At 46.7% G+C, this 288,358-nt stretch overlaps 4 protein-coding genes and 2 pseudogenes across 7 annotated transcripts; all 6 read right to left on the bottom strand.

Moving 5' to 3' along the window:
• Positions 1–15,375: 15,375 nt before the first annotated feature.
• LOC142814629 (uncharacterized) lies at positions 15,376–18,931 on the bottom strand. The gene is made up of 2 exons (XM_075893686.1): positions 18,694–18,931; positions 15,376–18,131 (listed from the first exon to the last, which is right to left on the bottom strand). Exons 1-2 carry the CDS (start codon positions 18,844–18,846, stop codon positions 17,403–17,405), a joined length of 882 nt encoding a protein of 293 aa, XP_075749801.1. The 5' UTR covers positions 18,847–18,931; the 3' UTR covers positions 15,376–17,402.
• Positions 18,932–29,148: 10,217 nt separating this feature from the next.
• Positions 29,149–197,399, bottom strand: LOC119171474 (uncharacterized). Of its 3 annotated transcripts, XM_075893689.1 has the most exons (16): positions 197,178–197,399; positions 196,477–196,580; positions 192,501–192,682; positions 170,759–170,911; positions 69,424–69,681; positions 65,454–65,642; positions 62,775–62,963; positions 61,851–62,029; positions 60,817–60,864; positions 53,149–53,494; positions 42,806–43,249; positions 41,161–41,340; positions 38,149–38,592; positions 36,171–36,688; positions 32,132–32,393; positions 29,149–29,704 (listed from the first exon to the last, which is right to left on the bottom strand). In XM_075893689.1, exons 5-16 carry the CDS (start codon positions 69,656–69,658, stop codon positions 29,553–29,555), a joined length of 3,186 nt encoding a protein of 1,061 aa, XP_075749804.1. In that variant the 5' UTR covers positions 69,659–69,681; positions 170,759–170,911; positions 192,501–192,682; positions 196,477–196,580; positions 197,178–197,399; the 3' UTR covers positions 29,149–29,552. The 3 variants fall into 3 exon arrangements, with proteins under 3 accessions (XP_075749804.1, XP_075749803.1, XP_075749805.1); XM_075893688.1 differs by lacking the exon at positions 170,759–170,911; XM_075893690.1 differs by lacking the exons at positions 170,759–170,911; positions 192,501–192,682; positions 196,477–196,580; positions 197,178–197,399 and adding an exon at positions 93,419–93,565.
• LOC142814630 (uncharacterized) lies at positions 138,020–142,197 on the bottom strand. The gene is made up of 2 exons (XM_075893687.1): positions 142,020–142,197; positions 138,020–138,588 (listed from the first exon to the last, which is right to left on the bottom strand). Exons 1-2 carry the CDS (start codon positions 142,056–142,058, stop codon positions 138,226–138,228), a joined length of 402 nt encoding a protein of 133 aa, XP_075749802.1. The 5' UTR covers positions 142,059–142,197; the 3' UTR covers positions 138,020–138,225.
• Positions 197,400–198,544: 1,145 nt separating the features above from the next.
• On the bottom strand, positions 198,545–215,811 carry LOC142814632 (uncharacterized). Of its 2 annotated transcripts, none has more exons than XM_075893692.1 (4): positions 212,947–215,811; positions 211,181–211,393; positions 199,448–199,734; positions 198,545–198,666 (listed from the first exon to the last, which is right to left on the bottom strand). In XM_075893692.1, exons 1-3 carry the CDS (start codon positions 212,989–212,991, stop codon positions 199,480–199,482), a joined length of 513 nt encoding a protein of 170 aa, XP_075749807.1. In that variant the 5' UTR covers positions 212,992–215,811; the 3' UTR covers positions 198,545–198,666; positions 199,448–199,479. The 2 variants fall into 2 exon arrangements, with proteins under 2 accessions (XP_075749807.1, XP_075749806.1); XM_075893691.1 differs by having other exon boundaries at positions 211,181–211,431.
• On the bottom strand, positions 203,299–211,166 carry LOC142814631 (uncharacterized; annotated as a pseudogene).
• Positions 213,370–222,733, bottom strand: LOC142814419 (uncharacterized; annotated as a pseudogene).
• Between the last annotated feature and the right edge of the window lie 65,625 nt (positions 222,734–288,358).

The raw sequence follows: 288,358 nt of genomic DNA on the forward strand, positions 1-288,358 counted from the left end.
AAATATGCCTACACGTGTTGTAGATCATTCTTCCCATTCCCTCCTTGACCATATTTTTTCTAATCATGATTCCCCAATAGAAGCTGGCACTATCGACTGCGATATTACCGATCACTTCCCCGTGTTTTCATACTTGCACAAGCAGGAAAAAAACAAAACTGAAACCTTCAAGCATTCCATATTTGATCGTGAAAAATTTTTAAACCTTGTATCAAAAATAGACTGGTCCAGCATATTCAATGTCTCGAATCCTGATATCGCTATACAGCAATTTTCTGATGCGATGATCAATGCTGTCGGTGACTGTACAACAATAATAACTTCCAATAGGCGTTACACTGCCCCTCGGTGCCCTTGGCTTTCAAATTCCCTTCTTCTTGCCTTGCGTAAAAAAGATAATCTATACAAAAAGATGAAGCGCAAACCTTTAAATTCTAATCTCCGAGCACGTTATAAACGCTACTCTCAAGTTCTGTGCTCGCTCCTTAAAGCCGCCAAGCGCCACTACTACGACAATGAATTCAATAGGTGCGGTAACAACATAAAGAAAAAATGGAAGTTAGTTAAGGAATTCCTGAATAACGCTACTCAGCACAAGGCCATCAAATCTATTGTTCAGGGCGACTCATCATTTACTGAACCTGCAGATATTGCTAATGCATTTAGCAATCATTTTTCGTGTGTATGCTCACAACTTCCCTCGTGCCCTTATTCTTCTGACCTTTTGCGTTGCCCCCAATCGTTTTTTCTATTTCCTACTTGTTCCGACGAAATCGAAGCTACCATTGCAGGATTAAAGACTACCGGGCCTGGCTTAGATGGTATCCATGGGTTCCATTTGAAACTTGTACGTCGACTTGTTGCGCCACTACTTTACTATATATTCAACTTAATTTTTAAAACCGGATTATTTACACATTCCTTGAAAACAGCAAAAATTGTTCCTGTACTCAAAAAAGGTGACGCACGCTTTATGGATAATTATCGACCCATTTCTATTCTTTCCTTCTTAGATAAGGTCCTAGAAAAACTTATTGAGACCCGTCTTTCCCGCTACCTTAAAAAATTCAACTTACTCACCCCCTCTCAGTTTGGTTTTCGTGCTGCCCTATCAACTAATAATGCGACTGCATGTCTAACAGATAAAATTAAGTCTTACATTGATCACGGCGACGTTGCTGCTGCTGTTTTCATAGATTTTTCAAAAGCATTTGCCACCATTGACCATGACATTCTTTTCACTAAACTGGAGCGTTATGGCATTACGGGTCCTGCTCTAACTTTGTTACGCAGCTTTCTTTTAAACAGGCAACAAATAGTTTCTGTTTCCACAGCAACATCACCCCCGGTCACAGTTAACAGAGGCGTTCCACAAGGCTCAATCTTGGGCCCACTTCTTTTTTTAAGTTACATCAATGACCTTCCTCGCTGTTTATATGCAGGCTGCTTGAAAGAAAGCGTGCCTGTGCTGGTCACTGCTGGATGTGTACCCCGTCTCCTCGCCCACGCACGCTTCTTCAAAGAGTTTTCTATACAGACGCACTTCAGCGCCGCGTGCTTCCGCGAGCCTGGGCAGGCCGAATCACCCACAACACCCTTCTCGCTCCTCGGGTTCTACAACCAGGACCTCTCATGGCCGATCCAGTGGGGGCCTCTGCCCGTCACCCATATTACGGATATCACTGATCTTAACCACCCTGGTTCTTGGACCCCTTTTGTTTTTAATTTTTATCAATGATTTTGTGAATGAAGTTCCTGTAAAAATCAAGTTGTATGCAGATGACTGTGTCATATATTCTGAAATATCCAATGTAACCGATCAAATCATTCTGAATAGTGCCTTTTATAACATTGTGAAGTGGTGTGATTTATGGCAGATGTCAATTAACTTCGATAAAACCGTATTTATGCGAATAACTCACAAGAAAAAACCCTTACTATTTAATTATTCCACCGCAAGTTTCACCCTTTCTGAGGTAACTAACATTAAGTATCTTGGAATTTGAATTACCAATGACCTTAGCTGGACTAAACATATTGACTCCGTAATTACAAACGCTAACCGAAAACTATTCTTCCTTCGAAGAGCTCTAAAACATTCTAATTCCACGGTGCCTACTCTAGCGTACAGGACTATCATTCGCCCAGTGTTAGAATATGGAGTGATTGTTTGGGACCCCTTCACTAAAGCTAACATAACTAAATTGAAAAACGTGCAGAAGAAGGCAGTCCGCTTTATCTTTAATAGCTTTGGACGCACCTCTATAACTGAACTCCTACATCGTGCCAATGAGCCTTCAGTTACCGAAAGAAATCGTTTAATACGACTACAATTTCTTTACCAAATAATTAAAGGGCATCATAAGCTTGATGTTTCCAATATCATTTCCTTTTTTTCTGGGTACGCCACCCGCCAAAGGCATCAACTTACAATAACCCCTTTCCGGTCCCGAAATAACTGCTTCAAATATTCCTTTTTTCCTCGTACAGTAACTCAGTGGAATGGATTAACTAATAACCAAGTGATGGAGCCGTCCTTAAAGTTGTTTGCAGCAAATTTGACCTGATTGTTCACATCATGCTGTTCTATTTTTTTTTTGTTTGTTTGGTTTATGCAATCTTGAGTGCCAACATTGTGAAAATTATATCTGTAACCACCCTGCTAAAATCTCTGTAATAGGGATTGCAGTATGAATAAATAAATAAATAAATAAAATAAATAAATGCTAATAAAAGCCTCCTGTCCACACGCCAGGTGTGGGGGGGGGGATGCACCAGCCACGTGAAAGCATGGCATCTCAAACAACCCTCTGTGGAAGAGGGGGAGAACGCGGTCTTGCACCTGTCCCGCTCCTCCATCCGGACCTGTATACAAGTAACATGTGGAGGCATGTACAGTGAAGAGCTGCGCAGTGCTTATGGTTCCTACGATGGAGCTATAGGGGTAGTGGGTAGGCATTTTTACGAGTCACTCCATTCAAACGGCAGTAGTCCACGTAAAGGCAATGACTAGCATCTTTCTTAGGAACTATTGGAGTCGCCCAGACACTTTAGACGAACGGCGAAAAATGCCAGCTGAATGCAGCTCGTCCAGTAAGCCGTCAACAACCTGCCTTTTGGCTAGGCTGACGGACCTGGGGTTACACTTCAAAGGAAGCGCGTCGCCAGTTTCGATCGGATGGCTAACCAAATCGGTACAGCCCATTTGATCGGTGAATAGCTAATCGTATTGGCGTAATAGTGCCGATAGACGAGTCTTCCTGTGTATCATCCAATTGAGCCGCACAGTCTATCCGAGGATGCGGAGCGTCAACACGTCGTTACACTCGATCACGATGGGGATATTGAAGTGTGGCAGCTTGGGCTAGTTGGTTAGGTTAGGTTAGATTAGGTTAGGTTAGCTGACGAGCGTACAGCGCAGGGGCATGCTCCCGAAATTTGCACGCGACACGGTTTACGACGCCTCTACTGCACAGACAACAGAATACCCCGGTGGGTTGATGAACGGCTTTAGCAGGAAAAAAAGGTCCATCGCGGTAGCCTCTATTCGCAATGTCCACTACGATAGCGGTTTTTAGGAGAAAGTCCCGACAGAGGTTCACAGGAACACTGCGCCCATCATCATCTGACACACAACCTCGCGGCGCCAGCCGACTGGGCAACGCAGTTCCCAAAAGCGAATGTCGTCCGGCTGTCCCGCAAGTGATTCTGCAAGTTGGACAACACCTGTTTGCCAAACAACGAAGTGCTTGCTCCCGTGCCCAGCAACGCCGAGAATTCGCGGCCGGCAATGGTGAGCGAAACAAACGGCGCGGGCGCACCAGCAAGGCTGACTGTTCGCTGGTTTCCGTGCCGACCGGTTGTGCCCCCGCGATCACCGACGGCAGCGCAGCTCTGGCAACATCTGGTCGACCGGCTCACCCTCCGCCATCTCCTGACGCCGTGATTTCTCCTTACTTCTGTATGTGGGTCTCTCTGTCCCTGCCCCTATCTCCATCCATTTGAATCCCTCCTTACCCCCATCCCTCGTGAGCCACTATTGAGGTGTCGCACAATGGTGCAGACAGTTACAGGGTTCTTATCTTCTTTTCTCTCTTTTTAAGATTCACTTATGTATGTCCGGTACGCAGAGGGAAGAGGCAAGGTTTCGGCTACTCGTGCCTTCACGAACGACCTACGCTCCCGTTACCCTGCCTCAAAGGAGGCCTAAACGCTGCGCACTCCCTCTCTATGTGCCTTCATTCACGGCAGCGGAAGCAGCGCACTTCATCGCGGTCCCTTTCCCGAGAAAGAGCAGCCCCGAGCTGTACGTGTCGGTTCACCGCGTTACCAGAGGACCGCTCTGACGAACATCACCATCAGTGTTGAGTGCATCAGTGCATGGATCGGCGGATTTCCTTCCTGCCCGCGCGTTTCGAGTTACGATGCAGCCGCAAAGGGAACTACGGCGGCTTGTTGCAGTTGGGGATGGGTCATGGCTCCGCCCAACGAGCAGTGCGCTTGAAGGGCCTGGTTGGCAGGCGATAGGCGTGCGCGAAGAGATTGCCGCCTTTAATGCGCTTTGCCTCGGCGATCAACTACTTCAGATCAGGCAAGCGACCGCCACGCAGATGCGCCGAAAACGTCGGATGTGCCTGACCTGACCACCCATTCGACGCGCTCCTCGTTCGAGGCTCTGCGCACAGCGATAGAGAAAAAGTCTTCCATGGCGTGTACGTACTCCTGAAGCAAGTCGTCAGGAGCTTGTGTGCGGAGCTCGAGCCGCATCCTGCTCTCGTAGTCAGCGGGTAAGACAAGAAGGCCGCGAGGAACTCGTCGAAAGTCGCTGCTCGGTGGCCTGAAAGACAATACCATCTATAGCCACAGTCTCAGCCGGGAAGACGCGTTCGAGCACTTCCTGATCGCCGAGAACCATGGCTCTCTGGTAACGTGCGAGGGCGTCCAGGCAATTTTTTGCTCTGTGCAGATCATCATACCCGCTGTAGATCGGAACGGCCAACATGACAGCGGGACGAGCGCATTACGGAACGGCCGAAAGCATTTCGACTGTTCTCGTCAGTGCCTAAAATAATTTGGGCGGCATTTTGCAGCAGCGTCTGTGCGCCCGTCTCAAGGGAAGCTGTCGGCGCATTAGCGGCACGGGCGAGCGATGGGGAACGGTATCGGAGCTCGATAAGCGGCGCGGTGTCAAAAAGGATACCGAAGGTCGCACTCGGGAAGCACCTGTTGCTCACAGCTGGCGATTGGGCAGCTTCACTTGAATTTGCTTGGAGCCCCCCTCCCCCCCCCCCCCCAAAAAAAAACAAGTAGCTCCAACCGGGCCCTTTCATCTAATAAGTTGATCCAACCTCTAGTGGAAGCAGCCAGGAAAAGTTCCATATGTATCCACCAACGAGACTAAAAATGCCATACGAGATATGGCACGTGGAAAAGCAGCCGGCGATGACGTAACAAGAGTCGATCTATTTAAGGACGGAGTAGAACTTTCTTGGAAGAAAACAGCTACCCTTTATATTAAGTGCCTCAAGCAAGCAACAGTTCCAGCGAGCTGGACAAATACCATCGTTAAACTGTTAGTATATAAGAAATGAAACATCAAAGATTTAAACAACAATAAGCTTATCAGCTTACTTTCGGTTAAATACAAATTATTTACGGAAGTAATCACAAACAGGATAAGTGAAACACTCGATTTCAATCTCCCCAAAAAACAAGCTAGGTTCGTGAAAGGCTCTACGATGATTCCATTCGTGAGATAAATCAGGTTATTGAAAAAGCTACTGAATACAACTAGCCCGTTACCTAGCTTTCATACAAACTACGAAAATACATTCGACTCAGTAGTTATATTTGCAGTTTTAGACGCTTAGACGCATAAAATCATCATCACCCTGACTACGCCCACTGCAGGGCAAGGGCCTCTTCCATGCTCCGCCAACTTACCCGATCCTCTCACATGGAATTGACAAGGAGTATACTAAATCCTACGTCAGTACATTAGCCGATGAAGTATTAAAATAAATATGAAGAAAACAAAAATGGTGCGGAAGGGCTTGGAGAAACAAAGAACTTGAGATATAAAACCATAACTTGGAGTGTATATGTCACGGACGGCTATTTTCGGCGACACCGCGTCACGGCAATTAACGGGCGCCGTACTCCCCGACTGACCGTGAGAAACGGCGGCACATGAAAGGGAACCGATAAGTGCAAAATGGTGTGCTCTCCTTAGAACGTCGCCGCCGACAGTTAATCCTTTTGTAACTGCGGCGACGTCTGCAAGGTCGTAGAAGGCCGCGGTAGACCCCGAACAAGGATTAGACTACAAGACGCCCGGCTGAGAGCTAAGTGGTTGACTGTTCCCACGGGAAAAAGCGTGGGAAACGCTCTGGTGGCCAAGCCGTACGACAACAACCCGACAGGTTATCACTCTCGCTAGTTGCGGGCCCTCTCCCAATTAAAAAGGGGTGGGGTCAAAATATTTTTTGGGGCGGAGTTTCCATCAATTAAACGCGCATGATTGGACCCATGTAGAGGTCTCTTGTCCCCAAGAAAGAGAGCGAGGAGACGCGAGGGGGATTTAAGCGCAGGTATTTGCCCTGCTAGGCAGACTAGTCGCTGACCAAGATGGTGTAGAAACAGATCAACAAGCATCTCTTCTAGAAGTTTTTAGTGTGGCTCTGTATCGGCTGGCCACCTAAACTTAGCCGTTCGTCTAGCTGTGACGCGATATTAACGTCTGCAACGTAGACATCGGGACTTCGCTTCGAGTTTGCTCAACCTGCTCGAAGTCACCTGCAAGCACTAGCCTCCCGGAGCCACCAGCGTTGCAACACCGCCGACATCGCAGTCGTGCCAGAACTCTCTTCGACTTCTCGCATCCGATCGTCGGGGACACAACGCTGCCGGTCATCACACGTATGCCTTCACCTGTTTATATCTTCGAACTTTCTACTCCGTAGTTCTATTGTTGTTAGTTTGTGATAGTTCTCTCGCGTAAGCTGATTTATTGTTTCTGTTATATATTTCTTTAGTTGTATCAAGTGCCGATGTATTTTGTTAGTTGTATTGAAGTGTTGTATTAGATCTCGTGTGCTGCAATATCACTAGATTAAAGTTGTTTTGTTTTCTCACGTCTCTGATCTCTTCACTGTCTCTGCTTGCGTACGGAACGAACCAACCTGCTGTCATTCCCGTCGCCGACTTCGCGCTGGCGACGCTAGAGTGGCAGCTTGTAACAGTATACAATTATATGTATACTTAGGATAAATACTCTTGAGAGCACGTAATTATAAAGAAAAGAAATTCACGAAAGAATACCAACGAGCTGGAGCGCACTCGGCAAGCGCTTCCAAATACTGTGAAGAAATCTACCACTGTCATTAAAACGAAAAGTATACAGTTGAACTCTTCTATAAGAAGAATGCCGGGGCAACAATTCTTGTCTTTTATATGAGACGTCTCTTATAAACGTAGTACCATGTATGTATTTTCCTATCGAGCCGTATTCTACTTTAGGCACACTGGAGTCTCTTATACCCATTTGCCTCGTATATCAGTGTCCCTTATGAAAGGGTTCAACTGTGCAACCATTTCATACCACCAGTACTGATGTATGGGGGCTGAAACATGGAGTATAATAAAACCAGAGCAAAAGCTGAGGACCCTGCAGCGTGCAATGGAACGCAAAATGATAAAAATAACACTAAGGTATTGGAGGACGGCAGCACGGGTAACAGATCGGACAGAGAGCACTTTTTTTTTCTGGGCTAGGTGGAGCATCATAATGAGGGGAAAATTCTAGACGCCTTTAAACACCACAGGAACAGCAAAGAAGCCCGGAGAAAAAGCGTCATTGACGCTCTTTCAATCTGCTTCTTCGTTTTTGCTGTGGTTTTATAGGCGTCTAGAATTTTTCGGTTATTAGAACAGAGAGCATGCGTAGACGTTCTAGCTGACATCAAGCGGGAAAGAAAAATGGGCCTGGGCTGGTCCCGAAAAGCGTGGAACAATCAAGCGGACAACGCTAAGAGCGACAGAACAGAGAGGAGGTGTAGACATGCTATCTGACAGCATGGGTAGCTGCACTAGTTATTGCTAGTGCAGCTGCCACTCTTCTCTTACGTTAAAGGACGGTGGCGAACCATTCAACAGTCCCCGAAGTGCCGTATCATCGGTCTGGCCGCGCGGTGCTTAAGATAGCCCGAAGACGCAGTTAGGCCTAAGCAGCCAAGACCCACGACGACCGCGTTACAAGCAATGGAGGCAAGCGAAACATCAGAACGATGCTGACAGACAGCGACCTTATGACCGCTTTCAAAACGTCAGCGACGAAAACGGCGGGAAGGCGAGGCTACATCCCTACAAAACCAACGCCACGACCAGCAAGATGCTCGACTAGGGCGTGACCGCAAGAGAATATACACAGATGGAACATCTTCACTAGAGTATGATGTACTGGAATGGGGCAGTGTGCCGTCATCACGGCAAACCAATGTGAGAGCGGTGGTCGCTTTTGCGAAGACGCCACGAGTAGGGCGCCACAGTCGAATGGCGTGCCCGGAGCACGTAATTTAAATTTGCGTTGCGAACATTTCTGCAATGTTCGAGTAAAACAGTCACATCACACGATTGAAATTAAAAGTGTCTGCGAGATTGAAACACATCCAACGCATATGGATGCATTGACGATATAAGTAATGCTGCTTCTGCGTAGTCTGAGCTCGCACCATTCCAATCGCAGAACAGAGACCCAAATCGTATGCTTCCTTACTCCGTTGATTTCAAAACGCATAAAAAAACGCATAGCTATTCACTTTAACCATATGTACCCCTGCTTAGCTATCACACTAACAAACGAGGAGGTCCTATTGTAATCGTCGGGTGCGTTCCACGACCACCATTCCCCTGCGTGAGCCAGGAGAGTAACAAGTAGCAATGGTAAAAAAAAATCACTATATGACAAATACGCACGCTACTTTGTACATTTTAACTATCAAAGGCACACCAAAGTCTAGGAACGTAACTATGAATTCTCCGCAATGTACTCAGGGTGATGAATATAGTTTATAAACACTGAATAAACCGCTGTATTTATGTTAGACTGCAGAAACACCTATCCATAAGGTTTTCGCAAATACCGAGTCTTCCAAGCACACTATACATTTTACTGATGCGTTACGAGAAACGGACGACAGCAATCGATGAGTTTGCTCCGCACTTTCACAAGGTTCCACAGAAACGTTAATAGGGACTTTTAGCTTGTACTTGTACTTTTTTAACGTCACTGTGCTTCCGAAACACATAATTCAGAAAGTCTTTAGTTCCCCATTCGTAAACGTTTACGTACATAGGTGAACATAATATCTGGCCTTTTACGTGCCAAAAACTACGATATGAACATGAAAGGCGCCGTAGTGGAGGACTTCGCAAATTCTAACAATGTAGTGTTCTTTAACGCGCATCGGCATCGCAAATTACACGGGCGCCTACCACTTCGCCTCCACCGAAAGGCGGCCGCCACGGCCGGCATCGAACCCGCAACCTTCTTATCAGCAGCCGAGAACTGGCACTGTTTCACCGAGACCACTGGATATTTATTAAAGCTGCATTTTACGTTCCACAAAGGTCCACGCATGCCCACAATCCTTGCGGTATGACCTAACACGGCGATGTAAAAAAAAAAAAGTATACGTTGTTGAGAAACGGCGGACCGATCCCGCCGAAGCCACCACTGTTGCGAAAGACGGCGACGCCGACGCGGTCCCGGAGGCGCCACTGCTTTCGACCCCGCCGGGAAGGTCACCAGCCGTTTGGTAGCGTATGTTTCTCAGCTCGCGACTGCTTCTGCGCAGAGCTGAGGAGACGAGCGGACGAGACGACGGTGAGTTAAACAAGGTTTATGTACAGCATATATACAGAGGCGTTACAATTTCGGCACTGGGGCCGGCAGAGACTCGAAGAGCCGAGCTCCTCTCTGTAATACATAGGTCAGCCTTTCGCCTAAAACCGCTGATCGCGACACGCCGCAGGGCTTCTTTTATTTCCACCGGGCCCAACTAAAATGTCCAATCAGAAGCGCCGCTGGTCTTCCGAGCAGGCTCCTCCAATGGGGTTCGCCGCGCGATGCGTCAGGCCACCAGACATGAGGACGCCGGCTCGCTGTCACGTGCGACGCTGACTCAATGCACGTGGGCCACAGATGCGCCGCGCGTGTTCACGCCGTGGAGTTGTTCGCGCCCGGCGGGCTGCGGGCTGGCCTTGACCCAGATTGCCTGTTTCAGAGGCACGGACGTTTGACGAGGACTCGCTGGCATAACAGCACCCCCGCCGCCAGACAATGCACCGGAAAGACGAGCTGCTTCCACGGGGCTCGGATGTCAGGTGCGCTCGTTCGCCAGGTCCCTCCAGGTTCGCCTCCAGGGCCATGGGGAGAATACAGCTCCAGACTGTTCCGGGAACACATCCCATCATTGACGACGGATCCCCGCTCCACTGGCTTGTCGCCACAACTTGCTGGCCAACTTCGCTCGTCTCTTCTGACCATTTTCGGTTTCAGCACTTGTCGATGGTTCTGCAACTTGCTAAGAACGGTTCGACAACAGACAACACACGACACAAGCAAGTGCCCTCGGTCACCCGACAGAACACCAGACAAAGTATAGTACAACATATACCTATCTACGTGTTTATCGGAATTTTGTTCCCTCTACATCAAGAGGCACATGTGGGACAAAAGACCCCTAAAATGACAACTCAATTTTTTTTTCCACGTACAACAACGTAACGGATTAGAATACCACATAAAGTTGGCCCCTTGAGATCACTCTGAACGAGAGCGCTCAGCCCAGGTCGTGATGAGGTCAAAATTTTGCCCCGAATCGCCAGCCAGAAACCGAAAGGTTGAGAAGTTACTAGCTGGAACGCACTGCTCAATGCACCTGCATTAGCGTTTACCTTTTTTTTTTCTTTAGCGAACGTCAAAGTTGCGCTGTGAAGCAACATGCTCCACTTCAGTAACCGGCCACTTTTAGGCGACGATACCTATGCGGCACCAAGAGCGGCTCACACTTTCGACGTTGCACAGGGGAACAACGATACGGCTTGCTACGGATTGACTCCTCACCGCTTAGCTCGATATCGTGTTCGATCACCCTCATGTTTCCGGGGCAGTCCGAAAACACGTCTTCAAACTCGGAACCAATCTTTCTCAGGTCCTCTTTCTCAGGTCCTCCTTCACTTAAGCTAGGCTCTAGGTTTATCTGCTCCCGGATTACTTTCGATCCCCCTTCGATTACTTCACTAGAACTCAAATTTTCTGCTTCCTCTTCCTCCGAAGCCTTCAACAGCTGATTTACGACCGCTTGATGTTGAACATTGGGTTTCATCAAGTTGTAAATTTTGTTCTGCCGCCCTCCTACTTGCACCTCATAATTTGTATCGCAAGGCTTCGATAATACTTTGGCGGGCCCTTCCCAATCAACCTCAAGCTTGTTCCTTTTGGGTGGCTGCAGCCGCATTACCTGATTATCAACTTCAAAAGCGCGCTTCTTCCCCGATTTCTCGTAGTGCTCCTTCGACAGCACTTTTGCCGCGTTTTTCTGGCTTTCCACTCGCGCTTCAATTTGGCTTTCCACTAGCGCTTCAATCGAGAGATCCTCACGCTGCCCTCGAATGAGCGTCTCTCGATCAACTCTCGGCAGCTCGCTCCCACTTTCCGCTACAGGCGAGAGCGTTGCAACCCTCTCGCTCTGACTCAATGGCGCCACGTCGTCTCCCCCAGCGCATACCGCGCCGGCCGCTCCCGCGACGGGCCGCTCGCGTGACTGCTCACATGACTCATGCGGAAAATTTCCTTTCTGGGGTTCCGTCGACCCGCCGACAAGGTCACTTGAGAGTTCACCGCATGGAACCAAGTCAAGCTTCCGCGAAAGCTTTCGCGCTTGCGATCGCGTGGGAGCCATGCACGCTAAGTTGGGGAAGAACGATTTGCCCTGCTCTTTGAGAAGCTGCTCCGAGTTGTTGGAGAAAAGATAAGAAAAACGACCATTCAGCGCGGCAGACACAGCCGCTTCGGTGCAAAGCTTACCGAACGGGCCTTCAATGACAACGGTGGCGATTGGTAAGCGAACACTCTGCTCCTCGGCGACTTGCCTGATCCACGCGCATTCTCCTGTGAAGTCATCCGGAGACACCAATGAAGGATGGACAACGTCCATGGTTGCCGCTGAGTCTCTAAGTGCTCGGCACGTTTTCTCATTGACCCTAATTTCTTGGAGATACGGCTCCAGCAACCGCATGTTTTTTTCTGATTCTCGGATCGTTGCGAAGGCAAACTTTTCCTGACAGTTTCTCGCGATGTGCCCTTCCTTTTTACAGTTGTAGCAGATTAGCGGCTTCCGTTTGTTTTCCGGTTCTAATGCCTGTGTGGTAGAAACCTCACTCGATTTCTCCGCTTCTGTTTGCCCTTCCCCTACACTGTCCTTCGTAAGAGACGGGTCCTTCTTGAAATTACGGTGCGGAGCGGGTTTCCGTTGATCAGGTTTCTTTGAAAAGCCCTCTTTTCTTTCATCCTTTTCAACGCGCACTGCCCTGCTATGCAACTTTCGGCGAGTATAATACTCCTCAGCTAACTCTGCTGCCTTGTTTAGCTGTACTTCACCAAGTTTGTCCTGCAGCCAAAGTTTGACATCCTCCTCGATGCAGCGGTAGAATTGCTCCAATGCAACGCATTCCACCACTTTATCGCGGTCGTCATAAACACCTTCGCCCTTGAGCCATTCGATCAAATCGGCTTTAAGACGAAACGCGAAGTCAACGTGTGACTCATTCCCCTTTTTAGCATACCGGAACCTTTGCCTGAAAGCCTCGGGTGACAACTTATAACGTCTCAAGAGCACTTCCTTAACCTCGTCATAGCTCTCAAACGCTTCCCTAGACAAGCAAGTTAATGCGTCGGACACTTCGCCGGGAAGAAGAGCTAACAGGTTCTGCGCCCAAAGAGACCGCTCCAAAGCGTTTCGCTCACAGACGTGTTCAAACTTGACGAGATACTTCGCCATGTCCTCGCCTACTACGAACGGTGGCAGTTGGTCCCGAATTCTAAAACCGCTGACCTGAATCGTCGGAGAAGCTACGCTAGGCGCCTGCGAACACTGTAGGATTGCCAATTCTAGTCGTTTCAACTCGAGACGCTCCTGTCTCTCGGCCTCCTCGCGTCGTTCGCGCCTTTCAGCTTCTTCACGTTCGCGAGCTTCGCGCCTTTCAGCTTCTTCGCGAGCTTCGCGCCTTTCAGCCTCCTCACGTTCGCGAGCTTCTACTTCTCGCCTTTCAGCCTCCTCACGGCGTGCTTTAATATCCACCCAGGCCTCATCGACTTCCTCAGCCGACACTCCCTCATCCTTCATGATATCAAGGATCGCTTGCTTTCGTTTCGCACGGCCCAAAGTAATGCCGAGTTCCTCACAAATTTCGATGAGTTCCTTCACTTTAAGGTTCTCCATCGTTCACACTAGCCTCTTGCTGTTTGCCCCTGTTAAGAATCTACTTGCCGTACCCACTATAAGCCTACTAGCAAGACGCGCAAGCAATTTTTCACCCTCCCGTGTTTACCACCTCCGCATTAACTTTGGTTTCAAAGCACTTCAACTTGGCTTGAAACGATCAAAGCTCCCTTCAATGCTTCACACAGCCCTTTCTCTAAACTACTACAACCTGAGCTAGAGTAGTCTGGTGAACTGAGGGGAAAACATCAGGCACTCACCGCATCGATGTCGCTGACGCCGGCCGATCCCGCAGCTGCCAACCACTGTTGAGAAACGGCGGACCGATCCCGCCGAAGCCACCACTGTTGCGAAAGACGGCGACGCCGACGCGGTCCCGGAGGCGCCACTGCTTTCGACCCCGCCGGGAAGGTCACCAGCCGTTTGATAGCGTATGTTTCTCAGCTCGCGACTGCTTCTGCGCAGAGCTGAGGAGACGAGCGGACGAGACGACGGTGAGTTAAACAAGGTTTATGTACAGCATATATACAGAGGCGTTACAATTTCGGCACTGGGGCCGGCAGAGACTCGAAGAGCCGAGCTCCTCTCTCTAATACATAGGTCAGCCTTTCGCCTAAAACCGCTGATCGCGACACGCCGCAGGGCTTCTTTTATTTCCACCGGGCCCAACTAAAATGTCCAATCAGAAGCGCCGCTGGTCTTCCGAGCAGGCTCCTCCAATGGGGTTCGCCGCGCGATGCGTCAGGCCACCAGACATGAGGACGCCGGCTCGCTGTCACGTGCGACGCTGACTCAATGCACGTGGGCCACAGATGCGCCGCGCGTGTTCACGCCGTGGAGTTGTTCGCGCCCGGCGGGCTGCGGGCTGGCCTTGACCCAGATTGCCTGTTTCAGAGGCACGGACGTTTGACGAGGACTCGCTGGCATAACAACGTACAAGCTAAAATAACTCTTGGAAAAACAGCGACGTTTTACGCAATTCGCTGCGTCATGTCCACGGCGGGCATCTAAATGCGCGAACCGACTTGCAAACTTACCAAGCAAGGTCGATTCGAAAATGACGTCGTGATGTCCACTTCCGAAGTCAAAAGACCTAGTTGCAACAACAATGTGCGACACAGGTTGGACAGTCGATAAACCACTGGACGAGGATGGTAACTAAAAGTTAAAGCAAAAAAAGAAACCATGTGGTCCCACGTGACGAGCATGGAGCCAATAGCGACTGCGTCGCGCGACATTTCCCTCACCACTATTCTGGTCGTGGGAGAGAGACTATAGGTGAGAGGCACATCCTAACACTAACACCGAAAGTTGGGCGAGTTGGTGATTGTTCATGATTACAAATAAGCAGCGCACGACGTTTTACACAAAGAGAGACGATAGGGACACCGCTGCTCCCAGCGGTGTCCCTATCGTCTCTCTTTGTGTAAAACGTCGTGCGCTGCTTATTTGTAATCATGAACATCCTAACAAAGGAAGAAGCAGGACAGTGGTCGCGCGACGTTTTCCTCGCCACTATTCTGGTCGTGGGAGAGAGACTGTAGTTGAGAGGCACAGCCTAACAAAGGAAGAAGCAGGACAGTGGCAACACCACCTAGAACTAGAGAAGGCCTGTGCAGGGCTGCGTGACGTCACCGCAGTGAGATCGGCCTAAAGGTCGGCTTCACCCAATGCTACGCTTTTTCTTTCCGAAATGGCATTTTCCCTACATTATTATTATTATTTTCGCGGTTTTGGAGTGCACAGAATATTTGCATTAAGGAATATTTTCAGTATGTTTTAGCTAAACGCTGGCTTGAAATAATTCATCAGGCACTCGTGAAATTTTTAACAGCATGCACAGCCATTTCGTGCAGTTTAAAAGAGGCTTAAATTTTCGTTGTGAGACATATTTATTCGTGATACATCATAATCCAAACAGGCAGAACAATTCATAAGAAAGAAGATTATGCTTGAAGAGTACTGAGCTTCCGCTTCGCAGCCTTGCTTTCAGTTCCTTTATTTTCAACTTTGTTCCGCTTTGCAGCCTTGCTTTCATTCAGCTTGTTATTTTGAACTTTGCACAAATTATTCAGCAGCGTATTGGCAGCAGCACTGAGAACATAGTTTAAGACAAGTTCAGGTGAGTGGCCACCATCGCAGAAATCCAGGTCTTCATTGCACTCAACAAGGGAAGTCGCGCGGCTTACAAGAACTTCTTTTTGTTTTGCGCAAGCAAAAAATTGTGATGCGTACTTCGGACTTCTCAGCTTGTCAAGCACAATTTCCATTGTGAGCACGGCATTCACAACTACCGCTTGTGGAAATTTCAGTCCACCACGCGTTGCATTAGCTATCAGCACATCATCATCCAGTTCAATGGTCCGATTCTCAACAGTCAAGTTTTCCTGGCAGGAAGAGCAGGCAAGTTTCCCAACTGCAGCATATGCACAATATCCTGCTACATATGTAATAGCTGGTAGCATTTTCTCCTTCTCCTTCACATCATCGTCCATCACTGCAACATCAAACTGCTTAACAAGGAATTTCAAATCAGTGGTAGGAATGCAAGGTGCAATGGTATCCAAGTTGGGAAGATCAAGTAGCTTCTGAAGTCTCAGCTTCTGCTCGGATTCATAAATCTGACGTATCGAAACGTGGTATTGGGCACCAGACAGCTGCCTGTGCCTGCCAAACCTGTCTTCCAAACTGTCGGTTTGAAATTTCCCTAGCAAAACGTATTTGAACCGAAGTTCTTCAATGCAATACGTTGACACCTCAACAAGGGCATGTGAGGTATGTCGCAGTGCCATGTGCGTTTCGCGAGTTAGCTGGCCAGCATCATGCTTCAAGCTCTGCCAGTAGTCCAACCAATCCACAATCTTGTTTATAAACTCAATTTGGTGGCATTGCAGTGCACTTATCGGTTCTTGAAATGGGTCTCGGAGACGCTGACCTTTGAATGGGGTCTTGACATTCACCACATTCCACCATATCAAAACAATGTTAATAAGTTCCAATGTACCAGCTTTATGCTCAAGTGCGACTTTGGTGCTTCTTAGTGCTGCAGCAGTTGAACTGTTGAAGATCCTCAGTGCGAGCTTTACATTTTGTCGCTTTAGATTGGATGGATTCAGCGACTTGAAGGACAAAGTTAAAGCTAGTCGCAAAAGCTCATTTTTTTCTCCTTCACGCAACTTGCATAGTGTGTTAAACAAGGCTGTCAGGACAGATGGGTTTTCCGAGAGGGCACTGAAATTGGGAAAGAAGATGCACCTTCCACAATTACGCTGATTCAGCCAGTTATTTCGGATACACTTTAATATATGCACTGCATCCAGAATAAAAAACAAGGGTCTTGATGAGTCTGACGGGTGCCTGTATACAATGCTCACTTTGGGAGGATCAGCAAAAAATGACATAGCCTTTCGGTTGATCGAGTTGTTGTCAGACACCACTGCAACTACTCGTATTCCAATGTCTTCTAGGTGCCTGATCAGCAGATCAAGAAATTCATGTAGCTGTTTCGCTTCTATTTGTGCTACTGGAAGTATATGCACAACATCCTTGTTTGATGATAACAAGCTTTGTATCATAAAGACGTATGCTGTCTTTGCCGCATTTTCATTGTTTGTCGCTGCACCAGTGACATAACCACCCTTGTACTGAAAGGATGCCTGCAGGTGGATCTCGTCCATCATAAGCGTCACAAAGCGCTCATGGTCTTTTAGTGTTGATGCCAGTCTCCTTGCATAAGAAAGGAATGAATCCTCTTGTTGCTCTCTGGATGGGCTAGCACGGTAAGAGGCACAAATGCGTCTTATTGTCTGTGGATGTGGGAGCTTTAACTTTGCTGTACTCCTGATGAATCTGTATGCGTGCGGCGATATTGTGTACACAAGGCTGCAGAACACCAGAAAGTCAGCTGGGGTAAGTCGACGCCTTAGTGAGGAGAACTTGAAGCTGCTGTGTCACAAATTTGACGACTTGCACTTGCCACTCATGCGGGAGAGCTGAAGATGACAGTTGCTCCAGGAGTGCCACGACACGCTTCAGCAGAATCTCTAGTTGGAGTTCATTATTCGTGAAATCCTTCGTGACGTCTTCCACATCGCACAGAACTTTGTGAAGCACACTCAAGTCAAAAATTGTCATAGGAAGCACAGAGGAACCTAGGTTTTGTAACCTCATTTCACCAACATACACTGCCAAAGAAAGGTCGGATGCCACTGTCACTGCACGATGCACAACTGGGGCACCTTGGTCGCTGAAGTTGAGGAAAAGTACTTGTTTCTGGGTGACCACCTTGGTCCAGAAGTCAGTAAGAGAGAGGTCACCTACTGCTGTCAATAGGTCTTCGAAAGTGGCGACGACATTCTTCTTTTCTTCCGCTTCGTGAGACTGCTCTGATAACCGTATTGCTTCCTGCAACGCTTCTGCGTCCACACGAGCGCGCTTTTCTTCTGGGCTCTCGCGTGCAGAAGTTTCTTGGCGGGACAAGTAAGCAGGGCAATTAGGGAAAACGCTTGGGATTGCAGAAGGCTTCAAGCGCCGCAGCTTGAGGGGTACTTCAATTACTTTCCCAGTCATGCTGTCAGTGTAGCTGGTGGAGTCTACGAAGTCACTTTCAAGAAAGTGGTGCTCACAGACCTGGAACATAAGCACAAACAACGAAGTATAAGATGAAAGCGACAGAATTATACATAACAGTTTTACAGAATTATATGATCCCAGTGCGCCGTTTGTAAAGATTAAGACAAATACTTTCGCTTTATTTATCTGCATCTGTACGGCAACCACGACCACGCAGTCAACAAGAATGACGTCTCACTTAGCGAACCTTGCTTTGAGACGGTAAACCACGAGCCATCGTTTGTTTGGCGCTCAAGTAGTGGCGGACGCCCCACATGTAAAGTAACTACGCCGTCTACATCGTATGTTCGACGCAGGCAGTTTTACTCGCGAATACATTGCGCTAAATCAATTTCTGATTAGGCAGAACCGCACATGAGCAACCTGAGGCGTAAACATGGCACTATACACTTTACGGCACGAACATGGAACAATATTACACTGAAACACACCATTTGCTCAGTTGTCAATCCTTAAGGTGCATAGCGCGTCGTAACGGTTGCATGCGTCACGCAATTAACTAGACTCTGTTCCCACGAGAAGCACGACTGCCGGAAAACAAACGGGAACATGTGTTTACCACAGTGTACTTTGTAGGTGTGAAGTTTTCCCGCCGCACAGCCTTCGTCCACGCTGCATTTTGGGCGGGGTCCAACGGAAACCTGTACACGCGTGCTCGCGGTCCATTAGCGTAGTTCGATCGACAGTTCGGTACACAACAGCACCCAGGCATTTTCGCCAGCACACCAGCAAAAGTTCATGCAACACGCCTGAGCAACTGAGTACCAAGAAAATGCACGCCAACAAGCTGCAGTATGGTGGCTAGAATTGGGAGGTGACGCCAGCGCCCGCATATTCGCCGAGCGCGCGCGATCCTCGTTTTCAAGCGCCGCCGCGACGGCCACCACGGCGCTCCTGTCGGCATAGTGATGCGGGCGAAGCGCGTGCTCGCTCCGCGCTCTCTCGTCGACTCGCCGCTGGGTTCGCTGGTTCGCCTCTGGAAGCGTGTCTGGGTGTGTGCAGTTTTCCGCGTTGATGTCTCGCTTATGGCAAAATGTATTTAGTTGCTGACATGACAGTGTGAGTGCCGACCTTAGGATGAACTCCAGCACTACGAAAGCGAGGCAACGCCACTGCTTTGCTCCTGGCTGCACGAGCGGCTATGTGTCATCGAGGGAGCAAGGTCAGCGTGCTTCTCTTTTCTCTGTTCCCAAAGACCCTGCCCTCTTCGAAGCCTGGCAACGAGCCGTACCCCGTGCCGACAAGTCGTTGGACGTGAAGTCGGCGCTATGTGAGCTTCATTTCGACGAGCAGTTTATTGAGCGTTTTTACACGCATGTGATAAACGGCGAAACTGTTCAGATTCCCCGAGGGAAACCGGTGCTGAAATCTGACGCGGTGCCAACCATATTCCCAAATGTTCCTGCGTATCTTTCAAAGAAAGTGCCGAAGAAAAGGACGTCAAGAACATCCACTTGCGGCCTACCATCGAAAATTCGGCGTCAGGAACCAAGCACGTCTGCTTGCGAGGAGACAGCTGGCTCGTACAGCACAGAAAGCGACAGTAACCAAATACCTGTTCCGAATGTGCCCGCAATTCCCGACGTCCGCAAGTGTGGTCTTCCCCGCGCTTACTGGGCTCGACATCTAATTGCTGGAGCCGACAACGCCACGGTGTTTACAGTTTGCGCACTAGATGGTGACAAGTTGACTATTGACAAGTATGTGCTAATGACATCAGATGAAAACAAACTTCAAGCGACAGCTTTTGTGCAAGCCACAAAAATAAAGACCCTTGACATTACCGACATCGAAATGGCAGAAGAGTTGCTTCGCGACGTCGACTCCATGATACCATGCAGAGGGTTTGGTAAAACTGGTGAATTTGGAGTGAATTTAAAGTACAAGGAGAAGACTTTTGATGGCAGAACCTTCAGCCCATCTTGCCGTGGGGTTGCTCCAACGCCAGAAAAAGCCTGCCCACAATGCAAGCACCTCAGAAGACTACTCCTGAATCGTGAGTCCTACAGGCGAAGAAAAGGCAAAAATGTGGCCCAGTCCCAAAAGCTTTCATACAGGCTTAAGCTGCGAACAGCGCAAGCGAAAAGGAGTCGCCTGAGTGTCCTGCAGGCTAAATCACTCATCAAACAAATGAAAGAAAAGAATGCACGGAATGATTCTACAGCATTTGAAGAAGCGGTGAAGGCCCTACCCATTAAGCAGCAGCAACAAGTCAAGGCGTGCTTTGCTGCGGCTAAAAGAAAATCCACGAAAGGGATGAAGTATGAAAGTGAATGGGCTCTAGAGTGCCTTATTATGTCCATGAAAAGCCCACGCCTCTATGAGCATATACGCAAAAACAACATCATGGCGTTGCCTTCTCGAACATCACTACGTCGATATCTCAAGCGTTACAGGAGTGGATTCGGCCTGAGCGAAAAAGTGTTTGCTGCTGTGGCGGAAAAAACAAAATCTATGGACTTGTTCCAGCGCCATGGTGGGCTGTTAATTGATGAGATTAAGCTATCTGAACACTTGAGCTTGGGAACCGATGGCACCATCGAAGGTTTTGTGGACCTTGGGAAGTTCACACCAGAGAGTGAGCGCTCCGTAGCATGTGACCATGGCCTTGTAGTATTGTTCGTGCCTTTTACAGGCACGTGGCACCAGATTATTGGTGTGTTCGCATCACGCAGTAATGTGAAGTCCGAGACGTTAGGCAAAATAATCCTCGAAGCAGTAGTCATGAGCGAAAACGCCGGTCTGCACGTAGACTTTATCACCACTGATGGAGCTGCGTGGAACAGAAGCATGTGGCACTCATTCGGCATACACGGCAGGAAAGAAAACACAGTATGTAGAAGGCAGCACCCTACAGACCCAGAACGTTTTCTGCACTTCATCTCGGACTTCCCACACCTTCTTAAATGTGTGAGGAACACCTTTGTTCGAACGGGCGTGAAACTGCCAGAAGGCCATGCCAGTGTTGACCCTATTGACTGTGCCCGGAAGCTTGATGAACAGCATGACACGACTCTCAAAGCCATGCCTCATATTAGCAAATCGGTTGTGCATCCCAATGGCTTTGAGAAAATGAGGGTAAATTATGCAGTGCGGCTTTACAGTGATGAAGTCCTCAGAGGCCTTTTCTTGTACAATGCAACCATCGAAGAAAAGCATGGGAGCACAGCGGCGACAGTCAGCTTTGTGGAAAGAATGAGAAGGCTCATTGAGGCCATGACTTCAAGGTGCAGTTCGGGTGCACTTAAGCCTGGAGGGATGCACGAGAAGTGCATTCAAAACTTCTTGACTTACCTGGACGATTGGGAAACAGCTGCTGGCTCCGGAGGTTTCCTAAGCCGCAGTACAGCCGAGGGGCTTCGTGTTACCTTATCAAGCACGCTACACCTTCTCCGCTACCTGACGATGAAGTTGAACTTCAGCTATATGATGACATGCCGCTTGAGTCAGGACCCCCTGGAGAGGCTGTTTGGAATCGTCCGACAAATGTCTGGATGCAATGATCATCCGACTGCCTCCCAGTTCCTAATCTCGGTCAACACTTTGAGCTTCCAGAATTTGGCAAAACCACCGAAAGGAAGCAATGTGTCCTCAGGACTGCTGAGAAGTCTGCTGGGAGCTGACAACGGAAAGGACCTCACTCCCCGGAGGAAATTAGACGAGCTTCTTGACGTAGGAAACCTTGCCGAAGCACATGAAGTGCTCAATGAATACGGCCACGGCACCGAGCATGCAGACATGGTCGTGCAAAGCAGCGATGCCAGACTCATATTCTACATGGCTGGATATGTGGCAAGAAAAAGCGTTGCAAGCACCAAATGTGCAGAGTGCAGCCAGCAGCTCCTACAAGGCGAGAACGATCCATCTCCAGCTGCAGCATCCCTCACGGCTGCTGTTGACCGAGGAGGCCTGCTGTACCCATCAGTCAAGCTCAATGAACTCGTGACCACTCTCGAGAACACTTTTACCCACTGCTTCAGTGTTACAGAAGTCAAACCTGACAGCATCATGGACTTGGTTTCCTTCTTGCAGTTAAGAAAGCTTACACTTGTTGGCTGCCCTGACCACAGTATGTCCCTCACAAACAAAATTATCAAGTTTTATGTTCTTACTAGGCTCCACTTTCATGTGAAAGCCCAGAACAGCAAACGAAACGCTAAGCAGGAAAGAATGAAATTGCTGAAGCTTAGACGCGTGCTCTGAGTTTGATATTGTAACTTTAAGCTCTATTGATTTTTTTTTTTGCCGAGTGGAAAGTGATTGTATGCCTCTTATTACTTAGTGCCAAGCGATGCGCTGTCTGTGTGCAATGTTTCGATGTTTTTAACTACTCCCGAGCGTATGTAAATGTGCGTATTTTTTCATTTTATTTTATTTTACCCTGTATTCCATGATGTGCAATAGATCTTCCTAATAATATGATGTGCAATAAATATTTGTTTTATTTTCCTCGCCCAGAACTTTGGTAATATTTTTTTTTAAAAAAACGCCGTCGCCTTGCACTCCAAAACACTGCAGGGATATGCGAACGAAAGCTTTAATTTGCGCAGATTCAACGTCACAGAAGTCTTGCAGCGGCAGCCAATTTCTTTTAATGCTTGAAATGGCGTTCTATCAGCCATCGTCACAGTGAGTTATCTGAATCGCCAATTTATCTGAATCATGCTTCAGCAACAGCATCTTTGAAAGGTCCGCGCGCTCAAGGCGCGCGCGCGTAACTAGCATCACCATTCCGCCGACAGCGCCACCGCCGCGCTGCTCGAAACGAAGGAGCGGCTCCGAGCTCCCGTTGGCGTCACCTCCCAATTCTAGCCACCATAGCTGCAGCACTGGAAATAGTGTCAGCGTTGCCAGATGCTTAGGCTGATACCGCTAGCATTGGTGCTCTTATGTATTCAATCCTGCAGTATATCGCAATTTTTATAGCCAGTACTGCGCCGCATAAATAGACCATAATGTAAATAAAAACACATATAAATTTTCCTTATTTTCTGCATCAAAAAAACACCTTGCGGCTGCCACATTCAATAAACAGTTTTCTACCCACAACGCGCATGCTTGCAGATGGATTCCGTGCTAGCCACAGCCGAAAGCCAAGCCGAGCCGCGCCAGTTCTCGTGCGCGTCGTGCGCTCTCTCTGCTCGCGTCGTCGGGCTTGCAGATCTCACTGTGGTGACGTAGTTGGTGTGGAGAGGGGACATGCGCGGGCCTTCTCCTAGTTCTAGGTGGTGTTGACAGTGGTCGCGCGACGTTTCCCTCGCCGCTATTCTGGTCGTGGGAGAGAGAAACGAGGTAGACGCGTTCCTACGCAGGTCGCTATTCTACGCAGTTCCACGAATTCGCAAAAATAAAAAAAAATACTAACATTATTTTCAACAGGATGTCGTTTGTGAAGAGCTGCAGTACACACGAAGGTGATATTTATATTGGTTTTATTTTATGGAGTGTCATTCCACGTTTTTGCGAGTGTGGAAACGTCGGACGCTTCACGTACAACCCACAACGAAAATGGCGTCTTCGTCCTCGATTGAGTGCGCGTCGCCCGCCAGCTATTTCGACGACTAGCCGATGAAGCTCGAGACGAATTTCACGCAAACGATTGGAAACGATGCGAGTAGCACGGAACCTCATCATTCGAACGCGGCTGTCATTCGGAACGTGAGCAGGGCTGGACTATATACTTCGCGGAGTACATTCGCAGTCGCTCCGCCCCCGTAGCTTTTCATTCATTCCCGAGAAATGTTGCGCGTAACTACGAACTCATCTCGCCGTCTCCCCATCTTTCGTGACCACCTTTTTCTGTCGAGCCTGTGCGATCAAGTGCTCCCCTCGTTATTCTCTCTACTCTTCTTTCTCTCCTCCTGTGTAATCAAGCAGCTAAGCCTTGCCAACACATTAGATAGACAGAAACTAGATCATTTCTTTCCTTTCCTTCAAGAACCACTCATATATACATATATTGCACGAACCTCCCATCAGGAAAAAAAGGGACCGAAAGGCGCACCATGTTTAACATCTGGAATCGCAGTCGAAACCTCTGCAGCGGCGAGATGTGTTTTTAGATGCACCAACGGCTTGGCGTTTACTATGCGCGCTATTTTCACAAGCAGAACGAGAAGTGGAAACATTGCTTTGAAAGCCAAGGCAAGGCCCCGCGTCAAAATGTTTAGCTTGCCTTCAACTGTATTCAATTAGGGCATGCGAACAGTGATGTCCGAAAAGCGCCATAGCTCTTGACTGCAAGCATCAATAAAACATATACCTGTCTGCTGTCTTCACTATTCATCACATAAGTATGCGCATAAGGGACGGGGGCCTCCCTTCTGCCTCCTCAATCACCGAACAAGGGGGCGCAAAGTCACCCCGCACACTGACACACTAAGGAGAAGGCCGCTACCACAAACCTCTGCCCCCTTCCCATCTCCCTAAATGCGAACCCTGCGCACGTCCATGATCGTATGTTAAATGTATCTTCAAGATATATCGAGGTTTAGCGCGATTAATGACTGGCGAGATTGCGTCGCTTCTCCCCACTGATGTGGCAGCGACGTACAGACGAGATTTCCCCTCGAATAAGCGCGTCTAGAGTTGCCAAGTTTGACCCAACAGCGCAACATACGTGGCGGCGTTCTCTTTTTATGGAAAACTTGTTAATTTATAGCACGACGCCAACCCACACGGGGCATCGAGCCTACTGCTGGGCCACGACCATCATGACCGAACTACTGCCGCAGCATCTGCGCATTTTCACCGCTGTAAATAACAACGAAAGAGAACAATGGATGCCGTTGCAGAAGGTGCGCCGTCCACAGGGCCAGAAGAGGGTGCAAAAGGCGCATATTTGCGCCCACATAAAACTAACGCCCCACCGCGATGCAACATGGGTTTGCACTTTTCAAGACAAAATCCTGTCGACGTCCAAGCTTTAATTCGACAATGCTCATCTTGGGCGACAAAACAAAGCAAGCTTCGACTGTAAAATACGAAACAGCGTCACTAACTTCAAATGATAAAGATACAAGACAGACACACGACGAAGGAAGGAAGTGACGCACACTCAACTTGTTGCAACTGGTTTATTTAAAAACAACATGTACCTTTCTTGAAGGCCAGCGCAAATGCTCATTGTCAAAGATCATTAACTCGTTAAACCATTAGGCTCAACGTCGTGTGAACTTCCTAGTCCGCCCAGTTTAACAAGCCAATTTCTTTTTATGATAATGCCAAAGGAAGGATGTCTCATGCAAACACTCGCTTTTCAAATTGTGTGGAATATCCTCAGCCACTTCTTTGGCGTAGGTGTTCCCACCGACTCGCCCAGTCTGCCTGTCTTCTTCGCTAACTACGGTTATAACGACAACACGCTGCTGATATAGTGGTGGCCGTACAGTGACCCTCATGTGTTGCAGCCTGACGTGATTTGGTCACGTCACGCTGACGTCGTGACTCGCAATTTCGCCGCGTGTCACGACAGAAAGCAGACCGACACTCGTTGCAGCGTAGTACAAGCCGATGCGCAGATCGTAAGGGCCGATTCCAGCAACGTACGATCTGCCTCACAAGCTCCGCGTTTTAGATGCAGGTGAAAACGCTTGAGCTTAGATTTAGCTGCACGTAAACAACCTCAGCTGTTCGACATTTCCAGAGCCATCCACTCATAATCATATTCATCATCATATGGTGGTTCTAGAACGTTAAACATAAACAATTATTATTGAGTTATTACTTCATTTCTAGGTGCCATTTTCCTAGAGCTCACGACGACGAATAATTTTGTCGCATCATCGGACTGCTGTCTGCTTGCCAGTCGTGGACAAAGCAAATCCGTGCCGAACGAATCTCTTTTGTTCGTGGAAGTCGCGGGTAGGAATCGCGCGCCCACTCCATGTGGTGAGGGTCGGTCCATCGCCATCCAAAGCTTTGAGAAAGTCTTGGAACCGACCATGGAAAAAAAAATGCCCGGACATGCTTTCGTGAAAGGGCTTTGTAGGTGGTGAATTTCTGGCGCGTTTCCCGGGTTCACTCCGAAACACGTGCCGAGTGTGACGCTTTGTTCGTAGACACGACGTCCGCTAGTTCCAGTCGAAAAGGTGCGCACTCACCGAGCAAAGCGTGGCGAGGGACCACCGCATCCGATTTCATTAGACACGCGTCGTTGAGTAAAAGCCGTTTCACACGACATAAAAAGTAGCGATTTTCAGTCCGCGAATTCGATCGCAGCGAAAAAAAAAAAAGGCCATTTCGCTCACGCCGCAGCAATCCAGGGCGAGCTTCCAACATGTTGGCAATTTTCGCTCTGGTCGCAACGGCGATTTTTGGTCGGGAGCCATCGAATTAGGGCCGGGCCGGCCAAGCGGTTTAATTAGCGTCGACGTGTTTGTTTTAGTGATGACCGATGCTGTGTATTTTAAATATAATTTAGATTGGAAAGTGTTCGTAAATGACGAAACACAAGTACTTTTCGTTACCGTTCAGGGAAACATAATAACGCACAGATTGTTACATCATATTTAAAAAATTGGCCCCATATCTGCATGTAATCTGTGAATGTGGTCGAAAGACGATAGTCTTGCGTGTGGATAGTCCTGCACCCATATGTGTGCGATCACACTGAAAGCTGCGTATTCGAAGAAAAAATGAGAAAGAGCAAGAAATTGGCCCCGTATCTGCATGTCTCACTGCAAATGTCGAAAGACGATAGTCTTCCAGCTGGAGAGAGTGAATAGAACATTTATTTGATGTTCTGCATGAGAAAGCGGGTGAATGGAATTCTGGAGGCACTGTGTGAGACATGAGTGCCATCTGGCAGTAATCTTCAAAAACAAAAGGATGGCCTCCGATATAGCAAGTGTGCACAGTCTCGGAGGCCACACTTTGTAGAAAGCAACATCACGGGTAGACAACAGTCCCGCATCGTCTTAGCAAGGCGTAGAAAACGCCCGCCTCTTTGTGCATAGCGTCGTATTGTCAGCGCCGTGTAATAAATGCTACGGTTCTTCGAATCATGCATGCCTCTACTAGTATAAGGAAACTGAATTGATATTGCACCTCTGATACGTTCAATATTTATTTTTTAGTCTGCAGTGCACGCAAGTCTGAGCGCAGGAACCAGATCAATAATTGTGGATGTTGAGGAAGTGGAACTTAAGCAATTTTGGTTGACAGACAGACAAGTCGACAGACAGTACGACAGCAGGGTCAAAATTCTTGCGTTGAGGTATGCAGAGAAAGACTATCATTTTTAACCCTTTACTGCCAGATGTCACGAATTTGCGACATATCGAAAAAATTTGAGCGAATAGGTCGCGAAATCTGTCCCACTTTTAATGCCGGCTGTAAAATACTTGCGAAGCATGTAGCTTTCAGCATGAAAAATTTAGTGCAGTCTCATTTAAGGTATTTTAAGCCAGAACCAATTCTTTCGAAGCTGATAGCAAGCGCTAAGTGCGTGCATGAGCTCTCACTTCGTTTTTTCTTAGCTAGGTGACCTGAGTTCTATATTCAATAATTTTGTTTATTTGCTGTGTATGCACTCGAGAGGTAGCACACAACATCTCACATAGTTCTGAAGTGCGTTTTTTGTTGCAAGCTAGTCGCTACTGTGGCATCTGAAGAATTGGTGACCTACACAAAAGTATCCATCAAAGTTGCATTTTAGATAATTTAACTGCGACATCATATAAAGGTTGCTACCTAAAGTCGAAAAATTAAAACAATTTTTATTTCGCTGGGCAGTTTCATATTTCAGACATCAAAGAGTTGAGTGATCAAGGTCACAAGGCGTGCGTGATGTATTTTTTCCCCATGCTAGCCCTCCCCAATTAGCTTCCAGTGCCTTCGTCGGGACGAGATGAGAGAATGCAAATGCAACATGTGGAAAATCTTTGCAACTCCGCTCATACTGGAAGGATTTTAAATATTTTTGCGGCGGTAGTGAACTTGTGAGGAATAAGCTTTTTTAGTGAATCGATTTTATGGCTACTTGAAAAAGTGTTGCAGGGCCCCTTGTGGGAATTGAGGCTAGCCCGCTGCCTTTGCGCGGGCTTTGCCGCCTTTTCTGCCGTTCTCATGTCCCGACATGTCTGCCCTCCTTTGCTGTCTGCCACGCTGGGAGAGCGGAGTGACATTTAACTACCTCACCCAATAGCGGATGTTGACTGTGGACCCGAGCGCGAAGTCTCCCGAGAGTTTGTCGCGCGCTGTGTCGAGAGCAGGCAGACAGATTCTCTCCGGAACTGCAAACGGTGAGCCACGCAATCTTTTCCGTCTGTCGTCTCCCGTCGCTCGGGGCTCGTCGAAATTTGCTGATGGCACCTCGCGCCCGAGGCGAACACTCACCTTTTGTTGCCCCACTGCGTACGCACGGCCGAAGGTCGGTACGGTGTCCTAGTGCGTGGCCTAGCTACGCCGACCCGTCTCTCTCCGAAGCCAGTGCGAGCGCCTTTGCCCTCGCTCGACCGGGCCTTGGTCCCGGTGTCTCCGTGGATCACCTTTACCGAGGAGACGTGCTCGTGGCACCCTGTGTAGTACTTTTATGCCCGTGACGTGGATAAGCCTATTTGCTTTCCCGCCGCGCTTTTGCAACGGGCTGTACTGCGTTTGGTGTTGCCACAATAAAGTGTTGCGACTTTAAGCAGTATCGTGTTCTAGCCACGGCGACGGTAAACGCGTGCCCTGCGGCTCGATAAGACCAGACCCACGCTGGTGGCCGTACTCCTTCGGGATACGTGTGCACCACACCCTTTAAATAAACATATTACCCTCAAATCAATTTTAAAGTTAAAAAGGTTGCTATGTTCACTTATATGCTCCAAGTGTAATAAATTTTAAAATGTTGTGTATTTTAAAAGTTATCACCTGTATTCTACAGAAAGCCGAATCCTGCTATTAAGTCATTTTGTCTTTCTTTATATGAAAAAAAAAATGCATTTGCATAGACGCCTTATATAAAAAAAATATTGTGCAGGTTAGTTAGTTCATGATTTTTCTTCAGATGTCATATATACAATTCCAATTCGCTTGAACATAAAATTTATTATTCTAAAAGTCTAAAAGAAACGTCTATTCAACTTGTTCGCTAGGCTGCCTACAGAGGCAGCTCAAACGTACTGAAGAGTGCTTTCCTGCCAGAACAGCCTGTCCACTATTGTCTTGCGAGACGCGTTCCATTCCAGGTGATGGCTTGCCAATAACAGGATGCCCTTCGTCAGTCCAAGGGCTTGGAGACTCTGAAGGTGCGTCTTGGAAACTCCCGATAGCAGGACCAGTTCCTCTTCCATCATTGTTCACTTGTGTCAGTACTGAAGCAGAATGCTTAGGCCAACTGATCATGCTGGGCAGTGTCCAAGGTAAAGCTCTACAGGTCATGACTGAGGGTCTGGCCGGTGGCTGCAAGCTGTCTCTCTATTGAGACATGGGTCAGCGTGATGGATCCAGGCTTCTGATTCTGTAGGTGGTAGCCTTTGGAGGTGGTCCGAATTCTGAGATGAGCCTCATTATAGGATGAGTCCCATCTCCCCTACACTGAAGGTAAGGGTGGCCTGGCCGATGCTGGTGGACTCGATCTCCACCTAAGACACAGGGACAGACAATCAAAATTACCAACATGCTGTGCTTTACACCTCCAGTGCTTACTGTTTAAAAAGATTAAGGAACGAGAATTCGTCAGCTAAAGGTAAGCAGACCTTAATTTCAATCAACCATGCCATGAACAATAATATACAAAACGAATTACAGCAGACCCCAACTGATGCATTTTTGGAAAAACTGTAAGAATTAAACGTACGAGCCGGGAAACGCAATAACTGAGAAAGAGGAAAAACAAAAGAAATTTACTTGTAAAAAATTTGCTTGAGAGCTTACGCTAGAAAAAACCGTGCGACGTTGCCTGGTGTGTTTGCTCATACTCCTGGAGAACAAAAAGCTTTTTCGGGCAACTGCAGTGTTGTGTCTTTTTAATAAACCTATTGCCAGGACGGTTTCTGTCAAGCGATCACTTTTGGTGATGTCTTTGCGATACTGTAATGGGATGCATCGGTGTCTCCGAAAGATAACGTAGCACTATCGGCAGTGTTGGACAGCCATGACTCGGAGTAGATAGTCCAACACCTTGCGCAAGTGAGAGTACTCCTGATACAGATCATCGAAGAAAGTAACTTCTGCATCACAAACTTCTAACTTCATCCATGGTGCAAGCATTGGCACACTTAGCACCGATCTAGCCTAAGGATAGAACTGTAGAGCTAAGAACGGTGCAATTAAAGTACATGCAACCACCGTACACAATTTTGCTAACACCAACAGTGGTAGGCATGAAAAAACTGAGCGCAACACAGTCAGCGCGAAGGGTCCGACTTTGAACTATGCGTACTACTCCGATGAATAATGATGACGAGTTCACGCCAATGCGACGGTAAAAACAAATGCCAATCTCAAAGCCACAGCTTTTGCAAGCACTGAAAACAACTCAGTTGAATCACACACGTCATATTTGAAATAAGATTCTCGAAAGTTTTGCTTCTGTTCGTGGCAACTGAAAGTTATGTGGGTCACTTCCACCAGTCATGCGGCTAATATTATGGTGAAGCCAGGCGAAGAAGAGTGAAAACTCAACATGGCCACTGTCTTCCCTCGTCGCTCAGCTGGCTCACAGCGCACTTCACGACTTATCTTACGATACGTCGTGACCCTGCAGTTGTGAAAAAACTGTGGTGCTGCCAGTACATTAAATCCAAAGCTGTCTAGTGGTTTGCTGAAATCAGATGCGTTAGCTGAAATTTTTTCGAAAAAAAAGTGGGGAGGGTAACTGCATAAAATAGTTATTTTGCACTCTCTATGCCATGGCGAAAAAGTATTTGGAAAGGGGGAGCAGGGGCCCGGGGTGCTACCCCCTAAATACGCCATCAAGTGAAATGTATGGGTGCCTACGGAAAAGAAGACGTGCTTCACTGCAGCATGATTATGGTTATGATTCACCCATTCTTTCACGAAAAAATAAATAAATAAGAAAAGATGGTCTGACAGAATTCACCATGTATGAAAGCTCTGATTGGTGGTATCATGGTTTTCAGCTAAAATGCATTGCGAGTTTCATCACAGCGGCTTCTTTCCGGAAAATAATTTCTTTATCCTACTAAAAAAAAAGGCAGATGACTGCATCACGACATGCTGACGCTGCGATAAGCAAATTACGTGCTCCCAGCATGTCATTACTATATTGCTATGAAGCACACCTTTCTTTCCAAAGGCGTGCATTTCAGCTGACAGCAGCGAGACCTGCCGTTTTCTCGGCTTTGCAGCGAAACCGGGACTAGGTATTGGTGGATAATATAAGCTTTTGTGTTACAATTTAGCCAGCACACCAAACGACCACCTCCGATTACTTTCAGTAATTCGAAGCTCCTTACATCCTGCTTTATGTATGGTTTCTCAATTTAAAAAATGGCTCAATTTGAACGTTTTTCTTGGTCTCAGTAACTATGAATTATTGAGGTTTTACTGTACCTCATTAACTTGAAAGTGAAAAAACCAGGAAAAATAGAAAACTGAAAAGCAAACATATTATTGCAATCATTCCACAGCGTACCCAATATCTCTTGTGTCCCACCACACTGGTGCTCCAACTGCAAGTACGCCCCCAACTTGGGATTTCAAATTGAAATGACGCTTCAAAATAGGATGAATGGTCAATATTGGCAACTCACCAGCTTTATGCTGTCGAGGAACCAACAACAAAATATCCATTAACTTGATGCACTATACTGCCTACACAAATTTGTTGCAGAATTTCTTCTGAGTCATCTTCACGAGCAATGCATCCAACATTCAATATAAAATTCGAATGTACTAATGCACTGCTCTTGACTGCTTACACACTTCAGTTATTCGATGAAAATATGGGCCACATTTCTACTTGACATACTTTTCCATACAATGCGGCAGAGGAAAAAAATATGCTTCTGAAATGCGTGGCGGGCAATTGGTGGCCCATCACTTACCATGTCCGAGATGATCTGGTAACCTGCGGAGAGGAGCGTGCCCCATCACGCGCATGGCACCCTGCTTGGTGCGCACCAGGTGCATGGTACTACCCGGAGACACCATGGGCTCTTCTGACCTCGTGGGCAGCTGGCTCGTCAGCTGTAGTTTGCCCGCCTGAGCCGGACCTGCCACCGTGGCGCTGGTGGAACATGCTTCTGGACCACACTTCATTGGGTGGTGACCCTGGCCAGGATTGCCCACAAGCTGGCCTGGGTTTACCTGCAACGTGCACTTTGCAGTTAGCTCTATTCAGCTTGTTGTGTGGTATTAGCATCTTCCTATAAGGCTCCCAACACAAAATTATCAAAAGGGAATTAGGGGATTGTAACTGACAAATAACCTGCCATGGGAATTATGGTTATGACTTAAGTGGCCCATCTTTGCGCTTGCTTAGAATGTTCTTGCACTTACATTAATCTCACTACCGTATTTCTGCCTTGATTGGCCCATTTAAAGACCCCAGCAATAAATACTTGTACAATGCCATAAAAACATAAACCTAAAAGACAGAAAGCTATACACAGATGCATGATCCCTGCAAATAATTGCACTTGTTAAGCAATGCAGTAAAGGCTATTAATTTGACCCCTAATATTTTGAAAAATTGCATAATTCAGGCTGATTCCCTGCCTCAATTCAGCATGTGTGTTATTTAATTACATCAAAATCTCATTTATTCACCCATATTTGAATGTGCAGAATACAGCTGACTCCTACACATAGCTTTTATAGGTTCGTGAAGGCATTTCACTCAGTCGAGACATCAGCAGTCATGCAGGCAATACCGAATCAGGGCATTGACGAACGCGACATAAACCTACTGGAAGGAATCTACAGTAGATTCAGAGCCACCATAGTTCTCCATAAAGAAAGCGACAGAATCCTAATAATGAAGGGTTTAAGGCGGGGAGACATGCTCTCTCCAAATCTATTCACTGCGTGGTTACCGGGGGTTTGCAGGGCCCTACATTGGGAAGAGTTGACGATAAGAGTTAATGGAGAGTATCTTAGTAACCTGTGATTTGCTGATGACATTGCCTTGATGAGTAACTCGAGGAACGAATTATAGCGCATGATTACTGAACTGGACCTGGAAAGCAACAGAGTAGGTCTGAAAATCATTACGCACAAAACTAAAGTAATGTGAAACAGTCAGGACAGAAAACAGCACTTTGAAATTGGTGGAGAGACACTGGAAGTTGTAAAGGAATATATCTACTTAGGACAAGTAGTAACCGCAGAGCCGAACTATACGAGTTAAATAACTAGAAGAATAAGGATGGGACGGACCACATTCTGCAAGCATTCTCAAATCATCAATGATAATCTGCCACTAACCCTCAAGAGGAAGGTGTATAACAGCTGCATCTTGCCAGTACTTACCCATGGAGCGGAAACTTGGAGGCTTAAGAATAGGGTTCAGCTTAAATTGAGGATGATGCAGCACCCGATAGAAAGAAAAATGATAGGTGTAACCTTACGAGACAAGAAGAGAGCCCAGTGGGTCAGGAAACAAACCGGAGTTATGGATATCATAGTTGAAATCAAGAAGAATTGGACATGGGCCGGGCATGTAGCACGTAGACAGAATAATTGCTGATCATTAAGGGTAGCTGAGTGGATTCAGAGAAGAAGGCAAATGCACGAAAAGGAGACAGAAGTTAGGTGGGCCGATGAGATTAAAAAGTTCGCAAGTATAACGTGGCAACTGACAGCACAAAACCGAATTGATTGGTGGGTCAAAGGAGAGGCGTTCGCCCTGCAGTGGGCATTGTCAGGCTGATGATGATTTGAATTCGACCCAGTTATTTTTTTCTATCCTTGGAGTGCATCAGACGCGAACTGCCGCAGATGTACAGCACAAAGAAGCGAGAACAGTCTTCGCGAACAACCAAAATGACCGTGGGTCTTCAGGCATGTTTCCCAATCACAATCCTGCCACAATCTCCTAGAGAAATAATTTTAGTGCAACTGAGAATGAGGAAGAAAATTGAGAGCAAACAGGGTAGGGTGCCAGCTATGCACAACCCTGTTCACTGTTAGAACCTACTTTACCACAATAATGATGCTTAGGACCAAGGCTTCAGAGGCCGCGAAAACTTTTGTTTTTTTTTTCTTTATTTTAGTTTGTGCACGCGACCAACAGGCACACAAACAACTCTGTGCACGCGCTTCCAACATTGTGATAGATGAACGACGAGCTGGCAGCAATTTTTGTGGTGAAAAAAATGTCACATGTGTGTGGTGGCGTTGGTGTTAACAAAAAGCAATAAGTGATGTCTTCAGAGCCTATTTCGACATAAGGGGAGATGCTACTTAGAAAAAGGTTTCTTTAAAGGGAAGCTGAATCACTTAAAGAAAAATTACTTTGTATTGTGTACGGACCATATGATTCCTGCTGGTGATTCCTGCATATTCTCTTCACATTAATGTTGTTGAGATGACAAATCCCATTTATCTACATGTAACATGCACTACTGCACAAACTAAAAATAAGGACACATATAAGTGATCTATGACGAGGCTCAATAACCAAACTGACTTGATTAAATCTGCACTTTCTTCTCGAAACGAAACTGGCTTGGGAAACTAGCATGCACTTTGGAAGCTGAAGGGGAAGCGATTCTCTGCCATCTCCGACTTATTACCATCAGCACCTCGCACACCTCACACGAGCTCTGCTTAGCTATTGTATTTACACGACTGTTAATAGATACGAATGTAGATCGACCCTTCCCAAAACTGCGTGTTCGCCAAAAGGGAAAAGGAGCATTTCACACAAAGAAAATTTGTTTACGAAGACTATTTCAAAGTTGGCATCACCCTTGTTGAAGTCAAAATGTATGCAATACGATAAAAATTATACACAACACTTTTGCCATAACTATGAAAACATGGATGCAAAGTTGTAACCACAACATAGCGCCTTTGATTTTTCTTTTTTTTTGCGTTTACTAGCGGTGTGCGGTTTCGATTCGAAGTCGACATCCCAACATTGGATTGTCAAATTTGAAATCGAGAGAAATAAACATTTACAGTCGAAACCTGCAAAAACGAAATCACCGGCAAAACCGAAATATTTCGTTTTCGCGAGAATATCGTTGCCACGAGTATAAGACAAAAAAACAGTGATACGGCCAGCGGAACGAAAAAAGTGACGAAATGACGGAAGCAATGCAGGCTGGGAATGTCTCGCCCTCTGATGGCATCGCTGCAAGGATGCTTAACATGATGATAATATTGTTGCCGTTCTTTTTTTTTTTCCGCGATCAATGGAGAATCCGCTTCCAGCGTCAAGCTTTTCTGGGGTGCCATTGTAACTTCATCTCAATTTCGCCACCAGTTCCAGTCTTCTCTTCGTCGTTTTCATTGATTTTAACTGTTGGTGTTGCTTCGGCCTGTTGAGCTCGTCCGACGGCGCCATCTGCACTTTAGCATGATGATTTGCCATCGCCTGCGCAGTGTGGCAAAGCATGTTGCCGAACACAGACACTATCGCCGATTCAAGTAAATAAAAATGGGGGAACCCACGCTAGCACGGCAAAAGCAGACGTTTACAAATTTTGAGTGCGCATAACACGCATACGAGCATATTTTCCACAGTTAACCTTTGGCGGGAGGGTAAAATAAGGCCCGCACCGTGGTAGAAAAATCGTGATGCGGGATCTCTGTCCAAAAACATTTTGTTGCCGCGAGATACGTAATACATGGAATTCTGTGAACGTTCGCCGGGGATCCGGAAATATTTCGTTGCCGAGGGGATTTCGTACCCGCGGTATTTCATTGTTGCAGGTTTCGACTGTATTTAGAAATTTGAAAAAAAAAAGGGGGGGGTCGACCTACAATTGTTTAAATACGGTATGTTAGAGGATGACAATCAAAGTAAACCTAAACATGACCACTTGAAAACTTTCACTTTGCTAGCTAAAATCCTGTCAACAGTGTTCGCATAACTAGCAATCTATTCTGGATGGCTACTGAAAATGTTCCACTCACAGGATGCTGTTGTGGCATGGCATGCAGAAGGGCCACCGAGGGCACGACAGGCACTGGGGTTTTAATACTCTCATCAGGTGGGCCTCGAGAGCAGGTCGACCTTGAACCGTTTAAGTCCAAATTGCTCAGCAAGGACTCCATCGCAGCCTCTCCGCTATGCTTTCGCTGCTCCCTCTTCCGCTTGCCCAAATCTTCGTGGGGCAAAAGCTGCTCCTGCAGTAACATAGGCCAGTATCCTCTGGGCCGCCCGCTCAAGGCACCGCCCGTGGCCGGCCCCGGAATAGGCATGCCTGCTACCGGAGGAGGCTTCACCATAGGCTCCTCCCTGCCACAACAACCTTGAGTCCGATCTCCGTCCCTTGAGTCTGTTTTTAGGCACCGGACTTCTTCCAGGTCACCGTCTTCGACATCCAACTCCAGGGACTTGTCGAGGAGGTTGCCTTTTTCGGCTTCACCCACAAAAGCTCGATCCTGGTCCGCATCAACATACTCAAGTATGTCGAAACTGTCTCCAAGACCTGATTGCCAAAAAAGGAACATAAGCAAAAATAAAGCAAATTAAAAAAAGTTCTTTAAGCCGAAAAAAGACACTGTACTTTACCACCCTTTCATTCGTTTTGAATAAAAATCTATTTTGAACAAATGTGCAGAGTTTATATGTATTCACGTGACACTTGAAGGAGTGCAGTAATTTTTTTAGCACTGTGCGCACTTTCTAAAATATTAGACATTCAATGAATTGTTTTCGGAAGCAACATTTGTGGCTTGCTGCATAGAATAGCCAGCGGTGATGGTTGCTGCAAAAGTTCGCCTTTACAACAGGGGTGAGCGAATATTCGAAATTTCAAGAATTTTTCCAATAGCGTTTAATCTAACAGAGTGTATTTCATTCGCACCAGAATTTCACTATTCCGCATTCCTAAAAATAAACACAGTCAACATCCAATTCACACTGGCTCCTTCAGATTTTCAATATGCTTCACTCCATCACACATTCATGCTGCGGCAAAGGCTACATTTCAGGCTCTGCTACTGCCGCTTATGTATTCGACTCGAGTAAATGTTGGTGCTCACATAGAGATAAAAAATGTGGCAGAGGTGGAGTCTTAATACTGGTTTTGGACCTAAAATCTGAGCAGAAAGCCAGAAAAAACAAACGCCGAAGATCTTTACCTTTAGAAATTTCATATTTTTCTGTTTTTTGACATCTATGAGACAGATTTAGAACTCCCCACTCTAAGCGAGAACAGCCTTGTAATCTACATCAGCTGGGCGAACATTTTTGCTCAAATGGGAAAAAAAACTGGAGAAAATAGCATTTTTGCCTTTCACATATAACACATTGGTTGCATTAAACAATGTACTAACATAATTCGACCACTGTATTGCCACACTCTTGATAAGACAATAAAATACTACCCTCCAAGCACTTCATCAACCTAGAAAAAAAGAAACACTTTTATAGAGCTATATCTTAACAATATGTTTACGAATTCCCACCAACTTATTTCCCAGTAATTTCACTTCGATGTATTAAAGATTATTGGAGAAATATTTGAGAAATATTCGACAAGTGTTCTACTCGATTTGTACTCACATTTCAATATTCAGATTCATTTCACACCCAAAATTTTGCCATTTTAAGTGCAAGTAGTATGAATCACCGAGCTGGTAATTAGTGTCATTTATGTGGCCTTGACTGTATACGGTTGAACCCCTTTGTAGGAGGCACACATCTGGGAGCAATTCTCGTCTCCAATATAAGACGTCTCTTATAAGCAAGACACGAAATATGCATTTTCGTATCCACCCTACTTGCAGGCGCATTGGCGTCTCTTATACCCATTTGTCTTTTACACCGTCTCTTATAGAGGGGTATAAATGAAAGACTGTATAAATCTTTACCATCAACAAAGCTTATCGATCTCCAAGGCCACTATCGTCCCCCACTTGAGGCCCTCATTAGCATTCAACTCACCTAGAAGCGAGTCATCTGGATCATCGCTCATTTCCCTGTCACCGTCAACGGGGTCTTCAGCACTCTGCGCCTCAACTTCTTTCACCAAGTCCCCAACAGTCTTTTTCTTTCCTGGCTCCGTTTGCAGGGTCTCCGATCCAGCACTGGCATCAGCAGTACCAGACGAAGCAACATAAATGCTACTCATATTACCAGCTCGGGAAGGTTGCCAATGCAATTGCTGCTGTTTTGGTTGCTGGTTTGAAGGGGGCTGCTGCGTTGGCTCGGGCATGCCATTGTGAGCTGGCTGGCCTTCTCCTGACACAGAGCCACCCACCCCGCTCTGTTGCTGCGATGTGCACTGTGCAGGGAAGGCGCCATTCCGGATAAGGTGCCCTTCCTTGAACAAGAGAGCACCGTCACGACCTCCGCAAGATTTAGGTTGGAACATTGCTGGTATGGGCCCTGCATATAAGGGAAGAGGTTAATTCAGCTCAAGAGCACATAAAAGAAAATAACACTGTCCCTAATTGCAATAACAATAGTTCCCTGAAAGGGGTTACGAAGCAAAAACATAAACACTCCAGAATTTAATGGTGCTAATGGTCTCCTGTGCTCAAAACAAACATCCTATTTTTTAGGCATGAAATGACCAACAAAACTCTTGAGAGCTTTTTACTAAGTTGCAAATGATACAGCAAAAAAAGGCAAATATTGCACAGTAAGCCAAATGAGTGTCATAATGTTCCATGTTCCTAACAAATGTGAAAATATGACTTGGAAACCAAGTGGCCCATATGGGCGCGATGAGACACGCAGCATTGGTGGAACTCCCCTACACTAATTGGTCTTAGTAGGCTTGTACAAATAGTGAATATTAAGTTCGAAGCAAATAGGGGCTTGGATACAATAATTCCGAATGAAATTCGAATGGTATGTATGACATGTAAAAAAATGAAAATATTTATGACCTGGCTAACCTGCACAATTATTTTTCAAAATTAACATAGGGCTTTATGCATATGAAATTTATTTTTTTTGTTCAAAAGAAGTCGAAACAACTTTGAGTAGTACTACGAATTGAAGTTTCGGTAGAATACGAGTGATAACCTGTAAATACTTTACATTTTAAAATTTATTATACTTGGAGCATATAAGCCTCCAAAATAATTTTTTAAGTTTAATAAAATAATGAATTGAATTGAGGTTAATATGGTAATTTATTGGAGCCCTGCAACACTGTTTCAAGTAGCCATGGAATGGATTTACGAAACAAGCTTATAGTCTCACGAATTTACTTAAGGATACGTCCAGTACGAGCGGAGTTGCAAATATTTGTTGCACGCTGCAATTGCATTCTCTCTTCTCGCCTCGACGAAAGCACTGGAAGCTAAGCAGGCAGGGATAGCACGGGTAAAAAAAACCCATCCCACACATCTAGTTACGTTGACAATTTTTTTCTCTCTCTTTCCTTTCTACGAATACGCAACCTCTCCGTGTGATCGTGCACATACGCGTGAACAAGTGACCCTGTCCTTCTTCTGTTTTCTGCCAAGCACGCTCCACACTGCAGTGTGAAGGTGCGGCTCGGCAACATTCTATAAAAAAGTGCTGCCTCGTCAAGGTTGAAAATGTCGCTCCCTGCTGAGCGCATGTGTCAAGAGACGTGCCACAGGGTTGCTTGACAAAGTTTATTTGTCTCTGCGCTGAGACTTCACGCACTTCACGTTCGTAGAAAGCGTCGAAGTAGTCGTAAGCACGGATAGATAAGAAAAAAAATGACAGCATATCCACGGGGTGAACGATGGAGAGTGGGGCAAAGCATCCATCCGTCCATTCGTTCTTGCTTCTGTCCATTCGTGCGTCTGTCTGTGTGACTGTCCATGCGTCCATCCGCCCGTCTGTGTGTGCATCTATTCGTGCGTCCACACGTCCATTCGTGCGTCCATTCCTGCGTGCGTCTATTCCTGCGTGCGTCCATGCATCCGCCTCTGCGTCCGTCCAAGCGTCCATTCGTCCGTGCAGCCATTCGTGCATCCGTCCATGCATCTGTCTGTGTGTCCGTTCGCCCATCTAGTCAACACTCCAAGTACTACCATTTCGCATCTTTTCATCACATATTCCGCATATAAAAGCACCTCCATCCAGGAGACATTCCAAAGAATAAACGAGAGGTGGCACACGCACACTTTCTTACGGCTTGCTCTTCTGGTCTACTTCACACCTTTAACCACCTCAAGTTCATGGTATATACTAGTTGACTGTATTCATGGCACTGCTGCCCAACGCCCGCTAAACCTTTCTAAAACCAAGGAGGTTACGCCCAGCGAGTATAACGTAGAAACCCTTTCTTGTCAGATAGTGCTCAATGTACATGCCAAAGGATGCTAATGGGGAATGAGAGATGGGAGAATACGACTTTTAGTTAACACGCACGCTGTGAATTTTTTATTGTTCAACAGCGCACAGGAGAAATCTCCCACTGGCACCACCTTGAAGGTAAATGTGTAAGACATGTTACGCACTACTACGAGGGATGAACGAAGTCGCTTTAAGAAGCTTCGCCCCTAAAAAAAACTGACAGACTTCAGGCGTGGCAGTGTCACGCGAGTCTTGTGGTGGAATTTTCCAGTGGTGGAATTTTTATTACACTACCGGTCAAGATATCTAGTTATCCGCAATCCGACCCAAAACTACTTCGAAAGAAAGCAAATATACATGGTACAAATAGCAAAATGTTCAGTGCCATTTTTCAAGATACCTGAGTTTGAGTTAACAAGGTATTACTGTCTAAAGCATATACCCTTCCAAAGACACACACTGGCAGTGGTAGAGCCTGCAGGGTGAATTTCTCATTTAAATTACACCACCCAGGACACCACTCTGCGTGTCCACATATGTATAAAAGCAATGACCACCTTTACATTATGTCCTCTATAAAATGTGCGCACTATGGCCAGAAAACTAAAGAGACGTCAAATCCCCATAAAAAAAATAACAAAGGCGTCATACTATGAACCTTGCCACCCTCACCTTGAGTCTGATCTCCGTCCCTCGAGTCTGTTTCTAGGCACCCGACTGCTTCCGGGACATCCTCTTCGACATCCAACTCCAGGGACTTGTCGAGGAGGTTGTCTTTTTCGCCTTCACCCACAAAGGCTCGATCCTGGTCCGCGTCAACATACTCGAGTATGTTGAAGCTGTCTCTAAGACCTGATTGCCAAAAAGGAACATAAGCAAAAATAAGGCAAATTAAAGAAAGTTCTCTAAGCCGAAAAAAGACGCTGTACCTTAAGACCCTTTCATTCGTTTTGAATAAATATCTATTTTGAACAAATGTGCAGAGTTGATATGTCCTCGCGTGACGCTTGAAAGAGTGCAATAACTTTTTTAGCATAGTGTGTACTTTCTAAAATATTAGACATTCAATGAATTGTTTTCGGAAGCAACATTTGTGGCTTGCTGCATAGAATAGCCAGCGGTGGTGGTTGCTTCAAAAGCTCACCTTTACTACAAAGAAGGGGGAATATTCGAAATTTCAAGAATTTTTCCAATAGCGTTTAATCTAACAGAGTGTATTTCATTCGCACCAGAATTTCACTATTCCGCATTCCTAAAAAAAAACACAGTCAACATCCAATTCACACTGGCTCCTTCAGATTTTCAATATGCTTCACTCCATCACACTTTCATGCTGCGGCAAAGGCTGCCATTCAGGCTCTGCTTTTGTCGCTTATGTATTCGACTCGAGAAAATGTTGGTGCTAACATAAAAATAAAAAAATGTGACAGAAGTGGAGTCTCAATACCGGTTTTGGACCTAAAATCTGAGCAGGAAGCCAGAAAAAACAAATGCCGAAGATCTTTACTATTCGAAATTTCACATTTTTCTGTATTTTGACATCTATGAGGCCGATTTGGAGCTTCGCACTCTAAGCGAGAACACCCTTGTAATCCACATCAGCTGGGCGTCCATTTAAGCTAAAATAGGATGAAAACAGGAGAAAATAGCATCTTTGCCATTCACATATAACACATTGGTTGCATTAAACCATGTACTAACATAATTCAGCGTCTGTATTGCCACACTCTTGATAAGACAATGAAATATTACCCTGCAAGCGCTTCATCAACCTAGAAAAAAAGAAACACTTTCAAAGAGCTATATCTTAAGAATATGCTCACAAACTGTCTCCAGCTTATTTCCCAGTAATTTCACTCAGTCGTATTAGGAAATTATTACAGAAATATTTGAGAAATATTCGACAAGTGTTCTACTCGATTTGTACTCACATTTCAATATTCAGACACATTTCGCACCCAAAATTTTGCCATTTTCAGTGAAAGTAGCATGAATCACCGAGCTGGTAATTAGTGTCATTATATGTGGCCTTGACTGTATACTGTTGAACCCCTTTGTAGGAGGCACACACCTGGGAGCAAATCTCGTCTCCAATATGAGACGTCTCTGATAAGGGAGACAGCACATAAGCATTTTCCTATCCACCCTACTTGAATGCAGACGCATCGATGTCTCTTATACCCATTTGTCTTTTCCACAGTCTTTTATAAAGGGGTATAAATGAAAAACTGTATAAATCTTTACCATCAACAAAGTTTATCGGTCTCCAAGGCCACTACAGCCCCCTACTTGAGGCCCTCATTAGAATTCAACTCACCCAGAAGCGAGTCATCTAGATTATCGCTCATTTCGCTGCCACTGTCATCGGGGCCTTCAGCACTCTGCGCCTCCACTTCTTTCACCAAGTCCCCAACAGTCTTTTTCTTTCCTGGCTCCGTTTGCAGGGTCTCCGATCCAGCACTGGCATCAGCAGAACCAGACGATGCAGCATAAATGCTACTCTTATTACCAGCTCGGGCAGGTTGCCGATGCCATTGCTGCTGTTGTGGTTGCTGGTTTGAAGGGGGCTGCTGGGTTGGCTCGGGCATGCCATTGTGAGCTGGCTGGCCTTTTCCTGACACAGAGCCACCCGCCACGCTCTGTTGCTGCGATGTGCACTGTGCAGGGAAGGCGCCATTCTGGATAAGGTGCCCTTCCTTGAACAAGAGAGCACCGTCAGGACCTCCGGAAGATTTAGGTTGGAACATTGCTGGTGTGGGCCCTGTAGATAAGGGAACAGGTTAATTCAGCTCAGGAGTACATAAAAGAAAATAACACTGTCCCTAATTGCTAGTTTCCTCAAAGAGGTTATGGAGCAGGAACATAAAGCAGTCCTGAATTTATAGCTGCTAATGACCTCCTGCAGGTAAAATAGACATCCCATTTTTTTAGGCATCAAAAGAGCAACACAACTCTTGAGAGCTTTTTATTAGGTTGCAAATGAAACAGTAAGAAAAATCAAACTTTGCATAGTAAGCCTAATGGGCGTCATAATGTTCCGAACAAATGTGAAAATATGACACGGAAACCGAGTGGCCCATATGGTTGCGACAAAATACAGTAAAAGCTACTTAATAGCCTATTTACCTTCTTCAATAATTTGAACTTGGACACACGTGATCCATTTAGAAATCGGCAAGCACCTTCCCGAAAGCTCATATACACAAACTTTTACTGCATGCATACAGTTGAAACTCGATTCTATGAAAACCAAACTTACGAACTTCCTGATTTAATGAACAAATACAGATTCCCTTGCAGTTGCCAATAGGCTTAATGCTTATACGACCTCGAAATCACAAAACAAAGCCCACCACCAAGTCAGATTTAAAGAAGCATGTTGGAAAAATATGTATAGAAAAAGTTTTATTCCAAATTTATAGAGTCTAGAATGCCTGGTAGCACGCTGTCAGCATAGGAACAGTACAATCGATGCAGCAGAAGCAATTTTGTTTGGTTTTCACGAAACGACTGTGCAAAGGTGGCTAAAAAACGAAGTTTCTATGTTTCGTGCGTCAGCGGACGCTTTTCATCAGGAAAAATGGGCAAAGAACATAAAACAAGAAGAGAAAGTGCTGGACAAGACATGGGTTGACTGTTTTCACCATTGTGATGATCGCTTCACTGTGAGGACATATGAAGGGCTTGTAGACATTGGCCATTAATCTTTGATATTTTCTGAACATACCGTAAAATTCCTAGCAAGTGCCCTCCTTCCCTTCCAATGAAGTCGAAATTGCCGGGAAAGTGTTGGGGGGGGGGGCTATCATGGAACGGTACCAAAATTCAAAGATGTTGGCAAAATTCAATCAGCAGCAGGCAAATCGTGAAGTGTCGCCGGGCACATCCAGTATTTGCAATCGATATAGTGCTTCTGCCGACCACGTTGTTGATCCTGTTGGCAGGGTTGTCTATTCGCATCGTCTGATCCATGTTAGGCATGTTATAAAGGTGTAGCTGTTGCGTCGTTACGACGAGTTCGCCGAAGACCGAAAGGCACTCGCTGCCTCCAAAAGTTCCTAGACCGTCTTCTGGTTCTCGTTTGTAGTGCGGCGAAGTGGATCACTGAACCGCTTTTTCCAGCGATTTATATAATGACTGGAGGCTACGAAGTTTTCCAACTGCATGTTGTTGCCAAGTTTGATGACCTCTTCAGAAGGAATCCAGTTGCTGGCGGGACTTCTTGCACTTCTTTCATGCTAAAATACAGTAGACCAAAAAAGTTAGCAGACCACGAGAGCACGTGCCAAGCTGCCTGTCAGTGCCACCTGGCACTGCGCTATCTACCATCGACCGCAGTGCTGGGTCAAAATTTGGTCTTCTTGTTATTCAATGGCATTTAAAGTTTTATTGCTATGTAGCACATTATTAGATCGCAGTTTTCATGCAAAGCGCTCTTCTGCAGTATGACCATTACACTGGTGTTTTCATAGCAGGACCAAAGCTATCAAGAAGCGCCTCGAACGGCCTTCCATTTTGTGGCATCGGAGACTAACATCATCATCACCAGCAAGAAGCGCGGCTTGCCGGTCTCGGAATGCTCGTGCTGTGTGGAAGCTCGGGCTCGTTGAAGCTCTGCCTGACCTGGAATAAACGGGGTGCCACCTATGTTCTGTTGAGTAAGTGTGTGTGTTGTAACAGTGGCGACAAGGACAACGAGGACTTCGTCCAGTCCTGGACCTGCAGAGCCATGAGCGTGGGACGGCGACCAATGTTTGAGCGAAGGTGGTCAACGTTCTGAGTTTGCCTTGAAGCCTACTTCGAAGCGCAAGACATCACGAACATGATGAAGCAACGAGCAGTGTTAGTGGCCTCACTACCAGACAGCGCGATTCAAGTGCTCCAGGGACGTTGCCATCTGAAGCAAATCAATGCACTCAACTACGACAATGTCGTTAATTACCTCCAGGAGTACTACGCCTTGAAAGTCAACGAAATAACGGCAAGTTATGTTTCTTTTAATCGATCACAACTGAATTTATTGCTGAAATAAGGTGGCTGGCAGAAAAATGCAATTTCGGATCGTCACTTGACCGCATGCTACGAGATCGAATCGTGTGTGGAGTCTTAGATGAAGATGTGAGACAACATTTGCTGACTCCCAGGAACCTGACGCTAACGGAAGCAGACGATTTCGTTATTACAGCTCAGACCGCGAATGCTATAAGCATGCAATATACCGATCAGAGTAGCATCCAATTCGTGCGTCAGAATAGGCCACGAAAAGGGCAATCGAAGGCCCAAGGCATGACACCTTGCCATAGGTGTGGCAGTGAAGCTCACTTGAACGAGCAGCGCTATCACATCCATATGGTCTGCCACCGATGCGGTAAACGAGAACACGTCGCTTGAATGTGCCTAGAACAAACCCAGCCAAAGCCCTGTGGCACTTACGTCCTGTCGGCAGCAGCTGACGATAGCTCGTAAGATGAGAAGAAGTTCTATCCTATAGGGGCTCATAAAACGAGTACTGGTCGCATGGTTAAGCCAATTTTCAAGGAAATCACTTGGGATGGTGTGCCGCTTTCCATGTTGATCCATACGGGGTCACCTGTTAGCATTATTTCAATGAGCCTGTTTAAGCAGAATCAAAGCAGATGGCCACCTCTAAGCAACACCACTCGCAAATTGTCATGTTTTTTGGGAGAACTTCTAGTGGTTGGAGAAGTGCAGATGAAAACGACCTGAGAGGGGCATGAAGTACAGGGCACCCTGGTTATTGTCGACACACTTGGACCAGTGTTATGTGGAAGGAATACCATCAAGGCGTCTAACAATTGTGGAGTGGCCATGTTGAGGCCAAAGGTCATTGCGAACCTCAACACGCGCAATGAAGACCGCACGAGCCAGAAACTTAACACTTTGCTCAAGGAGTTCGAAGATGTGTTTGTGTTGGGTTTAGGACTTTATAAAGGTCCACCTGTGACAAAGCTTATCTTGAAGGAAAATGCCACGCCCCTCTTTTTCAAAGCAAGTACAGTGCCATATGCTTTGACAACCAAGGTGTCTGACGCTTTGGACGGATCGGTTGTCGACGGTGTGATATCACGTGTTATGCCTGCAGAATGGGCAACGCCAGTGGTTCCAGTTGTTAAGACTGTTGGGTTCATTCGACTGTGTCGAGATTTTCACCTGACAGCGAACACGGCCACAGTGACTGAACAGTACTCACTGCCCCGAGTGGATGACATCTTCGCACGACTGAATGGTGGTCAAGTACTTAGTACACTGGATTTGACTCAAGCGTATAACCAGCTGCCCGTGGACGACGAGGCCAAGAAGCTGACAGTCATAAACACTCACAAGGGTCTATTCTGCTTCAATAGGCTTCCTTTTGGGATTAGCTCAGTTCCGGCCATCTTCCAGAGGCATATGGATTCCTCATTCAAAGATCTGGATTTACAAGCCTAACTGGATGACATCAGAGTGGCTGAGAAGCGCAATGACACTTCATTGTTAAAGCAAGTCTTGTTGCGCTTACTGGATTATGGTCTCCCGCTAAACATCAAGAAATTCAAATTCAGAAAAAAAGGAGTCACCTTCCTTGGACATGGAGTGGATGCTAATGGGCTCAGATCGAAGGGCGACAACATTAAAAGCAGTTCTTCAAGCACCGGTCCCCAAGTCAGTGAGCGAACTGAAGTTTTTCTTGGGCTTAATCAACTACCGATCCTTTCCACAGTCCTAGTGCCATTATACAATCTGCTACATAAAGGAGCTACGTGGAAATGACAGCAGTTACATGAGGAAGCAGTTCGAACGGTTAAGCAGGCTATACAAAGGTCAAAGTTTTTGACACCCTTTGACCCTGACAAACCTTTGAAATTAGAATGTGACGCTTTCCCGTAGGAGTGGGGGCAATACTTTCCCATCGCATCAATGGCGAAGACTATCCGATTCATTTTGGCTCCGGAACTTTGTCCAAAGTGAAACGAAACTACTCCCAGCTAGAAAAGGAAGCATTCGCCCTGTTATTCGGCGAGATGCAATTTAAGGACTATTATATGGCAATCAGGTTGATTAAGTGACTGACCATAAACCACTGACAGGTTTGTTTAACCCAGGAAAAGCCATTCCTCCCATGGCTCCGGCAAGAATTCAGTGGTGGGCTCTTCTCTTGGACAATTTTAGTTACACATTGCAGTATCGCAGGGAAACCGGAACCTCAAATGTTGATGCCTTAAGTCGCCTGCCATTGCCGAACACACTACACGATACCAGCACAGAAAATCCGCCAGAGTACCGTATTTACTCGATTCTACCGTGCCCTCGATTGTAACGCGCACCCGGTTTCCACGACGGAAAAAAAAAAAAGTAAGACATTGATTGCAACGCGCACCCATTTTTCTCGTTGGCCCGCACGATCACACCACTCGGAAAAACGACTCTTTTCAGAAGCGTCTTCCGTTTAAATATGAGGTACGGGGGAAGCTTGTGCCTGTCTGATGTGCAACGGAGCATGGCCATCACTCTAGTTTTACCGTGGCTCGATGTCAGCACGGGAACTTGCTTCGCCCCCTTCTTCTCGACGGTTGTGGTGCCAGGCATGTCGAAGTAAAGAGGCGTCTGATCGGCATTCCCGATTTGCCCAAGCAGGTAGCCGTTGTTGTGCCGCAAGTTTAGGACGAACCTCTGAAAACTGTTAAGCTTTTCTTTGTACTCCTCTGGCAAGTTTTGGCCTATGCCCGTTCGCTTTCGGAGGGAAAAACCTAAATTTAGTCAGCCTAAAGCCTAAAGTTAGTTAGCCAGCACCTGCTCGCTTTGAACTGGCTCAGTGTTAGCCCTTTTTCTAAAGCTAACTGCATAGCCTGCACTTGGAGCAGTTCTGTCCTCACGGGCCTCTGTGCCGCTCGCTGCTCAAGCACATACTCGGCGAGCAGCTCTTCAATTTGCGGAAACCAACCCTGCTGTGGTCCACTGAAGCCTTTGCATGAATCTTTGCTGCCGACAATCTTCTGCTTTTGTTTCTGCCAGTCCCGCATGCACATTTCGGAAACTCCGAACGACCGCGATGCGGCCCGATTTACGACCGTTTCGGCACACGCGAAGACTTTTCTTTTAAAAGCGGCATCGTGGTGCACTCGTCGAGTTTTTCGAGTCGGCCCTTCCATGCCGTCGATGCTGATGAACTACAAGATTACAAACTCCTCAGCACACGTACAAAGTGCCACACATGGGAAACACATAGGCAGAAATGGCCGACACGCCATGCAGACGCACGTAGGGGGCGGCCATTTCGGAAATGCCGATGGATATAGAATATCCGTATTCATTTTTTTTCGAACTCGATTCTAACGTGCATGCGATTTATGAACTCGCTTAACCGGAAAAAAGGTGCGCATTAGATTCGAGTATTTACGGTATGTCCTATACCCGAAATGCTTGGAAAAAGAAGCGATTAATGTCAGCAATTGGGCACAATTAGTAGAAGTGGATCCTTTGCTGCAGTAAATTAAATTCTGGATTAAGAAAGGCTGGCCAAAATTATTGTCTGAAGAGCAGAGCTGCTTCCGGCTATACTTCAGCAAGAAGGCTGAGGTCACTTACTACCAAAACTTGATCTACTGGGGACACCACATCGTGCTTCTCACGGCTCTAAATCGATGCATTTTGGACTTGCTTCATGAAACAAACCCAGGCATGGCGACCATGAAGAACATTCCAAAATTCCTGTTTTGGTTTCTGGGTATAGACAGTGAGATTGAGTGACTGGTGCGTAGATGTACTGCTTGTACACAGACTACGGGGATGCCTCCAGCGCCAGCACCTGTACCATGGCTCACGATGGGAGAGAAATGGAGCCAGTTGCACGCCGACTATGCAGGTCCCATTGAAGGACACATGGTATTGATAGTTGTAGATGCCGAAACGAAGTGGATGAAGGCTGCAGTTCAAACGAAATCTGCAACAGCAGAAGTGACAGTGGAGGCCCTGAGGGCAGTGTTTGTGAAAGTCAGTCTACAACACACTGTTGCGACGGACAATGGACCTCAGTTCACGGGTTTCCAATTCATCAGTTTCCTAGCGAAGAACCAAGTAAAACACTTGACGACAGCGCCCTATTGTCCTCAATCAAATGGTTTAGCAAAGCGAGCCGTAAGAACGTTGAAGGAAGGCTTGCAGAAAAACAAAAAAATTCCGCTACAAACTCGACTTTCAAGATTTCTGTTCTGTTACCACTGCACTCCAGTGAAGGAGGGCAAGTCTCCAGCGGTGCTCTTGTAGGGGTATCAAATATGAACGAAACTCGACGGCATTATGCCGACCACAGGTGCTGTTAAAGCAAAGCCGTGCAATGAACGAGAATAGCGATGGCCGGTAGGACAGCGTGTTTGGACACAAACGTTCCGGCCACGAAAAAGGGGGATACCAAGTATCGTGCGGGACCATCAGGGCAAGCGCATGGTCACTGTGGTCACGACTGAGGGAACGAAATGACGGCATTTTGACGAAGTGCGACCGCAGGACGTTCCAGTTGAGGAATCGTGCGACACCGACACGCCATCGGCCAGTCAAGAACTTTCGGGTGAAAACACAAGAGATTCGCTGATTCCGGTAACTCGACCTTTGCGGCGCTCAACGTGTAAGCGTCGCACTCCTGATCGTTTGAACCTTTAAGAAGAGAAAAAGGTGTGGCATTGGAGACTAACATCGTCATCACCAGAAAGAAGCGCGGCTCGCCGGCCTCGGAACGCTCGCGCTGCTCGGGAGCTCGAATTCGCCGAAGCTCTAGCTGACCTAAAACAAACCACCTGCCACCTATGTTCTGCTGAGTGAGTGTCGTGCATTGTAACACGTTGGCTAGGTGTCACTTTATGATCAAGATAGTGACTGATAACAGTTCTTCTCATAAACTGCTCTCGAGGCCGAAGCGTGAATATGCAGATGCCAACATGCACTTTGCAGTCAAAAGTGTACGATTAAAATTGTTTGTACGCAGTCAGAAAAGAAACGGGTCATTTATCAAGGGAGGGATGCTTTTCGGGCGCTGCAGCACTGTCGACTGCCGCTGACGTTGCGGAAGTGTCGCGAAGACGCTTTTGGGCATGCGCTCAAGTGGTCCGTAAACTTTTGTGGTCAACTGTCGTCCAAGAGCACACCGTCCACGTGCTGAATGAACACAGGTGCGCTGTTACTGAGCTTCCATCGAAGTTCTGTCTTCCCGTAACTTAGCTGCAGTAATTTATCGAAATTCTTCTCCCATTCCCATATCTGCTTCTGGTTGAACTTGAAATGTCGAGACGTCTAGTGCGCATTCTTTCTATTTTTTTTTGATGCCATCGAATAACCTCTATTTTCCTCGCCACTGCGTATAACTGCTTAGGTATAGCTGACCTTTCACCGCAAACACGAAGCAACAAATGGCACAGAGCATGTGTGGAGCAATCGGGCTGAAGTGCGAAGCGGAATCAGATTGGATTGGATTTATGGCAGCCAGCAAGACCAAAAAAGAAAAAGAAGAAAGAAACTCGGAGGACCCTACAACTTCGCCTTTAGGAGTGGAACGTGAGAAGGATATCCCGTCTTTAGTTTGTACTTCAAACATCAAGTGCATAAAACCCTTTCAAACTTGCAATATATATGCACCCACTACGTGGCCTTATAAGAATAGGCCCAGTAGCATGTGCGCCTTTTGTACTTGGTGATCGGCTTTAAACCAGGAAGCCATTGTGAAAAAAGCATGTTCCGACTCTCGCTGGCAATGGGCACTTATACAACACATAATATTTCATGTCGCATTGTGAAGCATGAATAAAGGACGCATGTGTTTGTGAAGCATGAAAGCTACTTTCACTGCATTTCTAAGCAGGGGAAGTTCTTTTCACTGTTTTCACAAGCAGAGGCGTGGCAGTGTGGTAGAACATTCACTTGCCATGCAAACGACCCTGATTCGATCCCCACTCAGAACAAAGACATTTTCATCATTTATTTTATCTGCATCGTTCTCGATTTTTCGTTCAGGCATAAGATGATAATTTTTCGCTCACAATCAATAACGCCGACACCGACATTACTGCGAAACGAGCCTTGTAACGCTTTCGGATTAAAACACAATATCTGTAGAAAAATCCCCGGAAACTTTTTTTGTCAACAGGATTGGCAGGCCACTGTTGCCTGTACGCATTGTTGCGATGTAGTGGAAAGGGGGTGAGGGGGCTTGCATTTGTAGGGGTGCATGCTCGGAATTTTATGATAGTTAACAATCTAGCATACAGCAACTTAGCGAAGCCATCTAGCAGCAGTAACTCAACAGCAGAGATCATATTTAGGTGCACTCTATGGGCCATCAGACATTTGAAAACAAAAGGCAGCATGCGTTACAAGCCTAATTCATGAACTCTTGGGTGAAGGAAACCGGACTGTTTCCTGCTTCAGCTGTGCTTGAAGACAGATGCATCTTTGACAGCAAAGGTTGTGTTGAAACAAGAAGTGAAAGCCATTTTGTTTTTTATGGTGCTGGCCATGTCGTCAGGAAGGCACTTAAAAGATTCCCGTGCCCCACATGTGCGTCTGCCTTAGGCATTTCACTTCTTCAACAGAAACAAATGAGAGCGCCCAAATGAGGAGCAAATTTGGCCTAGAGGGGGCTTACTGTAGCACTCTAAACAATTGATTGTAATGTTGAAGATTGTGTTTAATTACTATGTTCTTCAGTGGAAGTTAACTACATGTTGAATGAATACAATCATTTTTATAGAGTTTTTGCAAGGGCATGACTTCCAAAGAATTGGCTGTGGCAAACATGGTCAAGATTCCCAAGAGTTTAACCAGGCTTCACTTCTTCACCAAAGCCTTCAACAAAGAGAAGTCTACTCAAAGCGAGAAAAGCTTCTCAAAATGAGACGCTGGCACTGACCTCTGAACTGCAGTGGCCAACTATTGAATTCAATAAAAATGTCACTTTTAGGCTCCTTTCCATTCACTATGCTGTTTTGTCATTGTGCCTCTGGATTGGAAGTCATACGTTCGTTTCTAACCTCAGGGCCAAATTTCAATTGTTCTTATTCAGCGATACTATTTCCCGCTTACAAGACATTTTTTTTCCTGGAAGCCTGAAATAGCTTATATTGCCGCAATCACTTGCCGCAATTATATTGCCGCAATCACGCAATAATCAAGGAGAGCCGTCAGAATGTTAGAAATAAGAGTCAATAATACGCCATCTAATGTATCATAAAAGTGGCTCTACAACTCAAATAGTGGGACGCAAAAACGATTGTGAACGTGCAGATAACTTTCTTAATAATGCATACAGAAAATGCACTTTGGGCTACCACTTGTAAGTGGGTGAAAAAACACACACTCTGGGCAACAGGGCCAGAGCCCCACCTGGGCGCCATGATAGCATAAGATTTCAACAGCGCCGACTCGTTCCCAAAACTAGTCAAACACTTCTAACTTCTCCAGTAGGACTACGATCACGCAAGCATGTAGCTTCACGAGTATTCACATAAGTTCCCAACAACACTGGGTCGGTGGTGTTTGATTTCATACCTTGCTATGGTGATGAGACTGGCAAAGGCAAGTAAAGAGCACAAGCAAATGTTTGCAAAGTAAAATGCTTGTGTAACATTGCCCCCTCCTTAAGGCAAGAAAACCTCTAGTAGACTCGAGGATCACCTTGCATGTGCTGTAGCGGAATGCCAAAGTGTTGTGCCTGCAAGTGGTTCAGTTGAGGTCGCATGGCCTCCAGCAAGCTATGGTCGTGCGGTGAGCCCTGCTTGTCTGGATGGAGTTGCTGAGCCAGCTGTTGCTGCAGCTGCAATCGTTGCTGTGGCAGTAACAGTTGCTGCGCCTGCAACAGCTGTTGCTGCAGCTGCAATCGTTGCTGTGGCAGTAACAGTTGCTGCGCCTGCAACAGCTGTTGCTGCAGCTGCAATCGTTGCTGTGGCAGTAACAGTTGCTGCGCCTGCAACTGCTGCCGCTGCTGCAGCATTGGTGGACTTCCCAGTACTCCTGTAAAAGCCTGTAAAAGTGTTTCTAGTATGACTATGTGCTGAAGAGTTAACAATACATTGTCTGATTGTTATCACTGTTGGAGTAACTACTGCATACAGTAGCAGATGGGTTCCACCTTTTTTCCACAATTTTGATTGGGTGCAGCCTTTCCATGAAAGTGCGCAATATTTGTTAAATTTTCTATTCACGCATATAAAACCTTATTTATTCATACTATAAAAAGCTCACAGATAGTGCCCTGTGACGAAGCCACAGAACACCCATCACCATCTGGTGGCTCCCACAAAAAGCGCCGTATGCAAGACGTGACAATTATGGCATTTTCTGGCGGGAATCATTTTATGTTTTTATTGTTTGCAAAGTCTGGTCTGCCAGGTTGAGGGCAGTGGTCTTTACCACGGTGTAAGAAGTAGTAGCTTAGGTGATTGAACGGCGCGCGCTGGGCGAGGGCCACTGCGGCACGCTTAGAGTTCTCCTTTCTCCGCTCGTCAAGAGAGGGCGCTAGAAACTTGTGCCCGCTCACTCGCTTCGCGCTCTCAGACAGCACTAGCCGTTTGCAGCTTTGTTCACGGCACGTTGTTGCTGCTCGCCGGGTGTTGTCAAAGCATTGTTCATTTGTCTGCCAGGTAGCTCCCAACCTTCGAACTTTTTCATGAGCCTGCATAATGGGAAAGTGCTTCGTACCGTTTTGTAACACCGGTTACAAGTCTTGCAAAGAAAAGTTCTCGCTTTTCAAGCCGCCGAACGATGAAGCAAGACTGGAAGCATGGAGACGAGCCATTCCTCGTAAGGACCGCGTGCTCCAAAGAACGGATCGCGTTTGTGAGAAGCATTTCGCTTCCCGTTTTATCCTGAAGACGTGGTCTGCGGGAATTGACGGCCATGTGCTGATGTCTGGAACAAGAAGAGCGGGCCTTTCAAAAGACGCTGTGCCGTCAATTTTCGAAGGGGCGCCAAGCTACCTGTCCAGAAAGATTAAAAGCCCTCGAAAGCAAGTGAAACGGCTAGCGCTTCCTGTGGCTGCTTCGGTGAGTAGCTGTAACAACAATAGCAGCAACTTGCCAACGACAGCTAGCCACATAGAAGTCTCCCCAGCGGACAATATGGAAACGTCGTCTGACGACAGCTGTTGTGTGACTAAGACTGGTGAGAGTAACTCATGTGACTCAGTGTTCGAACGGCTTTTCAGTGCAGTATCTTGCGTTAGCCTGCCACAGCCATCATGGGCGGCGCATCTCATCAACTTAGCTGGAGTGAGGGACGTCGTGTTTATTGACGCTGCGGTTGCGCATAGGACAAGCGACGGATCGTCGGTGCTGTTTAACAGGAAGGCTCTGCATGTCAAAAGCAACATGGAAGTCCAAGTCTACATCTTAGACAAGTTGATCGACTCTGCTGCAATAGGGGTAAGTCCCTTCGCCACATCTGCCCTTGAAGTTGAATCCATGCTCAAAGTTGTTGACGGCATAGATGTGTGTAGGGGAGGGCCTAGTTTAAAGGACTTCCCTGATGTGTCCCCTGAATGTGCCTTTGTGGACTGTCAAAAAAGCTGGAGACACAACAAATGTCTCTTGGTGACACCTGGAGGTGCTATCTGTCGCCTGTGTTCGGGCCTCGTTGACACCCTTAGAATACATGCTGATCGCCGAGCTGCGCGAGCCAAGCAGGGAATACCTCTCAAGCGTTTCAGGTTATCGGTGGTGCCCACCCAACAACAGAAGCTTTCTGCTTTGCGGCATGCACGATCAGCTGTTCAGCGGTCACGAGCACGACTGGCCAAGCGCAACAAGCTGTTATTGGAGCAGTTGCAAGCAGCGATGAAAGAGCTAACAGATTTGCAGGAGCAAGATATCAAGGAGAAGCTAAAGGGATTTGATATACCGCCAGCACAGCTTCTTTTGATAGAAGAATGTGTATCAGTCGCAAGGTGCGCATCAAAAACAAGCAGGCGATACACAGACGATTGGATCTTGTTGTGCCTCTTGCTGCACATACGGAGCCCGGCCACCTACTCTTTCTTGAGAAACAACGATATACTGCCTTTGCCGTGCGTTACCACAGTGCGAAAGTACATAAGCATGGTTGGTCCGAAGTGCGGTTTCGACGACAACTTCTTCAAAGCCCTCAAGATAAAAGTTGCCGGAAAGACCGCATTCCAGCGGCGGGGAATCCTGATCTTGGACGAAATTCAAGTAAGAAAGGAAATGGCTGTCAACTCGCAGACAATGACGTACACTGGCCTTGTTGATCAAGGAGAGAAAAATAATCAGAGCAAGGAACTCGCAGATCATGGCCTCGTCTTTGCATTTGCTCCGTTTGGTGAAACCTACCTACAGCCAGTAGCCGTGTTTGCGTCAAAAGGACCAACTAAGGGGACGCTGCTTTCGCAACTCCTGATCCAGTGCATCGTGCACCTAGAAAAAGCCGGCTTGTTCGTAGACGGAGTAGTGTGTGATGGTGCATCCACCAATCGCGCGATGTGGAAGCAGCTCGGCATTACTGGTGCACTTGGCCACGTCCGTAATTCCTTTGAGCACCCAATGGACAGCTCTAGAAATGTTTATGTGCTGTCTGATACGCCTCACATTTTCAAGTGCATCAGAAACAGGCTACTGGACAAGAAGGTTCTTAAAAAAGACGGCAAACTGATAAAATGGTCGTGCTACGATGCCCTGTACGTTGCAGACAACGAGAACAAAGCAGAGCTAAAGGTGTGCCCTAAAATAACATTCAACCACATCAACCCTTCCAAAATGCTGAGGATGAGGGTGAAGCTTGCCACGCAGATATTTAGCAACTCCGTAGCCAAAGGTATTCTTTTCTATGCAAAGAGAGGCGCGTCTCGTCTGACCAATGTTGAGCCGACGGTCGAGTTCACACTTTTTTTAAATGACCTGTTTGACGCTTTAAACCGACGTTTTCCAGCAGAAGGCTTAAAACTAGAAGGCAGAGATTTTTGTGTTTTAGAATCTGCATCCGCGTGGCTGGACTCATGGGAGCAACAGGTCGTGAGCGGGGAAATTCATAAGGACCTTTTTCTGACGCAGTCGACTGCAGAAGGCCTACGCGTAACCCTGAAATCAGTGCGGGAGCTGTCAATTTACCTGCTGAAGGACTGTGACTTCAAGTATGTATTGACGGCGAAGATGAACCAAGACCCGCTGGAGCGCTTCTTTGGAATAATCAGGCAAGCTGGTGGGCAAAATGAGCACCCGACGTTTCCCACGTTCCTACAGCTGTACCGTATGCTCAGCTTATATTCTTTGGTAAAACCACCAAAGTTTGGGAATTGCACGCTGCCTGATAAAAGACAAGCAGCCGTTGTGACTTTGTCTGATATCAGGGAAATATATAAAGGTTCTGCCGCGCAACGCACAGGAAAGTTGGATGAACTAAAGCGAAAGCTTGACGGGCTCATCGACGAAGGAAGCTGGGAGTGCGATGATGTCTTCGATTTCGACGACCCTGACACAGACGCAACAGTAGTTGAGTGCATTGTCTACTACGTTACAGGTTTTGTGTCCAGAAAACTTCGCAATGGAACAACCTGTTCCATTTGCAAGAACGCTCTTCAAGGAAAACAAGGTCTCGCAAGCGTGCCCGAAGCTGATCTCGTGAACTGTAAAACCCGGGGCTGGCTCACGCATCCAAATATGCACCTCTTTGACTTTTTCAAGTACACCGAGGAACAGTTTGCCAAGTATGCAGGGGACAGGGATGCATACGACAAAACTACTGATGCCGTGTTGGAGAATTTCCACTTCACATTTCCTTGCGGTACGCACAAAGAAGAAATGCTTGCGAAGTTGCTACACTACTATATCTGCCTACGTATGCGTCAGTACTGTAGGCAATTGAAGAATAGACATGAAAAAAAGAGCCACGACTTGCGAAAAATGGCAAAGCTTGTGTGAGCACGACCGCTACACGGACTCAATGCGACTTTCTTTGCTTATATGCGTTTCATGAACTTCTTTTATCGGACATATTGTGTGTCCTCTTGTGTGATCGATTTCATGTCTGAAAATTCTAAAAGTCAGTAAATAAATGGTATATGTGTCCTGATGTGAAGTTATGCTACGTATTGTCACGTAGTGATGACGGCAGTCCGACGGTCAGGAAGAGAACCAAAACGCTTCTAAAAGAAAGTGTTCATTAGGCGGACTAGCGCCAACTAAGAACCGTACAACTCGGGGCCGGCGACAGCAACAAACGTGCACGGCGGTCGTCGAAGAACAGAGTGCTTGGTGCTTTAGGCCGTGCTCAATTTAAAAGCCGTAAAAAACTTTCGAGATAAGCGCCCGCAAGTAACGACAAGAATGTGGAACAATGTCGAAGACACTGTTCCAGTTTCTTGTAGTTACTTTTAGGACATCTCGTATCGCGCACAAAAGTGATAAAGTCTTGTGGCGGTAACTTTCAACGCGAACGATCCATGGCCTATCCCCCGAGGTGCGTTGCACCATAGGTCAGAGGAACACGTACAAAACAAACAGTACAAAGCTTTCGCGGCAATATAAGCGGAATAGCAAGGAGAGATGCCCCTGGCTTTTGAACCAGTGGCGCCAGGTACAGCTGATGAAAAAACAGCACATACGTCACTAAAAAAAAACAAAAAAAAAAACGTTAAGTTGTGTAATCATGCGATTGCGACAAAGCGTGGTCGCACCAGAACCTGTTCCATGATGCCATAGCTTAATGTCGATTCCAACGTACTGCTCAGGCCTCGGTTTACGTTATTAAGAAAAATTAATCAGTTATATGCAGTCTCCAGCCAAAGTGAACCGCACATCGCCAATCGTTCCTGGGCAACCCATTGTGAACAATAAGTCAACGACTAGGCCTCATAATACGTAAAAACCGCTCGTAGGTCCTTGACAGCGCTTCGGTTGCCCTCGGCAGAGCGGTCCTACACCGCGAACGGGACGCAAGCGCACGGCATGCGGGAGGCAGAGCCAAAGGGCATTAGCACGGTGTAAGAAGTAGCTACTACTTCTTACACCGTGGGCATTAGAGTGCCTCGATGCGCGCGAGCGCGCGGGCATCAAGGCACCCTAAAGGGCATTAGTTTCGCGCGCCATCTGTTGGCGCTATCTGGAAGCAGAACCTTACCGCGGCGCGCCCAGCGAGCGCGCTCGCTCACCTAAGCTACTTCTTACACCGTGGTCTTTACACATGTCCTTAGCCAAGTATGTACAGTATACTGTAGAATGAAAGCGTCCCTTAGTAGCCTCCGTTTTGCTTTGACGTTCGCAACAGCGAACAACTCATTTTTTTTTGTGACCATAATGCACTGTGAAAGAGCAAGTTGCATTGAGCACCGTAGAGGCATTGGACCAACTTCCGCAGCTCATTTATCATCACAAATACCACCAGAACAGCTCTAGGTAAAAATGTAGAAGAGTTTATTTAAGAGTGCAAATTGTAGGAACTTTTATTTAACAGTGCGGTCGTGATCTCTGGCGTGCGTGATATCTTGATAAGCATTAGTCCACCTTCACTGCGAAGAGACTGTGTGAAAAGAGCACTTCTGCTTGAAATGGCCGTATTCGCTTACCCGAACATCTTGTATGAATTCTGTGGTATCGGATCTAAAAGAGTTGGCTGCCACCCTTACTTTGTATAACATTACGATTTGTTGCTATCGCACTCATTGCATTGTACTTAACACGACGTTATGTTGTTGCCAGAGCTAACCAGCTAATTGCTAAGGCTTTGGTCTCACGAACTCGCAGTGCGGCGCAAGACAGAAGCGCATGACGTGTGGACCTACAAAGTTTCGTGGTATTCATCGCGATTTCGGAGAGTTTCAATCAGCACCTAATCTGACATCCCCTCAGTAGTGAATACATGACTGTCCGCACAACAAAAAAAGTAAAGATGAACATCATTGGGGGCCACACCATCCACATGTTGTGGAAGCATGTACGCGAATACGGTGTCGAAAACGAAGAGCGAACGACATGATACCGCGGAAGACTATTCAGTAAAGCGTCCTTCATACGCAGTGTGGCACTGCCAATGCAAAAGTACTTTTCCTTTTTTGTTGTTTTTGGTTCGGAGGGAGAAAGAGACCACGTCGGCGCACGCGCTCACGATGAAAAAAATGGCAGCAACGCTGGCTCGTGGGGCGCAGGTCCGCCTGCCTGACTCACGCACACCCGCGTGTAATAATGAGCGCTCACTCTCGCCTGGGAGTCCGCGGAAGCACGAGTGCGCCGTATGCGTCGCCTCCGCTTCGTCTTCGGCAGGGCAACCCCTGGAAGATGCATGCTCGTGCCAGAATGACAAAATCTGGGGCAAAATTCCTATATTGTTCGTGGCGAAAATTTTTTATATCAAGGTTGCCTCTCGCCGTTACTGTGTTACATAGAAGTTGAAAATACATGTGCTCCTATGGAGTAATGACGGTGAATTTAAAAAATTTGTTATATCGAGGAATCTGTTATGTTGAGGTTGTTTATAAGCAGGTTTAACTGTATCGCTAATGTGAGAGTGCACTGAAAGTCATTTGTCTCAGAACAGAATACCACCCTCACTACACAACCATCAGAACGTTAAGCACGACCGCTCCTCAAGATGGCCTGGAATTAAATGCAATGGTCACATTGAGAACGGAGTGGCAGGATGACCAAAGCTGCGGCTTTCATATTCATCAGGCAAATGCAGCTGTCTTGACACAGGAGGCATTCACGTAGTTTTTTTGTGCTTTCAATATTTCAGCATTCAGCTTATTAGAACATTTTTTTCCCAGTCGCATAAAATCCATATTAACTAGCTTTTAATGTACAACGCTATAATGCAGGCGACAGATCTGTTAATCTATTGTGAAAAAAAAAATCATGCGAATTCCGCAGCCAAACCTTACTAATAAATAAAATGCATATGATACTATTGGGTTCAACACAAGTGCTAGGTCATTGCACAGTCACGTTTCAGCTCTGTCTTGGGTAGTCATTATGATATTTATTAATTCTACAAATTATGCATTAATTTTCTCTGTTGTTTTATAATGAACATAACAGTGTTCTAATGTACAACACGATATGCTATGTCTGGATGAAATTTTAACATATCAGCACATCAAAAGAGGCTTTCGTTTTATTAAACTCCTCTTTTTTTCGTTATGTGGCATTGTGTCAATGTTACGAATTTTTGGCCTTGCACGTCTGCAAGGAAAACAAAGCAAACACAATGTCACCTATCCTGCAAGTACGTCCATCTCTCGCACATTCCGAAAAAGGCTTTCATTATTTGCACACTTCATCAGAGCGACAAAGGAGAGACAGAAAATAAACAGGAAGACGCAAAGACGAAGACGCTACATGCCTTTGACATCCGACTGCGAATGGCCGCCCGGTTTCCCATCAGCCTTTCCTGCAAAGAGGGACACACAAAACGAAGACAGTCACGAATGCGCTCCTTCCCTTTTATTCCAGTGGTAGTCTCTTTCTCTCTCTCTCACACACACAAACAAACACACCAACCCACACACACACACAAATGGTGTGATCTTTAGACGTGAGAAGATGGGCATCGGTAAAGCCTTTCCGTCCTCATTTCCTACCGAGTGCATGGAGGTCCTCTTATGGATCTACTTGTCCTGTGCACAGCACTTCATATCTGCTCTGCCATAATATAGCTATTAAACAGTTCTTTATGACATTGCTATAAGTTTGCATGATTTCCTTTCATATAGTTTTACAGAGTATATTAAGATTCCACCTAAATTCTACTACATTTTCACAACATACAGACATCATACTAGACTACTGGAATGCGTAAAAATGATTTAAATAGTGGCGGTTCATGGTCTAGCCAATGTGAGACTGCTCCGCAATATTACAAGGTCCTAATCCCAAACGAGGAACTGGAATTTTAGGTAGATTGAAGACCCCTCCCCCCCCCCCCCCGCCAATACGGCAGTCGAGTGTATATTCGGAGCTGACTGGTTTGCAAGAGAATAGTGGCACACATCAAATGTTGACACTAACTTCAAGTGTTGGTATGGATGGAGAGGCTCTAGGCATATAGTGAAGAAACAAAACTGAAGCAGCAATGAAAGCAGCAGAAAATGTGCTGACAGCAAAGTAAAAAGAAATAAAGCATAACTGCTGTCGAAGAACAGAAAACAAAGAACAGAAGCAAAGGAATTTCTGGTCATACAGTGCAGCCATGAAGTGCCATTCAAAGACACTGGTGGGACAGTCAACTGTGCTTGCATTTGCAACAAGAGTACACGACCCATCGCAAGTTTAACCTTTTGAATGTTGAAAAAGCTGAACCTTTTGAATGTGTAATGGTTCCTGTTTCAACGGCTTAATTTTCGTAGGCGTATTAGGCAAAAATGTAAGTGTACTTACTTGGGAACTCCGAACCCAGGTTCTTGCGTTCATTGGCATAGAGAACGGGTGCATAGGTAGCCTCGATGACGAGGGCTTCATCGCTCTCCCACTAGTGAATGTTGTTATGTCCTCCCGGGAACGGCAAGTCCGCATGGGGTTCCGTCCGCAGACTTGGGGGTGGCTCAGACTGCAGGGGACTGCGTGCATACCGAAACAGTAATTACAGTAACACATGGATTTCAATAAGTTCAAGCACTTACAAAAAACACAAAAATAAAACTCCCACACAAAAGGCATACATAGAATGGGAAATTTAATAACCTGGCAGTTCATTTTGTGTAGTGACTAATTCATCTTGGCTTTAACTCTTTCGTTACCATGCCTATCCAAATTGCTCCCGAGTGATCGATGCTTCGAATCGTCGATTTAATTATGTTCACTTTGTTTGTCCTGCACCCAGCACTTTGCAGTGTTTAATCCTCTTAATCAGTTTGAATTTGCTCCTTTTCGCAAAACAAGAGAGTTTTTTACGGACCTTTCCGTGAATTAATGTACGTGTGTTCACAAACAAAACACGCCCTGTGATGGCAACGACATATCGTGTGACATCTAACGAGAGGGTCATCAACACCACTATTGGTTGTGTACTCCATGTTTCATCACAAAGATGCTTCCTTGATACAACTTGTTCTATAAAAGTGAACATTCTTTAAAGTGAAATTTTCGTGTCAATTCAATGATTTAATCTGCCCTCCTCGGAGCGGTCGACATGGATGCAGCACAGTTATTGAGGTGGTCCCTACCCAGCTCATGGACTATATGAGTGTCGCTGCCCGTATTCAGAGTTTTTTTCTTTTATAAAACAGTTTTACGTAGCCCCTTCAAACTTGCATACTAATTGGTGTTTCCTTTCATACATGGGGCCAAAATCTGGTTTCTCACCTGCTGCACTTCTTGTGTAAAGGTGATAAGAAGGTAACGAGAAGGAGCCGATACTGTGGACACTGGCCGGAGTGCGGGAGTTCTGAATTACGGGTGCAGCTAGTGACCCCGAGGCACGGTACTGCTGCGGCAGGGGTGCCGTGCTTGCTGCCAGCGCACCCATGGAGCCCCCACTATCAGGTGGTCCACCTAGGACACCCGACATCGACTCTGTCAATAACGGGCTCAAAGAAGCAGTGTTTTAAGACAAAAAACTGCTCGTTTCTGTTCCAACAAGAGAATACAGACTAATGCCATAGTATACGGTGACAAAACATGTTATTATGATTACATTTAGATGTGCGCATTGCCAGTGCCATTAGATGCAACTATCTCAAAGTAGCTAAAAGTAATGCGATGTGTTTGTTCACTTGTGCTTCCTCTTTTATTAAGCTAGAATTCCAAAAGCCCGTGTCAGCCCGCAAGACAAGAGAGTTTTTTACAGATCTTTGCATGCATTATTGTACGTGTGTTGTTGGGGAAATTCGCTGGGCTTACAAACTCGTGAGAAGTGCACACCACTCGTGGTAATGCTACAGTAACATCTACGCTCGGTGATCAAAAGAAACCTTTCTAAGTCAAATATCAAGTTAAGGAGTCAGCTTCACAATCTTACCATGCTGAGCGATAATAATTGTTTCAAATACATGCCAGCTATTCGCCAGAGAGCTGGTGCTTCGAGTCGGGGAACATATACTCTACAAAAAAATATTTCCGAAGGACAATTGCATGTGTGAAGTGTGGAGGTGGCATTTTCAACCACTTTGCAGCAGCTTTAGTTTCGCTTGTATCATTGTATCAGACAGAGGGGCACATATCGTGACACTAGTTGCCCCTATGGCGTCGTTTTTGTACGAGCATGAATTCTCGAAGCTATCTTGTGACCACAGCTGAATTGGCTGATGACAAACTTTGAGTTCGAGAATGACAGTAGCTCAGCTTAAAGCTCTCAGGGAAACGATACGATATGTCAGTACGGCATTCGCAGCCACTCAGGCGTTGCTTTTTTGTTTACAGCCTGAAAATGTCTCCTCTGCTGCACGTGCGTACCTGCTGACCTTTGTGCCCAATCTCAAGAGTTACTTTGGTTACGTGCGAGGTCCACACATCGCTGAGGAGCAATGTGCTAGCACCGGCAGCAGAGCTTCAAAAAGGCTGATGGAGCACATTTCGGCCCCGCACTATGGAGCGGCGCAAGACATTTTATGATTGAAAAAAAATTATTTTTCAACACTATCTGCAAAAATACAAATAAATGTGCTTGAATGCATGCATTGAAACGTACACCTATGTGCCTCATGGAAAAAAGTGACACTACATGAACTAGTGAAGTTCTTTGCGCATCTGATTTATTGAAGGATTGATCACATCGCGGGCATCAATTTACAACGGAACCACTGCAGGCCTCCTATTGTAACAAAAACAAAAACTTATTGATAAATGCGCAAGAGTGCACCTATGCCTGACGATGAACCAAGCAATGCTTCACTGCATGGCACGAACAAAGGAGCAGCACCCATGTTCACCTTTGCTTTGTCTATGTTATCATGAACATTGTGTAGACCAATCATTATTTAATACAGAATTCCTGAGTCATTCATCTTCAAAATGTATATACTGAAATATACTTGTTTCAAATGTGTTTACATATATAGTGTTTTTTATTGCACTGTTTACCAGCTGGCAACCAAAAATTACACATTTTTTACGTATTTATTCATTCCAAATAATTCTGGTTGATTTAAGACCAATATCTTTTTAATAGAGCTTTTGATTGCGCATAAATTGATATGCTACACTGTGTGCTGGAGTTTTTTTGAAGCACGCAGTAACCTTATTGCTGAGACATGTAGAAAATAGCCATTTCTTAACGGTAACGAAAGAGTTAGGACCACTTCTCAACACGCATCGACTGCACAGGAATCCAGAGACTATTATCTAAACAAGCATTGTCTACAAGGATTTTCTTAAGGGGTCTGTCAATGTAGCCTTCAAGGTCCAGATCTTGCTTTTGTTTGCAGCCTTAAGAACGTTTCTTGGTCAACATGCAGCTGAAGATATCTCTTTGTTCGTGCCATTCATGAAGACAGGCCTCAGGCAAGCGACAACGCCATGCAGCCTTTGGCAATCCAAATGCCTGTGTCTTGACTATTTTCAATATGAAAGCATCGCGTCCCCCGATCGCTCTTTTATAATATGAGATATGACGCATATCATTGCACTCATGCACAAATCAAACCTAAGTGAGCTCACAACAAAACATGCCCTATAGCTATTCTGTGATGGCAACGACATTCCGTCTGACATCTCTAACGAGAAGGTTGTCAACATTTATTATTGGTTTGTACTTCATGTTTCATCACAAACATGCTTCCTAGATACAAATTGTTTTATAAAAGTCAAAATTCTTTAAAGTGAAACTTTCGTGTCATTTCAATAATTTATTCTGCCCTCCTTGGAGCGGTCGACATGCAGGCAGTGCAGTTATTGAGGTGGGCTGTGCCCAGTTCATGGACTATATGAGTGTCCCTGCCCGTATTCTAAGTTCTTTTTTTATAGAACAGTTTTGAGTAGTCCCTACAAACTCTCATACTAATTGGTGTTCCCTTACATACATGGGACCAAAATATGGTTTCTCACCTGCTGCACTTTTTGAGTATAGGTTATAAGAAGGTATTGAGGAGGAGCCCACATTGTGGGCACTGGCCGGAGTGCGGGATTTCCGCGTCGCGGGTGCAGGTCGTGACCTCGAGTCACCGTACTGCTGCGGCAGGGGTGCCGTGATTGCTGCTGATGCACCCATGGAGCCCACACTATCAGGTGGTCCACCTGGGACACCCAACATTGACTCTGTCAATAACAGGCTCAATGAAGCCGTGTTTCAAGACAAAGAACTGCTTGTTTCCGTCCAAAACAAGCAGGGTACAGACTAGTGGCATAATATACTGTGACAAGACATGTTATTATGGGTCCACTTAGTTGTGTGCGTTTCGGTACGATTAGATGCAACGATCTCAAAGTAGCTAAAGGTAATGCGATGTGTTTTGTTCACTTGTGCTTCCTCTTTTACTTTGCTATAATTGCAAAAGCCAGTGTCAGCCTCAGCCACGCAGTGAAATGCACTTGAGCATGCCTGAATGTACAGACAACCATGCTCAATAATTAATATTATTTTGCATGGAATTATATTAGGCTTGTGTGAATACTCGAAGAAATAATGCAGTTTTCAAATTCTTTTTGAACAAAATATAAATTATTAAATATTTCAAATTACAGGAAACAAACGAATAGGTGCATATTAGTCTGCACGTAACACCCCGTAGCAGTGGTTTCATTTCAGTTCAGTAATGCTAAGCCATGAACCCCGTATCAAAAAGAAATTCACACTGCAGTAAAGCTCCAGTTGAAGGTTAAATTAAAATATTACCCTCACAATGACTTTCTTTTGTGTTTAAAAGCTCGTTATACCAACTTACATGCTCAAAGTATAATAAATTTTAAAATGTTACACATTGGACAGGCTATCCCCAGCATTGTAACGAAGGTCAAACCTTGTGACAATTGAAAGCTGTTTCAACTTCGATGCAAAAAAAAAAGAAAAGTTGCATTTGCACAGGCATTGACTCAATTAAAAAGAAATATTGTGCAGGTTAGTTTGGTTGTGACAAATTTGCCCCTTTTCCTTTATGATATGAGATATATATACTACTCCAACTTGATTAGAAATTATTCGACCTAAACCACTATTCACTTCAAACATAAATTTCGCTATTCACACAAGCCAAAATTATATAACCTGCAACTTAACAGGACATGTGCCCTGTTGAATGTGCCAACGTGTGTAGTGTTATGCTGCTTCGATCTTCACGATCAAACAACAAACCTGTACAGCTGTTCTAAGTGTTGCTATTGCTCCCAGCAGCCATTTGCATAAATCTCTCGGCAGCAAACACTGCCTTCAGCTCTTTGTTTAAAAGTAGAAGTCGCCCACTTTAACGTTTAAGCAAGCTTCAATTCCAGCCATCATTACACAAGGCATTCTTATCAAAAAGGTGTCAAATATGTGATAGGTCTCTCGTTACCCATGCAGGGGCTTTTTTTTTCTTCCAAGGGTTGGAAATGGGGTTATTTGCCATACAGTAGTAGACACATGCGTTAAAAAGGTTTTATCGAATATTTTATAAATAGAATCTGCAAAATTTTCTTCTGAGATTCAGTGCAGTGCATCTGCCAGGGGATAACTGGTGAATGATTTATTCGACTGATATATTTCTCAGGCTGTGAGATAGGAATATTCACATACAGTGGACTGCTATGACCATAATGAAACTATGCAGCTGAAGCCCTGGAGAAAAGCAAAGCCTGCCAACATTAATAAGCACAGTACAGTAGCACAAGTGTGAAGCAATACTGTGCACAGCAAAGAAATGTGTTACAACTATCATCACAGCTAAGCTCACCAATGAAGTGATCTTCCACATCCTTGCTGACACTATGTGATAACTGTCAACGCTAAGTACCCATGAGATGTTCGCTCTTTTATTACAAGTGAAATGCTAGACAATGCACGTTAACATTTCTTCACAAAATAAACTGAGATCTGGCATTGTCTCTCTTGTAACACTTCACACTTAGTCGTGAAAGTGCAATACCCCTTCTAGTGTGATGTTGCAGAGTGCAGTTTATGCGAAAAAACATGGTCAATTTAGATTCCTCAGTCATAGGAATTTGTATAATACGAAAGTGAAGCTTTTCCTTACAGTTCACTGCATACAGATGTAATAGAGCTCGCACAAGGTCCTTTTCATGTTTGACAACCATAGCACCATTCAACGCGAGCGCCCCACATTGCCACTTAGTCACACATCTCCATCCCTTCACTAACGTCCATCATTAATGTTTAGACAAACCGTTGCAGCCATAGATGTCTGTGGTAGCTGTAGCAGTTAACGGTGAGAGCGGAACCAGAGAAAGCGGTGTGACAGCCAGAAAAGCATGACTGGTCCGACGCCGAACTTAGGCTAAGATAGCTCATCCGCACAGGTTAGAGTTATTGAACACGACTGCCTGATCAGATGGAGGAGGAGGAGGAAACAACTTTAATGACGCCAGAAATGGATAAGGTGAGGGAGGGGGAGAGGGTCAGGGAAGAAGACTATGAGCCCTCAGGCTGCTCTAGGTGGCCAAAAGTCCGTGCGCTTCGGCGACCCCTATAGCGCAGCGTACGATCTAGAGTTGATCATCCGGTCGTGCACTGCGCAGAGCAGCCTCCCATCGCTCCTGTCGCTCAGCTTCCGCAAAGGGGGGATTCGGCTTGTTTGGACAAGTTCTGTATGTACCAGCCCATAAATCACTGTCCCAGACTGAGCAAATCGTTTGGCGCCGACTCTAAACAGACACCTTGATTTCCCCCTTCATACATTCTAAAATTCACCCGCATGACACCTTATCTCATTGTCGCCTCTGATCAGAGGGAAACACAACATGCGTCATGCCATCTTTTTGGCCAGCCGTGATTATTCGCCGGGTGAGTTGCGAACGCGAAGTTAAAACAGGACGAAATTGGCGGGCGTCGGAGAGTCAGCAAACTATTGAGTATGGATTAGCATGGGTGGTGCTATGAGCAACTTCGACGCTTGGGGTAAGGTCGCCACCAGGGGGTGCATTAGAAGTTGACAAAATTTCACTACCCTTATGGAAACGCGCCGAATGGGATGGATGCATAGAAACAACGGGTTGAAGAAACTAATCGCAGATGTTACGGTCATGATGCATTACTACATTTTAACGCTGTGAAAGCACAGCAGGAGACATGACTGTAGCACTTTTCAAAGCACGCAATGTATGTGGCTGTGGCGCAGTGAATAGCGTGCCCGGCATGTGTTGTCCCGGTCCCAGGGGTCAAGGATTTGAATTTCAGACAAAACTTTTTTTCTGTCTTATGGTCATGCGTATTTTTGGGCATGATCATAAGACAGAAAAGGAGGTGACGAGAAGTTAACTTCTCGCCTACCTCCTTCTCGTGTGATACAACCACACCCATTTGATATGCAACAGCGAGAAAAATGAGAAGTGGGGTTAGTGTGCAGCAGTTGGCATACAACTGCGTTGCGATGGCAAACGGCACAGATTGCTGCTAAGGTTTTGCAAATGCCACAAATGCACACACAGTGAAGGCAACATAGTCATTGGCAGCCTGATTATGTACAGTTCAGCACGAAGGCCTTTTGGAACAATTGCCAGTTTAGCCTATCTTGTGTGAGCTAATTCCATTTTATCCCCGCAACGTTCCCAATTTTACAAGTCTATCCAACTCTCAGGCTTTCATAATTGCATTTTCAATTCCTTGGCACCTATTCTACTGCTCTTAATGAGCACCCTTCGTTTGCTTTATGCATTCTGTGACCAGCCCAGGTCCGTTTCTCTCTGTACGACCCCTCTCTCTTTCCTGACCTATTCTGCCATCTTCTGATCTTGTAATGTTGCTTCCATCGTATTCTTTTCTTCTATTGCACATCGCGTGGTCCACAACTTTTTACTAGTTGCTTCGTTATTTGCCATCTTTCAGCACTACATGCTAGAGCTTGCGGCTGCTCATTCGAAAGCACACCTTGGCTGCCGTCCTTTGTAGAGAGCCCACTCTGGAATCCCAACGGGCTCATCAACAGGGAAGACTGCTGTGCAGTAGTGGAGCTGCCTTGTGGAGCTGCGAGTTGGCCCCCCGAAGGCTGGTGTGGCCATCCTGCTAGCTGCCCTTGGGACTGATCGAAGGTAGGAACCTCGGTCCAGCGCCTACCAGGCGCCATGAAGAACGCCTCCTTCATGTGGAACTGCCCAGTAAACATCGTCGCCTGGCACACGGGTAACTCTGCAATGAAAGTGCAACCGGTTGATTCCCAAGCTCAAACATAATGATAAACAGGCTCTGAGCACACTTTCACAAAAAAAATACAGGAACTGGTGGACAAGAAAAAGGCTCATAATATTCTTTTGTGACTGCCAGCGCAATACACACGCAGCCACTCATCAATCAGTACCAACTCAACCAGTTGTCAGTACTGCCGACAATACTCTTTTCTGACTGAGAACAGGCTCCCTTGAAAACCGAATTTCTATGTTAAAGCTTCGTGACATCACAGAACACAACGACAAGAAAGATGAGAAGAAAGACAAAGCATTCTGGAGTTGTTTTGCTTTGTTTTTCTCCTTCTCTTGCACTGTTGTATCACCAACTCGTCCACAAGATTGCTCCCTCGTATTTCCGTCTTTAAGCACACAAACAAGCCTTGCAGATAGTTAAAAAAAGAACACCAGGTTTGCACACCACTTGGTCTATAAACAGAAAAGAGAAAAATTAAGGAGCAGGAAGTCTTGGCACGATGTCCTCGAAGGATAAGTCAAGAGGTAACATGTAGGAGACTGAGGCAAAACGACTAATGGGGAAAAGAAGTGAGTGACAGGATGAAGCCCGAGAAAAGTGGTGTAAACAGAGCAAGCAGGGCAGAATCAGGCGCTTGTGTTATCCTCCCTCACTACGACTTCGATAATTCTACACAAATAAGAGGTTTAATTTCTTACACAGTCCCACCTGGACCTAATGAAAATAGGTATTGTAATTGTGTCACTATATATATATAAGAAAGCTATGCACCCACAGTGTAGTCCTAAAGCGAATACCTGCAAGCAATGTGACTGCCTGTTATGATGGGTGACTGGCTTAGAACCAAAAAGTCGTAATGATAATACATTTTCTAACGCCCGATGGCAATGAACACTTGTACCAAACTATATTACTGCGATATTATATATTGTATTGTGAAGCCTGTATACAGAACACATGTGTTTGTAAAGCATGGATGATTTTTTGCACTGCCTTTCTAAGCAGAAGAAATTCTTTTCACTGAATTTTTAAGCAGACGTGTGGCTGTGTGGTAGAACATCTGCTTACCATGCAAACGACTTGGGTTCAAGTGAAGATATTTTTTTAAAATTTTATTTGCATCTTTCTGAATTTTTCTTTTATACAAAAGATGATTTTTCACTCCCAGCCAACGATGCCAGCACCAATGCCGGAATTTCTCTAAAATGGTCTCTTTGACCCTATTGCATTTATAAACTGTGACAATGCTAATAAGGTGGCATTGGGGGCTAGTTTGTAATCTTCAAGTTTGATACATGTGATGACACTTCCACCCATAAATAAAAGCAGCACCCTTTAATAAGTCTACTGCAAACAACCACTTTGCCTGATCGTCCATTGCCAGAAACAGCATTTGGCCCAGTTCTAAAGGACAGGACGACTGCTATTTACACATCCTGTCTCTCTTTCTAGTATGCTTGTGCGTGTTCAATGGAACATGGAAACATTCACTCAACATCAACTAGCCCAAATAAACGCCTTGAAGTGGCAGATACTGGGGTCCATATTTTAAATGCGAAGTATTTTTTAGAGAACTGTAGGAACTTTGAGCCTTTCTGTCAGTCTGCCTATCTAGCAGCCTTCGTCTGGGTGCTCTCGTGATCGTCTTCTTATGTAGGAGTAGGCCAAAATTAGTATGGGAGAATGAGAGGCTGGGACGAATATTTCTTGCTGGTATATGACATAAATTACAAGAAATCACATCATGTACGTCATCAAACCCTTTTCTGCAGACTCGTGTGGCACATACCTGTATACCACGAGCTGCAGTATGAAAGTATGCACCGTAGGTGATTGACAGTTGAAATATTCCTAGAAACAGTGGGAACAGGCATCGTTTTTTTAAATGCTAGAACATTAAGAAAACTGACATCGGCAGTGTTAACCCCATAAATTCAAAGAATAAATTTCAGAACCCCTGCAGAAATGGAACTCAAGCATTATACAAGGCAATCAAGCGTTTTGCAATGGAGCCACGCCAGGTCTCGAAAGTGCTTCGGGAAAACACCCCATGCAGGAGTAAAGTTGGTGGAAGGGAAATTTTGGTTGGAGTGCTTGGCTATCAATTTTATGCTTATTGTAACGGACATGTGAAAGGGAGTGAAGAAAAGGAGAACGACGCAGAGAAGAAGGCAAGCGACCAGAATGGTTGAATGTCAGTGTCAAACTCTACTCAGATGCTGGCGAATCACTGGGTCTTGTCTCACGCGAAAAACGGTCCTTCGAAACAAGTCGATTGTCTGCAGGTCATATGATGCACCGGGTCTTGGTGGCGAAAACATGGCTAGTGCCCTTCGTGACGGGCAGCGTTGTTGACACGAATACCAAGCAATATATCCAGTGAAACCACAGTTGTAGCACACGGGAGGGTCGCAGTTTATACTATATTCATCGCAAGAAATTCTGGGCTGCTGCTGTTGGGCAGCAAGCTTGTTATCACGCGAATAACGGGTTTCTGCCACTCTCTGGAATCAATTGTATTGGTCGTAAGTTGCATCTTGGTAGTAGGATCGGTGCTGTCTTTGCCGCAGTGGGATGCAGTCCGGCTAAGAGTCAAGAGCATAAAAACGCATCTGTCCTCGTTGTGATCGAGCGTCATAGGCAGGGACTTTATCATAGAGACATGGCTAATACCGAGGTGTGGAATCACAATCCTCAATTCGTTCTGCCGCTTGGAGCCAGGACAAGAAAGCAACTTTTCGCTTGAACTCTGGTGGCAGGTAGAAGGTATGAGTGCTGGGGTTGTGTGCCACTCGTGCGCACAGCCCGAGTTCTTCACGTACCATTTGCCGGATCGCTGATGCAAGAAGATCAAGCGGCTGGTTGCTCTCTATGCTTGTAATAGTCGTCACATTGGCTAGCCTGCCGAACATACGCGTATGACACGACGAATCATGAAACAACGAACTTGAGCCCATTTTATCGGTTCTACGCCAGGGTGCCACTAAGTCGTCTGGATACTTTCTTGCCCTTCATTCTACACAATGACGATTCTGTATTGAACACCTTGTGCCGCGCAGAAGAAGCCCGCCAAATCGCCCGTCTTTGAACTCTCAACGTCGTTCGAAGGAACAATACGACGACCGTCACGAACCAGTATCGTTCAAAAAAAATGACTTGGTGCTGCTTTGGACACCGCGAGGCAAGAGTGGATTGTGTCAAAAGCTTCTGCCAAGATATTCAGGCCCATTTTTAGTTTTCGAGCGTCTCAGCCAGCTCACCTACGTGATAGCTTGTCTTTTGTCCAATGGTCGACGATCGAACCAAACGCAGCTCTCTCACATTACTCGGCTCAAACTCTTCCACCCTCCTTGTGCATCCTAACTCACTCTACGGGCTTTGTCTGCTTGTGGTGGAATGTAATGGACATGTGAAAGGCAGAGAAGGAGAGGAAGAGTTTGGCAAGATCACAGTGCGCCACCGAAAACGAACGAACCTCTTGTAAATAAAACCATCTCATCACAACTCGCCGTAACAGTATTAGTTATGAGGCCCTTTAATACAGACGTCATGTCAAATGTGGTTAAGCATCAATTGTAGTTTGTCAACGTAGCGTACCCTCCTCGCAAGCACATGCCCTACAATTCAATTGACTACTTCTGCTGCTGGCATGGTTACACAACTGTGAACAACCCCCCCCCCCCTCATTCACTGCAACTCAACAAGAGTTAGCAGTCCTCAAGAGAAAATTCTGCCGACGCCCATGTGAAACCAAAGTACCATCAATTACCTCCTCTCCTGGCGCTCTCTCACCTGCAGTCGGCGTCGGCCTCCATTTTCTTCTTAACTCTGACAATTTCAAAATCCACGTATGCCTAAGTACATTAACCCCGAATCTTTCTGCAGACAACATGCTAACGCGACATGGCTTTCTCCTCCCGGCAATCCCTCGTCATTAGCGACAGGGAGACGCATTTCACCAGGTGCTGGAAAAGCGTTAGGAAGAACATAGCTGCCGAAAATGAGCGGTATTCTACGAAGTTCATCGGTGGCACATCAATGGTGGTCGGTACTTAAAAAAGGGCTCTGCAACACTTTATGAGCATGGTCAGAAAAGACTGCGATCGGTAGCTGAGGCTTTCCAACTGGTTGCCAGCTAATAAACGTCTTAACAAATTATTGGAGAGTGCTGTGTTCGCTTTTGATGCCCTTGGAGCTTCGATCACATAACTTGCCATCCACTATGCCCCATGACACCTCTCAGCAATGCCACCTCCTATGCCCCCCCTTGTCCCGGCGTCCCCAGAATCTGTAACCCACCCATCTTCACTGACGTCGATGGCACTGACGTGGAGGACTGGCTCGCCATTTACGAGCGCGTGAGCATCCCCAACAAATGGGACGAGGACGGCAAGTTGACCAACTTGGTGTTGTACCTTGCAAGCGTAGCCAGTTTGTGGTACAACAACCACGCGTCTGATTTTGCAACCTGGTCCGATTTTAAGACCACTGTAATCAACGTTTTTGGCCGCCCTGCCGTTCGTAAGCTGCAAGCCGAGCAGCGCTTACGTGAACACTTTCAGCAGGCTGGTGAGTCATTCACCAGCTATATTTAAGATGTCCAAGAATTATGCAACAAATCCAATCGCATGTCCGAGCCTGACAAGATCCGAAACATCATGAACGGCATTGACGATGATGCCTTCAGGATGCTGCTCGCCTAAAACCCCGGCCCAGTGGCTGAGGTCATCACATTGTGCCAGAGCTACGAGGAGCTCTGCCGGCAGCGTTCAATGACCCGTCGCTCCCCACCACGAGCTGCAACGCTTGTTGGCTTGGAGGCCATTTGTGACCAAGTGGCGTTGATAGCAGACCTCAAGTCCTTCATCCGTGAGGAAATCGCGTGCCAGTTCCCTCTCCTACCCTTTGCCCACCCGCCGGCTGTTGAACAATTGGCCACTACCCTTCTTCCTCCCATCCGTCGAGCGATTGAGCAGGAAATAGCAGAGGTCATGCCTGCATACGTACCCCCCCCCCTCTCCACAACCTCCAGCTCCTGCACCCCTGAGTTACACCCAAGTGGTCGCCAGACCACCTCAAGTGGCTCCAGCACCCGCCCCTCTAACTTACGCCGAAGCTACCGCACGACCTGTCCTTTGCAGCGGGTATGCCCGCTACGTATGTTGACGCAACCCCTCAGCCTCAGCTTCAGCCCACCATGCAGCCTTTCCAGCCACCCTTCCGTTCATCGCCTCTTGCAACATGGGCGAGACTTACCCCGGCGAACCGATAGCGCACACGCGACAACCGGTCCGCGCGATTGCCTTGTTATTATTGCGATAGAAACTATATGGGCACTCTCGGCGCGTTTTTGCCGTCGACGTTACGTCCCGTATCAATTCCAAATTGTTATTCGAACATACTTTTGTATCAATGCTCAGATTTTTATGCGCAAGGATGGATTCACTATCACTCGGATTTCATGTCTTTCCCCTGGCATCGTACGTTCTATTCACGGGCAAAAACATGAGCGGAGGTGAGGAGTGGGGGAGACCAAAACGGCTGAAGCAGAGATCGAACGATGCGGCACATCTCTGTTGTCACTCGGAAGGCGCGTGTATAACACCAGCCCCCTTCCCAACCTCCACACCGGGAGGCCTATAGAGGAAGAACTGAGGAAGAGCTCCGCACGTCTTGCCAAAAGCACTAAAAGAAGCAGGGGGTGCCGCTCGAGCAACCACTGCACTTTGCTGCTAAGGGCGTGGCTGCGATCGCCGGCGCGCACGCTATCTCGGCGGTGATAAACCGCAGGTGGCTCGCGTATACTGTTTGATGCGCTCCACTCTCATCGCAATTAGGAGACTGTGGAAAAAGTAGATCTCCTCTACATTTTTCAACAGCGTTTCATTGCGATAGCAATCATATGGACATGTAGTCTCGGCTCTTTTTTGCCAACGCTGCCGTCACGCACGGTATATGTATACGCATCTATATAAAGGAAAACTAAAAAAAGTAAAAAAGCAGCCCGCGCTCGGCACCCAGCTCGTCGCGATGAGCCAACGCGCGCTTAGCTCCCATTTGTACTTTGTCTTAAGCGTGGGCGCGAGAGGTTAGGTGCTTGTGCGCTAGCGCTTGTCCTCCGGTGCTTATCCTCCGGTAGGGAGAATCGTGTGCATTCCCCTTTTATTGAGGTTGTTATGAACACATTTCAAGAAATGCACAACACTGATTAGACCCATAGCCATAGGCTAGTAAGGGGTCTAACGGACCCTTTACTAGCCAATGGAATGATTGCGCCGGAATGATTGCGTTAGTTGCCTGGGCTACAATGGTCAACCCCGCTCGCTGGGCAGGCCCCGTTTGCGAAAAGAGCGCACTTTTCAGTAACAATAGGGACGCTCAGTAACATAGGAGTTTTCAGTAACAATTGGAGTAACAATAGGGACGCTCGTTAGTTCGTACTCATATCTGTACCTGTGATTACGTTTCGCGCGTCGTTTTTTTTTTTGTTTAAGCAGCGCGTTCAGCGTCTAGTCGTAAACGTTGTTAGTTAGCTCTCGTCCTGTGTGTGTTGTTCTTTGTGCGTCATTTCTGCGTGAGCAGCACTCTGCACGTTTCCATCTGCTAGCAGTTCTCAGTGTTACATCCCATGGGATTCATTGCTTCGCACTTGCGGAGAAACTGCGACTTGTTTTTCTTTTAACAGTTGGGCGAGATAGGATCCATAACAGCTGCCAGCCTCACTTCGTATAGCATTACAATTTGCTGGGCTCACATTTATTACTTCACCCTTGCGGTGCGATTTTACCTTCTTTAGTCAGGTACAGCCACTCATTGTTTTCAACCTGAACACGCAAGCATCAACCGCCGAGTCGATAAGTGCGAAGCACGGCGGCCAGATGAACGAGAATACGCGCATGCGTTCTTCGGCAGTCATGTGCACGAGTTCTTCGTTAGGCTGTTCCTGGAACCGGACACCTACCCCGCTTCTCTTGAGCAATGTTACTGCCATCATTTCTTTTTTTCCCGAACGCTGCCATTAAGTTAAAAAAAACATAGGTGAACGATCTTTTGAGCAGAAGTGAACCGAGCAGAACCGAGCAGAAGGGAATTGGAGCCGGCACGCTTGCCGACATGAAGCTCAAAACACTTCTGCTCTTGCAGGTTTTTGCGGTCTTTTGGACGGAAACTGCGCATCAGCCGTTCGGCGGGCATACGGTACACGTGTGTTCTGCCATCCCATCTGCGGATACATCACGCAAAGCGTCATCAGCTCGAGCATCTTCATCGCTGGACGAGGAGTGCTGCGATCCTTGTTGGGCCGCTTGCGTGAGCGATTACGACGGCGACAGTCGCTGCATGTGTGGAACATCATGTGACCCAGAACTGGCGTATATATTTGCGCGACACCTTGGCTGCGTGGGAATTGGAGCCGGCACGCTTGCCGACATGAAGCTCAAAACACTTCTGCTCTTGCAGGTTTTTGCGGTCTTTTGGACGGAAACTGCGCATCAGCCGTTCGGCGGGCATACGGTACACGTGTGTTCTGCCATCCCATCTGCGGATACATCACGCAAAGCGTCATCAGCTCGAGCATCTTCATCGCTGGACGAGGAGTGCTGCGATCCTTGTTGGGCCGCTTGCGTGAGCGATTACGACGGCGACAGTCGCTGCATGTGTGGAACATCATGTGACCCAGAACTGGCGTATATATTTGCGCGACACCTTGGCTGCGTGGGAATTGGAGCCGGCACGCTTGCCGACATGAAGCTCAAAACACTTCTGCTCTTGCAGGTTAGTGCTGTTCGTATGCTTGAAATTCCTAAAGCACTTTTAGCGTTGCCGGCTCCTCCCACAAAGGCATGTGTCGCGAGCACCACGGTGCGAGTGTGCACTGGAGTTAATGGGAAGCGTTTTCGCTTTATTGTGAACCGAGTGCTATATGTTGCTCTTCTTCTACTACTTTCTGGAGACATTGAGCTCAATCCTGGGCCTTTCGATAAAGGTGAAATGGATTATTTGAAGAAGTTGCAGGATACTATTATGAGTAAGTTAGAGAATATTGATACTAGGATAACTAACAGTGATACTAACATAGCTGAAATAAAGAGCAAGCTAGAGATGACCGAGGGCCATATAGAAAGCGTCATGAAATTGGTACATGAGCAAGCCACTGTAATAAAGAATCTAACTCATCAGATGCGAATTCTTCAAAAGAAAAATATCGACCTCGAAAACAGAAGCCGTAGAATGAACCTTGTGTTTTACGGGATAGACGATAATGACCAGCATGAAACTTGGGAACAGTCTGAGGCCCTCGTTAAGGGCATCTGCACTGCCCAACTCGGATACGAACTGACATCAGTTCAAAGGGCACATCGCGTAGGTCGTTTTAATGAACGGAAAAAAAGGCCAATTATTGTGAACTTTTCATCTGATAAGGAAAAAGAGGTCGTCCTTAAAAAAGCCAAGAATTTGAAAGGTACACAGTACAGCATTGAGCAGGACTATTCATTCGAAACGCGCACTGTACGAAAGAAGCTTTGGGAATATGGTAAAGCGAAAAGGGCGGATAAGAAAAACCTGGTTAAGCTAAAAGCCGATAAACTGATTATAAACGGCAGAGCATTTACTTGGGATGATGAAAAGGAAGAAGTCGTTGCCTTGTCTAAACGATGACAGGAAAATTGTACCATCTGCGTTCATCGTGATTTAATTATTGCAGTAGTGAATTGCCGAAGTGTAATAAACAAAATAGACGAATTCGCTGGCTTGCTTGATACCGTGAAGGCCGATGTCGTGTTCGGTACAGAATCTTGGCTCAACCCATCCATCTCTGATCATGAAGTGTTTCCTAACAATTATACTGCCTACCGTAAAGATAGGCCGAATCATGGGGGTGGTGTTTTCTTGTTAGTTCACTCGTCCCTTTCATCCGCTAATCTTGATATCGGTAATGACGCTGTCGAATCTGTCTGGAGTACTGTTACAGTCAGTAACAATTTTTCTTTTGTAGCTGGGACGTTTTATCGACCGCCCGCCGCGAACTCCAGTATTTTGCAATTATTAGGTGACATCGTTTCACAGGCGTCTGACCGTACGATATTATTAGCGGGTGATTTTAATTTACCCGATCTAAAATGGCGAAGTCACTCATGCGAGGTGCTGCATGCCAGCCGTAATAACCTAGAAATGAAGAACATTGTTGACACTTTTGGGTTGATACAGTACGTTTTAGAACCCACAAGACTTAAGCATACCCTTGATCTTCTCTTTTGTAACTCCCCTAATTTAGTAAGTAACGTTGATATCATTCCAGGCATTAGTGACCATCAGGTTGTAGTAGCAGGCGTTATAACAAAAATTCAAAAAATCACGAAGAGTATCAGAAGAAAGTTGTTCTTTTTTGACAAAGGCGACTATCCGTCAATTTCCGCAAGGCTTCTTGATTATTTGCCTGTATTTGAATGCTTGGTAGAGGAACACAGTGTAGAGTATTTGTGGAACACATTTAAAAATAAGATACTCGAACTCTCAGAGCAGTACATACCAAGTATGGATTCGGCTAAGCTTAAGAAACGTAAAAAACCGTGGGTGACTTACAGTATCCTGAAACTAATTAAGAAACGAAGACGGGTATTCAAAAAATACAAAAAAAACGAAAGGTAAAGTTCATTATAAGAAGCTACAGGAGCTAACACGTGAATATAAAGAAGAATCAGTAAATGCAAAGCAGCATTTTTTTAAACGATTGAATGAAAATATGAGTACAAATCCTAAACCTTTCTGGCAATATCTAAAGGGATGTGGGTCTGATCCGGTTGGAATAAATGAACTTATTTTCGAAGGACGCACTCTTTCCAATGATACGGATAAAGCCACGTGCCTAAATAACTACTTCCAATCCGTTTTTCTTCCTAAATCTGCATTGAGCTCATCCTTGACAAGTAGCAGTGTTCCTCTCATGGAACCTCTTGTAATTAGTGTCAGCGGTATTGAGGCCTTGCTCAGGAATCTCGACGACAGTAAAGCTATCGGCCCTGACGGTGTCTCTCCAAGAGTTTTAAAACAGTGCGTTAACCCCATTTCGCTCTACCTTTACCTGATCTTTGAAAAATCACTAAGCACTGGCCAGTTGCCACAAGACTGGAAAGTGGCAAATGTAGTCCCGATCCACAAAGGAGGTCCTAAAAAAGATGTCACGAATTATAGACCTATTTCGCTTACCTCGATATCATGTAAAATCATTGAACATGTAATATATAAGGCTCTAATGAAGCATTTATTAGATTACGATTTGTTAACAAAGACTCAACACGGTTTTCGTAAGGGCTTTTCCTGTACGACCCAACTTCTCGAGTTCTACAACGATCTAGTATCCGAAATTGATTTAGGTGGGCAAACAGACTGCATCTTTTTAGATTTCAGTAAAGCTTTCGACACTGTTTCGCATCCTCTGCTCCTCGAAAAATTACGAATATTTAATATAGATGAGAGAATTTTTAATTGGATAGAGAATTACCTGTCACAACGCCGCCAATGTGTTGTCCTGAATGGTACTAAGTCGGAATTTCTAGAGGTCACTTCGGGCGTCCCCCAGGGATCTGTATTGGGGCCTCTGCTATTCATAATTTTTATAAATGACATTAACAAAGATATAAGCTCAAGTATACGGCTCTTTGCTGATGATTGCGTAGTCTACAGAAAAATTCAGAAAGAACATGATGTCCTTGAATTGCAGGCTGATCTTGCACGTATTCATCAATGGTGCCTTAAGTGGCAAATGAAGTTAAACACAAATAAGTGCGTTCATGTGTGTTTTACAAAGAAAAAAAATATTTGATGCAAATTTTTGTCTAGGAGGAAATAAATTAGATAAAAAATACTCGTACAAATATTTGGGTGTATTGCTGTCGCATGATTGTTCCTGGAATGCACATGTGGATTATGTGGTTTCCAAAGCCGCGATAGCGTTGAATTATATTCAAAGGAATTTGAGATGTGCAGATCCTAACCTTAGAAGCACGGCCTACCTCACTTGTATTCGTCCAATCTTGGAGTATGCCTGTACTCTTTGGGACCCAACACAAACAGGTTTGATAAATAAATTAGAAAAAATACAAAACAGAGCAGCCAGGTTTGTTTTGGGTCGGTACGGACAAAAGCAGAGTTGTACCGAAATGAAAAAGGAGTTAAACTGGGAGTTACTGTCGTCCCGTCGCAAAAAATTGCGTTTGAAGCTTTTATACCAGATATTTCATAAAAAAACGGGACTAGACAGCGACACTTACTTAAAAAGACCAGATTACATATCTCAACGTACAGACCACATACACAAAATAAAGCCGTGCCGGGCCAGGACGAACCTGTATTCAAACTCGTTTTTTGTTAAAACTATTAACGAATGGAATTGTTTGACATCTAAGCAAGTGTGCAGTGTTAATGAAGATGTATTTTTTTCAACTTTGTAACCCCCCTGCTGTAACGCCTCTGGCAAAGCGGGGATATGTATGAATAAAGAATAAAGAATAAAGAACTGAGCACAGATGAACGATCCCCGCATCAACTTAAGGTACGAAGATTTTTTTTTTATTTTTTGTGGAATCCTGGCCCAACCAGGACACAGCTGGTACCTGAAACAGTCCAAAGGTGCACTGCCAATTGAGACCATGCCTCAACGGAATTCTGCACACCATGGGGAATGAGGCGCGACACCAGGGCAGAAAGCAAACAATTAATCGGAATGCGTCTCGGACGCGTTTCCTTGTAACACTTTAAAAAAAGGCTTTTTTTTGTTTTACTTGCCACGTTGCTGGACATCCCTATATTTCAACCAAAGGCCAGAAATACTGCTGTCACACGCATTGCCTTCACGAATAGCAGGCTGATTTCGGTTACCTATCCGTGGCTATATCATTAACGGGTGATTCCACGAGAGATCGACACGAATCTGAATATGGATATGTTCGATTTGATTGAGCAGGAATAATCTTTTATTAAAAGTAATTTATATTTGATGCTCATACCACACAGAAGCCCGAAAAGGAGCTTTCTTTTGTTTTCAACTGCCGGATTTACGGGGCAAAAAAAAAAAAAAATCACACATATTCTGCACGAAGTGAGAGAGAAAACGAGAGGAGGAAAAGCATGGAGGTTAACCAGACGAGCAACCAATTTGCTACCCTAATGAAGAACTCGCAAAAGCCTGGAAGACTGCTTTTCTGCAACGTTCTTTCTCAACAACAAAAAATAAAAAAAAATTGTTCCCAGATCGCTTTTTCTTGCTTCTATAGACACCCGAAAGTACAGTTAACGATATCCGATTGTAGCACCGGACCACACGAGTAGACGCTGAAAAATCCGACCTGTCGGGGCACAATTTCCTTTTTTTTTTAGTTGTAGGGAGGGGGTCACGGCTGGTTATTGGCGAACCCAAGAAGCCTTCATTGAAAACACGTCAAAAAAGGGCACAGACACTTGAGCATGCAATGTCTTCAGCGAGTGTTTCAATGATATGTATTGTAGCATATTATTGTTGAGGTCATACAACAAAGATAATTGATGTTGGTATCTCCTAAGCCCTTCATTATTTCAGCTACCCACTCCGACCCTTCAGACGATAATATGTTGTATGTTTCCTAGCAAAACTGCAAAAACTTGAAACAATAAAGACCTCTCTCACACCCTGCACGCAGATTTCGTTAGCGAGTATCACATGCAACACGATCACAGCATCAAAGAGCCCCTAAAATACCTCCGACGATTTCTTTGAAATTTAAAAGTGAACGAGCGCATACAGTTTAGAATGCCATCTCGATGAATAATGCCGGACGCTGCAAGTCCACGAGGCGTGGTTGTACCCCGAATTCCAACAAACCCCCCTTCTCCTATTCGGACCCGTGGGCAGCGATTATTTGGGCATTTTACAAAAAGCTACAACGTGAGCCACTTTGGTCTCAAACATATTGCCGCGACCACTGACTAGTGAGCAAACTAACAGAACTCACTGGACACATATTTGGTTCACTACTAACATTGCCTTCAGCAGATGAATTCCACACGTGGCATGAAAGGTCATCTCTCGTTGAAGGCATAGAGTTTCCTAAATATACACCACTAGGGAACTCTGGTGCTAGTGTCTACGGGAGCTGCAACGCATAGCACTTCAGCGAGCGTGGGAATTATGGGTATGACATGAATTCGCCTTGCCTTTCTACATTAAGTTCGTTCTGGCTCCACGTGGCTTGAAGCTGCTTTGTCACGAGAAAACAATAGGCAAATGTTCGGCAGTTATGCTTCCCAACCTTGATCTTTTAGGCTTACCACGTCAAATCGGGTCACAAAGTGAGAAACAATTTGCTCTTTCCTTCAAAACCGAACCAAAACACAGCAATATAAACGAGGCCACAATTGCTTTCGCCGCCCGCAAGCAAGAAGACTAGGCCATGTCATACACATAATTTCCATGGTCACTGTACGATCACAGCGCCAGTGTCTCCTCTAGCTAATTTCAGGAAACTCTGTGATACCATCGCTCAAAAAAAAAAAAAAAACTGCTTCTAGCGTCCACCCATCAAAAAAAGAAAAAGAGGGAAACTGTTTTGCAAACACGCTTGATTAAAATGCTCGAAATCACGCGAAAACTCGAACCTCCACGAAAGCGAGCTCACATTTATACCTTCACTAAAGTGCTCTACACTGCGCCATCTTGTCTTTTGCGGCCATCGGGCGCCGCCATCTTGTCGTCGCTGCAAAGCTGTAATGTGCGACTCTATCCGCTGCCACCCTTCTCATTTACGATGACCGAATAATAATAATAATGATAATACCACCAATAATAATATTAAAAACGCGAACACAAAATCATGGACGATTGCACGAACCTTGCGAGAGAGTTTAAAGCCCGTCCCGTTGGCATGAACGTAGAAGATTTTTATGTGTGTTTGCATTAACTTTTTACGTTATACGGCACGGTGCTTGGTGTTTCATACCTTCACCCATGTAATGTGCGTGGTTCTCCTTTTGGTTGTTTCCATGGCGACGGCCGCTGCGTCAATCGCCCAAATAATGGTCGGGAAGAACGTTGTCTTCGCGGCGTAAGCGTCTGCGCTGCTTCTGTGTTGATTACACCCACATCGTAAGCACGCGAACTGGCGCTGTTCGAAAAGTGACGCGCGCACGGGAGAGAAAACGACAGCCTCGCCAACTTCGTGCCGCACTGTACTTCGTACGAAGCAAAACTGGGATTGGTATCATACGAGTCCGGCGAGCAGGTGATTGGATAGCAGCGTAAACAAAGGGTTGTCGGAGCGTCATTTCATCCCTCACCAGGCCGGCAGTGAAGCGACAGTGCTGTGAATCCGTAGCGCTTTATAGACCTTCACCTATAAGACACCTCAGTACCACCATTTTGGGCTGTTCAATTGATGTTTTCTTGCTTATGAATACTGCGACGACAATTAATAAGGCAATGAAACATTGTGTGCACCAACCCAACCATCTTCATGCGTTTAGCGTAACACGGTTCGTTTAGTTGTTAAAGGGACCGACAACTGGTCAAAGCATGCGAATAGATCGTAGTAGAAATGAAAAAAAAAAACATGAAATATAACGACATTATTCAGGATCTTTTTCGAAATTCATAATTTTAAATCGTGCTTAAAATTACCGATAAAACTGTTATGTTACGCAGCCTAGCGGAAGAGCCTTGAAGCTGGATTATGGAATATAATGTCGACCACTTTGTTGAACGCCATTGCGTAGTCCATTCCGTCGTGCGTTCCAGTCCTAAAAATTGTAGTATCTTATATCGTTATCCAGCCCCACTCAATTCAATGGTGCTTATGACGTAAAAGAAATAGCCCTGGTGAAAATGGACGCTGCCGTAGCGGCCGCCAGTGGGCACATTCGCGGTACACCACCGCGCTCCTAGGCGAACCGCCCGCGCAGTCACTGTTTGCAGCAGAATATGAGCACACGACTTCATATTGAAAAACTGATCACAAATGTTTCGCGGCGTTTTCCGCTTTGCCATTCCGAGATCACACTCACTGACGGGTAAGATTTCGTTCGCGGTTAAAAACCATAGGCACCATGAAACATTTTAGTTTGGTCCCTTAAATGATAGAAAACACGAAGGTTAACAGGTCAATATAGCTGCACGCAAATCCGACCGCAAAGAATAACCGAGGCGCTTGCCTCAGTTATTAAATGAATAACTCTGGGCGCTTGCTACATATCAGATGAAGTTTGACTGCCGGCTTACCACTTTAGACAGCCGAGACGACCTGCCGATGCTTGCTCTAGCTGCTCCGCTATGGCGACTAGACCGTACTGGCTTCACTCAGAAAAGATGTGAATTTGAGGACGAGCCAGTTACAATCAAAATGTCCGTCGATGGCAGCGCCACACACAGGACAGCGGAACAAACGCCTAGAGGAGGACCTTTCCACTCAAGGCTCCATCGGCGCCACATAGTCCCCCTGTGCTGTTGTTAACAAGCGTGACGCAGTTAAGTTCCCAGCCCAGGGTGTTCGGCTGTTGTAGTCCCGTAGCACTACGCCTGCCGGAAAACAGGTGCAATGCGTAGGTTGAAGTTCCCCTTTAGGAAGGGGGCGATTTTGTCACAGTTATTCCTTGCTATTCGAAAATGCGACGAGCTCTGACCGATTTTGGTATATCTTTTCATTTAATTGCACGGTCATTCGTTTCGCTGCAGCAATCTATTCCTGTTAGTTAAATTCTGACACTTCGGCCCTCAAATTGTCTCTTTAAAAGAACAGAAAATGCAGGTGATTTAACTTGAGTCGCCACGCGTAATTTGACCATTCGCCAGAATTTACATAGCAACACCCGTGTGCTAAGATTTGAGTTCACTTTAAAGAATCCAGATGGTCAGTATTAATCCAGACAGCGCCATTAATTCTATGAAAAACGTCCCTTTTTTACATTATTTTGAGCGCTTTAGTGGCGTCGTTACAGACTTACGAAGTAACGAATATTATTCGCCAAAAAAAAAGTTTTTTTTTTACCCATCAAATAACCGAACCTTTGTTGCATCACTTTCATGCATATAATCAATGGAAGAAAGATGTGTGCTGCCCTGTAACCTGTTATACTGTTGTTGGGGTAAGAACAAGCAGACTAAGGCCCTGTCAGCTTCCTGAATAAACTTATCAACTGTCCTACATTCATTTCAAGGAGAACGGACTGCCAAAAATGGTGGATGCTGATTCGCAGTTACTTTAGCTCATCGCCCAAGAATGCGAGCTGTTTTTATAGTTTTTAGTGTCCAAAACCAGTGTATACATGAAGCGAAGAATGAATTCAGTCGCACAGTGCGTAGCAGGTGGGACACTATCTCGACACTTACAAGCAAAAATACAAGCGTTTAGAGCGAGAACGCAGACAGTCGACAAACGTGAACATCCCTTTCAATGGGAGATGCGCTTCTCGCACAAGCAATAGCAACGTTATTACCGCAATGAGTGACGTTAAGCTAATTGCGGTTACACTAATTATAACCGCAAGTAGTAACGTTATATAAGCAATAGTAACAATACTACCACTATCGCAGACGGGCGATGCCACGAGAGATCGACACGAATACGAAACTGGATACGTTCGATTTGATTGAGGAAGAATAAACGTCTATTTAATGTAATTTACATTTTATTCACATACCAGCCATTAGCCCGAAAAAAAAGCTTTCTTTCACGTCAAGGTGCATATGTTTACGAAGCAAAAAATATCGGACATATTCAGTACGGAGGGCCGACCAACGAACCATTTGCCAAAAACACGGGAGGCTGCTTTTCTGCAACGTTGTTTTTGAACAAGGAACGCTTCCTGCCCAGAGCGCTTTTCTCGGTTCTACTTCCGGTGAAGACATGCGAACAACACAAAAGAATTCCGCCAAATTTACTATGGGAATGTTTCGCTTCATGGAAGCCGTTAGCCTTTGTACGGTGGACAAGCCAGCAGCCGTTACTAAAGGGGGGGGGGGGGGAGGGGTCGCAAAGGCACCACGTGCGAGAAAAGCATTCTATGAACGCTATAGCTCACACCTCGAAGGACAGCCACCTAGCTGATTTTCGCAAATGAGGCTATACCTGCAATTCTCGAATGTTCGTGACATGCAGCAAATATCGGGGTTAAAGAAAAAAATAATCTGTGTGTGAAATATAGGCACAAGAAAGAGCACAGTAAAAGTGTTTGAAAATTGCAGAGCGAAGAAAACTGATTTTGAAGAATACCTAAACATTTTACATTTTGTTACACTCTCTACAAAACTGAAAACACTTGTTAGCACTGCTTTGAAAACATACACGTTTAGCTTCTTTTTCGCCGCTCCTGCCGCTACGTTTCTGGTTACGAAACTCCTGAGCAAGCGAGGCCACTACACCCTCACATAAACGCCCACAATTCTTACCATAATTATGCAGGTGAAATGAACAAGCAATGCTTATGCACAGATAACTTCTTTCCGTGACAAGGCCAATAAAGCATTTCTTTAATATACCACCAAATTTGCGCACCTATATTGCTTGTACAAGCACGCCGCCAGAATCGGCCTTTTCCGCCCAAGCAGACGGTACATGCGCGCCGGCGACGATGAGGCCCACGTCGTGATTTTTGGTGATCCCCCCACCCCTCAAAAAACAAAAAAAGTCGCCAGTGCAGGCAATCTGCCGATGTCACCACTTTCGATTTCGACTATTTGAACTGAAGGTGTTGTGGGTGCTGCTCGCACCCGGGAAAGGACCATCGTAATAAATTTTTAAGAGTTCTGTTTTTTTTTTAAATAGCATGATTGATTGAAGGCCTTGTGTGTATAATGTCAAACTGAAAAAGATGCCTTCACCGTGTGCCACGGAGCGAGGATCCATCACTTGTAGCTCCACGCGCAACTTTAAGACACTATATATGAACATTATTAAGGTTCAATAACATGTGGGCAAATAATTCTCGTTAATTGAGCATTTTGGGTACAATATTTGCTATGGTCAGAAGTTTTATGTTAAACATGAACTGGAAATTTTTTTTTTCAAATCCTGATAGAGGTTGCTGTAGCAAAATCATATTGATTAAAATTTATGATTGCGGAGTAATGGCAGAGCTCACGCCCGTTACTTTTTTTTCGGTAACAGTAATGCGCTACGTGTTTCTTTTTTCTTTTTGTTAGTGCAACTGGCAACGTGTTTCGTAACTTTTTTTTTGGTAACGCATACAGAACTGTCGTCAATAAAACGCCGTATTCAGGCAGAACTGCGCTGAAATTTTTGTGCGAGCTACGGGCCCCTCTGGAACTCTCTCACTTTCGAGAACTTTTTACATGCAGGCCGCTTGAAAGAAACGGTGCCTGTGCTGGTCGCTGCTGGATGTCTACTTCGCCTCCTCGCCTATGCACCCTTATTCAAAGAGTTTTCTATGCAGACGAACTACAGCGCCACGTGCTTCCGCCAGCCTGGGCAGGCCGAATCACCCACAACACCCTTCTCGCTCCTCGGGTTCTAAAACCAGGACCGCTCATGGCCGATCCACTGTGGGCCTCTGGCCGTCACCCACATTACGGATATCACTGATCTTAACCACCGTGAACGCAAACGCAAACAAAAGCCTTCTGTCCACACGGCAGGTGTTGGGAGGGGGGGGGGCGCACCAGCCACAAGAAAGCACGGCATCTCAAACAACCCTCTGAGGAGAAGGGGGCGAACGCGGTCTTGCACCAGTTCCGCTCCTCCATCCGTGTATACAAGTAACCTTTGGAGGCATGTACAGTGAAGTGCCGCGCAGTGCATATGTTTCCTATGATGGAGCTATATGGAGAGCGGGTAGACATTTTTACGAGTCACTCCGTTCAAACGGTAGTAGCCCACGCAAAAGCAATGACTAGCATCTTTCTTAGGTCACTATTGGAGTCGCCCAGACACTTTAGACGAACGGCGAACAATGCCAGCTGAATGCAGCTCGTCCAGCAAGTCGTCAACAATCTGCAGTTTGGAAAGGCTAACCAAATTGGTACAGCCCATTTGATCGGTGAATAGCTAATCGTATTGGCGTAATAGTGCCGATAGACGAGTCTTCCTGTGTATCATCCAATTGAGCCGCACAGTCTATCCGAGGATGCGGAGCGTCAACACGTCGTTACACTCGATCACGATGGGGATATTGAAGTGTGGCAGCTTGGGCTAGTTGGTTAGGTTAGGTTAGATTAGGTTAGGTTAGCTGACGAGCGTACAGCGCAGGGGCATGCTCCCGAAATTTGCACGCGACACGGTTTCGGACGTCTTCACTGCACAGACAACAGATTACCCCGGCGGGTTGATGAACGGCTTTAGCAGGAAAAAAGGTCCGTCGCGTTAGCCTCTATTTGCAATGTCCGCTACGATAGCGGTTTTTAGGAGAAAGTCCCGACAGAGGATCACAGGAACACTGCGCCCATCATCATCTGACACACAACCTCGCGGCGCCAGCCGACTGGGCAACGCAGTTCCCAAAAGCGAATGTCGTCCGGCTGTCCCGCAAGTGATTCTGCAAGTTGGACAACACCTGTTTGCCAAACAACGAAGTGCTTGCTCCCGTGCCCAGCAACGCCGAGAATTCGCGGCCGGCAATGGTGAGCGAAACAAACGGCGCGGGCGCACCAGCAAGGCTGACTGTTCGCTGGTTTCCGTGCCGACCGGTTGTGCCCCCGCGATCACCGACGGCAGCGCAGCTCTGGCAACATCTGGTCGACCGGCTCACCCTCCGCCATCTCCTGACGCCGTGATTTCTCCTTACTTCTGTATGTGGGTCTCTCTGTCCCTGCCCCTATCTCCATCCATTTGAATCCCTCCTTACCCCCATCCCTCGTGAGCCACTATTGAGGTGTCGCACAATGGTGCAGACAGTTACAGGGTTCTTATCTTCTTTTCTCTCTTTTTAAGATTCACTTATGTATGTCCGGTACGCAGAGGGAAGAGGCAAGGTTTCGGCTACTCGTGCCTTCACGAACGACCTACGCTCCCGTTACCCTGCCTCAAAGGAGGCCAGGTAATCTCTTGCACTGTGCAGGTCACCGTACCCGCTGTAGATCGGAAAGACTATAACATGACAGCAGGACGAGCGTATTTCGGAACGGCCGAAAGCGTTTCGACTGTCCTCGTCAGTGCCTAAAATCATTGGGCGGCATTTTGCAGCAGCGTCTGTGCACCCGTCTCAGGGGAAGCTGTCAGCGCATTAGCGGCGCCGGCGAGAGATGGGGAACGGTATCAGAGCTCGATAAGCAGCGCGGTGTCAAAAAGGATACCGAAGGTCGCACCGTTCTCGAGAAGCACTTGTTGCTCACAGCTGGCGATTGGGCAGCTTCACGTGAATTTGCTTAGAGCCCCCCCCCCCCCCTCCCTCCCCCCCCCAAAAAAGCAGCGCCAACCGGGCCTACTTTATCTAATAGGTTGATCCAACCTCTAGTGGAAGCAGGCAGGAGAAGTTTCATATGTAACCATCAACGAGATTAAAAATGCCATACAGGATATGGCACGTGGAAAAGCAGCTGGCGATGACGTAACAACAGCCGATTTAGTTAAGGACGGAGTAGAACTTACTTCGAAGAAAACAGCTACCCTTTATATTAAGTGTCTCAAGCAAGCAACGGTTCCAGCGAGCCGGGAAAATACCATCGTTAAACTATTAGTATATAAGAAATGACACAGCAAAGATTTAAACAACTATACGTTTATCAGCTTACTTTCGCTGATATACAAAATATTTACGGAAGTAATCGCAAACAGGATAAGTGAAACACTCGATTTCAACCCCCAAAACAAGCTGGGTTTGTGAAAGGCTAATTACTTTACAATGAATCCATTCATGAGATAAATCAGGTAATTGAAAAAGCTGCTGAATACAACTAGCCATTTACCTAGCTTTCATACAAACTACGAAAAGACATTCAACTCAGTAGAGATATTTGCAGTTTTAGACGCATGAAATCATCATCATCCTGACTAAGCCCACTGCAGGGCAAGCGCCTCTTCCATGCTCCGCCAACTAACCTGATCCTCTCACATGGAATTGACAAGGAGTATACTAAATCCTACGTCAGTACATTAGCCGATAAATTATTAAAATGAATATGAAGAAAATGTAGTGCGGAAGTGCCTGGGGAAACAAAGAACTTGAGATATAAAACCATGCATTGGAGTGTATTCAAGAATATGTATACTTAAGTACTCTTGAGAGCACGTAATCATAAAGAAAAGAAATTCACCAAAGAATACGAACGAGCTGGAGCACACTCAGCAGGTACTTCTAAATACTGTGAAGAAACCTACTACTATCATTAAAGCGAAAAGTATATAGTTGAAGTCCTTTATAATAGGAATGCCGGAGCCAAAATTCTTGAATTTTGTATGAGATGTCTCTTATAAGCATAGAACCATGTATGTATTTTCCTATCAAGCCATATTTTACATTAGGCACACTGGTGTCTTTTATACCCATTTGCCTCTTATATTAGTGTCCCTTATAAAAGGGTTCGACTATACAACCATTTCATACCACCAGTACTGATGTATGGAGGCTGAAACATAGAGATTAATAAAACCAGAGCAAAAGCTGAGGACGCTGCAGCGTGCAATGGAACGCAAAATGATAAATATAACACCAATGTACAGGAGGACGGCAGCAAGGGAAGAGAACAGACAGAAAGTACTTTTTTTTTCTGGGCTAGGTGGAAGCAGCATAATGAGGGGAAAATTCTAGACGCCTTTAAACGCCACAGGAAGAAGAACGGAGAACAAGCGTCATTGACGCTCTTTCTATAGTTCGTTTTTGTTGTGGTTTTATCAGCGTCTAAAATTTTTCGGTTATTAGAACAGAGAGCAGGTGTAGACGTCCTAGCTGACATCAAGCGGGAAAAAAAATGGGCCTGGACTGGTCACGTAAAGCGTGGAACAAACCAGTGGACAACAGTAAGAGCGACAGAGCAGAGAGGAGGTGTAGACATGCTAGCTGACAGAATGGACAGCTGCACTAGCAATTCCTAGTGCAGCTGCCGCTCTTCTCCTACTCTAAAGAACGGCGGCGAACCATTCAACAGTCTTCGAAGTGCCATGTCATCGGTTTGGCCAGGCGGTACTTAAGATACGCGGAAGACGTAGTTAGGCCTAAGCAGCCAAGACCCACGACGACCGCGTTACAAGCAATGGAGACAAGCGAATCATCAGACCGATGCTGACAGACAGCGACCTTATGACCGCTTTCAAAACGTCAGCGACGAAAACGGCGGGAAGGCGAGGCTACATCCCTACAAAACCAACGCCACGACCAGCAAGATGCTCGACTAGGGCGTGACCGCATGAGCATATACACAGATAGAACATCTTCACTAGAGTATGATATACTGGAATGGGGCAGTGTGCCGTCATCACGGCAAACCAATGTGAGAGCGGTGGTCGCTTTTGCGAAGACGCCACGAGTAGGGCGCCACAGTCGAATGGCGTGCCCGGAGCACGTAATTTAAATTTGCGTTGCGAACATTTCTGCAATTTTCGAGTAAAACAGTCACATCACACGATTGAAATTAAAAGTGGCTGCGAGATTGAAACACATCCAACGCATATGGATGCATTGACGATATAAGTAATGCTGCTTCTGCGTATAGTCTGAGCTCGCACCATTCCAATCGCAGAACACAGACCCAAATCGTATGCTTCCTTACTCCTTTGATTTCAAAACGCATAAAAAACGCATCGCTATTCATTTTAACCGTATGTACCCCTGCTTAGCTATCACACTAACAAACGAGGAGGTCCTATTGTAATCGTCGGGTGTGTTCCACGACCACCACTTACCTGCGTGAGCCAGGAGAGTAACTAGTAGCAATGGTAAAAAAAAAATCACTATATGACAAATACGCGCGCTACTACTTTGTACGTTTTAACTATCAAAAGGCACGCCAAAGTCTAGGAACGTAACTATGAATTCTCCGCAATGTACTCAGGGTGCTGGATATAGTTTATAAACACTGAATAGACCGCTGAATTCATGTTGGGCTGCAGAAACCGCTATGCACCAGGCTTTCGCAAATACCAAGTCTTCCATGCACACTATACATTTTGCTGATGCGTTATGAGAAACAGACGACAGCAATCGACGAGTTTGCCCGCACACTCACGAGATCCAGCAGTAACAGTAACAGGAACATTTAGCTCGTACGTATACTTTTTAACGTCACTGAGTTACCAGAACGCATGTTTCAGAAAGTTTTAGTTCCCCATTCGTAAACGTTTACGTACATAGGTGAACATAATATCAGGGGTTTTACGTGCCAAAAACTGCGATATGATAATGAAAGACGCCGTAGTGGAGGGCTTCGGAAATTTCGACAATGTGGTGTTCTTTAACGCGCATCGACATCGCAAATTACACGGGCGCCTACCACTTCGCCTCCACCGAAAGGCGGCCGCCACGGCCGACATCGAACCCGCAACCTTCTTATCAGCAGCCGAGAACTGGCACTGTTTCACCGAGACCACTGGATGTTTATTACAGCTGCATTTTACGTTCCGCAAAGGTCCACGCATGCCCACATTCCTTGCGGTATGAGCTAACACGGCGACGTTAAAAAAAAGTATACGTGCAAGCTAAAAGAACCCTTGGAAAAACAGCGACGTTTTACGCAATTCGCTGCGTCATGTCCACGGCGGGCATCTAAATGCGCGAACCTCTAAGCATTCTAAAGGTGAGAGACCTGCAAACTTACCACGCAAGGGCGATTCGAAAATGTCGTCGTGATGTCCACTTCCGAAGTCAAAAGACCTAGTTGCAACAACGATGTGCGACACAGGTTGGACAGTCGATAAACCACTGGACAAGGATGGTAACTAAATGTTAAAGAAAAAAAAAACATGTGGTCCCACGTGACGCGCATGGAGCCAATAGCGACGGCGTCGCGCGACATTTCCCTCACCACTATTCTGGTCGTGGGAGAGAGAATGTAGGTGAGAGGCACAGCCTAACAAAGGAAGAAGCAGGACAGTGGTCGCGCGACGTTTCCCTCGCCGCTATTCTGGTCGTGGGAGAGAGACTGTAGGCGAGAGGCCCATCCTAACAAAGGAAGAAGCAGGACAGTGGTCGCGCGACATTTCCCTCGCCGCTATTCTGGTTGTGGGAGAGAGAAACGAGGGAGACGCGTTCCTACGCAGGTCGCTATTCTACGCAGTTCCACGAATTCGCAAAAATAAAAACAAACAAACATTATTTTCAACAGGGTGTCGTTTGTGAAGAGCTGCAGTACACACAAAGATGATATTTATATTGGTTTTATTTTATGCAGTGTCATTCCACGTTTTTGCGAGTGTGGAAACGTCGGACGCTTCACGTACAACCCACAACCAAAATGGCGTCTTCGTGCTCGATTGAGTGCGCGTCGCCCGCCAGCTATTTCGACGACTAGCCGATGAAGCTCGAGACGAATTTCACGCAAACGATTGGAAACGATGCGAGTAGCACGGAACGTCATCCTTCGAACGCGGCTGTCATTCGGAACGTGAGCAGTGCTGGACTATATACTTTGCGGCGTAGTACATTCGCAGTCGCTCCGCCTCCGTAGCTTTTCATTCATTCCCGAGAAATGTTGCGCGTAACTACGAACTCATCTCGCCGTCTCCCCATCTTTCCTGACCACCTTTTTCTGTCGAGACTGTGCGATCAAGTGCTCCCCTCGTTATTCTCTCTACTCTTCTTTCTCTCCTCCTGTGTCATCAAGCAGCTAAGCCTTGCCAACACATATGGTAGACCGATATTAGATTCTTAATTTTTTCCTTTCGTTAATTCAAGAATCACTCGTATATACATAGATATCACGAACCTCACATCCGGAAAAGAGAGGACCGAAAGGCGCACCATGTTTAAAAACATCTGGAATCACAGTCGAAACATCTGCAGCGGCGAGATGCGTTTTTAGATGCGCCATGGCGTTTACTATGCGCGCTATTTTCACATGCAGAACGAGAAGTGGAAACTTTGCTTTGAAAGCCAAGGCAAGGCCCCGCGTCGAAATGTTTAGCTTGCCTTTCACTGTATTCAATTAGGGCATGCGAACAGTGATGTCCGAAAAGCGCCGTAGCTCTTGACTGCACGCATTAATGCAACATATTCGTGTCTGCTCTCTTCACTATTCATCACATGCATAAGTAGGCGCACAAGGGACGGGGGCCTCCCTTCTGGCTCCCCAATCACCGAACAAGGGGGGCAAAGTCACCCCGCACATTGACACAATAAGGAGAAGGCCGCTACCACAAACCTCTGCCCCGTTCCCATCTCCCTAAATGGGAACCTCGCGCACGTCCATCATCGCATGTTAAATGTATTTTCAAGATATATCGAGGTTTAACGCGTTTAATGACTGGCGAGATTGCGTCGCTTCTCCACAGTGATGTGGCAGCGACGTACAGACGAGATTTCCCCTGGAATAAGCGCGTCTAGAGTTGCCAAGTTTGACCCAACAGTGCAACATACGTGGTGGCGTTCTCTTTTTATGGAAAACCTGTTAATTTAATGCACGACGCCAACCCTTACGGTGCATCGAGTCTACTGCTGGGCCACGACCGTCATGACCGAACTACTGCCGCAGCATCTGCGCATTTTCACCGCTGTAAATAGCGACGAAAGAGAACAATGGATGCCGTTGCAGAAGGTACGCCGTCCACTGGGCCAGAGCAGGGTGCAAAAGGCGCATATTTGCGCCCACATAACAACACTGACGGCCCTCCGCGATGCAACATGGGTTTGCACTTTTCAAGGCAAAATCGTGCCGACGTCCAAGTTTTAATTCAACAATGCTTATCTTAGGCGACAAAACAAAGCACGCTCCGACTGTAAGTTACGAAACAGCGTCACTAACTTCAATTGATAAAGATACACAACAGCACTTAGACACACGACGAAGGAAGAAAGTGACGCACACGGCTCTCAACTTGTTGCAACTGGTTTATTTAAAAACAACATGTACCTTTCTTAAAGGCCAGCGCAAATGCTGATTGTAAAAGATCATTCACTCGTTAAACCATTAGGCACAACGTCGTGTGAACTTCCTAGTGCGCCTAGTTTAACAGGCCACTTTCGTTTTATGATAATGCCAAGGGAAGGATGTCCCACGCAATGTCTCGCTTTTGAAATTGTCTGGAATACGCTCAGCCACTTCTTTCGCGTAGGTGTTCCCACCGACTCGCCCAGTCTGCCTGTCTTCTTCGCTAACTACGGTTATAACGGCAACACGCTGCTGATATAGTGGTGGCCGTACAGCGACCCTCATGTGTTGCAGCCTGACGTGATTTGGTCACGTCACGCTGACGTCGTGACTCGCAATTTCGCCGCGTGTCACGACAGGAAGCAGACCGACGCTCGGTGCAGCGTAGTACCAGCCGATGCGCAGATCGTAAGGGCCGATTCCAGCAACGTACGATCTGCCTCACAAGCTCCGCGTTTTAGATGCAGGTGAAAACGCTTGAGCTTAGATTTAGCTGCACGTTAAACAACCTCAGCTGTTCGACGTTTCCAGAGTCATCCACTCATAATCATATTCATCATCATATGGTGGTTCTAGAACGTTAAACAAACAATTATTATTGAGTTATTACTTCATTTCTAGGTGCCATTTTCCTAGAGCTCACGACGACGAATTATTTTGTCGCATCATCGGACTGCCGTCTGCTTGCCAGTCGTGGACAAAGCAAGTCCGTGCCGAACGAATCGCTTTTGTTCGTGGAAGTCGCGGGTGGGAATCGCCCGCCCACTCCATGTGGTGAGGGTCGGTCCATCGCCACCCAAAGCTTGGAGAAAGTCTTGGAACCCGCCATGGAAAAAAAAAAAATGCGCGGACGTGCTTTCGTGAAAGGGCTTCGTAGCAGGTGGTTTGCTGGCGCATTTCCCGGGTTCACTCCGAAACACGTGCCGAGTGTGACGCTTTGTTCGTAGACACGACGTCCGCTAGTTCCAGTCGAAAAGGTGCGCACTCACCGAGCAAAGCGTGGCGAGGGACCACCGCATCCGATTTCACTAGACACGCGCCGTTGACTAGAGGCCGTTTCACACGACATAAAAAGTAGCGATTTTCAGTCCGCAAATTCGCTCGCAGCGAAGAAAAAAAAAAAAACAGGCCATTTTGCTCACGCCGCAGCGGTCCAGGGCGAGCTTCCAACACGTTGGAAATTTTCGCTCTGGTCGCAACGGCGACTTTTGGTCGGGACCCGTCGAATGAGGGCCGGGCCGGCCAAGCCGTCCAAATAGCGTCGACGTGTTTGTTTTAGTGATGACCAATGCTGTGCATTTTAAAATTAATTTAGATTGGAAAGTGTTCGTAAATGACGAAACACAAGTGCTCTTCGTTACCGTTCAGGGAAACACACAGATAGTTACATCATATTTAAAAAAATTACAGTGTTGTAACGTACCGGACACCCTGGCACACTTGCTTCTTGCATGCCAGTGTATTGCCAGACGTAATCTACAACAACACACGACTGATAATGAAGCAGGATGGACGAACGAAGACCTAACCGAAACGTCGCAGGCGAAGTTCGCCCTCGAGGACCTAGAAGACCAGTTGAGCTAGTTGAGTTGAGTTGAGCTAGTTGAGCTATAACTTATATGAAAAACGCTTATTGGAATTTCACGGGACTAAAATTTGGAACCGACTACCCTTAGAAGCTAAAGTGGCAAGAAATTTTAAGCACAGTGTGAAATTATTTTGCTTGCAGCATCAAGACATATAAATAGTTTTTTTTTCTTTTTTTTTCTCTCACTTTCTTCTGCGCTAATTAGTGCTTTTACCCAGTCACTTATTATATATGACGATGATGATGAAACAAACTATATTTGGGTATGTTGTGAAAATGCATCTATGTACACGCGCTTATGTATGTAGTATGTATGTGCATATGTGAATAGTTATATGTATAAATAACTGTGTATATATGTGTTTATTGCTAAATGTGCTCTGCTAAGCTGCTTTTATGTACTCCGATATGGACCGATCACTAGCCAATGTAGGCTAACGGTCCAGATACCTTGTAATCTTTTCTTTGGTTTGTCAATAAAACTACATCTGTCTGTCTGTCAACAACACGTCGCCAGGGCCATGAGGGCAGTAAAAGCCAGAGGGTTCCTGGACTATGGAGCCCTCCCACCTCAGGGTGACACCGGGCATTGCTCATGACACTGTTTCAAAATAAACGTTTACATCTCTCTCTCTCTCTCTGCCACAACGAACGGCGGCAAAAAAGTTTCTCGCTGCCCCTATCGCAGAGCGACAATCGCGGACCAATCGCGGTCCATGTGAAACAAAACCGCCATTAGCATTCTGCCAACAACATTCCGAGTCGCTCCTTCTTCTTATTTTGAGAAAGAAGCTTGCAGAACGACCAGGGCGGTGAAGTACTGTTGACCCTTCAGGAGTTGCCCGGTAAGCCGCCCGATGAACAACCATGGTGCACTGTCCCTATTCAACAGCACACGTACGAAAAGAGGTCGAAAAGAGAGAGACGTCTTTCGTATGGACATCCGACCCACGCAGGCCGAAAATCTGGTGGCGAAACGGCCGCCAGCGACCAGAGCCAGCGTCTCTGTTGCAATTTGTAGTCGCAGTGATCTTTTTTTGTCGCGGCTGCGTTTGTTCGTGGTTGGATGAAAAAGCACAGAGGAAAAAAAATTAAACAGGTTAGTAACTTCAAAATTTATCCTACGCCACGATCTTTTCCAATGTCACATTTATCCAATCATATGGAGGCAACCATCTGGCGTCGTTTCCATCAGCAATGTTCTGGCGTGCGCCACTACGTGCTGATGTGGTCGGCAGCGATGTAGTGACTTTATTGCGCGATCAAAGTACTAAATCATTTGATATCGGCGCTTAGACCTATGCTAAAATTATCTTGAGCTATCGGTCTACGCAAACCACAAATGAAAAAATGGCCGCTTCAAAAGCGTTGAAGGGCCCTTTTAAAGAGATTCACCTCTAAAACAGAAACAGCGTACCAGAGAGAATTGCTGGAACTGTCTATTGCTTTCCGTCAACGAATTGTAGACTGCAGACTCAAGATCACTTCACCAGCTGTCTTTCGCATCAATCATCACGGTAAAAATACCAGCGAACTTGCGTAAAGAGTAAGCTCACTGCGAACGTACGTCATGAACGCGCCCGCCTCCCACTGGTCGGCACGAGGCACACTGTCTTTACAGTGTGCGGCGTCCCTATCACTCCGCTGCGCAACCTCCAGCCCCAGCGATTTCTGGGACGTCTTTCATCGCGCTTTCGCTTGGTGATCGACGACGCCGTTTCAAAGGCTTGTGCCATGTTTTCGCCGATGTTGGCACTCTGGCAGAGGCTCGACGCCGTGCGCACGTTTCTGTACCAGGCCTTCAACTTTGCCACACGCTATGCCGTTTAGGCAAAGACGAATCGGCGCCGCACATAGACGACGCTATATATCCGCCCCATGGCCAAGCAGACGCTATACTGCTATTGCTTCGGCCCACTATGTGTACGGGAGCGCCATATACGCGCAGACTGACAAAGACGACGATCGGATTTCTTTGATCCGGCCGAATCTTGATTGATTGATATGTGGGGTTTAACGTCCCAAAACCACATTATGATTATGAGAGACGCCGTAGTGGAGGGCTCCGAAAATTTCGACCACCTGAAGTTCCTTAACGTGCACCCAAATCTGAGCACACGGGCCTACAACACTTCCGCCTCCATCAGAAATGCAGCCGCCGCAGCCGTGATTCGATCCCGCGACCTGCGGGTCAGTAGCCGAGGCCCTTAGCCACTAGACCACTGCGGCGGGGTGACCTGGCCAAATTTTGGCGTGGGTATACGTGCCAATATTTCAAATAGCGTCATCATGATCAACTCCGTTTAACTCGTGCTCCTGGCCTGTGTCAGGCCCGGGCGACGCGTCACGCGCGGCAACTGCTCAACTCGCGGGAGAATTTACAACGACAAAAACCGGCTGCGATGCGCGCGGAGTGGTAAATTCACTGACCAAACTTATTGCATAGCTTCCGCAGTGTTACAAAAGCACAACTTCGCACTGACGGAAAGCAGGCCGTTCACATAAGCGGCCCCGCGAGAATAACTAGAGGAGTGACACTATTTTCACAACAAATTCGTGCAGTTCGGGGCCTCACCTCGATGATGGAACCATTTTTTTTTCTTTCCGTTGGGGCGCAGTGGTCACTCTTTTGGCTTTCTTTTTTTTTTTTGCCCTCTTTCTCGGTTCGGCGACATAAAGGGACACTAAACGCAACTATTAAGTCAACGTTCATTGTTGAAATAGCGGTCCAGAAACCTCGTAGTATTACTTTTGTGCCATAGAAGGGCTTATTTTGAAATAAAATCACGTTTCAATGGCCCGCATCGGGTTAGCGCACTTCAACAACCCGCCTCAAGAAGCGGACCAACTCACGTCACTGTTGCCATGCACAAAGTTGCCCGGCTTTACTGCGCGGTCGCCGACACTAGTGGACAGAACGAAAGCAGCGGGAGCCACAGCAGCAACAACAGCTCTACCATTGGCTCCAAGATATGGCAGACGTGTTTCGGTTCAACAGCGCCCCGCTAAATGGCACAACCTGTACCTGTCAGTTCCACTACGCGAAAATTGAATTTTCGAATTACTCGCGCCGTTCCCCATAGTAACGTGCGGCGGATCTTTTTTCCATGATTATAACAGAAGCGAACAAGCAGCATGCTATTGCGTCTCTTGATGCACGGAAGGTTCTCTATTTAGTGCAGCTAGATCGATTGCTAGTGATTATTTGTAGGCGGTTCGTCTGACATCATCGGTGTCATTTTGAGATTGTCCTACTGCGGCGCATGTATTCTAGTGCTTTTACCCTAATTTTTCGGTAAGTAGGGCACTGTTGTTGATAATATTGTTTTATATGTCATACATTTAGCTTTCACATTGACGTACATTGTTATTTGACTAAAGTGTCCCTTTAACGACGCACGAGCCTTCTGGACTTTAGAATGTGATCGAAAAGTACCCCCCCCCCCCTAACGGGGTAACATCATCATGACGACGGCTACTCCCACGGCTACCTAATGTCAGACGATGTGCTTTTTGAGAGGTCCTTGGCTGCCGTCAACGAGAGGTATATACTGCGCGTACATCGAGAGACCTGTACAGATCGTCTAAATGCAAAGATCTATCGATTCTGTCACTATGCGCTTTGATTTAGAATTTAGAACGGAGTACTATCTTCAACCAGGGAGTTTACTACAGTTTGGTTGGGCCTTATGACTATTATAATACGACAAAAGCTCGGCTGTGACACATCAGCATCTAGCACAAAGCTCATTATCAGGTCTATGCTTTATTCTAGACGCCGAATTCCCATTTCTAGCAGAACTACGGCTAGCACACACGACCATGTCCCGATATAGAGTACAGCCCAACTGAACATATAGTGTCTTGTGATGCGCACGATTGCTTTCTCAATGTTCAAAAAATAAAAATGCACAGACGCATACAAAACAAACGACCAAGCGCTGCTATTCCTTGAATTCAAAGCATTTATGTAACGAGCACAGCAGCAGACTGGTTCGTTTCTTTTCAGTCACGATTACATGAGCTTGCATGCGAGCACCTAATCATGCCCGAACAGAAAAATAACAGTTAAGCTCCGATTACGTTAATCGGAATTTACGGGTCATGTCCCGCTAACCAGAGCTATATAGGCTTTCCACTCAAATCAAAATAAATCGGTGCCAGGAAAACTCTGAACCTGTGACCAGAACAATATTGTGATGAACAGATTTTCAGAAACGCCAAATCCTTTTTCTAGTGTTGCACTAACCCTAACTGAAAACTTGTTCTCCTGAGTTGGTCCTTGGCTGAAATTACTCTTGCGCTTTTGAATGCTAATTCAAAGCGCACAACAACACACTAGGAAGCAATCGATAGATACTTTTAGATTATACTTGTTCAAACCTCTTGACGTCCGCGCAGCATATCTCTCATTGACGGAAGCCAAGGTCCTTGGCTTCCATCAACTTTTCAACATCTGCACATTTAAGGGGATGCAAATTTACACCCCTGCCGCACGACGAATGGCGCAACTGCCGATTCGACAAATCTTGCCCATGTGCAGTCTCTAGAGAATGGTACATGCATTACTTTCGGGATTCACGTTATGCAAGCGGTTTATGGGGTAACAGAAATATGATCCGACCATCACTGCACAAGCGCACACGTTTTCCTTAATCTACACGTACTCGGAACCAGCGTGGTGTGTGTGTGCACGTGAGGATAGACGCATGTTAGGGCGTTTCGAGCTCGAGAGGAGGAGCTGCATCCGTTTCTCGCGTTCAACATGGCGGCGTCGGCACTGCGGTATTTGTTTTGAATACTTGCCGAGTCCAAGCAGCAGAAGATGGCTGGAACAGGAGCAGGCAACGAAGCATACTGAATTCGGGTCTACTCGAGCGGTGTCTAACAAATACGTCATGGAGCGTTTCCCGGTAGCCGGAAATACCAGACAACGTAAAATATGGCGTCGACTGACGAATTACAACCTTCGGGACACACTGGGTTTTAATGTTCAGCTCAAAAAGGCAACGCATTGGTAATTATGCTGCTGCAAGGATCTCACACAAGTAGTAGAATGCATGATGTTCCTGCACAATTTCGTGCTCGCCTTGTTTATTTTGAACCTGCTAGATGGTCCAATGTCGGAAGCATTAGGCCTTTTACATTCGCGGCCTCTAAAAACAAAGTGATCGCGATTCGGCTTGATTCGACTCCGTCGGTTGGTGTCTCCTCAAAGCGGATATCGCGCGTAGCCCCGAACGAAGGTGCGTAACATAACTGTTTCGCAAAAAGTATACGTTCGGTTGGAGCCATGCGCAGATTTCTTCCAATATCCCTTAACAAAATTAGGTAAAGAGGATCTGGGGTTCTCTAACGTGTACCGACATCACACAGCACGAGAGCCTGTAGCATTTCACACGCATCGAAATGCGGCAGGCGAGCGCCCTAGCCCGTTCTCCGCTAAGGCGGACAGAGAAAAAAAAAAAAAAGGAGGCGCGGTTGGGGGTATCGAAATACGGCAGCCAGGGCTATGCCAAACACAAAGATGACAATCAACCTTATGTTCAAGCGTATGGCGTTTGATATGAATTCGCGGCGCGCACGGAAGAGCATTTACAGTTTCGGACCATAGTGAGCGCAGCAGCCACGGACTACTACGAGACCAATGAAACCATGCATGAAGATCCCGGTTACTGCGGGACATTTCGAACTTACCATTCACTGAACGGTCTCTTCTTCAATGTCCAACCAACAACAGCAAAAAAAAAAGTTGCGTCGAACAGAACTAACGGGAGGTCCACGGGGGTCCCCAGAGATATGGCACGGCAGACATACACTGGCCACATTTAGGGCACGTACGCTACGGTAGCCAGGACACCTTTGAAACACAATCGCAATCCTTTAGTTTCGCGGAGCGCACACTGCACGATGATTGGATGATACGGGAGCAGCCTAGAAAACGATAAGTTTTCCCTTTCCTTTTCTCGATTTATTTCTTTATCTTTTTCTCTTTATCTTGATGAGAATGTAGGGATAACTCATACTATTATTTTGAGTTTTAGTGCATTTTTGGTAACGCGAAGTACCGCGCGCCACGGGCAACATTGCAGTGACGTGATAGGCAGCAGTTTAAACCCATTTAAGACAAACTTATTTTTTGTTCACTAATTATTACGACTCGGTGCCGTTACCCGCCACGATATATGGGAATATATGGGCATCTATATTCAAGCCACATGGCGTCCGCGGGAGAAGAAACCGACGTAAGCAAAAAGGCCGAGCTATATCAGACATAGTGTATATTAACATGCAGGGTGGAAGGAGGAGCTGATGATATATCGAGTTGCGGAGACACGTCTTTGGGACATGGAGCAACCACCTTGCAATCTGGACTATGTACGGGAATACTGAAAGAGAACAGAAGGCAGCAAAAAGGAGGGTGGGGTGGAATTGGCGCATTTACACATAAAAGTATGGGTTGGCAAATCGTCAAGCAGGGATGCATGGAACATTTATGGTTAAAAGGGAAAGTAGCAGGGCAGATTACACTCCTTGGTTCGGTGTACTTGTGGACTGGAGCAAAGGCCAGAGAGGAAAACCAGGCAATGGTGTAGTGTATAACAAAGGACATTGAAGAATTAGGAGGAGAGTGGGAGATAATTATGCTAGGAGATAGGAATGCACACATAGAAGATATAGAAGGGTATACTGACCCAACAGGCAAAATCATCATGGATATGTGTGAAAAGCATGATTTGGCCATTTGCAACAGCACTGATAAGTGTGAAGGGCAAATAACATGGGAGGTAGGAAGGCTGCAGTCGACGATAAATTATGCACTGATGTCACATAAGATGTATGATAAGCTCAGGGGAATGCACACAGATGAGTGTGGCTTGAGACGTCTGCGTAGTGATCTCAAACGTATCAAGCTAAGTTTCGGAAGAGCAATGAAAGTGGGAAGGAGACTAGATGAGCAACTACAGGAAAATTTTTATTCAGAAAGGCAAATAGAAATAATTACTAAAGAAATTGAGAGAATAATAAAACAGTGTGGACATATACGAATCTAGTTGCAATGTTTTAGCTAGAGCTTTCTAAGGTACATGACAAGTCACGCCAAAAATTAAGACACAAACACAAGTGTTGGTGGGATGAGGAAGTTGAGAGAGCCATAGCAAAACATCAGGAAGCCTCTAGAGAACACAGACATGCTAAGCAGCGGGGTGAACCGACAGATTATGCTGAAAGAAAATAGGATATCTTTCTAAGTTGTAGAAGAGAAGCAGCCCTTCTGATCAATGAAAAGATTAGAAGAAAGGAAGCTCAGTCACTGGCAGATGTACATAGAAAGGATAAAAAGGCAGCTGCAAAATTTTGGGACCATCTAAGCTCCCTACATAATGAGACAAGCCTCGAGCAGAGGTTTATAACTACAGCTTAAGGTGTTAGACTAGAAGGGGATGAAGCTATTGAATATAAAAGAACAAGGATGACAGAAAAACTTCAAGAAGGAAGTGCCTTATGCACCTTAATAGACAAGGATGGATCAGGCGGCGCAGTGGCTCCATTTTCACAACGAAAGTGGGAAAGGGCTGAGAAGAGGGTTCCTAGTAGTACATCAAAAGGCCCTGACGGCATCACAATTATGCTGATAAAGGAATTTCGGTTACAAGTCTAAGCCAACATTCAGAGAGGCAACGAGCAAAACAATAATCGATGGTGAAATCCCTAATGCATGGAAACTTAGCAGGGTGAGCGTGATCTACAAAGAAAAGGGAGACGAAGCTGACATAAACAACTACTGTCCTATAACAATGACATCAGTGGTGTACAGGCTGGTGATGCAGATTATAAGTGAAAGACTGCAGGCATAGATAGAGGATAAGAGAGTGCTGGGGGAACTGCAGAGTGGGTTTCTGAAATAAAGGAGGTTGGAAGACAATCTGTTTTCACTGACGCAGTGCATCTAAATAGCATAAAAGGAACACAGGCCCCTGTGGCTAGCATTTTTGGATATTAAGGGAGCATACAATAGCGTTGTTCAAGAGGACTTGTGGGGAATACTGGACACACTGGGCGTGGAAGATGTAGTCACTAATCCTTTAAAGAATATCTATAAAGTAACAAGGTAGTTATAAAATGGGGAAAAAAAGGTATCCGAGCCCACAGAGATAAAACGGGGGCTTAGGCAGGGGTGTCCTCTGTCACCCAGGTTATTCATGATGTACCTACAAGAATTACAGGCCAAATTAAAGGGGAGTGCACTTGGCTTTAGCCTTTCTTTCGTAAAACAAAGAAAAATAATTGGACAAGCACTACCAGCATTGATGTGCGCAGATGATTTAGTACTAATGGCCGAACACAAGGAAGATTTGCAGGAATTGATAGACATCAGTGGTAATGAGGGAGATAAATTAGAATGGAGATTCGGTAAGGAAAAATCAGCACTCATGATTTTAATGATAATGAAGGTAGTGAGCTTAAGATACAGGAGATCACGCTAGAGATAATGGATAAATACAAACATCTGGGCATATGGATAAGCAATAGGACCGAGTACCTAAGGGAACACGAAATATACGTAATAACTAAAGGTAACAGGAATGCAGTGGTAATGAAAAACAGGGCACTGTGGAATTACAATAGGTATGATGTTGTCAGAGGAATATGGAAAGGGGTCATGGTTTCTAGTCTGACGTTCGGCAATGCGGTCTTGTGCATGAGATCAAAAGTTCAAGCAAGGTTAGAAATTAAGCAACGTGGAATAGGTAGGCTTGCCTTAGGAGCTCACGGGAATACACCAAATCAGGGAGTACAAGGTGATATGGGATGTACATCATTTGAGGGCAGGGAAGCTAGCAGCAAGATAAAATTTGAGGAGCGATTGAGAAAAATGGGGGCGGAGCATTGGGCTAGGCAGGTTTTAAGCTATTTGTACATGAGGAATGACGATACAAAATGGAGGAAGCGAAACAGGAAATCGACAGGTAAATACTTAGAAAACAGCCGGGGGCCATACCAAAAAGAACTATCAGTGAAGAAGAAGGTGAAGAAAACGGACAACGACATGTGGAGAATAGGCATGATTAAAAAGTCGGCACTATAGATCTATCGAACCTTTATGCAAGACATTGCCAAGGAAAGGATCTATGATAATTCTCGGGGTAGTTCTCTACTGTTTGAGGCCAGGGCGGGGGTAATGCGAACCAAAACTTATTGGGACAAATACGAAGGGGTAGACATGGAATGCAGTGCGTGTAGAGAAAAGGAGGAAACTGCTGAACACTTCATAATATTCTGTAAAGGGCTTCACTCTATAGTTCACGTTGATGGCACAGAGTTTTTCAAAGCACTGGGGTTTAGGGACAGGGAGGGCAAAATAGACTTTAAGCGGGTGGAAATAACTAGGAGGAGGTTATCTGATTGGTTGCTACAATCAAGCCACGAGTGAAAATTAAATCCTTCACTACAAATGGCAGTCCTTAACTTCACTATTTAAAGAAAAAAAAGATAGATATAGTTTTTGTTCACTAAGTATTACGGCTAGGTGGCATTAGCCGCCACCCGATCTAAAAGGGTACAGCCATATCAATCAATCTATTCAACCATCTAAAGGGTACAGCCATATCACTCCATCCAATTCATTCATAGAGGCTCAATGGTCACAAGACCCAGCTTCCGCGAAGTAGTGTTGGGGGTGGGAGGGGACAAATTTGCTGGCGTTAAAAATGCACATAAACCCCCGTGTGGGACACTCTAACAGAAAAGTCACAGCACGTGATAGCCGCCGGGGACTCGAATTGATATCATTGCGCAGAAGCAATCCAAGAGAGGGTAAGAGGCGACAAGAGGGTTTCAATAGGGACGTTCCCAAGACATAAGCTAGAAGCAGTGATGAGGCAAGCGAGCACAAAACTCGCAATTATTGCTGATGCACGAAACCTTGTGCTGATTACGGGTGGTCTAAATGACATCTTGACTGAAGATCGGCAGGGATAGCGACCACACTGGCAAAAGGTGTCGATGACATATGTGCGCCATTTTCGCTGAGATACAGGAAGTGGTATGCACGATATCGGAGGTACCAGTGCATGACAGCTACATGCAAAGAGCGGTTGTTGACGCAAACAAAGAATATGGCAGACGAGTCGAGATAAATGGTTTAAGGTAGTGGAAATAAACAGAGAGGTACATAGGTGGGGTGGTTTTCCACAACACAGAATTCACTTCGATGGGAGGCTAGGTCATGAGGCAGGTTGGCGACTTGCAGGACACGCAGTAGCTTTTTTGGGGGGCACGCGGGCCCTTTGGGGTCCAGGATAGCTAGTAACGAGAAAAACAACCAGGGTACTCTTTGACAGGTGGTATAGAGAAAAACCAGAGAAAAGGTAAAAGAAGGAAGAAGGCGCGTGTTGCAGTTAGTTACTTTAACACACAGGGTGGCAACAAAAAGGCAGATGGTTGCAGTTTGAGGAGCAGTTAAACAAAGAACAGAGAGGTGTGTATGCGGTTACAGAAACACACCTTAGAAACTTGGAAGAGCCTCCACAGATTTTGAATTACACTAGGAAAAGATGCAGCAACAGAAGAATATCAGAAAGAAAAGGTGGGGGTGTTGGAATGCTTATCCATAGCAAAGCCGAATGAGACAGAGTGAAGCAAACGTGCTCAGAGCAGCTCTGGTTTTCAGGCACAGTAGGGGGAAAAAAACCTGGCTAGGTGTAGCTTACTTGTGGTCGGTGAATAGCTGCATGAAAAAGAATGTGAAGATAGTGAATTGCATACGTACCAACTTCAAAGAATTTGGTCATGGGGCCGAAATAATTTTCCTAGGGGATATAAATGCTCACATACAGGACCTTGACGCATATTCAGACACCAATGGCAGGTTATTGCTAGATCTCTGTGAGCAAAACAGTCCTGAGATAGTTATTGCAAGGCCTAAGTGTGGGCAGATTACGTGGAAAATCGGTCTCAGGCAATCGAGCATTGATTATTGTCTTATGACAGAGGGAATCTATGGCAAACTTAGAGGGATGAGAATAGACGAGGAAAGCATCAACGGCTTGGGTAGTGATTATAAACCCATAAATTACCGATGTGATATAAAACTGAAAATAAAAACACAGAATCAATGTTTGGAAGCTCGTATTTAAATGACACACAAATAACACATATAGCCGCCAGAGTCGAGGACGAAGTAGGAAAACTACCGGGCGAAAATTGGGAGAATAAAAAGATCTTACATGTAACAATGAAGGAGATAGAAAAAAAGAAGAAAACTATGTCCTGGAAAGGAAAGAGAAAGCCTAAAAGTTGGTGGAACAGAGAAATTTGGGAAGCGATCGAGAAGCGACGTGACTCATCATGGGAGCACAGACAGGAAAAAGGGGAGAAGCGTCCACAGGATGAAGTCAACCAAATATGGGAAATTTATTTGGAGAAAAAGCCATAGTGCAGAAATTGGTTGAAGCAAAAATTAAAGGTGAAAGTGAACGCTGGATGACAGATATTCGTGAAAAGAAGACTGCACCTCAAATACTTTGGAGCAACTTAAAAGCGCTAGGTAGGAAGTTTGTCACAATGCAACAAGATATAGTAAATGAAGTAGGAAATAACTTAGAAGGGCAAAAGCACTAGGTTATATGCGAAAAGTAACAGCAGATTTGTTTAAAAAGGTCGCCCAGAAGAGTTCTCTGGTGAGTAAAAGTATAGAAAAGAGTGCAACCGAGGAAGAGGTAGTACTTGAGAATTTCAATTGGAAAAAGGCTGAAGAAGAAATTCTTAAGCTCACTACTCCGGGCTTAGATGGGGTTCCCGTTCACCTCATAAACAAACTAGGACATAGCACTAAAAAAGCACTGCTGAAATACGTAGAAAAGTGCTTAGAGGAGAAAGAAATACCTGACACTTAGTGGTAAAGTAGAGTGAACTTAATCTATAAATGCAAAGGAGAAAAGGTTAACATTCGATTGTGTAGACCAATAAACATTACATTGGTGCTACACAGGTTGGTGATGCAGGTAATAAAGTTACAAATAGAAACGTGGGCAGAGCAAAACGGTTTCTTGAGAGAACTTCAAAATGGATTCTGAATTGATAGGCGGTTAAACCATAACCCATTTGTTCTTACTCAGTGTATATAAATATCTCAAATAAAAAACAGGCCCTTATATGTAGCTTATCTCGACATCACTGGGCATATGACAACATTAATCAGCAAATTTGTGGGACATAATGAAGGAACAACGGGCATAAGTGATGACTGTATACAGCTTTTGAAAGAAATATACCGAGAAAATAGAGTTTGCATGGAATGGAAAAGGTTAAGTAGCAATGACCGGGTTCAAATTAACAAGGGGCTGAGACAGGAATGTCCTTTGTCCCTCCTGTTATTGATCCTGTACATGATGAAGATGGAAAAGCACTAGAAGGTACCAACATTGTATTTAATCTGTCACAGAAACGGGCTGGCGTGATGGTTAAGCAGAAGCTTAGAGGTCTGTTTTATGGAGACAATATTGTCCTATTTGGGACAGTCAAGATGACACACAGCAGCTGGCAGATATATGTGGAAGGGAAGGCGAGGCTCTAGGAGTAGGATTTATGGCAACAGAATGTGGATTAATGGTATTCAATGATCACGACGACCAGGTAGTTCAGTACAGGGCCAAGAAATACCGAGGTTAAGCAAGTACAAGTACCTCGGAGTATGGGTAAATGAAAGATATAGAGGTACAGAAAAAAACATTGACAGCAAAGGGAAAGAGGAATGCTGCAATAATGAAGCACAGAGTGTTATGGTGACACATTAGGTATGAAGTGCTTCGAGGTCAGTGGAAAAGCATAATAGTTCCAGGGCTTACATTTGGGAACTCAGTGGTGTGCATGAACTGAGCAGAGGTGCAATCAGGAATAAATCTAAATCAAAGGACTGTCGGACGCCTCGCGTTGGGCTCTCACGGGAAGACGACGAATTAAGCTTTAAAGGGGGATAAAGGATGGACAGGCTTTGAAGTAAAGAAAGTTCAGAGCAAAATGAGATTTGAAGAGAGGCTTAGGAAAATGAAAGAGAGCAGATGGGCAGGGAAATTGTTCACATAACTGTATAGGAAGAGCGTGGACACAGAGTAGACAAAACAAACTAGGAGGCTCACCAGTAAATATACGGCTGGCAGTGCGGGTGACATGGCAACAAGGAGCATTATGCGAAAAGTCAGAGAGGCGAAAAGATTTCATTGAATGACCGCAATGGAAAAGAAGCCAGCTCTCAGTAACTATACAGAAAGGGCAAAAATGAAATAAGGGGGGAGAGGTTTTATGATGATTCAAGGGAAAGCGCTTTGCTGTTCGAGGGGAGGTCGGGTTGCCTTAGAACACATAGTCAAAAAGCCAGATTCAATGAATAAAAAGAACAATGTACATGCTGTGGGGGAGCTAAGGAATTGATGGAACATTTTCTAATTGAATGTGGCGATATCCACTCAGGTATACGTGTCGGTACAAGCCTACATGAGACTTTGAGTTTTAGAGACGAACATGGAACGTTTAACACATCCTCAATAAAAGCAAGTGAGAGACAGAGTTTTGGTGGCAAAAAAGTAGAGACAAAGAACAGAAATAGTGGGAAAATGAGGTCATTCTGCCTGAAGAGGCAGAGAGATGGAACACAAATTTATATTTTTTTCTTATAATAAGATCGATTTATTAGAAGTAGATAAGGCATTAGGCCAAGACAAAAATAAATTTTTCTTTTCATTTCTTTTTCTTTCAAGCGTGATGGCACACATGTCAACGACCCATTAGGAAGGGGACGCTCACAGCATCTATCCATTCATCAATCCAGGGTGTTTCGGTGCGCCTGTTTAGGTATATTAACGACATTAGACTAAGCTTCGTGTGTTCCGTTTGATGATCGGGCGGGCGATGGACAAGTGGGCTGGAAAACCACGGGCGAGAGTGATCTTGTGCTGTGCGGGGAATGCACCCGCTGGTGCTACCTACATGAGACAACCTTTAATAGTCTAGCTGATGCCGAGGAGGCAAGCTTAGTGTGAATGCTGTGCGAGAAAGTGAACGCGGCCATGCAGGGCACGCATGCTTGCATTGAGCAGCTCAAAGGGGAGATGAAGGTTGAATGAGAACAGAGAATTGAACTTTAAGTGCAGCTCAGAGAGGCACATGAACGTGAGGAGACTACAACCAGCCTAGTAGAACAAATAGAGGCCAATCTAAAGGAGGAACGGGAAAGACAGACCAAGCTCGAACAGCGAGTAAAGGCGCTTATGGCGCTTGAGCCTGGTCACGAGCAGTGTGAGGCGAAAGGCAGGGGGAGCACGGAATCTCAGGCAGAAAAAGACAGAAAAGGGGACCTAGGGGCTGCAGTTGCACATGTTAGAATAGGCGACAGCAGAAGGAAAAGCTACAGCGATGTGGGGCGGCAGTCTTTCGGCAGGGCAGGGGAAAAAGCACGAGCAGCAGGCTCGGGAGTCGGAGACACTTAGCCAACAGGAGCACAGCAATTGCAAGCCAGAGGCGAACTATTGGACTGTAGAAGAGTCTTAGTGATGGGGAACTTCATGTAGCTGGAGTCGAGCAGGGCGTCCCCATTACAGTGAAGGCAGACAGGAGGGTAAAAGTGGAGTCCCAGTAAAGAAAGTGCGTGATGGATACGCTGGCAAAAGTACAGAAAGCGGTAGGGGACATCATGGACGGTGAAAACCTGGTCATCATTGATGCTGATCTCAAAGATGTCATGAAGGGAAAAAGCCAGAACCTTCAGAGACAGAGAATGGGGTGCGTAAGCATCAAGAAGCTTCTGAAGGTGTGCATGTGACCATATGCACCATCCCAGAAGTCTGGGGGCAATCTGGGGGGGGGGGGGGGGACTGACGGAAAGAAGGGTGATAGAGGCTAACTCTGTCATCAGAGGTATGAGCCGGCAGCTCGGCTACAGCGTAATAAACGTAAACAAAGATGTGTACGAGCCCGGCCTCTGCCCCTTTTCACAAGATGGCATTTATTACAGTGGTGCCACGGGCAGGAGAGTAGGTAATAGAATGGTTCGCAAAGCCACAGCTTCTTTAGGAGGACCCAGTGCCCTGAAGCCACCAGTGCAGACAGATATGATTTCAATGTCGCATCAATATCCAACACATGCGAAGTCTGAGGGAGAAGAAATCGACATAGGCACGAGGGCCGAGCAAATTCCGATGTAGGGTACGTTATCATGCATGGAGAAATAGAAGAGCAGATAATGGAGGAGAAGCTAATGGTATATTAGTTTGTAGAAACACATCTTAAGGACCTGGTACAACCACTACGTATGGGAATATTGTAATAGAACAGAAGGCAGCAAAAAGGTGGGTGGCATCGGGGCATTTATTCATAAAAGTATAGACTGGCACTCCTAGGTTTCATATACTTATGTACAGGAGCAAAAGCCAGGGAAGAAAAGCAAAAAAATGGTGCAGTGCATAAAAAATAATGATGATGGTATGTGGTGCTCATTGGCTCAAAAGCCATGTGATGGCCAAAGAGCACCAGTACATAATACCAAAGATGTGGGTGATGGGTGTGATGACTGGCTGTATAAATAGCTAAATTTCCTCGTGCTAACGGCGGGTAAAACATAAAGGTAATAAAATCATGAGAGTGAAATGAAATGTGTTCAGTGAAGATGAGCGGCGGAAGGTTCTGATAATGATTACATAGAGTGAAAATACAGCACCAATGTCTCTCAACGCCTCTGTCTCCAAGGGCCGCAAGGCAGGTGCTTTGAAATATGTCCTCTGCAGCAGCAACCTTTTTTCAGAGGTCGGGCTACAAGTTATTAGGCTAGATGACGTTAGGACTACCAACATTCTTCAAAAATGCAAATAATGACTGATGATTGAAAAGTGGATCTCTACAGATGAACATGGATAGATGAAGTGGTATTTGCACTCGGCAGAGTGTGGGAAGTGCTTTTTCCTAAATGTGTGCAATCCCTTGCATTGGATTAAAATGTGAAGAACGATGAGTGGTTCACCACATCTCTCGCACAAGGCTGGATCACCACCACACAGAAGATACTAATGTGTACTGTGGGTGTGTCCTAATCTTAGCCTTGTTAGTGTTATGTCTGTGTAATGTGACTTCGACACTGGCGGCCACTTACCAGGCTGTGGGTTTATAATGTGTTGTTTATTTTGCGTGTTGCTATCTCTTGTACTTTGCCAATAAGCTCCGAGCTCGTTTGAAGAAAAGCTTGAGGTCAAGTGCAGGGATGGCTATGAATGCGTTAGTAGTTGTGGATGGATCCAGTTAGTTGATCTGCGATAACGTTACCTTGGATTTCGCGATGCCCTGGCATCTAGCAGACCATGATGTGTTGTTTGAGGCTGCACACTGTATATAACAGAGAGTGAAGTGAGACAACGACAGGATTTTTGTGCTTCTTCAGAGTTTTCAGAGATTTTACCACACTTAAAAAATTAGTGTAAATGACTGCCTTTTGTAGTTTTGATTGTTTAATGTGTCTAAGTGCCGCAAGTATCGCTTCTGCTGTGAATATGCTTGTATTAGGGTGCAGAACGCCGGCATCCGAAAAATATGGACCGATTGCTGCGTATGACACACAAGAGTGAGACTTCTAGGCATCTGTAAAGAATTCCGGACAGCTATATTTGTGTTAACGTTCTAGAAAGCATGTGTGGATATGTGGATTAGCCGCATGTCTCGTGACTTCCTCAAAGGGCACATCACATTCTATGAGCCACCACTGCCACAGTGAGAGATGTGCAGCAGCCCCCATAAGATGTTGTTCAAGCAATGGAAAATCCGTTTCCTTGGCTATGTCCCTCACATAAAGCGAGTAGGGCTTTCTCAACGAAGGATGGTTTTCAAATAGAGCAGAGCTGGACAAATAAGTGATTGTGGAGTACAAGGGGTGTTCCTTGTCTGCGATTGCTTTGACGTAATATAAAAGACATGTAACATCTCTGCAAATGGAGCGACCACTCATTTGATTCAACGTAGAGGCTTTCTACAGGGCTAGTGCAAAAAGCACCCATAAAGAGTCGAGTGCCCAAATGGTGGATAGGACCGAGCATTTGCAAAGTGTGTCGTGTTGCAGACTGATATACGATAGCCCCATAATCTAGACGTATTTATATAGGGCTTTTGTAAAGATTCATCAGACATTTTCTGTCACTTCCTCACCTTGTGCATGACACCACTTTCAGAATGTTCATGGTTTTTAAACACTAGTTTTTTAGATTTTTAATATGGGATGCAAATGTTATTTTAATCTAAGTTATACCTAAAAATATCTGTTCAGATTTCACTGGTAGCCGCTGACCGTGCAAGTTTATGACCAGATCTGGATGGAGACCGCTCTTTCTTGAGAATAGAACGTATGTGCTCTTTTGTGGGTTAAGGGTGAACCCGTTCTCATCAGCCCACTTTGTTACTTTACTCAAGCCATGTTGGACTTGCCGCTCGCAAGGTTGCGTGATTTAAAACCTATCTGCGCGTCGTCGACATACGTGCAATAAAACATATTGCGTAAAATAGGAGTATAGACTATTCATTTTTATAATAAATAAGCATGCAACCAGTACACCACCTTGGGGCACTCCAGTTTCTTGAACAAATGTTTTAGGAGAGACATTCGCCAGTCGGACACGAGAAGTGCGATTTGACAAATAACTTTCAATTATGTTCAGCATACTACCTCGCACTACTAGGTGTAAGAGGTCTCGCAGTATGCCAAAGGGCCATGTGGTGTCATATGCCTTCTCTATATCGAGGAATACCGAAAGGAAGAATTGTTTATGGACGAAAGTGTCGCAGATTTGCACCTTAATGAGTAATAGGTGGGTCAGTGGTTGATCTACCTTTGCGAAATCCACACTGGTATGCGTCCAGTAGGTTGTTTGTTTCTAGAAAATATATTAGCCTATAATAATCTTTTCAAAAAGCTTCCAGAGACAACTTGTTGATGCAATCGGCCTGTCTTTGACTACAGAGGACGGATCTTTGCCATGTTTCAATATTGGAACAGTAATAGCCTCTTTCCAAAAAGTAGGGAACTCACCAGAGAACCAGATGATATTGTATAGAGAAAGTAAGGTTTTTAACTGTTTCGAGAGGTATGTCTTCTAACATTTCATAGACTACGCAGTATGAGCCTGGGGTGGAATTACTATAGCTATTTAGCGATGTCTGTAACTTAGCCAATCTATTAGGTTAGTATGGCTCATTCTTTGTACATTTGCTTTCTAGTTTCTGCTATTCTATTCTCCTTTTGTTCTGCTGGAAAGCTTGGGAATTGCAATGAGCTAGATATGTGCTCAAAGTAAGCATCTAGAGAGTTCACCTGGTCTTCCAAGCTGTTTTTTTGAGTGTTTATAAGAGGGAGCGAATGCACTTGTCTTCCAATCATGTTACTAACCATGTTCCAGACTTTATCCTCTTGTGTATATGCGGAAATACATGATAGAAATTTGTGCCAACATTCCCATTTTGCCTATTGGCGTGACCTTCTCCCTTGGGACTTCATGTTTTAAAGATTTGTAAGAATCTCTGCTGTTAGAGAGTCACGGAGCAACTTCCATGCTTTATGTTGCTTCTTTCGAGCATTTCTGCCCTCGTTCCACAATGGGACACATGGTTTGCTGGGCAGTCCAGATGTTTCAGGGATGCATTGAATTGCAGCATCAGTCAAAAAGGCTGTAAAGTACTCTACAGCCTCATTTATGCTTATACACGATGTCAGCCCTAATTAATTACATAGTAATTTTATGAAACTGGTCCCAATCAGCTTTTTCTACGAGCCATTTGGGAAAACCTGTGGAGGACATTGGTTTAATACTGGTGTGCTCAATACATCAGGAAAGTGGTCACTTCCAAATAGATTTTTTATGAGTTTCCACTGGAGTAGGGATAAAAATGATGGAGATGCAATGCTAAGGTCTATCTATGAGTAAGTATTGTTAGCGAGGTTGTAACATGTTTGCTCTTTGCTATTCAACAGACAGGCACCTGATGAAAAAAGGAACTGCTCGATGAGACGACATCGTACATCACAACGACAGACACCCCATAAACTGCTGTGCACATTCAGGTCCCCAAGGACCAGATAAGGTCCTGATAGCTCATCTATTAAAAACTGGAATTCATGTTTTTTGAGATGGTGTTGTGAGGGTATGTATAGGGAGCAGATGGTGACGAGTTTATTCAATAGAACTGCTCAACAGCCACTGCCTCTAGGGATGTTGGTGGTGGTATATGAGTGCATGCTAGTCCTCGATTAACAATTATGGCTACACCACCAAATGACGCTACAGCATCATCTCTGTCTTTTCGTAAGGTGACACATTGATGCAAAAATTTGTATTCTTGTATTTTGGGCGTGTTTCTTGTACACACAGCACTTTTGGGGAATGTTTGTGTAGGAGTTCTTGGACATCATCGAGGTTTCAAAGCAGTCCTCTGACGTTCCATTGTAGAATTTGTGTCTCCGTATAGGAAGTAAAAAAGTGCTGTGTGTACGAAATGAGTTTCGCTGGTGTCTCAAAGAGAAAAGTGGCTTATTTTACAAAGCCTTTGGGAGGCCCTGTATTACTATTTTGTATATATTGGAGTGGTCGAGGGGACCTTGCCCCTTCTTTGGCGCAGTCTGCGCCTGTGCACTGGAGGTGTTCATCGCCTAAGGAGAGGCGCGAGACTGCTGTTTTCGGTGTAGGCTTCGTCACGACAGAGGGAGCCTTCGACCCCGGTGGCCTGGAGGTCGAGGGGACCTCTTTAGTTTGTGTGGTGCCCTGGCTTGTACCAGGGTTGACAGGGGCCTTCGGTGGGGCTGTATTCATGGAGGGCAGGGCAGCCGAGGCTGCTCCTCGGGTTGGGGCTTGTGGCGTTTGCCTCGGCACGCTAGGCGTGGTCCAAAGCATTGCCGAAAACTGAAGTGGTGCTAACCCCCCTCGCAATTCAGCACACGATGTATGCTCTGCAAAATGCGAGGAAATGTGCTGCCGCACTTCAAAGAAGCTTATGTTCAGTTTGAATTTTGTGAATATTATTTTTTCCCCTTTTCCAGGCCACGCATGACATGAAATATGCGGGATGGTCACCCTCACAGTTTGCGCAGTGGGCAGTCATCGTCAGTCATCATCAGTGGAATGGCCTTTGGTGGCACATTTCGGGCAGGTAAGCTGTCCTTGGCAGCTCTGGGAGCCATGCCCGAACCTCTGACAGTTAAAGCAGCGCTGCGGCTTTGGTATGTATGGTCTTACTGGCAGTTTAAGATATCCTGTTGCTATTTCAGTGGGGCGATTGGTAGATGCGAAAGTGAGTATAATGTGCTTCATGGGAGTTTCTTTCTCTACTCTTCTTATTTTGGTGCGCTGCATCTTGATGACATTTTCCTCTTTCCAGACTGTTAGAAGTTCCTCATCAGAGATTTCCATCAGGTCTCCATCTGATACAACACCCTTCACGGTGTGATGCTGATAGGCTTATTACAAAATGATGTAAGATTATGAAGTCTCTGGTACTGTGTGTGGTCTTTAAATTCGAGTAGCAGGTTAACACTGGCGGTCTTCGTAGCTTTGTAGCCTGTGCCTAGTGTTTCTATGAGGCATTTGAACACAAGGAAAGGTGAAATGCTTCTAGCTTTCTTTTCTCTACTTTCACAGTGGACGATGTGATATTTGGGAAGTCATCTTTCTTGGTTGGGAGAAATTCAAAAATTTCATTGGTGCGCCACCTCTTGGAGAGGCGATCGGCTGTGAGGGGGCTAGGAGTTCCCATGAATTAGGTAGCTTATTCGGCAGCCATGCCAGCCACCCACTTTTGAGCCCAATAAGGGGACGCAGCGAGACGGAAACGCAAGTGCCAGCTGTACATGGCTACTATAACCTAATATATCTACCCAAGGTTGGATAGCTACACCAGGTTAACCCTTGCCGCCGAGAATTGTGGAAGCATACAAAATGACATTAATAAACTAAGAGAAGAGTGAGCGATAATTATACTAAGAAATATGAATGAGTACATAGAAGTAATGGATGGATATCCTGACCAAACAGGGAGAATGCCAATTGATACGTGTGAAAAACGTGATTTAATTATTTGCAACAGTACCGAGAAGTGTGAAAGGCAAATAACATGGGAGGTGGGAATGCTGCAGCCGATGATATATTACGCGCCGATGTCACATAGGATGTATGATGGGCTAAAAGTGTTGAACACAGATGAATTCGGGTCCAGAAGCTTAGGTGGTGATCACAAATGCATCAAGCTGAGCTTTGGAAGTGAAATGAAAATGGGCAGGAGACATTTTGAGCAACCACAGGGTAATATTTATTCAGGAAGGCAAGTAGGTATAGCAACAAAAAGATTAAAAAGTAATCATAGAGGATACTAAAACAGTGTGGACGTACACAAATCTAACTAGACTGTTTGAGTTAGGGCTTGCTAAGGTACGAGTCAAATAGACTGGGCAAAGGAGACACAAGCCCAAAAGCTGGTGGAATGAGGAAGTTAGCAGAGCCATAGTCAGGCGTCAGGAAGCCTCCAGGGAACACAGGTATGCTAAACAGAGGGGTGAACTAGAAGTAGATGTCGCAAGAAAATGAGATAACTTTCTGATCCACAGAAGAGAAGCCGCTGATCTGATCAATGAAAAGATAAGAAAGGGGGCCCAATGGATGACAGAAATAAACAAAAATAACAGAAAGGCTGCTGCAAAGTTTTGGAACCATCTCAATTCTCTGAGTAATAAGACAAGCACAGAAGAAAGGTTTATAACTACAGTTCAAATGGTTAGGCTAGAAGGGTATGAGGCCATAGAATGCATAAGAACAATGAAAACAGAAAGAGTTAAACAACAAGGAAGCAATGCATGCACCCTAATGGATGAGGATGAACCAATTAGCACAGTGGCTCTGCTGGGACAACGAGAGTGGGAAGGGGCAGAGAAGAGGGTTCAATAGCACATCAACAGGTCCTGACGGTGATCCCAATTATGCTAATAAAGAAACTAGGACCAAACTGTAAGCAAACATTAAAAGAGGCAGCAATCAAAGCGACAATGTGTGGTGAAGCCCCCAATGGGTGGAAACTAAGCAGGATGAGCAAGATATATAAAAGACAGGGAGATAAAGTTGATATAAACAACTATCGTCCTATAACAGCGACATCAGTAGTTTACAGGCTGGTGATGCAGATTGTAAAGGAAAGACTACACACATGGGTGGAGAATGGAAGGTACTGGGGGAACTGCAAAATGGGTTCCGTAGACAAAAGAGGTTGGAGGATAATCTGTTCTCGCTGACGCAGTGTATTGAAATAGCGGAAAAGGAATACAAGCCCCTGTGGCTGGCATTTCAATATATTGTTACATACGTATTGGTGCCAGTGTCAACTAGAGAATGCTTCTAGCTATAGAAGAGGTTGAAGTGTCTCGGGCTGAGAACCGATTGTGTTGCACTTGCCTAAGGCGTCTGCAACTGCAACTGCAACTCCACGCATATCATTTTGGTGGAAGTGTTGGGTGCATCTCTACGGAAGTCGGAGCTGGATCCCCGCAGCGGACGTCACATCGGTTCCGCTGTTGTGACTAACGACAGTGTACCGATCGCTCAGGCACAAGTGCAATACATCATGCCTCCGATACGTGACCCAGGAATCTTCACCGGCACTGGCAAGGTTGACGTCGATGAGTGGCTGTCGATGTATCAGCGCGTCCCCAACAGTTACAGGTGGGACCCAACACTTATGCAGTGATGGAAGAGACATTTAGCTTTTTGGAGCAGATTCTAGAGCAGAAGAAATGGTGCTTTGAAGCAGGCTCAAGTGTCTTCGGAGCAGAAAAAAATGCTATAGCTTAGGGTTGCTATTGCTGTTTTCGGAGCAGATGCATGTTCTTAACGACTTCTGAAGTCTAGAACATCACTCAAGCAACTAATAAATATTTATGTTTACAGTTGAGCCCCTTTATAAAAGATGCTGATATAAGAGACAAATTCGTATAAGAGACACCAGTGTGCCTACAATAAAATACGGGTTGATAAGAAAATGCATACGAGATACTATGCTCATAAGAGACATATCAAATAAGAGACAAGAATTGCTGTCCGGAGCATGCCTCATATAAAGGGGTTTAACTGTATTAATAAACATGCCGTATGCTAGTATGCAGCTATATACTAGCAGTATAGTTGGCGTAAATCATTGGCGGGGGAGGGGGGAGGTCAAGAGAGTCTGCCCTTTTCTGGTGTTCAGGCTGGGGAGGACACCCCTTGCAAGTGTCCCATTTGAGATTTAGCTTAAGCACATGATATAATTGAGTTAACAGTTAAGTAAAGCCCATACAACTTTTAAAAGGTTTTATATCTTTAACAGCGCACCTGTGTTAAATATTTCTCAACTGTGTAAACTATAAATATAGAAGAAAGGTGAAAAAAAAGACTGAATTGAACTTGCTCGCTCAAACTCAATGCTCGTTATTTTTTAATTTTATTTGAAAGGATGATTTCATTTCTATATAAATAAAAATACAACCCATATTAAATATTCGAATTGAACACCATGGCCTGATCACCCCTTTAGATATTTGTAGATTTACACCACCGAGTAGTATACTAGGATGATGGTGTATATAGCTTGCTTTTGGTTTTGCTTAGGCTCACTGTGCGGTGCCATGGTTCAACTTCACTGTTTTTAGTTTGCCAACATACTTTCGGAACAGGTTTGGAGCAGTTACCAGCAAATATTGCACTTTGGAGCAGCATGAAGCAGCATTTCTCTTTTGGGGCAGTTTGGAGCAATTGGAGCAGCAATTCAATCGCTATTTATGTTGGCGAACGTGATATTCTACGTGGGTGGCAGTGCAAAGGCGTGGTTTGAGAGCACGAAGCCGAACTCACAAGTTGGTACTTCTGTTAAGAAAGGCTACGAGATCTGTTCGAAATACCAATCGAACTCCAAGCAGAAGCCTAAAAGGAGCTCGCGTCACGTGCCCAGACGTCCACTAAGTTGTTCATTTCTTACATTAAGGATGTTCTAGCACTTTACAGAAAAGCCAATAACAACATACGAGAGGAAGATAAGGTAGGATACATTATGAAGGGCATCGCCCACGATGCATTCAACTTCTTGTTATGTAAGAGCTGCACAACAGTTGACTCCCTCATCAAAGAGTTCCGAATCTTTGAGCAAGCAAAAAACAAGCGCATCGTGACAACACTTTGACCGCCTTCCCACCTCATCCTGTAATGAACCAGTGCCGCTGCATCAACCAAAATCAAGAAGTTTGGCGCAAACCATACGTCGCGAACATGAGGCTATGGCTCAGAGCTCTCGTCGTCCCCACACACACGACGACCTGAAAATCTTGCTCATTGAAGCTGTTGTTCACCAAGAAATTGCGAATATAGATATACCATCCGCCGTTAGCCCACATCCCACCTCGACCGCCCCAACCATTGCCTGTGCTACACCTGGACAGTATTCCTTGAACCGGTACCGAAACCCATCTGAGTGGTGAACACCGGATGACAGACCCATCTGCTTCACGTGCTCCCGGATCGCCCATATCTCCCGCCACTGCCGTAGCCGCTGAAATTTATCACCTCGACCATGCCAAAAAAAAAAAAATTCGCCGCGACATCTCACTTTTATCACTATTTCACAAACGCATCCACACCAGCATGATGCAATCTGTTCACCTTAATCTAGCACATCGAACTTCGAGCAGACTACATAACACCTTTAGCTTATCACGCATGTACGGCAATACTAACGCTTTCAACCAGTCGGCTCTTCCACGAGCTATTCGTTTGTGGAATGATTTGCCAGATGATCTTGCGTCAGAACAAGACCACAAAAAGTTCTATCATACTCTTAAAAAATACTTATGCACCAAAAACTGCTCTATCGCATCTTCATAATCATCAGTGTTTCTAGGACTGTTGCCGATATTTTTTCACTATTGCTAGGTTGTAGTTACTGTCATAATAGTTATTTTTGTATTTCACCTTCACATACTGTACTCACTTTTCTAGTATGTATTTTGCTTACATGTTCCTAAGTAGAACTGCATTTTCTATTGTATTCATTATTTGCCTATGTATGTGTAGATATTACGTATATGTATTTTTTTAACATATTATCTGTACCGCCCCCCTTACACAATGCCCCTCGAGGGCTCTGTAAGGTACTGTAAATAAATAAATAAATAAATAAATAAATATACCGACCATCGCTACGAACGTCCAGCTTGTCCTCTATTACCTCATGCCGAATCGCCTCCTTCTTGGTTCAGCAATAGTCGTTCGCCCTCCCCACAGCGTCATCAGTCCCGTTCGCCTACATATCGGTAACCCCCGTTGTCACACAGGTCCCGTTAATTAGGGAGGCGATCGCCGGGCTAGTTCCAAGGGCCGAAATATCGGCCCCCCGAACCGCACCACGAAAGCGAAGACAATTTAGAAGTGGTCCTTTTTGGCGCGCGGACGCCGGCTGTGGCCCAAAGAACAAGTCAGAGCCGGGAGTTGATAAACAAACAAAATTATATTCTCAATAATGGCAGATCGAAAGCAATACACAAGAATGCACTCTCCACAATAGTTGCATACACTATGTCACCAATCTAACAACGTACTACACAGTACAATCAGCCACACTCGAAACAACGGACACAGACAACAATACGCACTACAATGCAGTCGCATGCATTGAACAACCAAGACACTTAAAGACTAAAGAGATAAGAAACCTATTCAGTCCAAAGTTCTTGGAACAAAAGTCTGGATGATACTCTTCCGAGAATCACTCACTCAAAGTCCAGTGTTGTTGTCGTTCCGCTGCCCTCCGAAGTTTCTCTTCCAGGAAACCTCGCCGAAGTTTCTCTTCCAGGAAACCTCACGTCTTCACTTGGCCACTCTCTAAGCTTCAAACTTCTTCGCTGGAAACACGTCCGCTTCACACATGCAGCTGTTGCCACGCGTTTTCGCTCGATAGTGGTAAACACACACTCTTGCCTGCAGCTCGAGTCGTCACCCTTCAGGTGGAAATCATCTTCTTTTCCTGCTTTGTCTCTACGGACAAAACCTTCGCCGACTACACGGCGGAATCCCGACGCGCTCTGGCGCCAACTTCCGTCTTCTCCTCCGAAGTTTCTCTTCCAGGAAACCTCACGTCTTCTCCTGCTTTGTCCCTACGGACAAAACCTTCGCCGACTACACGGCGGGATACCCTACGCGCTCTGGCGCTAACTTCCGTCTTCTCCTTCTTTTGAAGTTTCTTTTCCAGGAAACCTCACTTCTCCTGCTTTGTCCTTACGGACAAAACCTTCGCCGACTACACGGCGGGATACCCTACGCGCTCTGGCACTAACTTCCGTCTTCTCCTGCTCTCTCGTCTCGGCTGCTCGATTAAATACCTTCCGCGCGAGATTCTAGAAGGTTCTCGTTATTTCGTCGGCGCGATACGCAGCGAAGGCTGGGGAGAGGGCGAGACGGTTCGAATGCCCTCCGCGTCGGATGACTCAACTCGGCATGACCACGCCTATTTCCTTCTGGAACTTTCCAGCGCTTGCTCGGCCGCCGTTGTGGGGTGAGGAGGTTCCTCGGCGAAGCCACGCTTCCGAGAGGAGAGGCTCGCGCGCCCGGGGAGCCTTTAGATGTTTGTTTTCTTTTTCTTTCTTTTTCGTTGACCTCGCGGCGTCACTCCGGCGGTTCGTCGCGAGAATTTGGCGGCGCGCCCTTTTTGAGCGCTCGTTCGCAACAGGCTCATTGTATTGAATATGAATGCCCAAAGTGTTGTCAATAAATCCCAATCCCTGGAAATTGCATTACTTGCGCACAACCCCGACGTAGCAGTAATAACTGAGACTTGGTTAACCAGCGATATCACTGACGACTGCGTCTTTCCTTTATCATTTTCGGTCTTCAGACGTGACCGTGGGTCACGAGGGGTGTGTGTGGCTGTTCTGTTAAAGAAAAATGTGAAAGCTGTGGTTTTAAATCAAATAGAAGACCACGAAAGCCTGCTTCTCAAGATAACATTTTCTAGTTTCACTTTCGTCCTATGTGCGCTGTACAGACCTCCCAGTTCTGATTCTTCTTATTTGCGAAAGCTCCAAGATCATTTGTTTAGTTTCCGCAAAACCAGGCTTATGCTTGTTGGCGATATCAATCTACCAGGTATTGATTGACCTACTGGATGTGTCGGAGCCGCAGAGCACTCTGATATTCTATCCGACATTATGATAACTCATAATTTAAACCAGGTTGTTCTTGAGCCCACCAGAATTTGCGGTGCAGCTAGGTCCGTACTCGATCTTGTGTTCTTAGATCGCAGTTTTTCTGATTATTCATTACATGTAAGTGACGGGATTTCTGATCACAAGGTTGTAGTTACCAATGTCTTTCTAGAACCTAAAAAACGTTTGGCGGGAGTTAAGCATACATATGTCAAAGACTACTCCAGGGCGAGGGACGAGTCTGTTTTGGATTACCTTGCCCCGCCGCGGTGGTCTAGTGGCTAAGGTACTCGGCTGCTGACCCGCAGGGCGCGGGTCCGAATCCCGGCTGCGGCGGCTGCATTTCGGATGGAGGCGGAAATGTTGTAGGCCCGTGTGCTCAGATTTGGGTGCACGTTAAAGAACCCCAGGTGGTCTAAATTTCCGGAGCCCTCCACTACGGCGTCTCTCATAATCATATAGTGGTTTTAGGACGTTAAACTCCAGATATCAATCAATGTTTTGGATTACCTTGACATAGCTTACGAAAGCTTTCAAGGTAATGATGTGCGGCATTTGTGGGAAATGTTTAAAGAGCATTGCAAATTTTGTTTAAAGTCTTTTATACCTGATAAGAAAAAACGAACCAAAAGGGTCAATCCATGGATTAACCGAGATATTATTCACCTAAAACGGCGAATTAAACGTATCAAGAAGACTCGCAGTCCCGATTGTGATGTCTTAAATAGGTTAGTCTCCAAACTTTCGAGCAGCGTAAAATCCGCAAGGAAAGGGTATTTTTGCGAAAGTTTGCCTCAGTTCATTTTAAACGATCCAGGAAAGTTCTGGAATCACATCCGTAGGGCACGTAAATCGGTCGATCAATTATTGGTTGATGGCAAGATGGAAACATCTCGTCTCTACATTGCTAATGCTTTCAATTCCTTTTTTCATTCTGTGTTTTCAAACGATCAAGGTGATGAATTTTATATGGAGGCTCATTTATACCAGACCGAGCTTGTTTCTTTTGAAGGAGTTTTTGAAATGCTTCTGCGATTAGATCCTAAGTGCACTACTGGCCCGGATGAAATCCCGAACGCCTTTCTGCGTCGCTATGCAGAATCTTTAGCTCGGTTTTTGACAGTCATTTTTCGTGAATCTTTTCGGACGTCCGTGCTGCCCCATGATTGGCTTATGGCTAGGGTAATTCCAGTTTTTAAAAATGGAGACCGTTTCATGTTGACAATTATCAACCAATTTTCTTAACGTGCTGTTGTTGCAAGATGATAGAACATATTGTAGCTAACCATATTCTTAATGTACTGGAAAAAAATAAAACATTGAGTCCCTTCCAACATGGTTTTAGAAAGGGATTTTCTACCGTTACGCAGTTGGTCACCGCCGTTCATAGTTTTAGTTCAATCTTAGATCACTCCGGGCAAATTGATGTTTTGTTTTTAGACTTAAGCAAGGCATTCAACAGGGTTCCTCACGGTAGCCTTCTTTTAAAACTTAAACAAGCAGGAATTCCTTCTACACTTGTAAATTGGGTTAATTCATATTTGAAAGATCGAACGCAATTTGTAGACATCGATGGTACTTGTTCCTCTTCTCTAACAGTGACATCAGGTGTGCCCCAGGAAAGTGTGCTGGGGCCCCTGCTTTTTTTGTTGTATGTTAATGATTTAGTGTCTGTGGTTGGTGATACTGTGAATATTGGAATGTTCGCGGATGATATCATGATTTATACTGAAGTGCAGTCTGCTTCTGATCAACATCGGCTAGATAGGGCTTTATGTGATATATCATCTTGGTGCGACAAATGGGGCATAAAAATTAGCACTACAAAAACAGTTCTTTTACATATAACCAGGAAACGAAACCCCATAACTTTCCGGTACAAAATTAAAAACACCTTAATCGAGGAGGTTAGTAAGTTTAAATACCTAGGTATCGTATTGAACTCCAGATTAGATTGGAACGACTACGTTCAGCAGGTAACTTCTTCAGCGCTAAAAAAACTTGGTCTTTTACGGCATAAACTTCGAGGTACACCTAGTAACGTTAAGCTTTTAGCGTATAATTCCATAATTAGGCCTAAACTGGAGTATGCAGCGGTTGTTTGGGACCCGCACACGAACAAAAACATTAACGAATTGGAGAAGGTTCAGAGAAGGGCTGTTCGTTTTATTTATAATAAATATAAAAGAAGTGATTCTCCGTCAGGTATCATGGCACTCAATAAAATCCAACCACTACACATTAGATGCCAAATTGCCCGCTTAGCTTTTATGGAATCCCTAATTAAGTGTAAGACTGGATTATCACCCACTCCATTCATTAGTCCGTCCACCACGAGGAAAACACGACACACACATAGCCACAGTTTATCCCCATTCTTTGCCCGAACAAATACCTTTAAGTTTTCATATTTTCCACGCACGGTAGATGACTGGAATAAAATGCCAGAAAGAATTTTTAGTGGAAATTTTATGACAGCCCTACACGATCACTTTAGAAACTTTTAATTACTGACGTTCGGGTTTTTAGCAATGTTTCTTGAAGTTGTGCGTGATTTTCTAGTTTTATTTGGATTGGAAACCCTGCTATGTTTGTGCGAAAAGTCGGTTTCACCGTGGCTTGTTTATTTTGTAGTTCCAAGTGAATTCTGCGTTTTGTTGCTTCATTGTTTTTGTTACATTGCGTTGCATTGTATGTGCATGAACATTCTTTTTTTCTGCCCGTCCTGCTTGGACCATTAAATTGGTCTGCAGTATTGTATAAATAAATTCTGTGACACTGCCCCCCACTTTAAGAATATTATCTCATAATATTCAAAACCACACAAACGAGCGCGAACAGTCCCCACACTCTCAGACTGTAACATAGTCCGTCGCTCATGACACGTCACATTCACAATATATCACTCAATACGATTGGACATTACATTCAATCTCACACACATGAAATATAACCACAGGTACATGAGTACAACACTCCATCACATATTCCAAACAATACAAATGTACAAAGTTCATTCATTACAACAATTGTACAATACATCACATCACATCACCGTAACAAACATTTTGATTCGCTCGACACCGGATAACACAATAACAACAGAGCCTATTGCATTCACTGCTGTCAGACACTTCCAAAACATTCAAACTCGGCTAAGGTAGTCGGCACCAACGTTCTCGCTTCCCTTGATGTGCTCGACTCGGGAACTGATACTCTTGCAGAAGCAAGCTCCACCTCAACACTCTGCTGTTGAGCTGTTTAGCCTGTTTTATGTATTGGAGAGGCTGGTGGTCAGTTTGGACCAAGAAGGGCACTCCGTAGAGATAAATATTAAACTTCTGTATCCCCCACACCAAGGCTAGACATTCTCTTTCAATCGTGCTGTAGGATGATTCCCGGGGAAGTAGTTTGCGACTGGCGTATGCTATAGGATGGAGGGTCCCTTCGTGTGACTGCAAGAGCACAGCCCCTAGGCTGGTGTCGGAAGCGTCGGTGCGGAGGATGAATTCCTTGGTTAAGTCTGGGAGGCGGAGCACGGAAGGGTTCGAGATGCATTCCTTGAGTTTCGCGAATGCTTTCTCGTGTGTCGTCGTCCATTTCACTAAGTTGCTTTCACCCTTTTTGATAAGTTCTGTGAGAGGGGCGCTGATCTCGGCATAATTTGGAATGAACTCTCGGTAATAGCTGGTCAACCCGAGAAAAGCGCGTACCTGTCGCTTCGTCCTTGGGGCGGGTGCAGCTTGGATTTTGTCGAGAGTCTTTCCCAGTGGAGCAAGCATGTTTTGTCCAATGTGATGACCAAGGAAATCAATCTCATTCATTCCCAACTCACACTTGCTCGGTCTCACGGTCAACCCGGCAGCATGAATTCGAGCGAAGAGTTGTCTGAGAGTGGATAGGTGTTCCTCCCAGGTCGTGCTTGTTATGAGTACGTCGTCGTAGTAATGTTCAACGCCCGGGATTCCCTCAGTGACTAGTCGCATCAGCCGGGCAAACACGGCGGGTGCCGTTTTGATCCCGAAAGGCATGTAGCAGAACTGGTAGAGACCGGATTTTGTCGAAAACGCAGTCTTAGGTTTTGACTGCTGGGAGAGTGGGATTTGCCAGTAGCCCTTAACAAAATCTAACTTGGAGAAGTATCTTTTTTTTGTGGCACTGGCAAAAACGGCACCTGCTCTAGGCATGGGCTCTGCATCTGCTATTATTAGGTTGTTCAGGCACCGGAAATCGACTACAAACCGCTTGGTTTTGTCCGGTTTGTCCACAAGCAACACGGGGGAATTATAGGGTGATTTCGAGACTTCAATTATGCCCAGTGTTTTCATTTGCTGTACCTCGGCCTCGATGTCTTTAGTCGTAGCAAAAGGTAACGGGTACTGTTTGACGTGGACTGGGGACTCCGTCACTGTCTCGAGGTGGCACTCCACCCAATCTGTCTTGCCCGGGACATTCGAAAATATTTTAGAGTGCGCTGTCATGATTTTCTCCAACTCCTCCTTTTGTTGGTCCGTCAAACTTGGGCAGATCTTGACGTCAGTAATCCCTTTTGTCTGCACGAACTCCGGCACCGGTAGTTCCTGTTCGTCTCCATTGTCAATAACCCCTACGATGACTTGGCATTGATGCGGCGCATCTTGGTTCGTTTCCCGCTCCGCATACTTCTTCAGCAAATTGGCATGGAAAATTTTCGGCCCGCTCCGCGTCTTTATGGAGTAATCGAAGTCCCCAATTGTCGTCTGCACTTCGAAGGGCCCTTTCCAATGCAGCAAGAGTTTATTTTTGTCAGTTGGGAGCAGGATGAGAACCTTATCTCCTGGTTGGAATACTCTATCCCTGGAATTTCGATTGTAGTGCTTAGCGTAGCGTGCTCCCGCCCTTCGGAGTTCTTCGTGAGCTAGGCGGCACGTCTCTTCTAGACGATTTCGAAGATCCAATACGTACTGGTAGGTTGTCTTCAACTCATCGTCCAGCTCTTGGTTCGTCTAGACTTCCTTTAAGATCGCCAGGGGTCCCCAGACATGTCGGCCGTACAGTAGCTCGAACGGTGAAAAGCCGAGACTTGCCTGGGGAACCTCTCTGTACGCGAACAGCAACGGACCGAGGAATCTGTCCCAGTGTTTTGGTTTCTCCGCACACATTCTTTTGAGCATAGTCTTCAGGGTGCCATTAAATTTTTCCACCATCCCGTTGGCCATCGGGTGGTAAGGGGTGGTATGGAGTTGGCGCACCGATAGAAGTCGTGCCACTTCCTTCATTAAATCCGACATGAAATTCGAGCCCCGATCACTTAGGATTTCCCTCGGTACACCAAAACGGGAGAACATCTCAACGAGGGCTTCTGCGACTCGTTCGATCTCTATGCCAGGTAGTGCAACTGCCTCCGGATAGCGCGTGGCGCAATCGACGAGAGTCAGGATATAGCGGTTTCCTTGACCAGATGGAGGTTGGATAGGGCCTACTATATCAATAGCTACCCTTTTAAAGGGGATGTCTATGACGGGGGACTGGCCGAGTGACACGTGTGGCACCCTTCCTTTTGGCACAGTTCGCTGGCAGATATCGCAAGACGCAACGAACCGTTTCACGTCGGCTGTGACACCGGGCCAGAAGAATTCTTCCTGAATTCTGTCCTTGGTTTTTTCGGCTCCCAGGTGCCCAGCCATTATCCCATCGTGGGCTCGCTTCATAACAGCCTCTCGCCGGTTCTTCGGCACCAACAGTTGTCGTATCCGCCGACCACTCCTCTCCGTATAGTACCTGTAGAGCAGTCCATCTTCCTGCTTGAACATTATCGCGCATTTACTATTACGGCATCTGAGGTCCTTGTCGATTTGCGCAAAGCAGGGTTTTAACGACTCGTCCTGTATTTGTTCCTCGGCATAGCTGAAGCTCGGGTCCTCCTCAAAACCGGGTGCAGGGAGGGGCTGGAATGGCTTCGACTGGGCTTTGGTCTGTGCTCGGGTCGCAACTGCGACTACGTCCTCATCGGCCGTGGCTGGTTGGTCGTGAGGGTTTGCAATCGATGGTGGATCGATTTCTGGGTCCTCTTCCAGTGGTTCGGGTTGGTCCGGCGAACGGGCGCCCTCGATGTTCCCCACGATTACGTCATACAATGGATCATCCATGCAGAAGGCAGAAACAATTCGACTGTAGAAGGGCGTCTCGATCTTGACCTTGGCCTCAGGCAGGCTCATGACCGAACGGTCGACGGTGTAAATCAGGCTGGTCTGGCCCGTGAGTTCGTCGTCGCGGACTAGGTCTCTTCGTACTATAACAGTGGAGCACCCAGTGTCTCTTAAGACGTCTACACGCCTTCCCGCCACTTTCCAGCCATCACAGGCATTCCCTTCGTAGCATCTGTTTGTTGTTTTGTCAATACCGCACCCACAATAGGGATTTTCTCCACATTTTTCAACTCTACGAATCCATCGGTGACGTCATCAACGGTTTTTGGTGCCACTTGTGCACAGGATACCTGGTGAGTTTGACTCGCTCCGTTCCAACAAGCGTCTGCTTTGTGCCCAGTCTGACCACACTTGAAACATTTTACTACCGTAGGGCTCGTAAAGATCGTTCGACAGTTTTTCGTGCGATGACCCACTCGGTTACACAGAAAACATCGCGGAATGCTCTCCGGTGCACGCTTCTTTTCCTCGGGAGCCGATTTCTTCGAATCTTCGGGACACTCCTTCTTGACTTTGGCCAAATTAGTGCCACCTTGCGCTTCCAAGAATTGATCAGCTAATTCAAGCATGTCTTCAAGTGACTTAGCTCTCCACTCTTTCAAGTACAGCGACAGGCTTGGGTGGCAACTAGTAAGAAATTGTTCTCTAATTAGGAGCTCTCTAAGTTCATCGTACTCCTGCACTGTCCCTGAAAGTTCAATCCATCTGTCGAAATAATGGCTAAGTCGGGCGGCGTACTGTGTAGCCGTCTCACCATAAGCTGGCTTTCCTGTCCTAAATCTGTCCCGGAATCCTTCTACGGTAAACCTAAATCGCTTCATCAAAGCAGCTTTCACCTTTGCATAGTTGGCTGCATCAGTCGGCGTCAGCCTACCGTACACACTGAGCGCTTAACCACTCAAGCAAGTACTCAAAGCAGTTGCCCATTGATGTTCCGGCCAATTCTGGCTCCTCGCAATCGTCTCAAATCGGTGAAGGTACGCGTCAAGGTCGTCCTTCCTTTCATCAAACGCCACGAGCAGCTTGCTTGGGTTCAAGCGGAAGCCGTGGTCCTCGCGTTCGCTGCTTTCAACTCTAGCTTGGACGGGAGTTTAAGTTCGCTGTTGCAAACGGAGCCGCTCGAGCTCCATCTCGTGCTGCCGCTGCCGTTCCCTTTCCTCTCTTTCTTCTTTCAGCTGTCGCTCCTTTGCCTCTCTTTCTTCCTTCAGCTGTCGCTCCTTTGCTTCTCTTTCTTCTCTCGCCCTTTCAGCTGCCAACTTTTCTCTCTCCAGCTCCAACTTCAATTGCTGCTCTCTTTCTTCCTTCAGCTGTCGCTCTTTTGCCTCTCTTTCTTCTTTCGCTCTCTCAGCTGCCAGCCTCTCTCGCTCCAACTAGCTTCTTTTTCCGCTTTGGCTCTTTCGACCGCCAACCTTTCTTTTTCCAGCTCAGCTGCCTTTTCTTCTTTGGCCCTCTCTTTTTCTTCGTTCTCCTTCTGGGTGACCCACTTCCGTAGTTCGACGCCAGAAAGACCCATCTTCTGACCAAGAGTGACCAACTTTTCGAGATCCATTGTGTCTCGCAAATAAAACCTTGCCGCGTGCAAAAATTATCTGCCTAAATCAGTCTATCGGAACACTCTCCTGCACTCGTTAACGAGAACACTGAACAACACACAAAATCTTTCCGATAGCACTATCAACAACTCGAGGCTCTTTCTCACTTCTTTGGACACACTGTGCACCAAAAGGTCCTGTCGCAGACGCCAGATTAATTGTCACACAGGTCCCGTTAATTAGGGAGGCGATCGCCGGGCTAGTTCCAAGGGCCGAAATATCGGCCCCCCGAACCGCACCACGAAAGCGTGGACAATTTAGAAGTGGTCCTTTTTGGCGCGCCAGCGGACGCCGGCTGTGGCCCAAAGAACAAGTCAGAGCCGAGAGTTGATAAACAAACAAAATTATATTCTCAATAATGGCAGACCGAAAGCAATACACAAGAATGCACACTCCAAAATAGTTGCATACACTATGTCACCAATCTAACAACGTACTACACAGTACAATCAGCCACACTCGAAACAACGGACACAGACAACAATACGCACTACAATGCAGTCTCATGCATTGAACAACCAAGACACTTAAAGACTAAAGAGATAAGAAACCTATTCAGTCCAAAGTTCTTGGAACAGAAGTCTGGATGATACTCTTCCGAGAATCACTCACTCGATTACCTGGCTGGGCTTTGAGGCATTAGAGGACCTGCCACACGTGCTGTTACTGGTGTGTAGATTGGGCTTGTTTGTTACATTCATGCTCTGTAATCTTCCTTTTTAGACGTATAAATTCATGCCACTCTGCGAAATAAAGTTAGTTGGAAGTCAGCGCTCTTTCTGTCTACCCTGTCCTTTTTCCTTTGTTCGCGCGCTGAAACACCTTGCTAATATGAATACGCACCAACTAGCCCAAGCCTCCACTCTTGTCACTCACTCAAAGTCCAGTGTTGTCGTTCCGCTGCCCTCCGAAGTTTCTCTTCCAGGAAACCTCGCCGAAGTTTCTCTTCCAGGAAACCTCACGTCTTCACTTGACCACTCTCCAAGCTTCAAACTTCTTCGCCGGAAACACGCCGGCTTCACACACGCAGCTGTTGCCAAGCGTCTTCGCTCGATAGCGGTAAACACACACTCTTGCCTGCAGCTCGAGTCGTCACCCCTCAGGTGGAAATAATCTTCTTCTCCTGCTTTGTCTCTACGGACAAAACCTTCGCCGACTACACGGCGGAATCCCTACGCGCTCTGGCGCCAACTTTCGTCTTCTCCTCCGAAGTTTCTCTTCCAGGAAACCTCACGTCTTCTCCTGCTTTGTCCCTACGGACAAAACCTTCGCCGACTACACGGCGGGATACCCTACGCGCTCTGGCGCTAACTTCCGTCTTCTCCTCCTTTTGAAGTTTCTCTTCCAGGAAACCTCACTTCTCCTGCTTTGTCCCTACAGACAAAACCTTCGCCGACTACACGGCGGGATACCCTACGCGCTCTGGCGCTAGCTTCCGTCTTCTCCTGCTCTCTCGTCTCGGCTGCTCGATTAAATACCTTCCGCGCGAGATTCTAGAAGGTTCTCGTTATTTCGTCGGCGCGATACGCAGCGAAGGCTGGGGAGAGGGCGAGACGGTTCGAATGCCCTCCGCGTTGGATGACTCAACTCTGCATGACCACGCCTATTTCCTTCTGGAACTTTCCAGCGCTTGCTCGGCCGCCGTTGTGGGGTGAGGAGGTTCGTCGGCGAAGCCACGCTTCCGAGAGGAGAGGCTCGCGCGCCCGGGGAGCCTTTAGATGTTTGTTTTCTTTTTCTTTCTTTTTCGTTGACCTCGCAGCGTCACTCCGGCGGTTCGTCGCGAGAATTTGGCGGCGCGCCCTTTTTGAGCGCTCGTTCTGTGACACCCGTCTCCATTCTACCCAGGGCGTTTCTCAGGAAACTGATCAATGCAGCCCCGGGAGGTGAGGCTGTGTTAACGACTCTGACTACAAAACCTCTGTTGACCCTTGCCCATAAACAAAACCTAATCGAAGTATTTTATCATGTGCCCGTTAAAGCCCTCATCAACACTGGAGCTCAGGTGTCGGTCATTTGCACCGACCTTTGGAGCCATCTTCGCACGTCAAATCGCCTGCCCTATGAGTAGCCAATGGCAGCACACCTGCCGTCATGGGAATGTGTACCGCCCGTATCACCATCGCCGACCGCTCAATGTTAGTTCTGTTCACTGTACATGCCGAGTGCCCTCAAGAGGTTATTCTTGGAATGGACTTTTTGACTGTTCATTCTGCGCTTATCAACTTTTTGACCGGCATGCTGAGGCTTGAGCTAACCCAGTGCTGTGCCGACGCCTGCACAGATTTCCAGCTCCGACTTTGCTCCACCGATTTTGTTCAGCTGCAATGTGGCGCTGCGACTTATGTCCCCACGTCTCGCCGTGCCCACCACTACAGGTTGATAATTACGTCGTGTCTCCACTTTACGCTGTCACACTAGAACGTAAAATAGCTCTCCCTAGCTCTGCCGTTACGCTCACCAACAACTGCGCGTGACTTCCTCTCTTGAACTTTGGCTTATCACCACAAGCTCTTTCTGAGGGCGTATCTCTTGCTGTGTTGTCCCCTTTATCCCACTCTAGAGTATATGAACTAAGCTATGAACAACCATCTGCGTTTGCTCAGCTTTCGGCTCCAACAACCCCACTAACAAGCAGTTCAACAAAATGGTAGCTCCTGACCTACGACCTTCTTACGCTGATGCCCTCCGTCACGTTTTGATGTCCTACGAGGACATATTTGATTTCGACAGCCGCCCGCTAGGTCGAACACACATTGATACTCATCTAATCCACATTGGTGACGCTCCGCCCATACATAGGCCTCCCTATCGTGTGTCAGCAGCAGAATGTCACGTCATACGAACAGAGGTAGAGAAAATGCTGTCCAAGGATATTATCGAGCCCTCCTCCAGTCCATGGGTATCCCCAGTCGTTTTAGTAAAATAGAAGGAGTATACTTAGAGGTTCTGCATTGATTATCGTCATGCGAACAAGATCACCAAAAAGGACGTTTACCCACTTCCGTGTATTGATGATGCATTGAATTGCTTACACAATGCCAGTTATTTCTCTTCAATCAATTTACATTCTGGCTACTGGCAAATTGCAGTCGATGACAGATATCGCAAGAAAACGCCGTTCGTCACCCCAGATGGTCTCTACCAATTCAAAGTGATGCCTTTCAGACTATGTAATGCCCCGGCCACCTTAGAATGCATGACGGTCTCTCCTCTACGTGGCTTTAAATGGTTCACATGCTTGTGTTATCTCGATGACGTTATTGTTTTTTCACACACTTTGGACAGCCACCACTACCGGCTCTCTGCAAGCCTTAACGTCTTCCGACGAGCAGGCCTACAGCTAAATTCTGCGAAATGTCATTTCGGCAATCGTCAAGCGCCTTCAGTCACCTGGTGGACGCTACTGGCATATAGCCTGATCCTCACAAAGTGCGTGCAGTCCACGAGTTTCCAACTCCTCGTACCCCTTCTGATGTCTCAAGCTTCCTGGGGCTGTGTTTCTATTTCAGACAGTTTATTGAACACTTCGCAGAAATTGCTCGTCCTCTCACCGGTATTCTTAAAAAGGACAGCCCTTCCAGTTGGGGACCTGAGAAAGCTCAGGCATTTTGCACACTTACGAGTCGCCTTGTGAGTCCACCCATTCCGAGTCATTTTGACCCATCTGCTCACACAGAAATCCGTACGAATGCAAGTATCCATGATATTGCCGCTATTTTGTCCAAGCGACAGGGAGAGCTCAATCGTGTAATCGCTTATGCTAGCCGCCTTCTTTCCGCCTCAGAGCGTAACCACTCAATCACAGAACGTGAATACCTAGGCCTTGTATGGGCCATTGCCAAGTTTGGCCCATATTTGTTTGGATGGTATTTTGCCGTGGTAACAGACCATCATGCCTTACGTTGGCTCTCCTCACTCAAAAATCCTCAACGACGCCTTGGTTGCTGGGCTTTACACCTCTAAGAATACACATTTTCAGTGTCCAACAAGTCTAGACGGCTAGACAAGGACGCCGACTGTCTCTCTCGTTATCCCGTCGACCCACCTGACACCACCGAAACTGATTCAGATACTTGTGTCTTGTCGCTCAGTGATTTCATACACGTCACGAACGAGCAGCGCCGTGACTCATAGTTACGATCCTTTATACCACGCCTCACTTCAACACTATGGAACGGCTCCCTCCGTATGTTTGTTGTTCATGACGGTACTTTATATCAACGCAATATGACACCACATAGTGGTGAACTGCTCCTCGTTGTTTTTGAGCATTTGCACGATGCTCTCACCGCTAGCCATTTGGGTGTTACCGAACTTACGATCGTGTGCGAAAACGTTTCTTCTGGCCCGGCCTATACCGCTCAGTTCGATGCTATGTCTCTTCCTGCGAACTCTGTCAACACCAGAAAAAGCCTCCTCTCTCTCCTGCTGGGTACCTTCAGCCCATAGCTATCCCCAGCGAACCATTCTTTCGTGTCGGCCTGGACCTTCTTGGTCTTTTCCTGACAACGTTTGTGGGTAATAAGTAAGTGGCCGTAGTGACTGATTACACGACACGTAATGCCATTACGCGAGCCCTTCCTACGAGCTGTGCAACCAATGTCGCTGGCTTTCTTCTCCATCAAGTCATCTTACACCATGGTTCCCGGCGTCAGCTGTTGACTGATCGAGGTCGATGTTTCCATTCGAAAGTTGTCGATGACCTTCTCTGCTCTTGTGCAACGTCTCACAAGTTAAGCACAGCTTACCATTCACAAACAAACGGACTTACTGAGTGCTTGAACCGTACGCTCACGAACATGTTATCTGTGTACGTGTCTCTGAGGACCACCTGCATTGGGACTGCACGTTACCATTCGTGACGTTTGCCTATAATTTGTTGCGTCACGACATTACTGATTATTCTTCATTTTACCTGTTGTACGGCCATGACCCGCTCCTGTCTCTTGACTCGCTACACCTTCTGAAGCAAACTCAACCATGTTTTTCGCTCATGTCGCCATCAATTGCGTGGCAACGGCACGTCGCATTGTCCGTGATCAACTCCGGCATCTCAGGCCAACGAAAAGCGCCATTACGACAAGCCCCACTACGACGCGAGTTTCAGCCCTGGCTCCTTGGTCTTGCTCTGGCTGCCTTCGCGTCGTGTTGGCTTGAGTGAAAAACTCCAACCACACTATGTCGGGCCTTACCGAGTTTTTCGTCGAGTTACCAAAGTCACATACGAGATCTCGCCGCTAACCCCCAAGCCTTCGTTTACCTACTCAGCTACGGAGACTGTGCATGTTTCTCGACTAAAGCCCTACGTCACGTTCACCAATCCGATGTACCGAGACGGTGGTTTAGCCACCGGGAGTTAATGTTACGTACGTGTCGGTGCCAGTGTCAACTAGAGGCACTTCCAGCAATAAAAGAGGTTGAAGTGTCTCGAGCTCAGAACTGATTGTGTCGCACTTGCCTACGGCATCTGCAACTGTAACTGCAACTCTATGCGTATCAATATCAAGGGAGCTCACGATAGTGCGACTCAAGAGAAATTGTGGGGAATACTGGACACACTAGATGTGAAAGATGGAATGACTAATATTTTAAAGGACATCTATAAAAGTAACACGGCAGTCACTTATAAAATAAAAAAAACAGGTATCTAAACCTATACAGATACAACATGGTGTTACATATTCGACGGCTGGACGAGTGACGTGTGCCGAGGAAAGACGACGCAAGCAGTGCCAGGAAGACAATCCCCTTTTATTCACTCAACGAAGTGATTTTTATGCGCTGTCGAACCAATCAGAGTGTCGCGAAAACAAAGCAAGAGAAAGCCAATATCGCGGCAAGCAGGCAAGCTTATCAGAAAGCCAAACGAAAGAGCGTGGCAAGCTGGGCGAATGTTACAACTCGGCCAAACCTACCCATGTCGGAAGAGGATGATGCTACTTGAACAACTGAAGGTAGGAACAAGTGGCCAACATTCGAGGCAAGTTTGTCCAAGCAAGCGCTGACCGCACGTTGCACACGTCCACATTGTCCTTGTGCTTGACACGGGTGAAGACGGCGGGATGCATGGCGGCACATGCGGACACGTTGTGGTTGGCACCCGCACAGTGGACGAAGATGGCACTTGGTGTCCTCGGGCACCAACAAGCCCGCAGAGTTTTTTGGGGCTCCCAGGAGGAGGCGACGATGAGAACGAGCTTCGGTCGCCGATAGGTGCTCGGATGCCACGCATGTAGCAAGAAGGAGCTGGCAGAAGACACCTGGCGCAAGGTTGGACTCGTCAGGTGGCATGAAAGGATCTGAAACAGCTCAGTGAACAAGCGGCAGGAGCGCAGTAACTACGTCAGGAGCAACTTGACGCCCAAGTTTGGGAAAGCCGGACTGTTGAATTCACTGGGAGAAGATAACACGAAACCAAGACTACAATAGAAAAGCCAGCGCCAAAATGCATGTACACAGAATGGGAGGGAGAAAAAAGAGAAACACTAGGGAGTGCGGCTGCCAGCATTTGCATAGTGTTTGCCTTTCTTGTGCCGCACTGTGAAATCAAATTATTGGAGTGCGAGACTCCACCTCATCAAGCGGCCATTTTTGTTTGACATCTGGTTGAGTCACACCAAAGAGGAGTGATCGGTTTCGAAAACAAAGGAAGACCCTTTCAGATAACACGAGAGCTTTTCGAGGGCCCACACCAAGCAGGCGCATTCTTTTTCCATTGTGCTGTATGCCTGCTCACGAGACGTGAGCTTTCTACTCCCGTAGATCACAAGGTGTTCCTCGCCTTTTTCGTTCACTTGACTTAGAACGACGCCCATCCCGCAATCACTGGCGTCACACTGAACTAGGAAAGGGAGGGAGTAGTCTGGTGCCGCGAGAACTGGTTGGCTGACAAGAACTATTTTAATCGTGACAAACGCTGCCTTTCGAGCCGTATCCCACCGCTGCCTCCAGTTTATTTGCCTTTGACGACTTCAGAATGAGTACTTTGTCGCCTTCCTTGAAGGTTCTTGCACGTGCGGATCTGTCGTAGTACACCTTTGCACGTTGTTGAGCTTCGGCTATCTTGATATGCGCCAATTCCTGCGATTCACGTAGGCGCTTCAACAACGTCGGCACGTACTCGACCATTGTTTTGTCCACGAATTTGTCTTCCCACTTTTTTTTCAACAACGTGAGAGGGGAACGAAGCGCTCGGCCGTAAACGAGTTCCGCCGGCATGAAACCTGTCGCTTCGTGAGTGACGGTGCACAGAGCAAAGAGCATCGCGGGAATAGCAGCGTCCCATTCGGTGCCCTTCTCGAAGCAGAGCACACGCAGAATTCGCTTCATTACTGAATGAAGTTTTTCGACCGAATTACTCTGCCGATGATAGACAGAGCTGTGGTGAATAGATATGCCGCACTTCTTGAGGAATGTCGTGGTAAGCGTGCTTGTGAAAACAGATCCTTGGTCGCATTGGATTTCACTGGGGAATCCAATTCTAGCAAATACAGCGAGTAGCGCGTTAACAACTGCTGTGGAGCTTAATTCGGGCAACACCACTGCTTCGGGAAACTTCGTCGTGGGGCAAATGAGCGTGAGCAAGTACCTATTGCCTGCCACTGTTACTGGTAAGGGCCCTACAATGTCGATTACTAATTCGCGAAAAGGTTCTGCAATCAAAAGTACTTCGACCAAAGGCGCCTTGAGTCGTTCGTTTGGCCGTCCCATCCTTTGGCAAATGCTGCAGGAGCGCACCCAGTTCTCGAGGTCCTTGAAGCACATCGGCCAGTAGTAACCATTCAGCAGCTTGCTCTTGGTCTTGTTTATTCCTAAATGACCAGCCCAGCTGTCCCTGTGAACCAAACCCAGCAGCACAACGCGATACCTTTGGGGGACTACAAGCTGCTCGAAACATCGACCTTTTTTGTTCTTGAATTTTCTGTACAAGAAGCCGTCATTGACACTGAACAACACTGGTCCTTTTTGTTTCCGTCTCGATCTTTCCCAGCAAGTCTGTAGTGACACGTCGTTTGCTTGCTCCATCTTGAGAGCGCTTTTGTCAACTTTAGCCAGAAGCTGAAAATTTTCACTGACTGGGCTTATCGATTCGCCTCAGGACGCGGAAGTGACGGGAGTGGTGTTATCAGTGCTTTCAGTGGCTGGCGTGGCTGCGGCGCTTGCGCTCGTTGCAGCAGTTTGCGCCGGAGCACTGTTGGCACTGTCAGCTGCAATTTCCGCGGCACGAGTAGCGCTGGCTGTGTGCGTTCTCGTGTGGGACCTAGTGACCACCATTGTGGGGTTCGCATTAAGTTGCATTCCTGCATTTTGGAAGACCCTTCTCGATCTGATAGAAAAAATGCACGGGATTTTTCGAGGGAGCTTGTTCGAAACAGCCGCTTCAGTCTGAAATTTCCCGAAAGGACCTTGCATTTCAATTCTTGCCACCGGCAAGCACTTCGTGTCGGCTTCTAGTGCCTGGCGCACCCACACACGCGATCCGGTGAAGTGCTCGGGCTGAACAAATGACGGTTGGACGATATGAAATGTCGCTCCTGTATCACGCAGAACCTTGCAACTGCTGCCGTTCACCACCATGTCATACGTGTAGGGTGAGAGCAAGTCGCTGTCCTCTGTCAGCAAATTAGCAGACACATTGGGCTGCCTGCAGCCTGCGGCGATGTGGCCTGGTTGATGGCATTTATAACAGGTCAACGGCCGTTTTTCTTCAAACTTGGAACTCTTGAGTTCGCTCGCGTTGACCGTGTGCCCTTGGGGGTGGGGGGGGAGACGTTGTCGGGTTTCGTTTGGTTGCCTTCTCTCGCTCCTTTCTGAAATTTCTCGAAAGTCCCGACGGTCTCTTTCGCAGGTCTTCCGAACTTCCCATCTTACCGGAACAGTACTCGTCAGCCAAACTAGTTGCCATTTGCAACGTTTCGACGTTTGGCTTGTCCTGAATACAAAGGCGCGTTTGCTCCAGAATCGATGCATAAAATTGCTCTAGCGCAATCAGTTCAATCACACGTTGCTTGTCCTCGTATGCGTTGGCACTTTTAAGCCAATCTTCTAACAAGCTCACGCATTTGTAGCCGAACTCGGAGTATGACTCCTTTTGACTACGCCTTGTGTTACGATACTTCATCCTCAGAGCTTCTGTGGACAAGCTGTACCTTTTACTGAGCTGAAGCTTCACTTTTTTGTAGTCACTTGCATCTTCATCTCTCATTCTTTCGACTATGTCAGTTGCTTCGTTGGGAAGCAATGTCAACAGGCGTTGCGACCAGGTTTCTTTATGAAGTGCTGCCCTAATACACGTTCTCCCGAAGTTGACGAGATACAAAGTGATATCACTGCCAGCCTTGAAAGGTTGCACGCACCCGCGCATGCCGAAGCTATCATTGCGTTCAAGGTTCTGCAGTTGCATTTCTTTCAACTTCAGTTCTACTTCTTGCTGTTTCAATTGCAGGGAGACTGCCTTCCAACATTCCTCTGCTTCGTCATCTTCCGCTCCGCAGGTAGATATTGCCTCGATAATTTCAGGCTTGCGCATTGACTTCTGCACTTTGATGCCCAACTCTTCAGCTAGACACACAAGGTTGGGCTTCGTTAGCGACCCGAGATTCATGACTGCTGATAACAAAAGTAACTCTTATACGTAATACTTAAATCTAGCAAAGTAAAAAAAAAATCCTCTACTACCAAGAAAATGTCACCCATGCTCCCAATAAAGTCAAACAAGCCGTGCTCTCACCAAACGAACGCCAAGGGCCACTGCCGACGCACGCTCCATCCCACCGCTGCCACCAGCTGTTACATATTCGACGGCTGGACGACCGACGGGTGCCGAGGAAAGACGACGCAAGCAGTGCCAGGAAGACAATCCCCTTTTATTCACTCAGCGACGCGCTTTTTATGCACTGTCGAACCAATCAGAGGGTGGCAAAAACAAAGCAAGAGGAGCCGGTACCGCGGCAAGCAGGCAGGCTTATCAGAAAGCCAAACGAAAGAGCGTGGCAAGCTGGGTGAATGTTACAACGGGCTTGGACAGGGGTGTCTCTTGCCACCTTTCTTATTTATGCTTAATCTGCAAGGATTAGAAGCTAAATTAGAGAGGAGTAGACTCGGCTTCAGCCTCTTTTTTTCTAAGCAAGAAAAGCACGTTGAACAGTCATTACCAGCATTGATGTATGCACATGATATAGTATAAATGGCCAACAACAAGGAAGATCTAAAGAGATTGATAGACATCTGTGGTAATTAGGGAGATAGGTTAAATTTGAAGTTCAGTAGGGAAAAATTGGCAATCACGATTTTTAATGTTAAAAAAGGCAGTGAGCATAAAATATGGGAAGGTACACTGGAAATAGTGGATAAACACAAATATTTTGGCATACGGATAAATAATGGGGCTGTGTGCTTAAGGAAGCATGAAAGATACGTAATGACTATGGGCAACAGAAACGCAGGCGTAATGAAAAATAGGGCAATGAGGAACTACAATAGGTATGACGTTGTGAGAGGGATATCGAAAGGTGTCATGGTCCCAGGTTTGACGTTCAGTAATGCAGTCTTGTGCATGAGATCAAAGGTTGAATCAAGATTTGAAATAAAAAAACCTGGTCTAGGTAGATTTGCTTCGGGAGCACACGAAAATACCCCAAATCAGGGGGAACAGGGTGACATCGGATGGCCAACGTTTGAGGGCAGGGAAGCTAGCAGCAAGATAGACATTGAGGACCGATTGAGAAAAATGGGACAGGAGCTTTGGGTTAGGAAAGCTTTCAGCTACTTGTACATGAAGAATGTTGATACTAAATGGAGGAAGCAAACTCAATAATTGTCAAGCAAGTATTTAGACAACAGCAGAATACCAAGCCAAAAGGAAACATCGGTTAAGAAGGAGGTGAAGGAAATAGAGAGGAACATGCAAAGAATCGGGATGCTTATAAATCATCACTGGAGACCTACCGAACTTTCAAGCGGCAAATTGCAAAAGAAAATTTTGGGGGTAGTCTTCTGCCGTTTGAGGCCAGGACAGGAGTATTGCGGACCAAGACGTACCGAGCCAAATACAAAGGCACAGACATGTTATGTAGTGCATGTGGAGAGGAGGAGGAAACAGCTGAACATTTCGTAATGTTCTGTAAAGGGCTTCACCCTATAGTCCAAGATAATGGCGCGGAAGTCTTCAAAGCATTGGGGTTTAGGGACAGTGAAGGCAAAATAGAATTTAAATGGGTAGAAATAACCAGGAGGAGGCTAACTGATTGGTGGCTACAATCAAGGCACGAGTGAAGCTTAGTACTTCAATATTTTAGTGATTGTACTTAACTTTACCCGATCTAAAGGGCACAGCCGTATACATACATCCAACCATCCATCCACGTGCGTCACGCGGCACGCTTTCGTCACTTTCGTAATGCGCCACCAACATGCCCGCGTACCTATCAACTCAGTCGACGACCGCTGCCGTGTTTCCCCGTGCTTCCGCCCATTCATTTTTGCCTCACGATGCAAGTTGGAGCAATTATCAGCTGCTGGTCAGGCAAGTTGATTTAGCAGTCCATGAAGAGAGAGCAGAGTGTCAGGGTGTTTTCCTTGCCAAAAGTTATTACCTAAAATTTAGAATGCACACTGCGATTTTCCGAAAACCACCGACACGTTTGGCTGGCGTAGGTTAACAAAAGTGACTTCAAGAACCTCAATGATACTTGGGTCTTCAGATGTAACTTCATTATGGGTAAGTGCCATCCAAGCACGTACCTGCAAACAGAGATAGCTTATCGTAATTACTCTACATACAAACTTGTCCGTGACCACTGCTTGCACAATCGGCATGTCAAGGAGGTGGTTGCAATAGTGATGACCATTGTGGGAATTTGGGTATTGCATTAAAACAAACTATGAAAATGGATGTGAAACAATCTTCATTCATTCGCAGTTTGAAGCAAAACGCGAATAAGTTCCCAGTAGGTTAACATTCCGATCGGTTTGAGTTGGGGGGTCAGGTTTTTTAAACATTGGTCAATTGATTCCCTAAAACAGTCTCGATCATTTTTAGGGACTCAACTGTACATTAGCACACATGAAAAGTAATATACAAGGTGAAAAAAAAATGTCCAAACAACCGTGAAAAAAAAAACGTGACCGAAATAACCGCAGCACACATCACGCGAAGTCTCTACCTCGTACAATTTTTCCTTGCCTGTTTCCACAAATGTCAATCAAAAAGGCTGAACATCAGCACTGTTTAAAACACTTGGAGAGTTGCGCTGCAGAAGCTACTCTAGTGGCGCGGGCTGCCGTAATATATTTAAATAATTGTTAATATTATATCCATTGTAAACTTGCCTTGCTATGCATAATGACTCGCTTTTGATGGGAGCTACTGCGCTTTGCACATCCACTTTTAAAATTGTGGCTCGAGAGACTTTCGCTTTTTGCTAGTTCCTTAGCTCGTTAAAGTACAATGACAAAAAATCACACTGCTTCCCTTCTAACATCATGCACACCCACAGACGACGAGCCCTCAACAAACCGCGCTGCAGCATGCGAACTGCTGTAGGTGCCCAAGGAGGTACCTGGGCTTGGCGGGAGGGGGCGACAATGGCAGAAGTCACATCACATGAACACTATATATTCGTGGCATTGATGCCAGCCCTAAACATTTATCCCTAGATCTAGAAATTTTGGCATCTTTTTTAAATATAGGGATTCTTCAAAGGCTTTGGAACTAATCCATTACACAGCCTAATGGCACACGTTACTGAGTAATATGCCTTTTTAACAACAAAGGTCATTAAAAATAGTAATTTTTACTATTTTCTGCTAGAGTTAAGGTCACGTTATTACTTCACATAATATATGCATTCACTGAAACTGAATACAGGGGGAAAATAAAATTCATCCTCATAAGTATTAAAAATAGCTAAAAGAGTGATAGAAATATTGGATCAAGTGTGAAGCTGATCGAAGGTACACATTATGGCTATCAGTCAGTAGAAAATAGTCTCAGTACATCAAGTGCCAATTATTCAACGCTGATAGCAAATGTGGAAAACTAGAAATGGTCCATCACTACCTCGAAGGCTGCAAGCACAAGAAAGGCTTTACAGGCTTCCATTTGACCCGAGTAATCTAGTATTAAGTGAAGAGGCAAAGTGAACTTGGCAAATCAATGGCGCAAGCGAAAGCATCTGCCTGCTAAAACTAAACATGGAGGTGTGCGTGAATGCGGAGTGTTATGATGTTTGTCACATGTAAAAGAATAGCTTTCGTGATAACGTTTTCATAGAATGAAGCAAGGCTGTGCAAAGTTGTCTGTTTTGTATTTAATGAAGAGGAGATTGTCACACATGTGGAAATATGCCAATCCAGCACAGGCTCCAAAATGATGCCCAATGGAGGAAGATGACGTCGTTGTTATAGATGCTCGAGCTGCCGTGTTGCTCAGCAATCCTGTGCGTTCTGTGCAGCGTTAGCTGGATCAGCTCTTACAGAATAAAACCTCCCCGTAACATCTTTTTTGGTGGAGGTGCTGGTAATGTGTCAAGGACTGCGAAGAGAACTTAATTGTGGTTGCCAGAACAGAAACGTAGGCAAAATAGTATTTGGCTTTCATTGGCCACTCGGACTGTAGAAAACATGGCAGGTGTGAGAACTCTAAGCATGATCAAAGCGTAGAACTCATAATTGATAAGTGAGCACCAGTGTCTATCACATCAGTAACAGGCAGGCCATCCAAGGAACACTAAAAGAAAATAGCGCCTAGAATAAGTAGTCGGGAAGGGGTTAACAGTCAGAGTCGTGCATGGAGCGCCACGTTCAGGAGCTGCACTCGTTAGTTTCCATGGGGGATGTACAGAATAAGCTTATGACGGAGAACGATGGCACTGAGGGGATTGTGACTAGCGACCCCGAGGCGACAGCTACACGAAAACTTCTGCGGGTGATGACATCTGCGTAGGACAGTTTGGAGCGTAGAGCTGAATCGCATTGTGAAGGGGCTTAAAGGTGGTCATCCGGACAAGTGAATTGCGTATACTGTCGGCGATCCCGATGGCAATTACAAGGAAAACTTGGCTGGGAATACCACAATGATGGGAATTGTGCTTAACACGAGAGCAATAAAAATACATCGGTTGATCATCTTGCTTAGACAAATTTCGGTAGCACGATGGGAACCTAGGTGCGGAAGTAGCAGCAGTAACAAGCGGAGTGGCGTGGTGCTCTGGCGGGGTGCAGAAATGTGGTTTTGAACTCAGTTGAACTGCGACACACTTTGACTGTCGCTAAATAGGCGAATCTCTGCTTTCGCCAGCATCCCCATAGAACTATAAAATCATTCTCTGGCATGCACTTTCACACTATGAGTGTGTTCCTAGTGCCAGGCATGACTGCCAGATGACAAAAAAAAGCAATGTGTGAGCGCAAGTCGGAATGGGATTTTAGCACTACGGTGATGCCAGCTGAAAGCAAAGATTTGCCTAGTGACAGTAAAGGCATGTTGTAGTTCAATCGAATCGAAAGCCACATTTTCTGCTGTTTCCGTTTCTTTCCATCGTGATAGTATGTAGCAGATAAAGTTGCTTCGACAGACAGCATTGCAGGTGCTGCAAACATTCTGGACTGTCCAGAAAGGTCTTCCAACGTTTCACAAGGAGGGAGCATGATTTTCCAGGAGAGGAAACTCGCGAAATATGCTTATAGCCATGCTCAGGCTGAGAAGTTTAGCATTTGAATTGAGAACCCTCTGCTAGCATGGCAGTTCAGGGTGTGTCTTCACTGCGCTTGCGACAGATGAAGCTATGTGCTACTTAAATATGGTGGCGTGCTGAACTCTGTTTTCTAGTGTATGTCCAAAAAGCCCGGAACAAATTGAAGGCCACTGCGAGAACCACCTCACCACTTAATTTTTACTTTGGTATCTAAAGACATGCTTGTTTCCATTCTATACTGTGCATGAGTAACGAGGTGGGGTGGTGGTGTTCATCTGCTATACAAGCTTGAAGCCCCGTACGCTGAGCTAGCAGTGCGTGGTAAGAGTTCAGCGTGCAGCAAAAATGATATTTGTACGAGGCACTGAACATTACCACAGTTCATTCCTGTTTACAACTGTGCTGATCAATCGAGTTGCTGGGTGATACACGCAAGAGAAATTACTACAGTGCAATAGACTTTTTTTTTTATAAAGATAGGCTAAATACAGTGTGGCGTGGAGCCAACTTACACATTTCAAATTGTTGATAGAATCGCTAATGGCGATGGTCAATGACACATTTGGTCATATTAATAGACACCAAAAATTTCCTTACTTCCATATATAATATATGCCAACTTAAAAAGTTACTTCAATGAAAATGAAGAGGTGAAGTCAAGGAATGTAGAATGGGCTTGAATTGTAAAGCTTTCCCAGTATTGTAGTCCCCATGATCCAAATAGCAGAACAGTAAACTGGTTGACAGAATAAATGAATATTACATAATTTAAAGTTCACCTGGCTGTTTTCTACGAAATGAAAACTGGTGTTTTTGTACATTATACTTATTTTCACGTATATATCACAATGAATACAATGCCATTAATATAGTATGATTTACGTCCTCTGTATCTTCCGTGGCTTATTATCCATCGGTTTTCATTCATGCTGTATAAACGAAAAAAAATCGTATATATGTTAGTTGACTACGTTCGTGTTATCTCGTATTTACGCTGTTGCCGTTATTCTGTATCATAAAGGATGTACTACCGAAAGCCGTGTACACAGATGTCGTGTTTATGTTGCACGGTGATATATTTTGTCTATTTAAGTCAGCAGGGGCTACGAGGATTTATAGCAAATATATTTCATCAATCAAGATGTACGGCTCGCTGCACCAACACATCCAGCTCAAGAACCTAGGCCGTGGCCTTCATTGGGACGTCGTCACCACTTGCCACGCTCATTTCCCCCCATTTCTTTGGCACCAAAAGAAAGAAAATACATTGAGAAAAACAAGAGGTGGGGGGTCTCAATTGCAAGTGCGAAAAACAATATAGAGAGGGTGGTCCCAATCACAAACATCGGCGTTGTTGTCTTATAATAGCTTGGAGTGGCTGAACACACGAAGGCAGAGTGTCCCTTTGATATGAGAGTATCAAAGTGGGAGTGCAAATACTCACGAAATTTAGTGTCATAAAAAAGTCACAGCTTTGCCGCAAAGGCAAAGCAATGAACCCGATAGCAACAAATTGGAAGATCATGCACAGATTGGCAAGCAGATGGAAATGTGCCCTGCGTTTCTCATGCACAAATGACGCACGAAAGGTACTTACGGGTTAAGATTAACACGAATAAGCGTCTCGGTTGTTACTTAGCTGTGTCTTAAAAGCGTGCCCTTTTCGCAAACGGAGACTGTGCAACGATTGCAGTGACCTTTGTGCGCCCAAGAACTTTAACAAAATAGTCCTAGTGAAAGCCCAATGCCAGCCAAGACGTACAATCCTCCCCACCCCGAGATAAAGGCGTGCCCAAGAGCGTCCACTTTCCACGCGCCAGCGTGGGAGATGAGAGCGCGCTCATCACTCTATCTTGCTGATAATGCTGAAAACATGATAGTTCCCCCCAAGAGGCCCGTCAACAGCAGTAAGTGGTAGATATAAATTGCTTACCGTTTGAACGTTGAAGGAGGTGCTCCTCGGTGGCTCTGTGGTTAACGTTGCATTCACGACTCGGAGGTCCCATATTCGATTTCGTGCACCTGAATCTCTTTTCTGAATTATTTTTCTTTCTTGCGTTTATATTTATATAGATATATATACATATACAGTGAGTGACGGTGACGCCGGTGGCAAGATATAGTAGAGAGTGTCCATATAGTTGCTATCACAATAAAGCAACGAGCAAAATCTTTTTTTTTTTTTTTCAAACCACTTGCGTATGTTTTTCTGGGTCACACGTGAACAGACAGGCTGCGGAGCTGGCTGCCACGAAAGCGCGGGTCAAAGCTTTGCTCGCTATTATCACAAGAACGACAAAACGCTTCTATAATTTTTCATATTTTTACTGCCTTTAATATACTGCTACGTTAGCCGCATACCCTCGTAGCTCGCAGATTGCTACCGCATCGCCATGACCGTGGTTTTGTGGGCTGGGGTTGTGGCACGGTAGCTCTATTTTCAACCCGTGTGCGCTAACTACGCATGTGCTTACAAACTAAGTCGTTTTGTGCAATCTATGATCGCATCTACCACAGTTTTCTCCACATAGTTTGCGGAAAGCAGCAATGCTTTGACTGGTCGAGCCTTGTACGCACGCACACTTTGAGATTTCTCTCAGTTACATCGTCCCCATACACGATCGTGTCAAGAACGATCACCGTTGCGGCAACGACAACCACACGCACAGTAGAAGACATTGTGTGCGCTGGCCGCACGTGTACTTCTCAAGTTCGAGCACGCTGTTCTCAGCCTTTATTCAGCGATTTTGTTACCGAATTTAATATCACTAGCCGAGATTAGGAAAGGTCTTCAGAACATTTGAATCTTGGTCCAATGAACACAGTAGAATTTGGCTGAGGAATTTCACAAATTCGTACAAATTCTACTGGTCCAATGGACACAGTAAAATTTGGATGAGGAATTTCACAAAAGCCTGGAGCATATTGACCTGCATTTTTGTCAATGTGGACAGATCACGCACAGAAATTTTCATTTCCGGGAGATTTTCATGAGAAGCTTACAAACGGAACAAACGGTCGAAGTCCGGGAGTCTACCAAACAATCGGGGAGACTTAGCAGGTATGCAACCTCCGCCCGGACTGCCTCCACGACGGTCTCCTTGACGCCACGACGGGACATTCAACACCAGGACAGCAAAAAACCACCCAACAGCAAAGCATCAAGGTACACTCAGTGTTGACAATCATTCACTGTACCACGTATCTTTTCCCGTCACCCTACAACGGACCCTACATGGTCGTCCATCTCAACGACAACTTCACTCTGCGCATGAACGGGAACGACGTCAGCGTCTCCATCGACCGGCTCAAGCCCGCATATTTTAGTGTGAACGAACCGGGCAGTGCCACTCCTTCTATAGGCATCTATCCACAGCCACCTACGTCGCAGCCCGTTCCTTTCTTTGACAGGCTTTCAACGCCTGATACGTTTACCAGATATCTACAGACCCTGAGCTCTGCACTCCACAGGGGAGAGGGGGGTGCGTGTGTGTGTGATGTGGCTACCACTTGCGCACAAACTTGCGCAGCCTAGCGTGACATGGCCACTTGTTTCAAAACCTTTTCGATAAAGGACAGTGCCACCGCAGCATTATTGGAGGCTTACATCACCATTGGTGGCTATAAACCCAAGCTGACAAGTTTGGAAGTTATAAGTGTGGCAGCTTGGGCTAGTTGGTATGGCATGACGATAGTTATAGCGCGAGAACAAAATGACGACACAGAGACAAGAAGGACACGTGTCCTTCGTGTCCTTCTTGTCTGTGTCGTCGTTTTGTTCTCGCGCTATAACTATCATCTTGGAAGTTATCTTTGTTACTCCAACCGTTCGAGCACAACGTCGACATGCTCGCCACGCTGCTGCTACTACGCTAATAAACAGTTATGTTTTGTGCTGAAATGTGTCCTTCCATTCACATGGCATCCCACAATCGTATTTACAACCTACTATACTTATTATTATAATGTAGACGGAATCATCTCACCACGATTCCCAACCGGATATGCTGTAAAAAGCAGCTTTGCTAAGAAAGATAACGTGCATTTGGGGCACGGCTTTCATTGTTTTATCTCCGAAACCCTGTGATCTGCTTCGCCACCGTATAGACTACTTAGTCAAATAGATAGAACGGCTACATTGAGAAAATACCTTTCAAAGAAAATTCGAAGATACAAAAAATAAGTGCATTGCTCTCTTTCATACTAGAAGAAAACAAACTTAATTCCAAGGTTTTGTACACCGAAGACCAAAAGTTACTCTATGGCACCAAAAACGAATTCATAGTAATACTTCATATATGTAGCCTGTCCCGCAACTTGAGCAAGATTTTGAAAATGAAAGGCACTTCAAAGGCAAATTGAATCGAACGTATACTATTCGCACTAGCCTGTAGATACTCTGACTATTCTTTATTTCCTTGTAAGCTAACTAATTACCAAAAATTTTAATTTCGCTAAATCCCCAAAATATGACCTCTGAGCTATAGAGCCCTTTCGGAAACCACTGACTCAATTGTTTCCTATACAATACATGTTACACTGTTATTTTTGCCAGGTTGTGAAAAACCCAACAAAAGCACGCTCGCGGTTCGTCACGTGGATTTTTAGTTTTCTCAAGCCTTCTTTACAATTCAAAAAAAAGAATAATTAAGATACAGCGTGAAAAATATATATTGTACAGAAAACAATTGAGTCTGTGGTTTCTAAAAGTGCTCTACAGCTCCGTGGGAGTATTTTGGGTTTTCAGCCAAGAAATTAAAAAAGATGGCAATTAATTATAAATAAGTAATTAGCTTAGGGGGAAACAAAAATCACCTGAGTATCTACAGGCTCGTGAGAATAGTATACGTTTAGTTCAATTCCCCTCTGAAGTGTCTTTCATTGTCAAAATCCTGGCTCAGGTTATCGGGACCCCTGTATGTATACACACATACACACACACACATACACACACACACACACACACACACACACACACACAAACACACACATATACACAGAGAGAGAGAGACAGAGATATATATTCTAACGAAGAGGAAGTACTCCGGCGCAGAGGCAGCAGCATGGAGCGAGCAGCAGAGGCTCGAGCTCGTGAACTGCGGCTGGTGATCACCTCTCACGCAACCCCTTGGCAACTGTAAAGATCTCTCCCCTGCCTGCGACGAGGCTTTCAACACCTTGCGACGGCTTCTCACGACACCACCCATTCTACGCTATTTAGATCCTGAAGCTCGAACTGAAATCCAAACCGACGCCAGTGGTGTAGGCTTGGGTGCTGTGACAGCGTAAACCGGAGCGTACGGATTACATCGTGGTGTATGCTAGTCGCACACTCATTAAGGAAGAGAGCAACTACAGCGTCACAGAAAGGGAGTGTTTGGCCATTGTGTGGGCCCTTAGAAAGCTTCTCCCATATCTGTATGGCCCTTCTTTTGACGTCATGACCGACCACCATGCGCTGTGCCGGCATACGACGTTAAAAAACAAATCTGGCCACCTCGCTCGCTGGGCATTGAAAATCCAAGATTATGACATACGCGTGGTTTATTCGTCAGGACGGAAGCATGCTGACCCTGGCGCCCTTTCCCATTCCCCCCTTGCTCAGAATGCCATAGCTGACTTCGCTTGCGATCCCACATAGTCATTTCTTGCCTTTGACACCATTGCTATCGAACAACACAATGACCCGTGGACTGCGTCTCTTCTCAATCGTCTCTCCGACACTTCTGAACTCCCAAAGACGAGAACGCTCCGGCGTCAAGTTCCACACTTCTCGACACGTGACACGCTTCTCTATCGACGCAACTACGCACCAGAAGGACGCAAGTGGCTGCCCGTCGTTCCACGAACCCTGAGGTCGCAGATCTGTTCCTCTTTCCACGCTGACCCACAATGTGGCTACGCAGGAGTCTTCAAGACCTTCGAAAGGCTTCCGACACCCTTACTATTGGCGTGGTATGTATACCTTCGTACGCAACTTCGTCCGCTCTTCTGCCGAATGTCAGCACCGAAAATCTGCATCGCACGCCTCCACCTTTACAATGCCCTTCCCGACCCTTCGAATGGGTCGGAACAGATCTCCGACTGGCAACAGGTGGATAATAGTTGCTTGACGCGCAAAGCTGAGCCCGCTGCTTTTCAAACCGCTACAGCACAGGAGGTTGCCACTTTCCTACTGCCTCGTTTTGTGTTGGATCATGGAGGCCCTCAAGAACTCCTCAGCGACCGTGGCCGCGCCTTATTGTCCAAGGCCATTGAACAATTGCTCGCTGAGTGTGCTATTGTACATCGCACATGTATTCCTTAACACCCTCAAACCAATGGGGCTACCGAGCGCTTTAATCATACACTCGGTGATATGCTCTTTATGTACATGACACCTGATCACTCTAACTGGGAATGAGTTCTCCCATTCACTGCATACGCCTATAATACAGCAACGCAAGCAACAACAGGTTTCTCCCTTTTTTACCTCCTCTACGGCCGTCAACCCTCCACATCATTGACACCAATCTGCCCTATCGACCAGACGCGTCCGAGTGCCTGCCGATCTTGGACGCTGCTAGACACGCAGAAGAATGTCGGCAGTTAGCTCGTCGCTTTACCTCCGACGACCAAAACCTGCAAAAAGCAATTCATGATGCCCAGACCTCAATTCCCGTTTTTCTTCCAGGTGCCCTTGTGTGGCTGTCAGTGCCACATCGCACACCTGGGCTCTCTTGCAAACTGCTGCCAAAGTACGATGGGCCATATCCTATTCTCGAACAGACTTCTGCAGTAAATTATCTCATTGAGCCTCTTACGCCACCGTAAGACTTGCGACGTCACAACCGTGAAGTTGTACACGTCCAGAAACTCAAGCAGTACCATGGTTCTACGTCACCTGCACAGGACTAAGTCGCCAGGATGGCTTCTTTTTTTCCGCGGGGCCATTGTAACGAAGAGGAAGTACTCCGGCACAGAGACACGAGCATTGGGCGTGCAGTAGAGGCTCGAATTCGTGAACTGCGGCTGGTGCATCGCCAAGCTAGCAACAACCTTCCTGCTCAATAAATCTCCTTTGTAATATATATATATATATACTGACACGAGCATGTAGTAGGTTTCTGGCTGTTGCGTGGCTAGTTTCTTCATTACTTATGGGCGTCGAAGGACTGGAGAAAGACTACGATGAGTTCGTTGTGCTCGATCGAAGCTGTTCAGCTATTTGCTACACTGTTACTTGCACTGATTTTATTACCGTGACAAACTGGTGGAGCTGCTGGGTACAATCCTAATTTGCTAGTTTAAACTCAAGCCACTTCTAGCTTCTGCCACCACTTCAACGATTTCAGAGGAAAACCTGGCACATTGCCTCAGCTGCCGCTTGCTAGGACTACCTCTTTAATTCGGTCCCTTGAGCTCGGCAAGAATGACCACCACAATGGCAAGTCAGACGCAAGAGAGCAACGTAGCCCAACTCACATCCACCCCAAGCGTAGTCTACACAGCATGCACTCCAAAGCCGTTTCATGATGATGTGTTCGAGGACGTCGATGACTGGCTAGATTACTTCGATCGGGTTGCAGCCATCAACGAATGGAATGAAACCAAGAAGCTTCGCTACATCTATTTCGCAATTAAAGACTATGCTCGCATCTGGTATGAGAACCATGAGCCGTCTATAACCAACTGGCAAGAATTTCAGTGACAGCTAGGACAGGCATTTAGACATCCTGAAAGGAAAGAAAAAGCCGAGCAGGCTCTGCAGAGCCGCGTTCAGAAGCCGAATGAAAACGAGGGTATGTTTGTCGAAGACGTCACGCTTGTTTAAGCGCGCTGACCGGAGAAGGATGAGATAAAATAAGTTCAACTTCTCCTGCAGGGTGGCGAGGAGCAACTTTTTGCTGGACTCATAACGCAAGCCCCCAACCACTGTTGATGAGTTCATCGCTGAAGCTACTACCATGAAACGAGCACTTCAGCAACGCTCTCTGCAGTACGACCGCCAAGCTTCTGTCGCCGCGCTGTTACTTTTCACCTGTGGACAGGACCTATCAGCACTCCAGGGGCTTGTACGGAATGTGGTCCGCGAGCAGCTCGAAAACGTTCATCCCACTTCTACTCACCCAAGTGCGACGATTCTGTGTGACATTATTCATGATGAACTCGGGAATGTAACCCAACGATTGCTCCCAATGCGTTCGGAAGCTCCAGCTCTGTCTTACGCTGAAGAATTGGGGTGTCCTCAACCTTGTACCGGACGCTGGCCACCCTCTACTTTTTCACCACCGGCCCATCAATTCGCACCTGCAAATAACTATGAGAGCACTTTCCAGTATGACGTTCCGTGTGAAGTCACGCGTAAATCTGACATATTGTGCACCTCTGAAAACAGGCCCCTCTTACTACTACTGCGGCGAAGCGGGCCATCTGTACCGCCAATGTTCGTATTGAAGGATGGGCCTTCAGGGGTTTTACCCTAACGCGCTTCGACCCAGCAACGGGGAGCGTCGTCGTGAGTTTCAGCAATACCTAGCAGCACAGCAGCCATTCTCTCGCTTACAAAGCCACCGGCCACACTCACCTTCTTCTTGGCACCTCAGCTCGTTTAGTCGTTACACCACGTTCTCTGGTGTACGAAATAGGTCCCCAAGTCCTGGCCCATGCCAGGAAAACCGAGGCCAGCGGCCTCCAGGGGTGGCGCCACTGTTGTTGCCCTAACTGACAAACACCTTCCTACCGAACTCGTTCACAACGCCGATTTCTCTGTCACGAAATTTTCTGAATGGGACGCAGCAATTTTCGCCGATATTTCTATAACTGTCAACAATCACTCGGCCACCGCACTTGTGGATACTGGCGCTGATTACTCCGTTATGAGTGGTGACTTCACGGCTGCTCTTTGAAAAGTGGCGACGCCATGGAACGGTCCGCAGATCCGTACCGCGGGTAGTCATCTAGTGACGCCGGTAGGGAGGTGCACTGCCTGAGTACATATTGGCGCTTCGACCTTCATCGGGACTTTCGTCGTACTGCAGGAATGCTCCAGACAGGTCATCTTGGGATTACACTTCCTTTGAGAATATAGGGCTATTATAAATCTCCGAGAATCGCTGGTGACATTTTCACGTAAGGCACATTCTCAGGATTGCAAATCGCTTATGATGGCGTTCCGTGTATCCGACGATTCAGTGACAGTACTGCCCCGTTTCAGTGTTTTGGTTAACAAGCTGAGTGATATCAACCGAACGGCTCTCGGAGTTGTGGAAGGCAATGTGTCCATGCTCTTGTCTCGTCAAGTATGCGTCGCCCGTGGTCTCATAGAACTGACACAAGAGCCTGCGAAAATTCTACTAACAAATTTCAGTCACGAATACCAGAAATTCATGAGACAGTGTGTCATCGCTTACTTCGAAGAAATCGGAGACTCGAAAGCCAGCTTATCACTCGTGCAACTATCTTCCGGTCCTCACGACGACAAACAGTCTCCAGTTAAGCTTTATGTGAATCGTGCACTGTCGAATTCACAGCAACAGAGTCTTCGCTTCCTCCTGCTTTCTTTCAGTGATTGCTTTGCCAGGATGTCCAAAATCAAACAAAAACCCATCGCGAAGCACGGAATCGTAACAGAGCCCAACGAAGGGACTATACAACAACATGCTTATCGTGTTTTCTGTAGAGAGCAAGACGCCATCCACGACCAAGTGCAACAAATGCTTGCTGACGACACCATGCAGCCATCTACAAACCCCAGAGAATCACCGGTTGTGTTTGTGAAAAAGAAAGACGGCACATTGCGTTTCTGTGTTATCGCAAACTGGACACCATGGCAAAGAAAGATGTTTATCCGCTTCCTCACATCGACGACTCACTCCACCGCCTTAGAAACACCCGATACTATTCATCCATGAATCTACGCAGTGGTTATTGGCAAAGTTAGGTCGATGAGCCAGACCGGGAAAAAACTGCCTTCATTAATTCTGACAGGCTCTTCGGATTCAAAATGCTTCCTTTTGGACTGTGCTCTGCTCCCGCGACTTTTCAACAAATGATGGACAGTCTTGTTCGGTCTCAAGTGGAAATCGTGCCTTGTCTATTTACATGACGTCGTCGTTTTTTCATCGACTTTGAGCAGCACCTTCAAGCGTCTTTGTGCAGTACTTGAGGCGGCGCTCCGAACAGCTGCCTGTCCCCCAAGCCCCAAAAATGACATTTCGGCTATGAGGAGCTCAAGTTTCTCGACCATGTCGTCAACAGTGACGGAATTCGCACAGACCCCGACAAAACACTGGTTGTCGCTGCCTTCCCAACTCCAGCGAACAAATACGACGTACGCGGTTTTCTGGGCTTTTGTGCATGCTATCGTCGCTTCGTTCCGAACTTTTCTAAAATATCAGAACCTTTCCACAAACTCATGAGAGACAACCTTGCTTTTGTGTGGGCCCTAGAATAACACGAAGCTTTTTGCGAGGTAAGACGGTGCCTCGAAACTCTTTCGATTTTCAGTCATTTCGACAAAAATGCCGACACTGAAGTGTATACAGATGCAAGTAACGTCGGCCTCGGAGTCGTCCTTGTGCAATGGCTTGAAGGTATCAAGCGAGTTATCACCTATGCTAGTCGTACATTATCATCCGCTGAAACCAACTATTGCACCACAGAGAAGGAATGCCTAGCTGTCATGTGGGCCATGGCCAAGTTCCGACCATGTTTGTACGGGCGACTGCTCAAAGTAGTCACCGACCACCATGCTTTGTGCTGCCTTGCAGACCTCAAAGACCCTTCAAGCCGCCTTGCTCGATGGAGTCTCTGTCTACAAAAATTTGACGTTACGGTGGTTTAAAGGTCGGGACACAAGCACACCCATGCAGACTGCCTATCACATGCCCCAGTAAAGTCGATTCCTCCTGACCAAACTGACGATGAAAGTTTCCTCATGGCCGTCACAGCCTCTGACTTAGCTTAGAAACAGCGTCATGACACAGAACTTCGCCCAATCATCGACTATCTCGAGGACAAGCTTGAACAGCCACCACGAACATTTAGCCGCACGATTTCGTAATTTTTTTCTGTGACAACATGTTGTACAAGCGGAGCTTTAATCCCAACGCTCAAACCGCCCTACTGGTCGTACCATCTGTGACGCGAGACGATATCCTTAAGACTTGCCATGACGAACCATCTTCTGGGCATTTAGGGTTCACGTGCACTCTGGTTCATATCCGCCACACTGTGGTGACCTCAATACTCACCGTTGCAAATGATCTCCACGGGTTCAGGCTTAGGGAGCCACAGGGCCACATCTCCTTCACCTACTCACCTGTAGCGCCTCGCTCTGTGCGCGCTCAACTAACTTGGCGCATTGTACGGTGCAGCCAAACAGACAGTGCCCGGTTAACAGAAATACACACACTTTATTGCCTTTGGCAGCTTGGTGTCGTGCGACCACTTCAAGCCCTAGGCACTGCTGCTGGCTTAGTGTACGGTACCGGAACTAACACTCAGGTAAACACGCCCGCCGGGGATGCTAAGGCACCCAGACACAGGCTACAGTCCGGCAGTTCCCAAGGGGACGCAGACGAAGGAAACACGTGCTTACCAGACGCCGACCAACGAAGGAGAGATCCTTTCCGGATCGCACGTGACTCGGCCTCGCTGATTAACGCAGCCCCCCGAGAACACGCTTTCGCATATAACACCGCCGTGCAGGAAACTACAGGGTTTACGCCTTTCCACCTGCTTCACGGCCGCAAAGTTGTAACGATGTTAGACACCATGCTTTTACCAGACGCCTTTACGACCACCACCGAAAATGCTGACCAGTATGCGCAGCGCACCGAAGAAGCTCGACAACTAGCTCGCTTGTGCATTCGCTCTCAGCAACAACAAGATGCTCATAGGCACAACCTTCGGCACAGAGAAGTCACCTACCACCCCAGAGAAAAAGTATGGCTCTGGAGTCCAGTACGCCAACGCCGCCGCTCTGAGAAACGCTTGCATCGTTATTTCGGACTTTACCGGGTTCTTCAGCTCCTCAGTGATGTAAACTACGAAGTTATCGCAGAGCCCAGTGTGCGGTCCTTCAGTCGTGGCACCCAGATGAACATCGTCCACATGGCTAGGATGAAGCTGTACTACTCACGCTGAAGACTTGCTCTTGCCTCCATACATCTGAAAGCATCGAGTCGATGCTTTTCGAGAGGGTGTTTAGGATCGGGGTCGATCGCAGGTACGGCGGGTTTTTTATACAGTAGCTGGCACCCCACCGTCGTCCACATAGCCGATGCTCGCCAGTGAGGGAACGCGTTCTTGAGACTGAAGGAAGGTTTATTTACATGATAGTTGAAAGATGGGAACTGTACAAAGGTTCAGAAGATTCCGCGATTATTAACAAAATGTCTACAGAGCTCTTATAGCCCCCTCGTCTCTTTACATGGAGGTCCGAAGAATGCGGTGACCACTCCTGCCACAAATCAGGTGACGAAGTCTCAGTGGCCCGTCCGCCAGAAAGAGTGTAGATCTTGCACCACTCGGCTGGGCGAATAGGCCCAAAAATAGCATGAGCGAACTACACAATGACGCCCCCGGCCCATGCCTTGAAGGCACCACAAGGCGAGGAAGTAGAATCTGAAGATGGAAACTCGAGTTCCTCCGGGGAGATGGCTGCTGACACGAACGTCAGCAGCGGTCCCTGGCTGCTTTCAGCTGCAAGCTTCCAGAACTCTCTCGAACATGGCAGTCCAAACGCTCGATCCCTGAGAACAGCTTCTTCGACGTCTTCCCACGTTTCCAGACCGACTGTGCTTTTGTGACAATTTCGCGTCGGCGACGACAGCCGACTCGAGAGGTTGACTCCATGAGAACCTCCACAGTGGCGCCGTCTCATGCTGTTTGAATTTATTCAACAAAAGGGTTGCCTTATGAAGCTTTTGTTGTGACCCGACCACTACATGAAACATCTACAGGACAGCGTCTTGCAGACTGAGCACTGATGGGGCTGAAAGCATCCTAGCAGACCGGCTTACGCACAATGGCGTCTGCCCAGATGAATTGCCGGGCCAAATGTAACAAGGGGGAGTAATGGCACGAGCATGTAGTGTGTTTCTGGCTAATGAGTGGCTAGTTTCTTCATTACTTGTGCGTGTCTGAGGATTTGGGCTGGAGAAAGACGACGACGAAGTCCCGCTGCTCAATCGAAGCTGTCCCGCTTTTTGCTACGCTGTTACTCGCATTGATTTTATTACCATGACAATATATATTGTTGTGACTAAGAGCAGCGGCATCAGGTCTTTAGTGCGGGAGGAGCTAGCTGGGGGAAGAGAAGGAAGACGAAGGCAGAATACATAATAGCCAGCCCAGGAATGGGTGCTGTCTCTGTGTTTCTCACCATTATAATGGTGCTTCATGAGTCATGGACCTCACGATCCAACCGCTGCTGCAGCTACTGAACGAATCATCCGTGGACGGCGTCACTGCCTTTTCGGTGGCTACAGGGTTCAATCTGTCACGAACCTTACTAGCACCTTCGTCAGAGAAGGTGCACGGGCTCCCGTCATTCGGAAACGTCACGTATACTTCCCGTGATATGAATTGCGTGCCCAAGACTCCTCTAACGGGTGAGCATCCAAGGCACATCGGTTGGCATACCTGCCAAGTTCAAGAATTCTGAATCCAGGAGATTTCCGCAACGGGGAGAAGGGGGGTGCACGGCACAAAAAAGCAAAACAAGGACGAACAAACAAACAAGAAACATAGCGAAAAACAAAAAAGGGTGGGAGGGGGGTCTCAATCGCAAGCGCCAACATCAGCATTGCTTTCTTATAGTGGCTAGGAGGGGCCGAACACACGAGGGTAGAGTTTTTCACTAAGGTGAGAGTCTCAAAGGATCAACACAACTAGCAGAATCTATTTCAGTCAAAACAGCTAATGTGTCTTCTTGGGACACACGTGAATGTACGGAACGGCACAGCTGGTTGTCGCAAAAGCACGGGTTAAAGCTTTGCTAACTACTAGATTCTTTTGACAGAAACGCCAAAACGCGTCTGGCCCCTTTTTATGCAGGCTCTTTTTTCCCATTGCCACCACCACCATCCTTCATCGTATACGTATTTATATATATAAACACTCAAAAAAAAAAAAGCCGCCCGCACTCGCCACCCGCGCTCGTCGCGATGCGCCGACGCATGTTTATCTCTCACGTGTACTTAGCCCCGTGGATGAATGCCTGTGCGCGCGCGCTTATCCTTTGGTTAGGGTATCGTGTGCCTTCGGCTTTCTCTGAAATCAAACCGTTAATTGCCGGGCCCACAATGGTCACTTTGGTCTCTACACAGGCCCCTTTTACGAAAACAGTGCGCTTTTCATACACAGCGAGGTATAATAACTGGGACACTTGTTAGTTTGTACTCATCTGTACCTGTGATTACGTATCGTGCATCGTTTTTGTTTAAACAGCGCGTTACGTGTAGAGCGGTAAAGGTTGTTACTTCGCTATCGTCCTGCGAGTGTCGTTTTTGTGCGTCATTTGTGTGTGAGCAGCGCGCTGCACGTTTCGATCTGCTTGCCGTTCTCAGCGTTACATTCCATGGGATTCATCGCTTCGCCCTTGCGGAGAAACTGCAACTTTTTTTTTTTAACGATTGCGTGAGATTAGATCCATCACAGCTGCCAGCCGCACTTCGTATAACTTTAAAATTTGCTGCACTCGCAGTTATTACTTCATCCTGGCAGTGCAACTTTTTTAGTAAGGTACAGCCACTCATTGTTTTCAACCTGAACAGGCAAGCATCAACAGCCGAGTCGATAAGTGCGAAGCACAGCGGCCAGATGAACGAGAATACGTGCATGCGCTCTTCAGCAGTGTTGCGTTTGGCCCTTGCGACACAGGAGATCCGGGATGAAGACGTCGAGGCAGGAGAAAGGGAGACTTGAAGAAAGTTTATTTACATTATATACACTTCAAGAGCCTCTTTGAAGGTGCAGGGGGAGCTCATTATATAGAGTACTTTCTCCCCAGACCCCTAGATCGGGGAATGGGTCCGGATCGCCCTGTCCAATAACAGGTCCTACAGTTCTTCCTAGCGTCATCATGCCGGCACCACCCTTAACATACACACATACACAACACAAACACACATATAGTCCCGGCAATACGAAGCTTGCTTCCAGCAAGCGGGGTGCTCAGGTCTACCCCCCAAGCTTTGTCGGACGGCGGTCGCAGGCTCGGCATCTCCGAGGGCCAATGCCTAGACATCTGGTGGTGATTTGGGCGTCGGCGGCCCAACAGTCAGAGACGCCCAGCGTGGTGGTCCAACTTCCGTCTTTAGCGGAAACGCAGTGTTGTGTGTGGCCTTGTCTCCCAGCAGATGAAAATCAGCCGGGCATCTTCGCGCTCGTCCTTAGCTTCACAAAGTGAAGCGGCTGCTTTTGTTTGATCCCAGCGCCCGGGTAAAGGGGGAGAGCCCGTCGAATGCAACAGCTCGTCCACCGGCCGGAGACACGACCTGAGGGGGGACCAGCTAAACAGGTTGACTGCAGTGTCATTGTTAGGTGGCGTTATCCAATTCTCTGCTCATGACGCACCGTGTCATTTTCAGTCATTTCGTGGGAGGGCCTTCTTCCTGGGTTTGCACAAACACACACACCCAAGCCCAAGCACGGGAAAGCACTCTGTCCGCTCTAAGACCCATTGAGTCCACATGAAGCGTAAGACAAAACCGTCTGTATACATTACATTACAATTAAAACACGAGAGCAGCAATCATAATCTTCCTCCGAGTACTCAAGCCGCCCATTTGATAAGGGTATAAATGGACAAACAGAATACAAGACTTAGAGAGAACAGCTTTCTTAAATATGCTAAAGACCTACTTTAGCCATCAGCGTTACCGTTCATTTTTCCTTTCCTGTACTCAACATCAAAGTTATACTGCTGGAGCGCCACACTCCACTTGAGTAAACGGCCATTTTTGGGCGACATGTTTTGCAGCCATTCGAGCAGGCAGTGATCAGTCTGAAAGGTGAATCGGGTGCCTGAAAGATAGCAAGACAGTTTTTGTGCAGCCCAAACTAAGCAGGCACACTCTTCTTGGAGGCACTGTACGCCTCCTCTCAAACAGTTAGCTTACGGCTAATGTACACAATGGGATGTTCTGCCCCGGCCTCGTCGCGTTGACAAAGTACCACTCCCATGTCATGGTCACCGCCATCACATTGCACAATGAATGGTCAACCATAATCAGGTGCCTGCAAAATGGGATGGCTGATGAGCGCCGACTTCAAATTTTGGAACGATTTTTGCTTTTTTTGATCCCATACCAATGTGACCGGTTCCTTTTTTTGCAGTGCATCAGTGAGCGGACTCGCCAATTCCAAATAGTTTCTAGGTAGTGCTGATAGTAGCCCGTAAGCCACAAAAAAGCGCATACGTCAGTTTTCGTCTTGGTTCATGGGTAGGATGCTAGGGCATCCACTTTTACATCACAGGGTATCCGACGACCTTGCCCGACTACATGTCCCAGGTAACTCACTTGAGCGCCACAAAAGTTACATTTTTTCTGCCATTACTGTCAAACCAGCCTTACTCAGATGCTCAAACACGTTCATTAAGTAATTCAGATGTGCCTCCCAAGAGTCTGAAAAAGCGGTGATGTCATCAAGGTAAGGCAAGGCAAAATAATTTAAACCATGAAGCACCCTGTCCATGAGTAAATAAAACGGGGCATTCTTGAGCCCGAAACTGAGCATCAGAGGACGGAAGGATCCAAAGGAGGTTACGAACGTGGCGTAGCAACTTGCTCGCGCCGTCAACGGCACCTGTGAGTACCCGCGAATGAGATCAAGAGTAGAAATGTACCACGCCTTACTGACGGTCTCTATCCTTTCCTCGATGTTAGGGATAGGGTAGAGCTGATCTCTCGTGTTGTAGTTCAGCCACCGATAATCTATGCATAGACGCGGCTCCTTACCGGGAACTTCCACCATGATTATGGGAGAAGTGTAGTCGCTATCACTCTCCTCTATTACTCCTAACTCGAGCATTCCTTGAACTTCTTTTTGCATCGTATCTCGCTGCTTCGGGGATACGCGGTATGGTTTCGCCTTGACTGGCTTGTCGCATGTCAACTCAATATCATGGACTATCTCATCTGTTCTTCCCGGTCTATCTGAAAATAAACCTCAACTCAATATCATGGACTATTTCATCTGTTCTTCCCGGTCTATCTGAAAATAAACCCTTGAACTCCTTGATCAGGTTCTCCAAGTCCTGAATTTGGTCCCCTGTCAAATTCGTGTGACTAATCATCTTCTTCAATTGCGCATTCGCTGCTTCTGACCGATCTAGTTCTCCGAAACCCCGAGGGCACTCAATGGGCATCTCTTCGTAGCTATTGAGGGAAAGGCACTCGACGGCCTGTCTCTCAACGTACGGTTTCATCAAGTTTACATAATATATTTTCATGCCCTTCCAACGCCCTCCTAGCTTCACTGCATAGTTGGTGTCTGACAGTTTTGGCACGATCTCGGCCGGGCCCTCTCACTGTACTTCTTTTGTTAGCCTTCGAAAGTCGTAGCAGCATTACACAGTCGTTTACTTTGAAAACTCTCTTTCTGGCGGTTCGGTCGTAGTACCCTTTGGCTTTCAGCTGCGATGTGCTCGTACAAGCCTCTGCCATTTCCCGTGCTATGCTAATTCTTATGAGCAAGCGGAGGACGTAATCGACCACTCTTCATCGCTTCCTGACCGAATCTCCCTAAGCATGCGGAGAGGGGATCGCAGTTCCCGGCCGTATACTGTATTTTTGCGCGTATAACCCGCACTAAAAACCCAAAAATTTCAGTGGCAAAGTGGAGGTGCGGATAATACACGGGGTTTTTCCTATAGTGCTGCTTCACAGCAATGCGTGTTGTGCTGTGAAGCCCCTTAACAGTGTAGCGAAGGCTACGGAGGCGGTTTCCGCAAATTCGAGTTGCTCCGCAAGTAGCACGGCAGCTTGCGGCTGATTTTGGTTTCGCTTGCTTGCATCGTTGAAGCATTTAGCAAAACATTTGGGGAGAGACAATTCGATTGTTCAGTGTAAAATCTCACTGTCACAACACAAGTATATTTTTTGGACGTTCGCGACCGCTGAGTGACCCTCCACACAGAGGAAGGAAAGGTAAGGAGAGAGCAAGTAGGCAGCGCAGGGCGTAAAAATGTGGCGGAAATGACATCATGGCGGCCATAATCACTAGGCACAATGGCGGCATTGCTATGGTTACGTGTTGCACAGTGGAGCTAGTCTAGCAGTGAGCGGCCGCGGCTGGCGGCGGAATGTGTGCCTCCCCAGGTCTCGTGCTAAGCCGTGGCGGACAATATCTGTGCTCTGTGTCGCGTTATTGGTTACGCAGTGTTCTGCTGGCAGTTACATAACTCTTAGCAACGTTTACAAATCCCTTTGTCCATCACGGGGTTTCAACAGTGCGTAGAACAAGTGCATATCCATGTGTCGTGCGGCGGATGACGCGAATGAAGCAGTTAGTGTTCAGCGAAGTTGCGTTGGGCACCATGACGAAGCTGAATGACGACGAACGCCTTACAGGTCAGTGACGGTTGAGCAGTGCTCCTGCTTGTGACAACGGATGATGCTGTTGAGCCCAGCAAAACGCCGTGAGGACCATGTGCACATACGTAGTTTCGTGTTGTGTGTGTACAGTAACAACTTGCATGTGCGTATTAAAACACCTTTTCTGTTCTGCTTGGTACACTCTCCACCAGCGTTGCATGTAATCTCAATGTAAAAGCAATTGCGTTCAACTGTTACTAGCACCGTGCTCAAAGTCACCACGGTCGCTGAATGCTGACGCCGGTGAGTTTCACGCGGAACACGGACACAGTGGCAGGACGCTGCATCGGCCCCGTGGCGGAATGCAACCGTAGAAGGTGCACGACCGATCGTGTTGTCTGTACAGTTGCTGAATTAATGACGTGAAAGCACTCGCCATTGTCAGTGCATCTAGCGCGCGTTCTCTCGTAGTTGCTTCGTTGTCGGCGAGCTGTTACTCCCTGTTATTACTCGGACGAAGCGATTTCGCTGAAGGTGTGTCGCTGGCTCAGAGTGATGAGCCCAGTTCCATTAGTTTCGGATCGTCACGACACATGCGCTGCGCAGCCCACGTGCTTTCGGAGTCGGAGAGGGAGCCGCGCCTTCTGCTTCGCATTCATACTTAAACAAGAGAGGAGAGTTTGCCTAGTCAATATGGCCGACTTCCGGCTTCATCGCGGCTTTACGAGTGATGTCAGGGCCTCTCCTTACCTTTCCTTCCTCCGTGACCTTCCACATGTCCCTACGTCACGGACGCCATGTTTACTTTTGGAAAGGGCTTGCTGAAAAGGTGGTGCTATTTAAGAAAGTTCCATAATAAATAAAGTAAGTTCCATAATAAATAAAGCAGTATTTATTTCAGCAAGGTAAATGAGATGTTATATTGCCTATAGAGATGGAATGAAATGGAATGAAAAACTTTATATAGAGATGTTATCAGTAAATAATGTACTACTTTTTGACGCGGTAGCAGGCATGCATTTCGGTTCTGTTGTTTCCAGGGTGCTGTTACAGTGTACTAGAAGGGGTAGTGCTGTCAAGTTGTCGCCGAGTGTGAGCGCTCTTTACCTCGCTGATACCACTAGTTCTCCACATCTCGACCCGTTCGCCAAGCCTAAGTCGATCTGTTCTGTCATCATGAGTAGCGTATGGCGGCAGGCCTTCCTGGCACAGCAAAAGCTTAAGATAATCGCCGTCGCCAAGGAATTTGGAAATCGCAAAGCGGGAAGACGGCACGATGTGGACGAGTCCTGCGTGCGACTGTGGAGAAAGAAAAAAGAGAGCCTACAAGCCGCGCACCGCGACCGTAAGTCATTTCGTGGCCCCAAGACCGGTGCCTACCCTGAGCTGGAGGCGGAGCTAGTAAAGTTCATCGAAGATGTGAGAAGCAGGGGTCCCGCCGTATCGACCGAGATGGCCCTAGTGGAAGCGCGGCGACTTTCGAGGGAGCTAGGTCTACCTCACGAGTTCCGTGCGAGCCGCGGATGGCTGCACCACTTTATAATGCGGCAAGGGCTCTCAATTAGACGGCGGACTACAACATGTCAACGCTTGCCGGCTTCTTATGAGGAGAAGCTGCTCAAGTACCAGAGATATGTAATTGACCTGCGAAAGCAGTACAATTACATTTTCTCGCAAATCGGCAAAGCGGATAAAACTCCTGTTTATTTTGAAATGCCGTTAGACACAACGATTGAATATACGGGCAGCAGTTCGGTGAGCATGCTGACCGGCGGGAACACGAAACTGCGCATCACCGTCTTGCTTTGTGCCCTCGTCGACGGCAAGCAACTGCGACCGTACGTCATCAGGTCATCTTGAAAAGGAAAACTCTACCAAAGGTTCATTTGCCTGTCACTGTGGTGGTGCGCGCACACGACAACGTGTGGATGAACAGTGACTTGTTCGTAGACTGGATCAAGACAGTATGGGAGAAGAGGCCCGGTGCAATGCTCGCAAAGAGGTCCATGCTCGTTCTTGGTTTGTTCCGCGGCCACACAACTGAGGAAGTGAAGGACCGCCTTTCACGCAACGGCACCGACTTAGTTGTTATACCCGGTGGAATGACGTCAATGTTGCAGCCTCTAGATGTGCCGCTTAACAAGCCCTTCAAAGCGCCTGTCAAGCGCTATTACGCCGAGTGGATGGCTGAAGGCTGCTACGACTTGACGCCGACGGGACGAGTCCGAAGGCCTAATATTGCCCTATCCTGCAAGTGGACTGTCGAGGCATGGAAGGCCATTCCAAGTGAGATGGTGCAAAAAATGTTTCAAAAAATGCTGCATCACAAACAACATGGATGGAATCGAAGATGACCTTGTGCATAATAGTGAGGACTGCGGCTCAAGTGATAGCTCTAGCGAGAGCAGTGACAGTGAGTGAATTGTGACTGGCCTTGCAGATGGCATATTCTGCTTGCTAAATAAAGCTTTTTCTGTCTAGATATGTGCTATGTTGCTTGTGCAGTAGCTTTTGTACAGCCTTTCCTGTATATCAAATGTGCGGGAAATACGCGAGGATTTTTTTTTTCTCGGTGAGTTGAAAGTGGGGGTGTCGATTATATGCAGGGGTGGGTTATACGCGCAAAAATACGGCACCAATTCCGCAGGACTGAACCCTGTCGACTCGTGCGGAACTGTACGCAACGCAAATATAGCTGCAGGAGACAGCGTTCCCAATCGCGAGAGTTCTCTTTACACAAAGTTTTTAGCACCCGTCTAAGCGCTGAATGCCACCTCTCTACACTGTTTGTCTGGGGATGACGTATAGAGCTGTGTATTACTATTATTCCACCTCGCTCCAGAAAAGTTGTCGTTAAAGCGCTTGTGAAGACACTGCTTTGATCACTTTGGAGTTCTGCCGGAAACCCCATGCGAGAAAAAATGCTCAGGAGCCCGTCAACTATTTCAGATTAACTAAGTTCTTTTAGCGGAATAGCTCCGAGAATTTAGTGATGGGGCAGAGCAAAGTCAGTAGGTATTTGTGTCTCGACGATGTCACTGGCAGGGGTCCGACTGTGTCTATGACAACTCGCTGAAATGGCTCAGTTATTATGGGAACCAGTTTTAGCGGTGCTTTCCACTTATCATTCAGTTTCCCCACGCGCTGGCACACACCGCACGACTTAACAAATTGTTCTGCATCGCGAGAACATCCCAGCCAGTAAAACTTCTTCAACACTCTTGCTTTTGCTTTATTTATCCCCAAGTGTCCTGACCACGTGTTATCATAGGCCATGCGAAGAATAGCTCCCCTGTATTTAGCGGGAACAACAAGCTGTTTAAAGGATCGCTGATGCTTATCTTGATACTCATGATACAACATTCCCTCCTTCCTAAAGAACTTCACGTTCTTTCGCGCCACACTTTCCTGCGGATGGATATCGAGTTGCTTAATACATTGCTCGGCTATTTTCTCTTTGCGCATGATACTGGCACAGACAGCTAGCAACTTTTCGAACGGGAGCGAGCTCGGTTCCACTACTCCCACCACTTCAGAACTTGTAGCTGCATTTTCTTCCAATACCTCTGTGTTTTTTTTCTAAGAAAGAATTTTTGCGACACTTATTTTGCTGTCATAGAGCACACTCGTCTCTGCAATCTGCTCATGCGTGAGTTTATCGGCAATTTCTCGGGCCTTGGATCGCGTGAGAGCCAAGACTGTCTCCTCGCAAAAGTTTAAACCCTTGTCTTTTAAGAGTTGGTCTGATTTGTTTGAAAACAGGTATGGGTACCGAAGAGGCAGGTTCTTTGACACTGCGGCTTCAGTCTCCAACCTACCAAAAGGGTCCTCGACAATTACTTTAGCGACCGGCAAACAGACACTCTGCATCTCAACCACTTGCCTTATCCACCCGCATTCATTGGTGTAATCGTCTGTGCTTACTAGGGACGGATGAATGACATCTAGTCTCGCCGCACAATCCCTCAGCACTTTGCATTCTTTCCCATCGACTGTCAAAGTATGCATATAGGGTGCTAACAGTTTATCGTTCCCTTCAGTGTCACTAACGTACAAGAAGACGCAGCGTTTTTTGAAAACAGCAGCAATGTGTCCCGGGCGTTTGCAGATATAGCAAATCATAGGTCGCCTTTCCTCAAAATGCCTTCTGTCCTGTTCTTTTTGAGCCCCCGCGCTCGGTTCATTATCCTGTTCTCTCCTCTTTGCGGGCATGTACTCCACTTTACTCCACTCTTCTCGCGGGCCTTCCCTGACCGTGCCGCTTTTGTGTCCTTTCTTCTCACCCCTCACTGCGGGTCCTTTGCGAGGCGTATTCTTCTGCTAACCTGGCAGCTGCCTGAATGGTCGCAGGGGTCCTATCTTTGATCCAAAATTGCATGGAATCCGGCACTCCTTTATAGAACTGTTCCAGTCCTATTACCTCAATGACCCGATCATGGTTGCCAAATGCTTCAGAACTTTTCAACCACTTTACCTCGTTGGCTTTCAGCTTGTAGGCATAGTCCATGTAGGACTTGCCTGTCCCAACCAATGCACTACAATGCACTACAATGCACTACAGTCAATGCACCACAAAAACGCTTCAGCGGACAAGCGAAATCTTTCTAACAGTACTCGCTTGACGTTTTTGTAGTCGTTAGCATCTTCGGCATTCAATGTCGGCTGCCCCGCATTGAAGCGATGTCAACAAAAGCTGAGGCCAGCCAGCACTAGAACAACCAATTTTTTCACAAGTCCTTTCAAAATTGACAAGAAAGAGTTCTATGTCCTCACCAATTTTGTAGGATTGCATTAAATCCTTTATTTTAAAAGTGGCACAGTTTATTGCGATGTGTGGCACTTGCTGACCTTCTGTTAAACTGCTCTTTAATCTACGAATCTACAGATTCATGCGCTTCATTTCTAGCTCGCAATTCTCTGCTTGTTTCTTTCGCTCATTCTCTTCTTTCTCTTTCTGCTTATTTCCTTCAACCAACTACCAGCACTCTGGTAATTCATCCTCATCAGCGTCTAAAACTTGTATAGCCTAAATAACCTGAGGCTTTCTGCATAATTCACTTACATCTAGACCCAACTCTTTGCACATGAGTATAAGGTCTGACTTATTTATCTTATTCAGGTTCAAGATGAAAGCTGCTCTCTACTGAGAAAATAACCACAATTGCTAGGCAGTTATAAATTATCGAACTCTTAACAAGCCTGGGCCAAGAGACTCGATATACCTCAGAACAAAGCAAGGCACTCACCGTACACCGTGCGGTCTTGTGTTGCGTTGACCTTGCCGATTTCCAGGTCTACGGCTTTTGGCTGATCTCCGGTCCACGACGCTGTTCGTCGCCGAGTTTCATCTCACCGTCTGCCATCCAGTTGTTCTGACTGGCCCTTGCGGCACCGGAGATCTGGGATGAAGACACGGAGGTAGGAGAAAGGAAGACTTGAACAAAGTTTATTTATAATGTATACATTTCGAGAGCCTCTTCGAAAGCGCTGGAAGGGGGGAAGGGGGGCTCATTATATAAAGTAATTTCTCCCCAGATCCCTAGATCGGGGAATTGGTCAGAACCGCACTCTCCAATAACAGGTCCTACAGTCCTTCCTAGCGTCATCATGTCGGCACCGCCCTCAATATACACACATACACAACACAAACACGCATATGATCCCGGCGATACGAAGCTTGCTTCTAGCGAGCGTGGTGCTCGGGTCAACCACCCATGCTTTGTTGGACGGTGGTCGCGGGCTCAGCATCTCCGAGGGCCGATGCCTAGACATCTGGTGTTGATTTGGGCTTCGGCGGCCCAACAATCAGAGATGCCCAGCGTGGTGGCCCAACTTCCGTCTTCAGCGGAAACGCAGTGTTGTGGCCTTGCCTCCCAGTAGATGAAAACCAGCCGGGTGCTTCCTGCTCCTTCTTAACTTCACAAAGTGAAGCGGCTGCTTTTCTTTGATCCCGCCGCTCACGTAAAGGGGGGAGGGCTCGTAGAACGCAACAGCGGTCATGTGCAAGAGTTCTTCGTTAATCTGTTCCTAGAACTGGCCACCAACCCCGCTTCTCTTGAGCAGTGTTACTGCCATCATTTCTTTTTTTTACGAACACTGCCATCAAGTTATAAAAACATAGGTGAACGATATACTGAGCAGAAGTGAACCGAACTGAGCATAGGTGAACGATCACCGCATCAACTTCGAGTATGCAGACTTTTTTGTGGAATCCTGGCCCAATCAGGACATAGCTAGCAACTGAAACCGTCTACAGGTGCGCTGCCAATTGAGATTATGCCTCAACGGAATTCCGCACACCATGGGGAATGGGGTGTGACACCACGGCAGGAAGAAAACCCTTTATCAGGATGCATCTCGGACGCGAATTATGAGCTTTTTTCTTGTAACGCAAGAAAAAAAAGCTTTTATTCTTTTTTACTTGCCCCTTTGCTGGACATCCCTCTGTTTACCCAAAGGTCATAAATACTGCTGTCACACGCATTGTCTTCATGAATAGGAGGCTGATTTCGGTTACATATCTGTGGCTATATCATTAACGGGCGATTTCACGAGAGATCGACACGAAGTTGAAAATGAATATGTTCGATTTGATTGAGCAGGAATAATCTTTTATTAAAAGTGATTTATATTTGATGCTCATACCACATAGTAGCCCGAAAAGGAGCTTTCTTTTGTTTTTAACTGCCGAACTTACGCGGCAAAAAAAAAAAATCGGACATATTCTGCACAAAGTGAGAGAGAAAACAAGAGGAGGAAAAGCATGGAGGTATATGTTGTTACCTCCATGCTACCTACAAATAAACGTCGAGCAGTAATTGTTGTTAGTTCGCTCTCGTCCTGCGAGTATCGTTCTCGTGTGTCATTTGTGTGTGAGCAACGCGCTGCACGTTTCGATCTGCTTGCCGTTCTCAGCGTTCCTAGTTGTTGCTGTCGCAGTTATTGCTTCGCCCTTGCGACGCAACTATAACTTTCAAAATTTTTTATGTATTTACTGCCTTTAACCTACTGATGAGTGCCCTCGGAGCTCGTAGATCGCTATTCCGTCGCTGCGACCGTTGTTTTGTGCGCGGTGGTTGCAGCAAACGATACTTCATTTTACAATCCTCATGCGCTTGACTGCGCACGCGGCGTCAACACTAAGTTGTTTTATGCCATCTACAATACTAAGTTGTTTTATGCCATCTACGATAGCATCTGCCACAGTTTTGTCCACAGAGTTTGCGGAAAGCCGTGTTGCTTTGACTGGTTGAGCGCACACTTTCGGGGTTCTGTCAGTTACGTCATCGCCATACATGATCATGTCAAGAGCGACTGCCGTTTCAACTACAGTGGTTGTGGCAACAACAATCACACGCACTGTAAAAGACACTGCATGCGCCGGTCGCAATCGTACTTCCGAAGCTTCGAGTACGCTGCTCTCGGCCTTCATTTGACAGTTTTCTTACTAAAGATCGTATCACCCGCCGCGAATGGGAAATGCAGTCGGAACACTGAGGCCCAATGAACATATTGTTACACAAATTAAGGTAACTGAATGGGGGGGTTTTAATGGGCCCTGAGTCCGCGATCACAGTATAATGATGATGATCACCGCCATGGCTCGTACCCACTCAGGGGGATCGCAGTGGAGGCAACGTCGTCTTCCTTCTCTGCCCACGCTTCCCTTGTTTTTCCTGGTAGTGATACTTTGTATCATTCCTCCTCTCTCAGACGAAGCCCTCTGGGCGAGTCATTCTTGCATCCTTCGTGTAAACGGCTTCAGGCGGGCAACATGCGTCACCTCCGTCTCGCATGAACGTCGGCCACTAGTGGTGACACGTGCAATTTCATAGTTGACCTCGCTGACACGACGGAGTATCACAAAAGGACCGGCATAGTGTGCCAGTAGCTTTTGGCTCAAGCCACGTCTGCGTATTGGGGTCTACACCCACACTAGATCACCGGGGGCATAGGTTACATGCCTGTGTTGACTGTCGTAGCGAGTTTTCGACGACTCTTGCCCTGCCAGTGTACGTAAGCAGGCAAGTCGACGGGTCTCTTCCGCACGACACAAGGTTTCCGCAATTGTTAAATCGTCATGGATGACAAAAGAAAAAATAGTGTCCAGCGTATGTCGAGGTGAGCGAGCGTAGAGCAGATAGAAAGGGCTATAGCCTGTCGTTTCGTGTTTCGACGTGTTGAAGGCGTACGTGACGTGATCTCAGTTTTTGTGGTCAGAGGCAATCCGCATCAGCGTGTAGATGGCCAATCTTGTATGATATGGTGAAGACATGTTCTTGCAAACGAATGGCCCATCGTGCGAGGCGGCCGGATGGGTCACGAAGGTTGACCAGCCAACACAGGGAATGATGATCTGTGACAATAGTGAACGGGCGACCATAGATGTATGAACGAAACCGTTGCACGGCAAAGACTACCGCTAGGCATTCCTGTTCGGTCACTGTGTAGTTGCGTTCAGGCTTGCTTAAAGAACGACTTGCGTACGCCACAACGTGTTCCTTCTTGCCAGAACGCTGAACGAGAACGGCACCGATACCGATGCCACTTGCATCTGTGTGAATTTCCGTGGGCGACGAAGGATTGAAGTGCCGAAGTATTGGCTGTGAAGTTAACAAACACTTCAGCTTGTGAAAAGCGGCATCACACTCAGAGGTCCACTGAAACAGGCTGTTCTTGCGTAGAAGGCTTGTCAGGGGGTGAACCACATCCGCAAACTTGGGTACGAACCGGCGGAAATACGATTAGAGCCCGATGAAGCTACGCAGTTGTTTCACAGATTTAGGACGCTCGAACGATTCAACGGCCGCAGTCTTTTGTGGGTCAGGTCTAATGCCATCTTTGTCGACGAGATGTCTTAACACCAATGTCTGTCGCTCGCCAAAGTGGCACTTTTTCGAATTCAATACAAGGCCAGCTTTTTCAATGCAGCTTAGCACGAGGTCTATTGATTGATTGATATGTGGGGTTTAACGTCCCAAAACCACTATTATGATTATGAGAGACGCCGTAGTGGAGGGCTCCGGAAATTTAGACCACCTGGGGTTCTTTAACGTGCACCCAAATCTGAGTACACGGGCCTACAAAATTTCCGCCTCCATCGGAAATGCAGCCGCCGCAGCCGGGATTCGAACCCGCGCCCTGCGGGTCAGCAGCCGAGTACCTTAGCCACTAGACCACCGCGGCGGGGCAGCACGAGGTCTAGGCGAGTGTTGTGCTCCTCAAACGTTCGTCCAAAAATTACGACATCATCAAGGTAACACATGCATATATGCCATTTTAAACCACGCAATATAGAGTCCATAAATCTTTCGAATGTCGCAGGAGCATTGCATAATCCGAATGGCATAACGTTGAACTAGTAAAGTCCGTCGGTCGTAACGAATGCCGTCTTTTCTTTGTCAGCTGCGTGGATCAGAATTTGCCAGTAACCTGATCTCAGGTCGACAGATGAAAAGTAGGACGCGGAATGCAGGCAGTCTAGAGCGTCATCAATGCGCGGCAGTGGATAAACGTCTTTCTTGGTAACAGAATTCAGTCGGCGGTAGTCAACGCAAAATCTCCACGTACCATCCTTTTTCCTCACTAGAATGACAGGAGCAGCCCACGGACTTGCCGATTCCTGTATTATTCCCTTTTCCAGCATTTCTTGGACTTGCTCGTTAATGATCTTGCGCTCCGATGGTGCCACTCGATAAGGTTTCTGCCTAATGGGATGCGCCGACTCGGTGTGGATCTGATGACGTATCCGGGACGCTGGGATTAAGGGCCTTTGGCTATTTTTAGAAAAATCGAACACTTTCGAGTGCTTGGATAGAACGTCGAGCAGTGTATGACGTTCGCTTTGGTCAAGTGACTTGCTGAACATTTGTAGCAATTGGGCATCTTCTGAACCTTCTAAGCCTAGATGTTCATTTTGGCTTGTAGCATCAAGAAGGGCAACCAGCGTCGTACATGATTCGGATCTAAATACTGCAAGTTTCATGCCGCCTGGCAGAATTGCAGGCTCCATGGAACTGTTCATTGTCCACACACCTGCCCGTCCATCAACGACTGGCACTATGCAATGGGGAATGAGAATGTTCTTTTTCAAGCATGCCAAGGGAATTGGTTCGAGCGTGGCGTCAAACGTGCCACAGTTGTTGCTAGAACATGTCATGGGAACACACACAGCAGAAAATGCAAGAACGACTGTGTCCACGGAGACGAAAAAGATGCATTCCTCCGGACGGGAATTTTCCAAGAGCGCCGTTGGGAAAGTACCATGTATAGAAAGATGCCCACTTCTGCAGTCTACAGTTGCCCCACACTCACACAAGAAGTCAATACCCAAGATAACGTCATGTGTAGACCGCGGAATAACCGCAAACTCTGTGCAAAACACCTTGCCACACAGCGAGACGTCCACAGTACAATATCCCACCGGACACAACACGTCACCACGTACACCACGAAATGTCACCCCACGGTTCAGGCAAAACATCACTTTTGGTCCCAGCAGGTTTTTAAAATTTACACTCATCACCGAGACTATCGCGCCTGTATCCACAAGTGCCATAGTAGCCACTCCATCGACAACTACATGAACTTTGTTCTTCAACATAAACGCTGACAGGGGTATACCTGTAGATAGCACCTGTGATCTCGCGGCCTCACCCCCACTGGTCGCACCGACTAGTTTTCCGGCGGCGGTGTACGTGCGCGTCGCCGTGGCGATGGCGATCGTGGAGCACGGGGAGCTGGTGGTGGTGTCAAACTTCGATCAGAGGCCGGCGAGGGGTAGCGTGATCCGGTAGGTGCGCGTGGCTTCCGTGACCTGGAGAGCGGATGGTCGAAAGGTTGGTGAGACATGTGCCAAGACTGTCGCTGATATGGGCGATGGTCACAAAAACGTGCGATGTGACCCGGGACCCCACAGTTGTAGCATACCGGACTTGGTCGAGGGGCACATTGTTGCTCAGAGTAACGACTCCTCTCGGAAGGCATGGGATAGTGGTACCGTCCTTCGGGGGCCCTGTTGGGAGGCGATGTTGGGTAAACAGGTGGGCGAAAACTTCGTTCGTAGTTGGGAGGTGGTTGACGGGGGAATCCAGCCTGCCGTGTGCCTTGATATTCATAAGCGTCTGTTGCGTTGATCGATGGTTGCCATGGTGGAAGAGAAACAAAAGTCCGCACACGTTCTGGTTCGCTTACGTACCCATCCTGAAAATCGCTCGGGCGATGACAGCTCTGCTGACATCGAAGCAGCTCTTCTCTAACGATCTGCCGTATGGTCAAAGCAAGGTCGTTAGGCGGCACTGTTTCAACACTAGCCACAGTGGGGACGTTGGACAGGCGGCCGAATTTCGGAGAAATTCGTCGCATCTTGAGGGATTCAAAGGTACGACAGTGCTTCATCACGTCGGACACGGAGTTCAAGCAGTCTTTCCCAATTAAGAAATTGTACACGTCTTCGGCTATACCCTTGAGAACGTGTCCAACCTTGTCTTCTTCAGACATCCTCCCATTCACGATCTTGCACAGCTTCAATATTTCTTCAATGTATGTTGTACATGTTTCTGCTGGAAGCTGTGCCCTCTGAGACAATGTCTGCTCTGCGCGTTTCTTCTTTGCGTCCGAATCACCGAAGCACTTCTGCACTTCTTCAACAAAACGTTCCCAAGTCGTGAACATGTCCTCGTGGTTCTCGTACCACATAAGGGCGGTGTCAGTTAACGAGAATACGACATGATTGAGCTGTTCGTTCAAGTCCCAGCCATTGCTTCTGCTCACCCGCTTGTAGTTCTTGAGCCACACGTCGACGTCTTCTCCTGAGGTCCCGCCGAAGTTTGGTAGCACTCTGTAGTACGGCACGGAACCCATCGGAGTTGGCCTCGAAGCGTTGGATGGCTGCTCTTGGGCCATTACGATTGGCGAAGGTGGAAGTCCGGCGAGGCGGCGGCTGCGACGAAGTCCTGGTAGTGAAGCTCCCGTCTTTGGGTTCGTCCTACCCAGCACCTCCACCAAATTGTTACACAAATTAAGGTAACTGAATGGGGGGGTTTCAATGGGCCCTGAGCCCGCGATCACAGTATAATGATGATGATCACCGCCATGGCTCGTACCCACTCAGGGGGATCGCAGTGGAGGCAACGTCGTCTTCCTTCTCTGCCCACGCTTCCCTTGTTTTTCCTGGTAGTGATACTTTGTATCAATATTAAAATTTGGCTGGGAAATTTCAACAATTCGTATCTGCAGCGGTTTCGCATCACTAAGATTATACTGTCCGTTTACATGAACGCCTCCTAAGCTTATTTATATTAAAATGGGTACAGGTTCAAAAAGCCTGGAGCGGATCAAACTGCTTTTCTGTCAATGCAGCCAGATCACGCAAGAAAATTTCGATTTCCGGGAGATTTCCATGATAACCGTACAACCGAAAAAAAAAAACGGTCAGAATCTGAGAGTCTCCCGGCCAATCCGGGAGACTTGGCAGTTATGTCGCTTGGGCTTCCTTGGCACACCCCGGCATCGCCAAAGCAGCGCGCACTCTCCCGTTGCCCGGGAACGCTGTTCATGCTTTCCGTCGCGACACCCTCTCGTTGAAGGCTCTATGAACCCCTCAAGCGGATTTGGGATGCTGTACAAGCTCCCTCGGACAAGGAACTCGCTACCACAACCACAACCGACAACTCCTACTTCCCCAACATCGCCACTGGCTTCACATACGGGTGATCGAATAGCACGCCACAGCTGAGGCGTACCCTGGCGCAACTCCACTTTGATCTTAACGTCTGGATAACGCGGAGTTCCATGATATGTCCTGCTGTTGTATCAACATTCTGTGCAATGAATGCCCTGCTGGCTGTGGCCACCTTACAGCACATAGAATCCAGTTCAGCCGAGAATCGCAGAGACCTCACGTGTGTCCTCGCATAGCTCTCGCAACAACTTGGCGGTTTAGCAACTCTGGATTTTCACCTGTTGTCTAATTATCGCCGGCACTCTGCAAACTACCGTAATTCCACGGGTTCTAAAACAGCGCCGACGAATGGGTGGCGACAGTGAACACTCTCACTTTTCGCAGTGCGTGCACCGAGCAAGAGAAGTGGGGTGTGGCTGTGGACCGCCTTCGGAATGATGCCCCGGCATGGCACAGGTACGAAGGTGTCAGGCAGCAGCCCTGGGCAGAATGGAGTGCAGCCCTGCCTGCCGCCTTCAGCCGGATTCCCTGCAACTCCAGCAAATCCAGCTCGATCTTCCCCGAGGACGGAGCTCAGGTAGTGTCTCGCCTCGAGGCTGTAACTGCGTGCTGCAGCTGGCCTGCAGAGAGCTACACAGCTGGGCTTAATAACGACACAGGACTAAGCCATGCTCTGGCTTTGCCTCAGTATTGGGCGCCAAAATACCTATGCCAATGGTCGAGGGCTTTTAGCATCTATATTGATTGGGAAATCTGTACCCATGCTCACCATCCCTTGAGCACGTGGATGCACAAGCCCACGTTACAGTGGACGTTCTATCACCTAGTATGCGCATCTCGACACATTCCATCATCTTCTTTGACCAGACCGATGTGGATCTGCGTGTGATGCATTCATTGGCTCAAGGTAAGGGCCCTAATGACTTGCTCAGAGAAGAATTTTCAGAAGACACGAAGGTCTGTGAGAAGTCTGAAATCAACTTCACTGAACACCTTCATGTGTAGCCCAAGTCTTCTGTTGAAACGGCATCCGTTGATGATCGCCTGCCTTTGCGCAGCAAGGCTTCGAAGAGTGCCGACTTGAACACTCAAGAGATCAACAGCGAAACCTCTGCAAATGCACCAGCCCTGTCGCAGGTCAGCGCGAGAACTTCACGCAGAGGTCGAGTAGGACACACAGGCCCCTCTCAACCCACTGCAAAATGTACAGACGGTCGTTTATAGTGCTATATGTTTCGTTGACCGATCCACCAGTTCCTGCCCTGTCTTTCAATATGGGGCGAAACAAAAAGGCAAGTTTGCCGGGATCAACTTGCGACCATGTCGATCCAGTCAGGACCGCCCACCAGAAGCATCACCAAGGAAATTGGACTCCAACCTACATCACTGCAGGGAACTTCGATTATCACAAGACTGCCTGTTCAGTCCACCAAAAGAAAATCAAACTCGAACTGCTTTTTCTGAAAAGTCGCAGCGTGGCCGAGGTTGTCGACTGCCACACCACAGTCAATATCGTCCTCTGGAGTCATCCTCAACAAAGTGACTAACCAGGACCCAGCCTCCACCACGACATGACAAACGACCCAGGCGACATGGCCAGTGTTGGCCGCGGGAGCCAATTTCGACAAACTTCCAGCGTGGTTGGAGCCGACCACCACAATGCATCCGACCCCGCCCACCTGAAGCACTCTCCGCAGCTCCACGTGTACCCAGTCATGGCCGAGTGTGATGACTAACAGCAGTGGCATCTGGGCTTTAGTGCTCGAGAAGCTAGAATGGGAAAGAGAAGGAAGCCAAAGGCAGAATACAGAACAGCCAGCTAAGGAACAGGCGTTGTCCTTGTATCGAGCTATCGGGATGATACAGATTCAATGATAAGGGCAAGTGTTTACAAGCTTCATAAAGAAGCAGGCAAATTAGATTTTCGAATGCAATAGCACAATTATATATATATATATATATATATATATATATATATATATATATATGAAATAGGGAATAAAGACTTTCGGTGGTAGGGCACTGTATATTTTCCCTAACGTTTCGTCTCGTCGACCAGACTTTGTCAAAGTAACAGAAGACTGGTGCACCAGCTGAAACGTTAGTGAAAATATACAGTGATAAACCAACCAAAGTCTTTATTCCCTATTTCTTATTCTATCGGGTTCCCCACTATATATATATATGGTTTCGTTCAAAAATTTAATAATTTCCATTTGTATATTAAGTTCTCGCACCAATTTTCGCGCACTTCTGTAAATTTTCTCGATGTCACAGTCACTATTTCCAAAGAACAACTTGTTGCCACAAAGCTGTTCCGCAAGCCCATTGACCGACATCAACTCCTGCATTTTCAGAGCGGCCACCCCCGGCAATACAAAACAAAAATCCCTTATAGCCAGGCTCACCATTTTAAACGATTGTGCTCTGACTGTACAGATTTCATTGAAAATTGTAATAGGCTCAAATGTTCTCCACTAAAAAGAAAATATCCAGAAAAACTAATACACGATGCCATGACTCGAGCCGACCAACTTAACCGCGCTGACATTTTGAAAGGAAGTGACGGGAAGGATAGCTCTGTTCAAACAAATCTTGTTCAAACATTTGCATCATTAGCTCCTAAGGTCGCAGCTATATTGAAACGGCACCAAAACATCTCAGCACAAAGTGATAATCTTAAAAAACCTTTCCTGATCCGCCTCGTGTTGCTTACTGATGGTCAAAAAACCTTCACGACAAGGTAACGTCATCTAAGATTGGTGCCCGTAAAGAGCATGGCTGTGCACCTTGAAACAAACCGCAGTGCAAAGTATGTGTGCACATGCAAACCACGCAAAACTTCGCGAGCACGTCTTCGGACTTTAGATTAAAGATTCGTGGTAGATTTGACTGGGACACTTATAATGCTGTGTACATGTTGGAATGTAGTGCTTGTTCGAAACAATATATTGGTCACACAGAAACTCCCTTCAGAATATGCCTCAATAAACACAAATCCCATGTAAATATTTTCTTTCAATTACCGCTACCACGACACGTTCGCATGCCAGGCCACTCTTTCGACCAAATGAAAGCAACCATTCTTGAATCTGGTTTTCGCTCAAGTCATAATCGCGAACTCCAGGAATCATACCTGATATTCAAGTTTAATAGTTTAGCAGATGGTATCAATGAAGATGCAAGAACATTGACGTGTATTCCTTCTACGTAAGTTATCTTGGTGAACAGTACAACAAGTGTACGCTAGCCTGCTTCTTTATTACAGCTGAGTATTTTGACAGTGGAACTTTTCTTTTGAGAGCGCGCTCTGCTGAGAATGTATACAAATGAAAAAAAAAGCGATCTGTTTATATATATTATTACTTGTCATCTGCAACACGTTTATTTTACATACCAACTATCTTTTAAGAAAACTATGCCATTTGTAATGCCGGGATTTACACGTGTATCCCGTAAAGCCGTATCACTTGCCAATGACTGACACAGGGTGATATCACATAGTGCTGTATAGATATGGTTTTCATCACTGAAAACCGTTTTTGTGCTGATACAGAATAGCCTTGTCCGTTATACTAGGGGACGTGTTTTTGTGGAGCCTCGATCATTGACATATATAAGTACGTGATTTCTATGCTTTGTATTCCCAAACGAAGGTCGGTCCCACGGCCGAAACGTTGGACTAAACTATGCTGAAACGTTCGTTGTGTGTGAATTACGCTTCTTTCCCTATATAACTATATATATTTTGATTTCGATTAACCCCGATGCTGCTCTTCCCCTTCGATGCCGATCCAGTCGAACCATTTGCGGTAGTTCTATATGTGTATGTCGTGCTTGTCATTGAATCTGCGTCATCCCAATCACCAGAAAGGAGCAAACGCAGACAAGTCTCTCCGCTGCAGAAGCCCCAGCTGTTATTTATGTCACCACAGCACACCCCTGCTCTGCTCAATATGATGATAGACACGATCAGAGAATAACTGCTTTGATAATAGTCATCACTGAACACCGAGCATTTTTGGACAACCTGTTAGGGTGTCCCTGCTTTGAGAAAGTGTTCATCCAAACGCTGCTTTGTGTTTGGGGTGCACAGACAGCATTCCTCTTCATTGTCGCGTGGCACATGCTCGACAGATGGCATGAAAGTGAAAAAAAACTAGAAGAAATAAACCATTACAACCCCCCCCCCCCACCTCTTTCGTCCCATACACACACACACACACACGCAAAAAAAAAAAGCTCTTTCAAGCGCAGTCAGTGCGTTCTTTTGTTTTTTCCACTGCGCACGAATACACCCACATGAGTGGTTGGTGGTAGGGTGTAGTATCCCCGAGCATAGGTGGCACCAGGTAAAGTCACGTCGCACCTGTTGAATTTGGTACGAATTTTAAATACACACAGAAAGCACACAACAGTTTTTGAGCCTGTAAAACGCAAACCACTGGACTGATACACATAAAAATTAGGAAAAGAAAAGGAAGAAAGTGTTGCGGAAAATTTTTTCAATAATCGAGTTATCATCTTTAGGAGACAACAAAAAAGAACGAGACTATAAAAGTACAATTTTTCTAGATATTTGCCTCTGGTTTGAAAATAATAAAAGCCTGAGAAGAAAATCTGTCTGCAACATTTCCTCCATACACAAAAGAGGAATACAGTGCCAAAAACCCCGTGTAAATCTGACTAAATTTAGACAAGGTAGAACTTTAAAAAGTAGACATGTATTCTCTATGGGCACTCCCACTGGTGAGCCCTATTAAAAGTGGCTTATGCTATGCTACACCAGCCAGAGGGTGCCAGAAAACAGGATTTGCACACAATATATCGTTGTAACATCAAAGACTTTTCAATGATTTCAAGGCTGTAAGAAGGAAAAATTCAAGGAGTGTTAAGCGTTAACTTAATGTTATTTTCTCACATCACTCAGGAAAGGAGCTGTGCATTCGCACCTACCTATATCTTTTTCAAAAGCAGCTATCTGTGCCTATTTCTCTTTCTATGTTCAGCAAAACCTGTTGGCCTTGACAGGACCAGCCATGTCATTTTTTGGTTTGGCGCCTTTCACAAATTAGTCTACAGATGCCAGCAAGCCCTCCAGAGCATTTTTTAAACTTTGTCGTCTTCTTTTGCATGCTCTGTATATTGAGCTCAACTTTTTTTTTTTTTTAAGGTTACCTGCTGTGCTACAACTTGCTTCTTCTGTTCTACCCTGCATACCTGCCAAGTTCTAGAATCCTCGTAACGGCGGGGGGGGGGGGGGGGGGGGCAATTTTTTCGTTCTCCCCTTTTTTCAGCACAAAACAAAGGACAGTGCAAAAAATGGGGAACGTTGCAACAGCCCTTGATGCATAAACATAGGCAATGTGGCTTAGAGTGGTCAAACACACAAGGGTAAGGTTTCCCAACGAAGGTACCAGTCTCAATCCGGGAACTCCACGTCATAAAACTAGCAAATTCATTTCTGCCAAAAGAGCTAGCGTGTCCCCTGGGACACATGTGGACGGGGAGGTCAGAGCAGCTGGCTGCCAGGAAAGTATGGGGCCACATTACTAGATTCTTTGGACAGTAACCCATAATGCTTTTAGTCTTTTCAATGTCTTTATTGTCTTTTATAAACCGCTGCGTTAGCCAGGTTCTCTCAAAACGCATAGATTGCTATCACGACGCTGTGGCAGCGTTGGTGAGGCCGCAGCGGCGAACAGTAGTGCCGTTTTCAATCCACATTCGCTGGCTGTGCACGTGCCTCCAAAACTAATTTTTTTTTTTGCGATCTATGGTCACATCTGCCACAGTTTGATTCGCAGAGTCTGCAGAAATCGGCGTCACTTTAACTGGTCGAGTGTTGAACACAAGCACACATTCGGAGTGCTGTCATTTACGCCGTCGCCATACATGATCGTGTCAAGAGTGACCGCGGTTTCGTCCGTAGTTGTTGTGGCAAACAACAACCACAAGCGTACGAAGACGGTGCATGCATGTGCTGCCCGTGTGTGTAGTACTTCCGAAGCTTTGAGCACGTTGCTCTCAGACATCGTTGGACAATTTAGATACTGAAGTTCATATAACACACCGTGATTAGGAAAAGTGTTCGGAGCTGTGGGGGAGCACGTGCACCCAATCACGCTTTCCCCTTTTACAGCAGCGCGACAGCCTAGTTGAGAGGACATGACTGTCCCTTCGAGACACGAGTCAATAAAGCCTTTTTGTGAAGGGATGGAACACCCCCGCGGCCGGTGCTCGCGGTTTCTCTTTCGTGGCGAATGGAACGGGGTCCCCCTCCCTCAGCAAAAAAACGCATTCTCATCAGGGAAGGGAAAACCGGGACGGTGAAGAAAACTAGCGTGCCAATGGCCAGATGCTCTCTCTGGCACCAGCGAGGAAAGAAGAAAGACGAACCCGGAACGCCTCGCGAGACAAGGACAACGACGACCGAGGTGTAAGCGTCTACACATTTGTTATCTGAAGTCTCTCTATGCAACATTTTACGCATTATTGCTAACGTATAGCAATAATGTGTTGTTTGTTGACCTAGCCTGCCGTCAGCCTTACATAAGACAGACCCCCTACAGAGCATACGAATTTTGGCCCAATGGAGACAATGAAATTTGGCTGGGGAATTTGGGGAAATCATCTGTTGGTTTTGCATCACTGCGATGAATTCACAAAAAGTCTGGATCCGAATGGCCTGCATTTTGTCAATGCGGCTTGATCACGCACAAAAATTTCTATTTCCGGGAGATTTTTATGACAGCCATAAAAAAGAAGAAATGGTCAAAATACGGGAGTCTCCAGAATAATCTGGGAGACTTGGCAGGTATATCACTGTGTAACGCATATGTATGCCTGGCTTGGCGCACCGATAAGTTCACTTCTTTCGACAGTGGAAGATTAACCAGCCCACAATGGGTTTCCACCACCTCACAGATGACTTTCTGAAAGATATACGAGAGCTCTAGCATATTTTCAACTATGATAAGCTTGTTCACACTGAAACCTTTTTATACTGAAGCCTGTTCATAGCTAAGCAAGAGAAGGACCTACAGCACTTCCCATAAGATTGTGAACGACGACGGGTCATGCTTCATAAGGTGCACAAAGAGTACATCAAAGCATTTGCAGTCTCTTTCATATTTTTTCAGTTCATGCCATTTTTCATGACAGACCTGAATATAATGTGTACACACGAAATCGTTGTTGTGCTCAGAAAGAAGCTTGTTGTCAATTATACTGTTAAGAACAACTTTGAGCTCCAGTTCCCATTTAGGCCGCCCATTGAGGGCTGCACGATCTTACCGAGAGGAAAGGATGCAAGTGTTTCTGTCAACTTCTGCAAGATGTCATCTACTGTGCTATGACCGAACAAGGTTGAAGTCAGAAATCTGGTTCTCACCTCATAGTAGTTCTACAATTTAACGTGATCATCAAATTGCTTCTTTTGCAGGCATTTATTCAAGCTTCCGTCAAAAAGTGCTACAAATGCTCAGACTTCTTTATCACTTGTCGTACTTGCGAAACGAGAAATGGGCGCCGACCGTGGAACATGACATAGATGCATTCCTTCTCAGAACAGGTGAAGCTCAGCACAATTTCACTGTCCGAAAACACCATTCAAAATATATTAGAAACGGAAAGCACTGAAGCGATATATGGGAAGACAGAAATTTCATCGTTCCGTATATAGACCATTTTCACAAGGAGGCTGGCATTTTTTTCCGCCGCAGCGCCGTCTAGTGTCTGCCATGTTTCATCGCCGTGTGGGTGCATGGAGATCTGCAAGGGTGTATGCAGCATATCCACTTAGTGCACACAGTACTGCTATTCTTCGCAGTACACAGTCAAAATACAGCAACGTTTCGCGAGTGTAAAGGCGTGAGTGAGTAATCACTAAGCTGTCAGTTTCTAAATAGCTGAAACAATAGCAACCCATGAAACGTTACCGCAGCGGTGCCTACGATAGGCAGGAGTAAAACTTTAGTGCATTCCCAAGTAGCATGTGTAAATGAGTAACTCGTTAGTATGTTTTCTTATAACTGGCCTTGTGGGTTTTCGAAAGTATGTACCATAACGTTAAATTTTCGGACAACTGTTGAAGTAATGAGCTAAACATAAATAGAAACGAGCGAATACTCAGGCCATTGTCCAGCTACATTTTAAGTGCATGCATTAACGTTTAAAATACCTCTTGGTTTCTTTGCCCCGGCTGTTTACGTTTAACGTAAATTTATAATCGCTAGCAGACCATCTGGTTCCTCTCAGAACATCACAATAAAAAGTTTATAAAGCGAAAGAAGCACAAAGACACCGACGCCTGCGTTGATTCATGTCATGATTGTCAAATGTTTTGTCTGATCATTGCGCAGGGTAACAGACGAATGCACGACGGATGAGCTCAAACTTCCGCGTAGAAGCAACTCAAAGAGAAAATGAAGATAAACGTCCTGCACATCTGGAAGCATGGCATGGCGTAAGTTCACTTCGGTGCACGCAGCCACCACTGGAAATTCTCCGAAGCTTTTTTTTGGGGGGGGGGGAAGCATTACGACGACCACACATACGTGTTCAGGTAATAACCATTGTTTGTCAATTATTTACTACACGAAGACTACTGTGACAAAAAAAGGCATTATCACAAAACTATCCCAGTTATCGTCCCAAATCGGCAAGTTGAGAAATGACGCGCCGTCGAAAAAATTCTAGAGGCACGTTCCTGAGTCACGCAGGTCTTTCAGCCGTGCATTTTGGAAAATGCTCATTCGATAATATTGAAACTGCACGCGCTTAGATTTCAGTAGCCACAGGCATTGGCAACTCATGTGCTGTTGCATAGAAATGGGGGTGTTGATGTTAGAACACATGAGTTCTGGGCAAAACATAATTTTGTATTAGGCGTCCACATTGACACTCATTCGCCTTGCTGCAGATTTTGAAGTGTACCAGCACCCAAGCAGGATCACAAGATGAGGTAATGAGGAAACAGTCACAAAGAAGGACAGACACTACACATGATGAAATATTTGTCAGAGAAATCTTCTCACATAGATAAGTCATTTCAAAGGAAGTTGCACCTCGCATGTCTTGGCTGCTAGCCTTTGGTACTTTCGGTAGTAATTGCAGCAGCCAAGTACAGCACCGTGGTAGCCTGTTGATCCATTCTCGTCGTCCAATTTTCGGCAGCACAACTACTTCAGCACATCAAAAAAAAAAAAAAACATTGACCTCTTGACATTGTGGCGACGTACCACCGAGGCCTCACCTTCACCCATGGTTGCAACGACCCACAACCACTTATACATGGCAATATGACCATAATTGCAGCACCGGCTGTGCCAAATCTATTTGGATGTGGCACTGAGGCCCCGATCGCCACCGGTGAAGCAGGATCAGCTACTCGCTCCTTCACCACAAGAATAGCCCTGCCAAGCCTGGTCTGGAACATTCGCTCGTCTTTGGGAAAACACCAACCGCATCTCGGCTGGCCTGATAACACCAGCTTGGTCCTTTTTGGTCCCTCAGGTCAAGCAATCTGTTATTTTGCTAGCTGGCATGTTCTCCAGCTCAAGCATGCCACGTTCGTCTCTCCATGCACACCTTCGCCGACTTCGGTTCTTTCACTTCCAGTTTCGGCATCGGCTTTCGGTTTCTTACCAAACTCCTTCAAACTTTCAGTACATTGTGCCACAGATAGCATTACGTCTTACGCGAATTAACAGAACACAATAATAACAAAGACAACCACTGACCACGTACAGAAATGTCAGCATTGCAAACCTCTGTCACTAAATGCTGTGAACCACTTGCTCGACACACTCTGGCATGAAAGGTCGACGTGCTCCTGAAATTTTTGAACACACACCTGCATACCGTGTTTATTTCCCAACCAGGCACGCACAAACTGCTGGATCTTGCAATTAAATAGGCACTCACACTCGGCACACACAAAACCCGGTTCACACCGTAGATGTCTAAAGCTGGTCCTCTTCACACAGTGATGACTTACCATGCTCCAACTAGTCGTCACTCAATGTTGTCACGTCTTTTCTTGTACGTCTTAGTTCTAAGTCGTCAATGATGACACTCCAAAGGCGGCGATGGTGACTGCTGCACCGGGCTAAAAAGCCTCTCTGAGCCATCACTGTGCGGCATAAAAAACCCTGGCTGACATCCAATGAGGCGGCTCGTACCGTGTCACTCGAAGTAGGCCCGCTGCCCAACTCATCGACACGGTGGTACCCTGGGCGTTGGGTGCTGAGATGACCACGTCTCACGTTGTCTAGGCAACTATACTGTCAAAACGTGTCACATCTGATCACAATTTCTGCCATGTCGAGGCCGACAGCCCTGAAGATCCTCATGGATGTGCTGTTGCTTGCCATCTCCTAGTGAATGAGGTGTGGGTACCGCTGTATGCTGCAGATGGCCTGCTGTCATTGAGGTCAGGTCAAGATGCACATGGTCCGTTCATGGCATGCCTTACAGTGACCAGGTGTTGTCGGCTACTACAGTGAAAGCTCATTAATTCGAACTTCAATAATTCAAACTTATGAATAATTCAAGCTGTAAGTTATGGTCCGGCCAAGCTCCATACAAGCATATGAATAAAAAGGCCTGTTAATTCAAAAGCGAGTAGGTGCCGCTGTGGATAATTCGAACTACGTGCTACCGCGCCGGCGGTTCGGCTATTCACTCAATAGGGCGGCTGCCGAGTTATGAAGCGGCATTGACAGGGAGCGGAGAGAAAAACGGAGAAACTGGCACGGAAGCTAGAGTGGAGAAAATAGTGCCACTTACTCTTCACCCCCCTTCCCCCGAAATCTTTCTCTCTCGGCGGCTGCCTGCTTTCCGTCCCACGTAACCTCCAAGATTTGCTTTTTTTTTTAAGCGCCAATCTCAGAGTTGTGAAGTTGTGAAGAAGGGAGAAGAGGTCTTCCGCCAAAATCACTCGTTAGAGCAAAAAGTGCTGGCTGTCACCTTCAAGGAAAGAAGGCAGACCGCGATCACAGATTTTTTCAAAAAATAAATTTTTATGCCTTACTCACACTGTATTATTGTTATTCATCACTTTCGTTAGTTTTAACTTTCTTTAATTCGAACTGAGGCAGATTCCCCTTGCGGTTCGAATTAACGAGCTTTTACTGTACGACCAATTGCAGAAGATTCGGGCATTTTTTCCTTGACGCCCGTGGTTCCACTTGGATTTACCATGCTGTTTTACATCATCCTCGAGGTGTCTAATGCTAAGGTTCCTATGATGTTTAAAAGGACATCATAAAGCGAGTCACGCAGGCAGTGATAACAAACTTCCACTTTGAAAAGCGATGTATCCAGACACACCACCCCTTCTGGTAGGTAGTGTACCGTGCAGTCTAGGGACAATACTGGCCGATACAACCCAGTCAATTTTTTCCTTGGAAATAATGCCTCTCGCACTACGACCGTGTCGCAGCCAGTGTCGCGCGATACTGTAATTGGGCACTTATCCAAAAAGCCTTTCACAGCAGGGATAGTTTCGATTTTTACAGATAAAACGCCTTGGCTGTCCACAGTGTTCACAACAGAGATCTTTCGCCCATCTTCCAAAACAATGTGATCTGCATTCGTTGCAGATATCTCGTCGTTTCGCCTTACATATACAACGCAAAATGCTTCACATCTGTCCTATGCTTCACATCTGTCCTTTGTACCGGTGGAATACTAGCCACCGCTGTGACCGTGCACTGGGGAACATTCTTTTGTTAGGGACCAGCATTCAGCTGCGCGATGTCCCGTCTTGTCACGTAGGAAGCATCGACTAGCAGCTTTCCCAGATTTCCTCGCTGTCTCAGACATCCTCTCAAGCTCCAATGCTTTGGCTTCTTTGTGATCATGTTCGTTGTTTATGTTAGAAGGGTCTGCGCTTCCATAACGCTGTCAGCACTCTCACACATTGCTCTTAGTGTCTGACAGTCCCTCTCCTTCAGAAAAATTTTAAGTGCCGGGGTACAGCTTTTCATGAACTTTTCACGTATTATTGATTCCCTCAAGCCAGAATAGCTTCTTTTTGTCTTGCTCATTTCGAGTCAATGGTGAAAATTACCGGCAAGTCGTGCAGCATACTGCAGGCCAGACTCATTGTCTTCGGGTTTAGCTTTGCAGAATTTCTCCGGATAGCCTTCTGCAGTTTACCGAAACTGCTGCCACAAGGCCACTCTTAACTAGTCGTAATCCAACGCAGCTGTAGAATCTAACCGGCCTATCACAGTTAGGACCTCTCCAGTCATGCATAGGCTTAATGACATAGCCCATTTCACACGGGGCCATCCTTGGTACACAGCGACACGCTCAAACCGTAGTAGGTAGGTGTTGAGATCATCCTGTGCTTTACTAAAGGGCCGTATCCGTTTACGAGGGCTACACACTTCCGGTGCACGTGTTAGATACCCCTGGTTCGCTAGCCTTAGCCGACTCTCCTTTTTCGCTTCCCTGAACTCGAAGCTTCAGCTCCAAAATTTTCAGCTCTTGTTCCTGAAGTTGACATTGTCGCTCAGTGCTTTTTTTTTTGCCTGTTCTCTTTCTCGTGCTCCTTCATCACGAGCTAGGGCGCAATCTTTCTCGACTCATTCTCGCAGCTCATTCTTCTCGTGCCCTAGCTCCCCACCTAATGCGAAAAATCCTTCCTTGTCCATGGCTCAGTCCCGAATCTGAGTAATGGCGGTATTATTAATAGGCCATCCTGGCAGGCTTGCCAGTTGTGATGGTTCGGGGTACTCAGCTAGGGACAACCAAGACAAGAAGGACCAGAAACATTCATCGACCTGACACAACAATTACATACACTCTAACTGGCTAGACAATAGAAGCATCACCCAAGTCCTAAAACCTAAGCTCTCAAGCCTACACTCGATGAAAATCAGGGCGTGACGAAGTACATGTTCGTCGGACATAACAGTAAACCATGAGCGTGTCGATGACACACACACGAAGCAGCAGGATCTTGACGAGTCGTACAAGCCTGTACAATGATGTCGTGTAAGGACACAGGTGCAGACGACGAATTGCTTGTTTCGCAACACGCAAGCTACGTTGCACTTGAGGTAGCATTGAAGACACGCTTTCAGCTCCTGGTAGCGAAGGACCTGCTCATATGTGCCACCACAACAACAACCTCAGCACCAGTTGTGACAGAACGGTTCGGACGTGGCACCAAGGCCAAACTTCCGCCACTAGAATGAGATCTGCTGCTCCCCCTGGCTTCTAATTCGTTCACCACAGGAACAGCACTGCTAAGCCTGGTCCGGAACATTCCTTCATATCCGGGACGCACAAAGCTTGTCCCGGCTGGCCTGGTAACACCAGCTTGGTCCCTTTTGGTCTCTCAGGTCGAATGATCTGTTCTCTTGCTAGCTGGCCGCATTCTGCAGCATGTTGATATTCTCCAGTTCACGCGCGCCACATTCCTCTGTCCACGCGCACCTTCACCGTCTTTGGTTCTTTCACTTTCGGTATCGGTTTCACTGTTCTCGCATTAACACTAAGCTAACACACCAGGCCAGGCATTTTCGCAGAGGATTCTGGCAGACAATGTACTCTACAGAGAGGACATACGGGAGAGCAACTTTCTGCCACACAGTAATTGTCGTCTCAAGTACCGTCTTAACACTACCATTGTGCACTTTGTATCTCGAGGTCACAAACGATAAATGTTCATCAGCATGACAATGCATTGTGAAGAGGAAAGTGTTTAACAAAATTAATAATAATATCTGAGGTTTTACATATCAAAACCACGATATTATTATAAAAATTGCTGTAGTGAAGGGCTCCGTATTTGACAATCAGGTGTTCTGTAACAAGCACTGACATCACACACTACACTTCCACCCACTTTAACTCACTTGGCCTCCATTGAAACGCGACCACCTCCGCCTCAATTGAACCCACGACCTTCAGGTCAGCAGCCAAGCATCGTTAACTGCCACACCAACATGGTGGACACGTGTCAAGCACCAGGTTTTGACAAAGAAAAATATGTAAGCAAGCGAAATGGCAATCATTGTTGCAGAACAATGATGAATCCTCGAAGGATGCAGACTGTTTTTTTAATAATGATAACTGTCGGGATTAAACGTTCCAAGACCATTATATTTATGAGAACGCGACTGTTTGTTTAGTGTGCAGGCTTCAATGCCCCGCACTTACAAAAATTACACTAAAAAAAATTTAAAAAAAATGCCTCGCCTTGTCAACATCATGTTTCATTATGGCTGCCATGTTACCATATTCACAGCATAAAGAAAAAAATGTGTGGAAAAAGACAAGGCGCTTACCAACAGCACTTCCAGTTACCCAGGTACACTCTTTCGAGGGGTGGAAAGCGACAGTACGTGTGGTAGCTGATGTTGCACTCGTCGTAAAGCAGAAGCTGGCTCTTGTCATGCAGCTGGCCACAGCCTTCACATGCTATGTGATCCAGGTAGCACCATCCCTTCTTCAAGATAATCTTTGTCACCTGGCATGAAATCGCAGGCTTAGGCAAAATGCACATGCTCATTCAGATAGAGAAAGCTAAAGAAATACAGAACAAAGATTGGAAAATCTGATTAACCCATCGAAACATTACTTGGAAGAAGCCACTGTTTCTATAAACAGAGTTTATTTTTTATTTTATATATTTTTAAGCAGTTGTCTGTATTTTTGGTAGATTGTCAACGCGCAGTGGCCGCACGCGAGCAAGAGCCGTGACGTCACTTTCTCCAAGATGCATGCAGAGCGCACGTGTTCCTGTTCTCTTCTCTTTTCCTCCACCTCTCCTTTCACTCCACTCTGTACCTTTCACAAACGCACTGATGCTTCACCCAAGCCAGAAGCATTGCCATCTGCCATAGTGCTTCTGAGAATCAGTGGGAGTCGAGCAGGTTGAAAGACGGGGGTGACAGCTGGCATTGCTGGGATGCCTGTTTCGGGCGAGTCACCGGACATCTCCTCTAGTTCAGGGTGCGGTCACTAAACGTGACGGTTTGTGAACAACTATTTCAAATTCATTACTTTCCCCTAATGCTGCTTGAAACGAAAGTTGTACCTGTCGATTTCGACACAATTTTGTTTTAGGCCATGTTTTGCAGTACATTTCAACATGAAAGCATTATCTGGCAAGGTTTGTGAAAGCACACATTCATCTGGTGCACACAAAAGCCGCATGCAAAAAAGCATGTGACCTCTCCCACCGGAACTGATGCCAGCTAGTACTCCAGCTGCTGTGGAAACTATTCACAGCCGCAGAGAGCAGCAGAGAAAAATCTGCGCAGCAGATGAAAAACTCCTAAGAGAGAATGCATGCCCTACGCAGCCCGGTCAATTGGGCATTTTCTGAAGTTGAAAGAAGAGGAGAGATTGAGAAAAATAGTCTTTTTTCACCCAAAGGTACATTATTGTCACCATCACTTTGCTCATACTAAATCATCGACATAAACACAATATAGCTTCTGCATTGCCTTTATTATTAATAGAAAAACTAGCAGTACCCCTTTAGTATTTCACGAACCTAGCAAAAATCGAACCTAGCAAAAATAAGTGCTCTCATGTTCCTATCTCATAATTATATGCCTATGGACACTCTGCAACTTTTAAAGGCGAAGCATTTCGTAGCGAACTTCAGCGACTTTGAGCGTATCTATCTATCTATTCAGCTGCTTAGATTTGGGTGCTCTCGTGGTCACCCCCCATTAACCTTAACTTGGCGTGAACCAAAATTAGCCTGGGAGGGTAACATGGTTTGACGAATGTGATGCGCTGATCAAGACATCAATGTTGTCACGATCCCGTTGCGTACGTCGTCAAACACTTTCAGCCAGACAGTAGCACATACTCACGGGCGGGTATGTGCCACTGGTAAGCGGGTATGTGCCACAGGTGATGGACATTATTACCCAGGAATGACAAGAACACACAAGGGCATAAAAGTGTGGCAGCTTGGGCTAGTTGGTATGGCATGACGATAGTTATAGCGCGAGAACAAAACGACGACACAGAGACAAGAAGGGCACGAAAGACACGAGCGCTAACTTCCAACTGAGTTCATTGCGCACAGCACGAAAATATATAGAGGAGACAGTAACCATGTGATAAAAACCATATGGCACAAAGAGCGGAACATGACTAAGAGAAAAACAAAAACAAACAACACAAAAACAAAAGCACTGAAAAACAGCAAAGAAAAATCTAGAAGAAAACGAAACAGAAAGATAAAGGTAATATAACTACCTGCCCGCACCAAAACCTTCCAGGAACCTGCGTTCCTTCTCGGACAAAGCCACGGAGGGCTTGCTAATACAAGGCACCTGTTTGCGTGCCATCTGCGCGGCCTCGACAATGACTCGGGTGCGCTCATCTCTGTGCTTGTACAGCGTCGCTGTGTCCTTGAAAAGGGGCGCACAATTGCACTCAGTGCAATGCTGAGCAAGAAAACCATCTTTCCCGTTTCTAACATTGTTAGCGTGTTCTCTCAGCCGATCGTTCAGACACCTTTTGGTCGTTCCGACATAACAAGCGCCGCATGAAAGGGGGAGTCCTATAGACAACTTCCCGGGAGCAGGCCGCATACCTGTTTCTATGTTGAACTCTGCATTCCATTGATGACTGCGTTTTCAGGGGGTTTGTAGATTTGGTGAGGCTGATTAATTTGAATGGTGCCGAGAACAGGACACGAACTCCAACACGTTTTCCGATTTTCTTGAGCCTGTGTGATATCTGGTGTTTGTGTGGAATCACGGCTATTTTTTCACGTTCTGTAACCGTGTTGCTCGGATTCTGTTGGTGCCTCTGCTCTGCCTTTATTTATATTATCTTTACTTTTCTGTTTCGTTTTCTTATAAATTTTTCTTCGTCGTTTTTTTTGTGCCTTTGTTTTTTGTCTTTGTTTTTCTCTTACTCATGTTCTGCTCTTTTGCTCTTTGTGCCATATGGTTTTTATCACATGGTTACTGTCTGCTCTATATATTTTCGTGCTCTGCGCAATAAACTCTGTTGAAAGTTAGGGCTCGCGTCTTTCGTGTCCTTCTTGTCTTTGTCTCGTCATTTTGTTCTCGCGCTATAACTATCGTCACACATGGGCAATTTTAACGAGTGAGCGTTAAGCAATACCAGACATCGGTAGCGTCGACCCAACGAAGGCATAGAATAAATGTCAGGGTTAAGAAGAACCGGGCATAAGCAGCGTTGACCACCCAACAAATCCGAATAATAAATTTCAGGGTCCCAGCAGGAATCAAGCCAAGCATTCTGCATGGTATTCAAGCATTCTACCAAAGAGCTACGCCAGCTCTCGTAACTACTTTTCAAATAGACGATATTCGTGAAACGTCAACAATGGTTGCAGTGTTGCCTACCCAATTTTATAAACATTACATACGTACTCCTTTCATGCAGCCGTCATGTCGGGTTAAGGTCAGTCGTGGTGAGGTGCCATGCGCAGAAATTGATTCATGTAGCAGTGTCAAGGGCCAGCGTCTTCGCGAGCATCAGCGCTTCATATAGCAGTTTCTGGTGTCGCTAAAACACATTTCCAGCTAACATCATTGTGCAAGTGGAAGACTGGTTATATAAACACCTCCAACTCTTCAACATGGTATGTCTCTGCGTGCAACATCTGTACACATATTTAGCGTCATGTCATCACGTGTAGCTTAATAGAAAAAAATGCTACCACAGCCGCCTTCCCTCCGTGTTCTTCGCATAAAGTTGATTCCCATATTTGTGGTATCTGCCGAATTTTCTTTTTGCTGTACTTTTGCTTGGAAGTCATAAAAAATTGTTTGATAAAAAGTTGAACTTCACAATCAAAGTTTTGTTAGCACAGCTTTACTAACAACCAAGCTCTTCCTCCACAAGACTTTCTGTGACTAAATGGCATCTGTACAGTGTCAGACAGTTTCACAAGACTGTCTGGCATTATCGTGGAAGAAAATTATTTCATTTTCCACCACACAACAGGAATATCTACACACAGCATGTCCAAGTAGCACTGCGTATGCAAATCTCCACACCCTGTTTGCTCTCTCTGACACAGCTTCTTGAGTTCTGTCACATACCTAAAGGTTAGCACAGCACAGCCAAACTATGCATGCATAAAATCTAAAACTCCCTAACAAGCCAGTAATCTAGACTTCCAATTTACCAAAAACCAGTATTTAAAGGCTAGTACATGCCTTGTGTTCTATCCTGAACATCATTTAGAAAACGTTCACACTTTCTTTGCAAGAAGCTATAAACATGAGGAAACAAACAAATGAAGGCGTAGTCACTCACCTTGACTTTGACACAGTAAGGATTGTAGCACCACCCACATTGGGCCATGCGATGTGCCTGCCTTCTTTGGCCCTTCCAAAGCTGCCACACTTGGCGCACAGGTCCTGGGTGCACACGTTTTGTTTCTTACTACTACGAACAAAAAAAGGGCGCCTGACACCCCCCAAGAGCTGGACAAATTTCATTTGCTTTTATAAAATGGTCCATATGGAGCATTGGTAGAAGTGTGTGCTAGAATACCAGGCTTTCAACACTGGGCGTTAATTCTTTTTTGGTGAACAACGAAAAGCAAACCAAACACGGAGAAGAAAAAACAGAGACAAAGGCAGTGCAATTTTTCATTCTTTCTTCTTCACGTTTAGTTTGTTTTATAGTAATTTGCCACAAAAAAAAAACAATTGTCAATGGTCTTGGCATGCCATTATTATGAAAGTCATGCCAATATAAGTGATTCATACGCAATCTGAGAAATTGACTGCATGCATGCCATTGTAGCAGCATGCAACTCTTGATAGACTTACTTGTCAACTATTGCTGATGAGTACAGTAGTCCCAGTTATAAGTCTACTTTATTATATGAGCTGCTAGTCTCTCTTTATTTTTTCTTGCTACTAGTGCAAGGCTAATGTGCGAAAAAAAAACGGAGGGACAGGGTTACACAGGCTAAGCAAAAAGCTGCTTTCTAATATACAAATGCATACCTTATGCCACTGGTGGCTGCTGCTGGAAAGTCGCAACGGGTGCCTCGATGAGGGCACCGACACCCCTACAGCTCTTGCACGTCAGCTAGATTACCAGCCTGGTGCACGGCAGCTACTTGATGACGCCTCGCCTCATCAGCGAGCTGCTGCTTTGCCTCGCCCTGCCACCTGGTGTTGTCTGCAAGCATCTCCAATGCTGCGGCCTGCCTAACGCCAGCGTCACGCATCTGTTCACAGAGGTGGAAACCAAGAAATGTGTTGCCATTGTCATCCATGAACTACTCACTAGAAATTCTTAAGCTTGTGTTCGTGAAGAGTTTCAGTGTGCATAACAATTTCCTCGCTGTTGAAAATACACTGGCACAATGGCATCCGTAAACGGTGCTGGTTTACCGCACAACCAATGTGCCAGGTTTGGGCATATCAATAAGGTGCCTGAATTCATTCTCGCTCATCTCATCAAGCGCATCTCATCAAGTGCATCTCGCAACTCCAACCATCTCTGCACAAGACAAAACCAAACAGCCCTTTTCAGGGCTACAGAGTTGTTTGCCCGGCTTTTTGAGATTACCTCCTTCCGAAACCCCCATAGTTGCAATATGCAAAATATGCCGCAAACATGTTTGACAAGGGTACAAAATGTGCATGATGGTTATGTTCAGTATTTACATAGGGCGTTTTTTTTTCAGTGTATTAAAAATTAGCACATTTTCAATTATGCTTCACAATCATATGACAACACGGAACCATCACGAGAGTTGAACACATTCTTCCGATTCAAACTTACTGCTTTACCATAACTGCAGTGCAAGACAACTGCTTATTCTACGTGAAAGTTATGCACACATTTCGTTCACATAGAACTGTTTTCAACATTTATATTTCCTGTGTACAGCTTTAAGGCCGCATGTTACGCCTGGCCTAGCGTAACTGCACGCATGAGCATCACCTGTGAGCATGCAATATCATCTGCGGTTAATGAAGTTGGTATCCACAAACAGTGTCGGTCTGCTGCCTCTGGTCAACGTACATTGCCTGCTGTTCTATGATGTGAGGCAGCATGCTGGGGCCAGTCGCTGACAGATGCCACTGCTGTCGTAGGTGCTCGGGTACTGAAAACAAAATAAATCTTTTTTACTCCGCAGCAGACACTTACGTTAGAGGAATTCGAAACTCTGACACGGTACTAACACTGTTGATAAACAAAAAAAAAAAAAAACGTTACAACTTAATGAGCTGGCGTCGCACCAGCCGTACCAGCGGCTGCCGCAGCAGGGCTCATGAATGCTTGCTATAGTAAGATGCTCCTTTACTGACACAAGAAGTATACATTAAGACACATGAAGTGTACAGTGTTAAAGTTCACCTGCAAGCAGCTGCTGCCTGGTGTGTCCCCGACTGAGACCCTTGGCGATGCACGCAATGGCTGAGGGCGGTGGAATTCCCACGAGAGTGCACGAGCCTGGAGACTATGCTCTGGGGGAACCAACTGCAGGCATACGATTATATAAAAAAAACTTAATCACAATCTTGTCCTCAGTTACGACAACAGTGCAGCAACTGAGAGCCGCAAACAATTCGTAGGGATTGTTTTGGTGAAAGTTCAGTTATGATAGAATCACCATAGTAATGTTTTTTTGTGTGTGCACTTTTTCGACACATGTTGCGATTGCGGCATGCTATCTATGCCACTCCAACTTTATGGAGAGAAGGGAGGCAGGCAAATCCACTGGCTACAAACCTCAGCCGACTACAGGGTCTCAGAAATGATTTGAAAGACTTGACGTTCTCAAATGAGTTTCAAACTACAAGGTCTCAGAAATGGTTTGGAACACTTGACGTTGTCAAATGAGTTTCAAACTACAGGGTCTCAGAAATGGTTTGGAACACTTGACGTTCTCAAATGAGTACCAGTTCCAGCAGTTCTTTCATCATTGCTGCTAATGCAACTGCCTTGGACACTGTTTTCGACGGCTTATTGTGTTAGGTAGCACCTCAACCACAACGGCAGCCGAGTGATGCACCGCACATTATGGATAGAAGCAAACGAGCACACTGATTGACAGGACAGAACAGTGATAGTCCAAAGCAATGCTAACCGCTTCTGACGACCGTACCACTGGGTATCTTGCACCGTCTACCCTCGAGGTCCCAGTCAATTGCAAAATGCGGCTGCGGTAGTTGAAGAGCCGGCTGCCATTGGCACTCCTGTAGAGCGCAAATAGCATGTGTAAAATCACCCACCCAGACACAATTTTGCTCGCACTCACGTTTGCTTTTCTTGGAGCCGCATAAGTTCCTGCTAAGCGTTGCAGCGCTCCTTCCACCAGAAGAAGGCCTTCCACCATGCGAGAGACCTATGCGCATGGATTGCCTGGTTTCGGAGCGCTGCAAGCCGACTCCAGAGCTCCTCCCGGTTGTCCTTTCTAAACAAGGTGTCCAATGGGCATGCAGGCACCGCGAGCTGGGGGTACCCCTCCATGAAAGGCAGGAGGAGCTCCCTTTGACACACAGGCACCAGAGGACCAGGCTGAGTTTGCCTCAACATTTTGAAAACCTGCAGCATACACGATTTTTTTTTTTTTTGCATGGCAGACACCACCTACTCACCACATCAAGAAACCTAACATTATTGAACATGATTACTCAAAGCTATTGCTGTTAGAAAAAATGTTTTAGTTTGAAATGAAAATAAGACTTTTTTCGTAGAAAGATTGCATTTTTTAGAAGAAGAGACACATTTCATGTTGAAGTATACATTCTTCGAGCAGACGGAAATAGAAGCAAGTCTACTTCCGGAAATTTCGCTGCTTCACGATTGGCTGTGCTCTTTTTCTCGTGCGTTCTTGATGAGAGAGAGCTGCGAACTGCCCCTTTATGTGATGCGATCTCCGCAAAATGGGTGTGGAATGAGCAGAGATTTTCACTCACCCACTCTGCCTGTAGTAATAGTTTTAACTCATAATTTGTGAACTAGAGCCGTGCAGCAGTTCAAAATTGCATAACATTAATCATGTGCTGAACATGTCACCTTTAAAATTCTAGTGTTATGTGCTTCATCTGGCATACCTCCCACGGAAATATTTTAATCGGCTATAAGTATGAGAGGCTGACCACATCCATCGCAGTTCTCTCAACGTGAAAAACATCAGCATTCCGCTGGAAAAAGCAACAATACCTAATGAATGTACGCAGTGCACAACTACATAATGTACGCTACATACCAGAACGTCTGGAAAAAACAAGCGCAGTACTGCATCCCTGTTCAGACATCCAGCTGGAAACCCCAGGGCCGGCATAAGGCCCAGGTTTCGAGTATAGGTGCCTTAAGCGTGTCTCAGGTGTGGTACAATCGTGACACAAAGTATAACGGTTGCATCACACCTGGGACGCAATGATTTTGAGACTGTGGCGTCACTTGGCGAGATAACAGAAAACGATTTTCAGCCAACTTTGAGAATACACTGTGAATTCCAGGCTTTGAACTGCGGTATATTCAGCTCGCGGTTTCTCAGGAGCCTCACATACCGACCGGCAGCCTTTTCTGACCATGCTCAAAAAGTGTTGCAGTGATAAAGAGCATCTGCTAGATAAAGGAATCCACCATGGTTCCACGGCCATGAGACCCCTGTCGGCAGATTTGGGGTTCCATTTTTTTATATTGAGGCAAGCTCCCTTGGTATTTCACAATAGATGCAAAGAACCTGCTTCGTTGTCACATATCTAGTGATCTAAAAAACAAGGCGGGCACCACTTTGTCAGTATCAGCTCCCAGTACTACACAAGCTCACACCTCAAACAGCTCTTTGCACGCCAAAGCTCGGAACAAAGGTGCTTTTTTTATTGACGACCAGTACCTAGGACTGTACAAATAGTGAATCCTAGAACTGACTCATATACAAATGAAATGTTACTGTCAAGGGCTGAAAAGATAGCTTGGAATGACGACAGTGAAGGGCTGAGGAGAACGCGCGCGGACTGCAGGAGCGTTGTACGCATTTGTTTGGAAATATAGCTAGTGCATATACTTTCTTCCCCGCAAGAGTTTTGACAGCAAATCGAATACAAGTACAAATTTAATGCTGTTCGAATAGTAAGCCAACAATTTTAAAAACATTTCTATGTTTTAACAATATTCAATTTGGAGCAAACAGTCACAACACACTAAAAAAAAAACATTATGAATCACTTTACCCAGCGAAAAATATCACTGTTAAGTAAACTTAGGTAAGCCATATGAGCAGCGCCAACCTATGAGATAATTTTCAACTGTATGCTAAAATACTGCAGTTACAAATTCAAGGGAATACTTCGTCGCCACCTCTTAAATAAGACTGAGGCATAAAACAAATGCCAGGCCTGCGCGGAAGGGCCAGCACAGTCACAGCGAAAGCTAGATGAGCGGCCTTTCAGAACCTTTTCTAAACACTCATTGGGTAACTACTGAAAGTACAGTTGCTGGTAACACACTGCGGCATTATTAATTTCTGGGTAACAGGCCGGCATTCACTATGCTATTTCTCGTCATTCTTCTGAGAAACATAATATCCGCTAAACACTTACGAAGAATTTTGTGCCAATTGTTCATGCAGTGGCTAACAACGATGAGGAATTATCCCTGAAGTAGGTATGCGCCACAGTTAATAGGTGATCAAGAACAACTTTTTGTAATGGGTTGAAGTATTAGATGTCCCACTCGTTATGCTATTCGCATTGTGTGACACCTGGTTTTTCTTTTGCCGTTCTATAACGCTTTTTTCCTCATATTACCGCAGTCCTTTTCCCGACATCAAGCCTGCTTTCAAGGCAAGTTTGTGAATGAGTCCCAAGCACCGGCATGGCTCAGTGGTAGAATACTGGGCTGGCACGCAGCGGAACCGGCTTTGAGCCCCACTGTCCTTAGTACTAAGTTTTTTTTTTCTTATTTCATGCAGTAGTGGTTACGGACATCGGCGGCAGCGGCAGACAACTACGGCGCCACACGTGACCCAAATTGTGATCTCATAACAGCTTTCGCTGTAAAAATATACGGTCGGATACTTTTCTAGCATACCTCGTACAGCATTATTAAAGAGACCAACAAATTATTTTTTCAACTTAGTTTTTTCCGGCATGACAGACAGTTTACTCTTCATAGAATTCGTAGCTGCCATAGTTAATCCCAAAAGCACGCAGTCCTTTTATAAGCAGTACTTTTCTATCAGAAAGGCTCTGAACACAGACGAGTCCTTTCATCCTGCAACGCTGATAGTGATGCCGGTAGCCTTTCTGGCGACTTGTGACCGCTGTCTTGTTCTGCTTTTGCAGGAGTTCCTGTAACTATGCTTAACCCCGTTTATTCTGAGTTTTTTTTTAAATAACGAGCTGTTACAATGAGATGATGTGGCTTTATACAGCTTCTCTGTGTTTGTGCCGCATTGCGTATGCCAGCGCCCAAGGTTCTTGTGCCTGTGTTGTGGATGGTTTGCTCTGTCATCATTATTCTCTCAACACACGAGCCAAGCCAAGTCACCGAAAATGTCACTGCGCATATGCCTGGTTGTGCTGAGTACACGTCATTTCTGAGACAAATTGTAAATGGAAAGACCACATCAATCCAAAAACTTAGCGACCCGAAAACTGTGTGCACAGTGTCATGAGCACAGAGGAAAGTTGCTCAAGACGCGCTGACAAGCATGGAATCATTACATCACGCTAAGGCAGTGCAACTTTATTGCGCACAGCTAATGCAGGCCTATATGCATATTTTTATGAATATCTTTTACTATAAAGAAACAAACTATATTTTACCTCTAACATGAAAATTGTTGACCACTATGCAACACATCAGATAATTGAAGTTTCTACCCCCCGGTAGCGCCACAGGCTATATTCGCGATTTTCAATGAAGAAATGAAAATATAATCCACTTTTCACGACAAAAACAGGGTTGGTTTGAGTCACTATGAGGGACAATCTTTCCATCTGTGCAGTCATCTCATTTCATGTTCTGAGCAGTAGTCGGTCCCTTTAAAGGGGCCCTGTAACAGTTTTTGAGCATGGTCAGAAAACGCTGCCAATCGGCAGTAGACGCTCCCGGCAGCATGCTAGCTAAATATTATAGAGCAACAGGCGGCCTAGAATTCACAATAAATAATCAGTCAGCTAAAAATTGCTTTCTCTTGTCTCGACAAATGGCGAGAACCAGCTGTTGAGTTTGGGGTGCTGTATGGCATTGATCAGTGACTGCAGCTGATCTGTTTTAGTTGCATCAGCAACCTCTTGAACCAAGAATACCGAGAAGGGAGCCGAGAACCGAATCGAGAAGGGTGCTGTAGTGCTGGATGAAGTTCACATACTCGGGCACCTTGTCCAAGCGGGTGCACACTGTCGTATTGGGAAACGGATGCCTGGAAAGGTAATTGGAAGGGTTGGTACTTCCTGCAGTGTGCTGTGCCTTAAACTTGTATTATTGGATGCGTAAAGTGAGGCACTTAATGCGGGCAGACAGTGATGATCGTGAATTCCCTAGTGCATACTAAAGGCTTGTGGTGCGTCAGCAAAAGGATGACACCACAGAGGTATAGGCAGAAGTGTTCCATTGCCCATATAGCCACAACCATCTCCAGCTCTATTAGGAAGTAGAACCTTTCCAGCAAGACGAGTGCTCTACTTGCATAAGTTACAACTCCAGTGTGTTCACCATCACATTGTGTTAGTATCGCATCCAGTCCTTATGGACTGTAGGCTTGGATGGGTCAAAGCAGGCAAAAGTGAAAAAAGCAGGCAAAAGTGAAAGCATCGAACATGGCTCTCTGTAGAGGCTCTCCATAGAGTGTTTTTCCGTGCCAGTACAGCATTCTTCAATGTCGATTCACCTAGAAGTTGTGTGAGGTTGGCAAGGTCTCTCAGAAATCTGCCTGAATCATTGCCAGCAGACTTCACTCTTTGTGGTGACTCCGGCATTTTGATTTATACGAAGGCTGCTGTTTTTTTTCGGAATCAGGATGAACTCCATCAGCTGAAAAAAGTTCGAAAATCAGTTCCCGTTGATCAAAGTGACATTTCTTTTTGTTAAGCGTCAATCTAGCTTCTTGGAGTCTGTGCAAGACAGCTTCCAGGGAAGTGCTCCTGTTTTGTTTGCCCACAGACGAGAATGTCGTCACAAACATTGAGAACGTTGGGGGATACCAGTGAGTACTTGAGGAATGGTGTTTTGAAAAATTTCAGCTGCAATACTGACGCCAAAGTTTAGGCATTTGTATCGAAACAAACCAACATGTGTTGGAAATTTTGTGAGCTGCCTTGAAAGTGCATCGAGTTCCAGCTGATGATAAACATTCTTCAAGCCAAGATTTGAGATTACTGATGCTCCATTCAATTCTTTCATGCACGGAACTTAAACAGGATTCATAAAGAATATTTCACTGAAAATTTATATTATAGAGTTTTCAAGAATATCTTAAAGATGAAAAATTGCAAAATTCAAGGAGTGTTAGCAAAATTTTATTTGCTAACAAGACTTATGAAAGCAGCACAGTTTTCGTGTGGATTTCATTTTCTAGGGAAGCTATCTCCAGCTCCTTTACTTAAGCAGTTCGAAGAAAGCTGTTTACCTTGACTAAGTAGGTAAGGCCGTTTTTCGCTTCAGCTTTTTTAGAAAAACTGTCTGCAGATTCCAGCAGGTACTTATTAGTTTTTTGAAGCTTTGACTTCCTTCCGTGTATTTTATCAAGATTTTGCTCGAGCTTTTTTCTCTTTGAAGCAGCCTGCCGTGACAGTGCTCGTTTCTTTTGTTGATCTAGGTATGCAGCATACCTATGCTGGGCTTGACGCACTGACGCCTTTAACTCTTTTGAAATCGGAACGTTCAGCAGGCCACCATGGCTTTTCACAGCCTCCCAGATAACTCGTTGAGAAATATACGACAGCTCAGCCTGATTTTCGACTGCACCCTGCTTGTTGATGCTGAAGCCTCTTTCCACTGAGGCCTGCCCATGGTTCAGGAAAAGTAGTAGTTTCACCACAGCCCATAACTTTGGGAATTAAGCATCGTGCTTCAGCAGCCACACGAAAAAACTGTCAAGACGGTCATGATTTTTTTTATAGTTTTGTTGTTCATGTCGTTTTTCTAGACAAAACTGAATGTACTGTGCACACAATGTCGCGTTGGTGCTCAGAGAGAAGCCGGTTGTCAATTAGGCAGTTAAGCACAATTTTTAGCTTCCCAAGGCCCGTGTTTGAAACATGACAACCCACGACCAATGGGGTATCTCAGGGGACTTCTTTTCATGACTTTCAGATTCATGCTCACAAGGAACTTCCGGCACTCGTACCTAAACTCGAGAATACACTTGGTGCTCGCTTTGCAGCGTTTCAATATCTTCTCAGCTGCATGCCCAACATCCACCTTCTCAAGTTCTGTGTAAATGACAGCATCTTTAACATCAATTCGCAGCAGCTACATGGTGCTGGTGGATTCTGTCATTACAGAGCACTTTACGAACCTTGACAGAAGGCTCCTCAGAGCACTTCTAAGTTTTTTTGCCAGCAAAAACGTCTTGAGAGAATCAGTCTGAAAACCAGCCAGGAAAGGCTGGACAACCATGCCAACATTTAGGGAAAAGTTCAGTTTTGCAAGATCAAGCTCGTCATTTAGAAAAGCACTGACATTTTCATATGCTCTGCATTTTGGCACGAGCAGCCTGCAGCCACTCACTGCTTGCTTCAAGTGCTCCCATGTGGCCAGGGCTGTTTCCAGTACGGGCACATTCTCGATCCAACTGTGAGATACAAAAGGAAGGGGAAACGCACTGCTCCCTGTCTCTCGAATAAAATCTTCTCACCTGGCCGGTGCATCAAAAAAGAGTGAGACTAAGCTGAACAAATATGTGTCTACTGGCCTGCCCGTTGCATGCATTCCAGCTTTGTAGGCATTTTACACTGTGTGAAGGCCACACGATCCAATATCCAAACACTAAACTTGGAAAGTCTTTTTTTTTTTTTTTCATAAACTGCTGGAACTTGTGGAAAAGGCTCCAGTTGACATTGAGGCCATCCATTTTGCTCATTGGAAAAGACACCAGCGCTTCCGTCAAATTCTTAAAAAGGTCGTCCGCTGCGCTGTAGTCCATGAATGCTGATGTCACATGCCTTGTTGTCACCTCAGAATTGTTCCACAGTCTCACATGAATATCGAGCTGTTTATTTTGCAGGTATTCGTTTTACGTTTTATTAAAAAAGACAACAAAATGTTCAGATGTCCCTATCATGTCCAAACTTGAGAAGCGAAAAATGGGCATAGCACACAACGCACATGCATTTTTTTTTTTTGAACAAGTGAAGCTTCTCATGATATCGCTAACCGGAAACATCTTTTGAACATCTCTGAAACTGACCAACTGGATCTGTACGAGTAGTGTGAAGACACAACTTTCATCGTCCACAAAATTTCGGCTTCAATTACGGAGTCATGTCCCCTGCAGTCTTCATCAAGGACCACAGCTTGAGAGGATGTTTCCATGTTTTGCTGCAGAGAAGTCGTTTCTGTGACGTTTGCCACTTGCAAAAAACTCGTTGACAGAAGAGCAGCCCTCGCCTGCCGCAACTTTGGATCGGTGCTTGGCACTTTTCTGATGGCTCTTCAATGCCGACTCTCCCATTGTCGCAAGGTCGACCGACTTCAGACATACAGCGCATTTCACTCGATAAGGGCTGCTTGTCTCCGGCCTCATCCAGTGACGATATTCGCTGTGCTCCAGCCACGCAGACTGAAACTTGCACTTTCCGCTTGGCATTCTGTCAAAGTAAAGTTGCAGGCAATGCACACAGCACAAACGGGAACTTTTGCCGAGAAATGACACGCGAGGCTGACGCACAGATCAAGTATACCAAGTACCGACGAACCAACGTTACTATAACTTGCGCTGAATTGGATTTATTTTTGGCTCGCATTTGTTGCCAGACGACACAGGCACTGCCCCTTTCAAAACCAAAACTTGCTGCTATTGCTCTCCTGTCAAGGCTACATGTTTTTGCGAACATTCCTCAGTAAATGCATTTTTTTAAGTCAAAGCAACATACGGAAATACATCTTTCGTTTTCTATATTGAAGCAAAGTCCAAAAAATTTTCAAGGATTACAAGGAGCTCACTTATATTTTTATTTATTTATTTATTTAAAGATACCTTACAGGCCTCCGTTGAGGCATTGTGTAAGGGGGGGCAGTACAAAAAGGTGGGCTTCCGTAGTAGTTACAAAAACACAAAGTTCATGAACAGGGGTCATGTAGCAGATCACATAATAAGAAGAGCAGTAAAAAATAAAAAGATATCAACAACACTAGCAAAGATAAAACAGATAACAAGGAAATATATAAGCGACGCTACGGTGTAATACAATAAGAGACTGCAAAATAGTTACAACGAAGAGAGCACACTGCGGTAATGGCAAACATTTTTACATCTTGTTGGCCAGATAACTAGTCAATGCATCACGAAAAGCATTAATGTTTGTCAGACATGCGATGCTATCCGGCAGGGAATTCCAACATCGGACTGCACGTGGAAGCACCGAGCAGTTGGAAAGCACGTGTTGATCCGTAAATGCGGGTATAACTAAAGTGATTATGAAGCTTGTGTGATGTGAAGTAGGGTCTTTTCAAGCATGCTAGTGTTGTTCGAGATGAATGAATGAATTTGTGAAACAGTGTCAGCAAGGAAGGCAATGTCTTGTCGAGTACTCAATGATTGCAAGTTTGATTTGTGTGATGCTAGATTGATAGCTGTAATCAGTAGAAATGAAGCGGCTTGCCCTGTTCTGAATTCGTTGCTGCGAACATTCGATGGAGCATTTCTTAAGTTTCGTCGCAAGTAACCCAAAGATTGGGAGGCTTTGGCTGAAACAGAGGTGATGTGTTCTGACCAAGAAAGATTTGTAGTAAATATAACGCCTAGATACTTATATTCTGTAACTATTGGAACAATGTCTTTATTGATATTGTATGAATGTGGGAAAGTTATAGGCTTCCGAGTAAATGACATTAGTTTACATTTTGATGTATTCAATGACATAAGCCATTTACTGCACCAGTTACTAATTTGTTCGAGATCATGCTGAAGAACCAGATGGTCGTCTGTATTACTTATTGTGCGATAGAAAATGCAGTCATCAGCAAATATTCTTATAGTAGAGGACACGTTATGTGGAAGATCGTTAATAAAGATGAGAAAGAGCAAAGGACGGAGGACGCTTCCCTGTGGTACACCAGAAGATACTTCAGTTAAGGAGGACAAGAAGTTATTTGCAATGGTGAACTGGTAAGGATCAGAAAGTTCCGGAGCCATGATAAAGTGAAACATTCCAATTAAAGAGCTGAAAGTTTTGAAATAAGGCGACAGTGTGTGACGCGATCGGACGCCTTTGAAAAGTCCAGAAAAAAGCAGTCAGTTTCAAGCAACTGTGTCTCGCACGATAGGCCTTTTCTAAAACCATGCTGATTATGAAAAAAGAACTTGTGAGTTTCAAGGTGTAGATCTGTGAGGCGATAATGTGTTCCAGTAACTTGCAAGAAATGCATGTCAAGGAGATTGGTCGGTAATTTTCGCATGATGATTTATTGCCACTTTTAAATACCGGTATGATTTTTGCCATTTTCCAGTCTGTAGGGAGGAGGCCAGTCGCAAGTGACTGCTTAAATATGTGAAGAAGAATTTCGCATGACACTGTTACTGTATTTCATAACATTTTTTAGATTATGCAATCTATGCCACAAGAAGAAGACATCTTAAGGTTATTTATGAGTGATGATAGTCCCTCTAATGTGATATCTATAGGTTTCATGTATTGGTAGCTGAAATCAGAATCGTAAGGTACGCTTGAAGGGTCCTCTTTTGTGAATACGAAACAGAAGAATAATTAAGAGCCGATGAACACTCGCTATTTGGAAGAGGAACATTGCTGCTGCTGTGTAAGCAGATATCATTAGATTCGTGATTGGAGCTTATCATTTTCCAAAACTTAGCTGGATTGTTTTTAAGTAGTTCAGGAAGGTCATTAGAGAAATATTTGTCCTTTGCTTCACCTAAAACTGAGCAATATGTTTTAAGATAGCATTTCTAATTATGCCATGAGGATGATGTTTGAAGGCTCTTGGCGATATTATACAACCGTTCCTTTCCGCTCCTCATGCGCTTGAGCTTTTTTGTAAACGAGGGGTTTAATCTATCGTTTGTTATCGATAGAAACGAGTGGGACATATTTGTCTACCAAAGCGCACAAAGCATTTTTAAACAACAGCCAGTTCTCTTCCACAGATCTATTGTAAAATAAGCGCCACATTGTGTTTTGAAAAAATGTTCTTAGTTCCGTATTTATTGCAGTAAAATTACCTTTATTGTAGTCTCGAATTTGCTTCGATATGGGACCTGTCGAGGGCGGTGTTATGTTTATCGTCACTTGAAGCAGATGATGATCGCTGAAACCATCTAGGTGTTCTATGTTACTAATAGTTTTAGGAGCGTTTGTGAGAATAAGGTCTAGAACATGGGTACCACGTGTAGGTTTAGAAACAGTTTGAAATAGGTTCACATCTAAACATAAATTGATAAATTCGTTTGATGTATGACAGGAAGATGCTAATTTCACCCAATCAATTAGCAGATAATTGAAGTCACCCAGAAGACAAGTTAAATCAGCCTGGAAGAGCTCAGAGGCTTTGTTAATGCTGTCACGCAGAGCACTTACGAAGGAACCATTCGAATCCGGTGCACGGTAGCAAATGGCGATCAATAACTTAGAGGACGAAATTGTGCAGGCCACCCAGATAATTTCAAGATCAGAATGTGTGTTGATCAAAGATGACGTAAAGGTCTTTTTAATACCTATCATGACACCGCCCCCTCTTTTGAAAGAGCGGTCGCATCTATATATGTTATATGAGTTAGAAAAGGAAAAAACTTCATCTTTTATTGCAGAATGCAGCCATGTTTCTGTAAATGCGATAATGTCTGATCGACTATCTTCCAAAAAGGAAGAAATGATATCACGTTTGAACGGTATGCTTTGTATGTTGGCAAACGATAGAGACAATGATGGTGATATAGGGTAAAGCTTTGGTGCTATGAGAGTCTGTGCGCATGCTTCCAACCGAAGCTATCTATTCAGCGGAACAACTGCGCTTCCAGCACTATCATAAATATAAGTTGTCAAGTAGCTGCGCAGTTTGTCCACAGAAAGCCTAAACACTTTGTTTTGCGCTTTCGCAAATTCAATTAGTTTTCGTCTCGCATGCAGAGTTTCCGGCGAGAAATCTTCTCGAACGAAAGTTGATGTACCCTTCAGTTCGTGCGCGCATGACAGAATACGTTCTTTATCCTTAAAGAGGGTCAGCTTGGCTATTATAGGTCTTCGCTTATCGTCTCTATATTTTCCCAACCGATGTACGCGTTCAAATAGCTGTTCATTCAATTTAAGACCAAGCTTATCTGCACAGAAGTCAATAATTTTCTTCTCTGACTTCGCTCAATCCTCTGCAGTGTCATCATTCAAACCAAAGAAGAGCAGATTCGAACACCACATTCTGTTCTCGGAATCGTTACAGCGGGCCTTAATAGCAGCTACCTGCTCAGACACAACACGTACAGCGTCAGAATCTGTCCCAACCTCAGATGGGTGTCTTGACGCTGTGGCCCTTTTCAATGACGCAACTTTGTGGCTTAAAAGTTCAATTTTGTTGTCAGCTTCGACTTCCTTCTCCTTGGCTGTCTTCAACTTGGCCATCAAAGAAGCCTGGCATTCTTCAAGTTTGCGGATGGCATTTAAGGCTTGGGCAAACGATTCTGCTTCAGTCTTTGCCATGGGGCCAAGATTAGATTCTATATCGCCCGAAAGCAACAGCAAAATGCACGACATTTGCAAGTAAACAAAGACATCAAAGATTTCAACTTGTCAGCATACTGGGTGGGCACGACACCCCCAAAATAGTTACTACTCCTAATAGAATTTGTACCTTTCAGGTAACTAACCTGTAACAACAGCCATCGTAAGTTCGGCATGCCATCGTAAGGTGCGATGTCGTGCCCGAAGGGGGAGTCTGCTGGCTGTCCTTTATATCCCTCGCTGGCCGCCTCGAACACACTTGATGTGATCCCAGGTTGCCAGGTGGGCCAGTCGGGTTTGTCTAAGGCCAGCGGTGGGTGAATTGAAGTGCGCAATCGTCGGTGAAGCTTGGCAGGTGGCTGAGGAGGAGTTTTAAGGGCCCTCTGAGGAGCAGTTTCTGAGGAATTTCGAAAGGCTCTTGAATTAATGTTATCAAATTCAAGGACATTCAAGGATCTCCGCGAACCCTGCTCATGTTTTGGCAGGAAACAAAGTTTTATTAAGAATTGGCAATCTGCTTTGAAGAAAATAACTTTCCTAAAAGAAATAAAAATTTGGCAATCTTAGTTTAGAACATAGGCGGTCGCCTGAGGTGACCCCCGTGCAGCAAGGGTCTACTGGTTAGTTTAGGTAAAAGGCTGCAAAGCAGTCCTTTCCCTGCAGGAGCAAAAGGGCTGTGTGTGTAGCGCACATTCATCCGATTCTTGAGGGCACTTGTATATATCTTGCAAAACAGCTCCATTAGAAAGATAGAAAATAGTATATTGCACCCTTCTAAGGAGCTTCATGCATTGTAGAAACCCCAGGGGATCAACTTCAGCATCGTGGTGCTATGGCTTTTAAATAGTAGCTTTTTTGGCATAAGCAACTAGAACGACATGATGACCAACTCTATCAAGACATCAAAGGCAAAACATAAGCCTGTGCACTCGCTATCGGGGCTTCATTCGGGTTGGCGTACTAATGGCATTTCGAAAAGTTAACTCGAGCGCGAAAACTTGACACCATCACTCACACACGTACACACCCATGCATCAAACACACACAGCGCCCATGCATGGGTGCTGTGCGTGTTTCAAGGGCCCTTGAAACACACGCACTCATACACGCACACACCCAGATGCATGGGTGTATGCGTGTGTGAGTGATTGTGTCAAGTTTTCGCGCTCGAATTAACTTTTCGAAATGCTCTACCAACTAGCCCAACAACAAGTTCTTTTAGTACTAATGGCAATCTGCTTAACAACTCTCAAGGTCGATACTAGGAATCACACAATTTAAAAAAGTTCCAACTTCGAAAATATATATTCCAAGGTTCTGGGCAGCGGCTCACCAGGAAACCCTCAGAAACAATACCGAGGCACAAAAGAACCTGTAATTACTCATCCAAACCTCAGCTGCGACGATGAAAACGATATTCTTTTGCTGATGGTGCTCGGTAGTGTGTGAGCAGCCACTGGGCGCGATCTGCGAGTATGCCATCATGAATCGTCCTGTTCTTCTAAATGTCGGCGCACCCACAGCGGCCTTTCCTATAATATGCATCACCAGCCTAAGACCCTTCATGCGTGGTGCTTACCACCGGTGACATCAGTGTCATGGCGCTCCGTACTCACTGAGTACAGCTCTTCGTTTCTATATTCCTTAGCATTAGCTTCTCATACGACATGCACTATCAACTAACAGGGACAGCACGTACTTATAAATCTATAAAAATATATTGGGTCCACCATCAAGCACGCCAAGGGGACGTTGGCAGCTAGAAGAAAGCAAAGATAACATGTCACATTGAAGCCTGAATGGAGTAGCGTCATCTCTGTCAGATTGTCGAAATCTTTGCCGATTGCGCCACTGAAAATTTGACTCACGGCGCTCACATACTTGAAGAGGAAAAAAAAAAAGGGGTGGTTACCTGGGGTGACCACCGTGCTGGAAAGGGTAAGGAAAACAATGTCATCCACTGTCAGGCCCAAATGTTGTCGACGTTGGATACCAGTATTGACGACACACGTCAATAGAAATAGGGGTTTCAACAGACTGATGCAGTTTACACGGGACACCATCAGTGTACGTCTGATGGATGGCTCAGTGATGTCTCTGACAGGAGATGCTCAAGTTTTTTTATAGCGACAGGTGAGATTGTTTCGACCACAAAAAGGTGGATGAGCTGGTTCTTTAGCTTTCCAACTCTCCTGAACAACTTGGGAAATGCTTCCCTGATTGTTTTGTCATCTGGTTCCTCAAAAACTTGGAATGTGATCTGGACAAGTCCCAAGTTGGATGCTGCTGTGAAGCTCAACAGAAGAGTACAGTTTCCAGGAATGACTAAGATGCCTTCTTCAATGCACTCGTCATCTTAGTATTTCATTGTTACACGAACTTTGCTTAGAAGTTACAATGGGGATGTTGCTTTGTATGGGAACATTCTGATGGATACTGCCTGGAGATTCACATTAGGCAGTAGCTTTTGAAGTCATTCTCACCAACAATAGACACAGTTGCACCTGTAACAGTTATGGAAGTCACCAACACATTGTTGACGGTGATGACGGCTTTTGGAGATGAGCCTGCTTGAGTGGAAGTTATGGCGACAAAGGCATACCCGTCACTGCTTGAACCTGGCTCAAAAAAGGCAGGGTGTTCTTTAGTACTTGAACAATCAGCAAGGTTCTGTTTTGCATTGCATAAGTGGTTGCCAGACTGCCGCCAGATTTGGCAGATAAATTTGCTTCTGTAGTTGTGGCTTCTCCGCGAGAATTTGGTGTCATCCGCGGTGCATTTCGCGAGTGCAAGAGCGACACTTGCCGTTTTAGTTAACAAAACGAACCGCGCCTTGCAGACGTTTGAACACATTTTCTTGCTGTGTGTGCTGCTGTGCGATTCAGAGGCTGTTTTAATTAACGAAATGAACTGTGCCTTGCAGAAGTCTGGGCACGTTCTCTTGTTGTGTGTGCAGCTGTGCAATTAGGAGATTGGATTGGATAAACTTTTATTTGTTTTTTATTGGATAAACTTTTATTTGCAATTAGGAGATCGCATCTCAGTATTAGGGGCGACGGGGAAAACTGAATAAAGTCACAGCAGGTAGTGCGCTGCCCCCCCCCCCCCCCCCCCTAGCTAGGAGAAGCGTAGTGTGCAGCACGGTCAGTTGTGAAAAAAAATAAGAAAGGGGGGGTCTGCATGTTACCTGCTGCAACTGTATTCAGTTTTCCCCGTCCCTAATACTGAGACGCGATTTCTTAATTGCACAGCTGCGTACACAGCAAGAGAACGCGCCCCGACTTTTGCAAGGCATGGTTCATTCTGTTAATTAAAACGGCCAGCGCCACCCATGCACTCGCGAACAAGTTCATCGCACACGCACTCGCGAAATGCACGGCGGACGACGCGTCATTGCTTCCCTAACTCAGAGACACGATCTATTAATTGCACAGCAGCACACACAGCAAGAAAATGCATCCCAACATCTGTAAGGTGCAGTTCATTTCGTTAACCAGAACGGCCAGTGTCCCTTGCCAGGTTCGCTCATGCACTCGCGAAATGCACCGCGGACGACAGCATACCCTCAAGGAGAAGTCACAACTGCAGGGGCATATTTCTCTGCCAAATTTGGTGGCAGTCAGGCAACAACCATCTGGCAATTGACATGCAACGCCAAACAGAACTTTGCCGAACAATCTTGCTGCAGAATGCCAGTGAGTTCCACTTTCACAGTCCATTGCTTGTACCATTTTCTTAGTTGACCGACGAAATCGTGCAATGTGACCAACATGCATTGCATGTCTAGACCCACGCAGGACAACCTCATCGCCCAACATGACGAAGCCACTTGCCGCCGCAGTTGCGACATTCTGTTGACTAGACACGAGGTCGCCGATGTTCACGGGTTTTCCGTGACAAATTTCTCCCGTTTCTCTGGTTAGGAGCTTGTTGTTGTCCACCCTTGTGCGCAGCGAGCACCGCTGCATCACCGTCGTTTTTTGCGATTTCGAATACATCACGTTCGACATCTTCGGAACATTCCTCTCTGTTCAAGTAAGTCCGGCAAAGTGAGGGAGTGAAGCATGGTATACTTGCGGAGACGAGATGATGTGGCGAAAATGGTACGGTTTTACACCTCAGCGTCGACATCTTGGAAGTTGCAGAGGCGAGAGTTCACGCCAACATTTCGTTGAGCTTGTCGAAACTTGCATACCGCAAATGTTGGGTTCACTCACGGAGCGAAATGAGCACTCAGTTTTGATCTTGCGGCATCGTAGTCCAGCGTCTGTGTCGTGCTTGAAGCCGCAGCTTGCGGAGTGCAGTCAGAAAGCGAACGGAATTTGTCGTTGACTTCTTCGACGACATAATGCAGGTGAGTCGCTTCTTGCGTGCATCCGCCGTGTCGTCGCATGCGAGAAGAAAGTTCTCGAACCTTTCGATACACTTAGTCCATTCATGGCCTTGTCGCCCATAGCACGGAGGTCGAAGCTCGGAAATGCGGGAGCATGCTTGCCATGATTGAGTTTGACGGCTGCTGCATGCGGTGGAAGGATGATGCGACGAAATAATAGCCGAATTGCGGTCACACTCGTTTAAATGAAACTTCTGACACCACCTCAGAGTTCCTATAGTCTAGCAATGGGTCCGATCGATTGGGTTGGCGAGACGACAACGTTACAAAACGAACTAGCACGGAACGGGTAGAGCCATTGAGCAACGATAGGTAAAACATGGTAAAGCCACAGAACATCTACTGGTAAAGCCGGAAAACAGAAATTGGCCAAATTGGCCACAAAATTAAATGGTGTCGCCGCCTGGCGGCAACTGGCTGAAGCGCACCTAGTGTGTTTCCTGGCCGGGCTGGACAGGCGCGCTAGTGTAGATTGTTACTTGCGTCGTCTGCTAGGCAGGTCGTGTTCGCACGTGCAAGTACGTATGTCGTTGGTACGTCTTGCACGTTCTCGAAGGGTGGTTTGTTCGGTTATGTTAGCGTGAGTTTACTTTGCTGTACGTATGCCTGAAACGACGTATGAGAGCATTTGATCTTGCTCGTCTGTTAATGCACTGAAAATAAGATAAGCGAGGGCAACATTCCAAAGTGCTGCCCCGCTGCAGTGGTCTAATAGCGAACTCAGCTGCTGACTCGCATGTTGCGGGATCGAATCCCAGCTGTGGTGGCTACATTTTCGATGGAGGCGAAAATGCTGAAGGCCCGTGTGCTCGGATTTGGGTGCACACTTAAGAACCGCAGGTGGTCGAAATTTCCAGATCACTACAGTGGCTCTCATGATCATAGAGTGGTTTTGGGACGTTGAACCCTATACATATCAATTTTTTTAGAGTGCTGTGTGTTGTCATCGTACCCTCCATTCATTGGTAATCTTCTAAGTGTGAGTGCCACTTTCTGCTTCAATCACTTTGAACAAAATACACTTTGGGTCGTCCCAAACGCAAGTATGACGAAGTGGTGTGTGAATACACGTGTTTTACAGCGATTCAATTGTAAACAAAAACTCTTTTCAAGGCCAGCACAATTACAATATTATTAGATGTATAACTATGTGGCACAATAGTTTATTGATTATGCCATGAACTTTAGTTTTGTTTATCTGGCCATGGTACCACTAAAAAAAAAATTACTCCAAATATAGCTCCTTGTGCTGGCAACACTGGTAAAAAACAAGTATATGGCTGTGTTTTAGCAGAGTTAACGCTACCAACGCATCCTAGAAAAATTATGGCCAGAATGTCGCTCGTTTTTCAATTAGGAGCCTCCTGCCAGCATAAAATCTCGGAGGCCACGCCTCTTGCCTTGTGTTGCGACCGGCCGCCGTGTGAGACCGCTTGCTTCGGTACCGCTCAGTCACGTGACATCACGGCTGCTCGGAGGCAACTGTGAGAGCATTGGCATTGCTGTGTGCTAAGGGGGCGGCCGTAGGAGAAGCTCGCCTTCGTACCGAAGGAGGAGGGTAAAATCAGAGGGTACAGCAGCGCGTTCGTGGCTCACGTTCCAAGCATAATGTTTTTAGACGTCTACCCAGTACTTTCGCTTGGCGCTGTGCTGAAGTTTCTTGACTGTGGCAGCGTTATTTCAAAGGGTGCTGGCCGCAGACCGCCTCAGTCTCGTCGGCATAAATATTTTACTGGCGAAATAGTGGAAATAGTTGCGCTGTGCGCATAAACATCGGGCCTCTTGGGCGAACCGCATCAGATTTACTTCAAGTTGAAGAAAATGCATGTGAGCGAAAGGTTGAAGAAGGCAACTGCTTATTTGTAGCAGGCATCTCCGAAAAGTGCGATCACTTCTGCGTTGCGTTGCTACAATGCTACAGGCGAGGACCTACCAGTTTTCGAGATAATTACGCATCGACTCGTGCTAGCGATTGCATGTATTCAGTTTAGTTCCGTTGTCGCGTAATAAGCCGAATACGCACGCCGTTCAGTCTATTACAGACCAGAGCTATGCCCATGGGCAAGTGCACCTTGAGATAAGGCAAATCGTAGTTTCAGCTCCTGGTGTTGCAAATGCGCATGTTCCAGTTGGCATCGTTGCGCAAGTGCAAACAACTGGTTATATAAACATCTGCAACTCTTCAACATATGTCTGTGCATGCAACATTTGTACATATATTAGCGTCATCTCATGACGTGTCGTTCAATAAAAAATTACAACACGGTCAACTTCCCTCCGCATGCTTCGCGTAACGTTGATTCCCAGATTCATGGGATCGGCCGTTTTTGTGTGTTTGTGTGTGTGTGTGTGTGTTAGCAATCGCTGATATTGAAGCAAATATACGCACGCTTCGAATGCACGGACATGTTATACACGTAGAAACACATATACACGCACGCGCGTGTGTATGCACACATGCGAACAAAAAAATGTTTGGGAGGAAGGATTACAACAGCTCAATTTCAGAATGGGTAGCATTGCGACTTGCGCAGAAAACAAGCCTATACAGTCACACGCGTTACGCATCAAGTTTCCTAAAGCGCTTGCTTATATGGACGAAACTATACTCCGCCCTCAGATGTGCCCGAATATCGATAAGAAAGCACACACGCGAAGTAATGGGGTACTCACCGAGAATAGTTAGGTTGTCGCGAGCGGATTGATTGGAACGAACCTCGGCAATGTCGTCACCTTCTTTCTAATGCGCAAGTTTCTGATTTGCACCGTCCTGCATCGCGCGTCATCTGCATCCTTCAGGAAGCGATAAGAAGATACGCCGATTTTCATCGTTACACCACGATACGATTGCGGCACGCTGCAATGGTCCTTGGACATCGCTTTCTCCTTTTTCGCTCGTTTGTGTGCCATCACGGATATAAAGGAACTATGCGGCCGCTTTCCAAGGCGCGCAACGTGACTGATAACATATCTCCTTTCAAAGTGCCCTGTTTGCGTCGTTTCCAGGCCCGGCCGCTATGTGGCGAGTGCTCAGTTGGATTTGCGAATTCTTGCTGTGATAGAGTTAAAATATAGACTCTATGCTCGGTGTAAACTCTGTTCTCGTGGTGTCCAATTCGTGGACATCATCAGTTCACTGGATCGCGTTAAGGTGAGTCGTTACATAATGACGCCATGGGCCACGTCGACGCACTGAACCCGCCAGCACATTCCCAGCGTAAGAATAAACTAAGTAGATGAAATGTACAGTAATGGGACTCTGAAACAAACTTGACAAGTCTGCCATGGACCTACGTTTGAACGTGTTGAGATGTTTTGAAGAGTGATGCTGGGAATGCGTACCGATCGGCATTCCACGGGCGTCAGGCGGGCGGCCGCATTATACCTAATTCAAGGGCTAACGTGATCAGAGTTCATGCACGGCCTCAGATGTGCGTCTAAAAAGCGTATCTTTGGGGGCAGCATTCGTTGTGGCCGCAGAGTTTCCTACAAAAATTCCTCCTTTCTCTTTTGTATCGAGAGTTATGAAAACTGCGTGGCATCGAAATGACGTTGCAGAAGGAGGACAGGAAACGGGCGGCGTGCTCCAGTTATTCAGGGGAGGCTGAATTGGACATTTCCACGAATTGGACACCGCGAATATACATTCTAGCTCACTATAACTGTAAGAGTAGCTCTCCTGTACTTAAGACAGTGTTGCCGTGCAAAAGTTTAAGTGTGACCAAATTTATGCATACACACCACTGTGCTTACATTTATGCTGTTTAATTTCACAGACAGTCTCATATTTTTTTTTACATTGTCTCGAGCGTTTGTGGGGCATTGTTATTGACATACGAAATGGAGATGTCTTGTAAAAAAAAGAACATGCTTGTACCGTAACATAGCCAGACCTTCGTTGTACCACTGTTGTGCACGCAATCCATCGATGAAAGGTTTTTGACGAACTCTTACAAGCTTTTAGGTTTACTGATGCAAAATGATGTGCGTGCGTGAACACCAATGTAACTAGCGCAAAGCGCTGTCCGCCTCTAAGCTTTTCTGACAAACCATATCGACTGTTTCACATTTCATGGTGAGGGAAAAAATGTGTATTTTTATGAACTGTGGTTGTACTGAACTCGTCGCACCGGCATGCGAACTTCCTACGATATTTCTTTTTTCCTCCTGTTTATTGCGATAGCAATTATATGGACACTCTCGGCTGGATTTCGACGTCGATGTCATGCACCGTATATGTATACGTATCTATATGTATGAATACGCAAAAAATACAAAAAAAGAATCTGGCACAAGGAATCGAATGTGGGCCCTCCACGTGATGAATGCACGGCGTAAACCACTGAGCTATCGAGGGGTACCTCCTTGAACCTGTAAACTGCAAGGTATTTATATCTGCCACTTGCTGCTGTTCGCGGCATCTCGTGGGGGGGGGGGGGGGGGGAGAGGAGCTATCTTGTTTCCACCATTATCAGCAAGATGGCGCAATGAGCACACGGCGGCTCTCATCTCTCACGCGTACTTTAGCCCGCCGAGTGGAGGGTAGTGGACGACCTTTCGCGCGCCCTTAGCTCCCGGTGGGGAGGATCATACGTATTGGCCGTTGTTTGGTTTGCAATGGAACGATTATGCTGTAGTTAAGGAGTGCACAAGGGTCCCTGCAATCGTTGCAGAGTTTCCGTTTGCGGAGCGCTTTTCAGGGCGCGCTTTTCAGACACAGCAATGTAACAACCGAGACGCTTAATCGCGTTCATCTTTACGTGTGAGTACGTTTCGTGCATGAGAAACGTGGGGCACGTTTCGATTTGCTTGTCATTCTGCACGTAACCGTCCAATTTGTTGCTACCGCGTTCATTGCATCGCCTTTGCGCCAAAGCAGTGACTTTTAGGGGCGAAGCTCCGTATTGCGGCACCCGTTCGTCCCTCGTAGTCGTAGTAGTAGTCGTAGTGTGTAATCAGTCTTACATTTTGACCTCCAAGGTGCGTCTATCCACCCGTCTGTGCGTGCATCTGTTCGCGCGTCTGCACGTTCATCTGTGCGTCCGTCCCTGCTTTCATCCATGCATCCACTTCTGCATCCGTCTATGCATCTGTCTGTGTGTCCGTTCGTCCACCTATTCAACACTCCAAGTACCACCATCTCGCATCTTTTCATCATATATTCCTCATATAGAAGCACCACCATCTAGCGGACATTTAAACGACTGAACGAGAGGAGGCACACGCACGCTTTCTTACGGCTTGCGCTTCGTGTCTACTTCCCACCTTTAAGCACCTCAAGTTCATCGTATATACTAGTTCACTGTATTCATGGCACTGCGGCCCAACGCTCGCTAAACCTTTCTAAAACCTATGAGGTTACGCCCAGCGAGTATAACGTAGCAACCCTTTCTTGTCTTCTGTGTGTTGTTGAACAATAAAAAATTCGCAGCGTGCGCGTTAACTAAAAGCCGAATTATTATGTCTCTCATTCCCCCTTAGCAGCCACTAGCATGTACATTGAGCACTATCTTTCATTCTTCATCAACCCACAGAAGAAATCTCTCACCGACACCACCTTGGAGGTCAAAATATTATACTTGTTACACACTACTGCAACGGCTACGAGGGACGAACGGGTGCCGCTATAAGAAGCTTCGCCCCTGAAAATTCGCAGTGTGTGCGTTACCTAAAAGCCGAATTCTCCTGTCTCTCATTCCCCCTTAGCAGCCATTGGCATGTACATTGAGCACTATCTGACAAGAAAGGGTTGCCACGTTATGCTCGCTGCGCATATCCTCCTTGGTTTTAGAAAGTTTTAGCGAGCGTTGGGCCACAGTGCAATGAATACAGTGAACTAGTATATACCATGAACTCGATGTGGTTAAGTGTGGGAAGTAGACACGAAGCGCAAGCCGTAAGAAAGTGTGCGTGTGCCACCTCTCGTTTAGTCCTTGGAATTCCCGCTGGATGGTGGTGCATATGCGGAATATACGATGAAAAGATGCGAGATGGTGGTACTTGGAGTGTTGAATAGATGGACCAACGGGACACAGACAGATGCATGGACGGACTCACGGATGAACGCAGAGGCGGATGCATGGACGAACGCAGGGACAGACGCACAGATGGACGTGCGGAAGCACGAACAGACGCACGCACGGACAGGCGAATGGACGCACGGACGGGCACACAGACGGACGCATGGACGGACGAAAGCAAAAACGAATGGACGGATGGATTCTTCGCCCCACTCTCCATCATTCACTCCGTGGATATGCTGCCAATTTTTATCTTTTGTATCCAAATGAGCAAGAGTTAAATACGTTGTTCAGTCACGCCAGAGCAGCGGTTTGTAGGCGGAACGCAAGTTATACCCGAGATACCCGTCACCATTGGTAAGTGGTAGATATAATTAGCTTGCCGTTTGTACGTTAAGAGGTCCCACGTTTGATTACGCGTGCCGCAATTTTTTTTCTGGGTTATTTTTTACGTTTTCAAATACACAGAGTCGAGGGGACGCCGTCTCGTGTGGATGTGAAAACATCGGCTGCGCGTTCGAAAATAATTTTGGACATTTTTTCGTGCATTTGTGAGCGTCTTTTGGTGCCAGTCGACGCATAAAACCACACGGAATACATCGATACCAAGAATTTCACTGTGGGTGAGCTTTTTGACCCTTTTTCGAGACTCTTCTGTTTGCTCATCTGCTCAGCTGAGCGCGCTAGGCTTAGGCTACGGCGGAGCGGCCGCCGGCCCTTCTCGGAAGGGTGTTTCAGCACTCTACGCACGGAATGTCTATGCAAGTCTCTGTCGATGGGGAGGATATCACTCCCGATGATCTTCAAGATTCTGGATGGTCTGTGGCTACCACTAAACGTAAACTTCGTGGGACGCATACCCCCAGGACCGAGACGCAAGCAAGCGTCTCCATGCACGGTGACGCGTGGTCGCCTCAGCGCTCCCGGGCTGCGGTGAAGAAGCGTCATATCGCTGCTTCTAGACTTCCTTCTCTTCCAAGAGATCACCATCGAGTCATCGTGAGACCTAGAAATGGCCTGGACATGAGAACTGTGAGTCAAATTAAGTTCGCGAAGGCACTCGCAGTGGCTGCAGCGCTCAGTGAGGAAGAAGTCACGGAAGACGTAGTATGCCCGAATATGATGTAGAGCATTGCAGTTATAAGCACTCCAGCGGAGAGGAACGCCAGAGCGTATTCCAAGATCACCGCCATTACTCTCGGTACCGCCAGTTTCGATGTTAGTGCCTACCGAGCTGCCCCCGACGACACCTGCAAAGGTATCATCAGAGGTGTTGACGCGGACATCGGTCAAGAACAACTTTATTCACTTATCGTACACCCAAGGAACCCGACTGCACTCCAAGTGAAAAGAATCAAGAATTCCACCACGGTAATCATCCTCTTTGACGGACTAAAAGTGCCAAATTACGTCATATGTGGAAATAGTTTGGTTCGCTGCACCCTGTATCGTCGACAGACCGATGTCTGTTATGCCTGTGGAAAGCTAGGTCATCGAGCCGATGTTTGTCCCCATCCAGAGGAGGCCGTCTGTAGAGGGTGTGGTATGTCATCTCCTTCTGAGGGTCACGTCTGCACTCCAGAATGCAAGTTGTAACAGAATAGAAAGTTGGGCGAGTTGGTGTATAGTCATATTAAAAGAAAAGCGGCGCACAAAAAGACGGAGACAAAGAAGAGAACCACACACAGCGCTGATGCAAGTTGTGTGGGGGTCCACATCTCACGGCAGACAAGACGTGTAAGCATCGTTTTCAAGTGCCCTACATAGTCCATCGACGAAGACGAGAGCGACGGATGCAATATACGATGGAATTTGCGGAACAAGACGCCGACGACATGAACTTCACAGATAGTGGAGGAGACTTCCTATCGCTACCAGCCGCTGTAGGCGGCCGCGCTACGACTGAGCGCCCGAGCAGCAGCTGGCGCCCGCGTGACGTCAGCCAACAGCTACAACCACCGCGAGGGCGATCCCGTTCCAGAGGCAGAGCAAGGGGCCGTTCGAGATCCAGAGGACATTCTAGATCCAAGGGACGTTCTAACTCATGGGTGCCTACCGTCCGCAATGGTGTGCAGCAAGGAAATCAGCACCAGACCTGGGCATCCAAGATCAAGGGCTCCCAACCACAGGTAAAGGGGGGTACCAATCCAGAGCAACACTCAGATATATACGCGCAGATTTAAAGGGAAAATGCTAACCTCCGGGCCATTGTCGAGCAACTCAGGGCTGAAATAGCCGACTTAAGGAAATCACAGCAGGTTTCGTCTCCGTCTCCTTCAAACACAGTTCCCTATACAGAGGCCACATCGGATGCGAGTCACGATGAGGTACCCATGGACGTCCATCCAGGGGCAAAACCAACAAAAAGGAGAGCGCTAGCACAACCGGCCAATAACGAGGACAGAGATTTCAAAACAGAGGTCAAGGAAACCTTGAATGATATCAAAAATGCTCTCAGGGCGGTGGTCGAGTCGATTGCGGTATAGGACAGCAGAGTCACAGATCGAGGCTGACCAAGTTAAAGCTTTACAATCAGCCGAGGCTACTCCAGCCCAAGTAATACCTAAGGTCAGGATCGTGCAGAAGGTGGCAACCCGTAGCGTCTCTCAGGAGAGAGCTTTTGAGGGTCCCAACAATGGCGGGACACCTTAAAAATTTCGTTATTTGGCAGTGGAACTGCTGGGGCTTCCAATCAAAGAAGGCAGCTCTCCAGCAGTATATTAAATCCCAGCCAATTCGACCACATGTTATTATGCTGCAGGAGACGCTTACGGAAACAATGAGCCTGCCAGGCTACACCCATCACATCGAGAAACCTCCAGATGGCCGCGGTATCTGCACGTTTGTGTCCAAGAAGTGCACTTACATTGAACACAATTTGCACATGGCAAATAGCAAGATTGAACACTCTCTTTTAGAAATTATACCTGGCAGCAACCTTAAAAATAGCATTTTCATACTCCACATATATAGCTCTCCAAAAGGCAGGCACCATCGCTTCACCTCATTGTTATCAAAAGCCGTTACGATCGCTAGGAAAGTGGACGCACCCATAGTTATAGTGGCAGATTTCAACACACCCCATCAAGCTTGGGGCTACCCTCGCACCGCTGCCAAGGGAGCCGAGCTCTGGCAAGCGGTATCGGATCTGAATCTTACTTTGGTCACTTACCCCACGTTTCCTACCCGCACTGGAAATTCTTGCTCTAGGGATACTACCCCAGACCTCACCTTTGTCACAACCATGGGGGAGGTATCATGGTTAAACTTAGGAGAAAACTTGGGGAGTGACCATTGTATTTTGAGTACGACATTACAAATTCAAGCAAAGCCCCCCAAAGCTTTCAAATTCACAGATTGGGACCTCTTCCGTAAGATCAGAGCGAAGAGCGCAGAAGAGATTAATGACTCACCGAATTTCGACAAGTGGCTGTCTCAGCTGGTCGAAGACGTCAAGTCGGCCACCAAAACAATAGAGACTGATCTACCGGTCAATAAAATGGATAGTAGGCTTGCTCATCTTCTTGAGGCTAAAAGCGCCCTCCTAGCCAGGTGGAAAGCACACCATATGAATCGAAGACTGCGAAAACGCATCGCAAGTCTTAACCAAGAAATAACAACTTACTGTCAGACGCTGGAAAAACAGCATTGGGACGAGATTTGCAACATGTTGGATGGTCAGATGAAAGTTGGGGGAAAATGGAACCTCCTCAAACACCTGCTGCAGGAGACCAAATCTAAATCCAACCAGACGCGCTTGGTAGACCGAATACTGCACTCAGAAAGGAAGGTTAAATCGGACACGGAAATAACGAAGTGTCTGGCACAGAGATACCTCCCTTTGGACACAACCCGGCCTCCTTCTGGCTACGCGCAATACACGGGATCACCAGCCTTCGAGATGGACAAGCCCTTCCAGAAAGAAGAGGTCCGCACCATCTTAAACAATCTTAATGGGAACTCCAGCCCGGGCCCGGATGGCATTACAAACAAGACACTACGCAATTTAGACGATGACTCTGTCACCTACCTCACCAAAGAAATCAATCGTATTTGGAAGACGGGGACTTTCCCTGAGCGATGGAAAAGGGCGTCGGTTATTTTAATACCTAAACCTGGCCGGAGTCCCAGTTTTAGCAACTTACGACCCATTTGCACTTACGTCATGCACCAAAACATGTAAAGTTGCTAGCATATCAGTCCCTCATCTGATCGATACTCGAATATGCCTCCCCCATATGGAACCCGCCCCAAACATACCTCATTAACCAGCTCGAATCTGTCCAAAATCGCGCCGCTCGATTCATTCACTCCCAGTACTCATACGACATCAGTATTTCATCTTTGAAAGCACAATCTGGTTTTTCACCCCTCTCTGTTCGCCGCCGTATCGCCACCCTTTTTCTCTTTCATAAATTTTTTCATTCTTCTCTCAATGCAGCTCCTTACATCCTCCCCCGGACATACATTTCACACCGCACAAGCCATCCACTTCAAGTGTCCCGTTATCGTAACAGAACTGCCACTTTTTCCGCTTCTTTTTTTCCCCGCGCCGTCAAAGATTGGAACGACCTTCCCTGCTCCATTGCTTCAACCACCTGCCCATTATCCTTCGCTACAAATCTTACAAATCACCTATGCCGCGAAAACTAACGTGTTCAAATGTTCTCTTTTCCTGTGTATGCACCGCTTATGTAATACCCCAAGTGGGGTCCTTAAGGAAATAAAAATGAATGAATGAAATTTCACTGACGTCCTGTATAGGCAAGGTCGCCGAGCATGTCATCAACGATTGAATATCAAAGCACATAGAGAAGACTAACCTGTTTCCGTACAACATGGTAGGTTTTAGACCACACCTATCTACTCAGGACGTCATGAAAATGCTGAAGCATCACATCATAGATCAGGAGACAAAAGACGTTAGAGCTATTCTCGGTCTGGATCTTGAAAAGGCCTTTGACAATGTCTCGCATTCCCACATACTTGCCTCCATCTCTTCTCTCAACTTAGGAGCCAACTTTCACAAGTTCACCAGCTCGTTCCTCAGGAATAGAAAAGCCACTATGCAGCTTGGGGATCTCAAGTCTGAGCCCTACGATCTCGGTTCCTTCGGCACCCCGCAGGGCTCAGTCGTCTCCCCACTGTTTTTTAACATTGCAATGTGCGGCCTTGCTGCAAAGCTCTCAAACCAAGAGGGCATCAAGTTCACCATCTACGCGGACGACATCACCATATGGAGTGTCGGTGGCTCGGAGGGCTCTGTGGAGAACTCTATTCAAGAGGCCGTAGACTGTGTTGAAGTCTACATAAATGAAATGGGCCTCAAGCTCTCGCCAGCAAAGTCCGAACTTCTCTTATATCAACCCACGAGACGGGGACCCAAACCCAAAAACTGGCAACCACTGGCTGACATCGACATTAGGCTGCACACGGCATCGGGGCAGCGTATTCCAAGGGTGGACTTCATACGCGTTCTGGGCATGATTATCGAGGCTAATGGACAGAACGGCCGCACGATCGACCGTCTGACTTCTAAGGCGGAAGGGGTCATCCGACTAATCTCACGCATTTCCAACAGTTGGGGTGGTCTTCGAGAGCACAACCTCCTCAGACTATTCCATGCATTCTTGATGAGCCACATAAGCTATGTCGCATCTATGCACAGGTGGCAACTCCATGAAAGAAATAAATTGAACATCCTCATAAGGAAAAGCATCAAGAAAGTTCTTGGCATTCCTATGTGCACAAGCACTGAGAACCTTATGAAACTTGGAGTCCACAACACGCTTGAAGAAATTATCGAGGCTCAACAAACGGCACAGGTTGCCAGGCTTTCGATCACACCAGCGGGGAGAAAGATTCTGATTGACACTGGAGTCAACCCCCTGACGCTCGAACTGCAAAATACGCCACTCGATGATTATATACGCTCTCGCATCAAAGTATGCCCCCTTCCAAGAAATATGCATCCACAGTACAACGCGGGCAGGCGTGTCGCTCGAGCCTCCTCTCTTTTAGCTCAAGCTCACAAACAATCGTCTGTTTCATGCTTTGCTGATGCCGCCCAGTATAGCGTTTCCGCTCGCTTTGCGGTAGTATCCGTAGATACTAAGGGTCAGATTACATCCTCGGCGTCGGTTCGAACCCCTTCTTCTTACAAAGCAGAACAAATGGCCATTGCACTAGCACTCCTTGATCCACAAAGGACTGATAATTATACGGACTCTAAATCCGCTGCTAGGGCTTTCGCTTCTGGTTCCGTTTGCAAGGAAGTTTTGAGAATTCTCGCTCACAAGGGACTCACCCACCACACAATTATTTGGTTCCCTGCTCACCTTGGCTTGAGGGTTGGAGGCCTTCCCAATGTCAACGAGCTAGCCCACTCCAAGGTGCGAGGCTTCACTTACCGCGCCGGGACTTGTGCTTCTCAGACAGAGGAGTCAGCCACCAGCCTTCATTTTAGGGACATTTTGACTACCTTCAACGAGATCACGAAGCATTATCAATTAGGCCGTAGGTCATTTTTATTGCCACACGAAAAGTTGTCTAGGCCACAGGCAATCTCTCTTCGCATGCTTCAGACGGGAACATACCCTAGCCTCGTAACCTATAGCCATTACTCCGATATTTCAGAACTTTGTCCAGACTGACAGAATCGCAGTGATTTTAACCACATGCTCTGGAGCTGCCCCTCTTTACAAAGAAAAAAAATTGCCCGCAGCTTCCCTCGGGGGAACACTGAGGAGGATGCGGACCATATAATTGGTTAACGGGGTGTTAAAGTGCGACTTACTTGGGTCGATGGCTAAATTGGTTAACGTGGTTGTGAAATGGGGTGTTAAATTGCGACTTACTTGGGTCGATGGCTAAATTGGTTAACGTGGTTGTAGGAGGGGGTGTTAAATGAGTGAACACGTACACACGTATGCGAAAGGGCGGCGCTGGTCGAAGGGACGTCGATCATTGTGTTTGTGGATTCGTTGGCATTCATTTCACCGCGATCTTGGACGTCGACGCGCCGTACAAACCAACCGACGAGCGGCAACTGAGCGAGCGAGCGCCGACCTTGAGTATATATACAGCGTGACGGCGCATGCACTGTCAGCTGTTGAATGTTCTCGAAGCGCGACGGCGCATGCGCGTCCACTGGAGAATCAGGAGAATTGTAGAATGTTCTCGAAGGGGAGAAGCGCGCGCGGCACAGATGGTGGGTGACGGTGCATGCGCGCGTCAGCTGTCGAATGTTCGAGAAGGGGGAGAAGCGCAACGGCGCATGCGCGCGCGTCAGCTGCCGATGTTCTCGAAGCGCGACGGCGCATGCGCGCGCGTCAGCTGCCGATGTTCTCGAAGCGTGACGGCGCATGCGCGCTACATTATACAGCTAGTGAATGTTCGTGAAGAGGAGAAGCGCACGCGGTGTGTAGAGGAGGAAGGGTGCACAGATGGTGGAGGAGTGAAGCGCGCGCGGTGTGTAGAGGAGGAAGGAATGCACAAATGGTGGAAGAAGGAGGAGGAAGCTTGCGGACGGCGCCGCACTACAAGCCTCGAGTATTAGATGCTTCGCATCTAAAAACTATGGGCCACTCTCTCTCAAGGGAACCCTAATGGGATGCGAATCAGCAGTGGTGCACACGACGTTGACCCGGTTAAAATGGGCGTCAACGCGGGTGCTGGAAGAATGGTTTGAAGCGAAACTCGGTGAAGCGTTTACTCGCGTAAACGTTTGTTTGAAACGCAAAGACGTGGGAGGCGGGACGCGTTGAAGACGCTTGAGTTTGGCTTCCTTGGCTCGCTTTTAGTCGGTATTACCCGCGCGTCATCTGTACTCTCGAACGCGATCAATGTTTCTTGAATCGCAACTCGTCGGTGTCGCTGGTCTTCCACTGCCTGCGCTTGCAATCGGCTTTGCTGGCTTGTGCCTCGTCGTTGTTGACGTCGCCATTCGCGAACGCGATGGGCTTCGCTAACCTTCGCAACACTGGTGACAACCGGGAAAGGTACGCGCACACTACGGGAAGCATGCCACGACGGCGTCCCGTCAATCGGCATGATCGCGTGGCAAGCAGCAGTGCGCTGTCCACATTGTCAGAGCGGCGAGGTTCTCGAGTCGTGCGCAGCGCGCACACCTGCCGGCTCACGGCTTCTTCTCGCCGACAGATGGAGAGAGACGGCACGGGTGAGATGATGCTCACGCGAGGAGTGGGCTCGAACGTTGCGAGTGGTGGAGAGGGTGAAGCGAGTGAGAGCTGTTACGCGGCAGGCGAGGGAGAGAGATATAACCGCGCACTGCTAGGAGGGCATGAGCTACTTGGCACCGCTCCAACACCTGCGGCGAGGGGAGCGGTGAGGACGGAGGGACAGCGTTACACAGGCTAATGAACGAGTTGCTCCACATCTAATACGAAATTGAGCCTCCCTCTTTTTTTGAGAACTACCGCAACAACTTCCATCAATGTTTGCCTTCGGACGCAATATTGGGTGTGGGACAGTTACCGGACGGAGCTTGGTTGGTCTTATTCAAAAACTTTCGGTATATTTGTTCCCAGAGATTGTCAAGAAAGTTGTCGGTCGCTTTGACGTCACCAAAAAAATAAGTACCCTTTTTCGACTACAACAAAAAACGGAGTCAATCGGAAAGTTTTTAGATTGCATATAATGATGAGAAATTTTCCTCATATTCTCGAAACCAAGTGAAAAGGCAATTGTCGCACCCCTTTGTATTAACTCAACAGTCCATGGAGGTGCGGTACTGCGCATTGAGGAGGATCAGCCTTCCTACAAGAACAAGGATGCCATACCCCAACAAAACTTTTATTTTAAACTAATGCGGTGCATGCTTCACTTTCCATGATGAGTTGATCGTCATGAGTGCATCTGGCTTCTTGGAGATCGGCAGGACCACCTGCTAGCAATGTTATTGTTAAATTGCTAGCTCTTTATGAAGGCAGTCCAAATCTGGTTTACCACTTTAAGGGTCATAACGAGGAGCATACTAAATAATTACCACAAAAGACATGCCTGTTACAGGTTAGCTGGCCACTATAATGGGTCATGCCAAGGCCAGAGCCACGCAGAGTGCTTGTCCTCAAAGAGTAAGAAAAAAAAATTTGGCAAATCCCGCGTACCAGAGAATCGACGTTATGCGAAGCCTGCGGATGCAAGGTGACTGTGTTGCAGTTTTTTTTTTCATTGAGCGATACGTCATGAAATGACGCTAAATATAGGTACAAATGTTGCATGCAGAGACATGTGTTGACAAGTTGCAGATGTTTATATAACCAGTTGTTTGCACTTGTGCAACGATGTCACCTGGAACATGCGTATTCATAACACCAGAAGCTGATATGAAGTGCTGATGCTCACGAGGATGCTGGCCCTGGACAATGCTACATGAATCGACTTCAACGTATACTAACTAACACAATTGACGTTAACCCAACTTGACGGCTGTATCGAAGGAGTACATATGTATTGTTTATAAAATTGGATAGGCAGCACTGCAACAACTATTGACGTTTCACGAAGATTAGCGAATATTTGAAAAGTAGTTCTGAGACCGGGCGTAGCTCTGGGTTAAAATGCTTCATTGCCACGCAGAATGCTTGAGTTCAATTCCAGCTGGGACACTGACATCTATTCTTTGCATTCGTCGGGTCGACGCTACGAATGTCGTGTATTTATTAAAATTGCCCATGTGTGTTCTCGTCGTTCCTGGGTAGATACTAAGTGTCAATCACATGTGGCACATTACCGCTTACCCTAGGCACATACCCACGCATGGGTATGTGCGACTGTCAAGCGGGAAGTGTTTGACGACGTACGCGACGGGATTGTTACACTATTCATTTGTTGACCAGTGCGTCATATGTGTCAAACTGTCTTACCCTCCCATGCTAATTTTGGTGCACACCACGTTAAGGGGGTGACCACGAGAGCACCCAAACGTAAACGGCTAGATAGATGGATAGATAGATAGACAGATAAATAGATAGATAGATAGATAGTTAGATAGATAGATAGATAGATACGCTCAATGTCGCCACAGTTCGCTAAAAAATGCTTCGCATTTAAAAAGCAATGAATCAACTCCAAATAGGCTTTTGTTCCCCTCAAACTGTCGCTGTGTTCGAACGTTTTCCATTGCAATGACTGGAGCTGTACTATTCGTTGTGATGAAGCTTACCTGCGCGAGATGATTTGAGGGCGCAGCCGATGTCGAGATGGTGCCTCGCTTTAAGAAGCTCCTCTAGTTCGGGCGAGGTGGTAGAAGAATCTTCGGATTCAAGATCGTGGTCCAGCTCGGAAAGTTGTATCTTCTTTATCGAACAGGGCACAACGTCAGTATCAGCTTTTCGTCTTCAAAGCTTCTGGTGTCCATTTTCGCTTTGTCGTGGCACTGTACAACAGCTCCGCGATGCTCACGGACGCGCCCAGGGAGGCTGCGACCTTCCCTAGCAAATTTTTTTAGGGGCGAAGCTCCTTAGGGCGTGGGCTGTGCGTCCCCTGTAGCCTGTATGTAGCCACCTCTAGTTTAGTTCTTGCAGTGTTCACTAGATGGCGGTACGGTTCCCTGTATGTAGCCACCTCTAGTTTAGTTCTTGCAGTGTTCACTAGATGGCGGTACGGTCTCCTGTATGTGCAGTTCAGGCTGTCAAGGTGGATGGACGTGTTTTTTGAGCGCTCCGGATCGACTGCGCAGATAAGTGTTTTTGCATGTTTTTAGCTTGTCTCTATAATTATAAGGCAGCGGTTGAAATCTTCGTAGCACTTATTTTATGGTACGGCTTTTTCGGGGGCCAGTCACCAGGTATTTATTAGTTAGTGCGGGTGTGTGTGTTTGATTTTTTTTTTGCCACCCCATTGGGGAGGTGCGCGTACATTGAACACGCAAATTTTTGTAGTAGAGCTTGGACTTTCTTTTTTTTTCGTAGTGCAGGGCTCGAGTTTAGTAATTATCGAGTATAGGGACAATTGGTGTCAGAAAGGCATGGTTAAAAAGACGGTAAAGTGTTCAGGATGTGGAGTGGGTTTGAAAGTGGACCCAAGCGTAGAAGCGGATGGAGAAGAGGCTGACGCGAAGTGTAGGCAATGTGAGGTCGAGGAAAAAATGGAGAAAATGATGGTTGCCCAGAATGAACTGCTGATGAGAATCGCCAAACTCGAGACTGCGTTGGCGACAGAGCAAGAAAAAACGAGGGCAATGGGAGAAAGACTGAAGTCCGCCGAGGAAGTGCTAGCGAAGCTGAACAAAGAAGCGACCTACCGAGAGAACAGTAGGGAACCGGCAACCAGAATGGTGGAGAAGGAAAAGCAAGCAAGCTTGGAAAAAACAGGTTTAGCCGGTTCAACTGTCGCAAGGCCCAGCTTCAGCGAGGTAGTGGTGGGGCAGGAAGGGAACAAAGCAGCCAGCGTCACAGGTGCAAGTAGCCCCCAGGTGCAGAACGCTCCAGCGGAAAAGTCACAGCATGTGATAATCGCCGGGGACTCAAATTTAAATCGATGCACAGAAGCCATCAAAGAGAGGGTAAGAGGTGACAAGAGGGTTGCAGTAGGGGCGTTCCCAGGACGCAAGCTGGAAGCAGTCATGAAGCAAGCGAGCGCAAAGCTCAAAACGACAGCTGATAGACGCAACCTCGTGATAATTTCAGGCGGTTTAAACGATGTCCTAAATGAAGATGCAGAAGGACTAGCAGCCACACTGGCGAAAGGCGTCGATGACATGCGCGCCACTTCTCCTAAGGTGCAGGTAGTGATATGCATGATACCGGAGGTACCGGTGCGTGATAGCAACCTGCAAAGAGCGGTGGTCAACGCGAACCAAGAGATATGGCGGATGAGTCGAGAGAAAGGCTTTGAGGTGGTAGAAATAAACAGAGAGGTGCATAGGTGGGGGGGTTTTCAACGAGACAGAATTCACTTCGATGGGCGGCTAGGTCATGAGGTGGGTTGGCGACTTGCAGGACGCGCAGTAGCTTTTTTGGGGGGCAAGCGAGCCCTTCGGGGTGCAGGATAGCTAGTAACGAGGAAAACAACCAGGGAGACTCTTCGACAGGTGGTATGGACAGATACGATTCCAAAGTGGCACCAATATCTAAGATACGTAGAGTCCGGGGTATAAATAGACGTAGCCACGAGCGCCGAGCCAATTCAGACATAGGGTATATTAACATGCAGGGTGGTAGGAACAGGCTGAAGTGGGAAGAGATAGAAGAACAGCTAAGGGAAGAGAGGCCGATGGTATACGGTTTTGTATAAACACATCTCAGGGACATGGAACAACCTCCGAACAATCCGGACTACGCGTGGGAGTATTATAATAGAACAGAAGGCAGCAGAAAAGGGGGTGGTATTGGGGCATTCATACATAAAAGTACAGACTGGCAAAGGGTCAAGCAGGAGTGCAGGGAACATTTATGGCTAAAAGGGAAAGTGGCAGGTCAAATGACACTCCTTGGTTTCGTGTACTTGTGGACGGGAGCAAAGGCCAGAGAGGAAAACCAGGCAATGGTAGAGTGTATATCAAAGGACATTCAGGAGTTAGGAAGAGAGTGCGAGATAATTATACTAGGAGACATGAATGCGCACATAGAAGATATAGATGGGTATACCGACCCGACAGGCAAAATGATCATGGATATGTGTGAAAGGCTTGATTTGATCATTTGCAACAGTACTGAGAAGTGTGAAGGGCAAATAACATGGGAGGTAGGAAGGCTTCAGTCGATGATAGATTATGCACTGATGTCACATAGGATGTATGATAAGCTCAGGGAAATGCACATAGATGAAGGTGGCTCCAGAAGTCTGGGTAGCGATCACAAACGTATCAAGCTAAGTTTTGGAAGAGCAGTGAAAGTGGGAAGGAGACAAGATGAGCAACTACAGGAAAATTTTTTATCCAGAAAGGCAAATTGAAATAGCCACTAAACAAATTGAGAAAGTAATCACGGAGGATAATAAGACAATGTGGACATACACGAATCTAATTAGACTCTTTGAGATAGAGCTTGCTAAGACGCGTGACAAGTCACCCCGGAAAAGAAGACACAAACCCAAAAGTTGGTGGGATGAGGAAGTTAAGAGAGCCATAGCAAAACGCCAGGAAGCCTCTAAAGAACACAGACATGCTAAGCAGCGGGGTGAACCGACAGATGATGTGGAAAGAAAATGGGCAACCTTTCTAAGCTGTAGAAGGGATGCATCCCTTCTGATCAATGAAAAGATTAGAAGGAAGGGAGCTCAGTGGCTGGCAGAAGTACATAAAAAAGATAGAAAGGCAGCTGCGAAATTTTGGAACCATCTAAACTCCCTAAGAAATGAGACGAGCCTAGAACAGAACTTTACAACTACAGCCCAAGGTGCTAGGCTAGAAGGGGACGAAGCTATTGAATATATAAGAACAAGGGTGACAGAAATATTTCAACAAAGAAGTACTTTATGCACCACAATAGACAAAGACGAATCAAGTGGTGCAATGGCTCCATTTCCACAACAAGAGTGGGAAAGGGCTGAGAAAAGGGTTCCTAGTAGTACATCAACAGGCCCAGATGGCATTCCAATTAGGCTGATAAAAACATTAGGTCCGAAGTCTAAGCAGGCTTTCAGAGAGGCAGTGAGTACAATAATAATCGATGGTGAAGTTCCCGATGGATGGAAACTTAGCAGGATGAGCATGATCTATAAAGGAAAGGGGGACAAAGCTGACATAAACAACTACCGTCCTATAACAGTGACATCAGTGGTCTACAGGCTGGCGATGCAGATTATAAAGGAAAGACTGCAGGCGAGGATAGAGGATGAGGGGGTGCTGGGGGAACTGCAGAATGGGTTTCGGAAACACAGGAGGTTGGAAGACAATCTGTTCTCAGTGACGCAGTGCATCGAAATAGCAGAAAAAGAACACAGGCCCCTGTGGCTAGCATTTTTGGATATCAAGGGAGCGTACGATAGCGTGGTTCAAGAGGAATTGTGGGGAATACTTGACACACTAGGCGTGGAACATGTAGTCAATAATCTTTTAAAGGGTGTCTATAAAGGTAACAAGGTAGTTATAAAGTGGGAAAAACAGGTATCCAAGCCTGCAGAGGTAAAACGGGGGCTTAGGCAGGGGTGTCCCCTGTCACCCTTACTATTCATGATGTACCTACAAGGATTAGAGGCAAAATTAGAGGGAAGTGGACTGGGCTTCAACCTCTCTTTAGTCAAACAAGGAAAACTTATTGATCAGGCACTACCAGCAATAATGTACGCAGATGATATAGTGCTAATGGCCAACAACAAGGAAGATTTGCAGAGATTGATGGACATCTGCGGTAATGAGGGAGATAGGTTAGATTTTAGATTCAGTAGAGAAAAATCAGCAGTCATGATTTTCAATGACAACGAAGGTAGTGAGCTTAGAATACAGGAGGTCACGCTAGAGATAACAGATAAATACAAATATCTGGGCGTATGGATAAGCAATGGGACCGAGCATCTGAGGGAACACGAAATATACGTGACGACTAAAGGTAACAGGAATGCAGCAGTCATGAAAAATAGGGCACTGTGGAATTACAATAGGTATGATGTTGTGAGAGGAATATGGAAAGGGGTCATGGTTCCTGGGCTGACGTTCAGCAATGCGGTCTTGTGCATGAGATTAGAGGTTCAAGCAAGATTAGAAATTAAGCAACGTGGAATAGGTAGGCTTGCTTTAGGAGCTCACGGGAATACACCAAATCAGGGAGTACAAGGTGATATGGGATGGACATCATTTGAGGGCAGGGAAGCTAGCAGCAAGATAAAATTTGAGAAGCGATTGAGAGAAATGGGGGAAGAGCGTTGGGCTAGGAAGGTTTTCAGCTACTTGTACATAAAGAATGTCGATACAAAATGGAGGAAGCGAACCAGGAAGTTGAATGGTAAATACTTAGAAAACAGCAGGTGGCCAAACGAAAAAGAACTATCGGTTAAGAAAAAAGTGAAGGAAACGGAGACTGACATGTGGAGGATGGGCATGATTATGAAGTCCGCACTAGAGATCTATCGAACTTTTAAGCAGGAAATTGCCAAAGAAAGGATCTATGATAATACTCGGGGTAGTTCTCTACTGTTTGAGGCCAGGACGGGAGTACTGCGAACCAAGACAGATCGGGCCAAATACGAAGGGGTCGACACAGTATGCAGTGCGTGTGGAGAGGAAGAAGAAACTGCCGAACACTTGATAATGTTCTGTAAAGGGCTTCACCCTATAGTTCAGGATGATGGCGCAGAGTTTTTCAAAGCACTGGGATTTAGGGACAGCGAGGGCAAAATAGACTTTAAGCGGGTAGACTGAACTAGAAGGAGGTTATCTGATTGGTGGCTAAAGTCAAGGCACGAGTGAAAATTAAACCCTTCACTACGAAGTACGAATCCTCAACTTCATTATTTAAAGGAAAAAAAAGATAAATGTAATGGTTAGTTCACTAAGTATTATGGCTAGGTGGCGTTAGCCGCCCCCCGATCTAAAGGGTACAGCCACATCCATCCATCCATCCATCCATGTAGCCACCTCTCGTTTAGTTCTTGTAGTGTTTACTAGATGGTGGTACTTGTAGCTGATGATGAAAAGATGCAAGATGTTATAAACTAGAAAGCGGTACTTGTAGTTGATGAAAGACGCGAGATCTTATAAAATAGGAATGATGTCACATATGGCGTGTGTCATTGGTTGAAGGCAATCGTTCGATTTAGTGCGGCGACGTACGCTAGGGGGAGCGATGTAATAAAATCGAGTGGGCAAAATGTACAGAGGATTCATGGTTTACCAGGTTTACCTCCGGAGCTTCGCCCACTCATCATCATTAACTTCGTGGATATAGCAGAATTTTTTTTGTTCTGTCGGATGCAAGCTTTTTCTTCAATGCGAAGCATTTCTTAGCGAAATTCGGTGACTTTGAGCGTATCTATCTATCTATCTATCTATCTATCTATCTATCTATCTATCTATCTATCTATCTATCTATCTATCTATCTATCTATCTATCTATCTATCTATCTATCTATCTATCTATCTATCTATCTATCTATCTATCTATCTATCTATCTATCTATCTATCTATCTATCTATCTATCTATCTATCTATCTATCTATCTATCTATCTATCTATCTATCTATCTATCTATCTATCCGCCTACGACTTTTACCTCTCCTGGCCATTTTGATAATGGAATCGATACCAAACTTGGTATGGCATAACATGACTGCATCAAAAAAAATTCCCAAGCATTTCCCCGAGGGTGAACATGGTTAAGTGCGAATGCACGGGGTGATGCTATGAGGGGTATTTATTATTTCGCACTATTATATTTATTAATCACACTATGGTGCCTTTATGGTGTAATGGTTCCTGGGAATCGCAATTTGATCACACGGGGGAGTTTACGTTACCTCACTGGCGAATGCCAACGGATTTTAACTTTACTCCCCCTCATAGCATCCCCCCGTGCATTCGCCCTTAACCATGTTCACCCTCGGGGAAATGCTTGGGAGTTTTATTACTGATGATGATGATTAAAGCGTAATTAATGATTTTAAGTGTTGTTTGTCATGAAGCATTTGTACACAGATACATTATATACGAAGTATTATTTATTTACACTTCACGACGCGTCCGGACGAGCAAAGTCCAGGGCTCTGTTACGAAAGACGGCGACGCCAACACGGTCCCGAAGGCGCCACTGCTTCGAACTCCGCTCGGAAGGTCACCAGCCGTTTGGTAGCGTAGGTTTCTCAGCTCGCGACTGCTTCTGCGCAGAGCTGATAGACGAGCGGACGAGACGATGGTGAGTTAAACAAGGTTTATGTACAGCATATATACAGAGGCGTTAAAAATTCGGCACTGGGGCCAACAGAGACGCGAAGAGCCGAGCTCTTCTCTCTAACACATAGCTCTACTCTCAAAAGGGTCTGCTAACGCATAGCTCAACTCTCTATCACATAGCTCTCTTCTCTGACACACATGTCGGCTCTCCAACCGGTCTGCTGCTCGCGATGCGCCGCAGGGCTTATTTTATATGCACCGGGTCCAACCCAAATGTCCAACCAGAAGCGCCGCTGGTCATGAGGTTAGAATCCTCCAATGGGGTCGCCGCTGGGCCGCGTCATTCTTTCTCATCGAATCTGGAAAGGCTGCGCTGCAGGTGGCTGCACCCAAGGACGAGTGACGCCGCCAGGCATTGCGTCAGACCCGCCAGACAGGAAGACGCCGGTTGTTTACTTTACGAGCTCGCGGGCTGAGGTGACTCACTGCACGTGCGCGCCAGAAAGGCGCCGTCGCGTGATGACGCCGTTGAGTTGTTGATCGCGTCAGGCGGGCTCGCGTGCTGGCCTTGACACAGATTGCCTTTTTCAGAGGCACGGACGTTCGCTGTGGACTCGCAGGCATAACAGCACCCCCGCCGCCAGACAATGCACCGGAAAGGCGAGCTGCTTCCACGTGGCTCGGATGTCAGGCGCGCTCGCTCGTTCGCCAGGTCCCTCCAGGTTTGCCTCCAGGGCCATGGGGAGAATGGAGCTCCAGACTCCGTTCCGGGAACACATCCCATTCTTGAGGACGGATCCCAGCTCCACTGGCTTGTCGCCACAACTTGTCGAGCAGCTTCGCTCGTCTCTTCTGACCATCCTTGGTTTCATCACTTGTCGATGGTTCTGCAACTTGCCAAGAACGGTTCGGCAACAGACAACACACGACACAAGCAAGTGCCGTCGGTCACCCGATAGTACACCAGACAAAGTATAGTACAACATATACCTAGCTACGTGTCTATCGGAATTTCGTTCCCTCTACATCAAGAGGCACATGTGGGACACAAGACTCTTAAAATAAGAACTCGAATTTTCGCACGTACAACAACGCAACGAATTAGAATACCACATAAAGTTGGCCCCTTGAGACCACTCTGAACGAGAACGCTGAGCCCAGGCCGTGATGAGAACAAAATTTTGCCCCGAATCGCCAGCGAGAAACCGAAAGATTGAGAAGGTACTAGCTAGAACGCACTGCTCAATGCATTTGCATTAGCGTTTAGCTTTCCTTTTTTCTTTAGCGAACGTCAAAGTTGCGCTGTCGGAGTATCACGCTCCATCTCAGTAACCAGTCACTTTTAGGCGACGATACCTATGCGGTACCAACAGCTGCTCATACTTGCGACGTTCCACAGGAGAACAACGATACGGCTTGCTAGGGATTGGCCCTTCACACGTTATCTCGGTATCGTGTTCGATCACCGCCGTGTTTCCGTGACAGTTCGAAAACACGTCTTAAAACAAGAAAACAATCCTTTTCAGGTCCTCCTTCTGGACTTCACTTAACCTAGGCTCTAGGTTCAACTGCCCCAAGGTTACCTCCGATCCCCTTTCGATTACATCACTAGAACTCAAAATTTCTCCCTCTTCCTCTGGAGCATTCAACAGCAGATTTACGACCGCTTGACGTTGAACGTATGGTTTCAAAAAATCACCGTGGTAAATTTTGTTTGGCCGCCTTCCTAATTTCACTTCATAATTCGTATCGGAAAGCTTAGATATTACTTTGGCGGGCCCTTTCCAATGAATCTCAAGCGTGTTCTTTTTGAACGGCCGCAGCAGCACTACCTGACTTCCTACTTCAAAAGCGCGCTTCTTCGCCGATTTGTCATAGTACTCCTTCGACAACATTTGTGAAGCTTTCGTGTGGCTTTCCACTAGCGCATTAATTGAGAGGTCCTCACGCTGCTCTCGAATGAGCGTTTCTCGATCAACCCTCGACAGCTCACTCCAACTTTCCGCTACAGGCGAGAGCGTTGCAGCCCTCTCGCTCTGATTCAATGGCGCCATGTCGTCTCCCCTTGCTACGGAAACCGCACCGGTCACTTCGGCGACGGGCCGCTCGTGTGACTGCTCACATGACTCACGCGGAAAATTTCCTCTCCGAGGTTCGGTCGACCCGCCGACAAGGTCACTTGAGAGTTCACCGCATTGAACAAGATCAAGCTCCTGCGAAAGCTTCCGCGCTTGCGATCGCGTGAGGGCCATGTACGCCAAGTTGGGGAAGAACGATTTACCCTGCTCTTTGAGAAGCTGCTCTGAGTTGTTGGAGAAAAGATAAGGAAAACGATCGGGAAGCGCGGCAGACACAGCCGCTTCTGTGCAAAGCTTACCGAACGGGCCTTCAATGACAACCGTGGCGATTGGTAAGCAAGAACTCTGCTCCTCGGCGACTTGCCTGATCCATGCGCATTCTCCTGTAAAGTCATCCGGAGACACCAATGAAGGATGGACAACATCCATGGTTGCCGCTGAGTCACGAAGTGCTCGACACGTTTGCCCATTCACCCTAATTTCTTGGATATACGGCTCCAACAACCGCATGTTCTTTTCCGATTCTCGGATTGTTGCAAAAGCAAACTTTTGCTTACAGTTTATCGCGATGTGCCCTTCCTTTTTGCAGTTGTAGCAGATTAGTGGCTTCCGTGATTCAAACGCCCGTGTGGTATCAGTGCGTTGTTTAGGAACCTCACTCAATTTTTCCGCTTCTGTTTGCCCTTCCCCTACACTGTCCTTCGTAAGAAACGGGTCCTTCTTGAAATTACGGTATGGAGCGGGTTTCCGTTGATCAGGTTTCTTCGAAAAGCCCTCTTTCCTTTCATTCTTTTCAACGCGCACTGCCCTGCTATGCAACTTTCGGCGAGTATAATACTCCTCAGCTAACTCTGCTGCCTTGTTTAGCTGTACTTCAACAAGTTTGTCCTGCAGCAAAAGTTTGACATCCTCCTCGATGCAGCGGTAGAATTGCTCTAATGCAACGCATTCCACCACTTTATCGCGGTCGTCATAAACACTTTCGCCCTTGAGCAATTCAATTAAATCGGCTTTAAGACGAAACGCGAAGTCAACGTGTCACTCATTGCCCTTTTTAGCATACCGGAACCTTTGCCTGAATGCCTCGGGTGACAACTTATAACGTCTCAAGAGCACTTCTTTAACCTCGTCATAGCTCTCAAACGCTTCCCTCGACAAGCAAGTTATCGCGTCGGACACTTCGCCGGGAAGAAGAGCTAACAGGTTCTGCGCCCAAAGAGACCGCTCCAAAGCGTTTCGCTCGCAGACGTGTTCAATCTTGACGAGATACTTCGCCATGTCCAAGCCTACGACGAACGGTGGCAGTTGGTCCCGAATTCTATAACCGCTGACCTGAACTGTTGGAGAAGCTACGCTAGGCGCCTGCGAGCACTGTAGGATTGCCAATTCTATTCGTTTCAACTCGAGGCGCTCGTGTCTCTCGGCCTCCTCGCGGCGTTCTCGCCTTTCAGCTTCTTCAGGTTTGCGAGCTTCTCGCCTTTCAGCCTCCTCGCGGTGTGCTTTGATATCCACCCAGGCCTCATCGACTTCCTCAGCCGACACTCCCTCATCCTTCACGATCTCAAGGATCGCTTGCTTTCGTTTCGCACGGCACAAAGTAATGCCGAGTTCCTCACAAATTTCGATGAGTTCCTTCACTTTAAGGTTCTCCATCGTTCACACTAGCCTCTTGCTGATTGCCCCTGTTAACAATTTACTTGCCGTACCCACTATAAGTCAACGAGCAAGACGCGCAAGAACTTTTTCACACTCCCGTGTTTACCCCCTCCGCATTAACTTTGGTTTCAAAGCACTTCGACTTTGCTTGAAACGATCAAAGCTCACTTCAATGCTTCACACAGCCCTACTCTAAACTACTAATACCTGAGCTAGAGTAGTCTGGTGAACTGAGGGGAAAACATCAGGCACTCACCACATCGATGTCGCTGACGCCGGCCGATCCCTCCGCTGCCACCAATGTTACGAAGCGCACCTCCGACGACGTTACGAAGGGCGCCTCGAAATCCCACCGCTGCAACCACTGCTTCGAAAGACGGCGCGCCAACACAGTCCCGAAGGCGCCACTGCTTCGAACTCCGCCGGGAAGGTCACCAGCCGTTTGGTAGCGTAGGTTTCTCAGCTCGCGACTGCTTCTGCGCAGAGCTGATAGACGAGCGGACGAGACGACAGTAAGTTAAACAAGGTTTATGTACAGCATATATCATTATCATCATCATCATCAGCCTGACTACGTCCACTGCAGGACAAAGACCTCTCCCATGTTCCGCCAGTTAACGCAGTCCTGTGCTTGCTGCTGCCAATTTATACCCGCAAACTTCTTAATCTCGTCTGCCCACCTGAGCTTCTGTCTCCCCCTTACCCGCTTCCCTTCCCTGGGAATCCAGTTAGTTACCCTTAATGACCAGCGGTTATCCTGTCTACGCGCTACATGCCCTGCCCATGTCCATTTCCTCTTCTTTATTTCAACTATGATATCCTTAACCCCCGTATGTCCCCTAATCCACTCTGCTCCCTTCTTGTATCTTAAGGTTACACCTACCATTTTTCTTTCCATTGCTCGCTGCGTCATCCTCAATTTAAGCTGAACCCTCTTTGTAAGTCTCCAAGTTTCTGCTCCGTAGCTAAGTACCGGCAAGATACAGCTGTTATATACCTTCCTCTTGAGGGATAGTGGCAATCTACCTGTCATAATTTGAGAGTGCTTGCCGAATGTACTCCACCCCATTCTTATTCTTCTAGTTACTTCAATCTCGTGGTTAGGGTCTGCGGTTGTTACCTGCCCTAGGTAAACATAGTCTTTTACAACTTCAAGTGCACTATTACCTATCTCGAAGCGCTGCTCCTTTCCGAGGTTGTTGTACATTACTTTCGTTTTCTGCATATTAATTTTAAGACCCACCTTTCTGCTCTCCTTGTCTAACTCCGTAATCATGAGTTGCAATCCGTCCCCTGATTTACTCAGCAATGCAATGTCATCGGCGAAGCGCAGGTTACTAAGGTATTCTCCATTAACTCTTATCCCTAACTGTTCTCATTTTAGGCTTCTGAAGACCTCCTGTAAGCGCGTGGTAAATAGCATTGGGGAGATTGTGTCCCCCTGCCTTACACCCTTCTTGATTGGTATTCTGTTGCTTTCTTTATGAAGCACTATGGTAGCAGTTGATCCCCTGTAGATTTCTTCCAGAATGTTTATATATACTTCATCTACGCCCTGATTCCGCAGTGTCTGCACGACGGCTGATATTTCTACTGAATCAAACGCCTTCTCGTAATCTATGAAGGCTATGTATAGTGGTTGGTTATACTCTGAGCATTTCTCTATTACCTGATTGATAGCATGAATGTGGACAATTGTTGAGTAGCCTGTTCGAAATCCTGCTTGTTCCTTTGGTTGATTGAATTCTAATGTTTTCTTTACTCTGTTAGCAATTACCTTTGTAAATAGCTTGTATACTACAAAGAGCAAGCTGATCGGCCTGTAATTCTTCAAGTCCTTGTCATCTCCTACAGCATATATACAGAGGCGTTACAAATTCGGCACTGGGGCCGACAAAGACGCGAAGAGCCGAGCTCTTCTCTCTAACACATAGCTCTACTCTCAAAAGGGTCTGCTAACACATAGCTCAACTCTCTATCACATAGCTCTCTTCTCTGACACACACGTCGGCTCTCCAACCGGTCTGCTGCTCGCGACGCGCCGCAGGGCTTGTTTTATATGCACCGGGTCCAACCCAAATGTCCAACCAGAAGCGCCGTTGGTCGTGAGGTTAGAATCCTCCAATGGGGTCGCTGCTGGGCTGCGTCATTCTTTCTCATCGAATCTGGAGAGGCTGCGCTGCAGGTGGCTGCACCCAAGGACGAGTGACGTCGCCAGGCTTGCGTCAGACCCGCCAGACAGGAAGACGCCGGTTGTTTACTCGACGGGCTCGTGGGCTGAGGTGACTCACTGCACGTGCGCGCCAGAAAGGCGCCGTCGCGTGATGACGCCGTTGAGTTGTTGATCGCGTCAGGCGGGCTCGCGTGCTGGCCTTGACACAGATTGCCTTTTTCAGAGGCACGGACGTTCGCTGTGGACTCGCAGGCATAACAGCTCGCACCCTCTCCCGCGCGGCACGTTCACTGGCTCGAACGGCTTCGGGAACGTCCACTCGCCGTTGACGATCGCGAGCGGCATCTTGACGCCGGCCTTCATCGCCCTTCTCCGCCTGACGCTTGCGTTGTCGTTCCGCTTCTTGGGCCGCGTTCGCGGCTCGATGCTGACGCCTCATCTCGGCCTCGCGAGCGCGCAGTTCACCATCCACTGCACGCTTAGCCCGCTTGTCCTCGGCCTCGCGAGCGCGCAGTTCGGCATCCGCTGCACGCTTCGCCCGCTTGCACTCGGCCTCGCGAGCACGCAGTTCGGCATCCGCTGCACGCTTCGCCCGCTCACGTTCGGTCTCACGAGCCCTTCGCAGCGCCGCCTTGTCTTCCAACGTCGGCGAAACCACCGCGGTGACGTCACCTCCAACGACGGGTGCAGTGCTGGCATTCGGTTGTACTGCATTCGTTGTTGGTGGTAGCGTTGCCTCCGGGACATCCATCGCATGACCCGCTCTCGACGGGAGACTGAGAGAGAAGGCGGGCGCGTGAGAGAGAGGGGTGCGCGCGCAGCTGTAGCGAGCGAGGAGAGCGGAGGAGCGAGCGAAGGGGGAGGGGGTATAAGGCGCGTTACTGACACCGATATCAGCGTCGGGTCCGTGGCTTATTCGGTAGAGCGTCGCGCTGCGGCCCGCCAAGTCCTCTTTCTTTTAAAGATAGAGAGAAGACTGCGGACGCTGCCGACGGCGGTGGATGGTTTGGGGTCGCTTATAAAGTATATTCACACTTAAAACTTATTTGACTAGTCATAACATTAAAATCATGACATGTATGCCATGAATGTCATGATTTACATTTTATGGTGCTGAAGCTCTTGCGGTGGTTTCGTTCACATGGCATGTTGCAAAACAGGTATGTTATGTCATGATTGCATGGCGAACAAAAGCGACAGACCCTAACATTACAATGATGACATGCGTGTCATGTAACAACATGCCACACTGATGATGCGCTCGCGGCCGTTTCGCTAGCTTTACATATGCCAAATTCAGTATTACGTGATGCCAATGGATGACGAAGGAATGTGACTGGTGCGAACATGATAATCATGAGATGCGTGTCATGTGAGAACATGACATGTCACAGTCAAGGCGCCAATACATTTCGACGTGACGCGGTGTGCGTGCGTGCGGGCACTTATTTCGTCATGTCACGCCAGCGTTGCCACGCCAGGCGCCGGTCCTGCCTTATACTCACTGGAGCGCGCCGCACTGCGTTGCTTTGACGCATGCGTGTTTCAGCGCGTCCGGCGTCCCTCCGTCACGAAAAGAGGGAGACGCAGCGTTGTCTGGGTAACGCATCGGTGCGAAATGCACCATGTCGTATTTCGCCCCGGTTGCCTTTGGGCCGTGCCGACGGACGCTGGTCGCACCTGGCATCAGGCTTTAGAGTGCTCGCGTTTTGCTATCGTAGCGTCGCTGTGCTCAGCGTGCGCGCACGTCAACGCTACATTGTAATATATTGGGCCCTTTATGATGCGCTCGCGGCCGTACTGTTAGCTCCACATATACGAAATCAGGTGTTACGTGACGTCAATAGATGACGAAATATACGACTAGTGTAAACATGATAATCCTGACACGCGTGTCATGTAGGAACATGCAACATACCACGCTCATAGCGTGCTCACGGCCGTTTCGCTAGCTCCACATATACCAAATTTGGTACCTCGTGACGTGAATAGACGATGAACGTAAACGACACATCCAAACATGATAATCATGACACAAAGTCATGTACGGCATCATTTATCTCCACCTCGTAACGTTGTGATGATTTTAATGTTACATATCAATTTCTCACATTCGTGCTTCGCATATAATCGATTCTCACTATACGTGGGATCTGCCAATTTTTTTCACCATGACCGGTAAACATTCCAGCCGTGAGTAGAGATGTCATTTTAGAAGGGCTTTCGAGAGGTGAAACCTCGCAGAAATCTGCAAGTTGGCTTTTTTCGAGAATGTTTTCCCAACAGTTTTTCCCATTCCCCAACTGGTTTCTTCGTTCTGAGCACGTTCGCCCCTTCAAATATTCCATCGAAATTACAACAGAACCACCAAGGCGTCTTTTCTGCTCAAATGTCGCGCGTCATAAGCCGCGTTTACTGAATGCATCAGAGCGCGAGACGCCGTTTTTCCCAAGCTTATATCGTCCCCCCCCCCCCCCCCCCTGAGCTGCCACGTTGTATCGGTGGGTGTGCTCGCAGATAAGACCTTACTGTGTTATAGGAGAGTTTTTAATTTGATGACGCTGGGATTTCTGAATGCTAGCCAAAGTTTATTTTATTTTTTACAGCCGTGATAGACAGCTGAGGATGTTTCATCCTTCGTTGTTGGAATATCTCTGTATGTCGTTTTTGTCATCAGTGCATGCTGTCCGCTTTAGCAAGGGGCAGTACGAGCCTGGCCGTCTTCCCTTTCACGGGAACATCACGCAGGTGTCCTAATCGCCCAACCTTTCGCTTCGGAAGGCCGGCGTCAGCCAGAGACACTCTGACGATCTGGACGAAAGCGAAGATCTTCATCATACTCGAAGCAGCTGCTTCGAAGGGCCGTCATTACTTTCCTCTTGATTTAGGGTCTGTAAGTTCAGTTATCCCTCACATTCGATCCCGCCTGGCGCGTTAGCACGATACGCCTTCCTTAAACATTTTCGTGGGTGAGTTGTTTCATCAAACTCGTGTAAAGAGATGTGATGCACCAGTAGTTGCATTCATGTAAACAAGTAATAGTATGAAAAGTTGAGTGAGTTGGTCTTAGCAAATTCTCGGAAACATTTCGGCACGCACAAGATCCGAAAAAAAAAACGCCCGTTTGTCTTCTCGCCTTCCGTTTTTTCGTCTATTGTGTGCGCGCCGAAGTGACTTCAAGGATGTCATAAAAACAAGTTTATGATCGATTTTAGTGCCAGGGAACCCTAGCCAATGGGGCTCCGCGTAACTTTGTGCTCTTCCCGTGTGGTGGTGGTGGTAGAGGTTAGAAGAGGAAGAAGGCACCCATTAGCCCGATGGAGAGCACGGTGAAGGGCCTCCCCGTGTTTCACCAGTTCAGCAGGTGAACCCAAGCAGAGTTACAACTCTCTCCTAAGTTTCATGGTGAGAGAGTAAGAGAGATTGATGATCGATATCTCGGGTTTAACATCCCAAAACCACCATATGATTATGAGAGACACCGTAGTGGAGGACTCCGGAAATTTTGTCTACCTGGGGTTCTTTAACGTGTGCCCGATTCTGAGCACACGGGCATACAGCATTTTGGCCTCCACCAAAAATGCGGCCGCCACAGCCGGGATTCGATCCCGCGACCTGCGGCTCAGTAGCCGAGTACCTTAGCCACTAGACCACCGCGGTGGGCCGAGAGTACGAGAGAAACGAAAGAAAGGCAAGGCAGAATTGACCGCTATATGGTAAAAATACTTCGTTTTGGCTGGTCTGCGGTTGAGGCTGTTCGTAATTAGTTTAGCACGCGCAACGGCCTAGCATAAGCAACGCGTGAGATGGGGACAAGAGTGAGCATGAACTGAACCTAAGAGAGATGCGCCCGTTTGGGAACGCAGGAGATGTGCACGCTAGATCTCGGCGCTTACGTTGCGCCCGCTACGGCCATTGCGTACCTTACCGGCAGCTCTTGCCAGATCTGGAACTGCCGAGGCGAAAACAGACAAGATGGCCGCGACCGACCACGCAACGATGGTCGCTGCAGCAAACGATGTCCGTGCGAATTTCGGTGAATTTGGAATTTAAATAAGTAACCTGAAGCCAATAGATGGACAGGTGCAGTGGACTGATTAATTGATATGCGGGATTTAAGGTCCAAAGCTACCATATATTTATGAGAGACGCCGTAGTGTAGGGTTCCGGGAATTTCGACCACCCGGGGTTCTTTGGCGTGCATTCAAATCTGAGCACACGGGCCTACAGCATTTTCGCCTCCATCGAAAATGCAGCTTCCGCAGACGGGATTCCATCCCGCCATCTGCGGGTCAGCAACCGAGTACCTTAGCCACTAGGCTACCGCGGTGGGGCAAGTGCAGTGAACTGTGATCGCTGCTAAGCCGAAGTGTGGTAACCGAAGTGCAACGTTGAACGACCGGACAACGTCATTTGCGAAGAAGTAGGAGCCCAATAGTGACTTGGAGCACCACGACGGATTTGTGGGTTGTGTGCGGGGCATGGTGTGTTTTGTGATCTCTTTGAATTGTGGTGGTTGCGACGTGTGTCTAACCAGAAGATATCTGAATGATCGCCTGCAAAAGTATTCCAAGTGTTAGGAAGTAAGGTTTGTTCTAGTCATGCTTTTAGCGTGCATCTGGTTTCACGTCCGCGTTCTACGAAAATCGGGTGATCTTTTTCGCACATATGGTGCCCTCATCAGAAAGCAGCTTTCACGGCACGTTAAAAATGACACGAGAAGAGGCCGTCCCCAATAGAAGAATTTTTGTATTGAGTGTTTAAAACCCCAGCTTGGTTTTCTTTTTTTCTCGTGGTCTTAGAAAATATCAGTAGCAAAAAAAAATAAATGTTAAATTGGCAGTAAGCGATCGTCTTCACCATCTCTGTACCTCATGTTGCTGGTTGGCCTAGCCCGCGCGAACACCCAAAGCAGCGCTCGTTCTCGGAAAAGGTGCCTTGTCTCATGAGTTGACTTGTGTGTTGCGTCGACGAATATTACAGCTTCTTGCTTCTCCACAAGATGGCGGGAAGCAACTCTCGAAGGGTCAATACTTAAAAGACGAAGACTCAAAGGACCAAAAATTTCGGGCCAAATACGAAGGGTAGACGCGGTATGCAGTGCGCGTGTAGAGGAGGAGGAAACTGCCGAACACATGATAATGTTCTGTAAAGGGCTTCAGTCTGTAAAGGACTTCAGCCTATAGTTCAGGGGGGTGATGGCGCAGAGTTCTTCAAAGCACTGGGGTTTAGGGACGGGGAGGGCAAAATAGACTTTAAGCAGGTAGAAATAACTAGAAGGAGGTTCTCTGATTAGTGACTACGGTTAAGACACGAGTGAAAATTGAATCGTTCACTGCAAAGTAACAGTCCTTAACTTCAAAACTTAAAGGACAACAAAATAAGATGAGTCTTGCTTTTGTTCACTAAGGCTGGGCGTAGTTAGCCGCCGCTCGTTCTAAAGGGTATAGCCATATCAATCCATCCATCCATCCATTCATCCAGGGCGGTGGGCAAGGGAGGTTATTAGAATACCTTGCGACAACGTGCATGCGTACAACTTGGGTGAAGCGGGTGTACCGGCTGGAAAAGAAGTACGTACCCTTCACAGAGCCGTGTAGCGATCAAGCTATGCCTTGACCCAGCGGGTCATTTGCCACGCCGGATTAGTGCCACAAAGGACAGTCCCGCCACGGATGGACGGAGGAAGCAACAGAGGCCGGCCCCACGAGACGGCGCCCACAGATTGACAGCGGCGCCAACGGGGTGGAATGTCGCCAAAGAGGGTTTTGGAGCCGCCGCTCTATCTCCCGCCTGGGCCAGCCACGCATCGTTAGCGCGTTAACCGGCAGACGACGACGGCGCTGGTCAGGGGGCTCTCCCCAGAGGAATCCACGAACCTGGCACCTCTCGAAAGAGCGGCGCTTCTTTAATCCATTGTCAAGTAGCCGGCGGGCTGACTGCCTATGCCCGCCAGGCATTGTCCCGGAGGACGAGACGTAGTGTCGCCAAGACGCCGCTACGCCACAAAGAGGACAACAGGGACGGCGTCTTCCTGGGGGAGACCGCGGCGGCTGCCGCGGATCGCCCCGCTAATTGAGCGGACAAAATCGGCGGACCCTCTGAAGTATGCGGCAAGGATCGTGGGCACTATCGACTAAAGGCACACACACGACGAGGAAGAGCCCTGCTGGCGCTAACACAGTGCAGTGTTCACGTGGACCTTGCATGCTCGCCCCCCCTCACCTGTGTGTGCGTGATTGGTGGTCGACTCGGAGAGGAGGAGCCCGACAGGGCATAAAACGACGCGGCAGAGTGCTGGACGTCGCTCTGAACTATGTAAAGTTCAACCACCACGCTCGTGGTTTGTGAAACCACTAGTTCTTCTCTTCTTTCCTGTCATCTCGACAACTCACTGTAAAGATGTAAATAAACCCGTTAAGTTTGCTCAAAGCTCTCCCCTGGTCCTTGGCTCGACGGAGCGACGGCGATCGGCCCCGCTACCCGCAGACTGCGGTCGCCGCGACGCGCAACAACTGGTTGGCAGCAATGGGATGCCATCAGCAGCGACCTTCCTTCCCATCCCTAACAACTGGATGGCAAGCGGTTGGATGTGAGCCTGGAGGACGGAGAATGAACAACACGCCGAGATCATGGAGACTTGCAGCTGTGGACTGGTGAGTGCTGGCTTTGGTTTTTTGGTTGCCAGGCTGATAAGATAGAAGTGCAATCTTTTCACTGGTAGAGGCTACCACAGAAGCAGTTGTTTACGGAACTTCTGGGTAGAGAGTGAGCTGCACCACACTAGTTCTCTGTCATGGATTGGAAGCGTTTGTTGAAGAATCAGCTCCTGATTCTGGGGGAGGAGCTGGGAGCAGAAGTAGATGCGGGGATGAAGAAACACGCAATTGTCGGCGCTATCGAGGGCTTCAATCTGACCAGTGAAGATATTAAAGAAACGTGGAACGAGATTTAAAAGCAACAGGAACAGGAGCGTCAGGAAAGGCGTGAGGAACAGGAGCGTCAGGAAAGGCGACAGGAACGGGAACGCCAAGAAAGGCGTGAGGAACAGGAGCGTCAGGAAAGGCGAGAGCAAGAGAGAGAGCAGTGGAGGGAAAGCCTAAAAGTAAAACTCGAAGAGACAAGAAAATCAATACAGTGCCTTAGATGGTCTCAAGTAAATTCGAGGATCCATGCATTCGAAGAGGGCGAGGATATAGAGAGTTACCTAACCTCTTACGAGAATGTTTGCACAGACCTAAGGCTCGACGAAGACTATTGGTCTATCGCCTTATTGAGTGTCTTTCCGTGCGACTTAATTGGTAGAATAAGGTACCTTTCCAAGGAGGAGTTCAACAGTTACAATGTAGCTAAGGCAGCCTTACTGCGGTGCTTCGGCATCAGAATTGACAGAAAGCAAATTGAATGCAAGCTCATGAACGCTCCGTTGAAGAACGCGTGGCGGTGTGCTGGTATTAAAACCAAGCCTGAGAGGGGTCCGCGTGTCTCTCATAGCACCAAGGTGAATAGTGAGAGCAAATGGGAGATAGAAAAACGGGAGCGAGGTGAAGAGTTCGAGCGAGCACTCAGCCTAGATATTGAACTGTCGGAACAAAAAGTCGAGGCAACGCGGTGGAAGATTCAGCCATCCGCAAGTGTAGAGCACGAGAAGTGCGAGGTGCAGCCCAGAGCTTTGGAGAAGGCTAGCACGTGTGAACATAGCAGCGGATTCAAAGGCGAATCGAGTTTGAGTGCTGCGAATGAAGCTGCGCTGAGTAGAGAGGCCGACGAAGGCCAGAGCGAGTGCGACGAGGTGCTTTGCCAGTTAACTGTTAGCGAAACAGCTAGAATAGCTGTAGAGAATCTGGCACAGACCTCAACTGTGTTTGTCGCGGCGGTGGATCTTGCAAATGAGGTCGAAGTAGGCAAGAACACCGGAGAAGGCTCAGAAGCAGCGAGCATAGAGAAGGGTATCAGTGCAGTTGCAGACAGCTCTCAGGAATGCGAGCAAGATTTTTCGAAGGGAAACAGCTGCATTGTTCCTAAGTGTGTTAACAAGTCCGCCGGTCTAGAGGGTGAGAATAAAGATGACCAGGTTGAAAATCATTTAGACCGCGCGACTGAGACGGCTGACGAAAGCTGTGAGAGGGTTCACGAGTGTGACATGCGATCGGGAGGCTCGGAAACGACACGCAAAAAGCGGCGCAGACGAAAGAGACGTCGCAAATCCGCGAGAAAGACGAACAGTACTACGCGTGTAAAAGAAGGCGCAAAACCTGTCAGCGTAGCAAATAAGAGCTTTGCAGCAGCGTCAAAATTACATTGCATGCGTCCGAGCAACCGGACGAAAAGTAAGAGGAAAGCGGGTTCGCGAATGGAATTGCGTGGAAAGAGCGCACAGAACGTTTCAGGGCGCACCTGAGTACAGCGTTAGCACAGGTGAATCGGCCAGACAAGGCGACAGAGCCAAGAAATCAAAGTGCCGAAACACTGTGGCAGGTGGTGCAGAGGCACCCTTGAGCGGTAAAACCATTGATAACTCAACCTGCAACGAATTTACAAGCGGTGCAGGACAGGTTGGTCGCAGACGTCGCCGGAAACGAGAGAGGCGTACGCGAGCGACAAAGCGAAGGGGTGAAAGAGGGGGCAATCAGCCGGGCGAGCGGCCCAAGAGTAGGTTACCAGCCAGTTCAAAGAAAGGTCCTTTGTGGCGTAAAGTAAGGTTCCAACAGCGAAAGGGTAGGCCCCAGCGCGCATCCCCGCGACGGAATGTACGCAGGAGGTTTAAAGCTTTGCGGGAATGGGATTGTAGAAGGGGTCCTAGAAAAAAAGGAAAATCCACAATAGCTAAACACCACACCCCAGCTAGCCCAAAGAAGGCATGGTCACTCTGTCCCACGCATCGCTCCGGTCCCCTACGCCGAACTGACAGAAGCCCGCCAAAATCGCGAATGAGGCGTAACGCTGCAGTTCAGCTTGTTGCTCGTGCACGTTGTCGTCTCGCGCGTTTTCAGAGTAGAAGACCACGACCGCCGCGTGTACAGCTGAAGGGGGAGCGACGGCTGTAAACGGGAGAGTCGGACACAGGAGTTTTTTTGGAAACATACTTGTTTGATTATATTGGGTTTTAAAGTGGTGTTCCTGTGTCATCTCCACAGCTAGTTTGCTTGGATACTTTTTTCTTCCCTCTAGATTTTGTTTGCGTGTAAGCTTTGTCAAAATTTCGAGTTGAAGTGTTAAGCGTTATGCGGAAGCAGTGACCCGCGTCGGTCAACCGACTGCTTCGAAATTGGTTTTTCTTTGAGAAAACAAAAATCGTAAATGAAGTGTGGTTTGCCCGCTAAATTGGAAAGCGTGGTAACGTTGGTCGAGCGGAGCAGGAGTTTCTATGCTTCGTGCCCTTTAGTGAAGCGCGGCATCGCATGCCGTCTTCAATAGAGTAAATGAGCAATGTTTGGGAAGGTTTTAGAATAAAACTAAACAAAAGCAATTTTCGAAATGCTCATGGGGAGAAACATTCGGTACAGGAGTTTTAGCGCAAAATTAGCGCCTGTTTTGTTACGCACTCCTGACGTGTACCTCAAGTGTGATTGTTCCTTGCGTTTGTTCCTTGAGAAAATTCACGTTCAGATGAGGGTTTAAGGATACCTAGGTGAGAGAGATATCGCCTATGGTTAGGTGCGTGTGGGTATGCTAGCGCTCTTTGGAGGAGAGTAAGATGTCGTGCTAGAGCGCACAGCAAAGTCTTGTGCGTTCTTTAAAAACATGGGCTGACATGAAACTACATTCAGCAAATAAGCGTGTTAGTATACGAAATTGCATTACCCTTTGTTATTTTAGTATGTGCTGAGGGATCAGTTGAATTCTTTAGCTCAGCGTCGTGTTATACGGAACGTTGAGGGACGTTTTCCGTAATGATTTTAAGGGGTATTTGGTGTAATCAAAATTTTTAGCTATGGGCAAGAGTGTTAGTGTGGTTGCCATTTAAAAGAACAAAAAAAGCGTAGGTGCATTGTGGCACATTTGAAAGACCGTCCTGGTTGCCGAAAACTCATTGCCGGCGCTTGCTGGTTCTAGCGGCTGGTCTTTGTGGTTTATATGGTGTTGGGAGACTGCGGTTACTGTGATCTCTCCCGTCGAGCAGCTGATACTACCCGACGTCCGAGATCTTCCCGTCGGCGGAGGAGCTGTAGCGATCAAGCTATGCCTTGACCCAGCGGGTCATTTGCCACGCCGGATTAGTGCCACAAAGGACAGTCTCGCCACGGATGGACGGAGGAAGCAAGAGAGGCCGGCCCCACGAGACGGCGCCCACAGATTGACAGCGGCGCCAACGGGGTGGAATGTCGCCAAAGAGGGTTTTGGAGCCGCTGCTCTATCTCCCGCCTGGGCCAGCCACGCATCGTTAGCGCGTTAACCGGCAGACGACGACGGCGCTGGTCAGGGGGCTCTCCCCAGAGGAATCCACGAACCTGGCACCTCTCGAAAGAGCGGCGCTTCTTTAATCCATTGTCAAGTAGCCGACCGGCTGACTGCCTATGCCCGCCAGGCATTGTCCCGGAGGACGAGACGTAGTGTCGCCAAGACGCCGCTACGCCACAAAGAGGACAACAGGGACGGCGTCTTCCAGGGGGAGACCGCGGCGGCTGCCGCGGATCGCCCCGCTAATTGAGCGGACAAAATCGGCGGACCCTCTGAAGTATGCGGCAAGGATCGTGGGCACTATCGACTAAAGGCACACACACGACGAGGAAGAGCCCTGCTGGCGCTAACACAGTGCAGTGTTCACGTGGACCTTGCATGCTCGCCCCCCCTCACCTGTGTGTGCGTGATTGGTGGTCGACTAGGAGAGGAGGAGCCCGACAGGGCATAAAACGACGCGGCAAAGTGCTGGACGTCGCTCTGAACTATGTAAAGTTCAACCACCACGCTCGTGGTTTGTGAAACCACTAGTTTTTCTCTTCTTTCCTGTCATCTCGACAACTCACTGTAAAGATGTAAATAAACCCGTTAAGTTTGCTCAAAGCTCTCCCCTGGTCCTTGGCTCGACGGAGCGACGGCGATCGGCCCCGCTACCCGCAGACTGCGGTCCCCGCGACGCGCAACAACAGGTTGGCAGCGGTGGGATGCCATCAGCAGCGACTTTCCTTCCGAACCGCTACAGCCGGTACAGGCTCAAACTGCAAGGCTCAATACCAAGAAGATCCTTGAGCGGGTACGCGACAAGGAGGATGAGCTGTGGCAACAAGCATTGAGTGGAAATGCTACCCCCGAGCTTTACCGCAACAGTTGAAGTACAATACGCTAAGTCCCCACGTATGATAATAGCACTAGGAGCTCGCTTCTGTTCGAGGCTAGAGCTGGCGTGCTTCAAACCCTTACGTATATAAAAGAATGTTCGACAGGGAGATGGACTCAGTGCTGTGTCGTGTCTGTGAAAGGGCGGATGAGACAATTACACGCCTTGTGATTGAGTGTAGACTGATATGACTCCTGCGCATGGAGTCATTGCGCACCGCACTGGGCTTTGTACAGGGGATGATGGAGAGACAGATCTACAGGCAGCACTTCCTCCATGACAGGCAGCGAGAGTGTGATGCGGCGCATTGAACGCTGGAGAGCAGTGGAACAGCAGTGGAGAACACACAGTGGCGCATTGCAATGACAAGATAGAGGCAGCGCAGTGTCAAAGCGCGGTTGTGTTAGCAAACACAAACTGAGCGCGCCCTTGTACTTGCGTTTTCTTCTAATGTTCCCCACTCGTTTCTGTTCGGTTTTCTTCTCTCTTGCTGCACCTTGCTGGGCACGTCCGTTGGGATGGTTTTTCTTTTTTTTCTCCTTTTTTGAATTTTTAAAATTCTTTTTAGTTTCCACATCTGTGTGCTATAGGGTGTCTTCACAAAGGAAAAGCAGCAAATCATCATTATCATCAAGCGCTCGTTCACCTCCGCTGCACGCTCGAGGCACTCTAACGCAGCGCCTCCAGAATACCATTAACCAATTTTTATGCGCAGAACATCAAATAAACGTTTTGTTCACTCTCTCCACACGCAAGACTATCGTCTTTCGACGACATTTGCAGATATAATATGCAGATACGGGGCCATTTTTTAATAAACCTCCTCATGTGAGCTACAGTGACGAAGCGAAGATCAAGCGTCACGCGCAATCATCTCAAGGCGTTCTGAAGGCTTAGTCGCTTGCTCGTCGGACACATGACATGTTTTTCCCAACTGTCCTGTTTTTCGCGGCTTCAGTCGTGGCTTCAAACACTCGTGGTAAGCTCTGCGCAGATTCTTTCATTTGCTAGGTGAATCCAGCTAACATCTTACAAATTAAACATCGTCGCCACTACTTGGCAATTATTGTGCTATAGCTTAGAGCCGAACAATTCTCTTTGAAACGTGCTGAATGATAGGTTGCAAGCGTTTCACTCTTCACTATCAGGCATGTTTTTACAATAGGGTTGGCCGCGTTAGCGTCGCCTGGTTGCTCACGCTGTTTTCAATATATGTCGTACGTATATTGACGAGGTTAGCGTGTGGCGTATCAATCACTTGTGCAAGGCTTTGCGTAAGCTATTTTACACCGAGTAAATTAAAGATAAAAGCGATTTTTCGAGTATTAGTAAAGTTCAATTGCACATTCCCGAAAAACAACATTTACTACGAGGCAACACTTGGTAAACGAGCAAACGTACGAATAGAGAAGGTGGGTGGAGACGCCACCATGTGGTTGGCGCTTTAAATACGATGACGTCAGGGATGTTGACGTTGTATAATGCGTCCTACACAACTCTAATAAGTGAAAATGAAGTACATTGAGGGCTCGGCAACGTAGACAAGGTGACGATAAGAGGAAAACGACTTTAATAAACCGGAGCTATGGCATCAATGCAGTCATGGAGCACGCGCGCACCTAAGAACTTCCTCAATGCCTAAAAACGACTATGAAACAGTGTGACGACTAGATCAACATGTAGCACAAGGTTGCCAGATTACAAACAGTCTCACATCTGACCCCTCTTTTTTTAAAGGCTCGATTGACTTTACACATCACATATCCCACCCCGTTTTTTATTGTCTCATAGTCTTGCAGTCACCAAAACATCTAAATGAACCGCTAATCCTGGAACAATGCGGTTTTCGTTCTTCAGGCTCTTCATCTCGGTCTAAAGCTCAGCCTGTTGATGTGCCTTGATGTTGTCCTGACGCTTCTGGTGACCTTCTATCTGACGTTGCTTGACGTTCTCGGTGCCTGAATCCCACTTCTTGCGCCTCTTCTGCTGCCGCTTCTCGCAGAACTTCAACGGTGCCTTCCTCAAAGTATAGCCACCTCTGACCTTGATTTGTTGTTCTTTGTACAGAGCCCAGTGGCATTTTCGCGTCTCCGGAGCCCCTTTCGCATAGCACATTTCACATTCCTTAAGGTGCTTCACCTTTTCCGCCTTCATCTCCGGTTGAGGGACAACCCCCCCCCCCCCTTTCAACGTTAGGCTGCGCATCTGTACTAGTTGACGGGTCAGTCAATTCAAGCTTACTGCAGGCGACGTAGCTGTCACGGTAGAAGGCAGCTGCACCCTGTGGTGTCTTTCCTGTTTTCGGGTTGCTTGCAACGGCTAGGCTTTCTTGACTGAGCTTGTATTGCTTATTCTGGGTTGGCTTAGCAGCTGACTTGGTGGCTTGTTTGTTGTTGTTGCACTTGCGTTCTGCAGGTCTTTACCTCGAAGAGTCTCAATCTTTTAGCTGAGACACAGTCGAAGTTTATTCAGAGAACTGACAAGTTCCCAGGGCGCTGAGTGGATACTTGTCTTGGCGTCGCGTTGTTTCTTTGTTTTCAATTCATTGGCCTGCAGCAGCTGGCTTTCTGTATGGTACAGTCTTTGTTCTATCTGCGCTGTCTTGGTGACCAAGCCTTGAGCATGAAACACTTGGCATTGTCGCTCCTTTTTGCCACATCTACATGGTTGACGGGCATATGGCGATGCATCCCGCACAAGCTCAATGGCGTGTTCTGTTCCTTTGTATAGGCCCAAATCATTGTCATCAGTAGCGAAGAGGTCAAGATGCTGACGCAAGACGTATTGAACTGCCACAACTTCTTCTTGCAGCTGTGGACATATGTGAGCATCACTTAGCTTGTCCAGCGTAGCATCCTTAGTGCAAAGCGTTGCTGCCTTTGGTTGAAGTGGCTGCTTTGCAGGCAAATCTTCATTGTGTTTGAGGGATAACCATATGGGCTGGTTGTTATCCGGAAATGGCGATAACTGCAAGCAGCCTGTTGGAAACACAGCTTGTTTTAAAGGATGCTCAAGACTACTTGACAGCACAACGGCATTGGAAATCCATGGCGGTACCTTTTCCAGGCACCGCATGGCAATACCCGTGCCAGGATAGCGGATTTCTGTTGGATGAGGCGGGCGGACAAGGAGCTCAGCGCGGGTGGCCTTAAACCAGTCTTCTCCAAGGATTAAAGCAAGGGGTTTCTAGCCAGAACTAGAACCTAAAGTACTGCCAAAATAGGCTCCACAGCGATATGAGTACATATAGTACGAGCTGGCATGACGGTACCACCATCTACAACAGATATGGGAGGTTTGGACCATGGTAGCAGGCTGGCAGATCAAATGACGTCTAGCGATAGTATGGTGTACTTTGAACCACTGTCCGGAAATGCTTCTACAGTGCCGATAAGTGGAATGTCTGCTTGAATCACAGCGCACTCTACAAGATATTCTTCGAGTGGTTCTGAAGGTTGAAGGCACGCCGGGGAGGGAAAACTTGTTTGCTGGATGGGTAGATGGGCACTTGTTCTGGAACTGGGGCACCTCAATGCAGGATGGCCCGGTTGGTGACAGTTGATACGTATGGCCTTCCTTATATCTCCTCCGGGGCGATAAGCAGGTACGCCATTTCGGGAACTAATTGCAAGATAACGAGTGTCTTGTTGATCCAGGGGTAACGATGAAATTCGATGTGGTGCTGATGAAGCAGACAGATTGACTCGTGCAGAAGCTATTCCATTCCTAGAAGCGGCCTGCAGCACAGGCAAGGGAGGCACTCGCAACGTTGACGATCTGGCTGCAATGAGCGGCTGACTTGGAAAAACAGAAGCCTGCTCTATAGTTCGGTCGAGTTGGGTGGTGATGGCAAGATATTTGCTCACATTTCCTGGTTGTTGTGCAGCGATAGTTGTTGCCCATTGTGCGTCGCCCACACCCTGTAAGGCATATTCAATGCACAGAGGACCCGTCAGTTGGACGGTACATCTTGAAATTACGCACAGTTTCACCAAGGAGTAGTCAATGAAGCTCTCACAGAGAGACTGGACGCGTCTGGTGACGGTGCTGCCACTGCAAGAGCGCAATGTTGTCCCCAAATTGGCTCTCGAAGGCAGTCTTGAAATTTTCCCACGTGTCCAAACAGTTTCCTACTACGCTCTTCCAGTCTGCAGCCGGGCCACGGAGCTTGCCATGCGCTACGGCGAGGAGAGTAGAGGGTGTCCATAACGCGAATACTTGGGTACGCTCGAGCTCTTGAAGCCACTGGTGTGCTGAAAAGCTACCAGCACCGTTGAATGTTGGCAATGAAGCCAAGAGGTCAGGCAACGTAGTAACTTGGACTGGAACCGTCGGCCATTTGGACAACATCAAAAACTGTTGCAGTAAGTCACTCAGCATTTTCGTACTTGAAAACGACTGCTCAGCTATCCCATCGGAACCACCAGGTTGACGGTTGTGGGCTACGTCATGAAGCAAGCGTTCAATCATATCATTCTTTGAGCCAGTCGTCTCCAGATGACGGCACGAAAGTTCATGGCGAATGAAGCTCGTTGTGAACCCTTGAAGGGCTTCTACAGTAGCTTCATTCCAGTTTATTAGCGGCATTGTGGTCGATGGACGGGTGGGCAAGATCGAAGAAGGTTTAGGGCAGGCAAAGGCAATGAGGTGGGCAGCTAGCACAAAAACACCAACTCACACGAAATGGACGAGTGGCTCCGGTTTTCTCGGCATGGTTCGTCGACGACTGCACCAAATGTGAGGGCTCGGCAACGTAGACAAGACGGTGATAAGGCGAAAATAAACCAGAGCTACTGCATCAATGCAGTCATGGAGCATGCGCGCGCCTAGGAACGACTACGAAACGGTTTGACGACTAGATCAACACGTAGCACAAGGTTGCCAGATTAGGTACAGTCAAACATCCGACCTCTCTTTCTTTTAAATGATCGATTGGCTTTTTACATCACAGTACATTGTTATCTGTGGGTGCCATAGGCCTAACAAACGAAGTTTCAAAAAATTGCAAAGAACCCATGTCGCGAAAATACAAAAAATACATTTTGAAATAAAGTGACGTGATGCGAGGAGATATCAGCGTGAAATTCAAAAACTAAACTTCCAACCTTATTTAGTACGCTATATAATAATGAAATATAATAGGGAAACTTACAACATTAGAGTTCTCAGAGTACAGTTTATTAGAGCACGGTTTATCAATTTAAACCTAGTCATTGTTTCTATTTAGTGTATGCATTTAGAACAGCCTAATAAAGAGGAAGTGTAGGAATTTGATACATCCTACTGATCACACTCCTGGCGAACACACTCCGGGCGAGGAAATTCACTTAGCAGTCGCGCAGTTGGGCACACCTGATAACAAACCCGAGCTTTAATTTAATCTGACGGCACAATTTAGGTATTTATCCACTGGGGATGTGCATCTATTCTCGTGCATGAGTCTACCATCAGCGTACTGTACATTGAAGCGACGGAATGTATAGAACAATCAGCTGGATATATTGCAGTGTCTATGACTGCAAGTTCTATTGAATCCAATGCAACAGCAACGGTTCCTGTACAATACTGCCACTGAAGCCCTCCTGGCTGAATGAGCGTAGGGAAAGTGAACCATATAAGCAGAATGAAAGTGAAAGGCTAGCCAAGTGACTAATCCTGTAAAGACCGCCCCTAAAGTGGCCATGAGCGAACTTGGTAAGGGTCAATTTGCGTACTTACAGCTACTATATTCTATGCGCAAGAGGAATGATTCACGAAGTTGGGACGTTTGCTAAGCTGATAGACATCACAGTCAAGATGCATGTCTATCGTTGAACAGCTTGCTCTTTGAAAGTTGCCTCTCGGGGTAAGGCTTTTTTTCTGCAGTTTAAGTGTTGTAAGTACCTGACATAAGGTGATAGAAGTTTTCAATTAAAAAAAGAAAACTAGAAAAAATCATGGGCAAAAAGGTGCTCAAAAGCTCTGACTTGGTAAGGTTGTCCTGCTGACGTTATCCTGTTCAGTCTTGGTAACATTGTCCTGCGGGCAACAGAACGGACAATCAAGCGATTTGGTGTCATCCTGAACAAATATTAGCCCGCCGAAAACGGGGACGAGAAAAGAGAAGACAAACTACAGCGCTGACTCGCGACTAAATTTTATTCCAAAAAGAACATTGAGTTTGCGCGATGGTTAATTTTTATCTTAAGTTTTCCAGATGTTACTTATTCTACTTCTTTCCGAAATAAAATTTAGTCGTGAGTCGGTGCTGTAGTCTGTTTTTTTCTATTCTCGTCCCCATTTTTGTCGCTCTAATATTTGTTCAAGACCCTGCGGACTACCTAACACCTTCGATATTAACTCAAAACGAAACAAAATGCATGACAATGGTTGTCTTGAAAGATAGTGGGGTAATATTGTCTCAATTGTAGCTAAAATGGCCAACTAATGTAATCACAGATGGTGTTATGCATTTATTACTTTTTAGAAAGTTGGAGTAGTCTCTGCAAAAAAAAAAAGAGGAGGAAGCCAGCAGCTCGCTTTGGTTTCGTAAAGAACTTCCCTTATGGTCCTTATTCACGCTGTATGTGCATTATGACAGACGAAGTAAAAGCTGCATATTTCAGCTGGTGACTATATTGCAGCTACGCACTGTATTTCTACAGATAAGCGGCTCAACATGTTCATACGTCGCTTCGAGCCCGTGTACTTCGACCCTGTGCACCGGAGCCACAGCCGGGCAAAGCGCTCCGTCCATGCCGAAGGGAGCGGCGACGTACGTGTGCACATTCGCAGCAGTAGACGGTGAGGGACCACCAGCGCGTCACTAAGCAGTTCTCCACTAGCCATTCAAGCGATGAACAAACGTGCGTTCGTGCGTTACAGTTGTACGTGTTTGATTAGTATAGAAGTGTGAGCTAGTTGGCAGGGATTCATTCTTGTGAATGCGTGTGCTTCACTACGTTCTCGAGAAGGACGAAAAGAAGTACGAGACTGCACACGCACTGACTCACGAACTAAAATTTATTGAAATAACAAAAAAAGCAGAAAGAACTAACAAGTGGCGCTTACCTCTGAGCATGCCAACTCCCGAAATTTCAAATTTTTTTGTGGTGATTCATGGTCTGAATGAAAACAATATTTGAAGCGCATGCACATAAATACCTTACGTCAGCCCTTTGTAAATCACTCGTTTTTTTTTAGATAAACTGTATTTGTAAGTTTGCGCCTGTCCTGTGTACTTCTTCTCCTCTTTGTCAAAGGACACCGTGAACTGCGCATGCATATTTCCAAGCGTGAGAACTTATTTGAGTGAATTACCTTCAGCGCCTAACCTATCTACCACGCATGTTCTGTCTCTTTAACTTCTCCAACCCAATTAACATTTCAAATGAATTCATTTGCGTCTTCTCTGCGTTCACCTTCGGATAATCACATTAGTGATCGAGGGATGTTACTGTCACGAACGAAGAATTAACGACGGGGATTTTACAGCTGCACAATTGAACTGACTGCGCTATCTATAGAACCGGCGAATTCTACCCATGGAAGCATTACTATTGTTGCAACTATAGGGCTGGGCGAAATTTCAAAGCTGGTGTTTCGCTTGGAAATAAATACAGTCTATGTGGCGAGCGCAGCAGCACGTGGTAAGCACGCTTCTCGCTGATTCTTGTTGTCACCTATACTTTATGCAAACTTTTGACAGTACCGTGAATAAAAGATTTCTGCACTCTGCCTGTGAATCGGAAAGTTGCCCGCAGATAGCACGGCTAACTTCCGTGCGATATAATAATAATAATAATAATAATAATAATAATAATAATAATAATAATAATAATAATAATAATAATAATAATAATAATAATAATAATAATAATAATATTAATAATAATAATAATAATAATAATAATAATAGGTTTTTATACGTCCCAAAACCATGGTATTATGATAGACGCCTTAGAGGAGGGCTTCTGAAATTTCGCCCACCTGGTGTTCTTTAAAGTGCACTGACAACGCACTGTATACGCGGGCTTCTGGCATTTCGCATCCGTCAAAATGTAACCGCCGCAGCTGTAATCGAACCCCTGACCTTCAAGTCAGCAGCCGAGTCCCATGACCACTTTTCCACCGCAGCGGACGGTGCAGTTTTAGCTGACTTTTCGCTGCGCAAAGGCTAACGCGCCATGTATGATGGTTTTGTTTAAGTGAAACTAGTCTGCCATTTAGGGTTATTTACCGAACCACCACATTTTTTAAAACAATATACAGGATTCAGCTAAAGTAAGGATTATTTTTGCTCATTTGCATAAATGTAAAACTTTTCAGATTTTTCTTGAAGAAACGATTCGACAAAAAAAAAGAGGCCAGAACTAAAGGCTCCGTTATTAGAAGACACTAAATAAATATTATAGCTGTAGCAGAAGTAAAGTTCTTTGTATGTAAAAACAATGTTCTTTGCATGTAAAAATAAAGTTCCTTGTGTGTAACAACAAAGTTCCTTGCATGTAAAAATAAAGTTGTTTGTATGTAAAATAAGGTTCTTTGTGTGTAAAAATAAAGTTTTTTGCATGTAAAAATAAAGTTCTTTGCATGTAAAATTAGAGTTATTAGTATGTAAAAATAAAGTTCTTTGTATGTATGCATGTATATAGTTGCAGCAGCTACCATTGATGACAAAAAGGTACATGATTCGTGTGTAGTGGACGGGAGAAACCTAATAAATTGCAGCAAGGGCTCTTCTTCTTTTACAAGTCACTCAACTTGCATCTCACCGCGGACGCATCTGTTTTTCACAAAAACCTCGTCGTAGAGTCGTCTACAGAAGGAATCGTCAACGTTGATACGAGCCACATCTACAAAGGCTACGTTATTGGTACGTGAACGGTTATTTTCCTGAATTCACGAGCGTATATTGCATGTTGCAACTGTCGCTGATGACACGGTGTAACGGGACTGCATCCTTTGCTTTTAGTATCTATGAAAAGCAGCTGGCTCGTAACAATATAAACAAAAAATGCAACTGTGGCTCACATCAACACAGGTTTGACTGTGTAAAATTATGGCTTTGTCGTCCAGTTTACACGCGCGCTCCAAAAAAGCCTGTAATGTCTAGCTCTAAAAGACAAAAAGAAAGAGAACGTGGAAATGCGAGAGGAAGTGATAACCATGTTTCCATGCATGCGCAGTTACCATTTTGTGAGTGGGGAAACTACACATATGGCGTGTTTGCGTTGTAGTGCATATCAGTTGGAAGTAGCACTCTGTGTGATGCATTTTGTTTGCGTCCTTGTGCGCTCGAAGGGCCAGTAAACAGGCTGCAACTTTTTTTTACACCCCTCATACAAGCTCGGCAATTTGTAGATTAGACCGCAGCGATCACGTTTTCTGAATATTGGAGCGCTGCGCCCCGCGCAGAGCCTCTATTTCGAAAAACAATTCCCGCTCGTCTTTCCTACGCCTGACCAACCCCCTCGCACGTGCAGTGACGTCAACTCGGCGATAGGCGACGTGACGTAGCACGCAGCTCGCCGATTGGTCTAAATCGGGTATTAGAAAACAGTAGTGAAGTCAACGTCAGTTCCTGTTGCCACCCACAGCTACGAAACTGCCCCTTGTTTCTTGACACTGCGGTGAAAGAACCACCCTCGCAGTTGTAGCGTGCACGTGTACACTCCGCTCAACTACAGTGCTTGTGCGCAGCGCCGCCGTGGTGGTCTAGTGGCTAAGGTACTCGGCTGCTGACCCGCAGGTCGCGGGTTCGAATCCCAGTTGCGGCGGCTGCATTTCCGATGGAGGCGGAAATGTTGTAGGCCCGTGTGCTCAGATTTGGGTGCACGTTAAAGAACCCCAGGTGGTTAAAATTTCCGGAGACCTCCACTACGGCGTCTCTCACAATCATATGGTGGTTTTGATACGTTAAACCCCACATATCAATCAATCAGTGCCTGTGCGCACGTACTTCGCCCTTGACATGAGCAACACGGGTAAAAAGCGTTGCTCTGTCGTGGGCTGCAAATCGAGTGACTAGGCAGCAGAGAAGCGTCGGCACCGGGTGCCTCACGATGGGGGCCCTGCGCGCTGAATGGCTGAAGCGAATCGGCCATCCAGCGACGTACGTCGGGGACCTGATTGTTTGTGGTCGACACTTCGCACCTGACGCTTACACGGTTGACCCGCGGCTGGTGCGGCAAACGGTAAACAAAGAACCACGCTTCGCATCAAGCGGAAGTGCGTTGCGACTGATCGAGTTCGCTGATGACGTCAATCGCTGACGTGGTGTCACGTTGCCGAAGTTGGCGGAGTCACGACGATGGGCTACGCCTTCCGCTTCATGAAATGGAGAAAGGGGGCGAGGCCGTGCGAAAATATGAAACCAGCTTAGACCGATGTTCTAACCCCTGTAACTTCCTTAAGATTGCCCCGCCGCGGTGGTCTAGTGGCTAAGGTACTCGGTTGCTGACCCGCAGGGCGCGGGTTCGAATCCCGGCTGCGGCGGCTGCATTTCCGATGGAGGCGGAAATGTTGTAGGCCCGTGTGCTCAGATTTGGGTGCACGTTAAAGAACCCCAGGTGGTCTAAATTTCCGGAGCCCTCCACTACGCCGTCTCTCATAATCATATAGTGGTTTTGGGACGTTAAACACCACATATCAATCAACTTCCTTAAGATTGCACGTATTCGGAAAATTCTTGCGGCAGCATGTTCACAAAGAAAAACTGCATATATATCCCTTTCTAAAAATTTTTGGACCTCAGGGCTGTTTACTGGCCTTTTAACGCTTTCATGTCACCCAGTATTGTATGTGATGTGACATGCAAATCCTGGTATTTTGTTCGTATGCATTTCCTGGTGTTTTCCAATGTGCTCATCGGCAATCGCAAAATTTTGCATCGCAAGTGATATTTGATAAATAGTACGGGCTACTTTAAAGAGCCCTTGCAACACTTTTTCAGCATGGTCAGAAAACGCTACCGATCAGGGGTCGAGGCTCCCGAAAACAGGCGTGTCAAGTATTATAGCGCAGCACGTGGTGTGGAATATACAATAACTTCTCAAAGTCGGCGAAAAATCAGTTTTTCTTCTCTCGAAAAATGACGCTACAGGCTCAAGATGACAAGGTCTCAGGCCTAGTATCAGCCTCCGGCAGATTTGAGCATGACGTGCATGGTGGTTACTGGGGCCGCCGCGAGAGGCTGCGATTTGTCCACGCATGAGCACGCGATCACAATGAAAAGTCAATCAAAAAAGAAAAACAAAAGTGTTCAACGTCATAAGGCACTTTTGACGCATTTTCTTTCCCCGCGCCATCCCTCGCTGCTTAGCTTCCCACACTTTCGTCAGGACGAAAGAAGATAATAAATGCAATCGATAGCAGCGCGCCATACATGTGATTTCGCACTGGACGGAGTGGGAAAATTTTTGAGGCAGTGAATTCGCGAGACAATAAGCTACATCATGGCTACTTAAAATAGTGATGCAGGATCCCTTTAAGAAAAGTACAGCAGCAAGCTCATATATTTTTTATGTATGTGCTGAAGCCGTAGGACTGGGTTGATAGCATATCTGTTCTCGTAGTGTAGCAGCGATCGTTTTTTGTGATTTGAAATATCCTTCGAACCTTCTCGATTGAGTCGCTATTTTATTATGATATTATATCACAGTTGGTCGATAGGTTGGCCTGTCGGGTTGTAAGGAACTGCAGAGTGGTAGTTGCGGGCCGTGCTCACGTTGGGGCCGGAAGTCTATGGTCTTCCGCCCGTTCGCGGGTAATTTGGACATCCCTCTGTTGTTACTAGAGATCGGCGCTTTTGAGGTTCTTCCTCCTTGTCCTCTTGTTTAATAAAATACATGTCGTAACGAGGAACACGGTCAGAGTGTGTGCGCTAACGAGAATACTCTTCATGACACTCAGGCCTCAAGGAAGTATGGGTCGATGTCAGGAGCTCTTCGACTAAACCTTCCTCTCGACGGGACTCTTGTTATTAATGTGAGCCTGTTCTCCGTCTTTGCTTCAAGCAGACAATAGTTTGTTTGTTGCTTCCCTGCCTTCAATTGAAGGATTTTAAGTTGATGCTGGTAACCTCACATATCAATCAAGTTGATGCTGGTAATATAACAGTATTCTTACTCGATTCCGTATATACAGCTGACGTCATCCATAATATATCGGTCCTCGTCAAAACTTCAATACTTTTGTTCAGGTTACATTCTTAATGTATTCGTACTCGAATCCATATAGACAGCTGATAGCTGACGTCATCCATGATATATCGGTCCTCTTCAAAACTTCAAAACTTTTGTTCAGGCTAGATTCGTAATGTTTATGCTTCACTAAAACTGATCTATGTTGAACTAACAGTCGTATTTGATTTTTAAAGGGTCACTTGTGAAATTTCACCTGGATGTTTGCCCAAAAATAATGAAACTAATAAAGCTCTATCACATAAATCCTCTTGGCTTCCCTTGAGTTAGACCGCACCACTGTTCAAATTGTTCACGAGAAAGGGCTGACATGAACAAAGCCTTACATGTGACTTGCAGGTAAACCCCGTAGCCGGGTGTTCGGCTCTCTTTACCATGGTGTGTTCGAAGGCAGCATCGAGACCAGCTCGGGCGACAGCCTCTACGTGGAGCGGGCCAGCAGGTTCTTCAATGACAGCCGCCCTTACCACTCGGTGCTCTATTCCAGCGCCGACATCGAGTTCCCTACGTTGGCAGGCGGCCGCTGGTGTGGGCTGCACGGCAGCACCGAAGAATGGATGAGAGACACGCTGCGCAGACTCCATCACGTTTCACCCCAGAAGGCGAGAACAGGGGCAGATCTCTACATTGTACAAACTACCTTCGCCCAAAGGGTATCCATACCGTATAAAATGCACACGGCCTCTTAAAGGCGCCCTGCAAAACTTTTTGAGCCTGGTCAGAAAACGCTGCCGATCGGTAGTAGAGGCTCCCGAGAACACGCAAACAAAAAGTTATAGCGCAGCACGCGGCCTGCAATTCACGATAAATTATCAAAGTCAACTAAAAATTGTTTTCTCTTCTCTCAACAAATCACGGAATAAGCCCTAAGATCACTCGTAGTAAGCCCATCGATCAGCCATTGGCTTATTCGAACATGGCGCGTTTGGTTGTTACAGAGATTACCACGAGAGGCCGTCACTTGTCCACGCGTGTGTGCGCGATCGCACTGAGAAAGCCGCGTATTTAAAGAAAAAAAAAAGAAAAAAAATTGGCCCGAATCTACATGTTACACTGTGAAGGTCGCCGAAAGACGATAGTCTTGCGTCTGGAGAGAATGAACAAAACGTTTATTTGGTGTTCTGCGCAAAAAAATAAGTGATTGGTATTCTGAAGGCGCTGCGTTAGAATGCCTCGAGCATGTAACGGAGGCGAACAAGCGCATTAAGGATGGATGGATGGATGGATTGATTGATATGGCTGTACCCTTTAGATCGGGTGGTGGCTAGCGCCACCAAGCCGTAATACTTAATGAACCAAAAACTAGATTTTTCCCGTTAAATAGTGATGTTGAGGATTCGTACTTTGCAGTGAAGGGTTTAATTTTCACTCGTGCCTTGACTTTAGCCATCAATCAGATAACCTCCTTCTAGTTAATTCTACCCGCTTAAAGTCTATTTTGCCCTCCCTGTCCCTAAACCCCAGTGCTTTGAAAAACTCTGCGCCATCATCCTGAACTATAAGGTGAAGCCCTTTACAGAACATTATCAAGTGTTCGGCACGTTATCAAGTGGTAGGCACGTTAAACACGAGCGCCATCTAGCAGTGATCATCGAAAACGAAGCCATGCGCGACCGCGGAGAAAGATGCGTGCCAGTCACAAGGGTGATAAGGTGTTGAATGGAAAGCGACGGGCAGGTGCCACCACCGTGCCGTCGTAGCAAAGCGTTGGAAACACCTTCTTGAGCATCGCGTTGCACTGTCAGCGCACCGTGCTAAACGCTACAGTCCTTAGAGTGTTTTGTGTGTGTCTTCTTCTAGTATAAAGGCAGACATACAAAACATAGACATGTTGTTATGGCGCCTCAGATATGCGAAATATTCGCTTTTTTAATTGACAATCGCACAACTATGAACGCTAAACCTTGAGGAATATTGGTGGGCGCCGCGAATGGGGTTGACCGTTCGGTGCCGTTTGAGGTATCGTTAGGGCAGACAAACAGACAAATGTACAGACAGACAGACAGACAGACAGACAGACAGACAGACAGACAGACAGACAGACAGACCAAAATTTTGCCCTCGAAGGTCCCCAAGAAAGACTGTCGTCTTTAAAAGTGCTCAACGTCACGAGGCGCACATGACGTTTTTCGTTTGCGCCTCCCATCCCTCCCTGCTCAGCTTTCAATGCTTTCGTCGGGTCGAGAGCAAAGAGAATGCGAGTGCCGCGTATGACAAATCTTCGCAACTCCGCTCGTACTGGAGGGATGCTTAATATTTTTTCGGTGTTGAATTTGTGAGGCAATACGCTTTTCCAGTGAATTAATTCCATGGTTGCTGCAAAGAGTGTTTCAGGGCAATTTCAAGCATTAGCGTAAGACGATACGAAGGCCAAAACCTTTTTCTTTATTCAGTCGATATATTGACTCCAGCACTTCCCCACCCCTTTACCCAAAATTGCTCTGCACAAAACGTGGTTATTCGATGACTCCAGGTTCAGCCTATCTTTGACCATGCAATAATATTCATGAATATGATGGGAGACTGTACGTTAAGTATCATTTCCCGTGTGCAAGTTTTTGCTAGGTCAGTTGGTTCGATTCATCATTGAGCCAAAGATCGACCAATAATTACCAACTATATTCATTCGTGTCGATGGCGTAAGCGCACCGCCATAAGGCAGTGTTGTTGTCAGAAAAGTCTAAGGTTATTAAAGAAACTTATAATTTTTTGGAAAGCACCTATTCGTTCCCATTTGTTTAAGAAGGTTACTAAAAAATTGGCTCAGGCCTTTTCTAAGGCTCACCTTTCACCATGCAGGTGTGCTAGGTCGTTTAGGAACCACGCAAGAACAAATACGGATGAGTAGGTCAATTTAAAATTTTCGTTCATGCGTAAAGAGATTCAGAACTCCTGAAGTCTCAGAACAATACCATAATTTAGCGCGTGCATTTACACTGTGCAGCGTCACCCTGCGGTGAGCCGTGTAGGCCGGAAGCTGCATGCCTATAGCGAAGCAATTGATGACGACGAAAATGAAAGACACGACCGCTCTACGGCGAAATATAATGAGCCGATCGGCGAAGAAGAACGCGACACCACCGTGGAGACGCAGCACGAAGAGCTCGACCATTCCCGAGATTACGCGGAATCGACAAAGAAGGCGAGGTCGAAGAATAAATACGCGAAACCTGCCAAGCCACGTCAGGAGTCTCTGTCACGTCGCGTGTGCAATTTGGAGATTGCCGTGGACAACACGTTCACCGACAGCATCCTGCAGGATACGGATAGTGTCATGGCGTCGCGAGAGATCGCCACGTCCGTTGTCGCCCACCTGGTGAACAAGGTGAACTCCATCTACGGTGGCATTAACTTCGACGGCATTGAAAACATCAGCTTCGTCGTGCAACACATCATGGTAAGTGCCACATGCGATTACATTGGGTGTGTTGGATACGGCGAATGAGACAGATTTCGTAAGTCGTAATAGAACGGTAGGGCTCCCATGCACGGATGTTTTCGGGATGGCACGGCTCAAAGTGAGCTGCATGAAAAGTTTATAGGTATGGGCTCTGCGCAGCCCTTGTCCGACAACCTCAGTTTTTCGACTAGAGCGTCCACCACTGGCGCGGCCAGTAGACTAAAACTGCCGTCAAATGACTGCCAATAAGAGAAGTACCTTATATGGCGTCCATAAGTGGCACTAGGTTCCGACACAAGTCAAGAGATTCTTGGGAAAAAAAAGTTCATATGACCAAACAGTCGTAATCTCTGCTGATATGTCTTCATGTGCCGGTTTAAAATAACCACAATGATATCGCCGTAGAACTTCCGTTTGAACGAGTGTATTGCCGAGGTGAGGCATGCACAGGAAACAGAGATTGGAACCAGACTATAGAAACGTCATGTTGACTCCATTGCCTTGACTTTGACCATGGTGGCCGTGTTCGCACATGTCACTTCCTTACACAAAGAATAAAATGCTGTCCTTTTTTTCATAGGCGCTGTAATCGAAAAGATAGGCAGTGCACTTGGTGCTGTATATGCGTGTTCTTAGACACTAGCTTTCTTTGGCCGGTTTCTAGCGTCAGTGATAGGCTTTAGCATGTCTTTTTTGTGAAGCCCTTAGCAAGCGGAGTTGCTGCAGTTTCCACAACGCGTGACATTCGGTTCACATTTGTGACATAAAGCGATTAGAATCGTCGTATTGCGGATCGCAGATTAGCGAGCCCGGAGACTGCGTAGGCTACAAGGCGAAGCAGGACCCGCTGTGCAGCACGTCGTTGGACCCGGCACAGCTTCTGTACCTAGTGTCACTCACGCGCCACGACGACTATTGCCTGTCATTCAGGCTGAACTTCCGCGATTTCGCTGACGGCACTCTGGGCCTTGCATGGATCGCCGGCGAGGAAAGTGAGGACTGCTTTTGAATGCTAATAGCATAGGCGTGTGCATGAGGGTGGCAGGGGGGGGGGGGGGCTCCTCTCCTTTCATCACCTAAAATGGGAGCCACTGTCAGCGGTACTGACATAATGAGGAGAAGGGTGCTTTAACAAAACTTCTACCCCCCCCCCCCATGTTGGAAAACTCTGTGCCCACTTATGGCTAATGTATTACGAATTCCAATGTTGAGGAATGCTTAATTTTGACCATATGTTGATTGGTAGCTTCGTCATTCGTCGGATAAATGGGAAAGCTGTCGCTGTGTAAATAATCCATGGCTGATCAGTCTAACAAACTTGGACTGAAGGAACCACAATCAGCTTACAAATGCATCATCGCTCGTATGCCTCTCGGAAACCGATACGCAAAGAGCCAAGTGTAGTATCTTACAGTCGCTTAACAGAGCTGTGACAGCAATCAAATTCAAGTGATTTTGTGTAATCGTATAATAATGTGATACTGGTCTGTGTGAAAATTGGCACACCTCATGCGGTTGTGGAGATCCCTACAGCGGTTCATTTACCAATGATTGGCATGTATGTAAATGCGCTTTTGAAAAACCTACTAAATGGTATTTAAGTAATATTTTGTTTAGAGGTGGCCGGGCAGCTGTCCATTATTAACGGTTAGGCGTACTACACTAAGACTATTTCTGACATTGTATAAGAATGAAAAGACCACAAATATTTCCGACAGGCACAAATTAGATATACAAAACTTGGCACTTAAGAAACTATGGACTGAAGCGCAAGTGTGTCTAACTTAATAAAATGCAATTTAAGAAGTGTACTATCATTGACTTCGCTATCACAGGTTCATCATTAAATGAGAAAATGAAGGTCAAATCTGAATTATCGAATTTTTACGCCAGTCTTCTCACATCTCCATGTCAATCTGAGACCTCATATCTCGGAATGCTTTATGTTTTGACCAGAGTGGTTGAGTTAAGTGTCCTGAGAGTTTCGAAGCTTAATCCCCCCGCTCTCCCCCCCCACCCCCACCCCGAAAGCTTTCTGCGCCCAGCGTGGTTTGCCGCACCTTCGGGATTGGCCCACCGCTGACCACGTGGTGACGCGTTCTGATGACGTCATCACGTGACAGTCACGTCAATCACGTCTAAGTTTTTATGACCTTTGACGTCAAGATTTCGTTGCAGGCTAACGTCAACACGTAGTGGTGATTTTTCACCTCACTAGGGTTGACACTGGTGGCCACTATTAGCGGTTGATAAGACATGAAAGGCTTTCACTTTAAAAGGCCGATTATGTGTGCCTACTTCTTGTACCTCTATGGGTTAGCACATTCTGGCTCTTGGGTACGGTCAAAGATTTGGTGATCATGACCGACAGACCGAAATAACGAGTGGACATTTTTTGACGCTGTGTGCAGCGGGCACTGGTGGCATCTGCGAGCGGTACCGGTCGTCAGTGGAGTATGATCCCGTCAGAGGCGAATACCGACAGGCCAAGATGAGCCTCAACTGTGGAATCACCACGCTCATCAACCAACGCCAGTACGTGGGCCTACTGATAGGCTCACTCACGCTCGCCCATGAGATTGGTCACAGCTTTGGATCGCCCGTGAGTCGGAAGTTCGTACTTTTGCTTGTGTTCCTAAGAATGACCATGCCTGCCAGTCACCAGAATAGCTCCAAGTTCACGAGAAGAAGGAGAAGGGCGTTGTAGTTTGCAGACAGATCAAACCTTGGCTATGTTATGCGGGACATTGCTAGCGTGCATGGTACTACAGCAAAATGATCTAACCAACCGGCAATTCTTGCAGATGTGAGTTTAAACAGTACGGGGCTTTCGTGCAGTGTCGTACGAAGATGTTGAAAATGTGTGCCGTGTTATATGCGCACATCATGCCACACCAGAAAATTATAGCGTTCCTTCAAGTATTCTATGTAAAGAAATAATATACTATCGGAGGTTTAATGGACCGAAACCAAACTATGGGTAAAAGGCCCGCCATCGGGAATGGCTTCCGAAATTTCGACAATATATGTGGGACCTCTTGCTTTCGCTTACATTGAAATGCCACTGCCGCAGCCGCAATCGAACCAGCGGCCTTGAGGTCAACAGCCGACCACCATCACCACTGTACCATCTCGGCGGACATTAAGAAACGTAAAAAATAAGTTATATTGTGGCAAGGCGCCGCAGCCCATTTCCGTCATATCGGGATAGTAACGCTTTCTTCACATTGATGCAAATCATCACAACTTACATGCGTCATTGCTATATCTTGTTAGCAAGCAGAATTGTTTTGTGCTAAGACAGGAGACAGGCCAAAAGACAGAAGAGACATGAGAGCGCACGTCATGCTCTTTCTTGGAGTGATCCATTTCGCGTCTAATGCTGACCTGTACATAAAAAACAACTTGTAACCGAACTGGCTTGGCTGTACCCATACTTGGCTCGGAAAACAGCAATTTGCCCCCAAATTTTCGATGAGGTGTAACATACCGTTCGTCCGTATCGTTTCAGTGGTCTGTAGTGTGGGCAAGCAAGAGTACGAAGTAGGGCGCGTGGGTAATGCATAACTAATAGCGTAGCGCGTAGAAATTCTGAGACACAGGACAAGGAAAGGGACAAAGAGGAGCGCTAACTTCCAAAAAACTTCCAACAAAATAAATTTCGTTTTAAGTTAGCGCTCCTCTTTGTCCCGGCCCGGAAGTTTTTTGGAAGTTAACACTCCTCTTCGTACCTTCTCTTGTCCTGTGTCTTACAGTTTTGCGCACTACGTTCTTAGCTATGTAATGGACAAGCAGTGTGCCATACAGTGAGACCCACAGTAAGAACACCAGAGTACATAAGAGGAAAACATTCCTTCCCTCCTCAAAGTTGCTTTGTTTTTTAAGCTGAGGAACACCGCCTTGCTGTGGGTTCTAAAGGTGTGCTGTTAATAATATTGCCATGTTCCATTTCCCAAGTTTTTGTTATCATTTGGCATCTGCATGTGTATTTCGCCCTGGAAGATGCTGCTCGGACCTGGTTCGAGAATCAAGAGCGAAGCCTCACAACGTGGGACGCCTTTGGGCCAGGTTCCTCACCACTTTCGCAAGTGTGGTGCGCAAGGAGAAGGCCGCAGCTCTCCTCGAAAACCGCATGCAGATGCCAAATGAAAACGTGGCGCTATTCACGGAAGATATGGTTAAACTTTTCCGCCACGCTGACTCCGACATGTCCGAGGAGAAGAAGGCGCGTCTACTTATGCGAGGAGTAAAGCAGGAACTCTTCGCCGGGCTGATCAGAAACCCGCCTAAGACGGTTGCCGAATTCATTTCCGAAGCATCTACGATAGAGAAGACGCTCGAGATGCGCACGCGGCAATATAACCGTAGCTTCTCGTCTACAAGCTACGCCGACATTCAAGCGCTTGGAACCACTGACTTGCGTGAGACGATCCGAGTGATCGTGCAAGAGAGCTGTGAAAATTACTTCCTTCGGCGCAGCCTCACGTGGAATCCATCGCGGACGTCGTACGCCAGGAGATACAGCGGTCGCTGGGCGTTCCTCAGCTTCAAGAGCCGCAGCTGCAAGTCATGAGCTATGCTGCTGCAGCACGCCGCCACGCCCCTCCTCCACGCGCACGCCAAAACGCCACCCCATCGCACTTCCGTCGCCAGACGTCTGCTGTCATTGGACTTTCCGTTTACCGGGCACAGGTTCGCCCAAATAAACAGTTAAATCCCAACACGAAGTCTCCTGTCTTCGGCCACGTCACGACCCCATGACAGTATTCGTTCAACATTTCATTCAATCGAGATGTCAATGCAGTGCTATATCTACATAGGTGGCACCACATATCTGTTAAATTTATCAAAACGACCACGTACTTGCAAACATTTCATTAGCACTAGGTGCGCATAAGCCTTCGAAAGTGAACGTATACAGTAATCATGCAGCAAGGCATGAGTCGTGTGATGTCTTTGAGATTTTGTATAGCTGCGTGGGGTGAAGTTTTCTTGAAGGTCTCATATAGTTTGGGGCCACACGAGTGGTTCTAAACAAACAATTCGTAAGTCATACTCTAGAACGCAGATTCGAGTAATTTCGTGAAGCACACTGCTGTGGGACATCAATGCCATCAGGAGTCAGCACATTTCAGGCATTATTTATTGACTTGAAAAGCAAAGAAAGCTCATTTGTGTAGAAAACGCACTGCTGCTGTAAGATATGGCTTAATTTAGTTGTAAATGGCGCAGCTAAAAGTTATATTTACTAACCCAAGCTTGTAAAATAATAATAGAAATTCATCCTTAATTTAGTGAAATGACAGCACGTGTTACAAGTGCGAGGATTCACCTGGACAGAAAATGCACTTTGTAGATCAAGCCAGCTACTCTGGACCAGCTTTAAAATATCCCACAAGACATGCTATATAGAGAAATCTATGTTTATTTACTTATTCATAGGCCGCATTTCGCAACAAACGAGTTTGGTTACATGCTTCGGAAGCTATTAATTTTATTTATTTCGAATACTTCCTCTATTATCTCTCAGCACAGAAGGTAAAAGGTCAATACAAATATTTTTAAGTGTCTTAGACTGTTACCGGGCGACTGAGGTTTCGAAGACAGAATAAAAGACGCTCGAAGCAAATAATAAAGTATTATACAAGCCAAAATAAAACATAATACTAATACTGGCGAGTAATATCGAATGCGATTATTCAAATCATGATAATGACTAGCGGAAATTAAACAGATTTTGAGTATCGTGTGCTAGAAATCAATGCAGAGGAACACACTGTTGTCTCCGTGAAATATTTCTTGCTCAATAAACTTAATTCAATTTAATTCAATATTACAACTTGTGTGTGTGCTGTGCAAATTACCATGGAATTGTTCGCATTTTCAAATGCACAATAATGTTACATCTAGAAAAATCTGTTCGTATTGATTCGGCAGATTAGAGCGTGTACATAGTAAGCCTAACAACCGAGTGTCTTCGTATTGCAGTGGGCGAATGTGTTTTCTTTTATGACCGATAAAAACCGAATGTGTTTTCTTTTATAACCGATAAAAACATCGATGTGTCGCCTCCACACTGTATACAGCGTGGATGCTACACATTGCAGTTTTCTACAAGATGGCCGGCCTTCTTACGCAGCACGACCATGGGCACATTTGCGAGCCGGAAGGTCCCCAGGGAAAGTACATCATGTACGCCTCTGCGACCAGGGGAGACAGGCCCAACAATGACCGCTTCTCGCCGTGCAGCATCGGCAACATGAGCGCAATATTGAAGCCTTTATTCAACAGCAAGACATCGCGCGAGAATTGTTTCCTGAGTGAGTCCACCGCATGTTCAATGCGAACATCGTACGAAAGGTCACTACATCTTCCATATTTACAAAAGCAAAACAGCTGGAATGTTCAGCCAGCTTCCATAAGGCCAATCATAATCATTAGATGTGTAATTGCTATCTCCCTCATGCAGCCTGTCCATCGCATTTTCTTTCGCCTAGATCGCCGCTCCAAAGATGCGGTTCAGTATAGGTAAACTAACTTGTTAAAGGGTCATCCAGTGGCTTGAGGAGGCTTTGACGATGCAACGGAGAAAAGGAGCCGACGACCCGTCTAACGGGCGCGGAGGCACCGAGTAACTGTCGCCTAGTCGGAGCACCACATCCTCGAGGTCTAGGCTCTGAGATTATCAGACTCTAATAGCCGTAATCTTAAGATGAGGAACATCCCCGCCCTGTGAGGCCGGGGACTTCCTACATGCCGGATGTATGAATAAATGTTATTTCTCTCTCTCTCTCTCTAACGTCTTGAATAACTCGCCACTTTATGGTGCCACGCTTCATTGAAATAATCGAAAACACCACATTCTTTGTATCGTAAAGCATGACTCATTTGTACTATTCTTAGGTAGTTTGCATAATATCGCTTAATATTTGTGTTTTAAATTCGTATGCCTACAACTACAGGTTTGTAAAGTATCTTGTGTTTGTTAAGGTTACTTTATTTTTGCTTCATCGGTGTCGCTGTTGTAAAATACCGACTAAGGATGTAATAACTGCTTCACTGATACTGCCCCCTCCCTTTTCCCATTTTATGTAACACCCATCAAGTGATTGAGGGTTTATGAATGTGAAAAATAAACAAATAAAGTGTGCGTGTTGGCCATGCAAACCATCAAACATATCTGTGACCCAAAAATAATTGTGTACTTCACCGATATTGAACAGCACCTGTGGTAAGAGTGCTTCTCACAACCAAAATCGAAACTGGAAGTGAAACCGACAGCGGAAAATAACTGACGAAGACGAAAGTGTGCACGGGATCAGACGAACGTGAGCGCGTGAGCTTCGGAACAGCGACGGGCAGAGGAAGAACGCGGCCAGCTAGCAAGAGCGCTAGGCGTTGGGCCTCAGGGGACCGAATCAACGAGCGGGTGTCACCAACCCAACCGGGACGAGCGTGGCATGTTCCTGAGGCGAGTGGCGGTTCCGGGCCGGGCCTGACATGCTGTTCCTGTGGCGGACGAGCGTGCGGGCCAGGGCAAGCGGCTGAACCTGTCCAGACTCGGGTCCGCCACAACCAGTCACCGAGATCGTGGCCACGGTGCCACGTCGGAGCCGGTCCGGCACAACCGCCAATTGAAGGTGCGACCTCGGTGTTGCGTCGGCCGCAGCGTGGGGCTGCCTGGTCCAGCACGAGCAGCTGATGGTCTGCTCGTGAGCTCCCGTGCACTTGGCAACCTTCCCGTGGCGAGGTTGCGTCGTCGACGCCATCGTCTCCAGCGGGAGCGTGAGTGGCACCCGACAGAATTAGACTTCCGAGTAGTGAGGACGCGTGGGTTACTCGCGGGCGCGTAGACATAAGGACTGTATAAATTATGGAGCCAGTGTGTTGTACAGATAGCCACAGCGTTGTGATCGTTTTGTGTGTGAAGTCAATAAATGTTTCTCTTGTCCTTGTCTTGGGTTTCTGCGTCTGAGGGCCCAAGAACCACCACAATTGGCGAGCCTGCCAGGATCAGAAGATTCCAGGATGGCTTATTAAAATCTAAAGCCATTACTCAGACGCAGCCTTTGTCATGGACAGGGAGAAATTTATTGCACTTGGTCGACACCTAGGGTTGGAGAACGAGGAGCTCAGAGAGTGGGTTGAGCGAGAGTGCGTTGAAGCTCGAGATGAGCGTGCTAGGGAGCGCGAGATCGCGAAAGAAAACACTGAGAGGCAGCAGAAGCTGTTAGAGCAGCAGCAGAAGGTGCAGGAAGATCCTCGAACTGAAGCTTCGACTTCAGGAGAGCGCAAGCAGGGTACAGCCAATGGTGGCTGACGAACAAGGAGGATCCAGCATGAGCGCCAGAGGAATAACGGAGGTCTGCAGTCTTCATATACTGATTCCGTCCTTTAATGAGGCTCGGGACGACCTCAACGCGTACCTGCAGCGATTTGAACGGGTCGCCACGTGTCAAGGGTGGCCGCGTGAAAAGTGGGCTCTTTCGCTTAGCCTATGCATGACAGGAGAAGCGCTAACAGTCATAGGCCGGTTAGATCCAACAGCTGTGCTGAATTATGATCAGCTGAAAGCGGCGCTTCTTCAGAGGTTCCGCTATACTGCGGAAGGCTACCACGAAAAATTTCGTAAAGCGAAGCCCGAAGAAAACGAGACTGGTCTGCAATATGCTGCAAGACTTTCTGGCTACTTTGACCGTTGGCTTGAAGTCGGAAAAACGGAGACAAGCTTTGCTAGCCTGCGAGATCTGATGATAAGTGAGCAATTCATGAAGGGTTGTTCTCCGGCACTCAGGATCTTTCTCAAGGAGAGAAGTTGCAAAACCCTGAGTTCGCTTTGCGAGACTGCCGATAACTTCATGGAAGCACAGGCGCTCACAAACTTAGGAAGAGAACGGATTCCCAAGGATCCGGGACCTTCAGTGTCCAAGCCGGAGTCCGCGAAGAAGACGGAGAAGCCTGCAAGTCGCTGTTTCCTTTGTGACAAGGCAGGCCACCGCGCAGCCGACTGCTGGTCCCGCACGAAAGGGAATACTTTCAGCCGATGCGGAGTATGCAAACAAAGTGGACACAGCAGTGACAGATGCCCCGGTAGAAAATTTGGCAAATACCAGGCATCATGTATGCTATCAGAAAAACGCGAAGACTTGACACCTGAACACCATAAGAGTGGCTACATTGTTCTCCAAGACGGCGGAACAATACCCATCGTCAATGCCACATCAAGTCGACGATCCGCGAACGTTGGAGTCGCTGACATGCCTGTTGTGGAGGGGTTCCTAGAGGACAGACCAGTGCATGTGCTTCGAGACACCGGCTGCAACACGGTCGTCGTGCGGCAATCCTTGGTTCCGAAGGAGAAGTTCACGGGAACGACGAGCCCAGTGTACTTACTGGACCGTACTGTGCGATACCTCCCAGAGGCATAAGTCCTTTTGCAATGTACATTGTTTACTGGGGAAGTACTCGTTAAGTGTATGACCGACCCATTATACGACGTAATTTTGGGCAACATCAAGGGCGCGGCAGTGCCGGATACGTTACCTATGAATGAGTCAGCACCACAGCATGACCATGGCCATGTGGAAACAAGGCGTGCACCATGCACCGACTCTAGCAAAGGGAATGCTGTCAATGGTGAGCAGGATGTATCTGGCAATTTGCACGCAACCCAACCAAGACCGAATGCGGAGGAAGCGTATGAGCCACCGCATGAAGCCATGGAAAAGTGACCCCTACCTGAAGAAGTCCTCGTGGGAAAAGCAGGAGAAACGAAGAAGCACACTTCTTTACCTGTGATGACTCTGCCTGCTTTACAAGTGGGAAGTGAGGCGCTTAAAAATATAAAGTGGATGACGAAACTTTGCGAAAGTGTTTCGAGGCGGTTGGCAAGAAAATCATGTCGAACGATCGAGAAACGGTGTTTTTCATTCGGGACGAAACCTTATTCCGCAAGCACAACTTGCCAGATGGAACTAATTTGGAGCAACCTGTTGTACCACGACAGTTGCGTGAGGTGGTGCTGAAACTAGCCCACGAAGGCATCTTAGCCGGCCATCAAGGTATCACGAAGACAGTAAGCAGGGTCACTGGAGAGTTCTACTGGCCGGGTGTCAAATCCGACACAAAACGCTTCGTGAAATCTTGCGACATCTGTCAACGGATGGTGCCACGCCACCTGGTGGGACGCGCTCCCTTGGGCACCACGCCTATCATCGAGACACCATTTACGAGAGTTGGCATTGATATTATCGGCGCATTGTCACCAACATCTGAAAACGGCAATCGCTACGTACTGACAATGATAGATTTTGCGACGCGATACCCCGACGCGGTAGCACTTCCCTCCATTGAAGCGAGACAGGTTGCGGAAGGTCTCCTGGAAATGTTCTCTCGCGGTGGCATACCTAAAGAGATCATCAGTGATCGCGGCACGTCTTTCATGCCATTAGTTATGAAGGAATTCAGCCGACTGCTTTCATTCAAACAACTGCCTACTACGCCATACCATCCGATGGCCAATGGTTTGATTGAACGTTTTAATGGGACATTAAAACGCATGATAGGGCGATTGTGTCAAGAGCGTCCGAAAATCTGGGACCGTTACATTGGTCCGTTACTGTTCGCCTACCGAGAGCTTCCCCAATGTAGCATTGGATTCTCTCCTTTTGAATTATTATATGGTAGATACGTGCGAGGGCCAATGGCTGTTCTCAAGGAGCTCTGGACGAACCCTCGCTTCGATGACGAGACCAAGACGACATACACGCATATGATGGAGCTGCGGCAACGTTTAGAACGCACCTGTGCGCTCGCACACGAAGAATTGATGAAGGCGAAGAAGCTGCAGAAAGGGTACTACGATAAGAAAGCGAGACAGCGCGAACTTGTCCCTGGTGACCGGGTGCTGGTGTTGTTACCAGCTGATGCTAACAAGCTAGTGCTTTCTTGGAAGGGCCCTTCCCTGTTATTGAGAAACGCAGCGAACTGGATTACCTAGTAAACCTGGGCCACAAGGTTACGCTCTTTCACATCAACATGTTAAAGAAGTATGAGGAGCGCAAGCCACTAAGCCAACGAACGGTTGCAGGCGTTACCACGACGTTGCCAAGTGACACAGACGAGGTTCAGTCCGACGAAGTGCCCCATATCACACTAGAACAGACACAGGACTGGACGAATGTTACCATAGCATCGGAGCTCAACGCTGATGCACGACAGCAAGCCACAGCAGTTCTTAAAGAATTCAGAGACGTTTTCTCAGATGTACCTGGGAAGACTGACATTGTTCACTGTGAGTTGAAGCTTACATCAGAGGCTCCCATACAGGTACGACAGTACCCGCTACCTTTTACTGTTAAAGGTGCCGTCGAGGAGGAAGTGAAGGACATGCTGCAGTTAGGTGTCATTGAAAGGTCAACGTCAGCCTATCACTCGCCCATTGTGGTCGTCAAGAAGAAATATGGCACCATGCGTTTGTGTATTGACTTCCGACAACTGAACAAGGTCATACTTCCGGATTGTGAGCCGATCCCTCGCACAGATACGATGTTCGCTAAGCTTACGGGATGCAACTACTTCTCGCGCTTTGATTTTACTAAAGGATACTGGCAGGTACCTATGGCCAGTCAGTCGAAAGAGCTCACGGCTTTCTCATGTGAATCTGGCTTGTACCACTTCAACTTTATGCCCTTCGGCATCAAGACTGCGCCGGCAGTATTTAATCGGTTAATGCGAGTCGTCACCGAGGGGATTCCCAATGTGCTATATTACTTTGATGATGTGCTCGTCGCTACTGAAACTTGGGAAGAACACTTGGTAACCCTAAAGAGATTGTTTGAGCGCGTCAGAGCGGCTCGTCTAACTATAAAACCAACGAAATGTGCGGTCGGCTGTCCGACTACCACTTTTTTGGGCCACACTGTTGGGCAAGGTATGCTGCAGACGAGTAAGAGCATTACTGATAAGATACAAGCAGCTGTGCCGCCAAGCACCAAGAAGGAATCGAAAGCCTTTCTCGGCCTATCAGGTTATTACCGCGACTTTTTGCCCAATTACGCTGAGTTGACATTTCCGCTCACAGAACTTGCAAAGAAAGGCCACCCCAATAAGTTAATATGGGGTGAAGAACATGAGAGAGCGTTTCGACAAGTGCAGAATATATTGTCCACGCAGCCTGTGCTGGAGTCACCCGACTTGCATAAGCCATTTGTTCTGCGCAGGGATGCGTCTTCGCGGAGCTTAGGAGCAGTATTGCTCCAGAAACACCAAGGCCGTCTGCACCCAGTTTCCTACGCGAGCCGTAAATTGTTACCCCGCGAAGCAGCCTACTCCACAATTGAAAGAGAAGGCCTTGCCGTAGTCTGGGCTGTTCGCAAATACCACATTTTTCTCTATGGCAAGCCGTTCACGTTGCAATGCGACCACCAGCCATTGACTTATATTCAGTCAGCTAGGCACCTAAATAATCGAGTCCTGCGGTGGAGTCTCCTTCTTATGGAATATGACTTTCACGTGGAACACATTCGTGGTGTGAACAACGTTGGTGCCGACTATATGAGTCGTGCGGCTTTTACCGAGCAGTCACTTATTGCCGTTGTACACAATTTTTTTTATCATGTTGTCATCAAAGTGCAATTGGTTTTTTTACATCTAAACTGTGACATTTAAAGTGTGCGGAACCTTCGTTATATTCGGGAACTGTGTGTTACGTGTGTACAACGTACTGGAAGTTGGGGGGAGCGTGGTAAGAGTGCTCTTCACAACCAAAATCGAAACTGGAAGTGAAACCGACAGCGGAAAATAACTGACGAAGACGAAAGTGTGCACGGGGTCAGACGAACGTGAGCGCGTGAGCTTCGGAACAGCGACGGGCAGAGGAAGAACGCGGCCAGCTAGCAAGAGCGCTAGGCGTTGGGCCTCAGGGGACCGAACCAACGAGCGGGTGTCACCAACCCAACCGGGACGAGCGTGGCATGTTCCTGAGGCAAGTGGCGGTTCCGGGCCGGGCCTGACATGCTGTTCCTGTGGCGGACGAGCGTGCGGGCCAGGGCAAGCGGCTGAACCTGTCCAGACTCGGGTCCGGCACAACCAGTCACCGAGATCGTGGCCACGGTGCCACGTCGGAGCCGGTCCGGCACAACCGCCAATTGAAGGTGCGACCTCGGTGTTGCGTCGGCCGCAGCGTGGGGCTGCCTGGTCCAGCACGAGCAGCTGATGGTCTGCTCGTGAGCTCCCGTGCACTTGGCAACCTTCCCGTGGCGAGGTTGCGTCGTCGACGCCATCGTCTCCAGCGGGAGCGTGAGTGGCACCCGACAGAATTAGACTTCCGAGTAGTGAGGACGCGTGGGTTACTCGCGGGCGCGTAGACATAAGGACTGTATAAATTATGGAGCCAGTGTGTTGTACAGATAGCCACAGCGTTGTGATCGTTTTGTGTGTGAAGTCAATAAATGTTTCTCTTGTCTTTGTCTTGGGTTTCTGCGTCTGAGGGCCCAAGAACCACCACAGCACCGGTCCTCCAGCCAACATGCGATTGGCACATCAAATATGAGACGAACGCCGAAGTGGATCTCACTGGCATCGAGAGGCTCTTGTTTTTCTCCTATCTACCACGTTGTACCACGTGTATACCACAAGGAATTGTGTTTTAATCTGTACGTCTACAACTAAAACCCTGTAATACCTCTTGTGTGCGCGAACGGTACTTTAGTATTGCTTCATCTACTACTCCAGATTCCTAAATAAAGTTCTTCCTACCGTACCACGTTGTGGGGCCACTCGCAGTATTGCTTCAGCAGAAAGCACGGAGAACAGCCGTTTGAGAGTCCTCTTCTACTTCGTATATGCTTAAGTGAAGACGCGTGTAGACTGTAGAACGAACATAAATTTAAGGTCACCGTTAAAGGCATACGGTCGCTCGCCAGTGCATCATGTCATTGAGCTCAGGCATACGATGCCAGTGAAAGCTCCGAAAGATGAGATATTTGAAATATTACTAAACAACGTTTTAATGAATGCGCTGTTCGTTGCAACACTTGAGGTTTACTAGATAAGTGACGGTAATTATCGGTAACTTAAACGGAAACTTTGCTGTCACCATTAGTCTACATGAAGTATAGGCAAATGAACATGCTGTGGTACTCTAAAGGTGGCACGCTGTGCGATGTGGGGAAATCAGTCAGTAGAGTGGGTCCAATTGTTTCAGCCCCTCGCAGCAAAGTGGGGAGGGGGTGATCATTGACGGAAAGAAGAGAAGTTTGGTTTGCAGTGCATGATAACTGTCTCTCCAATGAAGAAACCTTACTGAAACACTGGTAAAGGAAAGTAAAGGGAATGGAGTTGTTGTGAAGTGTTGCAGAAGATAGCGATCGTACCCATGCAGAGGGTGGGGGACACGAGCGGGTGTAGTGAAGAGAGATATGGATGGCTAGAAGCAAATCGTGCCTTTTTTCCTAGTATATTCAGCTATAGGAGGGGGGAAAATTGGGGAGAGGTCACGCCGTCATGAGTGAAGTGCTGCAGCTGATCCCCTGCGTGATTAAATAAATGTCTATAGAATCCCGCTTATGCAGTCCTCAATGTTCTGTGAGGGCGGGGTGACAGACTATCCATCTAATGACGACATCCTTGAGTAAATTTGTGTGCATACCCACTAGAGGAGAAAATTTCGCCGACTTAAGCAGTACTTAACTACTGCTGTCTGCCTATCGAATTGCAGACAGGCTGTCACTACGCACTGCAAAGGTGGTGGTTAGGAAAAGAGGGTAACGATTTTGAGCACTGGATAAGGCGGCTGGCCGTGCCGTGTCCTAGTAATTGAACGTCCGCATCGAATGCAGGGTGCGCTGTGTTCGGTTTTATCAGGACCGCCGGGCGCGCGCTGGTATTTGAAAAAGGCGGATGGTGCTTTGACCCGACCCTCAGTTGTGTGCGTACGCAATAAGGTAGCCACTTCGCGCTGTCTTGAATTACAGTGCACTCCTTCTAGTACAATGTACTTGTATCGTTCATTCCCCAATTGTCACACAGGTCCCGTTAATTCGGGAGGCAATCGCCGGGCTAATTCACAGGGCCGAAGTATCGGCCCCCCAAACCGCACCACGAAAGCGTGGACAATTTAGAAGTGGTCCTTTTTGGCGCGCCAGCGGACGCCGGCTGTGGCCCAAAGAACAAGTCAGAGCCGAGAGTTGATAAACCAACAAAATTATATTCTCAATAATGGCAGATCTGAAAAACAATACACAAATATGCTCACTCCACAATAGCTGAGTACAATATGTCCCCAATCAAACAACGTACTACACAGTACAATTAGCCACACTTGAACAACGGACACAGACAACAGTACACACTACAATGCAGTCGCATGCATTGAACAACCAAGACACTTAAAGACTAAAGAGATAGAAAACCTATTCAGTCCAAAGTCTTCGGAACAAAAGTCTGAATGATACTCTTCCGAGAATCACTTACTCAAAGTCCAGCGTTGTTGCCGTTCCGCTGCCCCGAAGTTTCTCTTCCAGGAAACCTCGCGTCTTCAATTGGCCACTCTCCAAGCTTCAAAATTCTTCGCCCGAACACGTCGGCTTCACACACGCAGCTGTCGCCACGCGTCTTCGCTCGATAGCGGTAAACACACACTCTTGCCTGTAGCTCGAGTCGTCACCCCTCAGGTGGAAATCGTCTTCTTCTCCTTCTTTGTCTCTACGGACAAAACCTTCGCCGACTACACGGCGGTATACCCTACGCGCTCTGGTGTTAACTTCCGTCTTCTCCGAATCTCTCATCTCCGCTGCTCGGTTAAATACCTTCCGCGCCACATTCCAGAAAGTTCTCGTCATTTCGTCGCGCGATACGCAGCGAAGGCTGGGGAGAGGCGCGAGACTGTACGAGGGCCGCCCCCGACCAATGACTCAACCCAGCAGAACACGCCCCTTTCCTTCTAGAACTTTCCAGTGCTTGCCCGGCCGCCGCTGTGGGGTGAGGAGGTTCATCGGCGAAGCCACGCTTCCGAGGGGAGAGCGTCGCGCGCCCGGAGAGCCTTTAGATGTTTGTTTTCTTCTTTTTTTTTTCTTTTGACCTCCCGGCGTCTCTCCCACGCGTTATCGCAAGAATTTGGCGGCGCGCCCATTTCTTAGCACTCGTTCTGTGACACTGCCCCCCACTTTCAGAATATTATCTCATAATATTCAAAACCACACAAACGAGCGCGAACAGTCACCACACACTCTGAAAGACTGTAACACAAACCGTCGCTCACGACACTTCACATTCACAATAGATCGCTCAATACAACCGTACATTGTAGTTCAATTCCACAACACATGAAATATGGCCACAGGTACATGACTACAACACTTCATCACACATTCCAAACAATACAACATACAAAGTCTGTCTTTACAACAATTATACAACACTATACATCACATCATCGCACAGAACACTTTGACTCGCTCGACATACACTTGTGACACAGGACAACAAGAACATTAACACAACATATGTCACTCAGCACTGCCAAACACATTCAGATTCGACCTCGACACCTATCCGGTGCATTCCGAGTGGCGCTTGCGCCCTTTCTTGCGGAGCTCGCTCGATCTCTTTTTGTGTTTCCACGTTCTTTTTCGGCGAGCCCTTTCCAACGACGATATCTGAGGCGTCGTCTCAGCCATCGTTGTCACTTCCGACACCGTTAACGGGTCATAACATTCGACGGGTCCTGTCTGTTTATTCACCAGCTTGATCATGTCTCTACATTTTGCCCGGCTTGCCAACTCCGTCTCCTTTACACTGTCGGTCAGTTGAGGTCGTGCCGACGTAAGTCCAGTTGCTCGGCCCGTGAACTCATTCAACACGATCATCTTCTCACTCGTTGTCTCTTGGGCCGTGGCTTTACCTTGGGCTCTAGTGAGATCCGTCACGGGCTGCTCCTCCACTGTATCTCGCGGTCGCTGGGTTGGCGAGGGCTCTGTCTTAGGGTCTTCTCCCAAACATTCCGGATCATTCGGTCCTCGCGCCCCGTTGATGTTTCTGATGACAAGGTCGTAAAGGGGGGTCGTCATACATAGAGCGGTAACCTTCCCGCGTAAGTACGGGGTTTCCACCTCAATCTCTGCTTCGGGAAGCATCCGAACCGTACGGTCAATTAGGCAAACCGGTTTCATTTTGCCTGTTAACTCACTTTCCCGTACCAGATTTCTCCGCACGATAACAGTGGAGCTGCCGGTATCTCTTAACACCGTAATCTCTTTGTCTGCAACTTTTCCAGGCCGCGTTGGCATTCCCTTCGAAACAGCGGTTGGCTGTTTTGCCATTACCACACCCACAATAGGAATTTTCTCCCGACT

Source organism: Rhipicephalus microplus, chromosome 4 (assembly GCF_043290135.1).
Source record: "Rhipicephalus microplus isolate Deutch F79 chromosome 4, USDA_Rmic, whole genome shotgun sequence".
NCBI lineage: Eukaryota > Metazoa > Arthropoda > Arachnida > Ixodida > Ixodidae > Rhipicephalus > Rhipicephalus microplus.

Coding starts and splice junctions, on each gene's coding strand:
- LOC119171474 (XM_075893688.1), bottom strand. CDS start 192,609: ATGACAAGAGCCAGCTTCTGCTTTACGACGAGTGCAACATCAGCTACC. Junction 60,865..61,850: donor CCTGGGTTCGGAGTTCCCAA/GTAAGTACACTT, acceptor CCCTCTTTGCAG/GAAAGGCTGATGGGAAACCG. Junction 43,250..53,148: donor TCCGCTACAGCACATGCAAG/GTGATCCTCGAG, acceptor CCTTATCTACAG/GGCCCACACCAGCAATGTTC.
- LOC142814632 (XM_075893691.1), bottom strand. CDS start 213,097: ATGGTGTCCCGTGTAAACTGCATCAGTCTGTTGAAACCCCTATTTCTA. Junction 211,432..212,946: donor CAGCACGGTGGTCACCCCAG/GTAACCACCCCT, acceptor GAAATTCCTCAG/AAACTGCTCCTCAGAGGGCC. Junction 199,735..211,180: donor TACGATGGCTGTTGTTACAG/GTTAGTTACCTG, acceptor TGTATGCTGCAG/GTTTTCAAAATGTTGAGGCA.
- LOC142814629 (XM_075893686.1), bottom strand. CDS start 18,846: ATGCCTGGGTGCTGTTGTGTACCGAACTGTCGATCGAACTACGCTAAT. Junction 18,132..18,693: donor CACCTACAAAGTACACTGTG/GTAAACACATGT, acceptor CTTATGTTCCAG/GTCTGTGAGCACCACTTTCT.
- LOC142814630 (XM_075893687.1), bottom strand. CDS start 142,058: ATGGAGCGTGCGTCGGCAGTGGCCCTTGGCGTTCGTTTG. Junction 138,589..142,019: donor TGGCCCTTGGCGTTCGTTTG/GTGAGAGCACGG, acceptor GAGCTGTTTCAG/ATCCTTTCATGCCACCTGAC.